Source organism: Leptosomus discolor, chromosome 11, assembly GCF_034619465.1.
Source record: "Leptosomus discolor isolate bLepDis1 chromosome 11, bLepDis1.hap2, whole genome shotgun sequence".
Lineage (NCBI taxonomy): Eukaryota > Metazoa > Chordata > Aves > Leptosomiformes > Leptosomidae > Leptosomus > Leptosomus discolor.
The window spans coordinates 3,782,485-4,068,952 of record NC_141401.1 but is presented as its reverse complement, the minus strand read 5'-3'; the positions used below and the strand labels follow the sequence as shown (position 1 = coordinate 4,068,952).

The following is a 286,468-nucleotide window of genomic DNA, read 5'->3' as shown; positions in this document are numbered from 1 at the left end:
GGATATTGTCTGAAATACATTTACTGTTGTCATTTCAAAATGTCTGGCACCTTCCACCTCCTTCCATCAGAGGAACTTGCTATCACCACAGCCTTGGGATGTTGTGGGTGTAGTGTGTCAGTCTTAAAGCCGTCCCCTCTGTCCTTTGCCTGTCTCAGGGACATTCATTTCCTACCGTGTCAGCTGCTTCTGCACCGTTTGCTTACCATACGAAAGCGGAGTAGCTTGAAAAGGAAAGGTGGTGAGGAAGAGGAGACTGGGGATGATGAGTAAGGTGGCAGCAATAATTGTAACGTGTGCCTCGAGCAGTGGTAGGGAGGAAAGATCACACCTTTGTTGCAGTGTAGCTGAGTTTGCTATTGATCTGTTGTTAATCTGAGTGAAAAATCTAATGTGGTGCTAGTTTTTGTGGTACTGCTTAGAACTTCTATATGCTTTGCTTTTATTTTATTTTAATCTGCTCTCTTGGCTAAAGAATCAAGATTTTTCCTTTTTTATAAAACCAAAATACCTTACCCTGCAATTTCATTTACTTCCCTTCCAGTGTTTCATCCCAGATCACTGATTTGTCTTGTGTTGTTGTTTTAAGACTCAAAAATGCTTAGCAAACTTCCTTCTCATCACAACCGGTTACTATTTTAATGGATCAAACTGAGTAAGGGCACAACAAAATCTTACAGTGACATATCTGCGTTATTAGGACTGTATCCCATAACTCTGCTTTTAATTTCTTCATGTCCAAGTAAATTAAATTAAGTGGCTTTCTTTAAGAGTCTCATCAGCTGTTCTCAACCAATATTAGAAAACACTTCAAACGGTTCCAAATAGGACTTCTTTGAAAGACGACCCAGGTATGGCAATTTCAATCTTATCTGCTAAATAGCTTCAGATAAGCTCTCCTGCTAGTGGAGTCTTGTGGTTTGTGTTTTCTTCGCAAGTTTGGGTACAACACTGATTATTTTCCATTAGAGATTGCTAAAATTTTTGAAATCTACCATTCTGAGCAAAGAACAACTTTGCTGAACTTGAATTGCTTTTGCAATTCATTGGCCTTCCTCCTGTCTTGGTAAGAGAACGGCTTTTAACAAGAGCAGACCTCTTGTTTTAAAGGGCGATTTTAATGTTCCCTACATTTTGCCCAGATGTTCAATATCTTAATCTAGTACTTTGTTAATTCATAGTTATCTTGTCAATAAAGTGGCTTTTTATCAGATACATGTAGTATATCAGTTATTAGTTAGTCATATATACAGCGGAACTTGCTGGCTTTGGGTATTTCCTGTGCTTCATAAATACTTATATAATCTGTGCAGGCTCAGCTGTTCTTAATTCTAATGTGATTCATATTGTGCTTAGAAATCTGACATTCTTTGCATGTCAGAAACACTAATATATGTTAGTGCCGTATCTATTGAAAATTGACGTGTGTTTTGCAGTGCTTTAGTTTTCACTTCTTTATATTGCAGCATTCCGTATTGAGCAACACAGCATTGTTTTGCTTTTAAATTTGCCTGTCACCTTCAGTCCTGAGAAACCAGAAATAATTAGATTATATCTTTCTCTTGCCTTGCATAGTTTTCACTTGTAGTGAATTATGCCATGCAAAACTGTATCCCTCCAGTGAGAATTTGGTTGTCATTGTTATTAGCTACATCTGGACTGTGTAATACTTTGTACTTTGCACTACAAAGACTTCTTGCCTGTGGCTTGGAGTCAGAAACCGTGCCTCACCAGCAAGTAGGAATAGCTCTTTCCTCTAGCAAAAGTGCTGTGCTTAACCTCCCCAGGCCGTTCTGCCGTGGACAGAGCTGTTGTACAGACAAGAACGCTGCTCTCGAGCTCCAAAGGTGGTGTAACCTTGGCCCTTAGTAGACAAAAGTATTACAGGAATGTTGACCTCCGTGTGGACAGGTCCCATTTCTTCAATGACTCATGGGAGCCCAGAAGCGAAATTCAGACTTCTATCTACTTGAGCCAAATAATCTATTCTGATAACTGGATGAAAGTTTATCTTCAGGAAAGAAGTTTTAATGCACTTTTAAGGTCCATATGATGGCAAATCAAAAGCCTTTACTGTTCAGCCGCTTCTGTGTTTAATTACCCAATGCAGAGGAGCTGAAGCTTTTGTTTTCAGGTTGAGCCTTTCTAATTTCAGCTGGGAAGTAATGAATATTGCTGTCTCTCTGTACAGTCTTTCATCTTGCTGATAGCGTTTTCTGTGTAATCGTCGGGGTAGTAAATGATTACTATTCAGACTTCCGCTTTCTTTAAAATCAGACTTAAAGAGTTTTTGTCTCTTACTCCCCACACTGTTTTTGTTGCTGTCGTCTCTGATGCCATGCTCTTTATCAAACATTTGCATGGTATGGACCCACCAGTTCTTTACTGAGGCTGTTTGATTGTGACACGGCACTATAAAACCAAACCTTCTTTGGAGGATTCTCCAGTTTCTGAAGTAATGAAGAAGCAGTGTCACTTGCTTGCCTGGAAAAGAACATTAAAAATGTCTGGACTTCGGTTTGGGATGTTTGGGGTTGAATTTTTTTTTTTCCCTGCCAGCCTATCTGCTAGGTCAAGAGGACATCAAGTGCTCCAAGCAGAAGTGCCCCTGTAGGCAGAAACTTCGGAGGTTGCTCTAATTGCTCACTCATAACATTTTTTTCCTTGCATAAGAGTCATACTCGGAGCTGGTGCTGGAAGAAACACTCCTGTTGAAGTGTAAACCTGTGCTGATCTTGAATTGAGGTAGCATTTAAGTGCTATCTCTTTCTGTGCACAGAGAAGATAATGCACAGCTCATTTTTGAAGCCTCATCTCTTGTTTCCTGTCCTCATCCATGTCTTCTCCAGTCTCTTTTTCTCAAATATATTATAGCATCAGCAAAGTCAACTATTCTGCAACAACAACAAAAAAATCTACTTTGAATTGGAATCCTAAATACCTGTTTTCTATACTGTTAAAAAACTTAGGGTTTTATTATAGAGTGTAGATGAAGTCCGGCTCCACAGCTTGCTATTGATCTGTGTAGCGTGATCTCTTGTAAAGACAGGAGGTGAGCTGATGCTCAGTGAAGTTCCCTTGACTCATCTGTCTTACCAGAACTTACCACAGCATAGCTACGTCATGGTTTTTAAGTAGCATTTGTTCTCAAAGTAGCTCATCACAGCTGCCTTTTATTCCTGCAGTGCACAGATGGGAGGTTACAGTACAGTTCTTCCCCCAGAATGATGTATTGCTATCGTGACCTTGACTTCTGCTCTTATGGAGGTTCATGGCCATAAAAATCACTTTGTTCAAGAGCAGTGGCTGTAACAAATAAGCTTAGCTAAACCATTACTTTTTCACTTTTACTGATTTCGCTGTTCTGCTTTATGACAGAGGTTAATACAGAGAATTAGATTTCAGTGACATTGTTTAAACCTCTTTATCCTTGTCTAATTAAACTGAATACTTTAAAGATGATTCATATTGCTTGACACCCTTGCATCTAAATACTCTTTCTTTTAGATGGAAAGTAAAGGGAATGTGCAGGCTAGAAATTCAAATCAGGCTTCCTTTCAGTTACTGAGAAAAGGGGTTTTCTGGTTTTTAGGTATTTTTTTAAACTTTCACTAGAAAGCACTATACTTTTCCCATATCTGGTGTGATGATAGCCAGCTACCAGATAGGCAGATTCCCAGTTAAAGAGTTCAAAAGCTGTGAGGGTAACCCCTGTTTCGGTGCAGAGCAGCAGCATCACCTGTTGCAGAGGGGCACCAATGAGTTTTGGAGGTTGCAGCTTCACCCAAGCTGCATGCCGGTGGCACGTTGGTAGGACCCAGGACTAGGTACAACCTTCCCTCAACGCCATCACCCAGCTCCCCGTGCATCCAGCTTTCCGCTCTTGGGAGCGGTGGTGTACCCTGGTGAATAAGTTTATGGGGGGGAGAGCAGGAGTGTTTGATGTCCCACGTGATGTTCCTCCCACCATAGGACAGCTCTGGTCTTGCAGCCGATTCTTTCAGGTTTTCTCAGCTCAGTCAATAAGCACACACTGAAATGAAAGTTTTCTGCCTTATAATGAATACTTCTTCCTAAGCTACCAGGAATTACTTGGTTTTGCATGATGTCTTGTGTACTGTCCCTTCCAGAAGGCGTGGTGTGAGTAACAAAGGCAGGGTCAAAAGGTACTGTGGTTTCCTTTCCTCCTCATTGCAGGACTTAATGGTATAAAGAGCACAGTTTTTCATTGGTGTTTGTTGCTGTTTCTTCCTGTGGGCTTTTCACAATACTGCGGTCAGGAGGATGACAAGATAAAGGGTGACTAGTGTAGGTCTACTCCCTCTCTTAGAACAGGAATAACCCCCTTTTCTGATTACGTTTCCCCTTCCTTGGAAAAGATGACTCAGAAATCCATCACAAAGGAAAAAAGTTCATTTGAATTTCCATTGAACCTTGAAAAGACGCTTTTATAAAGTCCTATTTGGAGGCTTTCAACAGTGGGCCTTTGACAAGAGGAAAAGGCAAAACTGAAACTCCCGGTCCAAATGCTTTGGTGTCAGTGACTTGCTCTTGGGCCCTATCACAGATGGAAAATGACACCATTACTCATTCTTGGGGGTATGTTGTGTGATCAGAGTCCTCAATAGCTGTAACAGTAAGAATCTCTACCATGCAAGGAAAAATTACTGTTAGTTAAATAGGAAAAAAAAAAAAAAGCCAGCAGAAATCTCCTTTACTCTATTTGGAGGTGAGAGAAGGAGGAACCGGCTGAATGCAATGACTTATTTCTCTGTGCCTTTGCAAAATTTCTGCTGTTCTTCTAAGTTAGAATTTGTACATTCAGCCTTCATTTTTAATAGCGTGTTGAATGGTGATCGTGTGTACTCAGACAGACTTTTTTTTTCCCTTTGAGACAGCATAACTCGGAACAATGAGTCTCCAACAGCTACAGAGGTGAAAACGTGTCAGTTCTCAGTCCCATGCTGCATGTGTTTCTGGAGCAAAATGGTTGTTCTCTCTTCTCAGCATGATGTGAAAAAGGTGTGTGTGGTGCTGAAACCAAGAACAGCGGTTTTACAGGTACGTTAGGAACATAGAATTGGGTGCATCTGCTTGAATTAACTCATTGATTGCATCACAGGGCTTTTTATGCCAAAAGAAGCTATGATCACCCTTGTCAAAAGTTAACAAGTAAGTTACCGTCAGATTTGCCAGCATTGTTCTGAACTCGGTGTAAATCGTAGGTATGTGGTCTTGCTCCCGAGAGGCTACATGGTCTACACCCAGTTGTCAGATCTCTTTCTTGCTGTGCGGGTGAAGAGAGGTTGTAGATTCCTTCAGCTGAAAAAACCCTGTGTTTTCCTTAATGTAAAGCTTTGAATCCAACCAGATTATTTTTTTTTCCAAAGCCCCTCAGTAAGATAGATGAAAAGCACTGTCTGTGCATGCAGAGGGAAGCCTCCTCACGGTGCAGGGTTTGCATGGGTGCAGCCTGAGGAGCCTTTGAGCCCAGCTTTCTTCTTCACCTTCCCATCCAAAAGCAAACACTTCCTCTTGAAGGCTAGAAATGAAAAGCTGTTTCTGCATTTTTCTTCTTCTGGAGGCCTCCAGACAGTTAAAAAATATTGATGTATCAAATGGAGTCCTACTTCTTAAGCAATAATTAAGACAGAGATGAGATTAGGGGTAGGCTCGGGCTGTGCTTACTCTGGGAGGAGGGATTCTGTGCAGAAGAAAACAATTGGCACGTTGTTTTGGCTGGGAAAGATACAATTTTTAAATAAATAACCTCTCCCTGGTTAACTGTGATGCTGCTTATTTCTATGCTGGTGTTTGTGTGCTGCTGTCACGCAGGACAGGCTGCCCGACTCTTCATGGACTGTGCAGGTTATTCAGACTTTGCTCTCCGTAACTCATTCTGCTGAACTATAGCTGACAGCAACAGTTTTTCTTCATGTAATACAAGTTGGGATGATGTGGCAAGTCCTTATTTTTTCCCTTTTGATTGATAGTCTTGTCTTGAAAGAGAAGCTTTAAAGAGCAGCCTAATGTGTCTATAAAAGATGTCTACCTGGTTTTGGACATGAGTTATAGAGGTCTGAGACCTGATGTTCCAACAGCAAGGTAGCTCCGACGTTTGGAAAAATCTCTTGAGTTCAGCCTGTCAAGTTATTTTAGTAAATCAAGTTTAGGCTCACTGGACTAGCGGTATGTTTTTAAAAGGCATTTTTAGTAGTAGAGAATTAATGTCATATATGGTAGGTCTGCTTTATGTAACACTTGGTTATGTGTTTCTTGTATTTAAGCAGTTCTCAAAATAACAGGTGGCAATAGGAAGGCAAATAATGGGAGGAATATGAGGCCATGACTTGAGAAATACTTTTTTCTTATATCAACATTTAAGTTTATTTCTCAAGGGTTAAAGTCTGACGAGCCACTTCTGACATCCCTAATTATATACCAGTCTGCATCCATGGAACTCAGCACTCAGTCTCTGGAGCTTGTTTATCTGGCCAAAAACCTGACATTTCTACTATTGAAAATTACTTTTTTCATTAAAACCACAAGGAGTGAGGGGAGATTTTGCAGATAATCCTTGGACAAGGTCACTTCTGGCATTTTTGGAGAGAGTTTTTTTTGCAGCTCTCATACTGCGAAACAGAATGAGGAGCCCCGTCGGAGGCCTGGGAATCGGTGCTGGACTGCCGCTGGCAGCCGCTCGCGTGGTCCTCGCCCGTGCCGGGGACAGGGCACGGCGTCATTTGGCCCTGCCATGGCTGCTCCTTTCTCATGGCCCCCTCACAAAGGCTGACCCTGAATTTTCTAGACTAAACAGAAGAGATGTGTAATGGCCGTTAGGGTCAGGAAGGACAAGAAATGAGTGGGTTCAGACTGTATTTTGCTGTAGCTCGCTAGTTTGTGCGTGGGGATGCAAACGTGAATGCCTAGTTAGTCTTTAAAGATGTATAATCTCTATAATGAACCCTGCTCTTAATTAAGGTCCATTTTAATTTGAAATTTGCATTCTAAATTCCGCCTTCTGGCCTCTGTAACTCAGGGCTGTGTACTTACAACTGTTGCTTGAATCCTGAGGGTTCTCCCCTCAAACCACCATTTCTTATTGAGGGTTTCTAACACTTTATTTGGACTGTAGGCACAGTGGTTAACGGATTGTTCCCTGCTTGACTTCACTTCAGGCAGTTATTTGCATGCACTCTTTTTGTAATAATGGAATTAAGGGTGTGTTTAAAAAGACTTGCGAGCAGCAAATGAAGCAATAAGCAAGCAAATAGCATTTGTATGCAAATGCTGTAAGTCCTTTGTCATGTTCTGGGATCTGTCAGCTGCCTCCATGCTTCCAGAACTTCATCCCCATCAGGTCACTGTACTGAAGCTTTATGCCAAAGCCTGGTGAAATCAGTGGGTCTTCCAGCCGCCACTGGTGGGCTTCTGACTTGGGTCTGAGGGAGGAGGGAAGCAAGCTGTTCCCAGCCACTCTGATTTCACCAGGAGCTTCCCTGTATTAGGAAGGCTTTTTCTGTGTTGTGAATAAAACCAACTTAAGAGCCAAAGAATAGCCCAGCTTTGGAAACTCTTGCATTGTTGCCTGCATCAGCCACTGTCTTGATCTAGTGACCTCAAGAGCTGAAAATGTTCAGCCTGTACTGTCTGCATGAAAGAGCCAGCCACTGTAGCTGGAACTGGAAGAGATTAACAGTTTTTGTAGCTTCTGGCAAAAAAAAGACGACAGGAAGTATGTTGACCAGTGTGTCAAAGCTTAGTTTCCCTGTGTAGAGTGTATGAATCTGTTGGGTTCGCAGTGAAGCTATCCCTTGAGTGTGCAGAGTGGGTGATTTCCATCCCTCTCCCCCCTCCCTCATGCCTGCAGTGTCTGGTGTAAGCTACGAGAAGCCTGGGTAACCCTTCCGTTCCTCAGCTGAGACAGGCTGGAGAGCTTCCAAACGGTGTCCCGTCAGTGCTGTTACCTTTTTATTACTAGGAATCGCAAGGTGCTGTAGTGCTGGGGGAAATGAGTGAAATCTGTGTTGGGTTTATGTGGCTTTTGAGTTGTTCAAATGACTCTAATAAGCTGCTTTGCATTATAGGATAGGCAGATCAGTATCTCAAGAGATCTCCTAAGCTTGGCTGGTTTTGCTTGAGCTAGATAAGCAGGAAGGATAGTCCCTAATGGGAGGAGAGGGAGAGAAGGAGCAAGGAGACATGTGGCATGTGCAACCTGGAAAACTTGTCTATGAGCTTGACTTGACTCCATCTAGGGAAGGAAGCTGATGCTAATGGCTCTGCATGAGATAACAAATTATACTCGAGCATGTGTTTTCTGTATTCATTACAATATGTCATGGGGGGGTGGAGAAACAGGATGTATAGTGTGCGCTTATTTCTGGAGCCTCAGGAGAGCTGCCCAGATGTTGAAAAGAAATAAGGAAGAGTTGGAGATAAAGGAGAAGGACCTCCAGGGTGGGACTGTAAAAGCTGATCCAGAATAGGAGTCATTATGTTTTACTCACAGTCACACCAGCTGGCTTCAAGTGGCCGGGGAGCTTTCCAGATAAGCTGTGGACAGTAGGAGCATAAATAAGGAATTTGTTCCAAAAGGGTGAAACAAAAACCTGAAGGATACAATACACCCATAAATAATATTTAAACAAGCTGTCCTTGAAACAGCTGCTGGGGCGGTTGTCCTAACGTGAGCCTTAGGTGTGGTGTGAAGTATGGTGACAGTTGCTATTTGTTGATAGTTGTTGTGCAGTCATCTTAAACGGGACGTTTAAGGAAACACTCTTGTAATCACATTGCCATGTGTAGCTGTGTGCTGGAGATGTTTCTGCTCCATGTGGTTAGCTGTCAGGGGCTGCCTTGGTGACTGATGGAACTCGGTACCCTTGATCGCTGCGTGCTCGCAGCATATGGTTTTGAATGAATTACTCCATTCCGGTCTTTCCCTGAGGCTTTCCCAAGACTTTCCTCCTGTCCTGCGTATCGTCTCTGGAGGGATGGCAGTGGGGTACGTGCAGCAGCTCCACTGACCCAATTTGGTTGCCTGGTGACGCTTCCTTTTTTTTCTTATTGCTCCAGTGATGCTCTGCTGTATTTTAATTTGACCTGTGATCCTGCTAAAACCATGGTTCAGGATTTCCTCTGTTGCCTGAGCACACAGTGCTTTCTTGTCCTAATCAAAGGGCGTGCTTTTGTCCACACACACACTTCTGTAGCGGGGAAAAAACCCCCACAAATTAAAAAAAAATTACAGGCTTCCCTACTACTCCCTGTCATTTTGTGTATTTGCAAGAATCCGGATGCTACTGCTATTACTAGGTAAGGAAAGCCCTGAACATTTGGCTTTCTTGTGAGTAATACTGTGGTGGTGTTGTCCTGACTTTAGTATGCGTAAACCCTATTTATTTATTCCAAAAAAAACATAACCCTGTGAGAGAAGAAGTTAGAAACCCGTTTCCTGCTCTCACTGATCTGTTCCCATGTCCTTGCCTTTCTCACAACTGGGTTTTCAGAAGTGAGTTGTGCCTTTGCAAAGACCTTCTTGGAAGAAACATCCTCGGATGCATCAGTCCTGCGGAGAGTTTACATACGGGAAAATGCCTGTGACTTGTATCAGCTCTGTCCAGGCCATGGTGGGGTGAAAAAGTGAGGTTTGTAAAATGCACAGTCTCTAAGAGAAGCTTGGTAAGTGTGTTACAGGCTTTTCAGTGCATCTCCCAGGTCTCTTGCTGTAGGAGCACTGAACCTTGTTTGGTGCAGTACGGTCACAGTCACAATCTTCTGCGTGTTTAGGCAAGGAAAGATTTGTAGCGAAAGAAATTCTTCTTATTAGTTTGATTTAAATATTTTTGAGAGGAAGAAACAGTCCTCAAGTTACTACTTTTCTCCCCAAACCTTGCCTGAAGTTATCTCAGCAGAGCTATCACTAGTAGCTGTTCATGCAATAAGCTTATGTTGCAGTTAGTCTGTTGAAATTCTAATGTGGTGTGCTCCATCAAACACACACATTGGGGGACCACAACCTTTCCAGAGTCCCACAGGAGGTCAGCGCTCACCCTTCCTCTGCTGCGAGGAAAGCAAAGGTAATCTGTAGGGGTACATCTTGATGGCTTCAGCTAAATACTTGAAAATGGCAGAATTTTATCTGAACTGTTGTAACTTCTTGCATCTGCTAACGTTGGAGTCAAGTGGGTGGATGAGAGAGTAAATCAAGGGAGAGCTGGGAAGCTGGGGATGATGGGCAGTGCAGCGCAGCTGACAGATAATGGGATGATATCATCTATTTCCTGGAAAATGAGATGTTTCTGCCCAGAGCATTCCAGACCCTGAGTGCTTACATGAGCTGGAGAGTTCCTGGAATATTTTAAACAGATATTTCAGTAGTCCAGGTGTAGTGTGATTAAGGATGAGTAACGGCAAGATACGACTCAAGATTAAGATTTCTGGTAACTTTTCGGTAGACAGGAGTAAGAGTTGCAGACAAGGAACGAGAGGAGGACAGAGCTGTGGTCAAGATGTGGGAAAAATTGAACATGCCGTCATTAAGTGGTTTAACTTTTGTCACTTTGGGAGTGAGAGCATTGTCTAAGCTGTGTTACCATCAAATACAAGAATGTTTGGGTTTAGATTTATTTTTTTTCTGCTGTAGGAGGACTCATGAATTGGAAGTATTGAAACACCAAAAAATGCCATAAGGGAGGGGAAGAATAGGAAACAGCAGCCAACTTGCACATCTGACGGGTGATTTGGGGGAAGACTGCGTTGCTGAGCTTTTGGGATGGGTGACTTCTGCATCTTGCATAGAGGGCAAGGTGATTTCTGGTTACTCATTTTGCTTACCTTATGCTGAGTTTGTCTATGTTCAGTTGTAATGCACGGACAGAGTCCTTATGGGAGAGGCCCAGCATCAATGCTGCAAGGTAGCAAGAGACTTCCTGGATATTATAGACAACTCGAAGGACCAAAGGGATTTTACTTGCCAGTTGCTTGATTTCGAACTTAAAATGAAGCAAAAGCTCTACAGGGGAGTTGTACACGTACTGTACTGATGACAAATGTAAGGAAAATGCATACGGTTTGGCACCTTGGGATGGAAGGATGGAGGAACTGCTCTAGCATGGAGATAAGGATTCTCGTGAGGAGACACACCTGGATCACTCATGCTGAAGCAGATACTCCCTTAAGGACAAGCTGTTTTGAGCTCCTCTACTGAAAGAAACCAGGAAAAAAAACAGGATTATAGAGGCAAAGTACAAAATGTCAACATAAATGAAGTGAGCTACATGAGAACCTTAGTAACACATCTAACATCTTCCCATCATGCTTCTCAACCATAACAATAAACCAGGGCTGTACATGCTTCATCCAGCTGCTAAAATCAAGCTGGTATGTTAAGACAGAACCCGCCTGTCTGGGCTACTAATAGGTAATTGTGCTTGGGAGGATCTTTAGATAAACACGCACACCCCCAGTGTCTCAGCCCAATAGTATTCTGTGCTGGCAGACGTGAGCTAATCCTTTCTTATTCTCGTGAGATCAGTTGGCCAACGGTGAGCATCTAATTATCTTGATATTGACTGGTTTGACTTGGTGTTTACAGATTGTTTCCTATAAGGAGACATTGAGTGGGGGTGGATGGGGTCGGGGAGGATAGAGAGATGGTTGGGATTATGTCAAGTCATATTCTGTTTACTGGGAAACGAATACCTTTGTGAAAGTGAAGCCCCATGATCCATATTGTGCATTGGGGTCTCCTAAATGTCAAAGGACATCAGTCCCAAGGGGTGGGAACTGCACACAGGAGAATCCAAGGGGTGTATTTAGCAGTGGGATGCCAGCTTGTCTGGGGATGGCAGGTGTATGCAACGAGCCCTGCTTCAGGTTTTGTATGGGATTATCTAGGTGTTGCAGACATAAAGAAAATGAATCCTAAAACTTTCATAGTTTTGCTTCCAGTCAGCAGCTGTTTGTCAGTCTAAGTAGTTGCCTGGCAGATGACACCTTATGGCCCTCTCCTTCTTGTGTGTTGTCTTCTATATCGCTGAATTAGCTGTATTGTCACGTAGGATCTTAGGTTATGGGGTTTTCCTTTACCAGAACCCAGAAATATTAAGTGCTGGGATGTTCTCGTTGCACAAGGTGGAGGCAGGAATAGAGGTGGGAGCAGAGCAACACTCTGAGCAGGAGCAAGGAGGTGTGGCAAAAGCCTTGAAGAAAGCCAAGGTAAATAATGCTGATGTTGTCCTAAAACAGGTAGCAGGTAGGAAACAAGATCTGGAATCGTACACTGAACGTGTAAATATGTTCTTAGAAACTGTAGGCAGACAGGCCCTGCCGTGAGGTGGTGCCCTTAGAGAGCACAGCTGCTGAACATGGGGTGCCACCGGCAGCACTGGGGGTTTCTGGCAGTGTCCAGAGAGTAGCAAGGATGGACCTTGATTTTTATAAGTTTAAAATCAGTCTTTTGCAAAACTTTAATCCTTCATGTCAGGCAATGGCTTAATACAGTTTAATGACCTTGTAATGGGGAAAAAATGTCTAAAAGTATTTTTTTAAACTCTCTTTTGAAAAGCTGTGGAGATCTGTACATGGTAGTTAAATTCCAGGAGAGCACCTCTGTAACGATCCATGTTGCTTTCTAAAATACCATTAAATAGAAAGCCAAGTAGTTTTGAATTCTTACACATTATTGAATGAAACAAAATGTGTTGGAGGGTTGAGTGAGTTAGTCTGTGCAGGTTTCAGACTGTGCAAGTACAGTAATAACCAAATACGGGTGGAAAAGCCCTTTGTGAAGATGTTCCTTGTCCTTCTAAGTTGGTTACTAAACAAAAGTGGGTTTAGAAGAGGCAGCAACCCCTTTTGGGCTGATCAGGACAAGAGAGACTGAATCTCCTGAGAGCTGTGGAAAATCAAAAGCAGTTCTTTTCTTTTTACCATTGGAAGGGAGGTGGGGAGTGGCTGTAGGAGTAAGAGGCCCCTGAGCCCCATTGAGCTTTCTGGTCCCAGGCACCATCTGTAGTCGACTGGGATCAAGCACAGGGGCCATGGGCATCCTGCTCTCTTCCCAGAAGCTCCTTCCATAATAATTGATCTCTTTTACTCATAGTAGACCCATTTCACTTTGACAGTAGCTGGTGGTTGTTACTTGGAGAAGAATAAGAAGAGGGCATGCATCAGCATCTCTGATCCCTTCTCGTGGCTCTTGCTGATTTGTCACTTCTCCTCACTACATCATCTGCCATGACTTCCTCTTCTCTTCAAATCCCCTTGCAGTCTGGCATCTGAAACATCCCATGACCATGAGTTCCAGAATCAAATGACTGTTGTGCAGGAAAACATACTTTCCTTTTCTGTTTCATTGGTTTTCCCCTAATTTTTTCATGGTATGAGAAAAAAGTGAATTGTTTCTTCTTCATCTTTTCCATTCAATTCATGTGTCGAGCTGTCTCCTTGCTTCACCTCCAGTTCCAGTCCTCATTCACGTACTCTTCTCTTTGCATACAGACTGGTTTTTATAACTTTTCTGGTTTAACTACAAACTCCTGAGATGTAGGGAAGGGCAATTCGAGAGCTGAATGCCACGCTCAGGGCGTGGGTGAGCTGTGGATTTACAAAGCAGAAGAGCGTCACTTGTTTTGCTGGGTTCTCTGTTCTCTCTGCGTTTGTGACAGCTGTTTAACATCATGACGATGTTTTTGAAGTATTACTCATGATAATGGCAAGACTTCTTTTCTTAGTGGCAGTAGCTGATTTGATCACCACCGCTGTCTGTCTGGCATCAGTAGTGGTTTGCTCCATGTGCATTACTTTGCGTTACCATTGCGGTACAAAGGCAGATGAAGTTCACAGTATCATTTTGCAACGCTTCAGGGTCTACTTTTGCATACCCTGCAGGATTTTGTACCGTCAGTAAGATTAATTGCCTTTGTGTTCACTTTTACAAGCCATTTATGAATGTGGACGATTCACAATGTCTTATCCTCAATGTCTGAGGATGGGAAAGGCCAAGACTTGAGCTTTCCTCGCAACTTGGTAAGAGCACATCAATGCTACAGGAATGGGCTGCCAAATTAATGGCAACCAGAGTGGAGCAGGGACTTCCAGCCTCTGAACAAGCAGTGGGACAGAGGAGGTGCTCTCAGCCAGAAAAAGGCAGTACAGCTCTCAGGAAAGGGGCAGAAGTGGGGCTCACTGGAGGTGGCTTCAACAGCTCTTTGGGGAGATGGCTGCCGTTCAAGTAAGCAACGAACAACATGCTTGGATGGAAAGTACAGAAGAAACACAGGAGTCTTCCGTGCATCCGTCAGCAGCAACTGGGGACAGACTCTTCTGGTGATGGATATGCCTGGCTCTTTGTGCTTGTTTTTTCCTCCATCAGATACAGTCAGCCACTAAAGTTGCTAGGTTAACATATTTTCTGGAATCCAGGGGCTCCGTCTGCTCCTTCAAGCACTATTGCCTCTGTTCCAGTGGGGTGTTTTGTTTTGATTCAGTTTAAGTTTAATGGGAAAGGTTCGGGTAATTTCGTCTCTAACCCCTCGCAGTTCAGCAGGCTGTATAGGAGGGCAGGACCTCTTCCAAACTTCTCTGAGGAAATTCATGCTGGCTGAAGCAGTTTCTCGTAAACAAACTAAATGTGCATTGGGGTGGAAATTCATCTTTTAAGATATAAACAAGAAAAGTACATGTAACAAGGAGTGAAGCTTGGAATGTAAGTGCCTGGACGTCCAGTCCACGTTCTGGATGGCCACTTGAGCTGAGAGCGTAGTCGTGGACAAGAGCGTGTGTAGCTTAAAGAAACCTTAAAAACAAAGTGAAGAAACTACTGATCAATCTTTTTCTTAGATAAACATTTCAATGGACATATTTTTGTGATTTAAGAAATTTGCAAGTCCCTATTTAAGGGATTAAAAAAGACTCAAAAAAAAAAAAAAGCTGTCGCCATCATATCCCTATTCCAGCTTTAGCAGTAAGAGCAACACCAGTAGCTGGTAACTTCAGCATAGAAGAATTTTAGACTTTATATTAGAAAGGAAACAGACTTCAGTATTGGACATCTTGATTTTTACCGTGTATGATGGAGGATGTTCCTTTTGCACATGAGCTTGCGAGGTCTTACCTTGTGCCTGCAGGAGGGCGGCTCTCACCCAGGCAGGGCTGAATGAGCTGCTTCACCTTTCTGAATTGGTTACCTGAGCTGCTAAGCTTTGATCTTGTTAGTTGATAGATGCTTTTTCTCTTTGATTAACTACAAGATCCATTTATTAGCTTTATATAATCCCATGGGATGAGCAACGTCGCCCACCCCTACGTTGAACTAGGGACAGTGGTTTTACAAAACATGGGTACCAGACTGATTTCTGGTTTGTATTGCTGCTTTGGTGCAAAGGAAATGAGATGCATCCACAGAACTGCAACTTCTTTAAATGTTTCATTTGAAAATACGACACAGGGTGCAATTTTTACCCAGGGCAGCTGTGGTTTTGGCTTTGTTTTCAAGTGCGTGCAGCTATACAGGCAGCAGCTACGTAGCTGCCATAGTGAGCACTTTGTAGGAAGAATGAGTTTGGTATTCAAATTCCTTTTACTGTCAGAGGCATTATTTTCCCATTTTACAAGGCATAATCTATGCCTTGTTAAGAGACATGTAAAAAGCATTATTCCAGGAAGTTAAATTACCAAATTTCTTCATTTCCCCCCCTTCCCATTCCTCAAGGGACATTCCACACTGCTCCAGTTACAAACTACCTCTTCACATACTGTTTGTAAACACTGCAGACTTCCCCGCTTCCCTTCGCCAAGGCATGTTTCCTCCCCAGAATGGACTGTCTGGAAGAAGCTTTTGCAACGAGCACCGCTCTGGGTTTCTTTTCTTTTTCCTTATGATGGATCTTTGTGCCATCTGAAGCTTCACTCCGCTGTTATATTTCTCCCTCTAACAGTGCTGTCAGATTGCTGTGCTCGCCTAAAGGTTCTCAGTTTTCACTTGTGGGATTTCATCCTTGCTGTGCAGCTTCTCCTTATTTGCTATGAAGTGATTTGTTCCTGTATTGCACTGCTCAGGACTACCATCAACCTTAGCATAGCAATACATCAGGGAGATAGGGCTTTGCTTCTGACAGTGCAGTGGTTGTGTCCTTTTATTGTGGTAACAGAAGTATTTCTTGTGATATAGCTGACTTTATTGTACCCTTCTACGAAGTGCAAGTATCTAGCATTATCACTTAGCATGAAAAAAGATGGAGCAGTTGCAGTGTATTGTTACTATCTTCTGTTGAACTTCAGCATCTTAAGGCAGTTTCATGAACTATGCCATCTTTGACTGCACTGAAAACAGTTGCCACTAAAGTATAAAGTGATAATAAAGTCTACAGTGATTGTAAGAGCGGGAAAAGACCCAAACTACTGCTTTTATTCTTTCTTAATCAAACTCATATTTCTACCCCAAAATGGCTCTGTTTGCCAGCTTAGTAAATGCTATATTTCTAGTTTTCATGCATTTTTTCCCTAACTCAAGCTGTCACCTAGTAATTACGTTTTGTCATGGGATAAGGTTTAAACGAGTATTTAATATGGTGGGGTTTGCCTCTTTATGAAAAGAGCTGAGCATGCCTTTGATTATCCTGTTTCTGTATGTACTAGAAACTAGGTTTTACCTGGCTTCACCCAGAAGTTTGGGCAGTTATCATGACAGCGACGCTGTGAGAGCCAAGAAAATAAAAATCAGTCACACGTGTGTGTGTGTGTGTGTGCTGCTGTGGACGGAGGGAGCTCTGCCCCAGCTGCCTTGTTCTGCTCCCTTCCTTTGGCCATTTGTGCAGCTACGTGGTGGGTCAGCGGCTGGAAACCAAACTGTGTTTTAAGGCATTTTTAGTTTTGTTAGATTGACTTTCAGCAGGCAGTCCCAGCAATCATCTTCCTGTCCTCCTGCAGGGTTTTTGATCCTCTGCAGAGCAAGCATATTCCTGAATGGATTTTTGAACTCTAAAGCCATGACTTAACTTGACTTTTGAATCCCAAGCACTGGATTTCCAGAGTCAGCTCAGCAATGCCACTTGCCAGACTCACCAAGAGATAAGTGCTTTTTGCTCTGAATGCAAAGTCTCGCTTAATGGTAAAGTCTCTTTTGCCATTTCCTTCAGTAATGCCATGATTTCCCCTACTCCTTACCTTTCTAATTTGCTTCACTTAGAAACTTTAAAGCTCCTTAATGAGCTCTGACTTGGGATGAGGGGTTTTTTGTTATTGCTGGGGCACTTACAGTGTTAGTTGGAGGCTTTCTATCCAGTAAGGTGTTCTGGCGTGTTTGAGCTAGACTTGCCTTTGCCTTCTCCATAGGAAGAGCGCTGAAGCTATCATGGAAGCAGAATTAAATCATACAGCAGGTTACTTAAACAATGTCTGTTGTGTACTCCACTGTGTAACAGAAGAAAAAAAAAATCATGTCATTATTCCCTCTACATATTAAAACCTGCTTCAGCTCAAAGGTGATCTATTTGGAGAGCAAACAACTCCCTTTCTATATCATCAGTGGGTGCTTTTTCAATATCCTGTATAATTTAGGACTGAAAGCACCTGTCTTCTCAACCAGATGTACAAGGCACTGAGGCATGACTGGCTGAAACCCAGGCACTGGAATGCCCTCCTGCTGAGTTATTTCTTTAGCCATAATCTACAATCACTCTTTATCTGCGGTCAGACTTCATACTGCATTTTCTGTAGGCCTGGGGAGACTGAAAAGCATTGGGAAAACCTGCTTTTGGGCCAGTGACAGTAGCAATGTAAGTTTGTGTGTGCAAACTGACAAAGTCTCACATCTCTACAACTGGACATACCTCTAAGATCTCGAAGAGCAGAAATAGGGCTTGATACAAAACAGTAGGGTCTCTATTTCAGTGTAAAAATTGGAAAAATAGTATGAAACACAAGCTGATTAGCTGGGTCTCAAATACTTGCAGTATCTAGCGATTGTCTGCACAATAGTTTGTCATGATATTAGCCTGACAAGGCCAACCTTGGTGACAGCCAAGGGGCCATACATTTCTTGAAATAATTAAGCAAAAATATCTCACACATGGCTTCTCCCTGAGAATGTGGCCTTATCAGGTTTCAATTTTATTTTGGTTTTGTTCTGCGTTATGGCTTGTTCTTCCCTGCTTGAGGTTGGTTGTGGGGGTGGTGGCAGGGGAAGCTGAAAGGGAGAGAGGGAGAGCAGAGCACACTTCATTTATTTTGGAAAAATACATATGACTTGCAGACGAGCAACTGCTCTGATGCATTTTCATTACCGCTTGTGATTGTAGCACCAAATGAAGATTATATTGATAATAGATCTGATGTTGTATGCTCAAGTGTTGAGATATTTCAATGATCAGTGTTATAGCAAGTCCCCTGTTCTTAAAAGCAAACTTGTATGATGTTGATGCAGCTACTGAAAAGGATTGTTATCCACTGAAACAATGAGAATTGGCTTTCTTGTTGCCAAATAAGCCAGCAACATTTCATCAATGGTACTCAGCAGTGAGGGGGAATGGCTTTTTGTCTTTTCCAGTCTAAAGCCGCTGGGCATTTTGGTGGAAGCCATAAGCCGGGGCAGAAAAGCTGCTCAGGTCACCATCAGAATGCCCAGGTATTTCTGATGTAGTTTTGGAAAAAAAAAAAAAAAAAAAAAAACGTAAAAACCTGATATTATTAAATTGTCTGCATGTGCTGACTGAGGGCAGCCTTTCCTGTAGGACGTATCTGCTCATATTAGCAACAAGGATGGATTAACTGGGTGAAAGAGGATCATTTTTGAACGTTTGTTTATTTTGAGGCTTGGAAAAATGAACTTGCTTCTTACATCTCCATTCAAACTCCTTTCCTGTTTGCATAACGTTGCAGAAGGTTGAGTTTGCAAAAAGCAGCCAGTGGCTTCAGTCTCTCGGGTGGTGTTTTGTGAGCCCATTCAAGTTAATCAAAAAGCAAGATGCTGCCAAAGGCAAGGTTTCCCTTCATCCCAGTTGTGGATTTCCACCATGGTTTTGTGTCAGCACTAAAACCTGTGTGCCCCCGTGGTCATCAGAAGGCTGGTAGGCACTAGGCTTGGGGGTTTTTTTGGACTAACTGTGCAAGAGCTGGTGCTCATGGAAGAGAGGGAAGGAGGATGTGAGGCCAGGAGTTGATAGATCGGCCTGAGCTGTCAGCAGGCAGCACTTGGCTGAGCTTAAAATGAATTTGGGGCTCCAGTTGCAGTGCCAGTGGAAGTCAACTTCAGCAACCTACTAGACTGTATCTGAGGAAAAAAGAAAAGCGAAACTCTTCTCTAGCTGTTCAGAGATGTATTTAAAGTGCTGTTCAGTAGCAGAGCCACCAGTGCTGGGTCTGGTGATGCTGCCTTTTGAAAGTAAACTCAGAGCTCCAGCTCCTCGAAAGGGTGCTTTTTTGGACACAGCTGAACGTGTGGATAGCCACTGCAATGCTCTAGGTAACTACTGGTGGACAACCCTGGCAACGCTTTAAGATCTTTGTGAGAGCATCAAAGCCTCGCTGTGGTGTGAGGGTACGTTCAAAGGCACAGAAGTTTACACAAGTCTACAGAAGAAGCTGTAGAAAGACTTGAACTTGCTATTCCAGCATCAGGAAAGAAGTAACGAGGCTGGAAAATGAATCCTTAGTTACTGTTCTTATGTTACTTGAAAGATGGCTCTTCTTTTGATACCTTGAAAGTTAGCACATGGAAATAATTGGTTGCATCATTTCATAGTAGCTGTCAAAACCTCTTAGTAGCTGGAGAAGGTCATGGGACACTTGCCACTTGGCATGCAGTTCATGGATTTTATTGTTCTGGGGAAATAAGAGGAACTGTTGCAGGGAAATCTGGTAGAATAGATGTAGTAATAGATCCAGAAGCACTCACTGGGCGCAAATGCTAAACTTCACTTTCTACTTCAAAACAAAGTAAACACAAATATCTCTTCACTTTCTCTCTTACAACTTAGTCTTTTTGTGCGTGTGAGTTCTGAATTCTAAATCATTGTGCCTAGAGGTATGGAATGATTGCCTTAGAGATTGTGGGAGCTTATGATCTGTTGACCCACTGTATATGGAACACAGTAATACATAACCTATTTGTGCATAGGGTTTGAACCCATCATCTCCTTGCTGTTTTGATAACCTTGCGTCCTTCCTAAATGAACAGAAATCCAAGGAAGTTGGGTTGCTTAGTTTGGGGTTGTTCAGTAAACAATGTGTTTTGCCTCCAAAGGCTGGAGTTGGTATCTTTCAGTGTTAGGATCAATTCTTCTACTGTCATAAGTTAATGTACAGTTTTGACGATTACTTTGAACTTCTTTCAGCACAGCTTTGCTGGAGGTATGACTGATATCTCCCTGGTCTACTGGAGAAGTCCCTGGTATACAGAGACCCGGTTATTCATTCATTGTTGCCCTTTTGCCACCGTCACTTGCTAGGACACTTGCAGAATGACCCTGTTGATCTGGTTTCCTTGAGGCTGCACGGTGGTAACAAAGCTGGGCTAAAAGAGAAAACAGCATGCTGCTGTTCCCGTGCAGAACTGAGGAGATGATCTGAGTTTTCCCTTAAAATGAAACCAATTTTAAATGGGCTTGTTTCTATCCATCAGTTCTTCTTAGTATGGTTGGACCCGCTAACCCTGTTCAACAACGTAAGAAAGGGATTGAGGTCCCAAAGGTACTACATCCTTAGCAGATTTCAGTTGAATTGGCAAGTGAGTGAATAATGGGGACCCAGCTGTGGTGTTTCCATCATGGATGAGGTTGGAGGAGCTTGAGTGGTTGTAGATGGTCACCTCAACCATCAAATGCCAATCAGCTGAGGATGCTGGAGCTGGTCGGCTCACACACAGCTCTGAGAAAGCAGTGGTGACCTGGCTGTGTGGTCAAAGAGCACAGGAGGCAACAGGAGCAGGAATATGAAGTGTAAGGAGGAAAAACTGGGGACAAAGAACACAAACCTGCAGTGAATCAGTTTCCACCATTGCTGCAGTGTGGGGAACTTGGATTCTTAGATGCCAGTTAGGATGAAATTGGTCCCATTAGGGCTGCATAAAACTGCTGAGTATTCTACTCAAACTTCTCCCCTTTTTTTTTTTAAGGGGGTGTGGGATGGGGTGGGAGTGGGATTAGGTTCAAGTACTGTTAAAAGTTCAAGTAGCGGGGGGACCCTGCAGAAAATGAAGTACTCAGAAGGATAGCCATTTTCAGTAAGTGGACTTAATCAAGCATAGATAATGGGGAATTAGCCCATCTTTGAAAATCATGATGTGTGTCACATAAAAGGATTGGAGACTTACTGTTATAAGTTTATTTAAGTGAAGAGAGATTTGGCTTCTTATGGATTTGAATCCTTCTAGGGACTATTGGCATGGAAAATTAAGAGGGATTTTGCTGGGGAGGTGCCTGGAGGCATTGACTCTGTCTTGGTCATATTTATGCACACAAAAAGAACCAGAAACAGGGTTGTTAGCCTCTCAAACTTCTCCAAGGCATTGAATAGAGGCTTGTGTTTCACTGAGAGAAAGCAGGATGTCATCTGCTAAAAAAGCAATTTTATATTCTTTATCATGGGTTGTGGTGCCCTGAATCTAATTTAAGGCTTTGAAGCATTCTGAACCTACCTGCATTATCACCAAATCCCCTCCAGTTAACGTGTTCGGGGAAAGGCACGTATCTTAAAAGACACGGCCATCCAAGGAGCCTTCCCTGTGATAGCTGAGACTTTCGTGCAGACATTGCAAAGGGTAATCTAAAACTTCCTTGGCTGCAATTAAGTAAATCTTGTGTCCTACAGCAATGAGATAATATCTCCACAGAAATGCTTTTTAAAAGTTTCCTGTTTCCATTGTGTTTTCAATCCCCATGGGATAATATTCTCATTCACTAAGTCCTAGGCCCTTAAAAAAAATAATAATTAAAACAGGTGTGAGTCAATGGGATTCCCCAACTTTTGTTTGGTTTTTGCTTAGGGAGCATTACAACATGCATGATTTATTTGAGCAGTCTGGAGAGATGCTGGTGTTTGCACGCAGCTGGGTGAGCCCAGAGACAGGAGAGGCTGGCGAGGGAAAATGTGGGTTCTCAGGATGCACATCAGACCCTTTTAATCCACACTTTGTCTACACTGGCAAAGGTTTTCCCTCTCTCTGTCCCGTCACACTGTGTGTGTTTTGGCTCCTCTCGCTGAGGAAGTGCTGTCTCATGATGAGCGCACCGGACCCCGTACGCGTGGATTCAGTCCCAGCTCTGCTCTGATTCAGTGTGTCCTCCAGCAGATGACTTCACGTGCCTCAGTTTCTCCAACTGTAATGAATGCCAACCGAAAACAAGGGCAGAAAAATATACTGCAGTTCCCAAATCTTTAACTCACTTTTATGCATACCCCTGGGCTCACCACCCAGCTCGGGAGCCACTACCTCACCCTTCAGGAGGCATTTTGAGCTTCTCCAGTGAAAGCTGTTGGAAAAGTGAAACCTCTGTGTAGTTGTCTGCTTGCAGACAATGTCTGGTTCTCCAGATGAACCTAATCCACAGCTGAATGGCTTGACTCGGTCTCCCTGATCTGCTGGAGATGCTGCTCTGAAATGCATTTGAGGAGACCACTGTGTTTCTAAGGGCATTTTGGGTCTGCTGCTCCCTCCTAGGGAACAGGAGAAGGAGGAGAAAATGGTCCATAAAATTTCCATTACTGTGAAAAGCAGAAACATCTGTTGGAGACTGCAAGTGAGGTTGGAAGTGGTATTTACCAGCAAGAAGCTGGCATCTAGTCTGTTCAGACCCTCTGCGAAATAACTCTTGCTTCCTCCCATGGAAAATAACGTGGAGGAATCTGTGAGTCAGGATCTGCCCCAGGCACTTACAGGCAGCAAACTCCACACTTCTTAGCCAGGCTGTTGTGCATGTATGTACGTACGTGGTGCGTGTGCCTGTGCTCTGAACGAGGTGCATCTCACGGAATCGCAGTTCAGCAATGGACTGTTTCTAATAACAAGTCTTGCATAAAGTCAGCTGTTCTGCATCACACATTTTGGGTTTAGAAACTCAGCTCTTTAAAGCAGAGTTTCAGAAAAGAAGCTTTTTTATTTTTTTAATTATTTTTTTAAAGGAGGGAATTGAAGGAAGGGGTAAAGTTCCTGAGATATCCAGAGACCTATGGTCCCTCCATTCCCAGGATAAACGTGTGTTAGGGAAAGGGGAATGGCCTACTTTCTCAGACAGTGCCTTGGGTCTACGTGGTGCTTGCTTACTCCAGGTGTAGCCCATGACTGCCTCTTTAGTGGTAACTTTGGTGCTAGAAGGGCAGGCACCTTCTCTGTGATTGCAGAGCTGCCCCGTCAGAAGCTGCTAGCAGGAGTTAGAGGTCTTCAGTGCAGCCAGTTTCCTTTTCCTCCTGTTATTCCAGAGGATGGAAGTGTCCTGCTGCCCCAGCTGTGTGAGCTTCCCAGTGTTACTCTGGGCCCTGTTAAAACAGCAAACTGCACCTGGAATAGTCAAATGTCCACATACATTTTAAAGGAATGACAGTAACGTGTCGGAGGTAGATATCTGTTTCTCTTGGGTTTGGTCCTTCACCATAATCCAAGTAAGACCAGGTGTGCTCTGGGGGCCAACCAGAGCAAGCTCTCTTGGGAAAGGGGCACAAAATCCAGAGGCTGGAAGCTATGGTGGACAACCTTCTCCTGGTATCGTCCTCTCCTGCCAGGTGGGGTCTTGCATCCCTAACTGACAGCAAATTTCTCCTATAAAGTATGGCAGGAAGGCAATTAACATCTCTGGCTTTCATCGCAGGATGCTTTGCCAGCTGCTTCTTCCAGTCTGTTTTATTGTGGAGCATCTCATTAAAAAGCAAGGGGATTTACATGGTGGTTTGAAAACCTAGAGGCGAGGAAGGCAGCTCTGTGTCATTGTGGTGCGGTGTTTCATAGTCACAAGGCACTTCGTTTGTTCAAATCTCTACCTTGCTCCAAGGGATCTGATGGGTAAATGAGTCACAGTGCATGCTGAGCAGAGGTTGGTCCTAGGCTGTGAGGTTGGCTGCTGTTTGGAATTAAATTAATTGTGAGCCCTACGCTTATACTGAGCTGGCTACCTGTAGTATTGGTTGATTTAACAGGTTATTGGCTTGGTGTAAATCTTTTTGAGTCCTGATTCTGTAGAACTACTACTTCCCCGACCGTACGGCGTTATCTGAAGAGTTGTCTTGAGTTGCCCACCCTGGCACAGGAGGGCACGGGGATGCTGAGGGTGCCAGGGAACGGGCCCGCATCTGTGACAAGGTCCTGGTCCCCCTGCCTGGGGCTGGTGCAATGCCTTGAATCTGGTTTTCTCCCTTTCACCTGTGCACAGCTGGAGAGCGATTCGAGGGTGCAGTTGCTTGGGGGGTTGTGGGCATCCCTCTCAAGCATCCAGACCGAGAGCTGTCAGATACAACATCCTAGGCCAAACCGTTAGTTTGACTATACATGGCATCTCTTTCTATCCTTTTGCCAGATTTTCTTCTGAGAATAATGTATGTACGTTGCAATGCTAGCTAACCATGCCAAAGACTGCTGGAGGAACTCTTGCAAATGACCTGTTTTTTGTGAGATAATCTGTGGGTTATTAAAAAGACATGTATTTAAAAATCCTAAAGTCAACAGATTTGCATGAAAAATTGTCTGCCTTGTCTGGCTTACTTGACACTTTGGCTGTCTCAGAACAGATGGGACAGTATCCAGCTGTGGGAAAGGAAATACATTTAATGTTCATCTTGTGGTCATTGAAATGTGAGGGGCACCAACAGGCTCATAAGGAACCATTGAGAAAATCCCCAAAGCCTATCAAAGCCTAGGTTGCATAATTTTGACATAACAGTGCTGCTCAGAGTAGCTGTGCTAAATCTAATAGCTGTCCAGGCTGTTCTGTCCTGTCATGAAAGATTAGGTTTGATTAAGACCAGTATGTTTCAAGAAATCATTGGTCCCTGCAGATCCATGCAGGATGTTCTTGTGGACTTAAAGAAGAACCTCTGAGGAAGCAGAAAGCTAGCCATTTCTGGAGGGGGGGGGGAAACCCTGAGAGACAAGAACTGGCTTGAAAAGAAAAAAAGACCCTCAACTGTCCCTAACTTTCATTCATGTTCCTGGTAAATGAGATTTCCTCCTCTGCTAGGATCAATCACTTATCGCCCTGCTGGGTTGGAGTTGCTTTGGGTGGCTTTGGCCATGCAGTGCTTTCTTGAAAGAGTAGAAATGACCCTAAAATAACTTTTTCTGTGAAAAAAAAACTAGAGGTGAATTAAAAACTGGCAACAGCTTCATTCATACCGCTCTGCTGCCTTCTCACAGGGGGTTTTGGCAATGGTGGGGACAGCCAGGACCATAAGAGCCCCTTACTGCCAGCAGCGCTCTCAAAGCCCTGCTTTATGCCAAGGGCTGAACTGGCCCCACAGTGTGGAGGGCAGCTCCCTTACTGCAGCTCTTCCAGCCGATAGGTCCCCTGCAGTATTTCATAGCTTCCCTCTTCTTATGATTTCTTTTCTTCTTGCTTAGAGGTGAGCCTGAATTTACCCCTTCCTGACTCTTGATAAAATTGCTCTATGGACCATCTTAGCTGAGCACAGCCGGCAGAACTAAAGCTCTGACCCAAAATTCAGATTCACCTCTAAACTCCACAGCTTGAGCCCATCTCCACTTTTAATTGTACCAGACCATTCCCATGTGTCTTTGTCTGTAAAAGACGCATCCCCTCATATCTGTATCTGCTTTAAAATGGTATAAATTGCTGTTTTTCTAAGTCCCTCTATCAAAGAAATCCTCTCCCCTCCCTACTAAATCTCTTGCACTTGGAACTTCGGGGAACAGAGCAGATGCAGTTTGATGCCCTCATCCAAACTAATGATTTGTTTCTGGCCGAGAACATGTTACCATCAAGGGGTTTTAATATTCTGCAGAATTTAGTGAAGGCCAATAGAGTAGGAGGGGGTTAGATGCTCTGCCTTTGCCAAGATGTTTATGCAGCAGGAATGTTATTTATGTAAATCTGGAAGCACTCTTGAAGCGATAGCCTTGCTCTTGCATCTCAGACTTTTTTCATTAAGTCGTTGATCTTCCTTCAAAAAAACCTTTTTTTTTTTTTTTTAAAATAAAAAATCCCTCTGAAAACCTAAAACTTGAGCATGAAAAGTGCTTGGGGAAAAATATTTACTGCACAACTGCTCCAAACTACCCACATTATACAGACCACGGCAATTTCTTGAAGAATGCTGGGGTAACAACCGGCTGATTTGGGGTTTCACACATCCTCTTCCCCCTCTTCTGCATCTGCCTCCTTTCTCCTTGTAAATGAAGTTATTGCAGGCTCCAAGCATCTGACTGTCCTCTTCAGGGTAAGCCTGTTTCACCTAAACAGGCTGTGTACAGATACTAAATTAAAAATAAAGCTTGGAGAAAGTCCTGATTGCCAAAGTACGCGCACTAGGGACAAGTACCGCTCCTCATCTTCAAGTTGTTCCTTCCTCTCTGGTACAAAGCCCTGCAGAGACCATATTTCTTGCGTGAAGCAACCAAATTCTGGCAAAACTCCATTTGTGCTCCTGAGTTTTTTTGGAAAGACTTGCTCTCCTTGTAAAGTTTTTAACATGTTTTATAAATTTCCTCCCTGTAAATAGCATGATAAATAAATGCCACTCACAGATTTGTCAGTTAGAATCCAACCCAACACGGTAATGAGAAAGTTTGGCAGGATGGATTGAAGGGCACATGGTGGACACCTATGAGTGTTGTTTGTTGTGGGGGAAATCAGGCAAAAGCCAGAGTGTCAAGGCAGGGCAGCACTGGCCGTGGTATGGCCTGCTGGGTGCTTGTTGTATATATCCATGTGATATGTAGCTTTTGGGGTGAGGAGGTAGGGATTCAAACTCAGTGAATGAGGTGGTGGCAGGTAGAGAAAGCCTGGACGTGTTGCTCGGAGATCAGGGGGTGTGTGAAGCTTCATAAATTCTGTCTGTCTTGCCTTGCCTGGAGGGACATGGGTAACAAACTTGCAGAAACGCTTCTCCAGAGCCTCATTATCTGACCTGAAGAGCTTAAAAAATATCTTTTAAGAAGGCTCATGGGAGTTCTGGATCCCTGTGTGGATACACAGTGAAAGCTCACCAAATCTGGTGATGCTGTGACCTCCTTGCTTCGCCTTCAGGTGCCCGATGAAGCTCCCACTGCACAGAGGAGGCTCCCTGGGCATAATTATTCTGCACACCACGGAAATCAAAAGCTGTAGTGTGAAGTGGCTGCTGTGTTTCAGGTGTTTGAATGTGACGATTCTCCCATAGGAACATGGATCCAAAGTTGTTAACGTGTGTTCTGCAGTCCATACCATTGCTGGAGCAGCTAGTGGGCCCCTGATGCCACATGTTAATGCAGTGTGTGCAGTAAAGCAGCGAGTTTGATAAGCAACATGTTGCTGCAAACCAATAACATGAACCACTCGTGACTGGAAGTGAGCAAAGACTGAAATACCCTGGGAAATGACACTGATCAATAACGTTGCCAATTGCTGGGGTTAATGGGGAGTTTAGCCCATACGACTCTGATTCCTGATTTAATGCAAAACTCTTTGCTTGGCATGTAATTCCTGTGACTTATTGCAGATAATTGACCTCGCTTATCTTTTGGGGATTTGCATTATCTGCGCTAGCAGCAGAATTCGACCGTATCTGATCCTCTCAGAACCCCAGCCAATCCAATGGCAAAATATAAACATCTGCCTGGAAACTGTTTTTGAAGGGCATATATGGTAACAGCGATGATTCAGAGACAGAAGAAAAGCACCTACAGATAGCATGGCTGGCATCCCAGACCACTATCTTCTGCCTGTTGCTCATAGATTTTTCTGAGTATAGCATGTTTATGTAACTCACGGTAGCAGCAAAGGCGGTGAAACAAATGGTGACAACAAGCCAGATATTAATGCTTTTGTAACACAGCAACCCAAGCGCTTTCTGAATGCTGGCAGAAACAGAAGGAAGCTGTTTTACAGTCAGCACCTGACCACAGTGAGGCCATCGTCATCCAAGTTTGGCCAAAGCTGAAAGAGCCCAGGGAAGTATCTTGAATCCCCCATTAATTAACCCTCTATGTTTCCGTGTCCCAAGCCATCTGAGGTGGCTACTTTCAGCAAAGGAGGAAAGACGTGCTGCGGGTCAGACCCGCGGAAGTTGGCAGTTTACGCCAGATGTGCATCTGCCTTTAAGCTCCAGCTGTAGAGCTAAAATTAGCTTTTAGAAAAGTATGTTAGAAGCAACCAAGACGCTTTTTCTTTTTATTGCACATTTTCTTTTGTCATGTGTTTTGTTGGGATTTTGTTTTCTTCTAATAGTAGGCACGAGACCAATTATGTGCATTTTCTCTGAGCAGTTGTTACTGAGGTTTATTAACATCTGGAGTTTGACCTAGACCATCAGTGTGTGGCACTGGTAGCAAACAGGATTGTGATGTGGCAAGGGGACATTCTTATGTGCATAAAGAATTCTTGGACTCCTTCCTGCTAGGGATGCTTGGATCCCTCAGAGATGGGTGTGGGGTTTATGAGGAGGGGTTACTTGCTGGTTTTTGAGTCTTGATGGGTAACACCCTACCCGTGGGGCAAATAGCAGGCAAATCAGAACCAGGAAGTGATGTGGCACATGCACATGAAAAATGATGGGTGGGGAATGTTAACCAAACTCGAAAGGAACTTGGGATAGGTGCCAGGTCGTGTTCTGGTTCAAGCTCTTTGCTTGGCTCCTAGTTTGTCTCAACTCAGTGGCCCACTCAGTAAAACCCATACCTCCAAGAAGACCGATGCAGCGAGGAGCAGGAAGGAAGTCTCTCGTTGTCTCGTTGTTTTTGGTTTTGAACATAATGTGGATGAGGATATGATGGGGATTGTCCCTTGGACAACTGCTTACTCGTGGCTCTTGCATTGCTCAGCACCCTTCCTACTCTCTATCACGTGGTTCATCTTGAAAGTAGCTAATGCTGTCAGCATGTAGTGCTGATGTCATGGGTTTCTAATGTATGCTTGGCTTCTTCAGTGCAGTCTAAGAGCAAGAAATTACTCCAGGAGCCAGTGCTCAGCCAGCAGCTCTAACACTTCACAAGTTTTAAGAGAAATCTGGAAGTGGCTAGGCTTGGAAAAATCACTGAGGTTACCAGCTGCCCTCTGCGTTCATTAAACTTCATGAAGGATGGCGGGTTCCTCTTAGAGCTTGATGTGCAATTTCCACTCCAGTATGCCTCCCTGTGAAGACAATATGGCTATTGTCTTCATAGCAGGGTATCCTTTAGGTACTCCATGGCATCAATCTTGTGTGCTACTCTAGCCATGAGCTGATGAAGATCCAAGCTTAGGGTGATGGTAGATCTCAGATGTATTTATATGCCTCTGGTTGTGAGCCCTGAAATCAATCAGTGCTGGATCAGAGCTTTTCCAGCTTCTTCATAAGAAATGTCCCGTTAGCCCTGACATCACTATGGAATGACCAGACCATACCAGTGGTCAGACCCTGGGTCCTCTCCTGAGATGCTCGGCTTCAAGAGGCAGGAGGGCCTGTAAGAGGTGCAGGACAAAGGTTTCCTGCGTTCCACATGAGATCCTCTCCCACCACCATAGCTTTATTGAACTACCACATCATGTGAGAGGTGCAAAGTGACCATAGCATGAGACAGGATTTATCTTTTGAAGGTAATTGTTCAGTAGAACCAAAGACTGTGGATTAAAGAATGTCCTTCAAGAAATGTTGAGTATTTGTGCCCAGGGATCTGTTAGATACGTATGATTGGATGAAATAATTAAGAAAATATGCCTGGTTTCCTTCAATGAAACTTGCAAGCCATCTCTAAATGCTAATTTGTTATGTAGAGATTTTACTGCTTGGATCCTAATTTTTCACAGCTGTAAACAGAAGACAAAGGGTGGTGGAAAAAAACAGTCTTAAGTAGGAAGGAAGAGGTGTGTGATCAGAAAACCTTTGGCAAGTTAAGAGGATTAAGAAAGGCCCCAATGTTCTGATTTTAAGTTCTCTGAGTTGGACTAACATCATGGATTAGATCTGGGTGGTTAAGAGGAAGAAAATACCTCATTAAAAAGAAGCAATTGGGTTTAAAGTTGTTGTAAGACAATGGCTGAAACAGCTCAACTGGAATGGTCTCGCTTGCTTAATTCTGGGGTTTTTTTGTGCGTGTGTGTTTTAATGCCCTCCCCCACCTCTTCACTCCCAATCTAAAAGCCTGCAGGATTTGCTTTAAAATATATTGCTTTCTTTCCTTCTCCCCCTCTTGGCATTGCTGCATTTGGGCTGTGTCACGCTCGACATAGAAGCTGGGCTGATGTCGGGAGATAGGAAACCTTTGCTCTGGGGGCTGTGAGTGCTGAAAAGTGGCACTGAAAAAGTTAGAGACCAGTCTTATTTTTATCCAATTATTTCAAGTCCACTTTTTCCTTTACAACAGTGATGTTGGATTTTTGTGCCCTTCCTCTTTGTAAGGTAGTAAACTACTAGTAATTAAGCAGATGACGATTGCAGTGGGATTAAACTCTGCAGTTGAGGAAACTCGGGGCTGAACTCTGCTGTCGCTTTCTCAGCTGAAACTTTCTGAAAAGACGCACGAGCAAAATCGCAGGAAGATCAGAAAGGCTCCATATTTTGGAGAAAGAGCGGGATAAAGACTGATCTGAAAAAGCGGGAGCAAACAAGCACGGCAAGAAGGCAGCCAGGAGGTTGTAGGATGGTAATCGGCAAAGCAAAAAAAATGAAGCTGTGTCTGTGACCCTCTTTCCTGAGAAATCACCTGGGAACCGTTTAGTGTTGGTTGAAGGTGAACATGGCAAGGTTACCCACGATTTAAAGCTCTCAGGTGGCTCATTGACACGTGTTTACTTGTTCCTGGAAGCCAACAGGAGAAGAGTTGAGAGTGCCGTGGCTTGGGCAGGTGCAAGTCCTGTCAGCATCCTCCCCCATGGAGCTCCGTCTAAGGAGGAGATTAGTCCAAGAGGATGTCAGAAGATTCCATAACCCTCCTCGGTTAAGTGGGTTTGGGTTTGAAAGGGACTTGCGCTCTTCCCGATGGTGGCACGTGCTGCCAGCAATGCCGGCAGCCAACCTTCATTGACGTGTGCAGGACCCTGTTCACTCGGACCGTCTCGCTGTTACCTCGGCTGCCTTCTCTTGTGCCTGCCCTCCAACCAGGCAGGTTTTTTTCATTTTCATACTGACAGCAGAGCAGTTCCTCTGAGAGCAGCTCTCTCAGCCATAGTGTCTTGCCAATGGAAAAAGTGACACTAAAAATAAACTTGTTTCGGAAAGCAGCAAAGGCAGCTTCCAAAAATCCCAAACTAAAAAGAAAAAGGAAAAAAAACCAAAACCCAAAAACCAACACAAACCACCACCACCCTAGTCTAGACAGCTGCACTAGGTGGAGGCAATAACAACCAAAAGGAATAAATTAAACTGTGGTTAAGGGGAGAATTTGTCTCCCCTGATTGCAAGACAAAAGAAACCCAATTCCTTGTTTGTAGAAAGAGATGTTTGGGAATTTCTCGGGCCAGCTGAGGGCCTATTAGAGTGATGTGAACTGGAAATGGAGTTAGAGAGCTTTGGCTGGTTGCATGACCCAACTCCGGACCACACACAATATGCAAGGCTTTGACAAGGCGGCAAGTAGTGGTAGGTGGCAAAACTGTCTGTTATTTCACTGAAGAACAAAATGGACTTCTGCTGCGTGGCCTCGGCACCATCCGTGGTGGCAGCAGCAGTCGCTCTCCTTCCAGATGTCTACCTCTGGTTCTCAGAACTGCCCGGCAGCCATAGCTGTGTCAGTAATTAATCGATGCAAGTTGTGACCGTGGTTTTAAAACCCATGAGGTGGTGGATTTCCCCTTTTTATCCTTCCAGTCACAGGAGAACCAAAGGCTGGGTCCTGCCTGTGCTCTGGGTGGGTTTTGCTGGTTGTAGTTTCGTGTTATTCCTGGGTCTTGTGGCTGCACAGTTCGCAAAGGGGTTTGTGCTTTTTCTGTGTCCTGAGGCTTATATGTATGTGTGTGTGCCACACAAACTTTGCCTTGTTTGCCAGTTATTTGATTCAGTGTGGGCAGGATTTCATCCTGTGTCAGTGCTCACAGAGACTTCAATGGAAAAACTTTACCATGTTTGTTTATTTTTTAACTTCTAAGGGAACAACTAAAAACTCATCTAAAGAAATAGCCACGGTCATATTCTCAGTCGTCTTTGTCCTCTTAATGAAATCTGTCATTGGTCTGCATATGATCTGTCTTGTGAAAATGAATTATCTTTTCAAGAGTGGATATTTAAACCAGAGAAAGGAAATCTAAATGTTTCTGGTTTGGGAACTGTACCTGCCCGGGCGTTGGTTCCCATCCCACAGCACACGTAGCAGAGGGAGGACCTGCAGGGTATCACGCTTCTTGTCTTCTGTCCTGGAAATCGGCAGCTGACAGATAAAAATGAGGCCAGCTTGTCTGCTTGTAGTGCTTAAGGGTCACTTGACATTTGATAAAAGCCCCAGTGTCCAGACTGAATTCCAGTTTGCTTATTAAGATCTTTCCTACATGAAACTCATCCCATAATTTCAGCTGAAATCCAGATTTTCCTTGGCTTTTCCTGTAGCCTTGCCCTGCAGAGGGGCTGCATTTCAGTGGTAAGCAACATGTGAGGTTTTTTGGTACGACCAGTTAGTAAAATAGCTCAAGTACACTGACATCCAGCTGGATAAAAGGGTTTGCAGTTGGCTTATCTGTTCACTGCTTGCAAGTTTCCTTTTTTAATTGAATTATTGTTTAAAAATCGGATTGCTACGATTTTCTGAGGTAGTAGCTAGCTGTTTACAACCAGACACACATAGCTGATGCAATCCTTGGCTCAGCAGGTATTTGGTTCGATATCAAACCTGGCTGAGAATATGTGGTGTGTCGTGGTGTTTTCAAAGCCCCAGTGGGGGCATTGCTGGCACAACGGGCGATTGCAGAGGTTAAACTCAAGGAGTTGAATGCTCAGAGAGGTTCAGTGAAGTATCCTCATCCACAGGCTTTCTTCCTGCTCGTGGTCTGTGGCAGGCTGGGTTTGTTTGCTTGGGACGTGGTAACACCACATAAATGGTTTGGGTTGGTTTTGGCTTGTCGTCTTCCTGCGTCAGGCAGGTTTTAATAAGCCATGTTGGGGGTTTAGCCTGCTTTCCTAAGGAAACGAGCCCGACGTGAGCGCACCGGCTACATCAGTTTGTGTTCCTTTCCGCCGGTGATACTTTCTGCACCTTCTGGTCTGCAAAATACCTGCCAGTTTTGTGGAAGCAGCGGGCTGGGGAGAGGCGAGAGGTGCATGTTAGCATCCCACCGAGCGACCAGTCAAGCTGTGGCTGCACCCCGTTGTGAAAGGCCAGGGAGCAGGCAGGGAGGGAGGCGTCACGGGTGCCTCCGCAAAAGAAGCTTTACGTAGAATTTGCTCCTACGCTGGCATAAAGTGACCCGAGATGCGCAGCCACAGAAAATCCCTTCCTTGACGAGCTGATAGGAAAACTTCATTTAAGTATTTATGTGTACCTGGCAGCAGCCACCCTGCCAAGGAGCAGATAAGCTCACCTGGAAACGACGAGCCGACTGAAGCCCTTTAGTGTAAAGGGGAACCCACGAAGATCTCTGCAATAATAAATCCACCCTGTGCAAACAGCAAATAAACAGGACAATGGGAGCCGTGCGGTTTTTCCCAGCTGCTCTGCAAACACCGAACAGCCCCGTGAGGTCTGGGAGCCTGACTCAGCCGCAGCCGGGCTTTCTGTACGAACCGCAGGGACCAGCGCAGCCCAAACAAGGATACAGGCGGGTAATCATCAAGATGTTTCTGTACAAACAGTTGATAAAAGGCATCGTGCTATTTCTCTCCCACCTGATCTGCTTCCTCCTCCCCAGCTCCTTTTGATGTTTGCTTTCACGGCGATTTCTTACAATGTGAAATTCATCCTGGTTTTAATGGCTCGGGGATGATGTGGTTTTTCAGATGAACAGAAGAAGGATGTAGAGCTCTGAAAGATGCCTCTGCTCTTTATCAGCGATTTCTTTCAAGTACTAAATGCTTTTTCTTTCCCTTTTTGTTCTGCAAAGGTGGATTCTTCCCCTGCGCTGTTTACTAATTAAAATTTAGTTGGTAAAGAATAAGCATATTGTCCCTGCCGCGGTTTGATCTATTGTTATTAGAGCTCTGTGTTGTTACAGATGAGATCAAAGAATTTAATTTATGATGGGTGGATAGGTCAAGTTCAGTCGTCTGAAGCGAGTGCTGGGTAGAAAGCACGGTCAGACAATAATGTCTTAAGCAGTAGCCCAGGCAATAAGCTTTTCCTTATAATACAGCCCCACTTTCTCCATTTTTGACTCCAGAAAGTCAAGCAGTCCTTTGGATAGAAATATTTGAGGACAGCTGGATGCAGTCTCTTAAAACCCCGCTTCCTTCACTTGGTACGATATCCACAGGAGATAGTGCACCACCAGAGGAATCAGAGGCTTAAGATAAAGGAAAAATCCTGGGACCATGACTGCATGTTTCAGCCAGCCCAACTCACAGGTTTGCGTCGTGTGTGCATGCATGCTGCAACTTCCTATAATATTTTTAACGTGATTTTAAAATATCCCTTGAGCTCTCAGCAAGAATCTCTAATTAAGACCTAAAGTTGATGCTGCAAAGTCTTAGTCACACCCTAATAACAAAAGGGGATTGGGGCGGGGGGGGTAACAAATTTATTGGGTCTGCTTATAGTCTCTAGCTGCAATATTTTCCTTGAACTCTGCTCAAAGAGGAATGGGTTGGATTATTTCCATTTCATCTTTATTTATTGCACATCGGCGTGCAGCACTGTTATGAAACCGAGAAAGACACCCACCTCTCCCCTATGCCTATGGAAACCATGAGGACTGGCTTGACATGCAAGATGAGTAACCTGGGAGCAGTTTCTGGGCTCTATTATTAGTATGTGTCTATGAATCCATGGTTAATATAGCTGTATATGTGGTTTGTGCTTTCCTTGTGTTCTGCCCAGCTGGAGCCTGGGAGCTGTTTTGGGTGGGAACCACATCTCCTTGTGTCTGTTTGGAGAGCGCTCGGCACACCATGGGCTGGTGGAAGAGGCAGCGTAGCTTGGGGCTGCGGCTCTGCTTGTAGTCAGGCAAAAGGAGCTTTACTGTTGGCTCCATCACTGAGCTTTGCCTCTCCGCGTACGTTTTTCTGTCCCAGCAAGGGCTGTGGTTTCTTTGGGCCGGGCAACCTCATTACAAGACAGCTAAGCTGTAGCCTTTGCGTAAGAGCCAAATGCAAAATGTCACTGCTTTAAAAAAAAAATAAAATAAAATCCCTTTCCCTGACCTGCTTCATGGAGGAGGAGATAACAGCATTAGTGCTCTACGGATGGGTTTCCGTGGGCGAGCAGCCTCCATGCCCTGATGTGGCAGCTCAGCTCTCGCCCAAAGGGTCCGTGTTTTCCCTGCTCGTGAAGCTTTGGGTTTGATCAACGGCCCCATCTAAGGACCCCAGGGTGCCCTCTCCCACATGGATCTTCTGCTCCAGATCCTTCTCTGTCTTGGCTGGCTGTTTCTTGTCCAGTTTGGTGGTAGCTCCAGCTTGTCTCCACCTCCTCTCTCTGTCTGCTCCTGCTCCCAGGCTGCAGCCTCCATTCCTCAGTTGTGCGCAGCACCATGGCCACGACCAGGGAACTGATCTGGTGTTAAAAAACCCGAAATGGTGGAAGTAACTCAAAAATGGGATGTTTTTGCAGGGTTAGTTTGCTGGTTCAGAGCGTTGGCCACGCACAGAGCTGTGCTGGTGGGGCAGAGGGGTGCTGTGCACCAAGAGGGGAGGGGATGCTGCGGGAGGGGATGCCTTGCACCCATGTCTCAGCCAGGCTTCCACTCATGACACGGTCTCAGGAGACCAGCTTGCAAACCACGTGTGGTACAGAAACAATTTCCTCCAACGATTGTGTTGGAGGAGTCACAGGATTGGCAGCGGTTATTTTGGCTGTGGCGACACAATCACAGTATTTTCAGGTCCTGGTAACTTCCTCAGTTGCTGTTTCGCCCTTTCTAGGGACTTTGTTGGGTTTTTTTTTAACGTTGAGAGGTCAAACTCCGTAAGGTGTAACTGCAGCTGGTACAACCCCATGCTGCTTCTCCGGTTCAGGGAAGGTTTGGTCAGGGCTGATCTCCTGTCGCTTCCCATTTTCTTACTTATCCAGACCTGCAGACTGATAATCCACAACCGTAACGGGGCAGTATTGGAACCCATGATGCTCTCAGGGCATTTTTTCAACCCAACGAGAAGCTGTGAATATGTGGTGCCTCGGCATGTCCTTGTAAATCTTGCAACCCAAGTGTAGGATCCAAGAAGCTCGTACAGTCCGGATGAGCCTCGGGGATGCTCACACACATTGTGTTGCTCATCCAAACCCAAGTCCTAAAACTTTTAAAATTTTCTCATTACAGCTCTGTCTGCCAGTCAGCTTGGAAGCTTTAAAAGGGGAACTGGTGGGTGGTACAGTGTCTGTCTTAGTGTCTTCATTGCATTTGCTGCCTCTTCATTTTCTGGAATAGAAGCTTAAGCTTTTATTTCTCATGACTTTACAATGTATCATCTTGGAAATCAATCTTCCCTGTTAGTTTACTTAATAACGCTGTCAAAAGTCATCAGCTAGAAAGCATTCGGTGGCGATTACAAGAAATCTTTTCAAACCCCACTCCCCTCTATGGTGAGCGAGAGGGACAAAGAAAATCTTTTACAACTTATTTTTTCTGTCTTTGTAAAATAAAAGCAGCCCCCTGAGAGGCATTAGTAACTGTTGAGAACCAATATTTAGATGTAGTAATTTATCTTCATGTTTATAGAAACCACAATTAAATATTTTAAAAATCTCCAGAAAATTATAATTAGAGATCTGTAGCCAAATTTTTGGGGAGGGAGGGAAAGAAAAAAAGAAATTAAAAAGGCTTTTAGCGTCTAGGGATTTGTGTTGTTTGTTTCTGTTGACTAATATATACAGTAAACTGCCCGAGTCCCGAGGTGACTCACGGGCTGTGCAGATGGTGAGCTTTCCTCCGGGCTCACTGAGTTAATTGAGTAGGAAGAGATGCTGTGTAACCGCCTCCTCCAGTCCCATGTCCTCGTCCCCTGCTGTAAAACCAGAGGGTGTGTGAAAAACCCTCCTGGAGACCCAGCTGCAGGAATATTGGGTTTTCCAGGCAATTACGTTTTTGGGAAGCTTGTCCTCTGACCCAATGTGAACGAAACGAGATTAGTTGGGGGCTTCTGGAGGCTGCCAAGGCAAAAGTCAAGTGGAGGCTGCGTGTGTGTAGGAGGAGAGCGGCTCTTGGAGGACAAAGTAGCTTCTTTCAGGGTTGAGTCTCCCAGGGCTGGTTCCTACCCGGGAGGGGTCTTGGTGTGAGCAGCGCTCTGCCTTCCTGTTGTAGCTCAGCATTTGCCACTTTTGTGAAGATTTTTAAGAAAATAAGTTAAAAAAAAACCAACAAAACAAACAAACAAACAAAAAAAACAACCAAACAAACAACCCCCCCCAAAAAACATGACCCACAACCAAAAACCCATACCCTGGGTGACCCGCTCCGTTGGCTGTCCATGCTGCTTTCACAATTGTGCCTGGACCTGTGGAATACGAACACCCCATGCAGTTCCTCGGAGCCCCCTTTTAAATGAAGCGGGGTCTCCTCGAATGAGCCGCTGCGGAGCTGTGGTCAGTTCAGCTGGCCTCTTCGGGCACTGTGTTTGTTTGCCCAAACTCACCCCTCATTTAACTCTGCGTTACCCAGAAAGACATTGAGGTGCTGGGGTGTGTCCAGAGAAGGGCAGCAAAGCTGGTGAAGAGTCTAGAGCACAAGTCCTACGAGGAGCTGCTGAGGGATCTGGGGCTGTTCAGCCTGGAGAAGAGGAGGCTGAGGGGAGACCTTATGGCTCTATAACTGCCTGAAAGGGGGTGGTGGCGAGGTGGGGGTCGGTCTCTTCTCCCAAGTAACAAGCGGTAGGACAAGAGGAAATGGCCTCGGGTCACACCAGGGGACATTTAGATTGGACATTAGGAAATATTTCTTCACCAAAAGGGTTGTTAAGGCTGCTCAGGGAAGTGATTGAGTCACCGTTCCTGCGGGTATTTAAAAGACGTGTAGATGTGGCACTTAGGGACATGGTTTGGTGGTGGGCTTGGCAGTGTTAGGTTTACAGTTGGACTCGATGATCTTAGAGGTCTTTTCCAAGCTAAACGATTCTATGATTCTTGTGGGCAGGAGAAGGGGAGCTGTGCTCTGTCTCAGTAATGAACTCTGACTGTCCAGGAAAGCATTTATTTTTGCAAAATTAAAAAGGTGGGGGGAGTCAATGGATCTGTTTATAGCTATATAAAAAAGGCAGAAAAGTTAATGCTAACATATGTTGCTTCATGTTCCCAGAGCAAAAACATTTGCAGGATAGCAGTCCAGAGCGCAGGTGGTAAGCGATCAATACCTTTATTTATTTAAAGGGATGGCAGGACAGCTCACCTAAGGGAGGAGGTGAACGTACAGAACCCCTATAGACACATTATATGCATTTGTGGATACTGTAGGGATTGCATTACATGGACTTTAAGGGTCTGTACCCAGGTACCAGGATCTCTAAAGCTAAATCATCCTCTTAGCCAGTCACCAGCAGAAAGACACATTCTCCTTTGCTTCTACCTGCCACAGGCATTAATGAGCCAGGTGGGGAGTGCACCCAGGTCCTCCCGAGCACCCTGGGAGCCTGGGACTGGCCTTCTGCATCTGCCCTCGCCCTGCCCCAAGGTTTTGTTCAGCAGAAGGTGTCTGCACCAAGCCTGGTGCTAAAGGATGGGAGGACAATGTTTGCAGTGGGGGCAATCCGGCGGAAGACTGTGCAGGGGCTCCTCTCTGAATCATGGTCATGGTCCTGTCTCCACGGTCATGGAGAGTGAGAGATGTGACGGCTAGAGCAGCAGTGTCAGCGCCCTGGTGACTACTGGATCCGATTTAGGAGATTGTGGCTAAATGGCACCAATTGTATACCACTTCCAGTGTCACGGCTCCCAGTCTATAAACTGCTGAAAATACTTTCTTTCTTCTCCTTATTGATGCAGTCTTTTGGGGTAAGAGACTCACTTCTGGCATAATCTTTTAGACTACGCAGCCCAAAAGGGACAGGCTCTTGTAGGCAACTAACCATGTACTACCCAGACACAACATCTCTCTTTACAGATCTACAGATGCTATATTTTTCTTTAGGGATACACATTCTTAGAGATAAATCTTTCTTTCCTCAGTCTCAAAATCTGATCGGTGATTACTTGTGTATCTCGCAGATTTTGCTGGAAGTGTCCTCTGGTGGTTTTGTGACAGAACACGAACTTTTCATCTTTTCTGTTGCTGTTAGTGATCAAATAGAGACAAAACCCTATTTCCTGCCTTGCTGTGTCTTCTGAGGGGGAGGTGGGGGTTGCTGGTGTGAGATCATCCCCTTTCAGAGGACGGTGAACTGGGCTTCGAGACCACAATCTAAATACAGATGCGATAACTGGCAAGGCTCCGAGATATTGCTTCAGGACCTCATATATCCTCCCTGCCTTCAGGATCCAGGTGTTGCAAGTTACAGAATTGATCCTCCTGGTATCAAATAAAGTTTCCTCAATTCGTAAGAGCAGCAGAAGGGTTGACCATGAAGACCCAGGACTTACAGGTGTGATGATTTGATTTGCAGGACATGTAGTGCTGATGTTATCTTCCATGGAGAGGAAAGGTCCTAAGTGCTCATTCTGTGAGGCCCATAGTTTTCTTCCCCTTTCAGACCAGGGCCAGGTACTCCAGTATAAGTTGGGAACTTTGGAGTTGGGCCTCATAGGCTCTTTGCTTCCCATCCTCCCCATAAGGCTATCTAGGAGATGGTCTGGTGGGACAGCAGGCAGGACTCAGATCGATGTGGCAGGCTGGGCTCTACTGGGACCCTGCCTGTGTTCCCTTGGACCATTGTCCATATTGACATTTTCATGGAGCCCTTTGATCATTGACAAATTGTTTTCTGCCAGAAATGTCCCACCAGAGAGTTTGCAAACCGATCTTAAGAGTAAGTTAACTAATAATTAATGATGCTTTTTCTACGTGCATTCCCACAGGAGCCATTGCTGGTGGTTTGATTGAAAACATGAATGAGTTGAGCGTTACTCCATCTCTGTAAGTTAGAGAAATATGTAAAGTGCTTTTTTTCTTTGATAACACAAGCAGTTTTTCAGAGCACTAGCCCGGACACAACACCACAAAACCAAAGAGTCGTGTCTGTTTTCCCCCAACTCCTAACAGAGCTGAACCTTTTCACAGTGTACGTAGCAGGATCCCCCTCTGCCACGTACGAGGTCAGCCCCCATCCAGCCCCACATCATGTCACGCCTATGCAAAGGCCACCTGAAGACCAGCTGAGCAAGTCTGTCTTGCACAGGGTGTAGTAAAGAGAGTTGGGAAAAATCATTCCAAAATGTGAAGGCTTTCCTGATGTCTTTACTAGCAATATCTTTTTTGAAATTGGGTGAGCTCTGGCTTGGGTCTCTATCTATTCCAGCTGCAGCATTATGGCACGGGGACAGAGGCACGCTCCTAGGTGTGAAGTCCTGCAAGGAGTGAGTTCATTTTAAACACAAGGGTGGCCTGGCAGCGGGCGATACCGTGGAGAGAAGTAGTTAGGCCAGGAAAGAGCCTGGATGTTTCAACTGCAAATGCGTTTCAAGTTCTCTCGTTTTGAGAACGTTTCCTAGGTTTTTAATTCATCAGTTTGTTTGGTTTTGTAATGGGAACAATGGTGGTTACCTCATCGCTCTGGGCTCGTGCTAATGGAAAGCGCTGGGGGAAGATCGGTCATTGCTGTTGTTGAGGCTTCACCGATAACCTCTGCTCGGGGCTGGATGAAGCTACAAATGCTGCCCGGTCTTCTGAGATGGGAAAGCGCTTTTTTTTTTCTCTTTATGTATCTTCTTAATGTGTGTTGATGCTGTATGTTATTAAAATCGATTACCTCCTTCGCTTATTTCCTCTCCTCTGGACTCAATTACTTCACATCTCGTTTTTCTGGAAAAGTAGGTTGGAGCTGGTACGAGAGAAATAATATCCAATCTGTATTTCTTAAGGTACAGGACCAGTCTGTCAGGCTGTTGGCACAAAACAACAATTGTTTTATTGTTGGGGTAAGTAAATAAGAACAAGAAGCCTTAAGTATTGGCATATGTTGATACTTGGCCAAAAAGGTCTCTAAACAATACATTTTCTATTCATTCCAGAAACCTCATACTCCGTTATTTCTCATTTAATGCTGTTGGCAAATACCCATGTCACCATCTAATTTTGACTGTAGTTCAACTTTTTTAGTGCAAAGCTAATCCTCATTATAGTTGTAAACATGTGTTTCATTTGGCCTCATGCTCATGTGCTAAAGTGACAAAGGCAATCTAGGGTTTCTATCAGAAATGGAGACGTGTAGGTAAGCATTTTGTTCAATCTACTTCATCTTTTATACAGTGAAAATCAGCCCAGTTGCTTAATAGGGAAGAATGTTTTTACAAGCCTCTCTGTACTCTCGTGCTTGGCCTGTTTTCTGCTCTGCATCTTTCTCTGGAAAGATGGGATACACCAAGGAGAAAAAGAACAAGTGAATCCAGGAATGATCATGAGAGCCACAGAGAGTGTAGCAGCTCTGTGTAGCACATCTTTATGTGCTCTTCAGACACCAATTTTTTAAAAAATTTTATTTTACTGTGCCTCGGTTTTCATGGAAATTTGCAAGTTCAGTCCTCAACGAGCCCCTGCTCAAAGTGAATCCTCTTTAAAACGAGATGTCTTGCAAGGGATCACAAATCAGCAGCCCTGAAGTCACAATTCACTTTCAGGCAATTTTATTTTGTAAAACATTTTATAGTTTTTAATGTCAAAATTCAGCCTGACTTCCCTGCCTCCAGTGCAGCAAGTGACAAACTGTTTATCAAAATAATCCGATTCATGGAAGCCTGGCAGTGACTACATCTGAAGTTTAAGTGTTGTCACCAGCCACCAAGCTCCTTAAAATGCAGCACCTTAAAACCAGCAGAAACCCCTGAGCCTTCCAAGGACAATGAGACAGCGCTAACCTGAGTCAAGTGGGACCAGACCTGGTTCCTCTACAGTTTCTTTCATTAGGGTAGGGTAGGGTAGTATAGGATGAGATGGGATAGGATGTTTTCAATTGGAAAGGACCTAAAACGATCATCTAGCCAACTGCTTCATCTAGTCCAACAATTAAAATTATTCCATCATAGTGAAGCTCCTGGTTGAAGTGTAGATTCACGTTGGCTCTTTTGCTAATTACTGCTAAGTTAAGACATCCCCTAGGAATAGGTCAAACAGAGGGAGGAGTCTGGAGGCACAAGGTAAAGGAGGAGTTTTTTTCCTGGCTACAGGCTGCAATGTGTTTGGGCTCAGCGCGGTGGTTGTGAACCGTTACGATCCTACAGCGGTAATGCCGAAATAGGAAGTCTCCTGAGAAAATCCCGAGCAGACACAGCCCATCTGCTTGGACTGGGGTGAGTTCCACAACTTCAGCAGCTGGACACTTGGTCGGAGTTTGTCGGCGCTAAGAGAAACTTGGTTTGCCGCAAAACGTTTTTCTATATTCAAACGCACGCTTGAGCCACAGACATTTCTGTGTTTGCGTATACCACCAAGTCGCAAATTGCCTTTTTGTATTTAAATAGGTCCCAGATTCAACCCATACATTTCCAGTCATTATCACCCCATTATCCTTTCTCTTTTCTGCTATTTTCCTCACCAAGCAGTGGTAAACCCCAGGCCCTTTCTCAAACATGTGGTTGATATAAGAGGAAAGGAAAGTTCTTTTCAAATATTAAAATCTTTTTAAATACTGTTTTATAGCAATCATGGTCATCTGCAAGAAATCAGTTTTCAAAGAAGCGTTTGATGGACTGACAGTCATTTGAGCCTGGGATGAGATGAAATGGTCTAATTCAAGCTGGATTAGGACTCACTGTTCTGGAGAGCACATGAGTTTAGAAGAATCTGATGAAGCTGAATTTTGAAACTACCAATTTGGCTTTTGAAGCGTGTTGAGATCCACACTGGCAATAGTAAAATAGAGTTTTACACCACGAAATGGTCTCCCTGATTTGACAATGATGGAAAATTGTAGCTGTTCAATAGCTGTTGGAGTGCCTGAAGCATCCGTATTACAGCATTTGTCACCCCCTTAACACACCCCTGTTGGTAATCAGGGCAAAGAACTGAATGAGTCTTGTGGTGACCAAGGCTGGAGGAGACCTTGTTAGATCGCATCAAATAAGCTTGGAGGTGCAGCATGCCTTGATGGTGCTGTGGGATAAGCTCAGGGCTCTGACATCTCCGGTGTCTGCAGCAGACACATGAGCATGAAATCAGTTCCTAGAGGAACAAAATCTCCTTTCTGCCTTTAGCTCAGTGGCTTCTGCTTAGGGAAACCTTGTCATTTAGGTGGGGTCTTTTGTCTGTCTCTGTTTTGCTGGTTTTTTTTGTTTTGGTTTTTTTTTAGCATGGCAGTCTCGTAGGGACTGATGTGACCGGGGGTGTTGCTCTTGGTGCAAGGCTGTGTCCTAGGTGTCTGCTTTGTGAGGATCAGAGTTAGCTGAGAGCTTAAGAGTATCTTAAGAGTACGGAAGAAGGTGACGTGCTTTGTATAGAAGGCAGCAGTAAAGAGAAATGATAAACGTGTCAGACAAGTCATCCCTTCCTTCATTGCCCTGAGGGACAAATCCAATCGTGACCTCTTGTCATCTTGATTAAATCTCTAACAGTTTTACTACCCCTACCCAGTATTTCCGGTGCATTTGCTCTATAGCTTCCTGTAACAACGTTTATTGCTCTCCAGTGCATGCGAGATGTTTCCTACATACTTTGATTTATGTTTTTTGCCATTAGCTATGGATGTTGTTTGGTTTGTATCTTTAGAGAACTTTCAATGTTAAGTTTCAATGTATTAATATGGAAGAAACTAGAAAAAAAACCTCTTTCTTGGCTGGAATTCCTCAGGTTCTCAGCAGAATTTCAAGTTGCTGTGTTCCCTGTGCCACATGGCTGATGCACCCACAGTATGAGCTAGCTGCTGAATTTTCCATGATTTCTGTTGTCTTTACTGGATGTCCAGGTTCAGAAGCAGCAATAACTTGGGGTTGTCTAGGGTTTCTTAGTTTCCTTTTTTATTCACTTCAATGCTGCTAAGGAGCAGTCAAGGCTTTGGTGATCAAGAGCTGACACTGGTGCTGCTTTAAAAATCACCCATGCTTTTCAGGCATCCAGCTTCCAAACTACTTAGGGCACAAGGGGAAATGTAAACATTGTCCTGGTATTCAACCTGCTACATAAGAGCATTGAGTTTGACAAGGCTCCAGGTACCCCTGTGTCCCGTCCTTACCTAGATCAGACGCTGATATCCCTCCCCAGTGACATATAATCTGGCAGGCTTGTTTTCACTATAACAATTGCCCACTGTAAATGTTGGTTACGCTTCTTCGTGCCCGGAGCTGCTTCCAGGAGGTCTTTGCTGCCTTTCCCAGGATTCAAGCTTGTAGTGGTTCTTTCTTAAATACGGTTTGTGAGTGCTTAAATACATGTACAGGTGTATTTAAATACACATTCAGGTGTGTGCTGCATTTACTTCGTCTGTATAAGGAAGGAGGAGATTTCAGATGTTCTTTTGAACCCTCTAAGATAGATGTATGTGGTATTAAAAATTGTGAAACATCTTGTAGGGCGTGGGCCACGTTGGACGAGGCTGTTTGCAGAGCCCGAAGTTGGCTGCAGAGGGTGAGATGAATTTCAGGTTGTGCCACTGATAGACACGGAACAGAGAACGGCGCTAACGAAGCTGAAAGCGCTCATTGCGGAAACTATGTGTGCATAAAGGGCTTTGGCAGGGGAGAGGGGTGATGAGCTCAAGGATCTGAGAGCAAAACTTCGGTGTCTGTTTCTGCACCAGTCTTGCAGGGAAGGCAGAGCAGGAGCCATCCCCTCTGCTCTGGCCATCGGTACGCCCTGCTCTGCCTTTGGTGAACGTGGTTCATTTTGATACCCAGGACAGCAAAGATTGCGAGGCCAGGTCTGGCAAATCCGAACAGTCTGCCTTTGCAACGGGATAAGAGCATCCCAAATGCTGATTTGAAGTATGAGACATGTCTAAGAATTATAAGCAGTAATAAAGCACTCCAACCCAGGCAGGAGAGAATTAATTCTCCTGATCAGCTGGCAGAGCTGGATTTAGAGCAGGACTCTGGAATTTGGTGTCGTTTGAATTAAGCTGGATTTCAGCATTGTATTATTTTTACAGTCCCATCCCATCCGACGGAGATCTCTGTTTCTGTGCTAACGCAAAGCGTATGACTCTGTGCTGCGGACACTGTGCGTAGCTCAGGCATGGAGAAGGCAGCCGCCCGCTCCTCTGCCAGGGAAGAGTGGTGCCGTGATGGTTCGGGGCTCTCCAGGCTGGCGGATGTGATGGTCCTCCCTGGCAGCCGAGGTGAGACAGCTCCCTCCCAAAAACCTACCCTCTGTCTTGCTGTGCTGAAAGACCTTCTCCACTGGCCCCAAAAGCAGCAGGGAAGCGTTCCCATCTTCTCTTTACTTACCTTTGGCCTCCAGGTCAGGAAACCTTAATAATTTCCTTTTTATTAGTTTAATCCATAGTTCCTAGTAATTACCATAAATTAAGCCTGCTGGGGGGAAAAACACAGCCAATAAACTGCAGAAACTGCTAGGTTTATTTGGGTAACGTCACTACCTAGAGGATTGTTTCCTGTAGGTCAGTCCCTTGGTCGTCGTGATTAACTTGAGATCAGACCAAAAGGCAGAGAGTTTCCCGTCCACCTTTTAAACGAGGCTCGGACGTGCCAGGAATTCTGCTAATACACAGGGTCCTATTAAACGCTTAACCTTGGTGTGAAATGAACTTATTCCTGCCCCTGTGCAGGTACCGAATATTTCCCGAGGACCGTTCCTCTCCAGTTTGAGTGGACTTGTCTGGAGGCACCGGCTTGTCCTTCCCGACAGCGTTCGCACCGGTGAGATGACAGCAGCGGGTACAGTTCTCCTTCTAACGCCCCGGAGCTCAGCGTATGGATCCAAATCACATATTGCATCCTGAGAGCAAAAAACCCATAATAATCTGGATTGGCAGCAGGAAAACATGTAGTGTTATTTTACAAAGACCCTCCTTTGGTCCTCCTTAGCAGCGCCTTTGGAAATGGGGCACTCAGAGCATGATGAAGAAAGTGGGAATTATAACAAGCCTGTGGGATGAGAGGCTGACTCCGGGAGCCCGCGGAGGCCCCACTAGTAAAGGGTTGCTGGTTTCCTTTTCTAACTGGGCTGAAGCCAGGCATTCCTGAGTGGCACCGGTCCTCCCAGTGCTGGAAAGGAAACATTCCCGTTTGTTAGCTGTGGAAGTGCACGCCTAAGCCAAAGGTTACCAGGCTGAGGTGATATTTTTGCATTCCTACAATGTCTTAGCTTTTTTAAATTAAATTCTTGCAACATGAGGATTTAATCCCTTCTGGTATATACGGCGTGTGTGCGTGTATGTGTGTGTGTGTGTGTGTCTCTCTGCATATTTTTTTTTTTTTTTCACTACAAAAATTTCATCAGGCAAGTTATTTGTGTTTTTGAGAATTGGCTCAGATACAGGGTCAGTAACTTTCCACCCAGAGCCCGTGGAAAGGCTTGGGGTTTGAGGCTGAGTAGAGGGTCAAGTTTTAGGGTTGTACTTGAGTTGAAACTAGATCTGGGGTTGAGAGCCACTAGGGATGAAATCTATTGCATTGTTCTTGAATTTTTTTTATTAAAAATAATGGAAATAAGCAGTTTTCCTGTGCCCAAGTCTTTTAAAAGCAGAGTTCTACCACATTGAAAATGGTACTAAGAAAATTAGTGGTTTCCAATATGGAATTGGTTTTGAAATCCAATCCCAGAAGGATAAGTTTGGAGTCACTGACTGAAAATTAAGCTCCAGCAAAACAAAAAACATTTTGATTATAGTACTGTGATGGGGGTGGGGGGGAAGAACACAGCCCGTACCCTGTTCCTGCTAGCAAGGAGATAGAAATCACTTGGGACCAGGTAGGTGCCCCAGGACGGGGCTGCGAAGCGGTGAAGGCAGCTGCAGGCAAAGCCCAGGCTCTGTGTCATCGGCTCCAGGAGCAGATATTCAAGCCCAGGATTACTCAAAGCTTTGGCTTCAGAGCGTGGGCTTTGTCTCTGCTTTGAGCTTGCAGGCTCTCTGCCCTGCTTCTGTCACCAGGAGATGAAGGTAACGGGTTTTTCTTGAGGGGAAAAAAAGAGAAGTTAATAACTCAGGCTGTGATCTAGTTTATTTTCCCTTCTGCTGAGCTGCTTTGCCAGTTTTCAAATGATCAGGCTGATCTGAACCCATCTATACCGATGCCCTAAAGAAAATACCCGCAGCCTGCTTCTGTTAAGCCAAGGAAGAGGCAGCTCTGGCTGTGCAAAGGGGACGGCACGGTAACCTGACTTGCGCCATAGGGTCAACACAAACCGGGCTCACAGCACTGGGAAGTAAGTGCCCAATTGCTCTGAGCCAGGGTCCAGATTTTAAGCATCGACCATCTACTGAGGTGTCCTAAAAAACTTGTTTCTCTCATGCTGGGGAACCACAGGAGTTCATTTCTGTGAAGGCTGTTCTCCACTGAAGTGTTTAGCTTGAGCTAAGATCTGTGTTAGTGCCAGGGGAGGTGCCCACATGTGCACTGCTCAGAAGACCTGGACAAGGCAGGTTTGGCTGTGTCCTGGCTGAAGGTGTCTTGGAGCGAAGGTGCTTGGCTCCGAGGGTCACGGTGCTCCATGAGCTGGTTCTCTTCTGGTGGCTGCACAGCCGGGAACATCCTGCAGAGCAGCTGTCATGGCCAGCTCGGGTTTGCTCAGTGGTGGGAGGTGGTGTCCTGGGTTCTTCCCTTGCATTGGCTCAATGGAGCCAACGTGATGAGAGAAAATGCAGGTTTTGCTCAATGAAGGTATCTCTTTTTTTGTCACTTCTTTGGAAGAAAAATGGTTCCTTCAGGTCTTGACATCTGCTGCAATCTAAAGGAACATCATCGTCACCAATCCATTCCTCCTGGGGTTTCAAGGTATATAAAGCCTTATTCTTCCCCAATTTGTGACTGGAGACAGATAATACATGACAGCATCCCTTTAAATGCCATGTCAGTGATGGGAAGCTTAAAAATTAATGGTTCTGCAAGGCAGAAGCTGGCAACGAACGGGGGAGGGCAGATGGAAGGTTTTAGGCAGCATTTAGCACCCCAGGGCAAGTGGGTGGTGGCCACCCGTGGACATCCTGCAAGAGGAATCTGCAGCGCTTGCAGCTCACCCCTTGTGCTGTTATTTGCATTATCCGGGGATTCCCTTGTGACCTGTAGCAGTTTTTCTTTGCGCTCTGGTGAATGACTGAATCAGAGGAAGAATTTCTCAGGTTAGCAGCCCCCTGTGCTACTTGTCACCCCCATCGTACGCCCACACGCACACCCCAGTGGTTGTGGAACCAAGAGAGCAATGGGAAAGTGCACCTGGCAGCTTCTCAGAGGGTCCAAGTTGTGGAAAAAGCTCATAAAACACCTCCTTGAAGCCTGTCTTTTGCGAGAGGCTGTGTGTAACCTCCATCCTCACCCTCTGTCAGATGGCCCGTGCAGGGGGGGAAGGCTGCAGCTACAGCAACGCTCTGGCCGTAAGCACCCCCGGGCTGGTAGGGAGCAGGCAGCTCTTGCTCTGCATTTAGATTTTGAAGGTTCAGTGCTGGTGGCAATTATTTCTTCCAGTTGCAAGCCACAGAGAAGTGAAGTGGCGCTCTGAAGCCGATAAAAGGAGACTGCTGTCTGCGTGATGAGCCTGTTGTTCTGACCTCCTCCTTTAGCGATATCTTTCATTAATTAAAATTTTAATTGCTCGGCTTAGTGCAAGGAGAGCTGTCCCTGCCCTCTTCTGCTCTCCCTCCCAGCCATGTGCGTGCACCCCCACGCAGAGAGGGAGAAAAATTAATGACTTTGCTTATTGTGAAGTAATTGCACTCGGAACTGGTCGGTTCTGTTACAGTGCCTTCACCCCGAGACATGGGTCTCCACCTTTAGGGATATTTCCTTTCTCTTTCCACATCTAAAACGTTTGGCTTTTGTGGTTTTGTCCTCAAGGAGCCAACCCCTTCGAAAGGTGTCAGGAACGGTTCAAAGCAGAGGGCCAGGGATGGGACAGCACTCTGATGCTGTGTCAGTTTTATCTTCCCCCACAGGCTCTCGGTAAAGAACCTTTCAATTGCCAGGGCAATAAAAAATGTCAGGAGTGATTAAAGACGTGACAGCTGGTGCGTATATCTCAGTGCAGTCATGTCCTTCAGATTTTCCTTTCTTCTGCTGGGACAGGCTCTCCCGATATTTGTTATCCTTCCCCACTGCCTGAGCAAGCTGAGGGTGTGGAGCACCCAGCAGGATTCGGTCCAAACTCAGCACATCTCTCCAGCTTCTTGTCCACTTTGATCTGAACCGTGTCCATCCCTGCAGTGCTGGGTGTCCTGCCTGCGGGCTAAGCTGGGGAGCATGCGGTCCTCATGTGGTGCCTCAAATGTTTGTAACATCTGGTACATTTTCTATGCAAAATACTTTTTTTAAGAAATAAAGGGGTTTTTTTTGAACAGACTAAAAACTCTTACTGGGGCATCTGGTTTTGCAAATATTTGAAAAAGTTGAAATTTTTTCATTCTTGGCAGTAAAGTCAACCAAGCTTCTTGCCCACTACAATCAAAAACTATTGAACAAATGTTAAAGCACGTCATTCGGGGGGTTTATATGACTACTTTTATGGTACCGAATGAACAGAAGATAACTTTTCTCAATAGAACTGGTTCAGTATCCTAAATTATAGTTGCTGATTTCTTGGTTTACGTAGAGTTACGTGATTTACACCGGTTAAGAATTTGTCACAAAGTTTCAAGAACCCTTTGAAAACATGAACCAGAAGAAGAGGTGCTTTTGTTTTCCTGCTGAGATATTCATATTCTTGTTGAAGACTGTGCCTGGATTCACTCCATTGCTCTTTTCAACCACGAGACTTTAACCAGGCTCCCCCAGGGCACAGGTAGCTGAAGTCAGGCGCTGCGGAGAGCAGCTCAAATGTTCCCTGAGCGAATTGAAGGGCTCTGAGGGAATTCAGCCCCAGTGATGGGGGTGAACCCAGCCACTGCAGGTGCTTCGGGCTTCTCCCAGTTATTGCTTCCTGGGAATAACCGTAAGGTCACAGGATCTGGCTTATTTGTGTGTTGCTTTCTGACCTACTGAATCATGATTAATGGTTTTTTATCTTTCTTTTTTTTTTTTTCTTCTTGTGCCCATTGCACTCGGATGTAGTTTTGACAGAAGCAGAAAGAAACCCCCTGGGGCGGAGGGAGGAATCGAACCTGCATCTCTTGCATCCCAGCTGAGTGCCCTGATGCCTGTGTACGGTACAGAAGGCTAACACAAATGCTTGCTTTTTTTTTTTTAAAAAAAAAAAAGGAGGAGGATAGGAAAGGGGGGAGGGGGGGGAAGAAAAAGCAGCATTTTATCTGAAACTGGTCCTATACCTGTGTGCTAGAAAACCCTCTGCATATGACAGCTCCTGGTGCCCACGTGGCAGGCCGTCTTGGGAAACTTCAGATCCAGCTGAAAGATAATCCTGCCCCCATAAAACAGGGGGTTTTCAGGTTGTTGTATGGCTGGACAAGTCTTGACGCTGGCAGGAGGGAGGTGGCGGGAATAAGGATCAAGGGATGGGGTTGGGAGAGCCCCGCAGCGACAGCTCGTGCCTAGCCTTGCTCGTGGCCATCATTGCAGTCACTGTAGTTGGGGTTGGCTGATCCAGAAAATCCAGCGGAGCAGCGGCTCTGCTGAAGGGTCCATCACCCGTCTGACCCAGGGTGAGATGGGTCAGGGACCTAAAGGACCAGACATCCAGCCCTGCGCGTGGAAGGGAAGGGGTTTCTGCTGGTTTAGCCAGACAAAGCAGCTCTTGGTGAGGCTGGGCTGATGGTGGTGCCGCGGGACGGTGCTAGTGGAGGACCCAGCCTGGCCCTTGGGGTCACAGCAGCCGTCGCCTTGGCACAGCCACAGCACCAAACCGCACCCCTGGACAGTCCCGCTTTGCAGTCTGGCCTCGTGCCTGGATTGTGAAAGTGCAGTAAAGGGCAGAGATGTTGTTTTGGCCTTAATGTTTGTCCCACAGCATTTAAAAAAAAAAAAAAAAAAAAAAAAATCTGGGAAAGCACACAAGGACAAAGTCCTGAGGTATTTGGTTTATTTAGATTTACTGAAGTGCTGCTGGGCTTGTCTCTGCCTGCTGCCGGTGCCAGGGTTTCCGTAACCCTCCCCAGCTCAGGTTTGCACATGCATATACACGTGTGTGCAATTAGTCACATATATGACCTGTTCAGTGAAAATTCACAGCATCCAAGTATTCCCAGAGCAAAAGGTGGGCACTTATAGATTTTGATCTTTCGGTCTGACCACCAGCAGCCCCACGGGCTCGGCGTAGCTGACCAAGCCACTTCCCCCACGAGCCTTGGTAACCCATAGCTGCACTGGATCACATCTCTCCAGAAGAGAAATTCACTCTTTGCTTTGAAGACAGCAAGGGCTGAGGCATCCGCTGCATTCCTCCCTGACGTGTTCCAGCGGTTGGCTGCCCTCATTCAAAACCAGATGTCTCCTCTCCAATTTGAATGCTGCTGACTTCGAATTCCTGCCATTAGACCTTCTTCTGCCTGTTCCTGAGGGATGTGAAGAGCCCCAGGTTATCAGATATCCACACTGCCACTGCCACCCGGCGAAGCACGCACCTCAGGTGTCCTAAACCAGCTTTCTTTCCCTTGGTGTTACTGAAGCAGAGCTATCGGGGTCAGAAAGATCAACGACATCGTAAAACACTTCAAGCGTATCCCTTTGCCTTGTGTCTTGGCTGTGATGGCCATTTAGTGGAAGCAAGGCTTTAATGTGCGCAGCCCTTGTCTGGTTTTCCCATTGCTGACTCTTCTTTGACCTACCTGTTTGGTAAAATGATGTGGTTTTGTCCTTAGTTCAATTTTCCTCCTCTTAGAAAGTGATAAATCCGTTAGAGTGCGCATTTTCTTTTTTTTTTCCCCTTTCTTTTTTTTTTTAATTTATTGCTTTATAGCTTGCCATAAATATTCCATAGTATCATCTTACAGCGATGCTGGTTGAGGCTAAGGGGTTGATCCAGTTACTGGTTGAGCAATGGACGTTACTTCCACAAGACGTTCCGGCAAGGCATGAGGAAGGCAATGGACAGCCTGACCTCCGGTGCTGGTGAAGCCAGCGTGTGAGTCCTCACGAACAAGAAACTAGGGATTTTCTTCTTATCAATAGTTTAAAGGTCAAGCTTGGTTTTGTTTCTCAGCTACATGTTCAGAACAATTTCGCTTTTCCCTGTGGTGCTGTCCTTCCACCTCCTTCCCCTGTAGATTTTGCTCTTAATTCAGTTTGTTTGCAGCCCCACCTTTGGTAGCCAAGGCAGAAGCACTGGCAGAGGCAGCATGTGAGACCAGAAAGTTTCCCAGAAGGGATCTGATCCTGCAAAATGCTGGGGCTTTTGCTTTTGGCATTGAATGTTGAGCTCTTCTAAATAGAGAGGGCACTTGGTCTCAGCTTGTTTTAAGCAAGATTGGCATCTTCTGAAGCAATTTAGGAAGATTAAAAGTAAGTGGTGTCCATAGAGCCAATGGATGTATTTGCTCTCTCTCCCACCACATGAGTACATCACGGTAATTCAGAGGAGTAGTGTGTGCTCATTTACAGAATATGTGCTACAGAAGAATTATCACTCATCAGAGGAGATGTGTGCTTAATGCAAAAAAGAGCCCGAGATTGCAGAGATGCTCGGTGCAGCCCATAGCTGAAGCATGTTGTGATACCCCTGGGTAAAGATCAAACTGGAAAGGACTTACCAACATCTGATTCTCCTCAATTTTAGTTGGATCCAAATCTAGCAAGAGGGCATTTTTATGTCTGGTCACAGTCCAAAAAGATATAGCAAAATCACCTGGAGTTACAAATGTGTTGCAGAACCTGTCCCTAATCACATTAAGAGCTCTAAACTGTAAGGCTCAGTTGTTTGCCAAATGAAATATTCTCCTCCGGTATTTGCAGAAAGGAATTACAGTCTGTGAGTAATGTTTTTCATTTGGTATCGAAGTACGGTTTGTGTTTTATGGACCCAATCCTGAGCTTGGGGAAGGAGTCGTTAAAAAGGCTTTGTTTTGTTGGAGAATAAGGGCAAGGTTACTCCACCTTCGCACCCAGCTTGGGTCAGGGATCAGTGGGCTTGGGGACCAGTCACTTCCAGTATAGACTGGCCCACCAGTTGTCCCCATTGCGTGAAGCCATGCTGTTGGTGCCACTCGATGGCAGCAGGTCTCAATGGATTTGGGGATCTCGGTTTCCAGCTGGGCTCCTGAGCCCTTGAGGTTCACGATGTCAAGCTTCCTTCTGCAGTTCTGAGAGACGTGGTGCCTGTTGTTGGATTTGAGGTTGTGCTTAAAAAGACGGGAAGGCCGTGTAACCACAGGACTCTGGTCTCCAGAGCTTAGACAACAGCCCCTAAGGATGTGAGGCTCGCTGCAGAAATGTCTGGCAGCTGCCCAGGGTGTGCTGGTGTCCCTCCAGCTGCTTCAACGTGTAACGGTGACCAGTGGACTCTCACTCCAAGCTTCAAGTGCCCCCAGCCCTTTCTTTTGGTCCACACTGATATCAGCAGCCGTTGGCCACCAGCCATGGACACTGGTCTGCTCTTCGCCCGTGATTTGTGCACAGACTCCTGGACTCCATACCCCGCAACGAACCGATGAATCGGGTGACGTGGAGCTCTTGCAGTGAGTAGGAGGAGGGGACAGTGAAATCCCGGCATGCAAAATGTTCAAAGCATCAAGTCAACTGCTGAGGGGAGAAGGAAGGCGAGATGGTTTGGAGAGCTCCAGTCTCCCAGCCGTCGTGGATGCACCTCACGCAGACTTTATAAGCCCAGAGCTGTGAGAGCTGAGCCCACTCCAGCGGCAGTGGGGAGGTGCTGGTTGCTCGAACCCGTGCTGCCGCTGAACGAACCGCCCATCACGCTGCGCTTCAGTACCTTTACGCTGAAGGAAGCGCTTGCCGAGAGTCACCCCGTGTCCCAGGGGAAGGAGAACCCAAAATGGCTTTACACCATCCATTTTAAGCGATGGGCAGGAAGGGCGAGGGAAGCACGGTAATCCCTTGGGAAAAGCGGAGCAGTCCCTCCCGGGCTGCCCGGCCTGTCCCCGATGTGCCCCCTCCTCGTCCCAGGGGAGGAAGCACGGGGCCGGGTTAGCAGCCATGCCCCGGGGATTTTGGCCTGACTTCTCGCAGTGTCTTAATATACCCCAGCTGGCAGCAATAATTGGAGAGTTATTAAATAACTGTCTGCAGTGACATACAATCTGCAGAGCACTGTACCAATTATTTTTCATTTGCTTCCCTCTATCTCAACGTGTCTCTATCTACCCATCCTACCCTGCCACGGTTCCCATGAACAATTTACTGTGGCGATTGTAGGGTAGCGAGATCTTCTGCAACAAAGAAACTACTTTATTTTCTGCCATGGTTAATGCCCCAATTTAATGAGTTCCTCATATCATGCTCACCACCCTAAATTAAAGGGTAGCCTGTGCAATTACACCGTTTAGGTTTCAGAATGTCCCTCTCACAGTTATCTGCAAAATGGGTTGAAATGCAGCTGCTACTAATATTGCTTGTATTAAAACTGGCAAAGGAAAAACTGCTTTCATCTCTTTATTTTTAGTAGTGTGCCTTTACTTTCAATTAAACTAATTATTTGCACCATCTTGTTCCTGATTGTTGTCCCGTGAGATTTTCCGAGCCAGGAAATATTTTATGCAATACATAGCTGTAGATGCTCAGGCTTCAATATTTGTGTCTTTCAGGAATGAGGAGAGAGTTGGGATTTGCAGCCAAATCTTAATCTAATTTACACCATTATTAATCCAGAGTAAAGCTGTGGTTTGCAATGGACTTACTCTAGATTTAAGCTTTGTTAGATCAGAATTTGGTCTTTTCTTCTTCTTTTTTTTTTTTTTTCTTTTCCCAAATATAAGTTTAATGAGGAAAAGAAGTTCCCCAAAACCCTTCTCCCCAAATCTCTTCTTTGCATCTGGAACCTATTGCTGAATTACCAAGGGTCAGATAATAACCCGCATTAATAGAGCATCCTCGAGGACCCCCGGATTCTTTCCATCAGGAGTCACTTCACCCATCCCTGATATCCAGCCCACTCGGGGTGAAAAGCGGCTGCTCTTTAAGGAATGGAAAGAGGTTTGTCATTGCTTGGGTTGGGAGCAGAGCGGGGACCCCCCCCAGCGCATAGCAGCGCTGAGCAAACTGGGGGCTCACACCCACAAATCCCTCCCAGACCCCACCTCAGGCTCTGTGGGATTTTATCAGGGCAGGGAAGGTTTGGGCCCATGGGGAGACAAAAGAATAACGCTGAAATAACAGCTGAGGGACCGGAGGGAGTGACTGCGTGTTTATTTTTAGGCAAAATGTAATTCCTCCCTGGATTTAGCTGAGTCAGTGGAGCTACAGATCCCAACCTTGCAGCCCTCGCCGGAGTCGGGGTTCTTCTGCACCCGCGGTGCAGCACTGAAAGCGGCCAGACCCATCGGCTGGAAGGTTCCCTCGGATTTGCACTGGTGTCAGCAGAAGAGTCCAGCCCAGCAGCCTCAGCCCCTGAAGCCCTCACGCAGGTCAACGCTGTCGTGTTAGCAGGGTTGCCTCTTGCAGAAAGTGCCGTCGACTCCAGGAGGCAGAATTTCTTTCTTTTTTTTTTTTTTTTTTCTTTTGTCCCCAAAATGTCAAAACAGAAGCATGAGTAAATGGCAGAAGAAATGTCTCTTTTCTGCTGTTTAGCTGAGAAAGGCTCTGCAGCAGTCCAAGGTATTGTATTTGGGATGCATCTGCAGTGAAGTGTCTTCCTGCTCCAAACCTGTCAAGTTCCACTATTCATTTTAATGATGTCATTTTATAAATAATGGAAAGAAAAACAATACATTCAATAGAAATGAGATTAGAAATGGGAGGGGAATGAATTACAAATGCAAGAGTCTGTAGTTATTCCAAGGAAGATAAATCTAATTTTAAGTGGTCTCCAGTGAAACAATGTCTAGCTAAGAATAAAACAAAATAAACCCGGTTTTGTTGATAAATAAAAGTGTGAGGCAGTGGCAGGGAGTGTTTTCTGACCCTAGTTGGTTGTCATAGTATCTTGGGACTAACGATACCTGGGTTTTATTCTTGGCCTTGCACTGTCTTTCTGCAGTAAATCATTTAACACCCTGTGCTGAGGTTGCAGCTCAATCTGGAAAACCAAACTCCAGTGAACAAATGTACAAATGACATCAGCGTGTAACTCTCGGTAAAGTTGTCACTGCCAGGCTTCTACCTCAACAGGATCATGAAGTCTGGAGCACATAACGAACTGCAAGGTGCAAATTAGTGGCATTTCGGCAGCCCACGCACAATTTCCTTCAGACTGTTGTGGGAAAGGCTGTCGCTGGGAGAGGTATTTTAATTCGAGGCTGGATCTCACGTGGCGATGAACCTCTTGTATGCCTCCCAGTGTAGGCATGATGGCAGTGACGGCTTGAAAGTTCTTTGGTTTTGTTTTTCTTATGTGCAGTCAGTCAGAGTGTCTGTCCGCACGAGTAGCAGGCAGCAGAAGAGGTGTTTGCCCTGCAGAACTCTCCCCAGGTCCCTTCTCCATCTGGTCCCCAAGCTGCAGCGAGGAAGGACCGTAGCAGGGATTGCTAAGAGGGGCTGAACAGCAAACACCCACCAGCTCAGCAGCAAGGTAACACCACCACGTTTGTTCTCACCTAATCGAAAACAGATTGGCCTTTTCTGTCCCGCACCTGGAGACTGGAAGGGAAGCGCTGGCACGAGCCATAATGGGACGGGGTGAGGTATCCCTAGAAAGAATGTACACCCGAGAGCTGGCACGCGCCGAGCCAGGGTATGCAGAGCTGCAAAAACAACGCCACAATCAGCAGCCACGTGGGCTGGAGCTGGAGAGTGGCCGACCCTCCTAGCTGGGGAGCTAATGATTCCCTTCAGGATTGCATCATTAGCTTCAAACTGAGTCATTATGAGGCGATTGGGGAAAATAAGAGAGAATTCATTACCGAGGAAGCACGTTGAAGCTGTGGCGAGAGCCTCCTGCCGGGTAGGTGCTCAGGGGCACAGCCAGTGCCTCGCTGCTGGGGCCACGAGCAGCTCTTCCCTCGGTGGCAGGAGCCGAGATCCATGCCCAGCGTTGGCTGGCACGATTCTGCTCTTAAACCACCTACAACTACTTTCTGCCTGCCTCCCACCACCTGCTTTCCCCAAGACACCCATTACAGGAATGAACAAACCCTGGGACAGGGAAATCACAACATTTGCGCCCGTGCAATCCTGCGGCAAAGCCTCAACCTCTGTCAGCAGTGGTGGCAACCTGTGCTCTGCTGGTCTAGCTGCTCCCAGCCCCTTTGCTCTGGCCACACGGTGAGATGTTTGCCTGCCCTGCTTGCTCTCTGCTGCTGCTGGTGCCTCTGCCAGGTGGGCATGACTTTGCACGGCTCTCTGCAGGGCAGGGAGAGCATTTTCAGCAGGCATAGTGGAGGGGCGGGAAAGGGGTTACCTGCAAACTGCCAGCCATCTTGTAGTGGGTTTGGCATTTCTCTTGGGAACCCAACAAGACCACACGGCTGGTAGCATCGGCTTTTGGGCTACACCTCATTCTGCAAAGCTGCCGCTGAACCACGGGAGGATTTCTACCCCAAGGTCACAAAGAGTTGGCTTCAAAACGCTGGGTGAGGACAGCAACGTTCTTGATGGGGGTGGAGAATGCAGTGCAAAGGATGGCTGAAGGTTTGAGAGAGCAGCAAGAGAACAGGAGCTTGGGGAACGGTGCAAGGCTCGATTGTATGTTGGCATGAAGGTGGACACTGACACAACTATCTGATCATCAGTAAGTAGAGATCATAGAATCACAGAATGGTTTGGGTTGGAAGGGACCTTAAAGACCATCTAGTTCCAACCCCCCTGCCATGGGCAGGGACACCTTCCACCGGACCAGGTTGCTCCCAGCCCCATCCAGCCTGGCCTTGAGCGCTGCCAGGGATGAAGCAGCCGCGGCTTCTCTGGGCAACCTGTGCCAGGGCCTCACCACCCTCACAGTAAAGAACTTCTTCCTAATATCTAATCTAAATCTCCCCTCCTTCAGTTTGAAATGGTTACCCCTCGCCCTATCACCACACTCCCTGATAAAGTGTCCCTCCCCATCTTTCCTGTAGGCCCCCTTTAAGTACTGGAAGGGCTGCTATAAGGTCTCTATGAGATCACTATAAGGATCTCTATAAGGTCGCTATAAGATCAGTCAGGAAGTTTAAACACCTACCAGGAGCGCTATAAGATCAGTCAGCTTGATGACTAAGGAAACAAGGGCATGGATACAGACCAGGGGCGGATGGATACAGGCCCATTACTTGCCACTGCAGAAAGGTTTTGTCCCAAAATAACTGCTGTGAGAGACCGGGCTGTCACCACTGAAGATGAACTGGGTCTTTGTTAATATGTTTATTAATATGTTAAGATGTGAGGCCTGGGTGTCTACTGAAAAAGAAGATACTGATGTCTTTGCAAAGAAAATAAGCAAACGTTTGCCTAGTGAGGGAGAAAAGTTAATTCAGAAATACATTGAAAAATGGAGAAACTCCTCAAGAATCAAATATGGTGAAGACAGTGAAACCCTGGTGAGGTGAGCTGGCTGGTGGGTAGTGAAGACAGTAAAGGACAGACCGCACCGAGCTTCTCCTGGGAGTCATTTTGTAAGGCAGTCCACGCCACGGCAGCTTGAAGAGAGGATGGATGGCTGATCCCAGGTAAAACCTCCACCATCTCAGTGTGACTCACCAGGAATGAGGAGATTTGAAGGAACAGAGCAAGGTGCACAGTGAAGAAGAGGATTTCAAACACAGGGCTCGGGGCATCACTGCCCTCTCATTACTCCTGCCCCACATGGTATGTACTGTAGGACCGACAACAGAAAAAAAGGCTTTATATGTCCTCACAGCTCCATCTGCCCATGATGCTAAAGCCACACTACGCAGGTGACAAACTCCCCAGAGAGCCTGGGGCACTGGGGTGGCAGCCCACCCTCTGCCCAGTGGCTGCAGGCTCAGGACTGCCTGTACTGGGTCGACTCTTCGAAACTAGTGCCACAAAACCAGGTCACCTTTGTGAATTAGAGGTTGCACCTCAAAGGGCGCTTGGGTTTTCTTTCCCAGCAAAAAGCAGCAGCTCCCAGTAGGGTCAGTTGCTTGTGTGAGGGAGAAACTCAGTAAAAACTTGGTGAATTCTGGTATCAAGGGTTTCCTTTGCTTCCTCAGCAAACAATGCCTTACTACAAATAACTGCATACCCCCAGCCTTGTTCTGTCCTGGGCGATGCTTAAACTGTCAATAATCATAAGGCTGCTGTCACAGTGCTGCTCAATGGGGTTGACAGATTATATCTCTAAAGTCCCTTTATTGGACCTTGTTCCCAGAAAAGCTTGCAAATTGCTCTGATCTTACCAGACAAAGGCGTTGCTCACTCTCGGAGTCCTTGGGTATCCTACACAATAAGGTAGGAATTGGTGAGAATTACCTGAGATAAAATATCCCTTACAACATCAAAGTTCCTGATCTCTTAGCTGTCAGCTGCAGGTATGTGAAAGTCCTGACAGGCTGAAGATAGAAGGAAGAGATAAAGCAAAAGAGAAGGGGAGGGGGGAAATGGAGAAATTCTCTGAATGAAACATTATATCATTGGATTTGGCACAAAGATTTCAGTGCAACGGGTCTATACGGCTAGCCGGGGTGTGAGCAAGGCACGGGGCTTCTGCCTTTTGAAACGAATAAGCAGCAGCTGATACCAGGTGGCCAAGGAGGGATCCTGATCTTCATCACACCGACGGACAAAGGAAGCAGGAGTAACAGAGGTCAGGGTACAGCTAAATCATGTTCATACACCCCCCCCCCATCTTCCCCATCTCCGTACTCTCAGCCGTTGGTTGTTTTTTCCCAGTAAGACGGCTGAAGTGGGTCAGCTACCGAGGGGGAAGTGCTGGGGTAACACAGGACACCATCTTTTTGCCGTCTTTGCTCTGTACATTTAATAATAAGGCTCCCTGCGGAGGGTTGACCTCCCTGGGTTGTTCACAGTACCTACAGCAGGAGAGCTGGGGTCGGACTTTTACCTAATGCAGCCCAAGCTGGATTGGTAATCTGATTGCAAAAGCCCAGGTTTTTGGCAGTAAAGCCACAGGTAAGTCTGAAACAGATTTTTCACTGAAACAGCGTCAAAGAGGTTGAGCTGAAACGAGATCTGACTTGTTCGTCCGAAATCCTGCCCTCTCACAAAGACTGGACAGACCTTCCCTCTGCCCACTACTCCCGCACACCTAATCCTCCTCCCAGGACTGTGTTTTAGAGCAGATCAAATACCTTTAGGTTCTTAGAAAGGACTGGGTTTTGGCAAATGCACAAAATACTTTTCTCAAATGACATAAATATTGTATGTTATTTGCTGCCTTGCCAAAATGCAAACATACACATGCACTCCTAACTAAGCAACATTCTTTAAAAGTTAAGATCATTGCTTAGAGAGAAATATATAGCATTTTATAAATCCAAATTGATCGTGCACCGTGTGTGTTGAAAATATGTACAAAAATGGGACCCCAAAACTCCATTAAACCACTTCTGAGACAATACATCACTGCACCTTTATATTGCGCAGAGCGGTTTAACAACCCTTCTCCAGGAAAATATTTTACTAGGTAACAAAAAAAAAAAAAGTTATTGAAAACACATATATTTGATACTTTTGGCAATTCATTTTACTACTTGCATTTCCAATTCATTGGTATAGTTCATGAAAAAAAATATTTTCGTAGTTGGGTCATGTTATTATTTCTCTAATTTTTTCCTACTTGAAAGTCACGATACGATTTCCTTCTGTGAAACAACAAAGAAAGACAAAAGCTGCTTGTCTGCTTTGGGGATCCTGGAGATTTTTTTGGGGGAAATGGGGTCTGCTGGAAGTGTAGAATACACACAAACATGCCTACAAGAAAGCATAGCATCTTTGTGCATTTCTGTATAACTAACCTTATATGTGAACCAGCTAAAGAAGAGCCAGGGGAAGAGCTAGCACGTCGAATCTCCTAAGGAACAAAAAGAAGGTATCATTTACTAGGCAATATTAAAATCTTTAAAAAAAACCTAGATAATTTTGCATCAGATCACCCAAACTGCCCCTGGCACTCGCCTGTTGCATGATTTGGATGAATCGCTTCATCTCACCCGCTAGCACTCCTCTTCTCTTGGCTGTTCTTGGTGTGAACGCACCTCTCCAGGTGAAAGCCTGGCTTGAATTTGGCCTGCCCACAAATGATCCCAGAAGAGGGCAAAGGAAGGGAGAGGAGGAGATAAGCTCTTCCTAAATCAGGCTCACAGCACATCTGCACTGCAGACTTAACTCGAGCTCAAATTCAGGTCTGCTACCTCCTGTCCCTATCTGGAGAACGACTCTTCACGCAAAGTTGCTTGTGCTTTAAGCCCATTTATCTGGCCGTGATGGAAATGTGGACACGTGCCTGGCTTTTGCTTTCCCTTGGGCAGATAATACACCCGCTTTGAAACAAACCTAAACCACAGCGTGACCCTTCAGTGCCTGCCTGCAGCCCAGCCTCCCCGCCTGCCTCTTTCCTTCACATATCTCCAAGAAGACTTCGATGGAGAGGCTCCATCCACTCATGTGCAAAGAACCAAGTAACACACGCCCTCAGAAGCAGTGGTGACATGCGGGCCTGGTGACAGCAGCAGCACAGAGCCACTTCGTGGGCTGTGGCTCCCCAGGGTGGTCTCTGGTTCCTGAATCCATGTGCTGGTCATTTATGAAGACCATCACTGAACATCCACACAAGGATTTCTGCTTATTCAACCAAACTTGCCCTGGACCATGTGTGTGTTTGCTTCTGAAGAGTTCCCTTCTTACAATACTACAGGTAAGTCTAACCTTCGCTGTGAGAGAGATACTGTAAGTACCCACGAGCATGGTGTGTCCTTGTTTGTCTGGAGAACAGTGTTTTTCCATTTTAATTGCTTCCCATATGACACATTTCGTTAGGTCCCAGCTTCCCGCCAGTTGATCTTCTCCTCCCTGCACTTGTTTCCTGCTGTGCCTGTAATTATGACCGTGAAAGTCCATCAGCAAAAGTGCAATCAATTCGAAAGATTAATGAATCTCACGCTTTCCCTCTCTCCTCCCCCCAAAATTAGAAAGCCCACTCTGTAGTTTCCAGCACACATCTATCATTACACACTCCTGGGTCTCAGGTAAATTAGCAACCTGATTCTTTTCCCTGCTGTCACTTAGAAGAAAAGGGCTTCTTATTTGCCATCCAAGGAAAAGTACAGTAAACCTAGAACTAGATAAAAGGGAAGTAATCAAATATATTTAACTGTACTCAGCCAAATCCCATTATTTGTATAGACGTTAGCTGGTACCTTTGAAGAATTAGGGTAGCCTTGTCTCTAATAGGAAATAGTACTGCTTGATTGAAAAGCGCAATTTCTGAGCTAGTGTTCTTCTACTCATCAAAATGAGAAGTTCAGCTTTATATGTGTATATATATATATTTATATATGAATTGCCATGGTGAGCTTCACAGATTTTTTTTTAAAAAAAAAGTTACATGGCCTTGCTTTTCCACTAAGCCTGTACATTTGGGGTGAACACTGCATCACTCTGTTTTTCTTTCCTAGACGGGAAATGCCTCCTCAGTGTGGGAGGTTTCCTTGGATTGTCCTTCTCACTTCTACCTGAAGGAAGTGGGGAAAATAATTTTAAATAAGTCACCTCCTATATATCAGAGGGCACCACCTCCCTGCTGTTTTGGAGAAGAACAGCTTATGGGGTATCGGGAAAACCTAGGGGCACGCTGAGCAGCCATGGTAAAGGAACATGCTGGGAGTGTCTCATGGAGATAATAACCATGGGGGGGGGGGGTTTGTAGGAGAACACAGAAAGCCTTCAACTGGTGCTGGGACCACAGGTTTTGAAAATATATGGACAACATCAGGGCAGTGCTTAGACAAGGGGTGCTGCATCCCCCTGGCAGCCGGCTGTGTGGGAAAGGAAGAATGCGCCACCTCTAGACGGCTGCGATCGGTGGTCGCACGCACAAGCGCCTACCTCTTCAGGAATCCCTCCAGTGCCAAAACACACAGAGCACAGGGATCAAGGCTAATCTAATTGGGAAATACAGCAGAACCACCTCCTTGCCCTCATCCATAGGACCAACTTATCTTCCAGGACTCCCTGTGCAAACAGTGCAGGTTTTGCTGTGAAACCATTTGATTAAGAAGCTCCAATGGAAGCTATTGAAATTCAGGTCCACAGATCGAAGGGAAGTCTCCCCTGGACTGTGCTCATGCCAGCACACAGCTTTTCTCAGCTCGGTTCTGTGCTCAGAAGACACTGGTTTGTGTGCTAACCAGCCAGGTAAGTAACTGTGGCTCTGCGGGAAGCCCTGCATCTTCAGGATGATGAACTAGCTCTCCCTGATGTAAGCAGGCATAACAAGATGAGACACATTTTGGTCCCAGACTCCAGTTTTACTTTGCTTAGATGAAACATTACATCTCAATGTTGTTTCAGCACTTTGGGGAGAAGAAGGAGGGAGACAAGAGTCCCCACAAGGGTTTTTTACATGCCTGAGTCAAATTACCCTCCTTTCTGTGGGGCTTCTTCTGAAATAACAGATCTTACTGTAACCAAATATTGCCATCCAGGAAAGCCATTTTGCAACCAGCAAGGAGGCTTCTTCCTTCTCAGCAGCCTCTGAAAAGGCCCTTTGTTCTCAGGCTGAACACCTGGAGAGTGTTATCAGCAGTGGCCTCTCCGGGCCGGCACGCTGAGCAGCTGCGACCGGTGGCATTGGCATTGGCAGCAGCACCTGGGAGCTGCTGGCGCCCAAAAACCATCCCGTCTAGGCCACTGCATGGGCAACTTTGGGTTGGCCCCCTCTTCCATGGGGACCAGGGAAACTAGCCTGGCCTGTGTTTTCTTTCTTTTCCCATGCTAAAATGAACAGCCTCACTCCAAAGGGTCTTTAGACAACCTCGAGGAGGTGACACCTCTGTAGAGAATAGAGAACAAGCCTTGGGCATCCCCGTGCCTTGCTGGAGAAACTGGTAAAGTGAGCGGTGAAGGGCTGACACAGAGCCCTGGCATCCTGGGCACAAGGTTTGAAACTACACTTCAAGGAGTACAAGGTGGAACTGTTGACTGGCATGAGGGGTAGGGCCTCCGCTAGAGAGGCAATCACCTGATGTGACCCAGGACAAGACTGCACACCAGGCTGGCCCCATGCACAGCTTTCTGCTCTGTCTGTACAGCCAGCACCACTTCTGTTTGTGTCCGTGGAAAGACAGTCAGACCCACATCTGCTCAGAACCTCAAGGAAACCCAACTCGTTCAACCCAGTGGGTAATTCCCTGAGGGCAGATGGTCCTTTTCCACACACCTGATGGTACAACTGTACTGTATAAACCATCACCACCAGGCACATCAGCTTCAAAAACCGAAAGGTTTTCATTCTTTCGCTGCATTTTACATGATTAAAAGAAAAAACTGCACGGGGAAGAAAGCTGGAGAGTCAGGAAGCAGGGGCTGTCAGGCGCAGATCTGCTGTGGGGTAACCTGGAGAGTCGCCTACACCAAGTGAGTCTGCGCTGGGACTGCGAGGAACCAGTGGAAATCGTATCTGCAACCTATGAGTTATTTAGCAAGTCCAGGCCTACAGGCCTTTCTCGAATATTGATTTTCCACTAAAGTCAGAGGCCGGACAGCCCACGTCACAAAGAAAAAAAAAAAAGAAAAAGAAAAAGAAAATATGTCATTCTTCCTTTCCTGATAATCCAGATAAAATACTGACTCCTACAAGGGAGTCATACATCGGGGGATTTTAGCAATGCCTCATCGCAGGATGCACAGCTCCACAAAGTATTCGTTCTGGAGTGGTTCTGCCAAATACCGACAGCAAATTGCATAATGTGAGAAGGGCCAGACCACAGCTGAAGCTTCATCATCTGCAGTGGCAGTTCAGTGTTAACATCACGAGTTCTTCCACACACGATGGCATCGTTTCCATTTTCTTTGGACTGCATCAGTGAAAGAACAAACATTTCGAAAGGTTCAGATGAGACCATTGAGCGCCAGCGCCGAGTCCTTGTGAGGTTCAGATAAACTGATAAAATAACATCCTGCAAAAGGTTTACCTGGGACAAACCACGATTTCTGTGTTCATGTTCAGGCAGTTTATAGCATACGGGCGACTTTAAACCTTGGTCTCTGTCCAGACGCCAGTACCAGCTCTCCCATGACTTGGTGTTTGCGTCTCTTTCTAATATTCCTCCCTTTCTTCCTTGCGAAGGGAAAATTTCCAGGTTTGCTCCTTTTAACTTTGTCTGTGGTAGCACTCTTGACAGAAGGACTTAGTGTCTATTTAGTGTCTTTGCAAGGAAAAGGGAGAAACTTCTCAGTTACATAAAAGTTTGTATCAAAATTCAAGAATCCGGATTAATTAGAGGAGACTTGCCTTGTATCATTCAATTTGTTTGAATGGCTTTAAAGATTAAGCAGATCCAAGGCCTAACAGAACCAGAGCCAGTAAGACAATGGCTGAGATTTTCCTTTGAAACAAAATATACAGGTGGTTTCTGTGAGTTTCTGTGTCTATCTGCCCGGCTTTTTTATTTTTATGTCGTATCCAATATCAGAGAACCTGGCAGTAGAAATCATATAGCGATTTGTGAAAGCTTGTTGCTCTTCTAGATATCATATAGTCTGTTCCACACCAGCAAAGACAAAACCAATGCCTTTACTCCTCGAGTGTTCATTCAAAGGATAATGATCTCTGGTAACAAAATATTTGGCAGTAGCATTATTTAAAATGCACAGAGGAAATGTTTGTCCCTAATTCAAGGGACTGTGGTCACACAGTCTGTATTCACTTGGTATTTACCAATGAATGCCAAAGCCTAATCTGCAAAAAGCCCAGGAATAGCGTTAAGTTTATCACACTCCATCCTTAACCCATCCCATTGTAAGGGAGAAAAAAAGTAATTACTGAATTTCTTTGTGGCCAGAGAACTTATAAACTCTGCGTTATACCCAGCAGGCTGTAATGGCTCCTTCGGTAAATATCTAATTAAGTGGTTGGGGTGGGTTTTTTTTTTTCTTTCACCGCATATTTTTGTGTTTTAAAATCCCTTTGCATTAAACGACTTCTCGAGTTTTCCAAATTTCTCACACGCACAGAGGAGAGAAGTAAGAAAAAAAGCAGAGGGGAGATTTCGGTCGTGGGAACAGGAGTCCGAGACGGGGATTTGCAAAGGCTAAAGGCAAATCCTTCCCGAAATCTCCATCTAAAACACCGAAAACCGCAGCCACGACCTGCCTGGGACCGTTGGCTATTTAGAAAGGGAGAAATAAAACCAGCCCGAGGGGAATGGCCGCGTTTGGGGAGGGGGTGGTCGCTCCCCGAAAACCCAAAGCACTTAAAACACCGCGGAGGACCCGGCCTGGCGGCGGCCCGTTGGAAAAGCGACGGGTTTGGTTTTAATTGTCCAAATCCAGAACTTCGGCAGTTTTAGCGGCCCCGGCTCGGCATCCCCGCACCCGCGGGTCCCCGAGGCCGCCCGGCGCCGCCGACATCCCCCGCCGCCGCGGAGCGCCGAGACGCACTGAGCTGCTCGGTGATGCCGCCACCGTGCGGGGCGACCCCCGGGGTGGGGAGAGGCTGTCCCGGGGGATCGAGACGGGGGATAGGAGCGGAGCATCCACCCCGCAGCGCTTCTCTCCTTGAAAGAGAGATGCTCGGCTTCAGTGAGGACCGCGGGGAGGCGAGAAAACGGCGGCTCTTCGGCCCCCGGTGCCCGGGGAAAGCTCCCTGCTCCGAGGAAGCGCCTCGCTGCGAGCCGTGGGGACGGTCCCAGCCGCTGCCCACCTCGGTCCCAGCAGCCACCGCCTCCCCGCAGCCTCGTTGTTCCTCCGGGCACCCCGGGGACCCCCCTCGCCTCCCTCCAAGCCGACGTGTTTAATCGTGGGGGGTTTCTTTTGTTTGTTTGGTTGGTTGGGTTTTTTTAATCGAGGTGCTGGGGCTGGGCTGGAAGGGGCTGAGCCGGGGCGATGGAGAGGTATCGAGCCCCCCCCCTCCCTGCCGCGCATCCCGGCTCAGCCGCGGCCGCCGAGCGCACCGGCCCCGGGGATGCGGGTTTCTGCCCGCAAGGATGGAGCCGGACCGGGATGGCTCCTCCTCTGCGTCCCCCGCGATCTTTCCTGCCCCTTCTCCCTCGTTAGGAAAGTGTTAGAAAGTTGCTGAAGTGCGAAATGAGCCTGCGAAATCTCGTTGTCCTCATTAAACTCTGACAAGGAGGGTGACAAGAAGCAGCGGAGGGGAAACAATGCGGGCAGTGTTGGGGAGAGCCCCGCGCCGGGGGCAGCCTTTGTGCCGGCCAACAAAAGCTCTTGTTTGCATGTGTTAAAGTCCATTAAACCGCGGCAGCCCCAGGTGCAAACGCCAGCCCCGAGAGGCCGCGTCACCTTCCGCGCCCGCTGAGCGCGGCGGCAGCACCGCGGCTCTGCCCTCCCAGCGCCGCCGGGGCTGCGGACGGGCAGCGGACGGGGGCACGGCCCTGGCGGGGTGTCCACGGCGAGGGCCTCCTAATGAGGGCCCGGGGCTGGCTCTTCATTAACAGGCGTGTCATGCAAGTGTGCAAAACTGGGTGGGTTTCGCTCGATTTCATATTTTTTTTGCGTGTGCGTGCGCGCGCCCCTAAATTCTTCTGTCCCCCACCTCGCCATTTGGTGGAAGCAAGGGCTTTGCTGAGGAAGGGCGAGACACCACGTCGCCTCCTGTGCTGCTCATCCCCCTCACCGGAGGGGACACGGATGGGACCCCCGTGGCCCAGGGTCAGGGACACGGACTTGGTGCGAAAGTGCGCGCCGTGGTTCGGTGCGTTCCGCCGCGGTTCGTCAAGGTGTGTTGGGACGTTAGGAAAATCAGCAAATCTTTATAGAAAGTATCCGCGAGGTTAGGAGGAGAGGGGGTCTTCCCACTCTCTGGTTCCAACAGCAGAATTCAACCCAAAAGGTGCAAAAGAGAGGGACTGTGTAAAGATTAAACACACACAAAAAAAGCCTTGCACAGGACAAAGCCTATAAAAACAACCTCGCCACAGCGTTAGCGTTTCGTGTGACCGGCACGGCGCTTTGTCCAAGGAAAAGTATTTCCAGGTTCTGTTGCAACAAGTCCACATCACTTTATCCCCAGTGGGTCTGCCTGGGATCTGCCCCACGGCTCTTTTAAAACGTGCTATTAATAACAGTCCATGACAGTTGATAGAACCAGGAGACTTGGCTTTTATTTTGCAATTAGACATAAAGGCTCTGATCCGGCAAATGCTACGCGCTGTAAGCACACGAGTAGCTCTGCTGAAGTCGTCTGGGACTGCTCATGTGCTTAACATTAAGCCCGTGCAGGATCAAGGCCTGAGACGGTATCTTTAAGGATATTTGTTTACCTGCTCTGTTCTGTATTTTCTAGATTCATGGCTGTGCCCTGCAAAACCCTTTCTCTGGGAAGACCTGAAAGTGGCCAGTGTCAGCTGGGCACAGCTCACAAGTAGCATTATGAAGCCAAATGATTCTTCCAGTAAACAAAACTCGTTTGCAGGAGCTTGGTTTGGGAAGACATTACGGCACTGGGTACGTTGCATTGCAAACTGTTCAGCTGTGCAAGCCTGTGTGTACTGAGGCGTTAATGCAGAATTGTTGGGCATTGGGCCCAGAACAGATGTGATGATGAGTGAGAGCAAAGAGACAGGGAGGAAGGAGCAGAAAAAAGCACATTTTAGGCTCCTCAATTCCCGACTAGGCAACCGCCGCTTCCAAAATCCAGGCACCAGCCCCAAATGCCTCTTATCAAGAGAAAGTAGGAAGCAACATGATCCGTGGAGAAAACAAACATCTTTGGTTTTTCATTTGCCAATCCCGCAAACAATAGCTGTTTGTAGGCAAATAATTCTCAGGTCTGCATGGCTAGATCAATGCAGGGAGTGGTTCCCATCGCTCCGCAGTGCCAGACACACTGAGTGGTTTGTAATGAAACAGGTCCTTGAACTTCTTCACAGCACAGACACTATCTTAGTAGGTTATCGCGCACTTGCTTCTGTTCCTGTTCCCACTCTCCTTGTCTTCCAGCGCTAGTCCCCTGCCAGGGACAAGTGAAGGCGAGAGGAAATACAAGTTCTTTTAATGTAAAAGGCTTCAAAATGTTTGTTATTTCCCCGCCACTACCTTTTCCAATTTACTTTGGGAGCCAGGAAGGCCAGTCCTTGTGCACACTTGCAGTGCAATACCTATGATATGCATGAAGAAAACGAATGCGATTGGGGATTACATGAAGTAATTGCAGTGCAAAGTATAAAAAGGCTGTGCTTTGTCTTGAGCCACCCAAGTCCTGGTTTGCATCATGAGGTCATATTTAGGATTGCAAATGCTTACACAAATAGCATCTCACAGTACCTCACATCGCTTCTCTTTACTGATAGATTTTGTGGAGGTGAAAAGGAATGGGAAAAGAAACTCTTCTTCAGCCCCAGGCGTGTTAAAATGGAAGCTTTAGCCTATAGAGCTTGAGAAGGGCGATGGAAATACTGGGAGAGTTCATGGGGTAAGGCTGCTTCAGACTCCAAGATATATCCAATGCCTACAACCCTTCTCCACTGACATTCAGCACAGCCCAAGTAAGGTTGGATTAACTTTAAAAAACCCCATGTAATATGTACAATTTCCAAGGGATCTTCAGGACAGCCTGATCTTTTTCTTTTTTTTTTTTTTTTTTTTTTTTTGTAAAAAAAGGCATCTCTCTGGATTCCAATCCTTTTGAAATTGCCTGGGAATACTTTGATAAACTGAGTAGAACTTGTCTTGGTATAAAATGGCAGATTTTGTCATTAATTTTGTGTCATTTGCAATGTCTTTCACGGCTGAAGGCTGTTCAGTTACTGTCATTTCTCCTAATTGTTTTCTATGGCAGCTGATCAGGTTTGGTTTCAATGAACTCAGCAAAAACCTGTGTAAAAGTCAAACTTTTAAGCAGCAGTAATGACCATCAGATAGCTACACAGTTGTTTAGACAAGTAAATAAGCAAATGGGTGACTTTCTTACTAAATAGCTTCTTCCAAGGGGTATCTAAGGGACTGTTTCTCCATCTTTGTATTCTCTGGGTCTGGAACAAAGAAGCCAGCCTGGTAAGAGGCCACCAGGTTGAGGGAGCTCACTACATCCCATTTGTTTCTAGGGTCTGGAATGGATCTTGGGATTTTGAAGCCAGAAAATATTCGGAAAAACAAACCAAAACCAAACCCGCTGCCAAAGCACTGTCTCACTCCCTTCAAATGGCCAGCCCATATCAATTAAACAGTCCACTGCTGCTACCAGGGAGCCTGTAAAATGCCAATCATGTCGTAGTTCAAAACAATCCATCCTGCTGCTAACTCATATCGTGGTGAATTCGATCAAGAGTGATGACATTTATGATTTTTAAGTTTGCTTAGAAAAGTGAACTCAAGCCCTAGAAAACTCCCCACAGAAATCAAAGTTACAGGAACAGTAAGTTTACAAAATCTGGCACAGAAAAATTAGAAGATCCCCAGATTAAAGCCATTGGGGAGGAATGCCCAGCGGGCTGCGCGTTCTGCCTGATCTGGGTGTTTAGGTGGGAGATCTTCGGATCCGCCTTGTTGCGCAACTACTGCCGTAGCTGAGCTCCGAATGCCTGTCATCTAATGTAGGTGACTCACATCGGGAATCCAAAATTATGAAGACCCTTTTTAAATTCATCACCTCCTGCCTTCTTTCCTCATTGGTAAACACGGGTCAGCATTCTCTCAATATTATTGGAAAAGGAAATGCTGCGGGTGAAACACTCAGACACTGCTGTCATGAGCATCATGGAAAAAACATACGGAAATTAATAATTTTGTGCCCAAAGCACGGTTTGAAGAATAGGCAGTAAAAAGCCCTGTCACTGCACATTAAACAAGAGGAGAGTAAATCATGAGGGGAGCTGCTCTCTCAGGAGCAGCAACTATTGCCAGCACGGAATGAAGGGGATGCCTGTAGGAAAAGGGCACGGATAACTCAATTACAGCTCAACAAACGCAAGAAAATTCTGGTCACTCCTAGCTGTTGAATGCTGGACCGTACAGCCTCAGTGGCCTTTTAGAGTATATTGTTTCACACACATATTTATGTTTGTGTGTATATGTGCTTCGGGGTATATGTAAAATAAGCAGAACAAGCTCTACCACCAGCAACAGTCCCTTCATTATGGTGAAATGAGGTGGGTAAGCCTGAGAAATTAATTCCTGCACAGACCCTTGGCATCCATAGCAGATAGGGAGACAGCTACATCATAGCACGAACATGTCCCGCTTGGCACAGACGGACAGACTGGCACAGAAACGAGTGGTCAGGCCTGATTCACAGTGGCAGATGTAAGAGTGTGGATGTCTGACCCAAGAGAGGAAAGGCAGTCTTTGTGCCGGCTGGCAGAGAAGAGCTGGGGTAATCATAGTCTAGAGTACCCCAAACTTGCTGCAAGAGAGGTCTCTGCAGCACCAGGGAATTGGCAGCTATCGCAGCGGGTGCAGCAGGTGGAGGACACGTACTGCAGACACCTCTGCAAACGCTGCTGCAACAGCAGAGCGTAACAGGGTGACTCAATTGTAACGTGACCTCGGATTAACAGGCGCTTTTCCTCTTTCTGACACGTTGATCAACTGTTACAAACCTAGGTAAACCCCATTTTTTTCTCTCTGAAGGGTGGCATGGCCCTCCTGGAGCTGGGGAGGAATACAAAACGTCTCTCGCTTGTTTTGATCGGGGCTCGGCTGTTGCTTTTAGGGCATCTCCTGCCAAGCTCACCATTCCGCAGTCTTGATGAATGAGTGTTTCCACCTCTGTGGACCTGGTATAAGCACCGGTAAGAGAGGACACATCTCCTGAGCCTGGTGGAGTTGTTCCTGTTTATGGTGGGACTGAGTTTGCCCAACAGGGGACCAGTCAGTGTCCACAAAACTCTGACGGTAGAGCGTTCTGTTACTCTTCTTGTGATGTTATTAGGGGAAATACTGCACACAGCTATGTATATTGGTTAAAGTTTATTATTTCAGCTCATTCATATGTCACTGACTCACAATTCATTCACTTCGCACAGTCTTTCAAAAGTCTTACACATCTCCAAACCCCGCGTGTGGAACTTTTGCCTTAGATATATCTCACACTGCACCAACGTTAACTCGAAGAATTTTCCCAGCAACGGCTTGTAAAAAATCTTCCTCATGAGAGATAAGAGACAAGGTCATTCTACACCAGACAACCCACTGGAATAACTCCTTAGACACTGATCATCCTGGAACTTCTTATTCATTGTTCTCCTCATCCAGATATTTTGTCCTCTAAGTACAAGAGTATTTTCCACTTTAGCTGAGCATTTCTGTGGGCAAAATACAGACAAATGGGTAAATTCTACTGATGCTGTGTCACCTCTGTAATGATTTCCTCCTCCTGACATTTGAACTATCAATTTATTGCCTGTAGTGTTGTGATACGTTATGGTAAAACCAGAAATGACAAATTATCAGAGGCCCCCAAAAAGTTCTGTTGCCAGACCGTGCCAGTGGCCCTAAAATGATCAGTGGCCATGTCTTTTCCAGAGATAACAGAAATGTTTTCCCTCTCAGACTTCAACTTGCACGTCCTATCAGTCACCTCACCGTTTCGCTTATGACACCTAAGGATAGCTGGGATCCAAACAACTTTTTATTGGGGCCAGGATTATGTGGGGATTTGGTTAAGAGCTTCTTCCTAACCAAAAGAGCTTTGATGCTCTTGTAGCTTTTGTGGGAAATAGCAACTGGACAGTTAAGAACGGACGGCTTAGAAGCAAACGCTTCTGCTGTTGTAATGCATCCCTTTATTCCCTGAGAATTTCATTCTGCCATTGCACACAAGGATATTCCCACAAGTTGTAACTGAAGCACCTTCCCATCTGAAGAGAAAATTTCATCTTGAAGCTGATAGGCAGGATGAGTCCTTTAGTAGATTGTTCAACAGAAACAGATTCAGTGATTTGTCTGGTAGATTGTGGGGGGAAAAAAATCTTCCTTTGTATTATTGGCAGCTCTCAGGAACCAAGCACCATCAGACAGGTTTTCACCTTGGCAGAGGACCTCCATGAGGAGTCCTGCAAGCTGCAGGAAGTGGGGTTTGATTCATCGGTGGTACTTTCCCTTCTGAATCAGCACTAACTCCTGTGCTGCTATGATATCACAGGCTATCTGCCTTTGGAAGCGCTGAGTGTTTTTAAGCGTTCTACCAGCAAAGTGCTGACTATTGCTGGGGATTACAGATTCTGTGAAACATTTTGTAAGATAACTTCTGGCATCGTGCCACTTGTTATATGGAAAATATGTTGTATTATCTTCCATGTGTGTGTGGGTGTAAGGGTGCTCCTAGTGCCTTGGCCCCCAGCCTGCAAAGACTTACACATATTTTATTCAGAATGAAGTTAAGCAATACATAATGAACTTGTTCAGGCGCAGAGCCTAGATCTGTCACTTTAGACATGTTCCATATCCTTTAGGACTTCTTGAAAGACAGCATCTTTCTCGATGTTCTGAGTACGCTACTACGAACACCGTGCTGGAGGTCGACTGTGTGGGACACAGGTATATTGGTTACCATCGCAGGAAGTTTCAGCTGAAGGGCCTCGTCCTGCCCCGTTAGGCTGAAGTCCTTCGACTGGGGTGTTCAGACTGGTCCCAGACCCACATGTGCACACAGGGTGCAGAGGGGTTGCTGTCAGCCGCACAGCAGACATTTGGTGTAACGCTTCTTCCTCCTCCTCCTCTTGATCAGCCCTGGAAAGCTCCGCAGAGGTACTGAGTGAAGGACGGGGTGTAGCAGGTCGGCATAAGGAAGTCAGGGCACCAGGACCAGCAGGGAAAGGCCCCCGTAGCTGGAGGTACAGGGTGTAACACGACAAGCGAGGGCAGAGCCTTCCAGACAGCCCACTCCCCTGCACCATGCCCGGGGAGGGCGGAGGGATTCCCGCGGAGACCCCTGCATCCGTCCTCTTGTGACTGACCTCTGGGTGGGTTTCGGTGGGACGCAGAGGCAGAAGCCAGCAGAGGGCACATCCTCCCACGCCCACCCTGGTGCCATCCTGTGGGAGAAGCCAAGGAGGCCGCTCCGCTCCCTGAAGCCCATCCGGCCGCGACGAGGCCCCCCTCCTCAGCCTCCCTCGCCTGGGGACAGGCCCCCTCCTCGGCCTCCCTCGCCCGGGGACAGGCTCCCGGCTCACGGCCACTGCCGAGCGGAGGGGTCCGCGGCCCCGCGGCCCTCCCCCCCCCCCCCCGGCCCCGCGGGGAGCCCGCCGCGGCCCGCTGGCGCCCCCCGACCCGCCGCCGGCCGCCGCGCCTCGGCGGGCCGGCACCGCCCCTTACCTGAGGGCCGCGGCGGCGCGGCGGGGCGGGGCGAGACGAGAGGCGGGGCGAGAGGCGGGGCGGGGCGGGGCGGCGGCCAATGCGGGGAGGGCGGCGGCGGCGGCCGGCGCGCGCGCGGCTCTTAAGGCGGCGCCGCGGGCTGTCAGCGGCAGAGGGCGGCGCGGGCTCGACGGCGCGGCCATGGCCGCCCTCAACGGCGCCGTGGAGAACGGGCAGCCCGAGAGGAAGGGGCTGCCGCTGCCGCGGCCCCTGCGGAGCCTGGAGGTGAAGTACACCAAGGTGAGCTGGCGAGGGGAGGCGGGCAGCGGGGCTTTGCCCCCGCGTCGCCGAGGCTTGGTGGAGTCAGGCTGGTGGTGAAGTGTTATTTCTTTAATAGAAAGTTTTTCTCCCTCATTGTCATTTTTCTTAATTTTTTTAACTTCCTGCGGCACTTACAGGGGTGTAGATGCAGTTGAGTGGCTGGAGCAAGCAGATGACCGTGGCATTTCTAGGGGAGCTGCTGTTGCCCCAAACTCTAAAGCCCAAGAAACCAACTTTTTTTTTTTTTTCTTTTTTAGAAAAAAAGCAAACCACCAAACTTATGGTGCTGCCCACGGGCACCTCTCCCTGGCTGTGTGGCAGGCCCTGATGCCAATCAGTGGCAGGCCTGCTGTGTGAGGGCTGCGGTGCCACGCTGGTCTGTCCCCTCCCGGTCACCCTGACCGCCATCTTCCCCAGCGCCCTGTGCGGTGCTCACAAACGCACTCGGTAAATGCTTGTAGCATCATGTTAGCGCTCGGTGAAATTGGATTTGGATGGGGTGAGCCCGGGCGGAGGTGAGAAGGGGTTTATCTGTGAGGAAGCTGCTTTGCCCGGGTTGCGTTCAGCCGCCCTTGACCCCGTAGTGAAGCTCCCCTGCGGTGGGATGAGGCCCAGCAGGGAGGGGGGTTCAGCGCCAGGGGGTGGCTTTGGCTCCTGGTGAATGCAGGGAGCGTGGAGGAGGGCCAGCGTCCTGCAGGACTGGGCCTTGTGAAAGGGCTCTGTGATGGGACTGGGGCCACCCCACAGCTCCCAAAGAGGAGCGGTTTTCATGCATGTCTTGTTGGTGGCTCGCCATCCCAACAGAGCTCCTCCATGGCCTCTCCACAGGACGAGAAGTCAGGCAGCAAGCCCACAAAAACACGTATCTCTCTGCTTTCTGTCCATCTTTCCTTTAAATGACCTTTAAACAGTCGCTCCTGACCTTTTGGATTTAACCGAAGGCTCCTGAGCTTGATCGCTCTGTTCCCTCAGAGGTGAGGCTGGTGCTGGTGAGCTGAGCGCCGCTGCAGAAATCTCTGCTCCCTAACACAGCCGTAGCTCAGCGATAGCCGAGTCGCTTTTTGTTCCACAACAGCCTGACCCGCTGTCTTGCGCAGTGAGGGAAACATCCCGGCTGGTTACGCTGCTCGGCAGCCTTGACTGCCATAATTTGAACTCTGTGGCTGGACTAAAAGAGCTGGAGGGGCTGAATGAGCGTATTAATTACTGTTACATTTTTGTATTAAGTATTAAAAAAAAACCCAGCAGAACTTAAAGTTCGTTCTCTTGCAGTGAAAAGGAGTAAACAGCGATAGCTTAGCCCGTGAGGTGTTGATTTGAATTATGCATCTGAAGTACTGAAAGAGATTAGCCATTAGTGGTAATCACTGCACTAGATTAATTTTTAACATCCCAAATTTATCTACTTTTTCTTTGTAAGATAACGTCATTTAGCAGCAAATTGGATCTGCAGCTGCTGATTGCAGAATGGCGTAGTGCTGCACAAACAGCTCTTTCCTGCGTCCAAAATGGACACGGCCATTAGAGTTCTTCTTAAACATCCAAATGTTCTGGTTTTTGTTATTTTTATTGTTGTGAACACTTCTAAATACTCCTTAGGGATCTGATCCTGCAGCCATGTATGTTTTAAAACACGTGGTTTTTATTCTCCAGAGTTTTGCCAGAGACTCTGTGGACTGAAGGTAACAAGGTAGTCTCTTAAAAGTGGAAACCAATGTTAATTAAAAGTGTGAATTTGACATTTGATCTGATGCTCCCGGTGCATCCGAGAAAATAATGAGCCACAGTCAGTTTTCATAAAACTGTGAGGGGTTTTCTACAAGCTCTGAGTTTCACCAGATGTTTACAGCTGACAGCACACTCTCCTCTGCTTAGCAGAGATTTTTATTTTTGGTTCTACCAGTTACGGGGCTGGGGGAGAGGAAAAATTTTCAACAAAGATCTTACTTATAGAGCAGCTTAATGCTTGTCATGGATGTGTGATGGAAGTGATCTGTCCACAATCCCGTGTCCCAAATGCTGGGAATGAAGCATGAACGGCTGATGGCTGTTCTGTTTGATTTGAGGTCCTGGCCCCAAAGACTCTGGCTACGTGGTGTGATTTCCAGAATGATGCCAGCATGTATGTTATGTTTGAAACAGCTTGATCCTATCACTCTTGAGTTTTACTACTTCTTTTAGGAACATCACTTTCCCATCCCAAGCCTTTCACACAGAATTAATGTTGAATGTGTAGGAAAAACGGTATCCTTCCCCGATCCTTTGTTTGTGAGCATGTACCTGATGTTGTAATTTTACAGTTCCTGTCGTATCTCCCACGTTTATAGCATAATTCTCTTTGTTAATGAAACAAAGGAAACCTGAGGTTAAAATGTGTAAATGTTAAAATGCAGCACTTGAGTAATAGAGGTAGTTCAGGAGCATTAGTGTGAAGTTAGTTAATGTTTCTAACATTGTATTTTTTTCTTGTGACTTCACTTGACAACTACTTTGCCAAAATTTTCTCTTTCTGTGCCTGCCTGAAACAGGTGGGTCCAAAAGTGCAGCTTCTATGCCAGTCAGATCTCAGATACTTTTTGCAGAAATAGTCAGGAGAAACTCCTTTCAGGAAAAAGCTGCCCAAGGAAAGAAAACTATGACCCAAAGCAGTGGGAATTCCGAATGTAAGGGATGCAACATCAATCTCCTGGTGGTGTGTAGAGACTCATAAATAAGATTGCAAATGTGGATGACTTCCAAGTAAAAGTACTAGCTTACAGCCGCTAACAGGCTACTAATAAAGATTACTTCATCTAATCTTACTTAAAGTATATTTATAAAATATAACACTGCCAAGTTAGATCACAGTGTGGATAAGATGCATGTTGAATCAATTAATTGTGTATAGGTATTCATGTTCTGTTTACACTGAGTAACAGCGCTCTAGTATTTAATGCATTTTCAGTTACGCAACACTGGGACTGTTTGTTCTTGCTCTGGAAATGCAATATTTTGAAACACTTAAATCTTGTCACAGATGACTCCAAGTGACGTGGGAGGCTAGATCGAGCCTGTGACAAGGCATGGAGGGGTAGAACTGAGCCAGTACTTACCCTCCTCCGGACAGTGCTGGGGAGGGGGGGGCAAGTCATGGAAGTAGCCCAGGGCAGGAAGACAAACAACCAAGTAATCTTGTACACTGACATTTCATTTGTAGCGGGTAACAAGGGGCTCCTTTTGCCTGAACCATACAAGTTTCTCTTGGTGTCTGCTTGCTGTTCCCATGGAGATGTATTTCAAAAACTGTCTGTTTCTCATTGCCAGATTATGGTGTTATACTGTGTGGGCCCCATCCTCTGTCTTCCTCTTGCTCAAAGCTAAGTGGGTGCATGAAAGCTTTTTCATCTATTCTCTGGCTTAGGTTCTAGTTTGGAGAAATGCTGCCTGTATTGCAAACAGTCTCCCTGGGAGAGAAACTGAACTTTGTGGGGACCTTTGAGGAGTATTTATGGGGTTTTTGCATTGTCTACATCAGTTTTTTTTCTTCTCCCCATCCCACTCCCCTTGCTCTCTCTTCAGATATTTATTAACAATGAATGGCATGAGTCTACAAGTGGAAAGAAGTTCCCCACCTACAACCCTTCAACGCTGGAGAAAATTTGTGACATTGAGGAAGGAGACAAGGTAAGTGTTGTTGAAAAGGCAGTGCAAAAGACCGTTTCCAAGGGACTGCCCTGTAGGGAAGCACACAGAGGAAAACCTGGCTTTTAATGACAACGTACATCTGGCCAGACTATGAGCTGAAGGCCTGGGACACTAGATGTGCTGCTCAAAAATTACACTGGGTGGGTGGGTGGGATCAGTCCTGTCCAACGTGGCAGAGTCACTTTCCCTGCCTGCCAAACGCTGTCAGAGGGATGAGATTTGGTATCATTCTTCTGTTATCGGCTGGAGGGAAGCAGCCAGTGTGAGGAAATAGCAATGATGGTGTATGCACATCCCTGACGGAACTTGGGCCTCGTGTTGGGGGGTGGCTTATACACAAGCTGCATGGCAGCCTACTGGAGACACTGAACTGAAACTTGCCCTTTTGTAAACAGAATCAACAAATAACCTGAGTGCTTGGGGGAATTTAAGACCAGTCATGCAAACACTGCCCGCTTTCTCCTAGAGATGTGGCGCTGCGTCTCCAACAGGTATCATGGGTTCTGGCCTCCTGCGCAACTGTGGCAACTCTCAGTTAAAGCCAAACCAGTATCTCAAGAACTTTAGTAGGCCCTGGCCCTGGTGGGCTGTAGGTTAGCCTGGGACATAGCTACCTGGGTTTGGTAAGAGGCTGAGGTGAGGAACAATCAGCTGTGGCGCTTTTTGTCCAAAACAGCTCATCATGTATGGGCCAACTGGCCTGATCTATGGGAAAGAGCTGGCCGAAGAGCTGGCTTTTTGCAGTGTGTCATGGGAAGGTGAGTCACAGCTGCTTTGCTGTACCAGGGCTTTGGCTGCTTGTTGCTGTGGCAGTAAGTGATGGGCAGTGTGGGCGTTTCTGCCCATTCTGTGGTATCCTTTTCTTGGCATTAAGCTTGTCCAACACTTGCGAGGCCCAGTGCCTGCTTGCCATCCAGGTAGCTGCCTTGGGGATCCTTCCTTGGTAGAAGTGATACTAGTTAAGCAGAGACAATGTGTTTTCTGGTATTATGCTGTATAGAGCTTGACTCTTCTGAACATGGGAGCAAACTTGCTTGGCAATACAAGTCTCCAGCCTGCAAGCATATAGTGTGTAAGGTAGCTGTTCTTTTTGGATGGCCCCAAAGCAACCTCTGAGACCTATCGCTGTGGGGGATCTGTGCATCCATGGGGCAATCACAGACTGAGGCAAAACCAAACATGTGTGGGACACAACTGTGTTTAATTGCAGTGACATGTAAACAGTGGAGTTGAGGCTAACTCTGATGCAACTGTATCTTGCTAGGGAGAATCCATGGTGATGTTATTGTTCCCTGAGATGAGTGTCTCCTCAAGCAGTTACAGAGCATTACATGAGTGTTTCAAGCCTGCTTCTTAAAGACTTGGGTAAAGAAAACTGTTATGCAGAACTAAAAGGCCAGTTTTGCAGCTTGCCTCCTTGAGGCTTGTCCCTGCCTGAATTCGAGGATGACTTTCAGCTTCTAGCTTGCAGGAGAGTCACTGTCAACCTGTCCTTGGGGGCCAGTCAGTGGAGCCCTCTGCCCGTGGATACTCAGCATAGGTGGCTGACTCCTCAGTGCACAGAGTAATTGCAGGCAAGAATGTAAGTTAGCTGCACCTTGGGTGCTGAAAGCCTCTTCTTCCACCCCTTTACATCACACTTTTTTAAAAAAAATAAATTATTTTTTCCTCTAAATAGGTTTTTGCAAGGGACTGCGTGCAGTTAGACCTGGATCTGGATTAGTTAGAAAGCAGAGTCATGGGTGGGAAGCATCCCAAACTAGCTGTTTGGCTACTGGTGACACTTGGCCATGTCCCACTGGCAAACTGAGTCCTCTGAGACTTCCTCTGCCCTGGTTGAACATCCCCTCCCAGGTCTGTAACTCCGGTCTGTTGCAGTTACTATGGAAAGTGGTGAGTTGTGTTTGGTGGTGCTTTCCAGTGTCTTGTCCCTATGTGCCACCACATTTGGCTGTGCTGGTCGGTACCACCGCAGGGGTGGCAGTTCCTGGTACTGGCTCTGTACTGGGGTTGGCTCTGCCTTCACAGCAGGCTAGGAGTGGGACTCCACTTCCCTAGCCCTGAACAGAAACCTGCCCCTCCCTGGCCGTGCAGAGTGTGTTTTGCTTAGCCTGCACGTGAGGGGTGGGAATTTGGCAGCTGATACCTCAGCGATGACAATTTAGTCTGGTGCTGAAACTTGGCCAATGCTTTATGAGGCTAGGAGCAAAGGTTTTGTTGTTTGTTCTTTAGTTACAGAATTTAAGACAGAATTGCCTTTGATGGCATGGTTGGGGGATAAAGGGAAGTCTTGTGTGGAAAAAGAAGCACTGAAAATAAAGTGGCAAATGCTTCCACTGGATGCTTGGAGGCTTTCTGCCTCCCAAATAATGGCTTAGTGTCCAAGTGTTTGCCAGGTGGGTAACAGAGAAGGAATAACTTTCTTTGTTAGATTTCTGTCCCCAGAAAATAGTGCAGCCCCAGAACTTCCACCCTGTCTTGGTGTTACCACGTGAAGGCAAAAATACTTGCTCCGCTGCCATTTCTCTGTTGACAACACTTAAAACCAGGCGTTTTTCTTCTAGCAGCTTGCTAACAGCCAGGGAGGGCAGGGGGCAAGGTGCTCCTTCCTCAGAGGAGTGCCCAGCTCAGCTGGCTGCCGCAGAGCGTGGGCAGCAGGTCCACAGCTGTGACTTTTGAGCAGACTTGATGCCGTGGAGTGTCTGTCATGGTCATTTCTAAGCAGTTCACTCTTCCATGTCGATCTTTGAAGGGTTGTAAGAGGGTTTCGTTCACAGGCATCCTGCCCCACTCAGATTGCAGTGGCAAGCTGAGGTGATAGGCTGCAGGAATATTATTCCCTACAGCAGACTTGCAATGCCCTCAATAAGGGTTTTGGATACTTTGGGCTGTTAAGATGCTGTTTGTAGCTGGGTTCAAAAGTTGGAGCAATGCAATGTGTAGACTGTTTGCAGGGGAGCAGGTCAGAGAACCTCTTCGGATGGAAAAACTGCAGCCAGCTCATGCCCTGTGTCAGAAAAGTGCCTTTCCAAAGATGTGCACAGTGGAGGCTTTTTGAAAAGTTAATAATTGAATCGAAGAGAGATGGTCTCCACTGGGTGTGCTCCATCCCTGGGGTGTCTCCTTCTGGCCAAACCGCAGTAGTGTTGCGCACACTGAGCCTGAAGCCCAGCAAGGCTTTTTTGCAGGCGTTTTCCCTACTGGCAGAGCCAGTGGGGTGGGTGATGGTCTCTGCTGGGCTCTGCAGCCTGCTGCTGAAGCAGGAGAGGGGTGGGGGGAAAAAGGGCAGGATAGAAATGGAGCAGTGGTGAGCAGGACTTGAGGTAGAGGAGGAAGGTGGAGGAGGTAGCTTGGAACAAAGAACTGTGTGAGTTTGTTCAGGGGAAAATTGGTATGCGGTTGTGTAACTGGGGGTTGTATCATAATGCAAACATCCAAGGTGGGTATGAAGGTTTGCAGGCATTTCCCAACGCTGCAATCTTTACTTTGCAATCTTAATATTCTCTTAGTGGAGCTTTTTATGTAATACTTGGTCAATCTATATAGATCAGAACCGAGCACCAGGATGCACAGACCTCCTCCTTCTTGTGGTTTTGTATCCCACAGTGTGTCCCTGGCACCTTGACAGTTACAAGTCTTTGTCACGCATTGTGCCTACCTATTGCAACATGCCTGCAATGAACATGCCATTCAGACTCCCCTAATGCCTAGTCATAACAGGATGGATTAAGAATGGCATTTCAGCCTTCCTGAAGAATTTCCTTGTTTTTGCTGGTCTCTCAGGCCTATTGAGGCTGTGCAGGCTCACAAGATCTCGTTTGGTGGTGCTACCCCTGAGGGTAGTTTTGGGAAAGCCTTTTTGCTTGTGTGATAGTGACTGCAGTCTCCAAGCCTCTATGTGTACCCAGCACATCCGAGAAAAGAGGCAAGAATGAAGACAACTAGTATTTGCAGGAGCTGCAGCAGGGCTCAGATGCTCAGGTCTTCCTCATCCTCTACACATGGGAGCATGCACTGACGTCCTCTGCCCACACAGCTGTCCCTCTGAATGCCAGGGTGGTGGGAAGTCCCTCAGGACCAAGGCCATGCTGCGTCGTGGCCTGTGCTGCTGCAGACCAAATGCTCTGCACATCAGTACTCCCACTCTGGCCACAGAAGCTAATCAATTGCTGCTAAGGGAAGACTTCTTTAAACCTAACACACGTCTTGTGTTGCTTTGTCTGCTTTGTCACATAAAATATTGTCTTCTTTCAGCTGGAGTCTTCATTCCAGCAGGAAGGGTGGGAGGTGCATAAGCACAAAGCAGCTAGTGGTGCCCTTTGGCTTTTGTCATGTGCCAGTTTGAATCCAGAGCAACTCTACTGAAGCAAACCATTCTGAAGGCCTGTTCTGCCTGTGGGTGACAGGACATGCCTGCCTTCACGCAGCAGCTGCTTTCTGCCTTGCCAGCACCCTTGCTTGGCCAGAGTCATTCTTAACCCCTTGTAACAGCACAAGTTTCCTCCAATGGTTTCCCCATCAGTGCCCTTCCAAAAGGGTGGGGTTCTTTTCCTGGCAGTATAGGTCAGTCTGTTTTAAAGCTGTATAATCTTTTTGTAAAGAAAATGAGCCAAACTTAGTGTAAGGTGTTGTTTCAATGGGTGATGACTTGCTGTTTTCTCCATGAACTTTTGCTGTAAGAAGGCAACATGTCTCACCATAACATTTTTCTTGGTTGAGCACCGCACATTTCCCCGTGAGGGGAGAATTGCCAGACCTTGTTGGATCAGTGCAGAGGCTTCCTTTGTAACTGTATCCAGACAAGACTCGAGATAAGACGTAAATGAAAGCAACTGGTGAAGTGCTATGAGGAACAATTGAGGCCTGAAACCCTTCCTCCTTTCCCACCGCCTTGAGCCACATATTGTGGTGAGGTGCAAGTTCTCAGTCAGCTGAAGCGAGGCCTGGGCTGTGCCAGACATCACGTAGAGCAGGATATTGTCCAAAGTCAGGGCAAAGTGTGCTTTGTGTATGCTCAGGGTACAGTCTTGGCCTTGTGGAGGGATGTCGATGGCAGTGTTCCCATTGACTTCGTTGGGTTGCGGGGTTGCCCTTAGCTTCACTCTTTAATCAATGTATGGGGGGGAAAAAGGGAGGTGGCCAGGGCATACCGTGGCCAGGGCAAGTGTGTGACGCTTCTCTGGGGGTGGTGGTGTGGAGAGAGAATTCACTGCCCACCTGAGGAGCAGCTTGGGTGAACAGGGTTAGATTTGGTCCAGTGTGGTAAAGCGTTTGGGAGACAAAGGGAGAGTGGCACTAAGTCTGTGTAGGTGAGATGCCTTTGGTGTAGCACTGAACCACAAAACCCTTCCCGTCTGGTAGAAGTGTTCTGGAAGGGTGATCTAGGATCTAAGGGAGCTTTTTTTGTGTTCACTGTTACTGGCATGGGTTCCAGTGGGACTGAACGGTGGGATCTGAGCTGTAGTTGTTCCCCTGGATAAAACAATGATCTCTCTCGTGGGGGACTTTCCATCCCGCATTTGTTCAGAGGAGGATGATTAATGCAGGCCAATGGCCTGTCATGCTTAGGGAAACTGTAATGGTAACAGAATTGGGATCTTGTTTCTCTGTCCTCCCCCAGTGTCACTTACACCCTGTATCAGCAGGAACTTGATTCTGGATTATTGTATAAACAGACCCGTTGCATAAAATTACCCTTGGAAGAATCTATTGGTACTCTGACCCCAAGGTTGTTTGTGAGCCCAGGCCAAACCCAAAACTTATTGCAGGCTTGGGTCCAAATCCAGGAGTAAAATGGAAGTGGTTTTGTCAGACAACTTGGTTTTAGCCACCACAGCATCTTCTAGGAAGCAGCCTGATGGGGTTTCTGTGGCATTGTCCAACTCCTTCCACGTAACCTGAGGTTTTCTTGTGTGTGTGTCTGCTCTAGCCTGATGTGGATAATGCGGTGGAAGCAGCAAAGGCAGCATTCCAGAGGGGTTCTCCGTGGCGACAGATGGATGCCCTAAGCAGAGGACGACTCCTGCACAAGCTGGCTGATCTTCTTGAGCGAGACAGAGTCATCCTGGCAGTAAGTACTGTGATTGGTGAGCGGTGATAAACCAGCAACCGTTGGCTGATAAATCTGCTCCAACCCTCTGATTTTGCTGCATCCACATCTACCTAATGTTTTTATTTTCTCTCCCTTTATGAAGCGCAGAAGAGTCCATGCAGGAGTCATGGCTTATCTTTCTCATTCTGCAGGATGATTTTTAGGGGCCTTGGAAGAAGACTGCTAGTTCTTTTATATAGTCGACTTCTCCAAAACTTTGGCTAGCTATTGAAGTGACTACAGATATTAATACTTACATTTTCAAAACAATAAACATTCTTTCTTAGTTAACAGTATCAGTGTTCATAGATGTCTCCCAGTTCTTATCTTAAAAAAAAAACCAAACAAAACTAACAAAAAAACCCCCGAAGCAACCAACAAACAAACCTGAAACAACAACAAAAACCAACCAAAAACACCCTGCCCAAACCATGACGACTGATTCGGTCCTTCTTTATTACAAAAATGCAAGGCCAGTTTGACTTCTTTTCAAATTGATTCCCCTAAAATGGGGGGCTGGAAAGAGAATCTTTCTCTTGCTGGATGTCATTCAAAGTTTAAAATGTGTGTTAGTAGGAACTGTTTCTTTCCCTACTGAATGTACTGGCTCAGGAAAATCTCTTTTATAGCCAGGGAGCTGTGTTAACTTGGACTTCTGAAGAACTGTTGCTAATGATTCCCTATCCTGTCTGGAAGGAGTCCTTCTGGTGTAGAACAAGGGGAGTAGGACCCAAGCTAAAATGTACTGCAGTTGGTAGTAGCCTTTAGACTCTAGGGGCCTTGGTCATCTTTCCAAATTGTGCCCACAGATCCTAGCATCTCTCAGCTTAGAGCTGCTGTCAGTCATAGTCATGGAATTACAGAATGGTTTGGGTTGGAAGGGACCTCAAAGGTCATCTAGTTCCAACCCCCCTGCCATGGGCAGGGACACCTTCCACCAGACCAGGTTGCTCAAGGCTCCATCCAACCTGGTCTTGAACACTTCCAGGGATGGAGCATCCACAGCTTCCTTAGGCAACCTGTGCCAGTGTCTCACCACCCTCAGGGTGAAGAACTTCTTCCTTGTATCTAGTCTAAACCTGCCCTCTCCCAGCTCCCAACCATTACCCCTTCTCCTGTCACTGCAGGCCCTTGTAAAAAGTCCCTCCTCAGCCTTCTTGTTGGCCCCCCTCAGGTACTGGAAGGCCGCTCCAAGGTCTCCCCAGAGCCTTCTCTTTTCCAGGCTGAACAAGCCCAACTCTCTCAGCCTGTCCTCATAGGAAAGGTGTTCCAACCCTTTGACCATCTTGGTAGCTCTCGCCTGGACTCATTCCAGCAGCTCCATGTCTTTCTTGTGTTGGGGGCGCCAGAGCTGGTCACAGTATTCCAGGTGAGGTCTCACGAGGGCAGAGTAGAGAGGCAGAATCACCTCCCTTGACCTGCTGGCCACACATCTTTTGATGCAGCCCGGGATACGGTTGGCTTTCTGGACTGCAAGCGCACACTGTTGGCTCATGTTCACCTTATCATCCACCATCGGTCCATCTAAGATCTTGGACCTGAGCACTCACCCGTTCAATATTGCACTTTGGCTCACCTTATCTTCAGGGGAATGGCATTTATGACATTCAGTGCTGTTAGATGTGTTTAAGTTCCTGAGCTGATGTCCAGCTGAGATTGGTAGGACTTAACATACATGGGAAGTGCTTAGGAGCCCGTACTTGCATGACTATGTCAAGCCAGATCTCTTTCTCCAGCACAGTGTCTCTTAACCACATGACAGCCTCCAGTTTCAGCAGGACAGAACCAAAAAATCCAGGTCTGAAGGCAGTTCTAGCCAGCAAATAAAAGGGAGAAAAAAATAAGTGTGTGTGAATACACCCTGCTCATTTTCTGTTCACTTTTTGATGTGTCTTCAGAGAACCCTCCTTCTTCCTTAAACTGGGACACCCATTTCAAGCTTTCTGTGTCTTTCTAATCTGGGAGGGCTTTTTCAGCATTGTTATTTTCACTGCAGAAAACCAGCCATAGCTGCCTTGGCTGCATGCTAAGTAATGACTTATAAAAATCAGTTGTTTTAGCAGAGGTTCAGAGTGGATAACAATCCTAGTCATTCCAAGGGGAATGTCTGTTTAAGTGCTGTTTGGACCCTAATGTCTGTGGAAGATGACAGGGTATGACTTCATATGTAAACAAAGATGTTTCAATGTACCAAGGGATAATACTTCCTTTATGGATGTGCTGGCCATTTGCACATTTAATGACCTGAGCACAGAACAAAGCATTCACTGAGCTAATGTCCAGAACAGAGAGAAGGACACAGGCAGAGACTGAACTTCATTTAGAGCTGCTCAGCATCAGTGCAGCTTTAGTGAAGCAACTTCTCCATTGCTTTAGTCTCAGCACAGATCTGAGCCCAAAGGTTACTTTACTAGAGCTCTGTAAAAAATGTGGTTTCTATCATCCTGTGGATAAAAGAGGCTTTTCAGGGGTTGGTTTTAGGGCTATGAAGTAGAAAAAATAGATTTCCAAATAAAAGGAAAGTGGGTCTGACTGATTGCAGTGACACCATCTGGAATCCAGGACATCTGTGTCGGAGGGTCAGTTCCAGTGAAGTCATGACACTCACACCACTTCTGACCAGTGCCCCAGACCACAGCCCTGTATCCCACCCACAGCCACCTTCTAGGGGCTTTTGGAAGATGCTCTTTTATTGAAGTCACTGAACAAAGCAACTTCTGTGTGCACCAGGGTTATTTGGTCTAGTCTCCCTTTTGCTTTGTTTGTGTTGACAAGCTTGTTCCTTAAATGTAAGGGGAGGGAAGGAAACCCCATGCCTGCAGCACAAGGCAAAATAAAATTGAGAAGGAGTTTCTCTAAAAGCTTTTTTTTTAAGAAAAAAACCCATCGATTTGTCTGACATTGCATGCAATTTGCTTTTTTCAGACTCTGGAAACAATGGACACAGGAAAACCTTTCCTGCAGGCTTATTTTATTGACCTGGAAGGTTGTATAAAAACACTCCGATATTATGCTGGATGGGCTGATAAAATCCAGGGCAGAACTATCCCAGTGGGTAAGTTCCTTCAGACCCAGTTTCAGAGCTGGAATGGGAACAGGCTTGAGGGGGTGGGAGGGAGGCCTGCTGGGAGGGGAATGCATGGAAAGGCCGGCCTCTGAAAACCTGCAAAAATAGCCTGCATTTCCTTTCTATCTCCGGGTGCATTTTAAGTAAATGTGTTTCAAGATTTAAACTAGTGGGAGAACAGTGTGAATGCCTGGATAGATCTCTGGAAAATAATGGCTGGCATCTTTTGTTGCTTTTTTAAACAGAGAAATCTTTTTGTTTTCAAATTCAGACTAATTCTTAAACCAAAAAAATCCACACGTTATAGGGGAGTTTATTCATTAGGTACCACTGAAATGAATTAAGATGTTGGAGAGTGTAAGGACAGAGGTTGCTAGGGAGAATTGTATGAAGCCAGCGAGCTTGTGCTGTCCTAGATGACACAGGTACGTGTCGGAGGGTTGATGTCGAATCCACCAGTGTCTCCCACCTCACCGATGTTCCCGCGTCACTGACAGTGCTGGCTCACAGATGTTTGGAGAGATTGTGTAGTGCTTTTTCTTAACTTTTATTAAAGAGAAGGTTTGAGATGTTGACTCAGCAGCCAAAGCACTGAGCTCCCGGAGGGACTCTGTGAAGTTTTGGGACACTTGAAAGAAGTTTTTCAAAATGCTGCAGAGCCAGAGCAGTCACACCGCACTGTTGTGGCAGGGCCAGGGAGAACACTTTGGCTCAGCTATATAAGTTCAAATATGGTTTTGGGGAGAGCAAGTTAAGACAATGGATGTCCATGTGGCACGATGAGCAATATGGTTCATTTTCAAAATCAGCCTGTTTTGTCTCTGCGTGTGGGTGATCACTGAGGCTGTGTGAAGGACAGGCACTGCAGACCAAAATCAGTCACCAGAAGAAGTGGCTCTGAAGGGCTGAACTAGTTCAGTCTGTGCAGACTGCAAAGGGAGCAATGTCAGTCATAGAAACTTAGATCTGTCACCCTCGTTCAGAGTAACGTGAAGCTTTGCTTGTCTGGACACTGCTCATTTGTCCTGATTTTAGGTCACTTCCAAATACTGTAATTAGAAATGTCCTTGTTTTCTGTCAGATCTTCCCAATGAAACTAGGTTTTCAGCAAGAATGAATTTGTAAGGAAAATGCCCTTCTTGCTTTCTCTTTGAAAGTGTAATAGTGTTTTAAGATGAATGGTATTACTTTAGTCCCAGAGTTTCACCTTTTTGTGATTTTTTTTTTTTTTTTTAAGAAGTGCAATTCCTGTTACACTGAATATGATTCCTGTACAAAATGGGTTTAAAAACTCTCCCCCTCAGGAAGGCAAGTGCTTTGCTTCTTTCAGCAAGACACAATCTGAATGAAATTTGTGCGTGCTCTTCAGTGTGGTAGGGAGTTATTCTCCCCTTAGCCTCAACACAGGGAGCTTGCAGAAGGAATTGAACCCCTGGTTTTAAAAGGCTCCACTGTGACGGTCAGCAGTGTTTGACTTTTGAGCTAACACAAGACCTGTTCTCAAACAGATCTTCATCTGCCTGGAGTGTCCTAGAGGCATGAGTTAAGATGAACAGATATAGGGCTCTTTGTCTAATATGGGTTTAGTTCTGTCGCCAGCCTGTATGCAGTCATCTTACACTGTTTCTGGAGAAGCAAGGATTTTGACTGTTTTGTCTTGTATTCTTTTGTCTTGCAGATGAAAATTTTGTCTGTTTCACCAGGCATGAGCCGATGGGTGTCTGTGGAGCTATAACTCCGGTAAGCAGCACTGATGGTGCCCTGCGTCTCCCTCAGAACTGGAAGAAGTACATGTGCACTCCCCATCTTCGACTGCAGCCATTTGCTTCCTAGTTAACTACAGCTGTTCTGCAGGGAACTCCCATCGCAGTTGCCTGATGTAGTTTCTTGTTTTACCCCCATGCCAATTGCTCTTGGCAACACAAAGTCCTCTGCAATGAGAAGGGTGGGTCTCCTAATCAGATGCTCTGTTCCTCTCTAAGGCTGACACCAGTCACCAGAGACCAGTCAGAGCTCTCTGACTCCTGCACTGCTGGGACAACCATCTTGTCATTACATGTGCTAGCTTTTTGCTGCCTAGTGCTGATGCATAGTTTTGAGTTTTAAATCGTATCCATTATTAACAACCCCTGGCTGTTCTGAGCTCTCTGTGATTAAATTTCACTGAATAGAGTTTTCTTTTCCTTGAGGTCTCATTCTCTGCTGAAGGGACAGTGTGGCTAGTTCTTGGAATACCTCCAGTTTTAGTGTGTGTTGCTTGCTCTGTTTAAACAGACAACCAGGAAGGCTTTATAGCTACATGGGAGACATAGTTCGATCCTGTCTGGTTGTAAAATGCTTTGAACATGGTATCCTACAGGCCATGAGGCAAATGGTGGTGTGCCAAGGTTCTCTGTTTGGATACTTGGATCAATAAGAGACCATGGAAGATTCTGACTTCTGGGATAAAGTTGTAGGAGAGACAGAAGGAAATGCATGTGGGGTGTTGGATTTGCTAGACCCCAGGAATACCAGGTCTGGACCAGTTCCCAAAGATATCTGGGGAAATTTTGCTTTTCCCTTCAGCAGGACTGAGCTTATATCCCTGGTGATAAGCTGGTACAGCCTATTTAGCAATGTCAGGGTGAGGCAAAGTGGAGATGGTTGGTACTAGTTATCAGATGTTTGGCTTGATGACTTCTGCATGGCTTCTCTGGCTGAATAAGCAATGTGAGTGCTTGTGAACAACTTAAGATCAAAACATGAGGTTCCTAGCATTGATCATCGATTAAAAGGTATCTCCTGGTCACACTTCAACCACCTTTGGTGCTCAGCAGTGCTTTTGGAAACTGTCCCTTTAAAAGCCTACATGTAGGATGCTTTGGTGGGCCACTATGAGGGGTTATAGTGGGACTTCTAATATTTCAGGTTGACCCTACATCAGCAATAAAAACAATAGGAAGTACAGAACCAAATTTGACTCAATTCAACACTGTTTGTAAAAAGGATGATTTGGGTCCCCAAAACTGTATCTGTCTTCAGTTTACTTAGAACAAATCCCCTTCAAATTTTTTTTTCCAGTTTGATCTTTAACACCAGCAGTCTGTGGGTTTGTATATTCCTATTTGATTTAAAGAAATTCTGTCACTATTCTGCATATGTCTCCCTAGACCAATTAACAATCCTCCCTTTTTCCTGTGGCTTGGCTATATTTAAACCGATGTTCTTGGCAAGGAAAGTTCTTAGAAAGTGCAGCATATGACTGAATTTTATCCCAAGGTGATGTGACGAGGCAGCCCTGGACTATTGCTGTTACTTTCACTGGCCATTCTGCAACGCAAAGCTCCTAATGGAATTATGTCAGGCTCTGAGAGTATAGAAAGGTAGCATAGGTGTGGATGGCTCAAGCTGCAAAGTCAGGCCTTCAAGAAGGTTTGGGAGAAAAAGACAAATGGGCAAATCATGGGATGTGGCCTTGGAGAAGGTCACTGAAACGAAACAGTCTGGGAAGGAGGGAGAGGCAGGTTGAAGAATAGCACATTAGACTAAATTCTAGCCCTGTCTTAGGGCTGCTGGGTTAGAACTCAGTCTTAAAAGCTACGCTGCTAATTTTATTTGTAAGTGTGAATTTGTGGATTCCTAACATATTTGGCTTCTCTGTCGATTACTGAAGGCCCTTGGCTTGAGCCTTGACAAGAAGTCCCCTTGCTGTTGGCCTGCTTCCATCATCCCTAAAGCAGCATTAATTATTTTTAATGAAGAAATCCTTTCTGCTGCCAAATGACCTTTCTGAGATTCAATGTGAGCTAGATTTTCCACTTTTGCTTAGTCTCCAAGATCTACAAATACACATGACCATGAAGGAGATTAGCACAGAGGAAACTGATGTGGACTCGTTCCTAATTCCAAATCAGAAAACTAATTGGAAAGGAGCAATTCACAATTTGAAGGGAGCGTAAGACCTCCCCTGGATTTCCATGACTGAACAACCCACTGCAGTTTCCTAGTTATAAACCTGGAATTGAATGATATTGTATAACTCCTAACTACTCAGCCAATACCTAACACAGAAAAATGAGGTCTCTTCCATGAGCAGTTGCACCTTGTAATTCCCCCACATAAGGATGCTGTACAAAAGTGATGCATCCGGACACCACCTCCAACACGATTCCTGTGAGCAGCCAAAACCCTATAGAAAGTGTGATGAAACTCCTGTAAAGAACGAGGTCACATCACACAGGGGTTTGTCCAACATTCAGGACTAGCTTGAGGACTCAGGGGGGATCTCAGGGGGAAATCAAGGCAGTTACACTCCGTAGTCCAAGCAAACACAATATTGTAAGCAGCCACTTTGTGGCTGTCTTCCCAGTTGCTTCTTTCTCCCTGAGCTGTGCGAAGGTGGAGAAAATGCTGCGTTGTGGAAGTGAGTAGGTGGCTGTGCTGTGCTGATCTGACCAGCCTTGTGTTCTTGCAGTGGAACTTCCCGTTGCTAATGCTGGTTTGGAAGATGGCACCAGCGCTGTGCTGCGGAAACACTTTGGTTATTAAGCCGGCCGAACAAACCCCGCTCACGTCGCTGTACATTGGCTCGCTAATCAAGGAGGTAAGGAAATCTGAACAACCCATCTAGGGGCTGTTCTTTTAAGGTCGTAAGCAAGACTGTGTTTTGAATTGGCTGTGTAGGTTTGTAGCTTTTAAAGACGTTAAAGCCTCACAGAGGAAAGTAAGAACAACTTTTGCCTTCAGTCTTTTCTTACAAAGGCCTGCATGACTGGCAGTGGCTGGCTGGGAGGTAGCAAAGATCGCAAAACCTGTAGGTTTTTCGCCTTTCTCAGGAAGTTGCAGAGAGAAAAAATGGTGCTTTTATTCCTCTGCCTTGTCTTCCCCTCTCCCAAATGAGGGAAAGACTACAGCTCAGTTTTATTAGACAATGGGACAAAAAAGAGTGTGATTGGACAGCAGTCTTGTGTTTGTGCCATTTTGTATCATTTAGGAAAACTAAAAGGGTTGTAGATACGCTTTTGCCTCTCAGCTGGAAAAGTCTGTTTGTTAGGCTCAGTGAAATGATAATGATGTTTTTGTCTGTTCTTGGCTTAACCTGGGTGAAAATAGAAGGACACGTTAGTAATTGACACTTAGGGCTCCTCTGTCAGGGAAGGCAGTGCAAAACCACTGCCAGTTAAGTATCTCCTGCAGTTAATTGACTTAATAAGATTACACAAGATGAGTGAGCATAGGGTGCAGTTTTCACGAATTCTAGTTAGCCCTGCCACAGCGCTGCTTTTTTCGCTTTGACATACAGCTCCCCAAACACAGGCATAGAATTTGCCCCCAAAAAACATTCCATTCTGGTGAAATTAATTTTTTGAGCTGAAATTCTAAGCTGCCTGTTTCTCACAGTTGTCCTTGAAGGCACAAGTGTAATTAGAGCAGAATAATTTTATTTGGAGATGCTCTTTTCTCCACCCAAAATTAGCTGAATTCTTTGCAGTTTTTCAGAAGAATAACTTAAACTTTTTTTTCCCCCTAATCTTTAAAAGGATGCAGAAGATGTTAACACACAAGCAAAGCTATGTGTTAGGTTCAATGAAATAATTCGGAGCCAACCCAAATACTTTGGCTTTCATTTTTGCTGAAAAACAGAAAAAACTTTCTGGCTTGGAATGACCTGAACCAATTTTTTGCTTCCTTGTGGCTTTGCTGCTGACTTCAAACACTGTTACTTGCACAGTTTGACATGCAATGTTTTCTTGAAAACTTATTAGCCAAGATTCAAACTCTATTGAACTCACTTTTATGGTTGTCACATCCATAGAAGAAATCAGACTGCCCTTGCAACTTATGAAAAGAAAAAATAGGGGGGGAAAAATTATGAAGATCATTTTTTTTCAAGATAGTACAGGAGCAATTACTTCCTTTTTTTTTTTTTTTTCTGTATTGGGAAGGAGCAACTGCATTTGTTGAGATTTTATATTAAAAATCCACAAGAAATGAAGTGAACGTTTAATATCCTCAATTCCTTTGTTAGAAATTGAGGGGAAAACAACGTTGTGCAATCAGTAGTAGGGGAGGGCTGGCCTAGAAGAGCGTAATCCTTGAAACTCTTGTTTCAGGAAGTAAAAACAGACTAGTAAGTCCTGCACTTCTCCTTGCACTAGAATTTCACCTAAAGTTTTGCCATTTGTCTCTTTTGGCAAAATGACTAGTTGGCTAATCTAGGTTGTAAATGTGGTGGAAACTGGCATACGTCTGTTACCATCTGCTTTTGTGTTCCTGTTTTATTAGCCCCATCATCTAGTGAGGTTTTACTGACTTCTTAATCCCTCTGGCCCCTGAAGAGCCACAAATGTCAACCTTTGTTCAAAACAAACTTTCATTCAGTTACCCCTTGGCTCCAGCTGCACAGCAGTAGCTGGGGGCCAAGTTTGGCCGAAAGACTCACTCTCTTTTGACTTGAAACTGGGACTCCTCCAAGAATTCTTGCTGAAACTTGGCATTTCCTAAGCATGGCTGTTACTTTCACCCACGTCTACTCCAGCTGGTAGCATGCAGCCACGTTACTGGAAAGTCTGGAAAACAGTGAGGTATCTGGTATGGGCTGCTTGTCTGCAACTTGCAATTCTTAATTGCAAGGAATATAGTGCAACTAATTCAAGCTTCCTGAGAACTGAACTGCACCCTCAGGAGTGCAGATCAGCTTCAGAGTGCTCGAAGTCTCTCTCTACAGAGCTGTATTTAACCTCTGTTTTAGGTGGGTTTCCCTCCAGGTGTGGTGAACATTGTGCCAGGCTATGGCCCCACAGCTGGAGCTGCTATTTCTACCCATCACAGCATTGATAAAATTGCTTTTACTGGATCGACAAAGGTAGGTGATGGATTTTCCATAAAACACCTGCATTCTCTTCTAAAACCGCCGTCTGCGTAAGACTGGACCAATGAAATGTCGATGATTTCTGTGTCGCCGACACCATTTTCCATCACGTTCCATGTGACAGGATTTCTCAGAGGTGTTTCGGATTTGTCGAATTCAGGTCCTTGTGCTTGTGATAATCCCAGATCTCTGTCAGCTGGGCTTTGCCAAACTGCCACGTTTCTGTGAGAACTGCAAGTAATAGATGCTCTGACATAAGGTAAGACAGTCTACAGGAGAGGCTGGCAGTGACTTAACGTCGTGTCATTGACCCGATGGAGCTTCTGGGCAAGTTTGCCTGCCAGTCCTGCCCTGCAAGCGTGTGCAACTGGAAAACACGTCAGAGCCCTGAACAATCCTTCCTCAGCTGTAGTTACTTGCGAGGAACTAGGACTTAAATAAAAACATGGCCTCGTGCCTGAGGCTTCCTCTGCTGACGTGGATGGGATTAACATTTGAGCTTCTTTTGACACCTGCACAATAAGGCACCGTCTAGTCAGTTTTTTCCTGTAAATAGCTACGGCTGCCTTGCTTAGGAGAGGGGTGGAAGCGAGACCTCTGCACTGTCAGACACCTACAGCCGTCCTCTTTACCTACATCGGGGAAAGGGGCGCGTGTCTTGGCCTGGTCTGTGGAATTGAGCACAGGTGTGACATGCAAATGTATTTGTCTCCAGTAATCACTGCTGAAAATTCTCAAATAAAAGCTTGTTTAGAATGTGAATGTTTTTCCACTCACTGCTCTAGATTTTTCTTGCAATATATACGCACCCCCTGAAGAGAGGCAGCATCCAAAGAATGGAAATGCTGACACCAATGGGTGCAGTTGAGGCAAATATGGTCTCCTCTTTGATTTCTTTGAGTAACATTGTTCTTGTTGAGCATTTGCCGAATTCATCCATTCTTATGTCTATCCTCGTAATTGCAGAGTTCAATCTAAACGTACAATGATAACTACCTTGAATGGTGTTCTTGGTCGGTAAAGGTTAACTCCCTGAACGCTCAGAAGCTGCTTCGTTTAACAACAGTACCATCTAGTGGCTTTGCGTACATGCTAACCGCTTCGCTCATCCCATAGGAGAAGGTGTGCTAAGCCCGTTTCTCTATAGGGATCACGGGAACAAACATGAACGCAATAAAGTAAAAGTTCACAATGAGCTTTTACTCTCTTGATAGTTGGTCTAATCTAGGAGTTTACCCAGTTACATGCTTCTCTCCAAATCCTAGATCAGAAACTTTTAGCCCCGATTAGGTGCTGGCTGTGTGAAAACAACAGAGCTTATAGACTCATCCAGCCCACATGGATCTGTTTGGGTTTTTAATGAAAAAGGAGTATCCAGTGGATTAATGGCAGAAGGAAAATCTCAGCTGCTGGAGCCTGTAGGCAAAAAACTCCTGTAGATGCTGTGCTTGTCTTCCTAATCCATGGGTGTGCAGGAAACACCGAGGGAGACAGATTCGTTGCTAATGCACGGGTAATTTAGAAGTGTTTTCTTCCTCCTCCACCCATCTGTGAGTTCAGCTGCATCTCTGCAGTATTTGCAGCATAATGCTACTGTTTCTGAGCCAGGAAGTGAAGCTAATTCAAAATACATTTTGAGTTAGTTTTTAAGTCGCAGCTTGGGCTCAGTGCCAGCCTGGAAATACTGATCTTAAACTCCATGAGAATTTTCCCATCTAGATTTCTTCCTTTCCCTTAGTTTATTAACTTACTCCTCTTTGGCCGGCTAGTGTGTAGCAGTGCCTCTTGCTATGTGCATCTGCAGCAGGATGCATCACTTATTTCTGCTGTCTCTAGGACTAGGCTGCTGAGTGACCAGCGATGATCCGTACTGCTAGGCTCAGGAGTCTTGGTTGAGTTACAAAGGCAAACCATGAGAAATGCAGACCTATAACTGCCAGCCAGCTCCCCCATGCTTTCCCTGCTCCAGGGCAACAGTATTTTTAGGCAGAAATGAAGTTAAGATTGGCATGTGCAAAGGCAAAATACAAGAAAACCAGTTACAAAATCAGGAAATTCAAATATAAGGTCGCACTTAAGAAAATAACTTGCCTTAACAGCTGAAGCTCCCAAATATTTTTAACTTGTACTGTTTCTAACAATATTAGATTACTAAATGATTCCAACGCTTGATTTATGCTCTTCTTGTGAGGAATTCTATTTTTTAAAACAGAAAGAGAAACTGCTGATTTGGTGTCACCAGCATAAAAAAGGAATAGCCCAGTCAGTCAGAATTTGGAGAAAACATTTGATGTAAACCATTTTTTCTGTGGGAAAAAAAAGCCCGTAGTCTGACATTACTTTGATTAAATTCTGGAAGCAGAGTAAATCCTTCCCTTCAGGAGAAAGTGGCCAGATAAATTCCACCAGATGCTCAGAGCAGGTCCCTGGGCAGAAAGTGCCACAGCAGAGCTACCCGGAGGTTGTCTGTTGCCATCCTCAGGTATTGCCTTGGAAGGAACTTGTCTCAGCTGCTCTTGTGTGTGGAGCAGCTCAACCTAAACTGTCAGAAAGAAATAGTTTTCTCCTAAATGTCAAAATCTCTATGTGGCTTTCTGGTATGGGAGTGGTAACAGATAGGAACAGGGAGTTCTTATCATTCCCTTGGCTAGAATTACTCTAAGAAGTTGAATTCCCAATTTTTAAAAGTAAAGCTCATAAACCTGGGAGCCCCATTGATTGCCAGTGTCGCTCACTAGCTTGCACTGGGTGGGAAATGCCTTGTTCTGCAGCTCTGGGTAGCAGATAACTTCAGGAATCAGCTCCTGTAGCTCTCCCATGTAGCCCGCCCTTTCAGATCTGCCTGAACCAAACATTAATTCCAGGGCTGGTTTTGACCCAACACATCACAGCGGTAGGAAACTCAAACCATTTCAAAGTGCTCTCCCTGACTCCTACCTGCTTCAGCCACCCACCAGGCTCTTCTACTCTTGTTAGCGTCACCCTTGACACGCCGAGTTAAGACTTTGAGGGGAAACAGCTCATGTCCTCTTTGTGTCTCAATGCTACAGGTTGGAAAACTGATCAAGGAAGCTGCTTCTAAAAGCAACCTCAAACGGGTGACATTAGAGCTCGGAGGGAAAAACCCCTGCATTGTGTGTGCAGATGCAGACTGTAAGTATTGGCTGCTGTGTTTATTTGCTGTGAGGGACGAGGAGCGTGGTGCTGTTTGTGTGTCTCTGCTGTCCTTTGGCAGCCAGCAGGGCTGATGTTTGCAGCTGTATCCACCCCAAAGACTGGAGGAAGCCTCTGTCAAGAGCAGGGTGCAGTTCTGCTTCGCTGGAGCTCTTGCCCAGCACAGGGATCATTCCCATGGCAAATGAGCAGACTATTATCTTGTTGCCTTCCCTGGGGGTGGCTGCAGTTGCAGATAAATCTTGCGTTTGTGGGTTTCTGCTGTTGTGGTGCTTTCTTTTTGGTTGGCAGTACTGCAGAGCCTGAGGCAAGCAGTGGGGAAAGCAGTTTTGTAAAATGCAGCCCCTCTGCAGGCATTCCTGTGACAGGGGAGTTTCGTAGGACCTGATCTGATCCAGCTTTCACCTCTACCCTGAGGGCCTGCAGGACTCCTTTCGCGTGTTCCGTTGTGACTTTGTTGCCTTAGTGAGTAGCATTAGGAGATACGGGTAAGCTGTGACCACCAAAGTGGTTGGATGATCCTATTTGGTTTGGGGAAAATACTCTCCACTCTCCTGCACGGCACAGCAAAGGTCGAAAGCCAGAGGTGTTCGTGCCGTTTGCTAACAGTGAGCATTGCAAGGACCTGGAAGCTGGCTGTACAGCAGAAGGGCACGCTGCGTTCTCAACAATCAGTGCTGACACTTGTCTTTGGGAACCAATGCGTGGTATCTAGAAATCCACATCGAAATTCCCACAGCAAGAAAAACTGGTTCCTGCCCTCAGTGAGTCCTTGTGGAAGGAGGTATCAGGAGCTATGGCAAACTAGGCCTTGAGACAAAAGGCAGGCAGCGGGGTGGAAATAACAAGAGATCTGGTTTGGGGGCAGTATGAGGCCTTGTGAGTGCCTTCAATGGGTGTGGACCATTGTCAGCATTTTTAAGGAGGCTTTCAAAAGAGAAAGGAAAAAAACACAAGTCTGGAAACACCAGAAGGCTGATACTGTGCATGTGGTAACGCTTTTCCCTCCTGGGCCGTGTTGCAGTGGACTTGGCCGTGGAATGCGCCCATCAAGGCGTGTTCTTCAATCAAGGGCAGTGCTGCACGGCTGCCTCGCGAGTGTTTGTGGAGGAGCAGATATATCCAGAGTTTGTCAAGCGCAGCGTGGAGTATGCCAAGAAGCGACTCGTTGGAGACCCCTTCGATGCCAGAACTGAACAAGGGCCCCAGGTAACTGTGTGCCTGAGAACAGTTGTTTGGGTTTTTGGTTGTGCTTTTGTTTTATTTTCCTTGTGTAAATATTATCCTTATGAATATGGTCCCAGCAGAAGTGCTGAGGGGTGAGTAATGTATCGTGGCTTTATTTTTCTCTCTGTTTTAAATATCAATTAATCACAACTGTTGAAATGTTATGTTGTAATTTTTTTTTAAACACAAATGTATTTAATTCATGTCTTATCCCGTTTTATGGAAGGGGCTGTCTCCCTGGTACAGTGATACAAAGCACGTTCCAGCGAGCAACAGCAATGCACAGAAGAGAGCAGCTGCGGAAATGGCCACGCAGCCACTTGGCTGTGTTGGCGATGACAAGTGTTTACAGCCCAGGGACTCCTGAGTCCCCACTTTCCCTCTCTTCCTCTGCTCTCCTTTTGATTCTTTGGAGAAGTTTCAGCTGAGTTAGGCGAAGAACCATGCCAAGCTGCTGTCATGACCAGCCTCGTCAAAGCTTCCAGAGCCTTCCTCTTATTTTTTCCTTGCGAAGCAATCTGAGCTGTGGTGGAGAGCTCTGGAGGAAGATGATCCTTGGGTCAGATCTTCTAACAGGGCCACTGTTTGCTACCAGAAATAGTTCTCTGTTGCAGTTCTCAATACTGCACTGTGAATTTTTCTTCCTTGATGCTATGTAGGATCCCTCAGAGAAGGGATGGCTGTGAGTACATCTGCCTCCCCTTATCTGGATCTAGGCCCATTTACACGTGATTCATGCATGGCAAAACCTCATTGCATGTCCTCATGCATGGGGAATAAGATGATGTACATCCCCTGTTCATGCTGGGGCTACATCCCTGTAACTTGCCTAGGAAGAGATTTCAAACTGGTCAGCAGTCTTAGGAAAATAATCCCGTGCTGGACCTTGCTTCAGGAGAGATGAGCTGACCCTCAAACCATTTCAACATCTGCTCTTACCCTCTGTTAGGGCTGTCAGCTTTTCAGGTTTGTTTGTTGTTTGCTTTTGGGGTTGTGAGTTTTTTTATACAACATCATCCTAAACCTTATCCAGCAGTAGCAGTAAATGAGCTGCATTTATTGTTAATCCTGTCAGGACCATGTTCACCTGGCTGCTCTGAACAGCCCCTGAAATCATAGGGAGTAGTTGTGAGGTTTTAAAGGGTTCTGCAGTGAGCAGAACATGTAGAACTGGGCTGCTTATTTCAGTTCATCCATGCTCCCAGCTCTTGCTGGGCTGTCAGACCACTTCCCATCCTCTGATATCACTGCTATAGCTTAAGGGAGACTCTCTGCATACAGAGATATAATTAAGGGTAACAGTAAGTTGGAATAGCAGCATCTGGTCAGATTTTAAATATGTCCCATCTGTCCCCTTTCCCTGTTCTGGCTTACCTGTTACACTAGCTAGGAGAGACAGCACACCAACACACACCCCCCTGAACTTCTGTGCATGCAGCTGTCAAGCCCAAGGTGGGAAGGTGTGGAGAGAGTGGGAGGAAACCGTTAACCCCAAAGCTTTCATGTGGCTGCCAGTGCAAAGGAACAACCAGTTCCTCTGCAGCTATGGTTGCTTGCTGTCTGGAGCCCATGCTGCAAGATGCAACACACAGAAATTCAAGCAGAAGAGAGATATGATGCAGTGTCACGCGGGCTTAAAATACCTCCCAAAGTAGCAAAGATTCACGCTTGCCCACAAGTTGCTGTTCAAATGTGAAGCTGCCAGATCAAATTCTTCCTGTGTTCCTGAAGTAACCTGCTCTGCTGTGAGGGTTTTTTTTTATCTTGAACTGATGAAGAAGGGAAGAATCACCAGGAAAAATAATTTGTCTTCCTCTTCTCTTTCATCTCTGCCCACCAGGCCTCAGTTCCTTCAGATCCAGGTCATTGCTTTCATTCTCCTTCTGTGTGGGTCAGGATGAACATTACACAACAGCATTACACAAATGGCTACATGCTGCTGGGTAGACCCCGTTCTGGGATGATCACTGGCTTGGAAGGCAACAGTGGGAAGGAGATGGAGCCACCCTTTAGGCTGACAGCGGTTGTAGCCCGTGATCTTTTGGGTCCTTACATCAGCTCCAAGTGCTTGTAGCCGGACAACAGGACCTGCAACTTATAGAGAGCTCAGAAAGGGTAAAACATGAGCGCCTCTGCAGTCCAGACTTGGAGCCAGTGCTCCGTGAAACCAAGCTGCAGCGTGGCTGAGCATAGTGCTCGAAGTAGCTGCTGAGACAACTGCTGCAGAACAGCATGGGGTGACAGACAATCCTCTTCCACAAGAGCTGAAAGTTGATGTAATCTAGTCCTGGAAAAGTGGTCCTGTGTGCAGCTGTTTGTTCCTATATTGCACTGCACTTATGAACTAGATTGGGGAACTGGCTGATTCAGGTCCAGTCGATCCTTTTTGGATGTGAGGAAGAAAGGTTTCACTCAGGTCAGTTCAACGATGTGGCTTACTGTGCACTGGCATGGATGCTCGTGGCATGGGTTTGAGGAAGAAGACTGTGTCAGCTGCAGTACTGGGTTGTGCCGATTTAAACTGCACTGCTCTGATCAAAATTAGGTCCAATTTAAACAGTATTGAATTTAAACAGAAATAAGGCATGCTTCTGATGAGACTTCTCCAAAACTCACATGTGTCTGACTGTGTTGACTGGCTGGAATTCAAAGGACGCCACAAGAAACCCGAGGGGTGCTCAGGACTGTTTGAGTGGAGGTCCAACCTCAAATGCAGACCAAGGGCATTTTTTAACCTTGGATTCCTGTGAGCTGTATCACAGGAAGTCATGAAGTAAATCTGCACAGACGGCAAACTGGTTAACCAGTGCGTGATATGATGGTGAACAGCAGACTGCATTAGATGAGACTGGCGTCCTGGCGGACTAGAACAGGGGTTAGATTAGAACAAGACTGGACTAGTTTTGGTGTAGTAGAACCCCAGATACTGGGATTTGTGGACTACAAGACCTGGTCTACAGGAATAAAATAATCCCTAAGGCTGCCTCATGGCACGTGCTAGCCAGTAGTTATTCAGTCCAAAACCTATTGTTTGATTTTTAAGATGGTGAATGTTTTCCTTAGACTGTAGACATCTGTGTACTTTAGGAGTAAAGCACGGAAGTAAAATATGTAAGTAGAAAGAGTCTGTGTCCAACAGTCTGTTGGACACTTTTGTGGGGTTATTCTGTGGGATTACAAATGCTGGGTTTGGAAAAGGAAAAACTGCTCCTTGCAGTCTTGACTTAAATGAAGCAAGATATGGAGATTTGGGGGTTCTCAGACTTTCAGCGCTGCAGCGATCCTTGGAATTCTCGTATGAATTAGATGGACGAATAGTAGAATTTGCTCTACCAGATCATGTGTTTTTAATAGAAGTCAATGCTGGAACCATAAATAATAGTGGAGTAAAGGACAGAATTTAAACAAGCCTTGCAAGCTCTAGTTACAACGACAAACAGTTCCACCCTTGCATGTCATTTTTACAAATGTTTTCTTTCCCCAGTGTCTTTTCATCTAACTATAGTTTGTCTTGCAACAAGTTACAGCTGTATAAATATCCTTGTTTTGTTTTCTGTGATGTGAAGTGGATGAACTGGATTGGTCTGGATCACAGACATGCCAGGATGAAAAGCACTTGCAGATATTTTCAAATTATTTACATTTGGCAACTAAGCAACCAGACAAATAGACAATACGTATGACACCTGCCAAACTTACTGTGTGACACTGTGTCCTACACGAGGGCACACATTTCCTCGCGCAGTAGCATGTGTCAAGTGTTTTCTTGGGTAGCATCTTAACACATGAGGGAACATGAGCACTTGGTACAAGCTGTCCACAGCGCATGGGATACACACATCTGTGTGGCAGGAGATGTGCTGTTCTCTGTTTTCACTCTGTACCAGAAGTACCCCAAGGACACCCTCCTGAAGCTTTGATATTTGTCTAAAAGCATGAAAACTTGGATTGCGTGTGGCCAGGATTAACTAGGGACAGGATATAGTCTGTAATCTGGAGGATTGAATGTGGAACACTTCATGTAGGCAATCCCAACTGGCAGGTGGCCCTGTTGAAATAAAAGCAGATGCCTAGGGAGGGGTATTGAACCAGTACAAGCATCTGGAGATACCTGGCATTGAGAATAACCTCCCAGGCTGCCAGGGCACCTTGAACCAATGGGTGGAGTCTTTTATATAATCCTCTCGATTAATTTGTTGACGTTTTTGTTAGTTTTACTTTTTGAACTTCTCTGTAACTCTTTTACCATCTGCAGCGTGCTGTGGTGAGGTGTTGCATCGCTTAATTACGCATCACGAGAATATCCACGTCCGTTTATTTGACAGTACCTGCAGCACACTGCTGCATGTGGAGCACGAAGGGAGGATCAGTACTGATCCGAAGTGCTGTGAGCTTCCACACTCCTTCCCAGCACAGGACCCACAGTGCTTGTGGAGTTCGTGATGTCCCCTCCAAGTCCTGGTGCTGGGCTGCGCAGCCGTGCGGCTTCGGTGTCCTGTAACTGCCGTGGCCGTTCCCCACCTCTGCTGAAACCCCTAGTTTAAAGGCTCGTAACACAGCAGGGCTGGCTGTTTGAGATTACTGCAGATTTAGGTGTAGGTGGGGAGGAGTTAGACAAAGTTGATGGTTAAAAGTGAGGATATCGCTCCCAGTCCAGAGAAGCAAAAAATGCTGGTATGGACCTAGTCTCTAAGATTCATGAAAAGTGATTTTGATTCTAAAAGTACGGCTTCAGTGCAGTAGTTGTTCTGAAGTCACCCTGCTAATAGGGCTTATCTTTAAGGCTGTTCATATAGTGTATGTGTGTGTGTGTGGAGAGATGGAGGCAAAGCTCGATGGATTCTTCCAGATGGGGTGAAGCTGCACGTTACAGCAAAGTCAATAGTTTACATACCCTGATTTTCCCTCTCTTGCCCTGATTCTGTTGCTGGTCAGATCTCTTGCTGAGCTGACTGAGGTTGCTAGCCCAGCAAAACCCATCTCAAGCTGTTCTCGTGGTGCTCCTGAGCTAAATCAGTGCATGGAGAAGGTCAGTAAGTCCCAGAGCTGGGGTGAGGTGAGCTGGGGGAGTGCATACCCAGGATGCAGAGGAAGGGAAAGTGGGGAGACCCCTTCCATGTGGCAGCAAACTATTAGATCAGATTAAACTATAACATGTAACTTCACCTTCTGTTTTCTGGGGCTCAGGGCTATGCCCACATCCCATCTCTCAGCCTGGTTATTGCCTGACTGCCGTATCACAGAATGAGAGGTAAACTTACCTGGTCTGACAGAGCCCTGCAAATGTGCCCCTGGGCCACGTACCATGACTCCAGTCTCTGGAACAGTGATAATAAAGGCGCTGCTGTCTGTTTCTTTTCCTTTTGCGTCTGACAGATTGACCAAAAGCAGTTTGATAAAATCCTGGAGCTGATAGAAAGTGGGAAGAAAGAAGGGGCTAAGCTGGAGTGTGGGGGTCTTGCCATTGAAGACAGAGGCCTGTTTATAAAACCCACTGTGTTTTCAGAGGTCACCGACAACATGCGTATCGCCAAAGAGGAGGTACAGTACAAGTCACCTGAAGCTTTATATGCATTTACTACTGTACATGGGAAAGAAAAGAGGTATGGTTGTGGTTTGAAGTGAAAACCTGAAAGGAAAATAGAAGTTTCACTTATTTCAGTGTCCTAACAACTGCCTAATGCTGAAATCCATTTTACTAATGAAATACCCGGAAGGCGAGCTTCCATTTGGAGTGTATGTGCATGGAGAGCGGAATTGTGAGAGGAGAAGGGGGAGAGCAGAACAGGCAAAAAATCTGTCAAAATGCTTTAGCAGCAATTTTTGTACAATGACTACGTGTCTCTCTGCCAGCCCTTTCTAATGCCTTGCTGTTTTGCCTCATTTTGTTTGGTTTTCCAAAGGGAAAGTAGCCTCGTGAGTGTATTCAGTGGACAATAGCAAGCCCAGATAAAAACATAGTAGATAATACTACCCTAAAGCTTTTGGGTCTCATTTCAGGATAACTTTATGTAAAGCAAAATACAAGCACATGCCTTACCTAGGTACAGCTGCTATAAATGCTGCTTCTGAATAAGAGATAGTGGTGAGGGAGGGGTTTCTGTCTGAATCCTTGATTTTAAATACAAATAATGGAATAAAAATAACTGAAACGGTGGCAGGCTGGAGAAATTCTATGTATTCTTTGCCCTGAAGTTTGAAGGTTTTCTGATGACAGAGTTAAGCTCTCCCATTCTACGCAGAGGGATGGTTGTGCGTGCTCTTACGCACCTCCTACTGAGTGGACTTGAAATTGCTCAGCTGTGGTACATGATTCAGAGAACAGTATAATGTGTGTTCTTGCTCCAGTACTTTGTAAAAAAGGAGTTGCTTCAGAAAGGTGGGACAAGAACTCTGGGCCTGAAGCTGGTGAGGAGGGAAGGAATGACCCCGCTATACTGCCACTGAAGAACTTTTCTCAAGTAGCCTTAGCGTCTGATATAATCCCAGGTTCCGTTCTCACGGCAAAATCCCCTGAGGCTGACCATTTTTTTTTCCTATATGAAAACAAGGTCGAAGCCAGCAAAGTGCAGATCTAATACTCTGGCTTTCATTATTCATATGCAGAAAAATTGAACAAGCTGCATGTGATTAGATCCTGTGATATTCCTTTGAAATAGCAGTTAATCTACTTTTCATCATGTTCCCCAATGGAAAATGAGTAGTTGCCAAAGTCTAACTGGCACTTGTACTTTATAGTTTAGCCTAGTGCTTTGTATGGGGCTGCTTACTGTTCACTCCTGGCAAAATGTTTCGATGTCTCAGATCTGCCACAGAATCTCTAAGGAACCTGGGAAAGATATCAGTCAGTCTGGGCATGAGTTACATGCTAAAAATAGGGGGAATAAGAGCTGAAAATCCCATGACAGGCCTTTTTTTTTAACGAACTGACTCCAAATCCCAAGTCATGATTCACGAAGCTTATCCAGTTTCATTCATTTGCAGTTTTGTTGCAAATGTACGTCCATCCTTTGCCTAGGATCGAGACTCCAGTTAAGTACCTGGATCTCCCAAAATGAAGAAATTTAGAAATGCTTGTCTGAGCCTAAAGGCCAAGCAAACTGCTTAGCCTGGCCCTCAAGGCAGCACAAGTGAGACTGTGTCTCACCTTCAGTGGGGGTTTATTGTACGGCAAGACCATGCAGGCCAGAAAAGGGCCCCACCTTTGATCCTGTACTTGATGAGAAGTTGGGAAGTATTGTGTATGCCAGCTGCCTTCATACCGGAGACCTAGGAAGCCAAGTTTGTGGTCAAACGCATCCGTGGTAAATGCACTGCATGCAAATAAACTATGTACAATGACAAAATCAGAGTTAAAACCAAGAAAGAAAACTTGCAAACCTTGAAATATATTGGATCTTAGCTATATGAACTACTGTAGCACATCGCTGTATTCCTTTGGAGTCAGTTTAATGAGTAGTTTTTAAGACACTCTGTCAGTGACTCCTAGAAGGCTAGGATATAACATTTTAAATATAGTATCCAAACAAAGCATCTGATTCTGATTCCTTCAAAATCACCATGATTAGCAAAGGCTTTCCTGTCCTAACGTTTGATTGATACGGGCAGATTTTTGGACCGGTTCAGCCAATTATGAAGTTCAAGAGTATAGAAGAGGTCATAAGAAGAGCCAACAGTACTGAGTATGGCCTTACGGCGGCGGTGTTCACGAAGAATCTGGACAGAGCATTAACGCTGGCTTCTGCATTGCAATCGGGAACTGTCTGGTAAGCAGTGTGGGACCAGCGTGTGGCCTGGGATTTTGTTTGCTGGGAGGGGAGAGGGATGTACGATTTGGGACCGTGTGTAAGTGCTGGAGGTAAGTTGTATTAGCAGTCTGCTTAATTCTTGATCTTCTGCTCAGGGGCAACATCCGTTCATCAAAATAAGGAGGTGAGGACCAGACAGTCTGGCGGGAAATGGACTGTTTGTTTGTTCAGTCGATGTAGTTCTTCGTCGGGAAAACTGAAAATGTAGGGGTTCTAGTAAGTTCCGCCAGACATGATGCCTTTCAAAATCCTGTACGTAGAAAAAAGCAATTTCACAATCTTTAGGGAGCATCAGGTGCACAAATGAGTGTGGACAGTAGATGGCATCACACCACTGTCAGAACGATAAATAGCTATTTTTGCTTACAAAATTTCTTCTATTAGAAGATGGGATTTTAATCTTCTATTTTAAAGATAGAATCCTGATTTTTTTCGCACTAAAAATAGGGATTTGATCTGGTGTTTGATCTTGTTGCGTACAGATGATTGATTTCAAGAGTTGACAGCAGAAGAATCTGCCTCTGAGTGATATTTACATAAAAATGGGATGTTGGGCTCTGCAGGGCACAGGTACTGTGCGTACATGAAGGTGCAGTCCTACAGCACCAAGCCATACCTGTCTCTCTTCAGTCATTTGATCTCACTGAGATGCTGAGGAAGTATCTGCATTAGCTTTTTCTACCCAGTGTCTATAGAAGTGGGGCTAGCGCTTTCATTTCACTGCGACACAATTGTCTAATGAAGTCCAACTTTTTTCTATACCTGGAGATGGATGGTGGGCCTGCTCGTGAGTGTTTAGATAGCTTTCTGAGTAAAAAGTTCATTTCAGGATGTGCTTCATTAAATTGGGGAGTAAGCTGGACTATTTAAGCACAGCTCTGAACACAGCTTCAATTCCAGCTCAAGCACGAATGTCTTAGCCATTAGAGACTATGAAGTCAGATGTAGGTCAGACTGAGTACCTCTCAAGTGTTTTCTGTTTCTGTAGCAAAATAAGATTTTATTGCTAAAATCTGATTTCTCAAGTGAATGAACGGTGTGAAGAGAAAATGGACAATTTCAGCCTTTTTTGTATTGTTGTTGTTGTCATCATCTCACTGCTTCTTGGTATTGAATTGTCTTTTTACAATTGATGTTGTTATTGTAGGATCAACTGTTACAATGCGCTCTATGCACAGGCTCCTTTCGGTGGCTTTAAAATGTCAGGCAATGGCAGAGAACTGTAAGTTTTGCTCAATATTTTGTTTATATGTGGATGGTGAATGCAGTAACTATTATGACTCAGTGAAAAAATCGTTGGATTTGCTTTTAAACTATCAGGCCTGCAGTATGCTGCACAGGGAGCTGCTAAGCCGGCACGGCATGGATGTAAAGCACAGATGTGAGAACACGAGCAGTGCCTTCAGGAGCACCTTCATCTGCTTTATAAGCTCTCAATAACTCCAGTTCAGTCAATTCCACTTGCAAGCACTTTTCCTTACTAGTTAGATTTTTAGATCAAGGGAGAAGTATGGCACCTTGGTTGGTATCCACTCCAAACCTCCTCCATCTTTGTATGGTGGTATCTGGGCCTCCCTTGGCTGCTGTATCATTGCTCCTAGTTGGACCTCTTCCCACCTCTGACTTTCTAGTGTTGGAGCTAGACCAACAAGGAATGATCTCCAAAATCATTCTACTCCCACCTTCCAAGCTTGCTGCTGAATTACAGACGGACCGTCTGTCCCTCTTCCCCAGCGGACCTGTGGCTACCAGACATTCCAGCTCCAATTAGTTACTAACACAGACATTTTTAAACCAAGGTCACCCTGTAAGTTAAGAGGTAGAGCTGAGAAATTGACTTAAATCTTAATTTTCTTCTTGTATAGGAGAGAGGCAGGTTTTATTACACCATTCCAAAGACTTTTCAGAGGAATCTAATGCAACTTTTCTTTCCTAAGCCAGATTTATTTCCAGGAACCATTTCCAGTAGCTGTTCTGATGCATCTGCTGCTCTGAGACATCCGATGCCTCGCTTGCTAAGCACAGCAAATGAATGAATCCTCAAATGGGACATATATATTGAGACCTTATGGGTTTACTTTGCCTGGCTGCCTGGCTAATTAAAGGATGTCAGGGGTTTATCCCTTGGGCAAGGCAAGGGAATAGAGCCAGTTCCCACCAACCAAGACATAATGCAGTGGTGGGGTCTGTCATCAGTATGCATTTCTGGAGCAACCGTGCCCCCTTGATTATGTGGTGTCTTGTAGACAGAAGCTTACTTTCAGTGAAAAAGTAACTTTAATTACTGTCTAAGCACTGATAACCATGTTCACGTGGATGTTTCTTCTATGAGTTCTCACAACAGTACTTGGTTTTCACTAGGCAGAAAGTCACAAGGTGTCATCTTGTGGGTTACTGTGACCAGAAGCATTCTCTGTTTCTTTTACAACAGGGTGTAGTTGTCCGTACTTATGTGCACGTACTTAGTGATTATTAGAAGTGGTGGGCCAAACTGATAGCTTGTGTAAGTCAGTTCAGATCTGGTTTTAATGGCCTGATGTCATCTACAGCAGCTGTCAATCAGAGGCTAAAATGCCCTTGTGTGGAAATCTCTTACCTTAGGGAAGTACACATTAACATACTACAATTGTTTGTCTCTTTCCCTCCTCTCTTCTCTTTTCCAGCGGTGAATACGCTTTGGCAGAATATACTGAAGTGAAAACAGTCACCATTAAACTCTCCCAGAAGAGTCCCTGAAAACAGAAGGCCTAAAATGCTGACACTCTGAATGTGACACATGGGGGACGTGTTCAGAGCAAGGGGGAGGGGAGTGGTAGGAAGGAAAATGGAAACACCTAACTTTATTCCTTTAGAAACACTGAATCTACTGGACTCCATTTTGTCAACTGGCTCTTTGAAAACGGATTTAACTGACCCTACTGGCAGCATAGCACACACTTGTACTGTACAAGTCCCTGGCTGTACAGCTGTCTGCTACCTGTGACTGAAATGCTGGTCAGTCACAGTGTTTGCAGGACATCTGCTTTCAGACTGTACCCCTGAAGGACGTGGACATCGATGGCATGTTAGAGAGACTTCTGGTACCGTTAGCATGGACCGTTAAACACCTTCAGAGGCCTATGGGTTTCACTTGGCATAAATGGACTGGAGTGGTAGGGTTAATACAACTTGACTGAAGTTGGCGGAGTTTGTGTGAAGATTGCAGCTGGAGTTTGGAATGGGGGTGCAAGCTTTCGTGGAAGGATCTGTAAAGAAATTCTCTTTGAAAGAGCTGTCTTGGTCTCTCTAAAGATACGTGCGTTCTCCATATCGGTGATATTCTAGCCCCGAATGAGATTTGTGGGAGCTTCCTAGAGGACTCCTTTGGGGCCAGTATTTCACCCAACAGAGCTAGACTTTAAAGTGTCCTTGGAACCTGATGTTTTGGTGTGCACACATCACACATGCTGCAAATGCAAGTTCCTGACTTGCTAACCCTTCTGGCTCCAAATGAGTCAGAACTGTATCTCAAACCTTCACTATAGCACTTTTTGCAAGAGGATTTTGCACTGTACTTACCGTGAAGACACCAAGTTGAATGCTAAGCATGTAGCATGGTAGATACACCATAGAAAACATCCCACGCCAGTCCTTCTGATCTGGGGGAGGGAGCAGAATTGCTGCAAGAAGCTGTCCTGCTCTCTCTTAACTTTCAGGCTGTGTGAACATCTCTTCATTTTTTGAGCCAGAGCTATTATTATGAGAGTAAAACTTACAAGCTTTTCTCACTGCTTCTTTATCCCGTGTGAATGTAGCTGACAATAAATTTCTGGAAGTACAGTATGAAAAGGCAGGTGCTCCCAAGCACACACCGAGTGCTAAAGATGTGGGTGTACAAACCAGTTACCATGGAGTAAACTATGGCTGGACTTAAATATTTGTGGCAGCAGCTTTGCAGTAATTGTCCTCATGAGTGCTGTCATCTTGTGGCAAGCACAGAGTAGCTGATCCTTCACTGAGGAATAAACTGCCTTGAATTGTGTCTTGCTTACAGCTGTCTAAGTACGTGCAGTACATCAGTGGCACCCATGGAGTGGCTATCACACCGAGTTCATGCCTTAGTATCTCCTGCAGTAACTCCTTTGCATGCCCAGACATTACTGTGAGATTAAGGACAAGCCACATGCTGTCTTCAGTTCCTGGGTTCACTACTTTCCCTCCTCCTCCTCCTGATTCTGTGCTGGAGAACCACTGGCAAACGATCAGGAAGTCCCATGTCTGCAGGAGCTGTAAGGATGCAGGATTTAGTGGTGTCAGCTTGTTAGGAAGCTTAGCTGATCTCACTGGGATTGTCCTCTGACAGCCAACTGGTAGAGGTTCCTTATGGCCTTCCTTTGCTCAGAGATATACCCCGTCAGTAACAAGCTCTGTCGCATGAGTGGACCTTTTTTTGGAGGAGGAAGGAAGGTGGGTGGTGATAAGTGAGGAAAAAAGTTTGCATGAGCCTAAACTTCCTTATTAGTTAGTGAACGTTGAAATTGCACTTCAACACTGCTCAGCTTCTTACATGACATACCTCCAGCAGTTGGGTGTAACTAGGTGCCTGTCCTCCCACGGGTATGCGAGACAGGCAAATCTCCCCATCCAGTGAAGAAAATGTCCTCCCTTCCCCATGAAAGGCCAAATGGGAACACTGTAAATAAGTTTCTATTTTTGTAAAACACTTAGAGTGCAACCATCTTCAGACAAACATTTTACTTTTGCCTACTTGATGGTTTTCTAGGGCTGCGGTCAGACAGTAGGGAGGTAAGGCAAACGGTAAAAGGCTGGTTATCTTGATGTATCTCTGTATTAATTTTTTATAAACAGTGGTTGAAACCGAAATAATCTGAAATTCTAAAAATCTTAGTATTCTGGCTTTATATGTATGATATATATTTCACCTCTTTTTTTTCCCTTATCAAGTTTTTTTAAAAGTCAATGTATCTCTTATTGTATAAATCAGGGTTTGACTCTACACTGAATTTTCTAAATTATATAACACTAGACACTAACTTTAAAGTGACCCCTTAGAGGGTATATATTCTTTCATTGCACAGTAAGGCTTTCATATGAAATACTACTTTTTTTTAAAAAAAAAAAAGAACTATATTTATAAATTAGGATACAGTTAATCTAATGTATTTTTATAGCTAAAGGTACATGAAAATGCTATGTTTAAACTTCATGTATATATTTAGACTATGGGTATCTTTTTGTAATAGTTCTTGTTCCTAATAAATGTTTAACTTTGTGAAATGGTTTCTAAATGCTGCATATTGATATTGCTCAGAAAAGAAGGTAGGGGAGCAGGAAACTTCTATTGAGTTTACTGATTGTAACAGAGGGGTAACTTGAATGCTTTTTTATTTACACTGATTAGTATTTTAAGATAATTCCAGCCCCTCTAATGCATGTGTTAAGACCCCCTCCATCAGCAAGAATTTCCACTCAACTCAATCCTCCTGTCACTGTTTTTTATTTCACTCTGAACTTGGCCCATTGTGTCAACAAAAGTAAACAATGGAAAGGGTTATGGTTTCATGTTTCTAAACCAAAATGGCCCTGTTAGAGCCCAACTTAGAGCCTAACTAGAGCCCAAAATGCTCTAGTTACAGGGAGCTCTTCCTCAAACAGCGTTCTGCCTGTTCCCCTTGGTTCACTGACCCAGCCATAGCCCCCAAGTGGAAACGTGCACTGGGCTCACAAGAGACAACGCAATTTCAAGGTACCTTTTCCACGTGGCAGAGCTGAATGCAGAGTGTGTGTCTGCACGGGTCTGTCTGGGGATTCGGTATCTCACCGGTGGACTGTGAAGGAATCTGAACTTTGATTAATTTCTGCAATTTGTGAAGAATTAGCCTATTTTAAAAAAGTGCTGAAGTGTGGTCAGTGCTCCACACATAAAAGCTGGAGCGTGTGCCTGATAGCCTACCCTTTAAGCAGTCACTTACGAGTTGTGCCATTTACAGTAAGTGGAGGGGAAAGGAGAGCAGAGCTGCAGCTGGCAGGGGCAAGCACCGCTTCCACCCGTTCAAAGTCAGATGGATCCTTTTTACCTTCTGAGCTGAGCCTCAAAATGGAGAAATTGAAGGGACCGTGGACCATACGGCCAGGTGGGGCTTCCTGCCTCGGTCTGGCTGCTTCCTAAACCCCTTTGAGACACATCTATCATTAGGATGACTCTGCTAAATGCATTCCCAGTGCCATCTTGTTTCATCTGCAATGTAGATAAGAGAGCAAGAACATACCGATACCATTGTCTTTTAACTCCCTTCCTATCCAATACATGTGTGTGAGAAATAACTGTCATCTCCCCCCATAAGCCAAGTCAAACCCCCTGAATTTTCCACTTGCTAACAGCATCATTCAGAAGCTTTCAGACTTTAGAAGTGGGAAGGCTGGAGGTACAAAGGAATTACTGTGAGTGAGATAATCAATGGAGACAGAAGCCAGGAAGAGTGGGAAGAGATTGAGGGGGGGCAGGGAGGGGGGGAATAGCTTGAACGTGTGGAGAAATGCTTGCTAGGGGGAGTTAGAGTCTTTATCAAAATACAGTACTTCTATCAAAATAGTTCTTTTAGTGAGTTTTCAAAAAACTGTGCTAAAAAAGCTGTAGGACTGGTCTGGGTAAGAGCCAGGCTGTGAGGCACAAAAGACAGCAGGCTGGGTAAGAGGTGGAAAGGATGCAAAAACCAGGTAACACTGCTGTGGCTGCAGCTAAAAGCAGATTAATGGGGACCTGAACACAAGTAAAAGCACCAATGAAGATCCATCTTCTCTATGTCTCCATAATCACATCAAAGAAGCACCCTAGGCAAATCTCAGAGTGCAGCAGCCATTCAGGGAATGGATATGGCTTTCTCCATCCTCAAGCGATCATCAGAGGCCCATTTCTTAGTACGGACCAGGGAAGGAAAAAACCCTCTGTATGCAATTTACAGAATAATTATGAATAACAGAGCAAGAGGCATGCAGAAATGGTCTTTTCTTAGTATGTCCAATGGTGGGGGAAATAAAGCGGTACCAGGCTTGTGAGAGGTTCCTGGCACCTGAACGGGTTTGTGATGGGGAAAAGACGGGGGGAACACCCGCACGGCAGCTGGGGCACAGCATGTCTAACACCTTCGGGAGAAAGGGGGCAATCTCGCCTTGCTTTCCCCCAAGAGGAGCAAATGCACGCCGCGATCTGGGGGGAAGGAATAACTTTCAAACAAAGAAATCCCGGATCAACTCAAGTTCTCGGTAAGGCCAGGCCTCTGTCGAGAAGCGATGTGTCGGTGCCAGCCCGGTGCCCCCCATGCCTGGGGAGCTACATGGCAGCTCGCTGTGAGGACAAGGCCATCCAGACAACCTCCTGTAGCTGCGAGGGTTCTGCTTCAGCCCCCGCAACTCCCACAGTCTGTTTTTTTTTCCTAAAAAACCCCCCAAAAAACCCCAAAGCCAAAGAGCGTAAGGGACTGTCTGGGGAGCAGGCAGACACCTGATGGATGAGTGGCTGCTGGCTGGGGAAGGCACCCAGGAGAGGGGCTCCCCGGTGCCCTTCCTCACGCTCTCCCGCCCCGTCCCCCTCAGCCGGACGGGCTCCGTGCCCAGGGCACGGCGGCGGTCGGCGGGCAGCGGGAGAGGTCCGCCCTCGGCGGGAAGGCGAGGGGCCGTGCGAGGCCTGTGGCCCACGGCCTGTCACCCTCGGCCGTCCCCGCCAAGACGCAGCCCCTCACCGGAGCCAGGACCCAGCGGAGCCCAGCGAGGAGCCGGGCGGGCCCTCAGCGGGCCGGCGGCCCCGGTGGCGGAGGAGGCGCCGAGCCGCTGCCCCGCTCCTTTTCCTTCCTCCCTCCCTCCGCCTCCCGCGCCGCAGAGTGAGGCGGGCGGGCGGGCGGGCGGCCGGCGCCGGAGGAGGAGGCGGAGGCGGCGGCGCGGCCGCAGGGACCGCGCCAGCCCCGGGACGCAGGAGGTACCGTGGCTTTGCTGCCGCTTCGGCCTGGCTGCCCTGCGGGCACCTGCCCCGCCGTGAGGGGAGGCGGCTTGGTGGGGGCTGCTAGGGCACGCCGGGGCTTTTCATGTGGAGAAAGGAGGGGGGGTGGTGGTGTAAAAAGCTTTCTTTTTTTTTAAATAAAAGTTCGGAGGGAACTTTGTGAAGCAGCGGGCGCAGGGCGGCGGCGGCGGGCGCTTCCCTCCCCGGCCGCGGCAGGCAGGAGAGCGGCTGTCCCGGCCAGGCGGGGCGACGAAACACTCGAGACGCGCCCTGAGGAAAAACTCGGTTTTTATGTAAGCGGGGCCGCGGGCTGAGCTGGGAGCGGTTCCCTCCGGGCTCCCCCGCCCCGACCCAGGCTGGGGGTGGCTCCCCCGGCCCTGGCGAGGGCCCTAGCGCGGCCCTCGGCCCCTCGGCTGAGCTGACAGGCAAGCGGCAAGCGACTAGAAAGGCTCAGGAGACCCCCCCCCTCCGACTCGGGACATAACGCCTTATTTCTCCTCGGCCGGCGGCTGTGGGGTGTGGAGAAGGGGGCTGGTTTGCTGCTTTCTGCCCGGAGCTCGCCGAAGGACGAAGGATGCGCGTCCCACCGGGCAGGGCTGTCCCCAGGCGGGCACCGGGCAGGGCTTTTGGGTTCCAGTCACCGTGCCTTTTCACCCCGATGGTGTCGTGGGCCTCTCCAGATCCCTGGTACCCGGCCCGAGGTGGGCTTCTCGGAAGCAGCAGGTGGTTTGAACAAAGAACTGAAGTTTTGGCGGGTTTCTTGTGAATTGGGAAGTGATCTCGGGCAAACCGTGGTGTTTCTGGGGGCCGTGCTGCATTTAGGCACGATGTGGAGAGGAGGTGCTCGGGACGGCACAAGCACGGTCGGATGTGCTGGGACACTGTGTGACAGCTGGCAGTAGCAGGTCTTGGGAGCGAAACTGAGAATGTGTGAAATGGGTTGTGAATCAGCATTGAGGTGTATTCTGCATGGTCCTCCTGAATGAGTTTCTGCAGAGCTCCTAGGATCCCGCTCCCTAAAGTGAATTAAAACATGTTGTTTGCAGGCGTTACAGGCGAGTGCATCTTGCTTAAGGTAGAAGCACTGTTTTATTATATACACAAAGGTCCTCAAATCTGGAAATACTGCTTACATGGGTGCTGTGTGGCAGTAATACACATGGCTACAGCATTTACAGCAGGTAAAGGGAACTGATTATTAAAACCACACTATGGAGGAGAGGCTGAGAGACCTGGGGCTCTTTAGCTTGGAGAAGGCTCAGAGAGGGTCTTAGCAACATTTATAAATATCTAAAGGGTGAGTGTCAAGAGAATGGGTCCAGGCTCTTTTCAGTAGTGCCCAGTGACAGGACAAGGGGCAATGGGCACAAACTGCAGCACAGGAAGTTCCACCTCAACATGAGGAAAAACTTCTTTCTATTAAGGGTGGCAGAGCACTGGAACAGGCTGCCCAGGGAGGTTGTGGAGTCTCCTTCTCGGGAGATATTCAAAGCCCACCTGGATACAGTCCTGTGTAACCTGATGTAGGTGAACCTGCTTTAGCAGGGGGGTTGGACTAGATGATCTCCAGAGGTCCCTTCCGTTCTGTGATTCTGTTCCCCTACCATTCTGTGATTATTTTTCCTGAAAGTTTTTTTCCTTTCACTATATAGGAGGAAAGTTTCAGCCTGGGGAATAAGCTGAGTAGAAGCCTAAAAATCATGAGTGGGATGGTTTTCAATCCTCTGTGGTTCACACTGAGCCCCATTCAGTGTTTCTTGTGCAGTTGCTGTCAGTGCACATGGTGTGCCCCCGTTGTACAGCAAGGAAGTGCCTCAGAAACCAGCATCTGCTAAAAAGAGCCAGTCTGCTGGTCTTTGCATGGGGAAGTATTTAGTCTTACTGTGGCTGCTCAGTGCATTTATAGCGAGGGTGCAGGGGAGGCAGCTGCTGGAAGCATCACATCCCCTCTATTTTCAGAGTTAACAACCTGGACAGCTTTTGGGAGGCGTGAGAGCCTCCCGGACACCTCTATCTGCCATATCGCACCCGTGACATGGCAGAGATGTGGGGTCCTAGCGAGCAGCTGTGCCTGCCAGCGTGGCTGAGGGAGCTCAGCCCACGAGCTGAGCTGACTCCGCTGGGAACTTGGCATGTTTCAGGGCAGAATCCGGTCCTTCACCAGCATGGCCCAGTTCACCAGTTCATGGGCTTAGGGACTGCCTCCATCTCAGCCTCCTGCAGCAGCCTACGGCCTCCCCTCCTTGTGTGGGCGAAAGCTGCCAAATTCACCCTCTTACGTGCACCCAACTGCTGCTGCGTGTGAGTGTGAGAGCTGCCAGGGCCTGACCTGGGAGACGAGCTGCTGCTGCAGTCCGTGATGTGGAGGGAGGGATGGATGCTCGGCAGCTCAGGCATCTGCATCCCTCCGAGCTGTAGCCATCCTGCTGAAAAGGCGGTGTTTAGCTGCGGCGTCTGTGTGAAAATGCTTGCATGTAGCCTGGCCTAGGTCTCTCAGTCCATTGTTTGCCATGTGGCACCCAAGTTATTTTTCCCACCTCCGAAAAACACCAGAGAACCAAAACACAGTCTGTGGTAGCACCCAACGCCCCGATTGCAGAAAGCAGGCGCCTGCGCAGCGCTTGGGGTGTGAGTTTTGGTTTCTGCTGCCGGGCATCACGAAGTAAGGGTCATCAGAAGCTGAGTTTTGCTATAAAAGCACCTAAAATTCAAGTACTTGCCTAGAAACAACTGATGTGGCATCCATTGAGTTTTAACTTTGCCGGCTGGTGGTTAAAACCCTGTGTAATGAGGAAGGAGCAGAAAGCTTCCTGGAGAGTGGTGATGGATCAATATATTTTTATATTCTCCTTGGCCTTTGATCCCAACTCAGGAAGCCGACTCTGCTCAGGGACAGTTGGGGTTGTTGCTGGGTCTTGCTGGCCGCAGTGGAGGTGGGTTACGTGCTTTGCTGAATTAGAGGCTCCAATCAAAACTTCAGCATCACACAGCAGAGAGGAGAATAACCAAGAGTCAAAGGTGTGGGGCATCATGTTCCATCTGGGGGGCGTTTACTGACTGAAACTGAAAGCATGAAATGAAGGAGCACTGGTACTGGTTGAGCACACACTGCAAATTCACCTGGAGTTTTAACCTCTGTGGAAGATGCGTTAAAAGAGAAAATTACAGGTGTGCAGCTTTGAAGAGATAAGGAGTGGGAAGTGCCTTGGGAGACTCGGCTGTGCAGTTTTCTGCTGGCTGTTACGCAAGACGGTTCAGAAGGAGCCAACCTTTAAGAGCTGCTAAGGGCTTGATTCACCTCCTGGAACAAGTTTGAAGAAGCCTGATGCTTCTAGGGTAGTAGAATTCTCTAAAAGGACTGGAGAGAGGGGAAGGGAGCCGGTGTGTTTCTCTATGCCCTCTTCTCTACAGAGCGTTGCCTCAGTAGCCACATCAGTATTTTTCAGTGTCTCACAGTGGAGTCTTACAAGAGCCACAGTCGTCTTTGTGGATGGGAAAGGTTTTTGAGGTTGCATTTAGGGTTTTTCCAGCTGCACTGCACGGTTTCAATGCTCTGCCTTTACACTAGCTTATTACACTAGCTTACTAGCTTTACACTTGGAGAATCTGAAACTGCAGCTGTGACCCTTGCCCGCCCCCCACACCCTCGGCCCAAAGACTGAGTGTCTTTGGTGGAGAGAAATTGAAAACATTATCTTTCTATAGTGGAGACATTGTTAGTCTCCTCTGTTAATTCACGCTATGCTCTTAACAAAGCTATTATGAAAATAATTGTATTTATAGGATGATAAGTGCATTTCTGCAAAGTAACGTTTAGACAACTGTGTTACAGTGAAGAGGAATAAGCATCTTGCAGTTCCTATACTAGAACAACTAATTTGTTTTGCTGTTTTTTTTTAAACAGAGAAAATGATGTTTCTTCGGGATGGTGCTTACTAGCAGTCGCCCTGCTCCTGCATTTACTGGACGGAGATCATTCAGCTTTGACAACACTACTCAGCTTTAAGTGCTGCAGAAAGTTTGCGTGTTGGACCTTCACAACTGCAACCCAGAATGTACTGGTGTGTGGGAACTGACGAAGCCGCTGTTTGCAGAGGGAGCAACATGGAGCCACAAAATGGTAAATAGGAGGGTTTCTTCTCTTTCCTGTTCAGATTGGGAGCGAAAGGTTTTAGGAGAACTCAGTATTCAGCTGCCATTGAGTTTCAATGAAATTTAAATGTATGAAAGATCTTTGAGTGATTTGAGTCCTAATGTTTGAAAATTTACAATATAGAGCAAGGAGTTTTAGTTCCAAGGAGAATGATGTTGGAACTACTCAGGTGATAAGAATAGCATTCGTCTGAAGACCAATTTTCTCCAAAGGCCTACAGGATTAGTCAATGTATGTATCGCCTCTCACCAGTTCCTAAATGTGTTTTACAAGATCTGTGCTTTTTCAGCGTGTGAATGCGAATATGTTCCCAGCCACTGATGCAGCGTGGATTCGGGGTATGAAAGCTGCTAAAATCAGAGCATCGTTTCTCAGGCTGAACAGATATTAACCTGCTCCGGTTTCACAGTCAGTTTTGATTCAGTGGCTTGCAGTGATTTATTGGGCTAGATTAGCAGGTCTGCATCTGTGTAGTGTAATGAATCCATAGGTGGAAATTTCTCTTTCAGAAGGGACATAGGCTTCAGGTTGCTTCCTGTTAATTTTTTTTCTGAACAGCCAAATTATCTGTGGATGATTTTCATTGCTGAAACCCTCAGCTCCTAGGCACTGCTGCATTTCTCTGAGTCAAAACCCAGTTATGCTTCTGCATCAAGAAATAGCCTCCTGGTTATTGTATAACGATATTCCCCCCTTGCAACAAGCAGTTCATTAGGAGGCAGCATCTGCGTTTTAAGTGTGGGATGAAGGTGTGTTTGACGCTTTGTAGTGAGTAAGCAGGCTTCAGTGGAAGCTAATGTTTTTGCAGCCTTATTTTGGATTTTATCAGCAACTATGAAGCAAAACCTGATAGTATATTCCGAGGCTGCCTTACCTTGTTTGAAGACGTTTCTCACCAGCGTCACAGGGAGGTCTGGGAACTCTTTCCTTTCTCCGTATGTATTCTGCTTATTTCGTGGTACTGATTTTTCTGTTTGTTTTTGCTTTTGTTAATTAGCATTGTATCTTTCTATAATAATCAGGAGCACTTGGTTATTGAATATTCTTAAAATTCTTAAATTCTGTCTTCTGAGTTTCTCTCTGGAAGAAATTACCTCCACTTAAATACTAAGCTATAAATGATGAAAAGAATTTTAATCTGCGCTAATGATTTGCAAGTGTTAAGAATTGCTAAATTTTTGTTCTGCAATAGTGATTTGACAAGTTTTTCTCTCTGTGTAGAGATGCAGTGAATAAATTAGTTTATGAGTGAACAGTGAAGTGAAAAAGGTATATTTTCTGCATTGTGAGTTCACTTTCTCTTCTGAGAACTTTATTACATTATGTAAATATATTCAGTTAAACTGGTTAACTGGAGGCGTACAAATATTACTGGTATAACTCTTCTTTACTTACATGTCTGGGTTATTTTATTTGATAGGCAGTGTTGGAAGACTAGGAAAGCTTAAGATCCAGTACTGGCCTGGTGGATTTGGTCTTTGTAAGCATACTGTACATGTTTAAACTAATTTTTATTTTGGGATAGTTGAGTCCTGCCAAGAATAATTGTCATTATCTAGCTGGTCCACTCCCTAAGTTAGCTGGTCCTTGTTCTGCATTTGGATCCTATTACACAGCTTGAAGGCAGGAAGGCAGTGACTCATTCAGCCTCCACATTTGAACCTATTGTTTACACGCATTTATTAACAATCTAGATGCAGCCTCCTGCTTCCCTTCAGTGGGAACCACTGGGAAGTGGAGTGAGATCACGGATAATTTCTTTAATGCCCACGACCTCGTTAGTGCTCCAAAGCTTGGAGTCTTTTTTCTTTTTGCGGGCAGGAAGGACAGGCGTGTGGCTGTGAGGGGTTTAACAACCAGCACGGCGGTGCTTGTGGCTCCGTGACGGGTCAGGTGGATCAGCGCGGCGTTACGGCCGGCACAGGGCTGGAGGCACCTCCCAGCGGGTACCGTGTGCACCCGGTGCCTTGATCATTTGAAAGCCTTAAGATTTTTAGGGCTTTTTTTTTTTTTTTTTTCTTTCCTGACAGCTATACATTTGGTGGAGAATAGATTCACAGCATCATTGTCTCTAGTCAGCAAATTTAACATGTGATGCAAGGGCTCACCTTACTGCTCGTGTCTCCTCTGCTGTTCCTCTTCGCTGCGGCAGTGATCTTGCCTGTATCCCAGCAGGATGCTCGCTCACCCTGAGAGCAGGTGAGCTGTGTTTCAGAACTGGACCCTGCCTGCCCTCCGGGGATGGTGCTGGGCTTGACTCGGTGATGCTGGTGAGCCCCTGCTGGTCCACAGAGAGGATTTGTCACAGGCTAGTGCTCCATTTCAGGTGCAGGCAGCATCTCCCTTGCCTCCCAAACCCTGCTTCCCCTCTCCTAGGCTTGTTCATCTTGCCCTAATTAAAAGAAAGCAAGTGAGCAGAGATACGGGGGCGGCTGCAGCCTCTGATGAAGTACGGGTTTTGCGTTTTCTTAAACGTGGTTAAAGAGCGCTGCGTAATATAATGGAGGTGACATAATATGAATCTCGTAGGAAATACAATGGAAGCCCAAAGATAGCACCGTATGAATGCCTAGAACAGAATAGAGATTCATCTCCTTTCTACAGGCTGGTTGGTTTCTTTGAATCTTACAAAGTTTTACAGCTAGGATTTGATTCTCATATGAGTTTCTAGGAGACAGTTCAGCAAAGATGTAGAAAAGCAGTCATTGTCTTCTGAAATGCAGGAGTACTTTTGCTAAAGAGCTTATTGCTCTCTTCTTGAGAATTTTATTCAAAGTCGCAGCGCGTTCGTGTGCCACTTGTGCGTGTCTCGGAGGTGGAATTGGATTATCCTTCAAACACGCCAGAGGGTGTCTCTTCTCTCCTGCTAAATCTAGAAATGAGCTTTGGAAAGGGGTGTTATCTTGTAATGTATATAATATTACATAATTAGGGACAATGATGCCAATGATAGTTGTTTGGAATTTTATAGTAGCTTTACAGGTAGTAGCTAAATGAACCCTCACAACTTCTTTTGAGGCGAATCTGTTGTAAGCTGGTGACTTTCAACTGTCCAGGGAAGCACAGATAGACATGTGCAGTATGCCTGCAGAAGTGACTTGAATATTAAAATGAGGGAGCAAACAAGTAACCAGAATATAATGATCTGAGTTGATATTTGAAGTGGACCAGAGGCTCTTAAAGCTGTGCTTCAGAAGTGCCATGGTGACCCTGCAGGTCACAGGGCTTTATATTTTCTCAGAAAGAAGCTACCCACGATAGCGACCGTTGCAACCCTGTCTGGGCCATGGCTCAACTCAGTACTGACTCAGAGGGAAAGCTCCTGCCTGCACCACTGCTTCCTGAATCGTAGAAAAAGTCTCCAGCACAAGTAGGAAGAGTTTAACTGGAAGAGTTAAAGAGTCATTTTAGCAAGAGGGACTGCTCAGGAGGTAGCACAATTTTATGTGGAAAGTTTCGCAACGGATTGGATGGTGACAGCTTGAGGTTAGCTCATAGCGAACGAAATGGCTTATTCTCCTGGGACATCGCTTTGTGCATCCAGCGTCACCTCCTGTTTGCATGAGGGCAGGACATTTGCAAATGTGGCTCAGGCCTTTGTCGGGGGGCGGCAGTTTGAGGAGGTGACGGGACTGTAGGTGGAGGGATGGAAACCTCCGCAGACTCTGCCCTTGCTCTCTGTTTTGTGCTTACTGGATAACCCAAGCCTTCCAGGCTGTCAGTCTGACAGTGTGAAATCCACTTAAAAAGTAGAAGTCTACAGGAAGAACACGACTTCTTTATAGCAGTAAAAGCAGACAGAGCTGACCCGCTCCTGGGTGTGCATGTACATGGCCTCCAGATGAGATCTTTGCCGTTGTTTCCTCATAGTTCTGCACAACTGATTTTGTTGCCTTAAATGTGAAGGGCATTTGGTAGCGTGAATATCTTTGCTTATCAGTCTTCCCTGCTGAATAGAGGAAGGGAAAATCAGTGTTGGCAGCACCGCTGATAGCACTTTGTTCCCTGTGAAATCACCGTGTAAACCTTAAAATCTTTACATCAGCTGTGTGCACGGGGCTAGAGCCAGCATTGAGGTCTTGGGGCATGTTGACTTAGTCCCGTCTGTGGCATGTTGTGCTGTATAACAGGGAAAAAGTACTCGCACCCTCTGTCCTGCTTTTTCCATCCACACAGTACCCTGTGGTAGCATTACCCTGTAGTAACATTATCCTAAGTCTGCTGTAACAACGTGGCGGTGAGGAGGACGAGGAGAGCATCTGGGAGGTGATCTGAGCGCACAGAGCACTGGAGACCTGCAGAGTCTGTTGGTGCTTGAAGTTCTGTATAATCAGACTAAATGAGCCTTGAAGGTTTTCTGGTTTTCTTCCTGCTCGTTAAGTTGCAAGAACAGCAAATTGAAAGTATTCCTACAAACCAAAAAAAAGAGACAAAAAATAAAACAGGTATCTAATGTGAGTTAGTCTTACTGCATAGTGACGTGCAGAAGGAAATGCTAGGCAGGAATAGGAAGTACACTAGTAAAGCAGTAATAGGCTTGTATTTTTAAACATATTTAAATACACACTTTGTACAGAAGTGGTGCAGTCTCACATGGGGCCAAAAGCTAATGCGGAAGGCTGGTCTGCAGCAGAAAATGCATGTGGTTAAGCCTGCTCCAGCGCAGACTGCAGCAGAGCTGCGTGTTGCACCATCTCACCGAACTGAGCCTGTGTTTCCAAAAAAGGGCAGTGGATGCTGGGGCATTTACAATGAGGTGCCTAATTTAAGACACTCCAAACTGATTTTCAGAGTCTGGATCCTAAGTGCTGTTCTTCAGACATACCCTTAGAAGGTGCTCCTTGCACTTTGGAACAGGCATCTGGAAGAACCATTTGCCTTTGAAAATGCCCTCTTGTGCGTGTAGAAAAGTGGGAATTTGCCTTGTGGGTACTTGTGTCCCTCTGGAGTCATGGAGATATAAAGGAGCACTTAGGTCTTAGCAGGGGCAGGACCAGCTTTTCCTGATAAATACCATCAAAGCCAGCCTGCTCTTGAACTTGAGGGCTGTAGCAAGGAGGGCAGAGCTGCTGGGAGTGGCAGCAGTGTGTTGCAGACCTTGAGAAGCTAACTTGAGCAGAGAGCCCAACCTGAGAGCCAGGTTGATTTACAGACAGTAGTAAAATATTGATCTATACCTGAGCTGTGTCTGGCATTGTCTGCTACTGTACAGAGACCTTGGTTTTCCACCTTTTGGTTAAAATGTGTTTGTGGTGTATTACATTAAAATGTAACTTAGGACAACTCTATCAAGGAGCCTAGAAAAAAACAAAGATAAGGTGATAAGGTAGTAAAGAAAATCCTTTGCCCTTAGAACCTGTACACAGGGACTCCTTAACGACATTACTAGTGTGTGATTATAAGGTAGCTCGCAGGTGAAGGTTGACACTGTGGTCATGGAATCGTTGTCCTCTGTTCTGGTGGGAAAAAGCAATTGATAGTGTTCACACCAACTCAGCCTTTACCATGCCTGTAATTGATTTATTGTTTCGTCAGTGGTGTTGCAGTGATTTTGTACTTGCATTAAAGAAAGTGTTATGACTTTATTTTTTTTTTATCCTCTCCAAAGCCTATGGGGGGCCTTATCCAAAACCCATTAAAGTCTTTGCCCTGACATACCGGGCTTGGGATCAGATCTTCAGGGATCCTTACAGCATTAAGTCTGTGGTTTGTTTGTTTTTCATTTCTCTGATCGATCAAGGGGCTGCCAGGGCTCTGCTTGGCAGAAGGCAGCTAACTGGGAGGAAATGTTTGCATTGCAGATGCGGCGGGGGGGGGGGGGGGGGGGGAGGATGGATTTTATACCCTTCAGCTCCCAGTCTGCTGTATAGGTGAAGTCTGTCTCTTAATAGGTTCTATTTCAGGTGTTATATCAAGTTAGGCTGATATTTAATTCCTTTCCTTAATGCAAGTCTGTGTGCTCATTAGTGGGTCAGCAATTGCTTATTTGCATAATTATATATCACCACAGCAGCAGCCCTTTTATGTAAGCTGCTGATAGTTTCACAACAGAAGTGTGTGTCCATGCTTTGAATTTGTGCCTTGCTCTTACTTAAAGGGAGGACTTATAAAATAAGTCTTTAAGTATTAGGGAAGGCCCTCAACATTAAAAAAGCCCTCCTGCAGTCAGAGGGGCTCTGGGGCTTGGCAGTTTAAAAAAAAAAAAGTGTGCTTTCAGAATCTACAAACTGCCCTTAAAGCACGTACAGCTACATGCAGGCAAAGTCGGTGGGCCTGATCATGAATCCGAAATGGAGTCAGCAACAACATACTCAGACCATGCTAAAATATGGTAGTTGAAAAAGATTTCCATTGAATAGCAAAATTGATGTAGTAAAATCTGGGTGGTTATGCTGTAGTTTTTGCAAATACTCAGTCCCTCCTGGGGATAATTAGCCACCCTGTGCGTGTTGAAAGAGAGGGTGAAACCCAGTGGTGTCTTTGTAGATTATGTAGTTTTTGCAGGGACATGTGTGCCTGCTGGTGGGGGTGTCTAGACAATCTTCCCTAGCCTGAGCTCTCCTGGCACAGGTACTTGTGGTGGTGGGATGTGTTGCTCCGGACAGTCAGGTGGAACTTGGGGTCTGCCATGGAGCTGCACTGAGCAGCGGGAAATCTGATGCAGGTCCTCTCTTTTTTGGCTCGCCCTCTCCGGTTGGGGAGGGCAGCAGATCTGTGGTGAGCTTTGGGATCTCCTTGGTCATAAAGATAAGCCCCATGTTGTGTCACCCAAGGGTGAGGGAAAGGCTCAGCCTGCTACAGGAAGGGTGGGAGGAAGGTGAAGGGTGAAAGGAGCAAGGACCTGGGGTTGGGAGTTGGAAGAGCAGCTTAATTTCATTTCTGATAGTCAATATGTGTCTCCCAGGTGTGAAGGTTGGCATTTTGGATTCTGCTGGGGAAAGCTCAGTCGCAGGCTGTCCACAACTCCTTTTCTGTGCATAGTTGAAAATCATGGAAAAATAACGAACCAAAGCAGTGATTCATACAAGAAATCTGGATAAATTTAGCTCAAATATTCTTGGTATGTTTGTGGCCGCTGTGGAAATTACATCACTGCTTGTTTTAATGATCAGAATATCGCTTGGAAAACTGGCATGGCTACTCGAGAAGAGCTCAAAATGAGATCTTTGAAAAGCATGTATGTCTTTGGAACTGCTTCACCTGCAGTTAGTTGGTTTGGGGGTTATTTATTTTATTCCCATCTTGGTTAAGGAGTATTTTGACTAGAGGTTATTGCTGCTTTGGTGCTTAATTGAAAAGCCACAAGGTTTAAAGCTGATACACTCTGCAGTGTGATGATCTACTTCACATAGAAATACTGTCTGGGGAGTAAGATTCAAAAAGAGTGCTGGTAATTACTGAAGACAAGACCTCCTTCAGAATCTGCCTGCGTGTCTTTCTGTCTTGCACATCAAAGAGCCTTTGAAAAAGCTTTTATTTTTGCATCAAGCAGAAACATTCTTTTTTTTTTTTTTGTAACACTAATGGACAAGGTCCCTTTTCAGATCTCAAATGTAGCTTGAAAAAAACAAAAAAGTCTGGCTCCTTAAGTGGGCTTGTAATCATGGTCATAATTGTAATGCTTTGCACCTTGGACCTTTCACAGGGTGGGAATAAAAGCTATCAAATCAAAGTAATTTGCATGGATTGGGCCAGATTCTCAGATGCAATGGATCAGAGTTCATCATAGGTTGGTGGGAAGGGGATGAAACGTGCCATGCTGATTTTGCCGTGTCTACATTGGAGCAGCTGTCTAAAAATGCTGTGGGCTGCAGCGGGTTCAGAGATGTACCTTCATTTGAACATAGCATCCTCCGAGGCAGAGTCCTTGTCCTTCCTCCCCTGAAATGAATGCTGACATTCCCAGACATCAGGAAGACAAAAGGGAAATATCTCCCCGTTCCCCATCCCTGCAAATGCAGGCACTTCTGCCGCTTGTAGGTTTTGTCATAAGTGAGGGAAGGTTTTATATTTTTTGGTAGCTCCCATTAAAGCTTTGGCAGCACAACGCTATGCAGCCTGATTCAGGACCAGCTCTGTCTTGGCCAACAGCAGAGATCTTTTCACCAAGCTTTCTCTTCTGCTGCAGACACAGCTGTTAAGGTAATCTTCCCTTTGAGATACTCTGTCCTGGAAACCAGCATCTCAGAGGATCTGCTCCTGCTCGCATGGAAGCTGGTGGAAGTGCTCACGTTGAGTTCGGTAGAAGCTGGAGTGGAGCCTCGCTTTCTCCACTGTTTTGTGTTTCTTTTCCAGACTATCATATTCATCTCTTTCTCTGATGCTCTTCCCAGCTCTGAGCTTCCCTTGGCTCTGCTGTTGGCAAATTGTCTGTTCGAGTCTCTTGATGCCAATCATATCCGACATCTTGATTGCGTTCTCTTTTCCTTTTCATACAACACTTTTACCTAAACTAATCTAAAGTTGTTGTTGTCTTGGTGATAAATGAGAAGTGAGGATAGCAAAGAGTAAGGTATTTTATTAGGCTAGACACAGTTAAAGAAGCACGTTGAACTGTGTCTAACATGTACTAAGCTTGGATTTTGCTGCGTGGGATGTTTACCCCCTCAAATATCTTGAAAGGCGTCTTCCCTTAGATGTGTCTGCTTTTTCCTAGATCTATCAGTTTGGTTAATAAAAGATATTCTCTTTGCAGACTTTGCTCAAAGTAGCCTGCAAAGCTGTTACCATCTCATGTGTTACAACTGTGAGGGCTTGGTAGCTGGGTTAACTTCATGCGTGACATGGGAACACTGGGTGTAGGACTGGAAGGAGCGTATGGGTCAGTGTCATGGTGTCACACTCCTAAACCTTGTGCAAGGCCTGTTTTAAGTGAGTTGACTTGTCTGTTGTGTCTGCTTTTTCTAGAAGACTGTTCCAAAGCCTCATTTCTCCAACATTTTAAACTTTCTTCTAATTGACAGCACAAATGTGTTCATATCCTGTACATAAATAGCTCTTCTTCTTCCCTTGTGTCTCCCTCTGGGTGTATTTATAGACAGTACTGCCATCCCTGTTCAGCCTTCATTTCTCCAGGCTCAACAACCCAAGCTCTTTTCATCTGTAGGCTTGTCTGTCCATTTCTTCGATTCGTCTTCTCAGCCTCTTGCAGATTGGTCTTAGTCTTCCTTGAACATGATAAACTGGAGTCCTGCAAGATATTTTATGTATCTTTTTAATGTTGCTTTCACTTATTTCCTCCTCTCTGGCCAGCCTTTCCAAAATCTTCATATGTCCAAGTTCTGTAAGAGACCTGCTGTGCTCCTTGGAGAAGGGAGGAGGGACACTGGTGGCCACACAGGTGGCAGCAGGTACCCAGGACCCCTGCTGGATGGAGAACTGGGCTCATTGCTGTGGCCCAAGGGGACCTGGTGGAGCAGCTATGAGCTTCATCCTACCACTTTCATCATCCTACCACTTTCATCAGCTTTCTCTGAAAGCCCCACTGGGGCTTGTCTTTCCCAGTAGCATCTGTGGAGTTTATGGGGCTGGAGAGACATGTTGGCTGCTTCTGTGCTATTATTTTTGACCAGCAGTTGGGTTGGAGTGTTGTAAATGGGTTTTCCATTTAAGAGGGTGTTTACATGTGTTCTTAAAGTGAAACATAAGCTTAGGAACTGCTTTTCTCAACTCAGACAGCTGTGGAATCGCTGAATATGTCTTTGTTGGAGCCAGTAGAAGGCTCAGACTCGGAAGAGACCTAGGCAGAGACCTTGGGCCCCTCCTCTCACACTCACACAGGGAGTCCCTCCCTGAACTCTTCCAGACGTAGCCTGTCAGAGCTGGGGCTAAAAGCATGTACTTCTTTCTAAAGCTAGCTTTAAATGTGTCTAAGGAGGATGTAGCAGAATGGGGCTGGCCATGACTTTGTGATCCCCCATTGTGAACAATTAATGACTTTTTTTTAGAAGAATGATGAGCAAATTATTTATTTGAACGAGAGAAAACACTGATGCATGGAATTTTTTCCCTTCTGATGAAAGCTTGAACATTAGGGAAAAGTTTCAAAAGAAACCAAAGTTAGCCACAACATTTTATTTTATGAAGTTTCAAATGGAATCCAATGTTGGTTTGGTTTCATGGCTATAATATTTGATTCAGTTGGACAGGAATGGTCTCACTAGAGACACCTTTCATTGTTTAATAATCCTTTCTTTCCAGCCATGCCTGGAAATGAACATGAAGACAATCCAAAAGCATAGTCATACTTCTGCATGCTTAATGTATATCTTCCAATTTAAAATTTGGAAAGCAAGAGTGGCATAGCTGGCCTTGCATGCAAAAGCATATTTCTGAATGATTCAAGCTGTAGGATTGGAACCAAATCACCGAGGCCAAAAGACAAAAATAGAAACTTTCACTTAGAGCTGAGTCATTTGTATTTTCAATACAACAACTGGTTCTCCGGCCATTTGCTGTCTTGGTTCTCCCAGTCTCTTTCCCTTGGGGGTGGAAATTAACGCCATCAGTGTTCCCTGCGGTCTTTGCTGACCCTTTGCACCCCAAACAGGGCGGTATGGGAGGGTTGCAGGGCACCCACTTTACTGCGAGAGCCAGCCTTTGCCCTGTGTTCGCCAGAGGTCAGCCCCATCACGTTCCTTCCCTGCCCAAAGGCTAGTAGTGTGTCTGCCAGGGATGGTGGTGCCTTCCTGAGACAATCTGACCACTGAGAAATGTGTTGTGGCCACTGATGCTCTGAGTGCTCCTACAGACTGAAGGGGATGAACATGTGCACGTGAAGCTGCTTATGCCTGACATGTACTCAGAGGAGAGAGTAAAACCATCACTGTCATCAACAACAGCCCAGTTTGTCGTGCTGGTAAGCTGGGGATGGCAGGATGGATGTGTTCGGGACCCAGCTGCTTGGTGAAAAGTCAGAAGGAGCAAACAGAGGAGGAGGAGGAGACACAGCCCTCAGTTTGCTGTCGGCTGCTGCCATTCGTTTTGGGATGTGGAGTTTGTCTTGGTGTTTCCTATCTCAGCTAAGGAAGCTTTATAAACAGAGAGGGAGAAACCGAAGGTGGGGTGAGGAGCAATGGGAGCCTTCTGTGCTGGTCTGCACGGCTGGGTGAGGATTTGTGTAGAGTTTATCAGGACACAAGAGGCTGGCTGCAGCCCCCGGAGCCCAGGTGGGAGGAAGGGGTGCCCGGTCATGGTGCTGGTGATCTGTCTCCGCTCCGACTCTGCAGTGAGGATCGCAGTCCTGCTGCCCCTCTTCCATCAGGCATAGCCCAGAGCAGTGGAAGTGGTGTGGGCACTTTTAAAACAGCCTGTGGGGAGAATCGTGTCTAAGGTAGAGCTGTGCTCTTGCAGAGCGCAAGAGTAGAGGCACATCCTGGGCCAAGTAGCCCTTGTTCCTTTTCCCTAAGTAGCTGCAGGTATTATTAGTGACCCCGAAGCTACCTTGCACTTTCCAACGTGATTTGCCTGCTGGCATGGTGGGTTTGCTCCAATGGTCAGATTCCAGGGTGTGTTTCTTTGTGCTCTCACTAACCTCATTGCCCTGCAATGGCTTTGTGTAGCCTCTTTTGTACCTGAGCAGAATAACCAGCTTGGTTTCATTTCATCTTCTTGGACAATGCAAATAACTTCCAGAGTCCTGGGCTTCTGGGAGGCGCATGCACAAATGCAGGAGCCTACTCGGATCTGGTAGAGCTTTTCAGCCCCAGCTCAGTGCTGCCTGTGGCACACAGACAGCTTCACACAGTTCAGGCATCTGTGATACTGCCCGCTAAAGACTGCCGAGTCTCGGTGGTAGTCGTATTTGAGGCTTTGCTGTCCCTTCTTCCCCCATTATCTGGGACGATGGAGAAACGATTGTGTAAGTGTGGAGCTAAAGCCTTTGGAGGCGTCTGGTTCTCGTAATTCAGTTCTGGAGCGCCTTAAAAAGGCAGGAGTCCAGAGCGTTTTTCCATCCAGGACTTAATATTTTCCTTTCAGGTTTGCATTAGCAAATGCTTTTTTCCTTACAGGTTGAGCGTGTTTCTAAATAGAAAATTTCCAATGGCGCTCTGGTAGTAATTGGTCACTTTGCATGGCTGTACCTAAAATTGTCAGCCTGCCCTTTACAAGATCCTGTATGCTTGCTGGAAAATGTTTAATGCAGATCAGCACTTTGCGTGCGTGGTACTGGCATGTAAACAATTTAAAAATAATTCCAGATTATGCAATAATAGTGAAAAAGATCCCTTCAGTACTGGATTTTTGTCTTTGAAGCTTTCTTCTGTGTTTCAGATCTGCTCTTTTGTAGGATTATAAGTTTCCTTTTAGGGCAGTGAGCACTGATTATGTTGTAGATGAGGGTGTCTTTTGTACTCAATACATCATCTTTTCCACTGCCTTGGCAGATGGATCGTAGTGTAGAACCACTCCTTTAATTAGCAGAAATAATGGGTGTTTGGTGAAATGAAACCACAAAAAATAGGCAGAAGAAGTGTGTGGAGGGTTCCCACTGTCCTGAGAAGCTGGCATGTCTCACTTATCGTGAAGGGATATTAATCAGGATCAGAGGGACGTGGCACAGTTCTGCCGTGGTCGCTCCAGCAGAGATGCTGAACTTCCCAAATAAACGATCCTGTTACCTCTTGCTTGGATTTGCTGTAACTTTCTCTCCTTGTCTTCTCACAGAGGGGTTTATAGGCGATTCTGACCATTTTTTAATCCTGCTGGGGACATTTTATAGCAGAATTGGTTGAGCCATGTGCATTTTGCCTAAAACTGAGAACCAGGTGAAGTAAATCATAGACTTCTTGCTGCGGGACCCTCCTTTGAGTGGTTCTGGGCCAGGTCCTGGCTATGGGGCCGTATGGCCTGAGGGCATGTTGGCAGGTGGGGGGAACAACTTGGTCCATGACTGTATCTTTTAAAAAATTAATGAATGAAATGAATGAAATCTTTTAACTTTTTTAAACAATAAAGTAAACCCTGTTTTGGAGTGTCAGCTCATTAGAGAAGGAACACAAAAGGTTTCTTTGTTTCCTGAAGCATTTTGACTGACTTGGGCTGATTTTTTTGTATTTTTTTAAATTAAAGAACCTGGGGGTTTGGGTTTTCTTCCTGGTTTGGGATGGGAGTTATTTTTCAGTATCTCAAAGATTTCTATAGGATTGAAAACTTTTTCTTACCCATCCAAGTGGAAAGCACCACGTAGGACAGATCCATCATCCTTTGAAATCCCTGGAGGCTTCCTGTTGGCTGTTGTTCAGTTCATTAATCTGAAGTTTTTCAAAGGAGCAGAAGATACATGAGTCTGTTACAGAGACTCAGAAATAACATGGCTTTCTGTTAATTTTGCAAACCAGCCTGCCAAAGCCTCCATGGAGTAGTATCGAAAAATGTTCAGCAACGCCCGTGAGTTTTGAAGCGTTTGGGGGGATTGCCTTTAAATATCCGGCATATTTTAAACCTCATCGCTGTCCCAGTTTTATTTGCTCTGTGGCAGCGCTCAGGAGTCAAAATGGCAAAAGACTAAGCTGGTAAAGGTTCGCCGTAGCCATCTGGTGCTGTTGAGGAATTAATGTCTGAGCTCAGCCCGGAGAGGCGGCCTCCCTGCCCACCCCCATCCCCAGATCCTCTCTGAACCAGAGGCTTGGATTTCACTGTAATGGGACATGGAGATGAAAATAACTGTCAAGGCTAAAATGTAGTAGTTAATTCAGACAAAGAAGCAGCCAGCAGGCCAGAAGACATTACATCCAGTGGCTGCTGTAAGAGCTGCTTGTGCTGAAGCAGAGGTGGGTGGCTAACAACGGTCCAAGGAGTTAATGGCTTAATTGAGCATCGCTGAATGGGATGCTGTGTTAAAGTCATCATCTTGATTTGCTCCTGTCTCTGGAAATACCTGCACACATTATGACAAGGTCAGTAGCAGTTTTAAAGTCTTATTATTATTGTAATTCTGTTTTGGAGTAAGTTAGCTTCCTGCCCTGTTTTATCCTCGGTTGAGCATCTCATTTATATCTTTCTCTGCTAAATAAAAATATCCTAGTTAGTTACTGAAGAACTCCAGCCTTATCAAAGGGACTAATGTGGCACTTGCAAACTGTGAGTTTGTGTGTCAGTGACAGGAATGCCGTGATTTGGGATATAAAGACAATAACCATTTATGCAATGTGCTGTTTTGTTATGCAGCCATTTGCTGATTCATAGCATTGACCTGCAAACCCTCACCTTTTGGTGATAATGGCATATGTCAATTTAGAAATTACAGGAGGTTTTTTCACCTGCAGTAATAACAAGGCTTGAGACAGGATGTAACTGCGTATATATCTGAAATTCTCATGGTACCCTTTGTTATAAATAGGACTTGGTTTTGTTTTGTTTCTCTGAGCTGGGACAACAGTCTGTTGCACTTTAAAAGTGATACTCCTGTAACCTTTGAATGGCAATAAAATAACATTGCTTTTTTATTGATAACCTCTGTTTCCATTGGAATATTTTTTAAAAGAAAATTAATCTTTCTCCTAGCTTTTATAAAAGGCTGTTACTGCAAAGCCAAAATTAAAAAGTACTTCCAAAGTATAAAACTTTGAAATCAAGAGTAGGAAATATTTCCAAAGTTAGTTGCTTTGATACAAAGCAGTTAAGTGGTGTGAGGAATAGATGAAGGATGCGTTTTTAGTGTTGGCAAATGCCTCCCCGTACAAGCAGCGCTTGGTTTGCTTAGAGTTAGTAGAAGGCAAGCAAAGAAAAGAACCATGCAGCTACGGAGAAGTTAAACAAATATGATGCAGAGATAAGGGACTGAATGACAGGGAGTAAACGCCATGGCCTTATTTTCATTGACATTCAAACGTGTTAGAGAAATGAACCCGCACCGTACCACCTCAGTTCAAATCGGCTTCATTGTTCTGCTTTCCTGCTGCAAGCTCAGAAGAAGGGTGCTGATTTGGGGCAGAGGTTTTAGAGGAACCTGTACCAACACAGGAACTCAGCCTTAGATCTGTGTGCAATAAAGCAAAAATTAAAGGAAATCACAATGGGTGTGTGTAGGAGCTTCTGGAGGTTCTAGTAGCCTTTTATTACAGGAATATCCAAGAAGTACTGCTAGGATATCATACCTTGCTATGCTGTGTCGCATATAGCAATGTCCATTGTCAGGCAGTAATGTGGACCCTATTGTTCAAAGCGCAGAAGCCAGTTCCTAAATCTGTGCAATCGAGGAATTAAAAGCACTTCGTTACATCCAGGCTTAAATGCTCAGCATGTTGCCTGATCAAGTCCAAAAATAGGTGTTCAGTATTGCTCTCATATCATGTTGTTCAAGGCTATGTGCAAGTGAGGTGAGCCTATCACGAAAGTCACGAAGAGCTCAGATAAAGAGGATGAGATTTGTAGGGTTAAAACCATCGGCAGAATTTCTTTGGATTTCGGCCCAGATTTTTGCTAAAAATGGCTGGCGCACGTATTCGCAAAACTTTATTCCCAGCCTACGTGAATGCCAGAACTGATGATAGTTCAGTCATGCATCTTGCAGAACAGTCTTTAGTCAGTAGAATGTCATTTCCCTCATTTTTTTTCCTACTGGTGAGTGTAAATTAAGCTTATAAAACATGCTGCTTCTTTTTTTTCATTTGTATTTCAGAAGTCAGTATATCATTTACTAAGTCACTAGGAAGTCTTCTGTGGATTGGGTCATTTGGTTGGTGAGATGCTTAGCTTTGCAATGGATGGCTTCTGTGGTTTTTGGGAACTTAGGAATGAATGACCCACCTTCTCTCATATAACCTTTGAAAGCTCAGGTTAACTTTGACAGAATCATGTGAGTACAGCTGTAGGTTGAGGGCAAGCTTTTTTATCCCTGTATCTCACCACTTTTGCTCTTTTCAGGGTCGTAATTAGTTCAATTGCAAGGTGGTTTTTTGCTGAAGGCCTTCGGCAGCTTTTTTCCTCAGGTCTTAGGCAGGAGGTCAGTTTACTCTGCAGAATGCAATTGTAGAAAGAAGTTTTGATGACAGTTAATGAAGAAACTTGAATGATGAGCAGCGTTATCTTTCTGTTAAGAATATTTAAACATAAAATATTGGTTTCAAACAGTAGAATTGCCCAGATTTCTTACATTCAGTGAAGCTTTTATTGACTTCTACTTGATGGATGTTCATACATTCAAAACTGGGCAGTTTTGGTTAGATAAATAAAAATTTGCCTAAGATAAGGCTAAAATTGAGTTTAAGGACTAAAATTAATATCCTGAAGACTGATTAAACTGTCAGCTAACTCTGGGGGCACCTAAACTTTGCGAAGCCAGTCGTTTGCAACCTTCCCATTCCTGGAGAGCCCAGAAGTCTACACCTACTGCACACGAGCAGACTGCAATAGTTGATGGCCAGCCCATGTTCTCCAGACACTGGTGGTGGTACCAGTGGTTGTAACTAAACCATTACACTACAAAGGACTTAAGAAGGGGGCCAAAAAATGTAAGAGGAAGCATGACACATTAGCCAAGTAGTTTTGTGAAGTAGTCATTTGGTAAAACACAGAAGTGGTCTTGGGATTAGGGTCTAGCTTGCGGAGTTCCCCCTTCCCTCAGTTATAACCTTGTGGTCCTTGTGCTCCCTGCACAGTGGAACAGTTCCAGTAGAAGAGGTGGAAACTGCTCTTGTAAAGAGAGCTCTGGTGTGCCGAGGTTGGCTGGAGACCTCTGTAATAGATGAGGAGGTGACACCAGGGTTTCCCAGATCCTGAATGAATTTCTGACCATGAGATATTCATACCTCCAGCTTCCCTGGCCGTAATTTAGAAAGAAAGACGGCCCCGCTCAATTCTTCGACAGAAAGGATGTGCTTTTACATGCGGAGTGGGCTTCAGATGTGGGTCTTGAGTGATGGTCCCCAAAGTCAGGATTGAGGCTGGAAGGAAGTTTGTCCCTCCTTTCAGCATTTTTTAGGAAACAGCTTAGAATTGCTGTGCTCTGTCAGCCTCAATTTGCAGGGCTTCCTGCTCAGCTTTCCAGCTGTTTTACATCTCCGATGTAAGGCGTTTTTTCCTCCAACAGGAATTGCAGTGCTTCTCTCTAGGTTCAGGATTTCACCACAGGGCCCCGAGCGCGGGGAGGCTGCGTGTTCCAGTAACGGCAGCGTTTGCTTGGATCTGCACTTCTTCCTTTTACTTAGTCCAATTCTGAGTTGTTTAGACTGGAGAAGTATTTTGCTTTGAAGTTCTCTCTTCTATCACCCTTTATACAGTCACTTGCTGAAGAATCATTCGCATTTCCTACCTTTAGTTTCCGTTAAAAGGAGAATTAAATCATACACAGTAGTCTTAGAGATCCCTTACAGGTGTGTGATCTGCTCTAAAAGACTGGACCAAGTGCTGGATGAATTTCCTTTCCCATGTACCCCCTAAAACTACAGAATTATGAAGGCACTCCACCTATTAACATGAACTCTGAGATGCTGTTTATTATGCTGTAATTTAACACCACATTCATCTGCCTTGATTTGTGCTGCTTGTCCTTCACACGTTCTGCATCATCTGAGAAAGGTTATTGATGTGAGCACATTTGTAATGGCACGAATCTCTGGAGCCGTCTCCGATGTCTGAGTGATTTGAGCTTCATTTAAATAATTGATGAGATGTGTTAGTCAGAATCTATTGGTGATTCAGACTGCATTATTCAAAGGTATTTACTGACAGTTATAGATTGGTCCAAATTTACTTCTTTTTCCAGTCTGCATTAAACTAGGCCCTGCATGACATATGTGTCTATTTAAAAAAAAATAATAATAAATTGTTGTTAACATATGTGAAAATCTGCGGGCTTAAGGGCTTTGTTTAACCAGTTGCAAATAAGCAATAATAATAACGTTTTAGCAGGGAAAAGTGAGTATGAAGCAGTCTCTTTTCAAGTGAAGAGTGCTTCTTTTCTCTGTCTTGCATGTTGTTCAGGAGCCGACCTGAACGTCTTACTTGTAATTCAGGGACTTCCCTACAGCTTTCTCTGTCCTGGTAGTTGGGGGAGTGGGTGGGTGTGAAGCTTCCTGGCTGCCTCCTTGTTACCCACCCACCGCAAGCATCTTCTCTAATGGTTTGCAGCTTTTAATCTTTGACATGTAAAAACTCTTTTGGCTCCTAATGGCATTTAAAGAAAAAAGTCTAGCCTAGGAGACTCTCCAGGATTGATCAGGGTTACCTGGGCATCTTGCATAATCTCCTTTTATTCTTTTTTCCCCAGAGTAAAAATATTCCCAATTTCTTTTCTTTCATATTCATTGAGGTGTATAAAGCTGTAGTTGAAAGCCCTGGAGAAGTTACAATGAGGTTTCATTAGGCTGCTGTCAGGAGGTGAATGAAGTGTGGCTGAAGCAAGGCTAACAACAGGGGAATATCACCGGAGGTCCTGCAGACACCTCGCTTCTTCAGAAGCACTGCAGGTGCCCATCTCATGTGAGCCCTTCTCCTCCCTGGTTCCTGTAGCGGGAGGTCGAGTGTGGCAGGCTGCTGCAGAGCGTACGGGTCTGTGTGCTGCGAGCTTTCCCACCGTCCTTTGGAAACCACCTCTGGGAGCAATTGGGGAACTCGCTGTCCCTTTTAGTTTCATGTCCCTGTTGGAAAGTACTTTAACGTATTATCGCTTTCTTTTGTCAGGCAACTGAGTGTTGAGGTTTCTCCCTCTTTGTTTAATTGCGTGCAGTAAATATTCCACTGAAAAGAATTCACCCCCTTTTTTTGTTGCCAGGATGCATCGACATGGCAGCTGTGCATGAGTGATGAGCTGATACTTTTTCCTGACCCCTCTTTTCTGTTTTTCCTGCAGGAACTGTGGACATGGGTGGCAAACAGTCCACAGTCGGCGAAGTCTCCATAATTCAGACGCCTGTGACAGAAAGCATTCAGGATGCTTACAAAGCTGGAGACACCAGTAAGGCCCAAGAGTTGATTAAGTTGTCATGTGAGGAGACTGCACTGCAAGTAGAAAAGGTAGGGTTAGGTTACTACTTTTTCTCAAATTTTATTGGGAAAGAAACCAAAATGCCAAGCTGCTGTCTTCCATCGTTTCTCCTGCAGAAAATCCATTCAGTTACATATGTTATGCTGGTGCTGCAGGGTCCCAGGCATGGCTGGTTGTGTGGGGCACTTCAGAAACATATGCTCAGGGACAGTATTTGCGCTTGAAAGCACTGATGAGAAAGATGAGACAGACCACAGGGAACTGTGTATGTAGAAACAGGAGGCCGTGTGAGGAGGGATGCTGGTGCTGTGGTCACTAAAACAGGGAAATACATTTTTCCCCGTAAAAAGGAAGCAGTTTATAGACTTTGCAAAAAATGTATTCCTCCATCAGTACAAAGATGGTTAGTGGCCCCCTGGGAAGATTTTGCTGCTTGTGTTTGGAACTATATCCTTCGTGCCAGCTTCTTCACTGCTCTGCCTTCAGAGCCCTCATTTTGATCCTGCTCTTTGCACAAGAGCTTATCTTAGTGTTTTGGGAGAGTACCTGCATGTCAAGTCCAGGCATATTGGCCATCTCCAAACCAGGAAATACTACACCTTGTTGCAGAGCTGTGCAAATAAAAAATGGATTTACACTCACCATTCTGTGCCTTGGGCACTTTCGTGGTAAAGCCATACAAAAAAAATAACATGCAAAACCCCCAAGAAATTAATATAATTAATATGTCAACACCAATGATTATAGTGGCTACTAGTGTTTGTGACATTCTCAGTTAGCCACAATGACAGTGGGCATTTGCATGGGCACAAATACAGAGCTCTAGAAATGTTCTCTTTTCTCTGCCCACTCCCTTTACAGAGAGTTTATTTTGCTGTGTTTTCTTTACCAGTGTCAGCTTTTAGGTATTGCGGCAGCATATGGAGATCTGCAGGCGGTGAGGTATTTACTGAAGGAAGCATTAGTGGTGTTACCAACAGAACCTAATGATGACAATGCAGCTGTGGTGGCTGCATATTTTGGACATAAGGATGTTGTGAAAGAGCTGCTGGATTCCTTGCGTGGTAAGCCTATTGGGTTGCCTCTGCCTGTCCTCAAACTTTTCGGTAGCTGTGTGCTGTAGCTTCAAGCAGGCGTTTGTTTTTTTTCACATACCTTGAAAGGACAGGGACTTAGTCATGGGGAAGTGTGTGGAGGGATCTAATCTCTGCTGTGTTTGAAGAAAACTTCCCCCATGGGGGAAAAAACCACACGCATAAAAATACTCCATGTTTGCAAACTGGAAGTGGAGAAAGATGCCGTTTAGGCAGTTCATTCCTCACAGCTGGGTAACGTCCCAGACCCCACGGAGAAATCGGGAGTTTTTCAGGAAACAGCATCATCCCACTCTGCTGACCCGGCAGACACAGTGGTGCTGGGAGTGAGAGTCCAGCACGCCTGTCTGGCGAGTAAGAGGTTAGGTGCACAGCTGGCAGCGTGGTCTGTGCTCTCGCTGGCATTTTGTTTTGACTTTCAGCAGAATTCCTTCTTTAGAATTGTCATTGTATTTCAGTTACATTTGGTTTTAAAAATTATTGTATGGCAGAACAGAGACATTTTTAGACCCAGACACAATTCTTAAGGCAGCTGTGGGGTGGGGGGGAAGAGCATTACTCTGGGTCAGGACCAGAAACTGTGTTTGGGTCCCCTGTTGCTCTCTTAGTGTACTGTGGGCATGGCAGCTGCTTCTCACCGGGACCCTCTATGGGCTCAGGGTCTGTCAGTCCTGCGCAGCAGCCAGGGCAAATCGCTCTCTTGACCTCAGACACTGCAGTAACAGCAACAGCTAAGCTAGGCCTGTGCAGAATTTGACCTGAGTATAGCTCTAGCTCCTCACTGGAGCTATATACTTGCCAGTGACCTCAGTGAGAGCAGGAATAACCTGTTGGGAAACCTGATTATTTGATGTTTTTAAACTGCTAGAGCACTAATAAGAGGAAGAAAAGTTCCAGTTTGAGGGATGCAATTAAACGTAGTGTTTCCTTCAGCCAGAAAGGAGGCTGACAATGCTGGTTTTGTAACCTAGTAGCAAAAACTGAATTATATTAATATAATACTCTCAGTAATGAAAAGTGACTTAAGTAGTTTCTAGAAACTTAGCTCAGTTTAGAACTGGCCAAATTCCCTCAAACCCTTGCTTTGGGTGGTCAGGGGAGGTGCTCTATGCAAACAGCACCTTTCAGTAGTTTTTATGCAGGACTTTCCATTTGTTTCCCTGGGAAGTTACATAGAAACCAATCACAGGGCTTAGGAATAAACTGTGTGAATTTGCAATTTGGCTGATGCACTGCGGTGGTTCTCTCTGGCTCAGTGTGAACTTCTTGTGGCTTACAGCTGAAGTGGAGCCCGTTTTTTGCAGCATAAGGGTGAGTGATTTAGTCAAGTTGTTAAAAATGCAAAAAGTGATGTAATTTCCATGTGGAGAAACTGCAAAAAAAAGTTAACATATAAACTTGGGCTTATGGATGTGTAAGCATTTCAAAGGGGATGTGAATCTGTAAAGTAAATGGAGGTGGTACTGTGAATCAGGGAGGATTTGAGGGCTGCTTCATGTTAGCAGAGATAATTCTGTCATGGGCATTTAGTTACACGTGCAGAATTATGCACACCTAGAGGAAAGCAGTGTTCTGCAGGCAGAACATTAATTCATTAAGCCAAATGATGTATCTTTTTGGTAGGTCCTAGTACTTGCCAACAACTCCTGAACTGGATGCTGGCCATAGCCTGCCAGCAGGGACATTTGGACGTAGTAAAACTCCTAATCCGTGCATACAGTGCTGACCCAGAGAGCTGTGCAGTCAGGAAGAATGAGTTTCCAGTTCTTATACGGTTACCCCTGTATGCTGCTATAAAGGCAGGTACGTATTTACATGCTTCAAAACTTTGCCTCTTTTCTGCAATGTCTTTTAAAGAATGGGCTGAGTTGTTCACATCTGGGAGGGTATCAGTGTGGACTGGCTAGCCTGGAATTGTCCTGGATTTCCAGTGGGATAAATCAAAATAAAATTTGCTCTGAATCTTTTCACATAGCCAAATTTAAGTCAGGGCCTTCTTAAGTTAGATTATTGTAAATACTGAGAGGCTGAGCTTTCCTCTATAAACTCCTAGGGGAAAGACCCTTCAAAAATAGAAACCTTGCAAGTAAAAGCATTATTGTTATGGACACTCTGGCACACATGCTTGATTTAGGCTGAATAATTTACACTTCAAAGCGCAGCTGTGTGTATAGTTTAACAAGATAGGGAAAAAAGGGAAAAAAGAGCGAGCCTGGGCCAGTGCTTTTACATAGTGTCTTTGCTGTCTCAATTTGGCCAAACTAAATCACATCACTGGAGGAAACAGTCTTTATACAGTTCGGTTTCCTTTTTGCACACCCCCATGGTTTTTTTCAGAAGTGGTTATTTCCCAGGATTTCTGTTCAGCTCCTTGTTGGTTCATTTACATGAGAGGAAGAGAACAGACAATCTGCTTTTCTCTAAAGGGAACGAAGATGTGGCCGTGTTTTTATTACGGAATGGAGCTTTCTTTTGTTCCTACATCCTGATGGACAGTCCTGAATCCAGCAAACACCTTCTGAGGAAGTATTTCATTGAGACGAGCCCACTACCGGGTAGTGCTCCAGCAAAAACAGTAAGTAGCCATTTATCTGTCTGAAGATACGTTCTTTTAAAGGAGCATCATGTTAATAATTTATATTTGTCTTTGCGTACCATGTGGCTGGTGACTCTTCTCAACAAAGAGTCTTGTGGTTTGCTACCCGTTTAGAGAACAAGCTGTGAAAGTGGCTTTCATGCCATGCTGAATTGCAAGGTGTAAAACATTTAGGCCTTTAAATGGCATCCTTGTGCAAGGCGCTGTGTGCACCAGCTTCCACTTGGCAATTTTAACATGGGCGCATGAACCAAGCGTGTGCTGCGAAAAGGAAACATTGACTTTGTGCTCAAAGTCTTCCAGAGAAGTAAGCATTACCACAGACTTCCTCTGTGACCCCAGGATAATCGCTTCATTTGTGTTTCTGTTGTGCATTCTGGTTGCAAGGTGGTGCCACAAGCTGTCTGCTGTCCCGGCGTGTTAGCGTGGCACAGAGCTGAGCGTGTAAACCCTTCTCTTCCCCTGTGTCTGATAGCTCGGGTACCACACGTACCAATAGACTCACGTGGCTTTATGTTAACGTGGAGCATGAGTAGAGCAAGCTCACATCTGCTCGAAACATCTTCCCTGCTTTAGGTCCTCATTAGTGAAAGGTGGCTGGTAGCCTTCCCTGTCACCTGCTCGGGACAGATCTGCCTTTCTGGAGCAGCGTGGAGAGTATCGTGTGTGATCAGATCATGTTAGTTGAGCTGCGCTTGTCCCACAGAAGTGGTTTTTGATGGGACACGGAGGCCAACGAAAAGCAGTTGAAGCCTTTTTAGGTTGGCAAGGCCTCTGTTACTGCTTGGCCACTTGCAACCTTTTGACAGTTTTCATAGTTCGTTTGCGTCTCTGTTTCTTCCACTGTAACATCTCGCAGCTGTTGGAAGGCTTAATACGTGACGATGCTTTGAAATCCATAGATGAGTGGCATTGTTTTCGTGCAGGGTATTACTACATTTCGTGGTTATCACACTCCTTTGTATAACTAGGCTATATTCTTCGTTCTTTTAATCTCTACTGTCCAAGTCTCTTTTATTCAGAACTGAAGAATGTCTCACGGCACACACTTACTGCTTTATAGGGAAGCACGTAATATTTCATAGTATTTCTACTGTTATCCAGCAATTTAGTTATCGAGCATTTTCTGTTTTTTCCCTCAGTATGTAGATAACAAACACTGAATAGGAGCGTCAGAGCCCTGAGCTTTCAGTAGTTACAGTTTTCATCAGGTCATAAAAACTTTGCAATGAAAAATTGTGAGGGAAATTTTTCGATCAAGGCTCTGCATGAATCCTGTTGCCAGTTGAGTATCTGTTTGCTCAGCTCTTAGCAATGCAGGATGTTGATTCTGCTTTGGTGTTAAGTGAAAATAAGCAGAGAGGTTTTCATAGTTTTACGAACTTCTCCATTCTCTCTTTTCCTGCCAAAACCCTGTCTCGCTGGATTCCCAACAATACTGTGAATGTTAGGGACTGCAGTCCACATATGTGAGCTTGACTTTGTTAGGTTCAATCAGCAGATTTACAGCCCTCCCTGTGGGATTCTTAGTTTTGTTGACAGGTAAACAGAAGGAAGCTAAATCCTAGATGTTTCTGGATAAGAGTTGATAAAACTGCGTGCCTTTTAGAAGAAAAAAAAAAAAAAAGCCAACTAATTGGATAATTCAGCTTGAATAAACTTGGAATAAATGTTTGAATCACAGGAAAGAGGTCTGTTTTCCATGTGAACTTGCTGGCAATATTTAACATAGCTGCTGTAAAAATGACTCAGCTTTGCTGTTGTCACACCCTGAGTGAAGAAGAGAGCAGTCTTAAAACATCAGCTATTGCCAGAAGGGCCTGGTTTAATAAAAATAATAATAATAAAAAGAAAACCAGACCCAGCAACTTGACGTTGATTCTTCTAGTAGCTGTTTATTTTTAATATGTTTGCTTTTTTAACACTTTCTCTTTGAATACATTTTGGCAGACTGGGCCAGATTCAGGAAGATTTGTCCTAGTTGTCTGCAGAGCTTAAGTCTCTGGGAGGTGATAGTCACATACCCTGATAATTTTTTAAAACAGAACTTCATAGCAACTGCAGACAAGCTGCCTCAGTGCTTTCTCTGTACCTCTTAAGGTTCGTGAACTTGTGTAAGTGCTGTGATGCATTTTGCACTAGGAGCAAGCAAGAAAGGATTGTGCAGAGACTGCGATGTGTATGGCAGCCAGCTGGACATGAAAAAGACTTTCCTCTTGGACAGGGCAGACTGAGCACGGATCATTTCAGCGTGAGCCTGGAACTTCAAAAGGGTTTGTCCCATCTGTGCTTTTTAAGTGAAAACACTGCACAGTTGACCTCCAATTGATTTCATAGTAGTGAATGCTACCAGCTATGCATAAAATGTGGTTGGAGAACTTGGTTTAGCTGCCACACCTTCCAGACAGCCATCGTGCTGTGCGTAGCGCTGCCCTTTCTTAGGCAAAAGGAATTACATCTCATTTTTCTAATATCCATTTCTCCTTTTTTTTTTTTTTCCTGGCATATATTTATCCCCACAGCAAACCGCTGTCTTGCTAAAGAGAGGAAGTGCTCTGCTTTTACAGGAACAGGTAACAAATGCCAAAAAGACCCCGTGCAGTAAAGTGACTGGGCACAGATTCCAGGCTTCGATAGGTGCAGTCAGCATGGAGATACGTGTAACTTTACAATGTGTGCAGTGTGAGATGTATTTATTTTTCTCGTGACAGAGCAGAAAAGTGCTTGAACTGCTGCATGTTCCTTAGGAAATGTTTTGCCAAGAGTTTTGTACTCAAGCGTACAAATGTATGTGTATGTGTGTGACCCTCCTCTGATTTCTTTATCCACCACCTGGCTGATCTCAGTTACATCACTATCAGTAAAGAAATCTGCAGCAGTTCCTCTCAGGATTCACGGCAGCTCTTATTGATGGAGGAGTTAGATCACCATCCTCAGAATACCCTGTCTATGGCAAGAGTGGGGTTCTGTTCAGGCATGTCAGGTCATTTAGGAGAAATGCACAACGGCCCTTTTTAATCACCTTACCAAACGACCTCAAATCTAAGTAAATATTTTTTGTATTTATAGTTTGTTGTTTGCCCAAGAGCAGCGGGGTTTCTGGCTTCTGTGCAATTTCCAGTCCCTTGCCTTCCTCAATGCATCCCCTGACATCACTGCAGTAGAAGATTTCCACATGGTTTTCGGGACTCATATTGAGAAATTCTTTCCTCAACAGGAGAGGGGAGTCTACAGAGGTTTTTCTTGACCTTCTGAAGAGCAGTAAGTCACCCAGAGTCAGGCTGTGCCCGGGAGCTAACAGCCTCTGAGCACCATCCCTCTGGAGCACAGAGCTCACCAGCTGGTGCCAAATGGAGGAAGGTTGAGCTGAACACGGGCTCTGCGAATTCAGCGTCGTAGAACTTTGGCATCAAAGCTGGCTTTTCTGGGAAGGTGGTGGAAATGATTAGGTATGGGTTGGGGAGGAAGTCCCCTCTCTTTGTGGCATTGCTGTCAGGCTTTCTTCCACTTAACTACGTTTTCACTGCAGAGTGCTGAGCCAAGTAAATCCCTAAGGTCACTCCACTGACACCAGGTTACTAGCACCAAGGTGAATTTGGTTCACTGTCCCTCAGTCAGATGAAGGGGCTTGGCTGATCCTCCGGTTTGCAGCACTCGGGTAGAAGAGACACTGTCAGTCCTGGGCTCTGGATGAGGAGGAGGAGTGCAAGGAGATTCAAAAAGCTGCCTAGCAGATGGGGACACCTACTCTGCAGCATTCATAGCAGGTTTTGGATTTCACAATCTGGTCTGTGGTTTTAGAAGTCACTATCTGGATTCTGCAGGTATCTTTCTATCACATTGAATACCCTGAGGCCATGGCTCTGCATTTTTGAGGTAAATGATACACAGCAATCTAAATGCAAAATAGAGATGAGTATCAGTCTGAAATGAGAAGCAGCAGATATGGATTGTCCTGCTTGCACCCACTAAAAGCAGGCTGGAGGTCTTCGTATTACTGCATTGGTTGGTGAACTCAAGGACAAGTACTTTTTTGTACTGGAATAAGAGCCTGTGCCCACTGTAAAGAGCATCATCTTGAAAAAGAGCAGGAACTGAGAGAGGGGTTAAGCACCATCAGTTCTTTTTTCTGATTATTTTTTTTTACTGCAGCTTTGTTGGGAGCAGTTTAATTAAGCAGGAAGAAAAAGAGGGAGCTGGAGTCTGTAGTGCATTTTTACTCCCGGCTCCCCTGAAAGAAGAGGAAATGTTACTGTCCCATTACATGGACTGGCAAAGAAAGTTTGGGTAACCTGAGACAGTGACTGGTGTCACACAAGAAGTCTGGGGCTCTGGAGTCTGAATTCAGGATCTCAAGCACAACTGCCTGCTTTATCCTGTGAGGAGGAAACCAAACGAGCAAGCCAGGTCTCCAGGTCTTTGTTCCCATCGCTGCCAGAATTTCAAAGCCCTGTGTGGTTATATGCATCCTCTGTGTGACTGAAGGACCTGTGGATAGCCTTTTGCAGGGAATATTTGCCCTGGTTTTTGGCTGTAATTCTCAATTTTCTTGCTTCTGTTTGTTTAGGTAAAATATGTGAATAGTTCAAGGGGTTGGATACTGTGGTCATGGATGCTTATCTTAGGAAAGGTGCTACAGAGCATCCCACTTTAGGTCAGATGCTGAAAGACACTTAAAAAAAAGCCAGGAAAATCTTCCTTCCCTGTTTTCTTTTGGGGCCATGGTGCAGATCCTATGCCTCCACAGCCATTGTGATGATACCATTGCCAAAGGAGAAAGTGCCAGGATGCCAGCACTTCCATCTCGGTGTACTTCCAAAAGTTGTCCTGAACTTCCGACCTCTGCTTGGTTTCCCCAATGATACAGTGGGCATAATATTTCCATTCATACTTGCAGGGCTGTCCTGAGGCTTCAGTAGTGAACATTTGACACGCACTATGCCTACACTAAGTACTACTGCTCTCAGTTTCTAAAAGGTGCAACTGTTTGTGCTTACCCTTTATTGCAATCTCCTAGACATTTGAACTGTGGGATCTTCATTACTTGGACTTCTAAGTCTCCAATCAGCATTTGAGAGAGACCTTTGTTTCCCTTTTCTTTCTCTCCCTTCCCAAAATACATTCCTTTTAAATTTAGGATTAAAAATCTTAAATGCTAAATGATGGGAACTGGAAAGCAAGTTAAATTTGCTTTCGGGTCCTTGCTGCCTCCTGGTGGAGAATTAACGATCACTTCATTGAGGCTGTCTTTGGGATGAGTGATGTCAAAAACACTTGAATTTATAAAAACGTTTTGGGACTGAGATTTTTTAAATGCGTATTTTGGAACATGGATCTCATTGGAATGCGATGGGGTGATCTTGAAAACGAAGCCTTGGGTTGTTTACTTGCATTGGTCACCATTATGTATTCATGTTTCTGTCTGTCCAAGCTGGAGCCTGAAATGAGTGGTTATGCCGTTCACAACAGCTTCTGGTCTTTTTCCAAAAGAGGATAAAACAACTTCCTCGTCTTACTGTCAAAAGCAGCAGAACATTATCTAGAAAGGAGGCAACTGCCAAAATCACGTCTCTTAGAAACTAAAATATCTTTGTAAATGATATCAAGCAAATTTCTAGTGTTTAGAAGTGCTTTACAAGAGTGTGTTTGCCTTGCCTTGCCTTGCCCAGATGTTTCTTTACAAAACCTAATCCTTCCCTAGAATGGTTTGGCTGCTTGTTGTTGGAAGGTTTAAGATGGAAGAGCAGTGCCTGGGAATATATTCATTATTCCAGCAACAGGCCTCCTTCTAAGAAGTCGTTACCACACTCAGCAGATCTGTCCCTCTCCTCTCTACAGATGCACGAGCAGTGGTCCCTAAGCATTTCAGAGGCTGGCTGCTCCACAGGGGTTCGTCTGGACCTGCCTGGCCTCTGTCGGTGTTCAGAGTCCCCTGGAGATCTGAGCAGTGATGTAGACCGTGTCCAAGAGACAGAGTGGGGGTTCAGGCTGCGGAGTCTGGATTTAAGATGGTTCCCATGATCTGTCCGTATCGTGCTGCTAGTGTAGGGTGTGAACGTGTCTTGCAGGGCAGGGAGCCCAGCCCCGTGGGAGCTCACTGCGCGCTGCTGGATGAACAAGTCGTTAGAGCCTGTCCGGCTCTCAGGTGAGAGTGCTGGTTTCAGGCAAGGGCAGCTCACCCTTTGTGGGGCGCACTGGAGCTGGTGTATGGACTGGGGAAGAAATCCAGGTCCTCTGCTTGGGCTTGCTTATGGTCTTTGGAGTGAGATCATGGAGCAGCTGCGTGGTGGGGGCTGCTGATATCCAGGCACGCTTACATCTCCGAATCAGTTTAATTCCTAGAAGCAGATTGGAAAGTGAGCAAAATGTTCACAGTCTGTGCTCTGATCTACCAGATTCCCAGTGGTGCAACACAGGCCGAGAGCAACTGGGATTTCACTAACGCGGTTTTCTCTTCTTTCTTTGATATATGCAGGCTTTGTGTGTGAACTGGTCAAACCTCAAACTGCCCTGGGTGGATCTGGACTGGCTGATTGATATCTCCTGTCAGATAACTGAGCTTGATCTCTCTGCCAACTGCCTAGTCTCCCTTCCATCCGTGATCCCATGGGGCCTGATAAACCTCAGGAAGCTCAGCCTGGCTGACAACCAGCTGACGGAGTTACCCAGCGTGCAGTCATCCGATGAAATTATATGTACAAGGTGTGTGATGCCTACAGCAAACTGAGCCTGTACAGAGAGCAGGTGCAAATGAGTTTTGTGCTTGTGTGAAACCGCTTAAGTGAAGAGCATATGCAGGAGCTTCTTGGCTTATTTTCTGTCTGCTGCAAGGTTTAACTTAAGATTTGCCCTTTTGCATTCTCGGTTAGCTGTCAGGACAATGGTAGGGACTTTTATTCCTATATTGTCTCATGTTGCTTCTGCTTTTCTCCAGTTCTGGTGAGCCTGGCTCCTCTAAGTCTAAGCCCTGAGTTGACTCAGGTTGACATTTGCTGGCTGGTATCAATTATCTGATTTGCTCTTTAGCCAGACTAATTCTGTCTGCTCCCTGGAAGGGTTAATTTTCTAAATAGGGTATTTTGCTTTGCCTTGTGAGAGCACATTCCAGCTGCTTTCATTCAGATCTAAAGCTGTCGAGGTAAAATAGACCTCTATGGCAACAGGAGTCTTTGCTAGCATTTTATTGATGCCTGGCTGAGTATCTTCTGTACTTACAGGTTACTCGAAGTTGATGTATCCAGCAACAGGCTCTCTACTCTCCCTTCTGGATTCCTACATCTTAAAAACCTTAAAAAACTCATTGCTTCCAAAAACTATATGGAGAAGTTATTTGACGAGGAAAACAGTACGTACAGTCCAGTGTTATGCTCACATTTCAAGGCCTGATCTGTAAGGGAGAACCCCAAACTGTTGTAATAATGACTTAAAGACGGCATTAGCTAGAGATGCTTAGCATCTCTCAATCCTTTGTCCAAAGTACCTGAAAAGGCCTGTTAGTTTTTTAGCCGTCATGAAATCCTTTGTCTCTTATCCAGCAAGTATGCAGCATCTTGCTGGATCCGACTGCTATCATGCTTACACCAAGTCTGCAATGTTTCTTGTTTTCTAGCAACTAATTGGATTGGTTTAAGGAAGCTGCAGGAGTTTGACGTCTCTGACAACAGGTTGGTGGAACTTCCAACCGTTTTTCTATACTGCTTCAAGTCCCTAAACATACTGAATGTTTCCAGAAACCAGCTGAAAGTGTTTCCAGATCCCTGGGCCTGCCCCTTGGTAAGTCAAACTACTCTGGCAGAGTCAGAGGCTGAAAAAGCTGTTGAAACAATGCAAAAATTATACTGTGATGCTTAGAAAGCTGTCAGACATCTTAGGCTAAAGGGCTGTTCTGTTTCAGTAGGAATGCCCCTGCCCGATTCAGTTTATGGGTCTCAGATCAAGTCTTTCGGAGGTTCTCACCATGTTAGTGGAAAAATTCTTGATACCTATCTCGTATGGATGTATTCATTTTTTCTGTAGTTCATATGATCAGGAGTGTGGTTAGGATCATTTTACACAACACTCAGCCTTCGTTGAAGGTTAACTTTGCCCAGACTCATGGTTAACTAAGGCATCTATATCCACCCATGGCTATGATTTTATTCTTCATTATTACAGGGAGAGCAGGAGAACAGTATACTTTGGTGAAGTGTTTAGTTATGGTTGAAAAGCAAATGGGGATAATTTTTGAAGTAACTTTTGAACTACTTTTTGTCCGCCAAAGAATTTGCCCATCAATTCAGTGAGCGCATCTCCTCAGTAAATCCTATGTGCCTGCATGCGCAATCATTTATCTAGATCAAAATATCTGAAGAGATCACCTAGAATGAATTACTGCCTTAAACATGTGGCAGCTGATCTACCTCATTATTTAAAGAGATGATTAACTACTCTGTGGGTGTTTTTTCTTTCACGTTTTCCAGAAGTGTTGTAAAGCCTCTAGAAACTCATTTGAATTCCTACCTGATGCGTTGACTATTTTCTGGAAAAATCACCTCAGAGAAGTGGATTTTTCTGAGAACTCGCTAAAAGAAGTTCCACCAGGCCTCTTCCAGCTTGAAGTAAGTGTCGTTTCTTCCTACTTCACAGTACTTCTCTTAATACCTACTCAGACCTTGAAGTCATAGCAGTGGCTGCCTGGTTTAAGGTAGGAGACTACCTGCTGTTTTGAGTTGATGACCACAGCAATTGCACAGAGCCTCTGAGCAGCCCATAACCCCCTGAAAGTCTACATTCAGGCCCTTGTCCAGTGTGATACAGTATCTAGCTTCTGACACACGTTCTGAGAACTCTTTGGGTGTCTGTGGTTTTCAGATTTTGGGAGCGCAGTGTGGAAGGCCAGTGCTGCATTGTACCTGCAAGCTCCAGCCATTGAGATATAGATGTACACAAGTGTGCTCACAAATAGTTGTGTTTTTTCTTAATCTGGCATACCGGTGTTGTGTAATTAAGGATTAGTCTTTCTATGTGGAAAATAGCGTGTTTGAATGTCCTAAACAATGCTAGTTGGCATCTGTCTTATCTTTAAGCTTGTAGATTAAATAATTCTTGCCAGTGGACATCAGAGAGATCCATACTTTTACTGCAGAAGTCTTCAAAATTTTTGGCTTCACATGGTTTCGACATGAAACCAAGCAGAACTTGGGGGTTTCCTCCAAGCTTCCCTTCCGGATTGTCAAACTCAAAATCATGGAGATAGGAACAGAGGTAAATCTTTATGCAGAAGTTTCATGATTTTCACAGCTGGCCTCTGCAGGAAGGATACAGAAGTGATGGTTCGTATCCATGTCCAATTTAGTTCTTGGAAGTCTGCTGCAAAGGTGCCCCTTGCTCCTGCCTGGAAGAACAGTACTGAGGGTCCTTTGCTCCCTCAGTTGTTTTTAATGTTCCCTGCAGATTTGGCCTTGCTTTCTGGTAACCATTTGTTTTCAATTGGCATTTCTCCTGAAATAGCAGATCTTACGGAGTATTGTCTCCAAAACTTGTTTTTTCTGAATGCATTAAAAATAAGCCCAGTGGGTGGGAGCTACCATGACAGATATTAGACACTAGATGGTGCTTCAAGGGCACATTTCTTTGGGTGCTGCGGCTCAGAGTCTGCAGAGGTACGTGAAGGCACCAGTACAGGGTGTCAGAGAAGACCTCAGTGCGATCTCTGCTGATGATCTGTCTTCAAAATTAATGAGCTTTGGCTGGCTGAAACAGTGACAGGTCTTATCCATATCTCTTCAGCCTTACCTTCATAAAAGAAATAAATAGCAGGTATTTTCAGTCCTCAAGGGCTAGAGCATGGTGAGCAAATAGCAGGTGAAAGCCCATGCTTAGATCAGCCCTGGCCTGGGCTACTCTTTGGTTGTAGAGTTTATGTCAGTGAATAGGGCTGCACTCATGCTCCAGCCCTCTCCAGAACTAGATGTGTGAAGGGCGAGAAATGGGCAGTAACTTGTTCCAACATACAGTGTAGGAAACATTATTATGTAGGAACAGCATGTGAACTGTCTTCTCCCTGGGAAAAGCTGAAAGCAGAGAAGGCCTGTGACCTGAAAGCAAGTCTCTGACCTAGCCTGATGGGACGTGTAGTTTATCACTGGCCTTTGCTTGGTTTGTGGAGGAATCTTAAGACTAGAACCAGCTCCCAGTCGCTAACATGATGTATATATTAGAAATGTGGTGTTAAGAGAAGCAGAGGTCTTGTCAGCCTTCTTGTCTGTTGCCTTCTAAAGGAACCAACCGTACATGCTCCAAGCCATGTCTTAGTTCACTAGACTAGTTTGCTTCTCTTGAAGAGAGCTGGCCCTCTCTGGGTGGAAGTATTCAGGTAAGACTGGTCAGCTTTTCCACATCGCGAGCTGACCGAGGCAGCCTGATCTGTGGTTCCTTCCCTCTGATATCATCTACACCAGAGCCCTTTCTGCATGCTGCAGCAGTAGGTTTGAAGGAAGTTGTCTGCTGCTGCCATTGTCTCGCTTCTGGAGGCACCTATTCTGTTCCTGAAAGGCAGCAAAAATGGAGAAGTTAGAGATGAGAGAGAGGAGGCAATTGCAAAACAAGGCCTAGTGATCTCCAGAATTACAGTCATGAAGAGCCACAGCCAGCTGAAAGTCACTAATTTTCCCCCTGCGGAGCAGGCACATAAGAATTATATATGATCTCACCAAGCTCTCGGCTCTCCTGGAGAGTGGCCTTTGTCAGCATTTGTGGGGGACGCGTAACATGGATACAGTTGACTGAAAATGAAGCGCCCGAGCTAGGCCACACAGAACAAAGTTTGTGCTAATTCTGGAACATGGAGCCTCCCTTTCCTCCCGCCCTTTGCTCAGGGATATTTTGGGGGAGAAGTTTGAAGCATTGTCGTTGAACAGCCTCATGCTGAGAGAGCTCACCACCAGGCGCCAAGGAGGACTGGCTCTCCCTTCCAACGAGAGGTTCGAGCCAGTGAAAGACTAATGGTGGTAAAAGCATTGGCTGTCAAGACTCCAGTGGCAGGGAGGGTTTTATAGTTTGTACCGTTTTCCAACCCTTTCCTTTAGTGGTTCGCTCAGCTTTATGGCCTGCTTTACCTTCCCCAAGTCCCACCAAGGCCCAGTGCTGCCCCTCTCCTCTCACTAGAGGGAGCGTTTTGCGTGATAACTGCCATTCCAGCAACTGCTGGTTGTCCATCGCCTATATTGCATGGATACCTCGTATTTTTCCAATCTGAGAAAAGGGGAGGAAGGCCAACAGACTGGCTTCGGGAGACATTGTTAATCCTGCTTGATGAAAAGGGGCATAAACCTTTTATATTATGTGGAGCACATAAAACATTTAACGCACTTGAAGCTGAAGTCTCTGCTGGTAAAACATGATTTCCGCGGGGTATAATTCATTAATACTGCTGTATTTGTGGCACAAGATAGTTCAGCTGACATTCTGCTTATCTCAGTTTTCATAGGGGGGACGTGCAGAATAAACCTATTTGGAAACTCTGCATAGAACACTGTTTTTCAGTGGAAAATCGGATTTTTGACCGAATGAAAATTATCATTTGAGCCTCTATTATTTTTAAGGGCAGATGGAAGAGCGTAAATGTTACAAATCTGAATGGGAACTGCATTTTTTTCTTTTATATATCAGTTAAATTTAAAGGAGAGCTTCTGTTAAGCCTTATTCATGGTATTTGCAGCTGAGTCCTGTCTGTATGGTATTAACTGTATGGTGTTAATCAGCTTCATTTCTTGTTTTTAAAATTGGTGTTTCTGGTGTGAGGAAAAAAAAAAGTGGATAGGTAACTTGCATAAATCTTGGAAAGTTAATATAAATCCTTTCCATTTTAATAGACGTGTAATAACTGAGCAATTACATTCTTTCCTTGTGTGAAATAGTTCACATTTGCACGTTGATTTTATGCATGCACAACAGGTGTAAGCACACTCTGACACTGGCTTGCACAGGCGTATGAGACTTCGCATCCGTACGTGGCATACTGTGTAGGTAAATCATGCTGTTCTTTTCCATTTGGAAAGGTTTCCTCACTAGAAGTGAAATGTCCTCTTAAATGGGTTGTTTCCAAGTGCATCTGTCAGCAAGTAGACTAATAATCTCCCAGAACTAATAGTGGTGTTGCTTCGTGCAGAAAATATACTTGCTGGAGACAAGAAGGGAATGTTTGCATGCTAGGCAGCACGGACGGGATGTTCTGATGAATAAGATGTACTTTCTTCGCGTTTCTGTTATTTTATAGCCATGCTAAAAAACCTCTTTCTGTGTGTTCGATGGACTCTGGCTTCTAACTCTAAGCTGTTCCTCTTGTAGGCTTTGGTGTCCCTGAAGCTGCTGGGAAATCAGTTAGTTACATTGCCTTCACAAGATAAGTGGAATTGCAAACAACTTAAATCACTGGATCTTTCAAAAAACCAACTTGGGAAGTAAGTGTTTCTTTCAAATTTTGTCTGAGAAAACAAAAGGTGAAGAAATAATAGCGCGCCCGATCCCTTGCGTAATACAAAGGATGTCAGCAGTGAATTAATTACCTGCATAGAAAGCATTGATATCCACACACCATGTCTCTAAGTATATTGTGTGTCTGTGACAGTGATGGATTATCCTTTACTGATTCTCTGGGCATTTAGCACACTCTATCATTTATTAAGTGGATAGATTACTGATAATGGCAGTTTAATTTCAGAGCATGTAGAAGTTTCTTTAACCCAGTGTGTGGTTCATCACTACAAATACTAGTTTGTGGGGAGCATGTCTTAACCATAAACCATCTGGCTGGGCTGCAGTTTGTAGTTAGCGTGGGAGTATTGTTTTGGAAAAAATGAAAAATCTTTGTTTTTTAAATGGAAGTGTCACCAGCTGCAAGTTCATAGAGAAGACCGATGTTAATAAGGTCATCCAATGAAAGAGTGGTGTTCTTCTATTTGGAAATTAGAATAGGGATGTTTAACATAGAAAGTTAAAGGTCCATTATCTTCTCCAGAACTACATTGAATTGTGTCATGCTTACATCTTCTCATTTGGGTGCCTGTCCAGCAAATTTTCTGGAGTCCTTATGAGTTGCTGTGTTAGTTGCAAAAGACAAATTACTGTTTTTTTTGAATGTCTCAGCGCATTTCCAGAGTCATGTTGTTGGGTCATCTTGTCAGAGACTCTCTGATGAGAGCAGGGAATGGCAGCAGGTCGGTTCTCCAGCACTTCTCCTGAAGCTTGTTCAATTTGCTCTTTGACAGCCTACTTAACCTTGACACCCATAAAGCCGGGGGTCAAGTGCTCTCGCCCTGGGAGCTGAAAGCGCTGCCTTGCAGAGCTCTGTTAATTTGCCAGAAGAAAACCATTGGGCCTGGACAAGTGTTGGTGGAGTCTAGGTCTGGGATTGCACAGCGGGTTTCAATCCCATCTCGCAAAAGCAGGCAGGAACCCGTAGGAGCTGTGCTGTGAATCCCACAGCCTTGAGTGGGGCCAGGCTCTGCACCACATAGTGGCCTGAGCCTGCAGCTCCAGCACAGTTCTCCACTGCCACATCCAAGCGCTTTTCTCTTCATGTCACCGTTTTGTTTGGCCTGCAGGAGTGAGGAGGGGTTTAAAACAAAGCGAATTCCCTTTTTCACCACGAAGAGCAGGGTGCGCTGCGGCCCGGAGGCAGGTAAGGTACACAGCAGGGCGAACGTGGGGAAGCAAATGCTGAGACTTCCAGGTGAGCTGTGAAGCAGCAGGAGTCTGTGGAGTTTGGCTGGAGGGAAACCAGTGGAAATTAATCTGCAGTTTTAAGTGCAACAGCATTTAGATTAAGATGGAATATGTTTAGAGAAACTGCTTCTAAAGAAATGGCACAGCTGGTTGGTACCATCAATATAGAAAGATGAAGAATGAGTGAAACCTGTTTCTTTCACTGAGCTTTTATTCTTTTAATGAAGGTTATTCTTTTTAGCCAGAGTAATAACTGGTATGTTGAAGGGAAGTTAACCCATAATTAGTCTTATTACTCTTAAGATTGTTTCTGTTGCTGAATTTGTAAATTGCATGTTTTCCCTTCTCTGATTTGCACCCACGGTTTGTGGCAGAGCAGAAGAGATGTTCTGGATTAGTGCATGTGAAATCCCAGCGAGAACAAAGGAATATCTGAAGATATTTGCACTGCTTCCTGCTCTCTGTGGGATGCGTCTGCATTTCTTTTTGTTTGTTTGTTTTATTTTAAAACACTTGGAGAGCTTTCTCATTCTCGGCTGCCTGAAGAATGGCTTGCTCTAGAGCATTCTTTGCGAATCGCAGAGTGAAGTAGAGCTGGCGTCTTCGTGACGCACATCTGAGCAGCCCTCAGCTGCTCGTGGGAGGGAAAGGCCCTCCTGCAGCAAATGCTTTCCTCAGTTCCCCTGAAAATGGTGCATGGTCTCGGGTCAATGTGAATAGGTAAAATTGGTAAATGCACCAAGTACAGCCATAGCTATAGGTTAGGACTGGAGGTCGTTACTTCCAGTCTGCTCATCTGGGAGGCAGAGGCTCTACCTGGACCTCCAGGCAAGGCTGATCCTGCCTCATTTTTCTGTCCGTGGAAGTACAGCCTGCTGTGCGGCAAGTCCTGTATGTGCACCCTAAGGAGGAGAAAAGATTGGTCTGCGCTGTTTTCCAAGTAGGAAATGGAAATAAGAATGCTGACCTTGGTGAAATCCTGAACACGGAAGAATTGGAAAAGGAGTCTGAATCTTGTGAACCCGTGGAGTCTGACATATCCTCAGAGCTTCTCTGTGAAGTGCTACGGCAGCATTTCCCGATGGGGAGAGAAGTGCAGGAGCAGCGGGCAAAGGCAGCTAAAACCAGCTATAAAAGGGAATTGCTGTCCTAATGGAAATTTCTACGTGCTGCAAACCCAGCATCACCCCTCTCCAGAAAGGAGGAGAGGACGGACTCTGCATTAGTACCGTTTGAAGAGCCTTGGCACATAATACCCTGGTGCAACTTCAAGCTGCCTGAGGTTGCCTCAGGTTGCAGGAGGGCGCGGAGTAGCCCACCTGGCTGGTGCCATGGTTGGTTGAATAGGCACAGAGACAGAGCAAAGCCAGCTCATCTTCTTCTCTCTGTTCCTCTGCCAAGTACAGCTTGGTGAGTCTAGAGGATGTGGCCAAGAATTTAAAGAACATCAGGAGAAAACAGAAGCTGGAGTACATCAGCTGCTCACAGAAGGCTCCTAGCGAGGTGGGGGGCAGGTTTTCATATGATTTTACCAACAAAGCTATTTGCTTAAGTCTAGGTTATTTCAAGAGAACAATTTATGGATGCTCACTCTACTTGATTGATAAATCTCAGAATAACTTCTTGCGCACGCATGTGGTGTAGGTGGCATTTACTCATCCAAAAATACTTTTTCAGGATGGGATTTGTTTTAATTTTTCTACAGTTCTTTCAAATTTGAGCCCAAGCCAGAGAAATCATAACTAACTCATGAATAAATAATTGCAATTCATAAACACCTCGAGCTTGCTTCCAGTATAGTACACTCCTTTTCGCCTGGGACTCTTCGGTGAATTGAGAGTATTGCTGCTATTTTAGGTGTTTGCTCCTACGTGTCCAAGAGGGACTAAATCTGTCTGTGCCTAGGTGTGTACTGAAGAGGACAATGAAAAGTTTAAGTCCAGCGATGAGCCAGAAAGGAAGTGAATTGAGTCCATGAATAAGCCTGCTGTTCTCCTAAAATAATCCCAAAGATGATTTTTATTTGAAAACTCAAAGGCGGACTGTGACACCCTACCCACACCAGGCAGTCCTGTCACGTATATAAAACACCCCTGCAGACAGTGGGACTCTATCTTACTTCTTTCCTGATCATAGCTCCACCTTGAAATGCTGTTAATATTAGAAGTGAGGAAATTTCTCCTGAGAAAACCTCTTTTTTTTTTTTTTTTTTCTTCTTCAGCTAAGTCTGGCTACAATTCCTCCAATCTTCTCTGTAAGGGAAGAAGATCTTGGTGGAAGTGCAACTGTCCTATCCTTGAGAAAGAGTGTGTCTCGCATCTCAGGGAGTTGCTTTTATTGACTGTGGAGGCAGCAGATGGTGCTGGTTGTACTTTCCTAATCAGAGACTCAGAATCTGCTTGTCCCTGTGTGGCCTAGTTTTCCTTGACTTCAGGATGCTTCTTGGTAGATACACTCTTAAGACAGCAACACAATTCATGGCAGCTTTTCATGCCGCTGTCCCCAGAGTAATTTGTGGAGTGAAATGATGCTCTTTGGAACCAGCTGAATTTCCCTTTGTTTGAACCTCTCCAGCAGCAGCAACTCAGCCATGCAGTTGTTGCTATTATTGCTTGGGTTGCTCCCAAAATACACTGGTTGCCGCTCAGGCATGTAGGAAGTCTGAAGTGCCCTGAGACCTTGCCGTTGAAAACAGAACAGAGGGGCAAATGCAAGCAGTGTTTTAGAGGCGACATAGGGTAGAAGTCTGTCAGCTGCAGTTTGGGCTTCCTTCTCTGTTGTTATTGACTTTGATCCACCATAAATTGCTCCAGGATGCAACGTGGGGGCCTGAACATAAATTCTGACCGGCTTCTGGCTTTTCTCAGGCAACATGGAAAAAACATGTTGAGAACCACTTGTACCCTTGGTATGCCCTTTCCCTACCAGCTGTTAGGCTGGAATAAGGGCAGTTCACAAGGTTATTAGCAGCTACTCAACAGCAAGGAATAAAACGCCACTTGTCCTCTGACACATAGTTGTCTTGGCAGGCTTAGGGTTCCTCCCTCAGCCCTCCAGAAGTCCTGGAGACTGTCACCTTCAAACACACGCACGACCGTGATTTTAAAAACCTGAGATGTGAGCGTTGATGTTTGGTCGCCATTGAAAGCCGTTTGCTTTTCTGCTGTTGCTTCGTGGTGGTTCCTGCCAAGGAACATGATCTCATGTCCTGCCTACAAAGTTAAGGTGAAGGCTCTTGGTTCAGAGCCTCGGTGCCTGTTATGTTTTAAAGGTGCAATTTGTTTCCTGTCTTGTTCCAGGTCCTTTTTTGGAGTTTCCAGCATTTTTGAGTGATTCTCTGGAAGTCCTTTATCTGAACGACAATCAGCTGGACTCTGTCCCGCAGTCCGTTTGCCTTCTGAAAGGTTTAACAGAACTTTATTTAGGAAAGTAAGTCTGTGTCCTGGAAAAGCTATGCAGTGTTATTTCCGTGTTGTTTTAGTGACCAGTCTTCTGTGGAGCACCACCCCAGATGCCCAGTGCTTTTGAAGTCAAAAAGCTGGAAATAGTCAGCCCCTTGTTAGAACTGGGCCCATCATTTACTTTAGATAAGGAGGAAGCTGGCCTTTTGAATTAGGGAAGATGATCTAATGCTTTGAACACAGGCCTGGGAATCTGATGTGCCTCTAGTTCATTCTGGCTTTTTTTGCTGTCAGCTTCTATAGTGTTAGAGTCAATAACTCATCATTTTTGCCTTTGTTTCCTCAACTGTCCAGTAACGATGATTACATTTGTCCGCCTCTGAGGATAAATTGAAGTTATACATGACTTTTAGGGTGGAAATTACTATTAAAGTGCTGAGTAGTCTTATTAAAATGTTAATGGAAGATTTCTGCAAGGAGAGAATAGTGTAATCTGAGAGTCCGTGAGAGCAGCTACTTACACACAAAGCCTGGTTGTTGGTAGATTTATTTGTTTTTGTACAGTAACCCTGGTATCCGAGAGCTTCCTCCAGAACTTGGACAGCTGGCTAATCTCTGGCAGCTGGATATCGAGGAACTAAATATCAGTAACGTTCCTGCAGAGATCAGAAAAGAGGGTAAGGCTGAACCTGTGTGTTCTTTATTAAATTGACTGAACGTATAATGCAAATCGCTTCCTTTTAATGGTCCTGAACAGGAACAGTGTGTGCCCAAGCCCTTGTTGTGGTTAACTGGGGTTGCATTGGGAAACCTCCTACGCATATTTGCAAATTTGATAATCGGTGCTAAGCTCTGGCTATATGATCAATTTAAGATAGATCACATGTTAAAATGATGACTTACAAATGCAGTATTTCGTTTGCAATATGCATGCCAGATGAATTCCATGGCTTGCTTCCTGAACGTGTATATTTTAGGGTATTTAGATGGTCTTTCTAAAGACTGGAGTGTTTAGGATCAACATTCACAGTCACATTGAAGTGACTTTATTGTAAGCGGCTAGGTTTTTGGATCTATTACAATACTGTCTTCTTTTTTGTGTATTTTAATAAGAAAATCCCGTGGGAACAGAGTTATTAGGAATTATTCCTTCTCCAGCACACTGTTGAAGCCTAAATCTAATTTTAACTGGAAACATAAAAGTAGAAGGAAAAACTGAGTATTTTCCAATACTAAATTAGTATTTTATGTTTCCTTTGAGCTTCTGAAGTATACGAGCCACGGCATTTGTTTCTTCTTACAGTGCTCCATTGTAGACTCTCGGAGCAATGACCTTTTTCTGGGGTCTCTGTCTCAGGTTTGTCCACTAGAGGTTTCTTTGTTTATTCTCTGGGTTGTCTCAGCCCACAGCGAAACGGCAGGGAAAATATTAATTCAGCTGATGTGTCTGCAGCGGTAGGTTTTGCGCAGTCCTGCTGGACATGTGTACATGTGTAACTGCTAACCACAGCTAAAGCCTGTTCGCTTCCCCCCGTAGGCCCTAAAACAGTGCTGGCGTACTTACGAGCCCAGCTGCGCAGAGCAGAGAAGTGTAAGCTAATGAAGATGATCGTTATCGGTCCTCCACGGCAGGGCAAGTCAACGCTGATTGAGATCCTACAGACAGGAAAAGTCCCTCAGATGATGCACAGCGATGCCACCATACGTACAACCAAATGGGAGCTCCCCAAGCCGGTGGGACACAAGGCAAAGGTGAAAAACAGTCGAAGATCCTTAGCCCCAAGTGGGATTTTTGAGCCCCGCAGTGTCCCTTTTGCATTAAAATAGCCTGCCCTTTAATAAAGAACAGTTTCTATTACCTGTGAGCCAGACCTCGCAAGTGACATGTCTTTAGATCTGTCACAATTCCTCTGTTTCATCTCCAGTTGGTACTAGAGGACAGTTCTGTTTTCCTGAGCGCTCAACTTTGTATCCTAAAGAGAGAACGCCATGTGTAGACTGCCTGAATTCTGGCTTTCCCAGCTCGAGTGGTTTTTGGACACTGATTCTGAGAGAATGTTTTAGATCAGCTTCTCTAAAGCAGATTGTCCTTTCATTTGGGGCCAGAAAATGGGACATTAGTACCTGAAACTGGACTCCCTTGATATCAGAACTATCCTAAGTGGGGAAGGTAGGTGGAAGGTAGGATGTCTGACCTCTGGTGGGATCCAGGGATGTCTAAGGCATACCTTAAACACCCAAATCTCAGAAGGCTCGTTCAGGGAACCCGTTGACCCATACTGAACTCATTTGGACAGGACTGAATTCGTTCAAGCATTTGTAGGTGGCCCTGTCCACCGCCTGGGTAGCGACACAGGTATTAGAGCAGACCTGAGGGTGTGCAAACACATGGCTCTCCCTTCCTGGATGAGAGCCGTGACACCAGACTGTTTTGGAAGGGGCAGAGGAGCCTGCTGCGTTCAGCTATTCTGCAGCAAAGAGGACAGAGACAGAAAGAAAAAGAGGAAGCACAGCCCAATTCTTTATAAAGAGAAGACTTTGGTAGGAGAAGGGATTCGTGTTGATTTTGTGTTGAAGAGCAATTGAGTGAAATAAAAACCTAGACAGCACCGGAGACCTGGGGTGGAGACAAGATGCTGAACGGGCTTTTGTCCCTACCTCTGAGTCTCTCTCTCTCCATACAAGTACTCACAGCTGAAGGTCTTTTGGGTGAGCAAAGCAGTCCTGGTGCTGGTTAGGGCTTGGTTTAAACAACATGGAAGTTCTGTCTGTTTCTGGGAGGCTTCAAACTGGGACTATGCTAGGAGATCAGAGCCCTACTGAGATACTTGGCTTCTTGCTGAAATCTCATAGGGTGGTTTGTCATGTGGGATCAGTCAGTATTTGGACCAAGATCCCACTTGGTGTTACGTGATGCTCTGAGGATGGTGGCCGGAGCAGGGTTTGGTTTTCTGCTCAGTCACAGGCTTCTTGCCTCCCCAAGGCCAAGTGATTTAGGGATGGAGCTTCCAAGGTACGTAGGTGCTTCCTGCTGCAACTGGGAGCCTGAGTACCGTTTAAGTGGAGAGCCATGCTCCCTCTTAGTGCTCTTGTGGGGCTGCACAGAGGATGGATGCTGAGATACGTGGAAGAGAGCCAGAACTAGAGGGGCCTCCATTTACGTCTTGCCCCCAAAATCAGTGAGTCTGATTTATGATAGCTGTAATTCTGGCCCATCTCTGGTGTGACGCACGTCAGAAGCCTCCGAGCAGTGTGCAGGAGGTGTTTATGAAAGGCTTGAGAAGTTTCCCATCTCCTGAGCATCTCTATTCTGTTTGGCTCAGTTCGGGCTGAGCTCAGTGGAAGTGATTTCAGCAGGGGGTTTCCTGTTCCCCATAGCAGTGGCAGATAAGTAGCTTCAATGGTCCCGTCGAGCGTGGCACAGACAAGGATGAAACAGTTTCTATTCCAGATGCAACGAAATACAGGGCTCAGAATGAGACCCTTGTTTGTACTGGAGAATCCACAGCATTAACTGGAGATTTACCAGCATCAAGGGCACCTCTATCGTTTTAGCAGCAAGTAATTAGGCTTGATTTCCTGTGGGGAAGTGGTAGCCATGCTTAACAATTGCTTGTTGATTTGTCTTTCCTGGAGGCACAATTAGGACATTGAAACCCTTCTTGTGTCATACATTATGCAGGCGTAGGTTTATACTTCAGCTATTATCTCCCTGTGATTTACTGCAACCGTTTGATTTGAACACTTCTCTTTGTCTAAGTAGGTTGATTCAGTGGAGTTCAATGTCTGGGATATCGGAGGCCCAGCAAGCATGTCTACAGTCAATCAGTGTTTCTTCACAGACAAAGCATTGTACATAGTGGTATGGAACTTGGCACTGGGGGAAGAAGCTGTGGCAAACTTACAGTTCTGGTTGCTGAACATTGAGGTAAGAAGTCACTGGTGGGCTTTGGGGTCTCTATTTGTCAAGTAGTAGCTCAGCACACAGATATATGATATTACAGATTCTTTTTGGTCTGCTTGTAAAAACTCTGCAAGCTATGAATTTTGCATAGCTTTTGGAATTAATTTTCCATTGCGCTGGGGGCGTATCGTTATATTTAACGGTTTAAATTTATCATTTGCTTTGTTCTCCCTCACACACATCAGAGAATGAAACAAAAGCCGATTTATAAACCCTTGCTAAGTAAGGCTGAACATACTTATTTTGGAATTAGTGTTTGACCACACTGTGCTCCGAGGGGGGTTGGAAGCATTTGCTTTCTTGTGTGGGTTAGACACACATTAGTCTTGAGGTTATATTTTTAACACTTTAGATTCAGATCAGCTAGAGAGTATCTCCCAGACAGCTCTCAGCTGAGACTCACAGCTGCAGTGAATGTGTTGGTGTTGATTGATTTTTATAATACCATGTTCCTCATTTTTTGTAAATGTTTATTATTTGATATGTGTCTTAACATTACATACACAAAAATGGTCTCCAAGCTCGTGCCCTTCAAAAAAGAAACACCTTGACTGGGAGAACACACCAGGGAAGTTCTCTACGTGCTTACCCTGTGCCTATACTCTTCATTAGCCCCCAGGCAGAATATTGGGCCAGGCGGGCCCTTTGCTCTGGCTTGGTGCAGCCGTCACTCCTGTGTCTGCACAGGGTTCGAGTTCGGTGTCGTTCAGGTTGGGAGATTTCAGTGAGCGTCATAAGAGGGAAATGGATCAACTGCAAATAAGCATGTAGTTCTGCATCTGAATATTACTCTGTGGTCAAAGTCGTTTGGATCGGCAGGCTGATCCCTGCTTAAGCCTGTGCAATCCCATTGTATTTGGCAGCATGTTCCCTGAAATCTGGATACGTTCCAGTGCTGTAATAGAGTCATGCAAGGGTTGGAAGAAACCACGAGATCATCTAATCCATTCCTTTGCACTGATTCAGGATTAAGTAGAGTTAGACTTTTCTAGCAGTTTCTCTTACCTCTACATATACCTTCAGTAAAAATTTCGTATAACTTCCCCAGTTGTCCATTTGAGAGTGTAACTAACCTCTTTCAGGATATCAGAGTTATTTCCTCTGGCCACAGGTTAAGCGAACTTCTTTTCCTTTCTCCGGGCAGACATAGTTCCCATCATTTAGCTGACACGTAGCAACTTAATACCACATGGCAACTCCCTTTATGGTAAGCCCTGATGTAATAAACCCAAACTGACAGTTTCCTGCTCTGCAGTAGCAGCAGACGATTAAGCCATGTTCTGCAGGAGAACTTCTGTAATACCCAGATCACTTGTTGCTCTTGTCAAGCTGCCACGACAGGTTACCTCCATTTTATATATATATTCCGTTTTATTGATGTATATAACTACCCCCTCTTAAATATTATATTTTTCACATGTCCTCACTGAATTTACCGTGACGTAATCTGGATGAGATCATTGGCAGTGTTTTCTCTTACAGGCCAAAGCTCCAAATTCAGCGGTGTTAGTGGTAGGGACACACCTTGATTTGATTGAAACTAAATTCCGCGTTGAGAGAATAGCAACGCTGAGGGCATACGTCTTGGCTCTCTGTCGGTCTCCCTCTGGATCCAGAGCAACTGGCTTCCCAGATATCACATTCAAGCACCTGCAGTAAGTACTTGTGCCTTTATGAAGCTCAGTCACTCTATTTGGTGTCACTTCAAACAATTTTGTAATACTTGATCTCCTTGGCAACCAGGCTGATTTAAAGACTCCTCAGCATTGCATTTAATCTGTTTTTGACTGAGATACTGTATTATAATCAGAGAGAAGTTCAGTGTTGCTCAGAGGTCTGATCATGGGTGTGAGAGCTGGAAGCTCCGAAGTCATGACCTTGGCCAGCCTGTTTTAGTGCTCCTGCTCCACTCAGGTTTCTCACCATGAAATGGTGATAGTTTATTAGTCACAAGGAGAGAAGATCCAGATTTAATTAACGCTGCAAAGCTTGAGAGCATGACTGTTACAGGGTGGGTGCTGCTGGGCTGTGTTAAGGGGAGGCTGTGTGGGAACCTCGTGCCACCTGACGTGAGAACGCAGCTCACGTGGCGGTGTTGGCAGGGCGAGGAGTGGGTCAGCCCCCTCAGCCCCTGGCAGTCCAAACCTGTGCCATCTGAGTTCTCCGGGTGTGATAACGGAGAGGTGGTGCTGTCTGGCAGGTCGGTGTCGGTCAGGCCGTGGAGTGTGACGCCGCTCCCTCCCTTCAGCTGGTGGAGAATGCCCTTGGGGGGAGAGGAGGATTGTGGGGCTGGGAAAGAAGCGGGTCTGTCAGCCAAGGGAGCGCACAGCACAAGGGGAGCGTGGATGCAGCAGGCTGGCACCGAACAGTGTGAATTCGCCAGTGCCTGGGGCAAGAGCAGGTGGCGGCTGGCAAGTAAAGAAGGGCGCTGCGATGTCCCCAGCGCTTTGCATCTGCTGCCTGGCAAAGTCGTCGGGAGACCTCCCACGCTCTGTTCCGCAGCCACAAGTCGGGCATCCCAGCTGGCTCCTTCCTGTTAGGAGGAGTCCCAGGGACCCGGTGTGAGGCACAGAGACTCACAGTGAGAAAGAGAAACCTTTGTGGTTCGGTCTCCTCAGACCTCTTTTCCCATCCCCACAGAGCATCCTAACGTGATCTCAGTCATTCTGTCTCAAGGGGACTTTCTTTCACCCTGCCAACATCCAGCACGTTCCCTTTCTTCACCTTCCTTTTTCCCTGCCATTTCCTCCCAGTTGGAGTTGGGCTTGATTACATACCTCCTCCCTCCCGTGCCTCTCCTTCACACCCCATCATCCACCCGGATGGGGCTCTGGGCAGCCGGAGGAGCGAGGAGTGTGTGCTGTGAAAGCCTTGTGTGGGTGAGCGCAGAGTGCTTTTATCAGTGCTGGTCCTCCAGCATCCCAGTGAGTGCATTCTCCCTGGTGCCACTGATGGCTGAGGTTTAAGATAAAACATAGTGCTTTAGAAAAGGATTTTCTGTCTGCCACAGGAACGTGTGTAGGATCAGTTAGAAAGACCCTTTGTTGGGGAAAGTGGAAGAGAACCGTTCTTATCCAGCCCACAAATAGGCCAAAAATAGTAGGAGCTGGAGAGAGCAGGTTTTCAGCTGCTAAAGAGATGATGAAAGCCAGCTTTTAGGATCTAAGCATCAATTCCCAGATCACAGGATCCAGCTGAGCAAGGGCCAGAGTGAGGGTGGGAAAAGGTGTCTGGTAGTCATCATCGTGCCTCTTTGATCTGAGATGGGGAGAACTGGACTCGTCTCCAGTGATTGCTGGACCACAGTGTTTTCCTCCTTCCTGCAGTCCCTTCCAGGATGTGTGCAGCCCTGAAGGGAAGAAGCGTGGTGACTTTGGTTGGGGTGCCAGGGAAGTCCCTAGAGGTCACGGGGACAGAAGAGCAGTGAACAGCAAATGAAGCAGGCAGAGCAGAGGTTGGCCTAATATATCTTTTCCAGGCTTCTTTGTATTTTGCTCCAGAGCTAAAAATGCTCACTGACAGCCTTCCTCCCATTCATCTGACACAGGAAATTTAAAGTCACTGATAAGAGAAAGTGAGCCTGGAAAGGAAGCCAGTGTACTGATAAGGTTTGATAATCTTCACCCTTGCATGACTTTTGCAGTGAGCTCTCATGTAGGACTCTGGAAGGCCTCGATGGACTCCGACAGCTGATTTTTCATGTCACTTGCAACATGAAGGACGTTGGCAGCTCCATTTGCTCACAGAAACTTGCAGGGAGATTGGTGAGAACTGTGCTTCCTAGTGGTGATTCTTAGCAAAGCGGGGGGGCTTTTTGGGGGCTTGGTTTTGGGTCGAGAGGTGAACTTTAGGAGTTACTGTTGATGCAGGATGCACGTGAAGTAGATAAGATGGCTATCTGGCTTTGGGAAAAGACAGCACTGTAAGATCCCTCTAAAGGGGAGACGAGTTAGCCAGTTCATCTCCAGCAGAGTGATTGCTGTCTGATAGTGATGCTGCCATTTTTCTCATGTGGTTTGCAGATACCAAGAAGTTACCTTAGTCTTCAAGAAGCTGTCCTTTCAGAACAGCATAGAAGAAGTCAGAGTGATGATGTACAGTATTTAACAGACAGACAAATAGAACTGATCATTGAGCAAACTCCTGGAAATGATATCAAAGACTACGAAGACTTGCAAACTGGTAGGTCAGAGCAGACCAGTAATTTCTTGGAAATCAATGCGTTTGACCAATTGAAATGTGCCATAAGTAATAAAAAGCGGGGGAAGCCCACTAGATAATTGCTGTGCCAAAAAAACAGTTACAGAGTGCTCTACACCTGTGTGGAGGTCACTTTGGAAACTGATAAGATATAAAATTAGTAGTAGGGCTTTGGGGGAGAGGGCTAGGAACTTTCTAGGATGGTCTGAGGCTACTAATTTGGGGGTTTTTTTTAAACCAAGCTTTATCTGATTTTATTTCTGCTCTGTGAAGAATGAGGGTTGCATAGTTTCGAGGCTGTCTTCTCTGTAGGGCCCCTGTCCTGTGGTTTTTTTACAGAGGCCTTGCTTTGCAGGAGACAGGGAGAGCCTTTCCCCGTGAGAATGGCAGGAGGAGGATAAAGGGGAGTGTGATGGGGACAGAAATACTGACTGTAAAGCACCGAGATGTGGGTTTTACAAGAGGAGTGCCAGATAGCAGCACTCCTTAGATAAATGTTATTCTCTTGGCTTGGCTACAGGCTGGTTATATCTGGTATGCATAAAACTGCACAGACTGCTTCATAATCTTACTCATCTGCACTGTGGTTTCCTAATGCTGGTCTATTGCTAATCTACAATTCTTTGGGTTTTTTTTTGCAGCGATTAATTTTCTCATAGAAACGGGTACACTACTGCACTTCCCAGACACAAGCCATGGCCTGAGAAACCTCTACTTCCTTGACCCCGTCTGGCTCTCCGAGTGTCTACAGAGGATTTTCAACATCAAGAGCTCCAAGTCTGTAGCTAAGAATGGAGTCATCAGAGCAGAGGATCTCAGGATGCTGCTAGTTGGGACGGGCTTCACTGAGCAAACTGAAGAGCAGTACTTCCAGTTCTTGGCCAAGTTTGAAATTGCACTGCCTGTGGCCAATAACAGGTATGTCGAAAACTAGAGAGGCTTAGCCAGGCTGGAGAAAAATGGCCACTTAATCAGCGGATATTAACAGGCTTTGTCTCTGTAAGCAGTTGTCTTGACAAGGATCTGCCTGCGAGAAAATATTTGAGTGCGTTAAACAGCGTAGTGGAAGGCACCCATCCGTTTGGGCTGCCTTTCCTGGCATGAGCATCCTTTGTTCCAAACAAGCTAGTTTGAAAACTTTCCAGAGCAGGTCTTTGTCCACTCGGTGCCTTGAGGCTGATGACAGGCTCAGCCACCAGCACGGAGAGGCAGTGGCACCGCCAGGGATGTGGCGATGAGCAGGTGGAAGCCCTAAGTGCTCAGCTGCAGCTGAGAGAGGATGTGAGGCTCGGGGCTGCCAGGCCTGAAATATAGATGGGCTGCAGTCATCTGTTTCCAGTGAAAGATCCTCGCTCCAGAGTGTGGCAGAAAACTTTGGGTAATCAATAATTATGTCAGCCCTGAAAGCAGTAGTATTTTATTTCTAGCAAAATCAGGAAAGTGTCGCTTTGGTAGCAATGTGATTTTCTTAGTTTTTAGCCTCAGTAGGTGTTGATCAATAGTTTTCCTAGAAATGGCCTAGGAAACCTCATTCTCTTTAAATGTTAATGAGTCCTCCTCCCCTCTGCCCCCCGATCTCTTTTCCTCTGGGCAGAGTTCCCTGCTATTTTTCTCTCTCCCATCTGCTTGGCGACAGCCTGTTGTTGCGTTAGCGGTGAAACCATCGTTGTGTTGCACTTTGGATGTGGCATTTGCATTTCACTTCCTTGCCCTTCCAGGACAGCACGGCTGCATCGCCCTGAGCCTCTCGGGAGCTCTGAATGCCAGCACAAGTGCAGCATTCTCTGTGCTGTCATTATGCCTGTCACTTATCCAGTCCCGGATGCCAACAAATTTTCTCAGGCTTAACACAGATAAAGCAGCAATGTTTCTGCTTAGTCCAAAATGCCTTTTGGACTCCTTGTCACTATCTGCCATTTTTCTCCAAGGCAATTACATTGTCTGTGCCTCGGGAACAAGGAAACTGCTTTTTCATGGCCTGCCCAATCTTTTTTAGAGCAATCCAAGCCACATTAGCAGAATATTCTTCCCACTGATGGACTGTAGCTGTAGCAGGTTGGATTAATTTAATGTACTAGCCAGACACAGAGCAGTTACTTGTTACTGTGCTTGTGCAATTATTGTCCAGATTGCCGGATAGGGTTTCTGTGCAGTCAGTAGAGAAAGCAGCTGCCAGTTTCTGTTCTGAAAGAGTGGATGGGGGCATGTTTCACATATTTTCAAAATTTGCATTGGCTGTTGTTCAGGAGCGTCGAACCACCATCTGTATTATAATCCACTATATAGTTGTGGTCCAGAAGGGCCTCACTGGCCTTCTTACACTCCTCGATCCTTTCTTGGATGTGCTGAGGAAAATTTATTGGCTGTCATATGATGCATCCACTACCTTTATAGAGCAAGAACTTTTCATTTGATGCACTCCACTTTTCTGCCTAAGGTGCATGTAATTTGCCTTTGTTCCGCTTGTTAAAATAGGGTTAAAAGTATGACCGTTCTTACTGTAATTTATAAGTGAAGAGACATTTTTATCAGTTTTACATTCCAAAGATGTTTCATGGAATGGATAATTCGATCATGTAAAATGTCATCAGATGTTATGGACTGTGACATATGGAGCAAGCTGTTGTCTAGTGACGGCTGGTTTTTCTGAGCTGATATTTCAGGTTTTACAGAATACTGCAGCTGCTAGAGGGAAAATGTGGTAGGCTTAAAGCATTGGATTTGGACCCAGCATTAGTTCTAGTTGTGTGCCTAGTTCCTGCCACTGTTATTTTGGTCAAGTCCCTTGGCCATTTGCCTTAGTGCTGTCATTATGCCCGTCAATGATGAGCCCCAGATGCCGACACATTTTCTCAGGCTCAACACTGATAAACCAGCAGTGTTTCTGCTTATAAGCAAATAAAATTTTTGATCTTATAGGCATCTTGGAATGTATTTGGTACAGAAGAGTATCATTGTCAAGGGATTTATTGGCAGGTATTGAAAGCCATAAGCTCATGGTTTTCAAAACAGTTCTAGTCTTCCAAAAGGTTTTAGCTTCCCAAATACTAAAGGTCAGGACAAATGAATAGTCTGTGCTTACTGGGAGTTCTGAAAATAATTTGAAAACTTTGTGGTCCTCTGCACCAGCGTAGCTCTGTTCCTTCTGACTGCCAGGCTCAGATAGCACTGAGTCTCCTCCATGCTTGGACAAAGAACCTAATAACTTGATTGCAGGAGGAGGCTGAGCCAGACAAGTGATATCTCTGCTGGCATCAGTCTGACAAACTGAGCTCTTGCCCTAGGAATTTGTCAGGGATGTGGCAGGGAGTCCCATCAGCTGCAGTATGGTGCAGGAGAAAACATTGTCATGTTGACCCATAAGATGCTCTCGTTCTGGGACTGGGATGAGAGCCAGAGCAATCAGTCCCTGCAGCCCCTAACTAACTGCCTCATTGCTACTTCCCACAACACCTCCTCTCCCCACCTTCTGGGCTTACTGAAGCTGAGCTGCTGTAGGTTGTCTTTACATTTATCTTCTGTTCCACATAGGAGCACAGCTGTAATTCTCTGCTTACTATCAGGGCAGAGTAGTAAAGATACCAAAAAAACAAGTCCCAACATCACAGCTGTTCTAATGACTCTTATATTTTAATGCATTTAATTTGTGGTTACCCAAACATCCTGCTCATTACATCCATTTTAGCCCTGTCCAATAGCCCTGGCTGAATTATGTAATGTCTGTGTTGCCTCTGCTTGCTTCCATAGTGTAAATGAATTTCTCCATGTATTGCTGCAGTGCCTTTAGTCTAAAAGCTTTTTTATATGCAGTAGGCTGTGCCATTAAAAATCTCTTTGGAGACTGAATCGCCTTATTATCCGGTAACAATGTACTCACTGTTACAAGCTGTAGCTAAAATTTGAGCTGTTGAATTTGATGTGTTTCAGCTACCTCCTCCCTCATCTGCTTCCTACCAAACCAGCATTAGATATCCACGGGTTCTGCCACCAGACCACAAACACAGTCCAAAGGGTCTTCAAGATGAGTTTTGTCCCAGTTGGCTTTTGGCAGAGATTCATCGCCCGAATGTTAATTAGCCTGGCAGAAATGGACCTCCAGGTAAGTTACTGCATCTCTCTGCAAGCAAAAGAAGACAGCTCAAGTTGTTGTTCAGCATAAGCGTGAGTGTCTCTTCACATTCAGCTTGCTTCAGTCACAGACTCCAATAACATTATTTGAGTAAACAGGGAAAGATGAGACTCTGCAATCAAAATCTGATTCTTTTTTCACAGTAGGTGTCATTTAGAACAGCAGATTGGCACTGGGGAAGAAAGCCTGTGTTCTCCACAGCCTCTGGAAGGTCTCAGTACCTCCAGCATCTTCCAGTTATACGTAATTAGAGTTCTGCCTGCGGCTGTTGTCCATGACTGTTCCCCTGGGCCAGACTCTGCTCGTGTTGTTTGCCAGTGGAGATCTGGAATAGCTCCACCAAAGTCAGCTATCTGAATCTATATGGGCTTAAATGAGAAGAAAATTACAGGACTGCTTGCGGGATAATGAGTGCAAGCAGGCGCCCTATTAGTGCAAGTGGTATGCATATCATTACAGTAGTGTTTGTAAGGTTCTGAAAGCGAAGTGAATTTTGATGTTGTTACAGACATATTTTTGCAGCAGCTTATATCTGGAAACACAGCCCTGCTGGAAACCGTAATAAATACCCACAAAATATTTTTAGTACTACTGTGGTATCTTCGTAACAGCTATCCATTTCAACTGGGTTCTGTCATGGATGCACAGAACATGGAAAACGTGATACCTGGTTTTCGAAGGTCCTCTGTGTTCCAGGCTTCTCAAACTGTGTAATAGCTTAACCTGTTTTAACGGCCTGTCTTGGCAACCCCTTGCTTGCATCCTCATGGGCGCTACGTAACCCTAGAGCACCTTTGCCTGGGACCTCATCCAGGCCTCGCTGCACTGAATGGAAAGGATCTCGGGCATCAGACCCGTCTGCAGACAAATAAGCGTTAGAGCAGCGAGTGCAGTGGAGTTCTGCAGATTAAGTCTCTGGTTTTAAGACAAAAATACATTCTGCTCTAAGTGCTGGTTTGAAGTCTCTTGGAGAAAAGCCATCTTCCTCCCACTGAAACAGGTGGGAAAGTTAACTCTCTGCATTGAGGGCAGGCTTAATCATTCCCTAGAACATTTAGCTCTTCTTTAGGTTTATAAGACTTCTGCAAATGCAGAATTCATGTAACAAATGTCACAGTTACAGAATTAACTCTGTTCACTGATACAAAATTGTTCCTTTTTGAGCGGCATGAAAAATATTTCCATGGCTGCAAAACCAACTTTTACTGTGTGTATTTTCATTCCATCACAGATTTTTTTTTTTATGAGTACAAGTCAGTCTTTAATGGAGAAGGTATGATAGCACCTGTGAAGGCCAAAGCAACAAGTCACTTACTGCTCGATTAAAACAACATCCTTAAGAGAAAGTTCAATAATTTAATGATTTTCATGCTTTTCTACTTGTTTCAGCTTTTTGAAAACAAGAAGAACACCAAGACGAGAAACAAAAAGGTGACCATCTACAGCTTCACAGGCACCCAACGGAACCGCTGCAGCACGTTCCGAGTCAAAAGGACTCACACTGTTTACTGGCAGGAAGGTCTGTTCGTTACCTTTGATGGAGGCTATCTTAGGTAATTTGTGTTCGTAATGCAGCATGCGTGACAGGGGACTAATAGTGTGTGTGAAACACATCATCTGAATGGAGATGAATGGGCCTGACTCATGCTATATGCTCACTCATCAGTAGGAGAGGAGGCTCTTCTAATAGACATAACTCATCTGGTAACAACTGGTGACCAAAATGATGAGTAACTGATTGTTTGGCAGTTCTGAATAGGTCAACCTGATGTGTTATTGCAGCTACAGATTTAAAGAGGCCTGAAAACCGAACGTGATATTCAGAGCAGATCTCTTTGCCAGCGTAAAATCATGCATTTTCACAGGCAAAGGTTTCCTTACGTCAGTGAGTTTTCCACTGAATCCTAAAACTTCACCACTGTGTGGCAGTAATCCAGATCAATGGAGGTGCTTCTGCGCCGTCAGGCTGCGTGCAGCAGGGACTGTGGACAACTGGGTTAAGCTGGCCAAGGCAGAGTGTCCGCTGGCTGCAAGCCTGGAGAAGACCTGCTGTCCACGTGCTTTCACAAATGCAGAGTAGGCAGCCGCTTAAGGCTTTCACCTTTGTGGTATCTGCAAATGTGTTTGCTCCTACAGTCCCTGGCAAGATAGGGAGGAACCGGTGGTGCTGTTGCATGGTTGGAGACTAAAAGGGCACAGTGACTTTCCTGAGTTCATTCATCTGGGCAGTCTGGGGCTGAGTAGAGACTTGGACCCAGACATCGCAAATCACAGGCTGGAATCCTTAATTCTGGGCCGTGGTGGTGGTCTCCCTATGTACTGGAGGGAGTTACAGAACTCAGCTCTTCGTATTAAAGCTTTTCTTCTTTTTTGGAGGGAATTGCACAAAAATTGTTATGTCCATAAATTTTTCCAAACAGTTTTTGGAAGTTGTATTATTACAATTATTACGCCACTGGAGTTTTATTACCGATTTTTAAAACTGCTAACCCCCCGTCATTCTGTATGGGGCATTTCTGTCAAAACTCTCCATCACACTTGGTTCACTTAGGCCAGAGTTTTCTCTGGGTCTGACCTTCTGTAGCATTTACCGGCATTTTTGTGCAAGAATTCTCTTCTGAATGTTATTTGCAGAACAGACTGAATTGAAAATCATCCTCAAAGCTAGGTCGCTTTGTATTTTGATTGCTTATGAACTAGGTGTTATTATGTAACTCAGGTTTCCTGCAAGAAAGTTAGTTGACGCTGATACTTCACAAAAGCTTCATGGGGCTGTCTTTGGCTTTCTTACACAGTGTCGAGTCTTCTGATGTGAACTGGAAAAAGAAAAAAAGCGGTGGAATTAAAATCATTTGCCAGTCAGAAGTGAGAGACTTTTCAGCAATGGCATTCATCACAGATCATGTCAACTCTTTGATAGACCAGTGGTTTCCTGGTAAGAGAACTACTGTAATTTTCTGCGCAGTATCATGTCTTTTTAACAGAAGGCTCTTTGACAGAGCTCTCCGGGCGCACAATATTGTGTGTTAATTGAAGACCCCGCAGGCTCTGTCAGTCTCAAGCCGATAAAGTTTGAGAAAAGCTGATAACCTGCAGGCAGATCAAGATTGTTTGCCAGCACACCTTGGTCTAGACATTGTGTCTTTCAGCCCATCGGTCACAGCAAGCACGGGTGAAACATCACAGTTCAAACAGGACCTGCTTCCGTAGGAGTTCAAAAGACTCCTCCAGTGCTCGTAGCAGGGACAGGGTTTGGCCCAAACCCCTTGGCAGTGTCCCGTGATGACAGAGCTCGTTCTGGGGTGGGCTCAGCATTTACCCACCATTTCTAACACCCTATAGTTTATAAAATTGTGATGTGAGAGGCATGAGTGAATGTGATACCAAGGACTCTGTGCCAAGGTAACTTCCTTGACTCCTGCAGTTGTTTTTCCTCTGATCAGCACAGATCCTGCTGTTACCCAGCGGGCTGTTTGCAACCCCAATACACTTTGTTTAAAACCAAAACAAAATCTGAAGTGTTCTTTGTCGTCCCACACTGGTCTAGCAAGCAGTGCCAAAATCTCTTAATTGGAGGCTCTCTGGAGGGGACAGTTGTGCACTCTCACGTATTCAGGTTCTGCATGTTGTGAAGATAAAAGAAGATTTTATTTACCTTTGGATTAAAATAATGATAAAGTTAATCACTGAAGCTTGAGAAGAGTCATGACTTCAAAGGCTACAGCCTGTATTCACCCAGCCTAATTGTAGGCGTTTAATGGAGCCTGTCACCACAAAACCCCTCTGCAGTGTCAGTGGGAGAGGAGCGAACCTCCCAAAGGTTTGGTTTTGGTAGAATTCACGTTTCCTCCAGAGGGGCTGAAAACCTTGCCTGTGAGGGAGCCCACAGTGCCCGTGTTCCTATCGTGGGTGCTGCAGGTGAGTGCTTACTCCCAGCCCGCACCCGGCGTGCGCAGCGTGCCGTGCCTCCCAGTCCGCTCCCGTTCCTGCTCCCGTGCCTGCTTGCTGCCTGAAGCCGTCTGGCAGCTCGCAGGGTGCGAAGCAGATGGGGCTGGGGCTCCTGGGCAGCCTCACAGCTGCCACCCTTCTCCTGCACGGTCATGCTCTTCAGCGTACACAGGGATCCCTGTATGCAGTTCACACAGAGACACCCGGCAAGCAGGAGGTTCTCTCCAGTGTTTTATTCATATACTTGTAATTTCTACTGGTCTCGACTGTATTTTCTTTGCAAGACTGTGCATTACCTGTGACCAAAGCAGAGTGGCTGTTAAGTTATGTCACCAGTCCTTTCTCCTCAGTGCTGTCCCTGCTATCTGTGTATGCTTTGCAAAAAGCTATTTTCTTATTCCAGTCAATACACTGCAGCAAACTGCAGCTTTCATGAGTGTGACCATTTTCAGCTGGTGGATCAAGGTAATGACTGTAGACAGTTGAATGCACTAGGAACTGTTGTTCTTTCTCATTTGTGTGGGTGTTATCTGTTTTCTTGCTTACTTTGAAGCGCTTACAGCCATGGAGAGTGACGGCACGTTGCTGATGGAGCAGTATGTGCCCTGCCACATCTGTGCAGCTTCCAAGCCGGAGGAGAATGAGTGTGGTGAGAAGGCGGAGGATGCGCAGTACTTTAACATGGAGGACTGTGTCCTGACTGCCATTGAACTGGACTATATCATGTGTCCTAACCACCCTGACATCCCCGTTTCTCTCCAAGAGCTGGTCCCAGAGCTTTTCATGACCGATTTTCCTGCCAGGTAATGTTATTTGATAGCCTTTGGTTAAATTTTAGTGTACCTATGTAATTTGGTTGGATTTTTTCCCTAAGTCATTTCTGCTAGAGAAACATACTGACCACAGGAAACAAATTCATCCGCTCTCAATCCCTGCTTTGGCAATTCATCCTAAACTGCGTTCCTGGTGGTCAGCACGCTTGCTTAGACAATTGCTGTGTGCTGACCCGAGTCACCACTTCAGGGCTTCTTTGAGATCACTGTGGTGCAATGTGAAAGTCCCTTTTTAAAGCCACAGCTGTCCTGCATTGCCCAGTACTCTGGCCAGAGCTTCCTGCAGTTGGAGTCTTTCTGGGATTCCAGCAAGGAGATTTTAATACGGCAAAACCAAAAGGAAGTGCTGCTGCGTCAATAGATCGGCACTGAAACTGCCTTTAGTTTTGAAGAGCCTGTAGGTGAGTGAATTTATATAGACACCACTAGAGAATTCACGTTGAGTCGAGGCTCCTGCTCGGCTGAGGGCTGTTGGATATGTTGTAGTAGTGTGGCAGTCCTGAACAGCTGAAACAGCTCTTCCCTACCCGTAGCAGCACTGCCAAATCTTTAAGCTGCTTAACTGCATTCCCAGATGGGTTCGGTCTTATACCCCTTATTACTTAGTGCATAGAGCAAGACGCCTCCTGACAGCAGGCAGAGGCAGGAGACCAATGTCTCTTTCGGTTCACGCTCTCTCAGACCTTTCTGTGCCCAGTGCAGAGCCGTGAAACCTCTAGACCAAACTGTGTCCCGTTGGCTGCTGTCGGAGCTTTCTGTGCTCCCACAGGCCCCTGTTCCTTTCTTGGGGTCATTTTACTGGGCAGACACCCCATCGGCTCGTCATGACAGCCCTCCTCGCATCCTAGAGATTTATTTGACGGGTGCGAGGCGAGTGGAGATGTTTGAAGTGTGAACAGCTGTAAAAGTAGTCTCTGGAAGAGCGGGGAAATGATGAATTGCAGCCTGGGAACAGTAAGCTGATTTGAATAATCAGATTTCAGAGTGTGGGGCTGTTTATAAACATCCTGTCCTGCCTCAGTGGAGAAAAGAGGAACAGGAGGTAAATGAAGCCAAAAAATCGTTAATACAGATAAATGGTATAAATATCTACCTGCCTCATCTGCTTGGAAAAGGAGCTTATGTGCTTTCCAGATCTGTTTGATTCTTGTGGGATAAATTAGTAAAAAGCCTTTTTTTTGCTCATTTGCCCAAGTTACTGTGAGAAATCTATTGTACAACATGAGCCAGCATAGAGTACATTGACATGACCAAGGTAGTTCAGGTGATCCAATCCTCTCAGTAGATAAGACAAGAACCTGTTAGGGATTTGGAAATGGAAATCACGTTCTGAAAATGGAAATCACATTAAAAACATGAATTTACAATGTCTTTGAAACTTTTAATTAAAAAGCTCCAATCTCTTTTTGGCAGACTATTCCTGGAAAATAGCAAACTGGAATGCAGTGAAAATGAAAACAACGTTCTTGGCCAGGGTGGAAGTGGGACCGTTATATATCGGGCACGATACCAAGGAAAACCAGTGGCTGTGAAGAGATTTCAGATTAAAAAATGCAAGGGTTCTCCCACTTCAGCTGCAGGTACAGTACGCAGAATCTGTGTCGGGAATCGGCTCTTGCAGCCTGCGATCCCCTTCGCTCTCTGAAGTGCTGCCAGCACCTGTTTAAATACAGCCCTGAAACGTACAGCAAAATTGATGTGTTTCCGTGGCGGAGGAGGATGCATCTTAAAGAGTCCTTCACAAAAGCACTTGTGGTGATGAAGGTCCTTGGCACTGCAGGAAGCTTCTCTCCTGCGGGTCGATGGGTGGACTCGTAGGCTGCTGAGGCAGAGCCCTTGACTGGGGCGGGAGGCAAGATTTCATCTCTCCTCTTCCCAGGCTATGAAGTGTCAATTTGCAGGAGTTTGTACTAAGGATTTGTGGGTCTCCACCTTTGAGTAAGTCTTTTGCTCCATCTGTGCCAGCAGCTCAGAAAGCAAATTGGAAATCCTTCTCAGCCTGCCAGCTCCTCCAGGCAGGGACAGGCTCTTGTCGTGCACATGCTGTCTGTCGAGCCCAGGTTTCCAGCAGAGCCTCAATCCATGGACAGAGGAAAAGGGAAAGGGCCTCACTTTCCTCATTTTGGTCAGGGAAGGATGCAGTGAACCCCTGAGCTGTGGAGGAGGCCAGCTGCTGTCCCAGTGACACATAACCTTTGGAAAGACCAGACCTGCCTGAGCAGCCTGTGGTGTCCCGTGACAGAAGGACAATTACTGTGAGGGGTCCCTCTTCTGGCAGGGCAGACGGGAAAGGGTAGGAAAAATTCCTTCCACCAAAGGCTCTGCAATGTGCCATCCGCACCCAGAGTCCCTGCTTTAAAAAGCACAGCACGAATTTTCCAAACTCCTCCAGGTTGATGCATGAGATCAGTGTGTGCCAGACACCCTCGAGGTTGGTGTTAAAGGACCAAGGGAGCACTTGCTTCCTGAGGCAGCCGTATATATCCTGCTTATAGCCACTGTCTGTTAGTGGCTCATGCATCAACATGAGGGTGCAACTTAAAACCTTGCTGTTGGCCTAACTCCACAAGCTGCCTTCCTCCTGCAGCATTTGCTCAGCGATTAGCACCTTCCAGAGAATTTCTGACTCGATTTCTCAGCTGGGGAGTGAGAAGGGGTTTGTGTGTCTTGCCAGATACCATGCTGAAACACCTGAGAGCCATGGACGCCATGAAGAATTTCTCCGAGTTTCGCCAGGAAGCCAGCATGCTCCACTCACTGCAACACCCCTGCATCGTCTCCCTCATCGGCATCAGCATCCATCCTCTTTGCTTTGCCCTAGAGCTGGCTCCTCTGGGCAGCCTCACCACTGTATTGTCTGAAAACTCCAAAGGTAAAAACAGGGTCCCCCTCCTGGGAGAGCTCACTCTCGGAGTCATGGCAGTGACAAATGGTCAAGAGCATTTAAATTACTGCTCGACTTACTGAAGGGGATATTTTCTTCAGATGAGGGGAACTGGGAGGGATGGAATTGCTCTTAAACTGCCTTTGGGAACCTAGTAAAAATTGATGCTCTGGATTTTCAAAACTGCTTCGGAGACCTGAGTTTTCAATTTCTCTGCCAATTAATAGGAAGTGCGTTTCCCTTCAGTGCTGCATGGGTAATGCTGTGTTCTTCCCCCTGCAGATGGATGTCTGGCACTCTAAATTCTCTCATAATTATCTGTATTTCTGTCGCTGTCAAATGAATGACACTAATTCCAAGATAGGTTGAGGACATCTGACCCTCTTGGCACCTTGGCTTTGTGTCAACTTTCAGTCAAACGCTAATTTTCACCAGAAGATTTAGGGGTCTAGAAGTGAAAACGTTTAAAAAAAGAATGTAATAGAACTGTCAGACGTGTATAGTAACACGAACAGTGTCATTTCAAATCGTGACATTGAGTGATGTTTTAAAAGGTTGTTAGTTATTGCTCTGGAGTTTAAAAGAGAAGGAGAAATGGGGGGAAAAAAAGGCAGTTATTGCAATTACAGGAGCTGAAGACAGGCTGTCCTTTGTGCCAGGGTCTTCCTTTGTGCCGCTGGGACACATGCTGACACACAAAATAGCGTACCAGATTGTAACAGGCCTTGCCTACCTGCATAAGAAGAACATCATCTTCTGTGACCTCAAGTCGGACAATATTTTGGTGTGGTCCCTGGATGTCAAAGAGCACGTCAATATCAAACTCTCCGACTACGGAATCTCCCGGCAGTCGTTCCACGAAGGCGCTCTCGGCGTGGAAGGCACACCGGGCTACCAAGCTCCTGAGATCAGGCCTCGCATAGTCTACGATGAGAAGGTAACCGTGGTGTGTCCGTGGGCGCAGCCCCTGCGTGAGAGCGGCGGGTGCTGGCTTCAGGCATGGGGCTGAATTCCCTTATCTGTGGGAATTCATGGTGGGCAGCGCTAGCTTTCCCCCCGTGGCCTTCCTTGCTCTCCTCCTCACCCACCAAGGGAGGTTTGTCCTGTTTTTTTTCTGTTTCTGGCTCTAGGTCGACATGTTCTCCTATGGGATGGTCCTGTACGAGCTGCTGTCTGGTCAGCGGCCTGTGCTGGGACAGCACCAGCTCCAGATTGCGAAGAAGCTGTCTAAAGGGATCCGTCCTGTTCTTGGGCAGCCGGAAGAGGTGCAGCTCTATAGGATGCAGGCACTCATGATGGAGTGTTGGGACACTAAGCCAGAAAAGGTACAAGACAACCCTCATGACCAGTGTTTTCTGATCGTGCAGCTACAGGGCTCCAGCAGTTCCCTTCACGCAGGAGAGCTGGGCTCGCTCTTGGTACAGCAAAACAGCTCGGTTGCCCATTTAACCCTCCTGCTGATATGGCCCAGAACTTCTGTTGACTTAAACAAGAGTTTTATGAATGGAACTGTGGCACATCGGTGGCCTTTGACATCTGCAGTGATATGAAGGTCCCTTGACGTCAATGGCAGTTATAAGCTATTGATTTCACCAGGGCAAGACGTTACCCGTCATTTCTAGAAGCAGCTGCAGTCCCATGCTGTGAGTGCAGCTACAAAGACTTCAAAACCCCCTGAGATTATAAAAGGCAGTATGAGGAAGAAGAGGGTTCATAGTACGAGAAAAGGATTATGCTGTGCTACGTTTTTCATTAATTACAAGTCGGTGTTTCAGAGCTGCTGTCCTTCAGACAAGGGTCAGCTTAACTCACCAACAGCTAGGCACTGTCATGGCAGTGGGTCAGCTTCCAAAATCCATAAACCTGAAGAAATTAACCAATAAGTCATGTAAGAGAAACACAGACCAAACCATGGAAGTACGGAAGAGGTTCGGCTTCAGTGTCTGGGGTATAGAGGACGCGAAGAACCCATCAGGTGGGATTTATAAGTAGAACGTGATGTAGAGTTGAGAAAGTAGCAGAAGCGTTTATTAAAAAAGTCCTACTTCTTGGCGCTCTGGCTTTAATAAATAATGGTTATTATGATTCTTTTATTTCATCTGGGCCTCCACCTGTCTCGTGTGACGTATGTCATTCTCTTTTCCTTTCTCCTCAGCGTCCACTGGCCATTTCTGTGGTAGGACAGATGAAAGATCCTACCTTTGCAACATTTATGTACCTGCTATCCTGTGGGAAGCAGTCTTCCTTCTTCTCCTCCCAAGGTCAAGAGTACACTGTGGTGTTCTGGGATGGAAAGGAAGACACCAGGTGAGACGACTCATATTAGTCATTTCTTTCTTTTGTTCTTTTTTCTTTTTACGTAAAAAGCCTTCAGCATCTTCAGTTACGCCTCTGGGAGGGAGGTAAAGAAGGTGAAAGTGAATTTGGGTGAATGCCAAGGATACGGTGAACACTGTTTTCCCAAACTCTTTTAATTGGGAACAGTGGTTGCTTTATAAAGGATATTTAATGAGCTTAACTCTGCTTCAGTTAATATGAGGAGAAGATTAGGGCAGTGTAATGATTCACACACACAGGATGAAGCATTTGCACATGAGAACAGATGTGTTCTGCCTTTCCTAATGAGGCCATTTAACACTAAACCTTTCCTAATTGAGACTGCAGTTCCACCTCTGTTCTGCGAAGCAATTAAGCACATGCTTAAATCCTATTGAAATCATCAGGAGTTAACCACATGCCTGAAGCTGTGTGTGCATCCAAGTGTATGCTGCCAGTAAAATGTGTGCTATACTGAGTAGGCATGTGCTTTAAATGTTATTAATTTGTGACTGAGATGATGGTAGTTTGCTCAGCCACATGTGACCCATGGCTGGTGAGGTTTAATGTTATGGATGTTACTGATTTTTATAGCCCCAATCTTACTTGGAAGCATGCACCAACTGATGTGAATTTTATATTAGTGTGTTCATTATTTGTAACCATTAACCTAATGGGAAAGGTACGTGTTTTGTTCATGAACGATTTGCTTTGCAATTCGTGGTGCCTGGTCAGTCGCTCAGTGCAGACGGTGTAACTATTCCTGCTAAAACTGGTGGATCACATGGGACTCCCAGACGTATTTTGAATACATGGATGTTGTCCAAATATTCACAGCAATATATCTCAGTGAATCTGCTTCCTGACTGGACAATCCACTTGCTGGAGACTGCTGAATAACAAATTGCTTATATGTGACAGATTTCAGGATGTGTAATGGCTTGTGCCACAGTTGGTAAAACATCTGGGGCTCACAGATGTGGTTGTGAATATCCAGTTACTGTTCAAACACCCAAGCCCAATAAACTTCCCCAAACCCCAGACAAACAAAATCCTTTTTGTTACAAAAATATTAATTAGTCATATTTATAAATCATTTTATCGGGTTACAGATCTTTGCTCTTACTTGGAAGAATCATGCCCTTCTGTTTATGTACTAGAGTAAGTAATGAAGCCAGATAATACTGAGGCAGTGAATGTGGAGAACGAGCACATATTCTCTTGAGAACCTGATGGGCTAAGACCTCCCAGCTATTAATTACTGCTGTTCAGCTGGAGCTATTTGTCTCACAGCTGAGTTATAGTAACAGACCACGTAAGTTCTCCTCGTGCATTTCCGTGCAAAGCCCGATAGCTGAGTTTAAATCTGCACAAAAGCAACTGCCTGTCTGCCCCCTGAGGAAGAGCCGTGGCCCATCTGTATTTCTCTCCTTTACGAAGACATTTGGAGGGGTGGCGCGCCTCGCAGCATCGTTCACATCTGGACAGTTACGTTAGAGCTTGGCCCAAAGTGCTGCGTACCCTCCCGCAGCAGTTTGCAGGCTGAGTGTTGACTGTAGGAAATTGTTATTTGCTCCTTTCAGAAACTACACGGTGGTGAATCCGGAGAAAGGAGTCATAGAAGTGGAGAGGATGAGCTGCCCAGGAATGAAGCTATGCTGCCAACTAAAATTTCAGAATGCCCTCTGGGCTGCTACGGAGGTGAGCGTTGCCTGTGCTTCGGTGCCCCGCTCAGGAGGGGCCTCGTTAGAAGAGACGCGAATGAGGAGAAAGAGCCTGTTAAATTAGTAAAGCTAAGAGTGTTTGAGACAATGGGCGGCTCAGATGGGCAGCGTGACTTTGCATTTGCTGTCGCCGGGTGTATCGTTTCTACCTGTTACGTAGCCGATAGCCAGATCAAGATCGTGCCTCCTGGTGTTCAGAGCGATCGTGGGAACCTCAGCTTTCCGAGGCGAAACTCTCTGGATCGTAGCATAATCTGTACCCAGGGTTTCATCTGGGAAATGTCCTTATCTGTGAGCGATAAAGGGAAGCAGTGAAAGAAACCATGCCTTTAAGGGTGGGGTTTTGAAAGAGGCCTGAGGGATTTGAAAGTTGGTGGGAAATGGGTACCCAAGTTTTGTGTTCACCGTGGAAAGCTGCAGCTAAAAAGATAGAGTGAGAGAGCGTGGCTGGTTTATCCCTCAGAGCCCCTGTCCTCCCATCAAAAAGGGCTGTGTTAAGTGTCAGGCGGTTCTGACACGAGACAAACAAAAAATAGCCAAAGCAAATTGAAATGTCCCTGAAGCTCGGTGTTTCAGAGATGGGAAAAAAGGCCACACTTGCTGAATAAATAATCTGTGTTAGTTAATTCACCCCCGCCCTAGCATGGATGCTGGAACTGAGCGAGAACACGGATCTTTTTTTTTCCTGTAGGAAAGTAGGGTATTGTGACCTTTTCTGTTCCCAAATGGAGGTAAAGTTCAAATATTCCTATTTTTTCATAACAGAAAGTATGGCAAAATTAGCATTCAGAAATCTTAAAACATTTTATATCCCTCTTTTTTGATCAGAATGAAATGTGTTGCCGTTCCCCGAGCCGGGTGCTCTGTGTCAGTTCAGCAGATTTGTAAGGCGTAGAGCAGGTGTAATTCCACGTGTGATGTAACAGGAGCTTTCCTCAAATTGGCAGATAAACACAAAATAACGTACAGCGCGTTTCAGTTGGCCTGGCACGTTCGGGATTTGTGCAGTCGGGCTTGTCAAATGCTCCTTTTAGATGTGGTGATAAAAAAACCTGTAATGGTGATTTTGGTGATTTTTGGATAGTGCGTACATTGCCCACAGCTCGTCCTGGGGAAGGCAGTACCTGCTTCCTATCCACAGACACGGCAGATGCTCTCCAGGGAAAACAAAGAGAAATCCAGGCTTTGGATATTGAAAAATACAAGTAAAAACTGGTTTGGGAACCAATTTGATCTTGTTCAGGTATCAAAATATGAAAAGCGTGGAAGATGATTGAAATTTATAGAATTTTATGTGCTCTTTCACAGGACCAGAAGATTTCTGTGTATGGGTTGCAGGGCATGTGTCCTCTAAAGACTCCGCAGAAGGGTTTAGACACTCCTGCTACTGTGAGCTGCTTTCTAGTCATGCCTGTTGTCAAAAAGGTAAGGAGGAACCTAAAGGAAAGGGGCATTAGTGAGACTAAACCTTCTGCTGCTGGGCCGAGCTGCCAGTTTGTGCAGCTTGTCACTAGCTGGTGTTGAAGGACTTTGCAATGCCCAGGAACGTTTTGGCAGTGCGAGGAGAAGGTTTCCAGGTCTTTGTGCCTCTGCCAGAAGGCAGAGGTGTGGGCAAGAACCTGAGTCAGGGGACCAAAGCTGGCACTTCCAAGCCTGCTGGGAAAATAGTCAAAATAGATCAAATTCTTCTGCAAGGAAGTTTTCCAGCTGTGTTTCCACATCGCTGGAAGACAGGGTTTAGGCTGATCAAGCAAAGCGGAAGGGACATGAAACAATAATTGGAATAGAGATTTGTTAACTGCTAATGCAGGACTTGGGTCTGCCCTGCTTGCACCCGCTCTTCCCCTGGCGTGTGTGCGCGCTGTCAGTTGCGTGTGCAGTCAGCTTTAAATATCATCTGGGCTCAGCCACACTTCGTTTTTGGTTTTGAATGAGAAGGCTTAGATAATACAGCTCTTATGGATCATTACTCTTATGGCTAATAACAAGAGTTCTCTGCTGTCTGGCTAGTTCTGGACTTGCTACGTCCAGTTACTGGCAAGAGAAATCCGACATGACTGCCTATTGCGGGCAAGTCTTGGGAGATGTATAAAACCTGTTTTTGGGCTAAATTACCTCCGGTTTGCTTACAGCCACCTCAAGTAATAACATATAATTATGTTCCAACATTATTGGTAGCTGTGTAGCTTTTGCAAATGCCAGCAGACTGGTATGTGTCTAAAAACTCAATATGGAGCAGCAGTCGCAGCCACAGCGGAGCTGTTTCATACCACGCGCCCGTTCTGCGTTATTGCCCATTTCTGGCTCGTTTGCTCGGGCTGCTGCGTTGCTCCAAACTGAATCCGAGGCAGATGGTTAGTGTAAGGTGTACTGCTTCACTTCCAAACATGGTGTAAGTAGGACTGAAGTAGGGCACAGCTCTAAAGTTGGCACGGGAATAAATTTCACCTGCCAGGAGGCTGCATCTGTCAGCTTTCTTTGGCTTCCAGAGCTGCAGTGTTTCTGCGCCGTGGAGTTTCATTTCTGATGTGTAGGGCGAATTTCTTTTTTCATGCTGCCTGAGGTTTTGTCCAGGATAGTTGAACGGAGTCTCTCACTTCCAGCTTTTCCACTGTCATATAGCTTGCAAAGCCATTCCTCAGAGGTTACGAGTCGCTTTATGTCTCCTGGTTTCTATTTTCAGTTTGTGGCTTGCCTAGAAAATGTCATAAATAATGCCAGGCCCTACAATAGTAATATTGAGTCTAGACACCTCCCTTCCTCCCCCGACCCTACCCAACCTTCCAGAAATCCACATCCCTTCGGTGCGCTCCTTAGTTTATTGGACTTACTTTTTCCTCTCTCCTTTCTATGAATGAGTTTGGCAGTGAAATAGCCAGAGCAGCAGCCATAGGGATGTGCAGACCAGGTTGGCAAGAAACTAAACCGTTTTTCAAAACAGCCAGTTCTTCCAGCAAAGCTAAGTGGAAAGCTTATACTTGTCAAACTCGCTGTACGGCGCAGTCAGCTGTATCAAGAGTTATCACACAGTCGTTATTGTCCAGCGGAGAAGAGAATTGCTCGCGTTTCCCTGGGAAGAAAGCCTTGAACTGATGAGATGTGAGGTAACTTGCAGTCAGAGAATTGCCGAGGGATGTTGCTGGGAAGGGGAATTCTTTATGACTGCCTTGGGAAGACTGATCCAAAAGAAATAGTTTCCAAAACTTGGTTTCTCATCCAAAGGAAGCATCATGGAAATTTAAAAGCAGCAGAGAGGGGCCCAGAATCCAAAACTCACCCGCCAAGGAAAAGTCTTGTACAGTTTCAGCTTTTTTGTGGCGTGCTTTCTGTCACCAGTATTATGGGTTTTGGCAAACAACAAAATTTTCAGTAAATTTCCTTTCAGAATTAAAAAAAAAAAAAAAAAAGGAAACAAACAGGTTAAAAAGAGCAGAACAAGCTGCTTTCTGAATTGGCTTGCAGCGTTCTTACAAAGAGATGTTGAAGGAGAGAGAGAGAGAAATGTGAATGGGTGCAAGCCTCTGGCCTCTTGCAAAAAACCCGGAACACACGAAAACAAAAGCTGCATTTCAAGGCTGCAGCCTGCCGTGGCGTTCCCTACCAGCAGTGCCAGACCATGCAGCGAAGAGAGGAGGAGGTGACCGAGGCCGTGATGGCGCGGGGCTGCGTTTCGGGGGTTTTTTTAACCTGCTCCCAGCAGCCATCCCGGCGGCTCCGAGCCTTGAGCCGTCCTTAGCGGCGAGGACAGGACGTCTGGAGCCAGCTCATCTCCTGCACATCACATACCGTCACAGCCCGGCTCAGAGGCCTTCCTCCCTGGCACAGCGGGGCTTCTGGCAGGATGGAGACTTCAAATGCAGTTTTGTTGCTGTGTGTTTTTATTGGCTCTTCGTGGAGCCCAAATGTTGAAAATGAATTCTGAGAAAGTTACTTAAGGTTTCTGGAGGCTGCTGCCCTGCCTGCCTTTGGTCACTGTTGTAATACCCTGGTTTGGAGAGTTTTGCCTGGCTGCCCAGCTGCACTGGCACCTAATAAAGTCTGGTGAGTCGGTGGCACCCGGGGGTGGGTGGCCTTTGCCATGTGCTTCTGTGAAATGGGTCACTCCCCTGGCTCGGTCAGGCGGGGGATGGGAGTTTGAGAGCATTTCTCAGCATTTGAGTTCCTACTCCTCGTTTCTTAAACGGAGAGATAACAACAGTGGCTAGATAGAAACAGGTCCTGGTAGCCAAGGCAGTGAGTAATAAGTGCCCTAAAGCATAAAATATCTTCCAGATTTGCTTCCACCATTGTGCTCTTCCAGACAGGCTAGAATTTGGCAGAGTTGGTATTACCAGTAAAGCTGGGTGGGGATCACTGACGCAGCTCTGCCCGGCTGTGGTGCTGATTGCTTAGTGCCGAGGAGATTTGGCTTCTAGAACCCAAAAGGGAATCTGGATTCTGTTCTGCAGTAGCTGACACTAATCAAAGAAGTCAAAATATTTTTTTTGTGGAGACTATGCTTGGGTAATTCAGCATTTTCAAACCAAATGAGACAAAATTATAGAGGTCTCTGGAGACTTTAATAGTGTCCTGTGTCACACTAGGAGCAGTCCAGGTTGACGTACCCACATTATGGTTGATTTCAGATGTTCCCATTTCAATTTAAATTTTCCATTTTTAGTAAGAAATACCTGTTGTACAGGGTCCTTTGGACTGAAAAAGCTGGACCGTTTTCACCAGAGAAATGTGGGCTGTTCTGCTTTGGTTTTTTCTGTTTTAAATAATTGAAGTCCTTTCCAGAGGAAAAGTAACCCAAAACCCAGCTTGTGCAGAGCATCGTGCCATGTTCCAGCCTATTGATGCCACTCCCTGGCAAACCCGTATCCAAGACCCTTTGCACTAGACCCACGTGGCAGCGGGGACCCGGCACCGAACGCTGCAGGCCGTTGGGGCTTCTTTTAATTAGCGGTTAGAGATTTGGGACTGGGCTGAGTTAAAGTCCAAGTCCCATTTCACAACTTTCCACTTGCTTCCCTAGTTTTTCCCATTACAGTAAAATTCTGCCGTGATTTGGATTAGTCATACGGGCTCAGCACACTCATGGTTTTACTCATACTTTGTATGCAGATAATGTCTTTTTGTCCAAGACTCCTAACGAGCCCGGCAAACAGTGCTATCAGTTCAACTAACACTCACCCCTCTGCTATCTGCCCCTCGGTATCTGGGAGCTACTCAAGATACCGATTTTGGCCTCTACGGACTTAAGCAGCCTGGGCACAATCTTCTGGGGCTGGTGAAGCCAAGATCCCTGGAAGGGCACAGGCTTTCCCTTCATTTCTGAGCAGCAAGGGGTGACGCCGAGTCCCCATCCCGTCTCGCAGAGGCCGGCAGCGTCGCTGGCGTCCCGGGCACGCCGGGAGGCAGGGCTCTCCGCCCCGGCCGGGCTGCGGAGGGGTGAAGCTGTGTCGGTTCAGCCGGCGGTGCTCTGGCTGGTTCTGTTCATTTGGCTTTCCTTAGTCCAGCCAGATTGTAGCAAGAGCATAAAAAGCCCTGGGCAAAGGATCTTTTTTTAGAATTTATTGCTCCACGGGGAGGAAATAGAAAGGCCTTTGAGGTAGGTATTGTTTTATCTGCTTCACAGATGAGGGAGTTTCTGGTACAGACCCAAGGTCATGAGGAGTTTTGTTCCCGAGAGATCCGTTTCCCAGTCTGTTTAACACCAGTTTGCACTGCCGTGATGAGCTGGAGACCCGGCGAGCCGTGGCCTTCCCACCGGCTCCCGTCCGTGGGACGTGACGGCGTCCATCGCAGCAGCGCCGCGGAACGCCGCGCCGGAGCTCGACGCCGGCCGTGGCTCCCGCGGCCAACACGTCTGTACGTTCAGGGGCAGGTTTTTAACTACCTGCAGGATCGTTCACGGCGCTGGGCAGCCGCTTTGCTGAACTGCTGTTGCTTCTGCGCCCTTCGCTGGGGCGTCTCTGCGCTGCCAGGGATCCCAGAGCACGTCCCTGGGAGGAGCGGCGCTGTCAGAGCAGCGGACCTCGGATGCAGAGCCGCCTCTGTGCGCTCTTGTTTGCGAGAGGATTGCCTCCCTCTCTGTCCGTTTCATACTGCGTTTCTTCCATTCCTCTCCTACCTACGCTGATAGCAATAGCTTTACTCCTTTTTGGAAATGAGCCGGGTTTCTGCAGCTGGATTCCTAGAATCATGGTGGCTGTCTCTGAACGTACTCCAGCTTGAATTTGTTAACCTTCAGGGCAGGCTGCCAGGTCCGTCTGTCCTCCCTTGCCAATAAAGAGAGAGGTAATACTGGGTGAGAGGAGTATGGCTCCGCAGCAGCTTCTGTGTAATGACTTCTTTTTTATGTTGCTGTTATCACTGAGTGATTGGGGGCAAGTTCCTCGTGTACTTGCAGAGTTGTGAGAGGCAGCCAGAGCCTCTGGGATTGAAAGCTCTTGTATCGCAGAGGAGTAAAGAATCTGGGTAGCGAATCTACTGTCTTTCTTGCAGAACGCGTATGTGGTGCTGGCCGGCTTGTCGGATGGACTTGTAGCAGTGTTTTCAGTGTCCCAGGGCATCCCAGGGGACAGCTGCTCCTACCTGTGCTCCCACACGGCAAACAGGTCCAAATTCAACATTCCCGATGACGACCCCCGGCAGAACCCGTACCCCGTGAAGGCGATGGAGATCGCCAACAGCGGCGCGGAGGTCTGGTACAGCAACGGCCCCGGCGTCCTCATCATCGACTGCGCCACGATGGAGATCAGCAGGAGGCTGGAGCCCTTCAGCCCCCCGTCGGTGATCACCTCGATCGCCTGCAACTCCGAGTGTCACGGGGAGGAGGTGGTGTGGTGTCTGGACGATAAAAGCAACTTCCTGGTGATGTATCACGTCACCACCTACCAGCTCTGCGCGCGCTACTTCTGCGGGGACTGCAGCCCCCTCAGGGACATGTTCACCATCCAGCAGCCGTCGGCAGCCATCCCGGCTACGGCGCCTGTCAACCCCAGAGCGATGGAGAGTCACCCGCTGGGGGACATGAGCATTATCTACAGCCCGGAGGTTGGCACCCAGATACTAAACCACCAGGACTCGCTCACAGATTATTGCTCTGTGTCTTCCTACTCCTCCTCGCCTCCTGACAGGATAACCCGGTGCCCCTCCAGCCTACCCAGCTCGCCCATGAGCTCTTCCAGTGGACCGGTCTCCACAGATTTTGAGTCGTTTGACAAATTTCATGAGCTGAAGCCTTCCCTGGATCACGATGCTATGCCTGTGGGTGACGACACGCAGCACCTTCAAGCTGTCAAGATTCTTCCGGTAAAAGATCTCATATGGATCCCCAGGTAAGTGGACATTTATCAAAGCAACTCCCGCGGAATCCCTCCTGGGCTGAGTGTGAGGTCAGCTCGGGCTAATTCAGGAACTTTTGCATTCCCAGTATAATTCACCTGCCCAGAAAGTCAAGTTATGAAGAAATTTTGTTCCCAGTGCAATGGTACATTGATTTTTCTGCTCCTTTTTAAAGATAGCAAGTGTTGGGTAGAATGGCCAACATCTAAGGTCTTGCAGGATTGATTTCAACAGATGAGAAGCGGGGGGTGGTAAGACTCAAGGCCCTGTTTCCCAGCTACTGAGGAAACAAAGAGCAGCAGACAGCTTCCTCGCTGAGACACAACCCTGGCAAATCCTGTTGTCTCCTGTTGAGCTGGTGGAAACCACCAGGAATCTGATTTTGCCCGTCACCGGGGCTCTCACCGTGGTGGATTCAGGATGTCCCCTCAGTGGCTTCGCAGTGCCCCCTTCCCTGCAAAAGGCCTTGTAACTGCAGGAAGGCTTGCAGCAGAGAGGATGGATGTCCACCAGGGATCTCCCCCAGCTGTCGGCAGTCCCCATTGCTGAGTACATGTGACATCTCCCTCGTTCCTCTTCTAGGAGAGGAGGCGATATCATCGTTATCGGACTGGAGAAGGAATCCGGCACCCAGCGGGGCAGAGTGATCGCTGTGCTGAAGGCTGGGGAACTGGCTCCTTACGGGTGAGGCTGACTGGGCAGCGCCCATCGCACCAGTTTCTGGGGGCAGAAGGGGACTGGGTGGCAGAGGGTGGCTCTGCAGGGTCCCAGGGCTCTTGGGAGCTTCCTCTTGGCTCCCACCAGCATCTCGGAAGGTCCCAGCTGGAGGAGACACAGTTGCTGGTTGCACGTCGAGGCACGTACGTGCTCTTACAGCACGACAGGCGGTGAGGGGAAGGCACCGCCACCACCGTCTGGTCTCCAAAAGCCGTAGGGACCAAGTACCCCCGCAGTGAGCCAGGCAGGACCGCCTTGCACAATGCAATAAACACGGGGCTGATCCTGCCCGGTGCTGACTCCCAGCGCTCCGAGGGCACCTGGCAGAAGACCGGTGGAGCTTGGCAGCCTCAGGCCCCGCGTTCAGAACAAGAGGTGTATTTATGCAGCGCGCGGTGCTTGTCTGTGGCTGCCTTCACGTGGGTCACGTTGACGTTCTGGCTCTAAATGAGCCCCTTTGTGCTGTCGGCAGTGACGGGCCGGGGGAAGGCTCCTGGAGCACAGGGGAGAGCAGTTCTATACGTTAATTTAAAATGTTTCGTACGGTGAACGAGAGAACGAGTAAATAAATAGCTGCTGGAGAGATGGAGGTGTTCCTGCTGATCACTTAAATGGGATTGTACTATTTATGTCCAAACAAACGGAGGTTAAGCAGTGCTAAGGATGATAAATTATCGTTTATCACCACCAGGCCAACACAAGACATCAAAGTGCTCCTGCCTTTCCCTTTACTCATGAACGGAGCGTCTTTATCAGCAGGTTGGGAGTGGAGTTTTCTCTCTATTGTCCACAGGTACTCTTAGGTGGACGGTGCTTTACCCAGGTGAGGTGCGGAGTTCAGGTGAAGCGACGCAGCCATCCCCAGCTCGTCCTGCTCGGCTGCCTGGCAGCCTGGCTGGTTCAGGCACGGTGGCCCTTGACTCACCCTGCTTTACCAGCGACACGCACCGGTAGTGCCCGCCACCAGGGAGGTGAGGGAGGGGAGGTGGCTTCTTAGGGCTGGTTGGCGATCAAACCAGCTGCCAAGGACAGCCCTTGGGGCCAGTGCTCCCCATCCCGGCGCCTTTCTGGGGAAGCAGTTTGGGGACGGTCTTTCCCCATCTGCTACCGGAGAGGTAGAAGGAGCCCAGCCAGGCGCCCTCGACCCCTGCAAGGACAAAAGTGTCATCTTCTGCTTGGCCACCTCCCTCGGGGGTATGCGCAGGGCCGGCCTCAACCGCCGGTGTTTGCTCGGGTGACACGCTCAGAGACCGAGAAGGGGAGCACACGCAGGGTGATGCTGTCACCTGCCTGATCCTCCTGCGCCAACCTGGTGCATCCTGGGGCTGTTGCCATAGGTCTGGACCAAGGGCTCACGCCCCGAGCTGGCCGAGCTGGGCTCCAGCCCGCCTCCACGCTGTGTCTCAGGCCGAGGAAGCTCTCGGCAGCCTGTAAGCTGCGGCGTGAGGGAGCTGTTTTGGAAATGCCCAGCTGGCAGCAGGCAAAGGAGTCTGTGGATTTAGCAAATCGGGACATGAACCGCAACTTCCAAGCGTCGTGGCAGGCTTAAGCACCCTTCCCTGCCTGTTTATGCACCTGAATCCCTTTAAAAATCTCTTCCCGTGTCGCTGAGCCGCTTGCTTTTGCCGTGACATAGTTTCTGATCCCTCTCTTTGTTACGTTCTCCTTTCTCAAGGATTTGCAGCTTATAAAAAGAGATTCGGTAGCTGGAAAGGAAAGCCTGTGAGTCAGTGCCTCCCAGATGGGCGGCGGTGAGCTGTGTTAGCTCTCCGCTGTAATGCCCTTCTCTGCTCTGTTCTTCCTTTCCCAGGGCGCTGGTGGATGCTGCTCTCATAGCAAAGGACACGGTTGTGTGCTGCTTTGAGAATGAAAACATGGAGTGGTGCCTGGCTGTCTGGAGGGGCTGGAGTGCCAGAGACTTTGACGTTTTCTACCAGGCCTACGAAGAGCTGGGAAGGCTCGAAACCTGCATGCGAAAAAGGAGGTAGTGCTTGTGGCGCGGGGAGCCGAGGCTCGACGGAAGGCGGCGGCGTCCCGCTCGGAGCGCGCCTGGACTGCGAGGCACAGCCCCGGCGAGGGAGGGGACGAGGGGTACGAGGCGGAGGGGACTCTGCGTCTGGTTTGCTGCTAGTGAGCACTGCGGGGTGCCCGTGGCTGGAGCCCTGTCAGGGCTTTTGGGGACCGGGGGGGAGCGGGGCAGGGACGAGCCCGGGAGCTGGGCCGTCTCGCCGCTCTCTTGCTCCGTCACGCGCTCCCCTGTGGGAGTCGAGAGCAGAAGGTGGGGGTGGCTGCACTTCTGCTCCTGCCTCTATTTCCAGTTTCTTCTTCCCCATTTTCAATTCCTTCCTCACCTTCAGCATGCCCTGGCTGCTGCTGCTGCTGCTTTTACGGTGTATCTTGTCAGCCAGGAGAGCTCCGTGAACCTCAGCGGGGTTTTTCCCGGGAGCCTGAGCACGGTCCAGTCCCCACTGCCTGCTGGCCGGCGGTGAGGTTCGCTGTGGGCTCCTTCACCCCGCTCCCCGGGGGGGGGGAAAAATGCATCTGCTGGGAGCCCTGCGCTGCGGCGCTGCTGCCCGCGTCCCTGCAGGTCGGTGAGAGGCTGCTTCCGGAGCAGCCCCTGTTGTCAGACATCCAGGAGAGGAACCGGCGAGGAGCTTTGGCTGGCCGCTGCGTTTCTGGTTCCTCAAAGCTGTGGTGGTACGGCAGTACTGGGAGAGAGCCTGAACCAGCCGGTGTCGGTGAGCGAGCTGTTGGACTGCGCTGCTGCAAAGCCACTTGTACATAGAGCTGGTGACACAGAGCAAAGCCGCTCGGCTTGACAGGTGCTTCCTCGTGTGGGAGAAGGGAGCCCTGTGACCAGGAAGGTTTATAAACCGTCCTTGCTCCGCTCCTCTGTCTCGTGGTGAGCGCACTCTGGAGTATCAGGAACAGAATAAGCTTAATTTGCCTCCGTATCTGTGCCGCTTCTGCTCACCACAGCTTTTACTTTTATCTTCATGAGTGGCCTGGGATGATGTCTTGGCTCTCAGTACAATTGCATTTCGTTATCCCGAGCATGTACAGCCATGTAAAAAGTGAGCCTGGCTACGCACCCTGTAAAAAGGTGTACAGTTTGAATTTCGGACCTTTTTTTGGTTTTTTCTATCCCAAGAAACTCGTGTGAGCATCGGCAAGGCTGGCCAAGGCCGAACGGGCAGGTTAACCCTCTGGTTCACATTTCTGTTGCAGGCTGCTAAAATACCCTTCTTCAGAAACAGAGTGTATCTCTTAAAAATAAACAGATTTCTCCCCGCAATGACACCGCGTTGGTGGCACTTTTTACTGGCGACCCGTGCCTGCACCGGCCGCGGGGCGTTCGGGGTTCGCAGCGTCTGATCAACGCGCACGTCCTCCTGCCCGGCTCGGGTTTACAAGTGCTTTGTGCCTCCTGACCCAACCTTAACCCATCTCTGTCCCCCCCCCCAGCGGCTCCTCCAGGGGCTCGGGGAGCAGGTACGGCAGCACCGCTGCGCCCCGGTGTGCTCCCCCTGGCCGGGACGAGCTCTCCGGCCTCTTGTCCCGGCGAGGGGCAGAGGTGGCTCAGCCCTTCGCTGCCGCTGGTCGGGCATTTTCACAGCTGCCCCCAGAGCTTATCCTGAGTCTGGCTTAGCTGTGAAACAGCGGTGTCTGTGTCAGGGCTGATGAACTGCATTTCCCTGCAACTCTGTCCCCTTCCTCCTGTCCTGCTGCAGGGCCCGAAGCCTGCACGTCCCTGCCCCGCACACCCCTCACCCGAGCTGGGCTTTAACCCGCACCTGCTGTTCCCTGACCCAGCCTCGAAGCCCCGATACCGGCTGTAGAGCAGCTGGTATTTCCACTCAGCCTCGCAGGTTTTCTCCGAGAAAACACTCTGAGAACAGCCACGGCTGTTCCCTGTCATCCCTCTCGAGCGGAACCTCTTGGGCACCGCGCTGCTCCCAAAGCTGGCGTGGGGCCGTGGCCCCCATGGGCTCCCCAGCCCCCACGGGGGGGGGCAGCCAGAACCTCTCCCAAACCTTCAGTGGGCACCAGCCGAGGCCTCGCCGCGAAAGGGGCTTTGTTCTGCTGGCTCTGTTGGAGCTGTCACTGCACACACACACACCCTCCCAGACACCCCGATTCGTCCCTGCTCCGCAGACCCTGCTGCCACCCTCGCCAGCCGGGTCGGGACGGTCAGGGAAGGGGATGGGAGAGGAGCAAACGTCGCTGTGTGGTGGCATGAGAGGTCCCGGCTGTGGGGATGGGAGTGAGTGTGTCCCGAGACCTCCTGGGAACAGGGTGTTCCTGAAAGCGACTGAGAGCCTGAATGCTGCTGCCCCGGCATCGGGACCAAACCCCCCGCTACAGCAAACCCCAAACCTCATCAGCACAAGGCTCCAGTAAGTAAGCAACGTGCGTGCTGTGGGAATAAATCCCCAGGGGCAAAAATAGGCAGAAAATGAAAAACAAAATCTGAAAAAAAAAAAACCCACCAGTTCAGACAGTTTAATTGAGATTCCAGTGCTCATTCCCAGCCCTCCCACCGGCGAAGCCCTTTCTGCTCCCGGCAGTACTGACAGCAGGTACGGGTGAGGGGGTATCACCCATGCCCCTGTCATCCATCCCTGGGGAAAGGGCTGGGGTCAAGGCCGAAGGCAGAAAAAGCCCCAAAAGCCCAGGAGCAAAGGGCCACCAGAGCCCCAGACGCTGGTGACAGACGTCCCCGTTACCGGCGCTTGGCCCCGGGTAGCGGCGTGCATGGCCGTCCTCACGGGTTTCGTTCAGCGGCTAAAAATAAGCCTGAGCAGGGGCCTGGAGGGGGGTGGTACTCCTTCAGCTGACCCAAGAGAATCGAGAAAACAGCTCCGATTTATTTTGTCAACGTCAGGTTCCTCCCGCCCGCCTCGGAGCAGCGGGAGCGCACGGAAAAGGCTCGGTGCTGGGAGGGAAACGGATGCTCTCAAATGGGATTAACCCCCTGTGCCGGCAGCGGGAGGGAGGCGGGTGCTGGGGCCATTAATTACCCGCCGAGGAAGCGATGAGACGCACCGGACCTGTCGCCACCGGGATGAACGGAGCCGTCAGCGCCGGAGCCCCCGCTCAGCCACGGCTGCCCAAACCCTCCGGCTTCGCCCGCTCGCCCGGCTGCCTCCTGCCACGCTGCGCCCCGGGCTCGTCCCTGCGGTGCTCCTGGGCCGCCCTTCACCTGCTGGGAAAGCAATAAAACTAATCACCATCCGGCCGCTGATTCCTGTTCCCAGTTTGGGCTGTTTCTTTGCTGGTACCAGTGCGGTGAGCAGGAGGCAGGGTCAGGCCCTGGGGTGAAGAGCGGCTGCGGTGCCCGCTGCCCGCGTCCCGGTGGGGCTCGGGGCGCAGCCTGAATGTTTTGGGGGAGGGGGCAGGCGTGATGGCTACAACCTCCTGGTCATACCCCACCTCCGAGGCCCCACGTGCTGGCGCTGGCTCAGGGCGTTTTGGGGACCCAGCACACACCCCTGCCCCAGGGTTGGGGGGACACCGACTTTGCCAGCCCGGGGCTGTCCAAAACTAACCGGCTCCCCTGTGTGCAGGAAAACGGGGCAACATCGAAGCTAATTCTGCTGGAAAAAGGAAAGAAGGGCCGGGTCTTTGCACTGCTGCTCACCTTGCCCTGGGCAGCGGTGCAGGAGCTCACGACAGCTCCCAGAGCAGCCCAGCACCCCAGTCCCATCCGCTGCCGGAGGACCCAGCTGATGGAATTACACCCTGTGGGTCCCATCACCAGGCACATCGCTCCGGCTAATCCAGGCATTGCCTGCAAAGAAAGCCACGGAAAAGGCAATTTAATGTTATTAAAAGTTTCTCCAGCCCTGGCCGGATAAAATAACCTTGGCAGAAAATAGTTGCCCTGCGCGGTGCTGCCCCAGTTGCACCGACTGGTCCCAGCCCAGCACCATCCCTGGCGCTCCCGTGGTACCCGAAAGCAGCAGTTCTGCGGGAGCTGGGATGCTCCGGGGACCGGGAGCGGTGGCTGGGCACCAGACAGCCGGATAGGGCCGACGGCAAATCCGACCGTATTCTGTAACCGCGCAGCGTGATTAGAAACTAAAAGCCGGACTTTGCGTCCCCGTCCCTTGAACCGCCCGGCTCTTCTGCTGCCCCGGCCGGTGCCCAGCAGCGTGGGCAGGACTGGAGCTGGTGGAGGCGCGGGGGCTGCTGCCGCCCAGGCTGCCGCCCGCTCCCCTGCGCTCTCGCCGTACCACGGTGCTGCCGCCGCAACCCAGCCCCAGCAGGTGAACCCACCGCCACCGCCGGCGCTCGCCCCTGCCCGACAACCAGGCGGCTCTTTGTGCTTCCGAGGCTTAAAAAAAATGCCGTTTGCAACTTCGTTTTACCAAGAGCTGGGTGACTGAAACGGGTTTTTTTCCTTTCTCTGTTGCATTCATCATGCAGAAGAAAAAAAATAAATCATCATTTAATATATTAGAGCAAAACCCACCTCTTGTGCCCCAGTGACAAGCGGGGGGGGAGGGGCAGGTGGGCATTTACACACCAGCTGGGTGCTCCCTCCATCCTGCGCTGCACCAAAGGCTCTTGGCTTCAGGGTAAGGAGAAAATACGGTGAGTTTTTTTGTTTGTTATTTGGTTTTGGTTTGGGTTGGGTTTTTTTTAAGGGACGTGGGGAAAGGGGCAGAGCTGGCTGCTTTGTATTCTGCTACTGAAAGGACAGAGGAAATTAGTTTTCTTTAAGTGAACTTTAAAGCACAGGAAATATTGTGGCTATTTCAGACTCCGGCCTGTCCTCAACGTACCCCAGGCCCGCGGCGGTGGGATGGGCAGCACCGTCGGGCTTCAGTGGCTTAACCGGCACCGTGGCCCTGGCTTTTGTTTTACCACAGGCAGGAGAAGGCTGGTGCTCTGCCAGGGCAGGTGCTACTCTTCATCAACAGCACCTAACAAAATGACACCAAGATTTAAACAAAAACCCAAATCCAAACCCCTTAGGAAAGACCCGTTCCCAAAGAACTCAGCCAGGTTTACACACCCCGGTCCCTCTCCCTCCCAGTGGTGTCCCCAAGAAGCTGCTTCTCTCTGCCTGTGCTGAGCCCATCCCTGATTTTTTTTCTTTTTTTAATTCCCCAGACCTTTTTGTGCTTTTGTGTTTGCAGCAGCACCTCATCGGGCTCCTCCAAGCTTTGGCTCCTGCTCCTTTCTCCTTCGTGCCAAGCTGTGACCCTCCTGCTCCTTCCCCTGCCAGCCCCAGTGCAGAGCTGGCTCACGCGGTGCCACCGCCCTGGTGACACAGAGCCCTGGCAGCGTGCCGTGCCGTGCCGTGCCGTGCCCTGCTCCCCCGCGGACGGGCTGGCTCCGGGGCTGACCCTCCATCAGACCCGTGTGGTGCCAGGCCAGTCCCTCTGCACCCTGCGAGAGCTTGGGGCTGGGCGGAGGGGTGGAGTGGTGGCTGTTTGAGGGGGATGGAGGTTTGGAGGGATGGAGGGGATGGAAGTTGGGAGGTTTGGAGGGGTGCAAAGATGGAGGGATGGCAGCTTGGAGGGATGGAAGCTTGTAGGGGTGGAGGGATAGAAGTTGGAAGGATGGAGGTGGCTTTGGTGACACACGGAGGTGGCCACCATGGGCCCAGGGAGCTGGTGGGGTGGGGTGAGGGGAGCTCAGGGCCTGGACCCCATCGGGGCTGTGCCCCCATCCACCTCCTCTTCACACACAAGTCTGTCCCTCCGACTGCTGCGTTTCGGCGGGGCGTGACAGCGCCCTTCAGCGTCCATGGCTGTTTCATCAAACAAGGGCTGGCTGCCCCGTCTGCCAGGGGCTTTGCAGGGAGCGGGAGGAGCTCAGCACCCCACGTACCTGCGGAAGCCCCAGACTAACCCTGTGCCATGTGTCCACCCCCTTCCTCCGCCATTGGCCTTCTCGAAAATGATAAAGCACTGTCCTATTTGCAGGATTAGGCAAGAAGAACCAGCCCCCAAAATAACGTCCCTTGGCTGCGGTGGCTTGGCCACACTCGGCCGAGGACAAACGGCTCCTGCCACTGGTGGGGGACACCTGGCACCCGGCTGGACCTGCTGTCCCCGTCCCTCCCAGCATGGCCATTCAGCCCCAGCGCCCGACACCGGGACATTACGGGGACACGTTGCCTCAAAGGACCGTTAAGGCGGCCGCGTCCTGCCGCGGGGCCCCGCTCCCTGCGAAAAATATCAGACATTGGAGGCCCCTCTGTACAATTTAATCCTGGTGTTTGGCTGCCCACCCCCCCACCCCCACCCCCTCTGTTTTTTGACAATAAGGTCTTTCACACAGCACGGCTGAGGAAGACTTCCATGGGGCAGAAAGCCCCCACCAGCCACTGGTGGGTGCTGCAGGGTCTGGCTGAGGGTCCCCAGCTGAGCCTGCCCCCCCCAAGACGTGGGATGGGGGGTCCCAACCCCACAAGTCGTCACCCTGGGGTCTGGTTCTTGCACCGGCGGTGAGCCCGGCTGGTTTCTGGGCTATTAAACACTTCAGCACAACATCGCAGCCCTGAGAAACCTCCCTCTGGGGACGTGTTGGCCTGACCTCTGGAAAAGGGGGTTCCTTCCGATTTCCACCGCGCTTGATGCTTCACCTCTTGGGCTGCAGCGGGCGAGGCCCCGTGTGAGAACAGGATTTTTTAAATTGTGCTGGATTTTTCAAAAAAAACCTCTAAACCTTGTCTCCTTGTGCAAACACTGCCCAGCTCCTTGTTTCTGGTGCCTTGGGAGGCAGGAGCAGCCGTCAAGCAGCTCCGCGCACACGCCACGGCCCGTGGGGTGCTGGAAAACGGCAGCGGCATGAAAACCTGCTCAACTTTGCCCAAAAACTGCCCTGAGAGCTTCAGCTGAAACCAGGAGCCGAGAAATCCCCCCAGGAGAGCTGTGGCAGGGAGCAGGGCCAGGCCCCAGAGGTGCCCCGAGTGCTGCTGCCGCCCCTACTGCCACATCCAGGGGCAGCACATACCCACCTCCAGCACCCTCCTGCCTCCCAAAATAATCCCAAAGGGAAGCCTGATCCCAAAGGTCCCGCTGCTCCACGGGCTGGGGCAGCTCCTGTGCAGGCTCCTGACATGGCTCACGGCTGCTCGGAGAAAAGGCAATTAAAAAAATTCAATGTATTTTTAAAAATAAATAGTCCTTCCCACCAAGGCTCATGCTTCAAACCACCATTGGCATTTGGATAGTCATTACCTTCGCTGCGTGGGGAGGCTGCAGCCCGGGTGAGATCGAGGGGGAAGGGGGTGAGGATGAGGATGGGGATTGGCATAAGGATGAGGACGAGGCCAGGGATGGAGTTGGGGATGGGGATGGGGGCTGAGCTCACCTGGGGTGGGTCCTCAGCACCAGGGGAATCCCGGAAGAGCAATTTTCATAGAACCATAGAATCATTAGGTGGGAACAGACCTCTGAGATCATCAAGTCCAACTGTTGACCCAAGACCACCATGCCCACTAAACCATGTCCCCAGTTGCCATATTTAGTGGCAGGCAATGGTGAGTCCACCACTTCCCTGGGCAGCCTGTTCCAGTGTTTGACCTCTTTCAGTAAAGAAATTTTTTTCCTAATGTCCAGTCTAAATGTCCCCTGGTGTGACCTGAGGCCATTTCCTCTTGTCCTACTGCTTGTCACTTGGGAGAAGAGACCGACCCCCACCTCACTACAACCCCCTTTCAGGCAGCTGTAGAGCACGATACGGTCTCCCCTCAGCCTCCTCTTCCCCAGGCTGAACACCCCCAGTTCCCTCAGCAGCTCCTCGTCAGATTTGGTCTCCAGACCCTTCACCAGCTTCGTTCCCTTCTCTGGACACGCTCCAGCACCTCAATGTCCTATAATTTTGGCAGTGGGCAGCCAGCCAGGGCACGTACCCGCCCCGCGGGGCCGCACGTCTGCGGCCATTCGGGTTCCCCGGGGCCATGAGGGCCCTGCCCCGCTGCGCAGAACCGCCCCGGCTCCACCGGCCAGTGCTGAACCGCTGCCCGCAGAGCCGACGCCGGCAAAGCAAACAGCCTTTATCTGCCCCTATCGCAGCGCATTTGCTTTGGAAGTTTGTTTTATCGTGGAATTACTTTAAACTGTGCCCTTTGTATGAGCCCTCTTATTGAAAAGTCAATAAAGCACAAAGGTGTCGTTATTTTTTTGGCCATCCTTTTCTAAAACAGTCGGCCAGAGGCGTGGCGGGACCCCGGCAAAGTCCTCCTGGCACCCCCAGCCGCACGGTGGGGACCCCGATTTCCAAGACACTCCAGCCCAGCACGTTGGAAATGTTGGAGTCGATTCAGGTCAATTAAAGTTGAAGTTTTTATTGAATTAAAAGTGTGAAAGTAAATACAGCCAGCCCAGTATTCGGTCTGTTATTTTTTTGATGTTAATTCAATTTTTTTCGCCCCGCTCATAAATGTGATTTAAAAGGTGGTAGAGATTCCTGGGCTGGAGGAGAGCCGGGAGATGGGTTTTGGAGCTTGGCAAGGACGCGGATGGGTTTCTTGCACCTGGGAAAGCGTCGGCAGCAGTTTGGCCGTGAGGAACCGAAGAGCTTCTGGCAGCAGCAGCCGGGTGAAATCCAGTAAAAGAGTCGGGGAAGGAACGAACCTCATGGGATGCAGCTGCGCTGCAGCTCAACATACCTTGGCTGGGGAGTCCAAGATATCTCCAAGGCTGCCCATCCCCCACGGAGGAAATGGCCTCCGCGCTCCCGTTGGGACCAAAAAACCCAACCCCCCTGGATTTGCTCCAGTCAGCGCACCTGGGTGCAACAACATCTGCTTAAAGCACGTCCCAACGCGGGCAGGGTCCCACCAGCCCAGAAACCACCACGTCCCAGAGCAGAGGAGGAGGAACCCGGCATCTGCCCCAGGCAAGGCACTAACCTGCTCTCCATTTTTAACGCCTCTGGAAGGTTTTCTTTCCAAAACGCTCTCGAGCGAGGCTGGCTGCGCAAGCAGAGTATTTTTAGCAAGTATTCAGGCGAAACGACTCAGGCTAATAATTTGCGATGTAAAGTTAGAGCTTCGACAAAACCTCAGACTAAGCAGATTTGGGGGCAGCGGGACTTTTCTTGCTGATTTCGCTGAAAGGAACCGCGCAGCCAGGGCCAGGGGAGCTGCGTGGAGGCTGGAGCAGGTCGCCGATTTCTCAGGGCCATAGAACCCCACCGTGCCTAAAGGAGCAAAACTTGAAACCCTCCCACGGGCTGCGGCTCCGCCGAGTCACCCATGAATATTTCACCTGGGAACAGCCGCGCCGAGCACGACGGTCGCGGGAAGCACCGCGCCGCCTTTCCCGGACCTGCGCTTTCCCCGTCCCCTTCGCCCCTTTGATCCTCGAGCAGAGAAATGAGCTGCTGGGAGGGAAGCGCTTCCATGGAACAGGGGTAATAAATCCAGCTCCCGCCCTCCCCATTGCCTCTCCCTGAAGTTTCACGTGCGATTTAACTCCAGCGACTGATGAGCGTTCATGAACAAAGAGCCAAGTCAGCCTCAAGACACCCCAGCTCGAAGCTCACGGTGGCTTTTGGATGTTCCCCCCCGACAGCCCACGGGACAAGCAGGCTCTTCAATCCACCCCACAAATGGCCCCACCCGAAGGAAGGACCAAGGCTGGCTTCGGGCTCCTTTGCAGGTCCCCCCCCGATGCTCACCTCAGCCCCTCCTGTCCCTCAGCACCTTCTGCAGGCGACAACCCACCCCAAAGCTGAGCAGCTGCCGGAGGACAACCCCTGGGGATGGTCACTGCCAGAGAGGAGACCCTGGGGAGCACCGGGGTGGGGACACCAAGGCCCCGACAAGCAACACAGGGCCAGGGAGCCAAGACACCTGAAGGGCGAGGATGGTGATGGTTCATCCCATCTGTGCTTCAAAGCATGGTCCCTCACCGGTCCCTGGTGGGACACGGCCGCTCCTGCAGCTCAGCAGACACAAGGGGCCCCCGAAGCCCCTCCAGAGCCACCAACCTGCCATCCATGAGCCACGGCGAGCGGAGCCAACCTGGGCTAGAAGCCCCCATGACCCCGTCTCTCGCCGTCGGCGCCGGGAAGACGGGAATGGCGAAGTGTTTCCGAGCTTTGGCTCACGAGTTCTTTCTCCGCGTGGGTGCGTGGGACAGAGCTCCAGAAGAGGTGGAAGGGTTCAGACCCGAGCGCTGAAGGGCTGCAAAGCTCTGCCGGGGCAGGAGTTTTTATTGCTGTGACCAGCACGGCATCTGACACGGGTGACACGCGCTGGAAGAACGAGGGAAAGAAGCGTCTCGCATTTTTAATCGTTTTAATGAAGAATTACCTCAAAATATAGCAAACCTCAGCAAACGACTCTTGGTCACCACGTTCCCCAATTTCAGGATGACGCCATCTCATTTTCTCATACCTTGTTTTTCTTTAACGGACTAGGGGCAAACCCTCCTGGGTTTTCCAATGCCAACTGGCTTCTCGGCATGAAGCAAACTTCTCTCTGAACCAAACCACCGGAGTAAACGGCAAACGAAATGTTTCAGCCCCAGAAGGGACTTTTGTCAGAGGCTGGGTGAGCTCTTGCCAGCCCATGACTTCCACCTGGCCAAGCCCTTTACAACTTGGGCAGCAAGAACCGCTCATCTTCGCGTAAAATGGGGTTTGTAAGGTTAGACTTCATCATAGACGGTTCCAATTTGAAATTTTAACTTTAAAACGGATTACTTTTAAGCCGCAGGCCCATAAAATATGGGGTCAGTTAAGACATGGGGCCTCAAGAGTTGCCCGCAAGCTTGGTGGAAAACCCGCTTTTAACGCCGCCTGGACAGATTTGGTGACTGAGTCAGAACTGAGGCGAGCGAGCGACAAAACCCCCTGCCAGATGGGTGCTTCTCTTTAAACGGCTTTTGCCATTTACACACATTCTGCTTCTCCCGGCTGTTACGGGCTAAAAAAAAAGTCCTACACAACCATAAATGTTAATAAATACAGCATCAGTACAGGGCTTTTTCCCCCCGTCTTTTGGTACAGTTCTTTAGGGTTCATATTCTTCAAGCTCTTTTCTGCAGCCACAAATACGAGGGACCCTTTTTTCTTCTCTCCCTTGTGTGAAGGAACACTTCTGTCACCCCTAAGATTCTTGCTTTGGGACTTAATTTTTACATTAAAAAGCCTCACACCAATATTGAACAACTGTGATCAAACTGGCAGAGCTATTATAAGTAAGTGCTCGACGCACTGAATAATTGTTTTTACTGTGTTTTGAATACACCAAACACGACAGAATTACTCAGCCTTGTCATCGTATGCTTTTTAAATGTACAGCGACGGATGTTTTCAGGCAGCAAAAGCACTTTCCACCTTTTCACGAGGAAAAAAGGTCAAAAGCCTCCGTCGGAGAGGCCCAGCTGCCCCGGGGAATCGCCCGGCTCACCAGCGCGGGCAGCCACGGGGTCGCACGCCGGAGTTTGATGAGCGGATTTGTTTTCCTTTTCCCCAGAGCCAAGGTACGTGGCATTAAGTCTACGCGGGGCCAAAACACAACAGAGAGGTCAAAACCCTTTGTAAGAGGGAGATCCTCTTACCTGGGCTTACTTCCCAAAACGGCTTGACCTTTGCGGCTGTGCCTACGCTGCACGAACAGACACGGACTGAGGCAGACGACACGAGGAGCTCCGATTGCAAATAAAAAATCTTTATTGCATCTTAGAAGCAAGTTTTTTTTTAAAAAAAAAAAAGGGAAAAAAAAAAAAAAAAAAAGAAGAAGGTTTTCCATGCACTGAATCCATCCAAGTACCTACATCCTTGGGACTGTCACCAAAAAACGATGAACATCATAAGACATCGACTCTACACTAGTTGCAGTTCATACTCCATACACGTGTAAACAACGGTTATTTCTCCTACTGGAATAGCAATTACTCCATAAGATCCCTTCAAAAATGGCAACAACCTAAGCCTCGGTTTTTCTCCGTTCCTTCACTAGTCTCCACTTCCCAAAGAGTAGGCAAAGCGGAACTGAGGGCAATGAGACGAAATGGTGCTGGAGGATACGATAGAAAAATAGATCGTTCGCTGGCTTTTAATTTCTGTTGCTGCTGAGCAAGTTATTTACAGGTAGGCAGGTCCCAATAGATCATCTGCTGCAATGACAATACACCAAGTCTCAGTGTAAAGGGTTCCCTTTCTGGCTTTAAGGCACTTTATTTTGTAGATTTTCTCTTACCTTGCTAGGTGTTAATCACAGGGATCACACTTTCCTTGCATTCGGCCTCCCCATCCCCAGTTCCTCTTAGAATACCAAAAGAATTCCTAAGCTTACCGAAGTCATTCCAAAAATGTTAAAGAAATCGGGGAAAAAAAAGATTCATGAGAAAATATTTTAGAAAGTAATCTTTGGAGATCATTTACTGCAAGTATGATGTACACTACCTTATCAGTGAGAAGATGCAATACATTCCTAATATATATATATATATTTACACACACATATATATATATATAAAATATTAAAATGACTAACAGATATTCAAGGAAAGGTCGAGAACCTAAAACAATGGATATTAAATAAATTAACGGTCTATCAGATACAGAAAAAAAATAATCCCGAAACAAAACTAGTAATCAAATGTAGTAATTGTTCCCATTAACATCAGGTGACCGACCGACCGGAACCGGCGCCATCGGGTGCCGCCCGCTCGGTACGGAAGGTTTTCCAAGTCCCCGTCAGGGCTCTCCCAACGGCTCGCTGGGCACCGTCGCTCGGTCGCTTGGCTGCAAGAGATTCGCATTTCCCGTCCTCCTCCCCTCCCTCCTGACGCCGCGGCACTTCTCGATGACGTCGTCTCAGCTCTAGACAGGGCACGGTTGAGGATAATACCCAGAACCCACCACGGATTCTTAAAACATGACGTCCAGATATGGACCAAATATAAAAGACAACAATTTTCTACAAGGACCCATCGGACAGCAGGTTGTGCTTACGTTTCTCCCCTCCCTTGAAGTTGCCTGGCCATAGTAAGTGGAATTTTTAAACTGAAATAATCAGCCATTGGGGAAAAACCCCCAACCTCCTGCGATTAATACTCTTACCATCGCCACACCGATTTGTTTCGTTCTGACTCGATTTAAAACCCAACGGCTCTCCTCACAAAAGAAGCAGGATCTTTGCACGGTAGCCGTCACGACAAAACATGTAGAGACACCGTTTTGTCACGTGGCTCGCACGCTCGGGTCCCAATTTACAGAATCCCAGCAACGAAGACAGCAACGGAAAAGGTAGGAAACAATCTTTTGTTCATAAGGAAATTCTAATTCAAGTCAGATTTCCGCTGATTGGTCAGATAACTCTTAAAACAATTTTTTTGTTTGTTTGAAGGCAAATATTGATCACAGTTTTGTTCAAAACCAAAAGCACAACAACGAAAAAACCAACGGCCTTGTTCTTCTCAAAACGAGTGCTTTGTAAGAAAACAACGATGATTTCTAAAATATATCCTGTGTGGTCTTTTAAAAGTGAATTATCAAAAAACATTTTCCCAAAAATAAATTAGATAATTAAAAAAAAAGTCTTTTCCAGCATAGCTGGACATTAGGCTGTCCTCACTGAGCCATTAGTATTGCTGCTTTTCCCAAAATTTGGGTCATTTTTTTCAAACCATATTTCGGCCAGCTGTTGTGTGGACCCATAAGTTGAAGCTTTGGACCCCAAGCACATTTTGTATTGTTTGGGATCAAGATTAGGGTCACAAAGAACAGGGTGATGCACATGGACTACTCCGATTTCTTGGCTTCGGAACGTTTTTAAGCCAGCTTGAATGACTTTGTTAAATAGGTCTACGTCTTCAAGGCCCCAACCCTGGATGGAGACATCGAAGCCACCCGCTCGAAGCAGATCACCTTTGTAAATACAGGTAATACCAAAGCCATAGTTCCTCCAGAAACCTGTTTTCTGGGTGAAGGCAAAATGATTGTCACTAGGAACTTTTCCACTATAAACAATCTTTGGATCATACTGGCTAAAAATGATGGGAAAGTATACTTGTTGACCCAAAACCGTATTGGCTCTACACCGCTGGAGGAATTCTGTGGTAAGCACTAAGTCAACATCACAGAAGAAAAGCAAAGAGTCGTTCTGGAACTGCGAAGATCCGACTTCCAGAGCCAGTGCCCTCGAGAACTCCCCCGACACCGGTAAAACCTGCATGTCAGCCTTGGGGTATTTGGAGCGGTAATCTCTCATCAGCTCGATCTGCTTCCCTTTGTCAGGGTTGGAGTCGGAGTTGAAAAGCAGGACAACCAGCTTGACGTTCTGGTTTGGAATGAGGCACGTCTTCTCAAAACTCCCCATGAACCTTGCGAACATGTCGAAACGTCCGGAGAGAGGAATCAGGATGTTGATCTTCGTGTCTTTGAGTTCCTTCCTCTCTACGTTTGATCTGCTGAGCTGGAAGGGAACAAACATCTTCAGCGAGTTGGAGAGGAAAGACAAGGATCCAGAATCCTGGTTGATCTTGTTGGCCAGCTCTTTGGCGTCCATCTCCTCGTGCTCCATAAACTGCATCTTGCTGAACGTCTGCTGCAAGTACGCGTGCCTCCTGACGGGGACGGTCATCTTCTTCCCCTTGTGCTTTTTGTACAGCAGCAGCAAGTCCAGAACGTACTCTGCTCCGTACATCGGATTGACTCGGCGATAGCCATACTGTATTTCCTTGAAATCTATGATCCTCCCCCGGGTCTTAGCGTTGGCGTTGATCATTTCCATGACCTGCATAACAATGTCATCCAACGCTTCCCGCTGAGAAGAGTCCATTCCTCTCCGAGGGGGCTGCCCGTCGGCACCCGAATACAAATACTTTCCCGTAAGAAACTCCCACTCCAAGATTTCTTCCCGGTAGCGGGGCTGGAATCGCATGAAGGAGGGTGGCATCCCCAGCTGCAGGTCATCTTTGTGGATTTCTGTGTTGCTGTATTTGCTCATCAGGACAATTTCCCGGTGCAGCTGGACAGTCCGGTGGCGCAGCTCCGCTATCTTGCGGCTCAACATGTAGCTGTGAAGCCTGTACTGGTACGGGGGGTTCTTATTGGGGTGCAGTGTTATAGCTCTGTGTATTTTGCTGTTCCTCAGGTCTCGGATATAGCCTTTTTTGTTCTGCTCGTAATTTTCATAAAACAGCTGCTGCATCTAGGAGAGAGAAAGGAGAAGTTAGTGTCCGGCCGTGCTGTCCTTGTGAAAGTTAGCCCACGCAACCCCCGCCGGGAGAAAATTCCTCCTTGCTCGCGGGGCCAGAAGGCTTTCTGAATAAGCTGTTCTTGGGTTTAGGCACAGGTTGTAGCAATACCAGCTGCTATTCAAGGAAATTAAGAGGATTATCCATTGTAAACTGGTGAAAGAAACATCTACCATGGATTTGGGATTACTACAGGCCATTCTAGAGATATCACCATCGGCCAAACAACTGAGCAGTAAGTAGATTGTAAGCTCATTTTTTTCACAACAACACAGCATCACCAGGAAGAAAAAACCCCATGACGTGTTCACTACAAAACTCTGACTATTCGTCTGCTTCCCATGGGCTTTAATAACAACAATAAAGGACAATAAAAAAAGATGCCACGTACACAGTAAGCAAGTACTATGACACCTTCTCCGTTACACCCAAATGCTGTTGAGGCATTAAAAATCCAGCTTGCCGAGTGTTCTAGCCGAGATGCCAAACAGGTTATCTCAAGCGCTGCAATGCAAAGCTACAGTTCCCCCGTCATTTTAAAACGCTGATAGAAAGTAAAATGCCCCTGAGATTCCCAGCAGTAGCTCCAGAAGGCAGGTAAGATGTATGCTAGAATAAAAGCCTCCGGAAAGAGAAATTCGCTATTTCAAACCAAGAAGAGAGTGAGCTAAGGTTAGATTCACAAGCCTTACGGAAAGCCACAACTTAAGGAGAGCAGACAAACCAGCTTTCCAGTTTTCAGTAGCTCAGGCAGTAGGAGACATAACGAAAGGCAGGTGCAAACCAGGATGATAACAGGGGGAGTAAGCTGAAAAAAAAAAAAAAAACAAAATCCAAGAGGAAAAAAAAAACCCTCAAGGCCAAAGTTATATACCAGCCTAGACAACGGACATTTAAAAAGATGACGGGCTGGTTCTGTGTCACAACGCAAATGTCATCACCCCGCCAGAGGAGACTCTTCTGTTGCAGGATCCAATCTACGTTCTTGGCAGCAGAACACGCTGTAGGTAATGCAGTCCATAAAGCACATGTAAACAGGCCACGCAGATTAGCAAAGAGGTAAAATCCGAAGGACAAACAGAAGAGAGGAGGACTCAACTATGACAGCAATTAAACAGAGCACTACACGGCAAATCGCAGGCGCAGAAAACCTCCCTCCAACAGACAGCGCGAGTGATGCTTCTACCAGCTGCTCCGACCCAGCAGAAGCCCTGTTTTATGAGGCTTCCAGTTGCATTTTTCCCATTGTTGTGGACAGAGGCTGAATCTAAGGGATAAACTTACACCTGGATTTAATTGCTGCTATCTTAACAAACCAGATGTGCGCGTACCGAAACGTGCCTTTCAGCGTACCCCTGCGGACAGCGCAGGAGCAAGCTGCGTATGCTGGAAACGGCTCGCGCGGGTTTTAATCTGAACAAATGTCAAAGGAACGAACTTCAGGAGGAATTTCATCCGGATGGAGAAAGAAAGGACGTTTTTTTCATGGGTCACCACCGATCCCCCACACCTCCTCCTTCCCTGCTCAAGCCCACCTTCTCGCCCACCCTCTCTCCCAAGTGATTCCCGCTGCTTTCATGCCGTCTCCGAGCAATTCAGGCCAGAGGCTGCCTCGCATCAGAGAGATCCCATACAGCAACGCAGCCGAAGGAGAACACCTCGGCGATGGCCCCCTGGCAAGCCACAGACGAGCTGCCCGTCAAGATGTACATCCCTTCAGAAGATTTACGAGTGCTACGGGCAGCCGTTAGTTGGTCTAATCCTCTGTTCAGCTCAGAGTTATCCAAACGGAATGAACCTCAGGCTTTCCCAAGAAGCATGTTTTTCCACTCACCCCAAGACTGTTCTTCATTTATATCCCTATATTGTTTCCTCTACTAGTAACACACTATTTTTTTGACCACTTTGAACCTCGCTGCTTCCGTTAAGGGCTCTAGGAGACCTCAAATCACATCCACTTACAGTCAGTCCTGGAAGCACAATCTATAACAATGGAGAGCTCACACAGCAAGAACGAGACCAGCCCAACACTGCAGGACCCACACGTCTGTTTTTCCTGACTCCACTGATTATTCTCTCTAACACTACATATATATATAGAACTAGAAGTATTAAATGCGTCTGGTAACAGATTTCACTGACATTTTAACTACAATACAACCATAGGCACTAGCTTTCCCAGGAGTATTGTGGCATTAGATAAAAATTCTTAAATCATGTCATTAGGCAACTATTATTTAAAGGAGAATTGACAATAGGACTTAATTTCAAATCTTGTTTTGAATTTATAAGAAAACAAAGTCAAGAACATGCAGCCTGAATGCATTTATTCCAAAATTGCCATCTAGGGCATTCTGAATTAGCTACGAGAGGAAACCATGAGAAGCAGAAAGGCTTTTAGATTACACAACAAAGTTTAATAGAATACCGATGGGTAGGAAAATGTTACGAAACTTCCCAACGGAAGTAAAGACATGAACCCCTAGCAAATGGCCCTAAATAAAATTAACAAGCGTATTTTAAAACTCTGGCTTACCCTGCAGGAGTAACCTCTTACCTAGGCTGGTTAACTTCTGAACTTTTAATACTACTACTTGCCTCTTCCAAAAAACAGCGAACTTCGAAAACTGAACTGAAAATAAAACATATCTCAGCAAGACTTTACTGATGCTTCACCGCGAAGCAATTTACAACCGAAACCTCTATTCACGGCCACCTTGCTCCAGCCAAAAAGGTGACAACTGTGACAAACCCTGCGCTCCCGCCAGCTCTGCGGTGGAAGCGCCACAGTAGCCAAGCTTTTATATAATCCTGTTTTTTTCAGAAGAGTGCCTCGCAAGGTTGGCACGGTCATTGTTTTTCCTACGAAGCCTCCCCCTCCGCTACTCCAGCGTCCCTCTTGTCTCCTCGCGTTCAGCAAGCTGCAGCAGGCACGGGACGTGCCAGCATCGTGTAGCCCCGATGCCCATCTAGGAACTGCGGTACACCCCACGTCAGGAGGAAACGCACAGAAGGGTACCCGAAGGGGTTAAGCAATCCCCTCCTACAGGGACTATAACGACTTACAAACGGTTTTTGCACAGTGGCACCAAGTGCTGCAAACCAAGCCCAAGCGGCCAGCAGCCAGCGGAGCAAATTAACCCTTCCTGGGCCAAGGCCCCTGCGGACGCTGACCCAGCGCTGCGATGCCCACGGGCTCTCTTTCCTTCACGACAAGGAGCCCCACGTGGATGGCGTTTTCTCACCCGCAGCTACAAAACTTGAAAGAAACGAGCAGTTCCCTCCGCACGGTTCGACAGCTCCACCAACATTAATTTGCTCAAATCACGAAGGCGGTGCTAGCCCTCGGCACTGGGTTCCACCACCAGCAAAGGCAATGCCCAACTCTCACCCATCACTGCTAACGTGGTTTCTGCCTCATTTGGGTCCGAAACACTGCGCTAAAGATCACCTATTAGCACAGGCAGCCTTTCCAATACTGGAAAGACATAAGGAAGACAAAAAAATCGTAATTACCTCTTGTGTACATCATTAATAGGTGGGTGGGAGAAGATGACAGAGAAAGTAATACCTGTAATTTATTTGTTCCTCCCATGTAGCAGCCATTAAACACACACGTGGGGACTGACACGAGCCCAGAACATGCACGTCTCCAACAGACGTTACGTGCAAACTTCCCCAGGCTCTTGTGAGCTGAACTCCTGCAAACTCCTCTTTCGGTGAAACAGGTTTCTCTATGATTCTTTTCAAAAAAAGAACCTTTCATGGATATTAATTTTGCAATGATTATATTCTAAGCATGCCTTATTCTAGTGCAGAGCACTGAGAGCGTAGGGATACAAAGAAGAGCTACTCTTTATTGACCACTATTTACTCTAGACCTGTTGAAGCCTTAAAAACCCTAATGTTCCCCAAACCATTAGAGACTGAATGTTTAAACTGTGGTACAGCTGTTGTGGGCACTACTGGCTCGTGTCCAAAAGACCAACTGAAAGGAGAGAGTGTTATGTTCTTCGTTTTAAATGAAGAAGTCTTTTGCAGGCCAAAAAAAGTGTACTGGAGAAAATGGACTTTAAAAATAAGACCAGTTTATGCAGAAACTGGCCCGCAGCCACGGATTAGCCCCCGAGGGCCTTCTCTCACAGCTCCAGATTGTACTACCACAGCCCAGAAAACGCAGCCCCACAAGTCTCATGAAAAGCAATCATGGACAGGACATGTTGTATGGCAGGCTTCGAAATGCCCGAGATGTCCTTTAAATACAAAGCCAAACTAATTAAAAGCTCGAAAGATGGCGAAAGAGCGTGAGCACCTCCGTTGGGAGGAGACGAGCAGGCAGGTCCCTCTCCGCAGCTGGTGCAAAGCTCTTCTCCTACAGGAGTAACGTGGGTGCCGGGACTGCCCTCACCCTGCCCCACAGCTGCCAAAACTGCGCAGGATGCTCGCCCCCGCGTCCTCCTCGCTCCTCCTTCCAGAGATGCAGCCACAGCGGTGCGAGGGGCAGTTCTGTTGGCTGGCTGAAGTAAAATGAAAGGCATTTTGCACCCACATCCCAAGTAACTGTATGAAGCAATTGCAACTGCACTAAAACAGTCCTGCTACTTCAGAGTGGTTAACCAACACAGATCACTAGTCTTCTGGGATTTAAATCACCACTATAGCTAAAGTGATAAAATATTTTGCACTTAGACCCAATGGGAAGGAGCAAAGGGTCTTCGTTTACTGCTGACTTGCCTATGGTGGAGGGGGGACTGTCGTGACCTCCCTGGATACAACTCTGCATCCAGGGTTCTTATCAGCGATGACCTTCCCCTTTTAACTCCTGATGCTTTATGTGCGATCCCACAGCTAACCACTGACACGACTCAAGTCACTCCTGGGCAGACTTACTATGGTGGAGACAAACACAGGGAAGCGATGGATAAACACTCATTTCCAGTGAACTTGGCCACTAGTTCATCCCTGTAACCTCCCCAGTTGCCACTACAGGAAAGGATGCAGGAAACGCCACTCGGCGCTGGGAGATCAGACTTCCCTCTCGGCTCGCAACTGAAGCCCCAAGCTCTGGAGCATGATTAAATGATGTGATCCCACAGACGAGCTACTTCTCACACCAATTTCACCCCGTACCACTGGTTTGCATTTGCTTTCTTTCATAAATTAAAGAGGGGCAGGAAAATCAGCTGGACATCCCGAACAGCCAGTACTCACAGTTTCCACAGCAGACCGCTAGAGAAGCGGAGGCAGATCCAGCTGTGATATACCACGACCTCTGAGTGCCATAACTCCAGGCGTGCTCTGAAGCAAGAAGTTTATTTTGTACAACACAATTGCCTCTTCTTATACGATGCTAAGCAAAACAGCGCCTGTCTCACTCGAGAGCCCTGCAGAGCCTACTGCACCGCTCTCTTCTCCAAAGTATTCGAGAAAGGAAGCCAAGTATCTAAGGCAAGTTTCAAGCACAGCAAACACAAGGTCATTGAATTCCCAAGGAATCTGTGAATTAGGAGAGTTACTGCTGGAGTTCAATCTTTTGTTAACAATACCAAGTAGCTGTTTAATTAAACAACTGTCCTTCTCCCAATCCTTTCTTGTTTAAGCAACTAGAAGAGCTTAAAAATTACTTATTCATTTAGTTTCTCAAACCACGTAGGCTTTAAAGTAATCCCAGCTTGGCAACAGAAAGAAGAAAACCCGCAAAAATGAACGCATCTTCAAAACTGGCATCGTGTACTTCACCTCTGACCTTGAGCTTGACAATGTCATTACCCAAAACCTACACATGGGAGCAATCCACGGCACTTGGGAACTGAGATCCTCCAGCTAGGAAGCAGAGGAGAACTTCCCTCCTCCCGGCCCTTCATTAAACTTGAGTTTCATCCTCCTGGTCTAAATGAGGATACAGAATCCTGGTCTCCTCTGTGTCATGAAGTGAGGATTCCTTCCTCAGGTCTCACCTATTTTGGATAAGGGGGACAAGTGGAATCAGGCCTGGTGTGTAAAGAAAAGAAAGACTAGTGCAATCCCATAACACTCTCAAAAGAAGACAGCTGTCCATTTATTGAAATATCCTTCCCCCTTGGGTGTATCTGACACACAAACTACACAGGTGCCACTGTGCACTCCATAAAGCCTGGAACTCCAGAGACACAGATTTATGTTTTTAAAGCATAAACCAGAATATAACGTGAAAACATTTTGTACCTTAGGAGTAACCAGATAAAACAGAAGGTGCCATTTCAGGATATTTAGATTTAACTGTGCAAACCTTAGGGGAGCTGCATGCAATTGCAGGGTTTTCTTCCAAAAGGTTCTGATTTAACAGAAACAAAACCAAATAAAACACCACTAAATATTAACAAATGTTCAATGCTACAGCTATTAAAGAAGCAGAACATCGTACATGCTAATGACTAATTATCATTGCTATTGCTTGAGAAAGTGTGCTCAAAATTTGTTTCCAGCATAATTTCCAAATTATGAGTCCTGGTGCAAACTGTTGTTCTGCACATGGCTCTCCCTTGCTCAAGTTAAGGCTTTGACCCACAGGGCAAATGATTCAGGCCTCCCTCTCCAGCAGAGAGGGACTGCCTCTGTCCCAGATCCAAACAAAACCAGGAACACAGTGACTCGCTGCTGATTTGTTCATTTAAAGGCCAGACCCAGGGATGATGCCAAATTACTTGCCCACCGAATATACTGCGTCTTGGGACTTCCCTTCCTTGTTGTCAACTCCACACTTTTAGCCTCTGCAGTAGAGGCAGAGCACAAGAAAAACTTGGTTTTCATTATGAATTTCAACAGGCTCGTGAAAGAAAGAGCCGCGCAGCCTTGGAAATCTGTATCTGCTCTTTCTCATGGAAAGCGTTAAGATTGCAGAGAGGCAGCACATGACCCTTGGAGGGCAGTTTCTTGGAGATGATGAGCAGAAAGCTTCTGACACCCTGGCAAATATTTTTTTTTTGGTTCTGGAAACAGAGTTAGAAGGCTGCAATCTCCTCTGAGCACAGACTACAGAAGAGAAGACCTCTTCTGGACTGCTGTGTGATTTTCCACCATGCGTTTTCAAGAGGCAGTAATGTAATCATTTAGAAATACTTTTGTCCATGCAATTCAAAGATTCCTATTTGGGAGCTACTTTCCACATCCAGTGGTTTTGCAGGAGTTGTGAGCCATGACGGAGGATGAGCCTTTTTGGTCCCAAAACACTTGGCAAGGCTACCACAAGCTGCCGCTGACAGGGGGGTGGAGAAGAAACCCTCTGCTTGGAGAAACTTCAGCGGCAGCCTCAGCATCCACGCATCATCTCAACATCAGTCCAACACCAGAAATAAAGCTGGGGCAGTGCAGCCTCTCTGCCCGAGTGGCTGGGGACAGCAGTGGTTGTGTAGCACAGCCCAGACCCCATCTCCAGGTCTCTGCCAACACCAGATTCTGCAAAAAACCCTGAGGGAAGGATCAGCCCCTGTGGATCGGGCTGCAGGATCCAGCCCCTTCAGCCTCACCGGCACCACCAGCACAGCTTCCTTTTGATGCAAGATGTTTCAGGAACCCTCACCCCTGAGTAGGTACACGGTGCCCTACATGGAGACAGTGTCACAGTAACAGGTCTGGGCTGAAGGACAGTACTGAAGCAGTCACATCAGCGCAGAGCTCTAAATCTCTCTGAGCCTTCACGGGGGATTACTGTGAATTTAATTAGGCGAAGATTTGGCCTCACAAGAGCTACCGCTGCAGTTCTTCCCTGGGTGTAAAAAGGTGGGGGTGTATTTAAAAAAACACATTCATTTTCAAGGCTTTTGGCACTTCCAGGTTTTAAGCAGCACCGTTTTAGACGAGGTGGGACGCCGCTCCCTCCTTTACGGCAACAGGCCGCGCTTGCCATTTCTAATCCCTTGCGAAGACTCATGGCAGGAACAGATCTTTTGGAAAGGGGTGAGAGGGGAGCCGGGAACACTGAATAAAACCCCCAAGACGAGGCCAGCTGCTGAACTGCCTGTGTCAAAGCTGCAGCCCTTTGAACCTCCAGTGCCAGTAACAGCCTTGAAGTGACAGAGCATCTTTCGTAACTGCATTTAGAAACCCATCTGCTTTATGCTTTCCTAACAACCGACGGTAAAACCACTTCTCTGCCAGCAGCATCAGTATTAGCTAATGAAAATTGTCAGAAAACTGGGAATATATTAGATTTCTGATTTTTCTGCTAGCGAGCCCTCCTCCGAGCTGCCACAACAGCCACTGCTGTGAGTGCTGCTGTGCCTCTGCCAGGCGAGCAGCTGGAAATAGGGACATGGTTCAGGACGCAATCTTGAGACCTTTCAGCCCCTTCCAGATCGGTGGTGACCTGCGCCTAGGAGGTGGCAGCTGCGCACCACCTCATGCTGGCGGGGCTGTCTGAAACACAGAGCTAGCCAGCATTTAAATAACCTCTGAGAAAAGGACAAGGTGAATGCTGAATCGCTGTTGTGTTAAACCGGATGGCACAGCCCTCTCTCCTCCAGGCTTGGATTTTAACGAGTGCTCCAACATGGTGCTCATTAACTGCATTTTCCAGGGTTGTGCTGAAGACACCCAACACTTAGGGTGATTTAAGACCCCCAGGCCTTTAGCAAAAAGGGCATACAGCAGCTCTGAGCTTGCGGGTGATGAGGAGCTCCACGGGAATTCAGCTGACCTCCTTCAGATGAAAAGCACCCCGCATCCGACAGCCAGCCCTGTTAGGAATTCGGCACAGTTTGAAGTAATTCAGTCAGTTTGAAGGCCACTGGCCACCCGAGGTGTCCCCGCTACCCCTCCAGCTCAGCCAGCTTCGAAGGAGCCACTGTGGCTGAGCACAAGGCACCAGAGCCTGCGACTGACATATCAGCCCCCCAAAACCAGAAAGCCTCCCAGCGAGGACCACGATCTCCCTTGTGCCTTCGCTGGCTGCTGCTGAAGGCTGCCCTGCTCCGAACGGGAGGGGAGCCGGCAGCAAGAGGCAGCGCTGGGTTTCCTGCCCGGGACCGGTGTCAGCAGGACACCCCTCCAAGGCATCCAGCAACGGAGCAGGAACTCACTCCATGTTCCTCTGGCTGCTTCTTCTAAATTAAACTGGATTTAGAAGAACGTCTCCTTTCATTCCTATTGGTGGAAAGTAAGAACAAGCTATGGAGTTCCTTACAAGCTCCCGCAGAACCAGCACCCAATAGAGACGTAACATTTGTGGCAGAGGCAGACTGCTTCAGTGCTCCCCTTTCACCAGCCTGTGAGCTCAGATCAGCTCTTCATCTTCAATCTGGTTTTTCAGCCAGAGCCACCATTTCTGGAGCTGGTTTGAAGACTGTCTACAAAGGCCTGGACTCAATCACCAGCTTGTTTCACACGGAGAGCAGCACAGGACGACAGCTTCCAGGGTTCACTAAAGCTGCACAGCATTGTTCTGAAGTGTGCGTTCTAAACGCGTGCGCATTGGTTTTTTGCCAGAAGAATTGTTTAATAATTGCTCAGAGGAGGGGAGGGAAATAAAGCCACAAACCCTTGTTTTATGTGGAGAAGCCACATGTTTCAGTCAGCCCATGAGGAACCTACAGCTGAGCCCTGGCCCTGGGATAACGCAGCTTCAGAAGGCTGCGATGGTAAAGAGCATCGTGCGGTAACGCTGCTGCTGCAGAGAGAATTTCCACAGTGAGATGCCATGATTGCGAAAGTGTTTTTCTTGCATTTGTATCATTACCACACAGGACTTAAAGCCTGCCCACTGAGTTTAAAAGCAAAATCTGCCCTTCGCTTCATCGCTGGAAAAACATATGTACACCGCCTAGCACAGACGTGGCACTGCCAAAACCATACAGTGACAAGGTCTCTGCCTCAGAGAGTTCTGCCACCTAAAATACGTGCAATATCCAGTAGCTTGGTTGTAAGAGATACAGCTCCTTCACCAACGGGGGGATTAGCAGAAGAAGTTTACCCACTCAGAGGGCTGATGGTCTCTCAAGAATTTGACTTTCATGCCCTGTATGTCAAAAGCCCTGTAAATTGTGCATTAAGAGCTCTAACTACAAAGGTCATCTATTTTTATTACTGGCTTCGCTGAAGCACAAGGGATAATATATTTGAAATAAGGCACATTTTAGGAGAACATAGCAATTTACTAATGCAAACTGAAACTCATTTGGATAGGGTCTGCAGGTTGGATGCAGATTCAACACCCCAGAAAGAAGAGAAAAGCAGTGAAAAAAAGGGAAAAGCACAGCTGCACGTGTGCAGGTTTGGGACCAGCCCATTCCTCTGCAGTTCCATGTATGCTCTGAACTAGAAGAAAGACAACATCTTTTAAAAAAAAGCCACAGCTTTTATTGTCCTCCTGTCAGTGGAACAACTTTCTCATTATTAAAACGAGCTGTCAGGCAGACTGGCATTTCCCTCCTCACAGTGTCCAAGTTAGCCCGTTCGTTCAAATATGGTTAAAGATTTCACATAGTGTTGCTGGCTAACTGTATATGGTCTGAGGTTTTCTGGAAGTTTGCTGTCTGGCACGGTTTGGAAAAGCAACAAGCAGCGTTACTCTGCAGCCCTCTGTAACCGAGTGCCTCTTGCATTACACATGGTCTGTCAAACCAAGGGGCTCAACTCTGAACGGGTGTGTTTAAGCTTCGCTGATGTACGCCATCCATCACCTAGCTTTGACAAAAAGAAAATTCAACTGCTGCTTTTCTAATGCCCTAAATTAAAGCAGGAGATGTGGATACCGATAAACGCAGTTATGCTGAGTGTAAATGCATTAGCTACCATTAGAAATGGAAAGGGAAAAAGTAAACACAGCCTCGAATATTCCCAAGCTTGGTGAAGGATTTGCTGTTCACATAACACTCTGAACTCTCTTTTGAACCAGCCACACATACGTGAAGAGTTCTTGGGGCCCTTTGTAGGGTTTTCTTTGCTCCTCTGCTTCCGACCTGAAGGACACTTCGTTCTGCTGCTTGCGACCAAACTGCTGCAGATGCAGTTTCGGGAGAACGGACCCAGCTCCAAAACTTGCGCCCATTACCTGCAGCCACTGCTGCTTGGTCCCTCCATCCCTCCAGCAGCCAGCCTGCAAGTCACCGCTTGCACCCAGCTACTGTTTTCTTTCCCTCTTCCTTGAACACTGCAGCCCTTCTAGATTTGGAAACCAGGCAGCTTGGAGGAATTTTAACATTTTCATTAGTGACCTTCCCTTAGCCCACCAACACTCTTCACTCATCTGGGAGAGCGGGGCAATGGGAGGAGCGGGGAAACGTGGAGATCTTCAGGTGGGTTTGCCCACTGGGTCAAAGTCCCGTTGCTTCAGGAAACCTCGAGGGTGCTTGACACTGTTGAGCACAGCGGAGAAAGGCAGGGAGGGAGGAAAAGCCATTGCTGAGGAAGCAGAAGCAGCTTTAGCCAACAGATGGAGAAGGCTGGTGGAGTTAGCGGCTTCGTTCACCAGACAGCGATGCCTTGTCTCCTTGTGACCCATTTTTAGTTGTTGATCGAGGACATTTCAGGGATTTGACTCATGAATAGCAAATTACTTACGCTGAGTTTGCCAGAAAGCCTTCTCCTTGCTGCAGGAAGGCAGGGCTGCTTTGAAGTAGCTCCTGAACCAAGACAATTTACAGCCTGACAGCTTAAAGCTGCATTGAAACGGGCACTCGTTTCCTCAGGGCGTTATAAATCGCCGCGGTTCAGACACAGGCAGGCCACGGGCCCGGGAGGGCAGGGTGCATGGATGGGGACTGTGTTCTGCTGTCCCACGAAGGCACGTCCACGAGGGAGCCAGAGCCCTTCAATAGGGCTTTCAGAGGGACACACAGGACTACTTTCTGCTGCATTTTCCTTAGTACTCTTCTGAGATGTACTTGTATCATCTGAACTGCAGGTTGTTCCTGAGTTCAGTGCGGTTTTGAGCTGGAGCTAATAAGGGCTCTGACGTGAACCCGATGAGCAAATAGGTGCGCTCCCAACTCACAGCCGACAGCAGGCTTTAAAACCGCTACGGAGAGAGCAAGTCTTTGCAAAGAGGCTCAGCTGGCGGCAGAGGGACACGTTCCCCGTTGTTGACTCAGCCCTGGGGGTAGCACTTTGTGTCAGAAAGCAAGGTGGGCACTAACACACTATTTGCATCTTAAAATAGCAGCCCTGTTCAACACGGCTCATCTGGCAGGGCCTGGAGGCACCCAGAGAGCTCAGGGTGGGAGGAAGGCTCTCGCTCTGCTCAAGGACATCCGTCAAGGACATACTCTATAGCAACAACCTGAGTTGGGATGCCAAATCCAGCATTATCAGTATTTTTCTCTAAAGCCTACAGAAAGAGCTATGCACGTACCCCGGGATTCTCACCCTCATGTCATGCCTGTTTTGCCCATCATTGTTTGGGTTTTTTTTTTTAAATCAAAGAGCCAGTGGGCCAGCCTGCAGCGTGCTGGACCATGCTTTTCAGCAAGCCGTGCCTCTGCTGCCTTTGCCTCGCGCCTTGATGCAAACGCCAAAGTCAAATACAATCCACCCGCCTGACACAGATGTTAGAAACCTGTCTCCCTCTCTCTCTCTTTCTTCAGCTGTCCTCTGGGGTCTGGCCTCCTGTCCAACGCCCGAGGGGATAGTTTTCTCTTTTTATTTTTAAGGCAAGGATAATACGTTCAAAGGCTTTTTTCTGTTTGGAGAAGGCAAATCTACACCTGGTCCAGAACTGCTTCACTACACAGCAGCGAACAACAACCCTCTGTCTCTGAGGGAAGTTTGACCTCCTGATTTGCAAAACTGTTGTTTATTATTACTGAATTTTAACAGCTAATTCAGTAGTGCCACAGGAACACAGGTGACAACTCGAGCCCCATCTATTCAGGGTGCTATCTTTTTACTCAGCAAACTGTCAAAAGAGAACTTTCATTTTCCCCTCTGGAATGACATTTTTGTTTCTACAAGTCCTTAAGCCACAAGAATACAGAGACGATCTCCTGGGCATTTTGTTCTCCACAGAAACAGTGCACCATTACAGTGTCTCTCCCAGATAAAAAAAAAGAGAGGAGCAAAGGATAGGCAAAGAGAGAGGGAGAGAGTGGGAGGGAGAAGGCACGACGGCAGACCAGAATAGGCAAGCTTGCAGCAACACTATGCTGTCTTACAGTACTGTTTAAGCAAGATGTTCCTTTCGGGTACTTTATGTCCTAAAAAAACCCCCAAACATAACAGCAGTCTGTGTTGCGCAAAGATGAAAGATGGAAAGCATTATGCTAACCTTAAAATGTAGCTCAGGGGCCTGGTGCATCACAGACTGTTTAGTATTAGCATTATCCAGAAAAGCACTGAAAAATGCATTGCAGGATATTGAAGAAATCTATATCCGGATATTAAAACTAGTATTCAGTAAACTGCTAGAAGTGACTATCACAATATGGTCAGACCACAAGCTTAATGAAGCCTAAGAAATAAAGCACCATGACTAATTTGAAGCACATTAAAAGAAATCGCATACAAACTCCACTAAATCCATCAACTCAGAAAGGATACTGCTTTGCCTTGCTTAGGACGGGTGAGGAGACAGACACAAGTGATTTACACAACATGTTGTATTGCTTATTGCTTTATGTTGATTTTCAACAAAAGTACTGCCTGTTCTTGAGGTCTTGGATTTCACACTCAGAGGATTTCTAAGAAAAACATTTTATGGCTGGAACCGAAGTGACGTGGCCTGAACCTGAAGACCTGGCACACTCGGCGCCTGCCTGCTGCTGCCTTGCCACTACGCAGAGCACTGTCCTCTTTGGCAGCGAGGATGAGCGTCCAGGTTTTGTGACCCACTAGCAGAGTTGTTACTCTGCGTCATCTTAGCAGATGTAGTGTGTGACTCGCAACGAGTCAAGAAGTAGGTCAATGCAAGTCTTCCCGGCCCTGGAAGTCCAGCTTCCTGGGCTCCTCGTGGGTTGGGGTTTTTTTGTGGGGTAGCCCTCCTGTCCGCTTTGAATGGGAAAGAAACCACCAGACTCATTAAATGTCAGCTTCTCTATTTTGCCAAAGGGCTAAAACGTATCGGGAGAGTAAAACAGCCCCACAACATCAAAAAGCACACATCAAAAAATAGCCCTATCCAAAACACCCTCCTTGTTTTCATTCTTCAGACAACTCCCACGTGGTACTGAGACTGGAAAGTGTCTTGAAAGGACATTTACCTGAGCTGGTCTGCTATGGTTTTCTTTATGTTCCATAGAAGAGCAACTAGACAGGCATCAAATGGTTCACAGGCCTGAGAAAGTGTGCAGTAACAACAGCCGATGACTCACTCGAGGGGGCAGTTGGAGCTTTAAGAGCTGCAGGGGATCATACATCAGTTCTGCACAGATACCATGTTAGATAGCAAGTTGTGTGATAAATGCCAGCCTGGAAATGTCCTTAAAGGAGAAGAGATATACTGAAGACTGGAAAAGAGCCAGTCAGTAAGGGGCCATAGTTCATGACAGTAGTTGGGACTACTGGTAACAACTTGTGCCCGGAGCGCTGCAAAATGTCAGGAGGAGTGAACTACGCGAACTTACCAAGAGGCAGGTTTGTGAGCGATGCACCAGTTCGTGTCATTGCTGAATTATGTCAAATCCAAACGTCACATCCACTCCGCTGGTGAGTTAGCCAGCTCTATATTAGGTTTCTTTCTTCACTTGCGAGTTACAGAAACCATTACCCTGACACAGCGGTTAGGGGTTTAAAAGCATGAAGCTTTTGGTCATAACCATGAAGAAAAACAACAATAATACTCTAAGCCTCAATGGCAAACAAGAGAACGTAATCTTGATTCTCTTGCCCACTAAATAATTATGCTTACATCACGCTAAAATAAAAGTCTAGGTCGTGCTTTCTGTTATTAAAAATACAAGGAACAGATCAAACTGTCCATATACACGGAATTATAAATCCAAGCAGTATATAACCCAGACCAAAGTATGTAATCAGGACGCAAGAAATGGAGTTTAATACTCAAAGGAAACCACAGCTCTGGAAGACATTTAAAGGAATATTTCCATTTTCCTAGGTACTAGATCAGGTTGTTGGCCAGACATTTTTGATTGCACTGTACTAAAAATATGGCCCTAGTTTCAGAAGACAAAAATTTTAGAAGCATGACGAAATGTGAAAGGTAATTGCAATGTACCGCTGAGCTATTTTATTACATTATCTAACATCTTTAAAGAGTAGATTAGCTCACAGCGCAAACATTCTGGTTTCCCTGATGTTGAAGTCCTGGCATCGACACAAGCAGCAGAAACAACCGTGCCTGCAGACGGGGGAGTGGTGCTAGCGAGCTTCTGGAGCAGGTTTCCTCAGCAGAACAGGCAACGCTTTCCATCCGAGAACTACACGGAAGAGCTACAGCCCCTTTGTAAATGCAGTCCATGAAGATGGCTGGGAGAGGTGTGTGATCACTTGCCAAGCCCTCCTTAGCAAAACTGGAATAGCCAAACAGTTATCAGCACCGCTGCAGACATAAAACCAGGGGGAGTCGACATGAAAAGCTGTTGGAGGGACTGCAGGAGCCCGCAGCCCCACAGAGCACGCTCGCCAGTGGTCGAGAACTGCCTCCCCCCTTACCTTCCTTCATTGAATCCTAACTTCTTCCCTTCCCTTCCTAGAAAAAGAGGGCATAGTATCAATGTGACGATGTCTTAATAAGTCACCATGCCCAAGTAAGCAGGCAAGCCTCAGGTTGCCTGAGATTAGGGAGATTTAACTCTTAAGAAAAGGTAAAAACCACAACTGGAAATAGCAACTGTGGATACCGCAGAAGGGACTCCCTACACCTGCAACAAGTAACACACTTCAGTGGATGAGATCTGCACTACACAAATCCCTGTTTACCTAGGAAATCCGTATTTACAATGGCCGTGGTTCTGTTTTCCTTCTGCTCTCTTTGCCCTCCCACCTGTTACAACACGAAGCAGCAGGAGCCCTCCTGCAGCTGCTCCGTTATTCACAGCTACTTTCCCTTCCTCTTCACTCTCTGGCTGGTTAGTCCAAGAAACGGATCTAGTTATTGGACAAAAAGCAGGGAGATAGGCATTAATGTCTGTTTGTTGAGGGAAAGAATAATTACTAAACAAACTTCTGTTTCCTTGGTGCAGCCAGGCTCAAAAATTAAGTAACTGTTCCCTTCCTCGAGCGCAGGGTAAACCTCTAGGAACCTGCACGCAGGTGGATCCAGCGTGGCATGGGATGCAGGGAATAAGCAACCATGTCCCAAGAAGGGAAAATGGAGGAAAACCATTGAGATCTTTAGTTAAAAGCACACAGTAGCTGTATGCTGCCACCATCTAGTATATGACATTGCAGTTTATTGCTCTATAAACGCCAGTTTTAATCCTGAAGGCTGTCTTCAAGCAGCAATTTAAATGCAGGGTTTCAAATGCGGTATTACAAAACTGAAGACTCGTTTTAGACAAGATTGAATGAATTGTATTTTGAATGTTATTTTTCTAAAAGTGTACAGTCTGCCATCAAAACTAGTTAAGAGAAAGTACATCCAGAATACAAGGTGTCAACGGTCAAGCGTATCCTCATTAAAGGGTGGCCAAGTGATATTTATTGAAATCTATGAATTAAACATCTATTTTGTATCACCCAGTAAAATATCTGAACCTCACTTTGGCAGCTGTGCAAATTTTACCCTGGCTGCAGTGACGACTGACTGTACTTCCTTTGACTTTCACACAGTCTCTCTTCTCGTTTAAGAGAAAAACCTGAAAATCAAGAATGCCAAAAATGCTAACATTCATGTATCAGCCCACAGTATGCAAAAGGAGGACGAAAGCAGATCACCCCTCAAGACATCATCTTTACTAAGGTCGCAGATGGAATTACAGCGCGATAACTGAAGTCTTCGAAGATTTGGCAACCTCATCCTGTGAGAGTGACTCTTCTAAAAGATCTGGGAACACAGACTTTCTGCTCCTGGACCGGTGGCTAAAACAGGGACCACATCAAACATAATCTTGGGGATCTGACCATTGGCTCCTTTCCCCCCTAAGGAGAGAAGGAGCCTCACAGATTTTGGCCAGATAACCCCCACAGATCCTCCTGCCCAAGGTGGCTAAAGCTAGAGATGGTAGCCTACAAGAAACTCATGTCAGTCTGCTGTTAATATTTACCCAGTCTGAAAAGTGTTCTGGCATGGTTTTAACGGGATTGCAAGATTTATTCCATTTCAAATGTTCTTTGGACCATAAAGCAGATCAGTGCTGCTGTGTGTCACTGTTTCCTTGAATCAGCAGTAGAAACATGCCACTTTTTCTGCCTCAGAATGGGCCTGAAGGGCAGAAATAGCCCCCACTACCCAAGGGTCTGCGATGGCAGCTGACAAACTAGTCGATACAAAACCTCTTAACAACCAGAAGCTGAAATAGGAGCTGTTGACCCCCACTTCTCTTGGGCAAAGCAAATACAAAAGGCACGTTTTCACAGACCAACATTACTTCAGCGCCTGGCGCACAAAAGAACTGTCACCACATGCACCGCCCGTGGTAGGGCGGTTTGTGATGAAGCAGGAGTAATGGGATTGGGTGTTCTTAAAAAGCTCAGGAATGGAAAAGAGAGGGCTGCAAGCAAGACTGCTGGGATTTGCTTCATTTTCTTTAATTGAATGGGCATCAGCTTAAGAAGAAAAGACATTTACAAAAGCCAAGCCACAATTTGAACACTAGGTGCGTGTAGTTACTACCTGACAATATGGAAATGGGGTTTTGTTACTGATTTAAAGGTGTAACAGGATCCAAAAGCTGAAAACAGGCACCACACTGTCAAAGTGGCTAAACTTTCGAATAGCTTCACCAAAATGGAGAAAGTGGGCAAGATAATACACTACTGCCCAACTACTCAGACTTCAAAATGAGATTTAAAACTTTTTTTTTTTTTTAAAAATGCTTTAAATAAAGTTTCTGGGAGCTATTGCATGGCTTCTGTGCACAGAGCATCCCAGCTGCTTAGATGTGACCATCCTGCCTGGACCAGAACCCGCCAATTCTCTGTGTAGCTCATCACTTTACACAATTGCCTTTATCTTGCTCAGCTTGTTCCTACCACTCACAGCCCTGTGTTAATAAACCTTTATCACTAGGTCTGGTATTTCAGAGCTTCAGTAGTTGTCTGCCAGGATCAGGAAAGATTTGGTGGTGTTAAAAATACCAGTGGAGGAGATCGGAGGGGCATGGGCGCTTTGCTCTGAAAAGTTGCTGAGCATCTCATGCCAGACCAAGTGTGATGTCAGACAGAGTCCTTTTTTTCTAAGAGGTCTGGCTAGTTAGCCATGCTGAAGGTCACTGTTGATCACCAGAGCTGCTGTCAGGAATAACTCCTTTCCCAGGACAGATGGGAGAATAAATCCTTCCCCCAGAGTGCTTTCCTACTGCAACGTGGGATATGCCTCTTTCTTAGGACCACTGAAGTAGCTCTCACCTAATCAATCATCTGTCTGTAAAGAACACCAGGAATTAACCTCTCTCATCTCTCCCGAGCAAAATTGGATTAGGCTGAAATTGTTGAGTTAATACAGAGATACCTGGGTGAAACTTAACAGCCTGTGATGCACACAAGATCAAATGAGCCAAGTCCAGGAAGGGACACGACGAAGTGCTCTACGAGCTACGACTCTAAGTGCAAGCACTGCCTGCTTTTCCCATCGCTTCATGCTCCGTGCAGAAAAAGCAGATTTAGAGCTGTGGCTCCAAGGCTGCAGCGTGGTGGCTCTGCATCAGCCGCAGCACCGCTCTGCCTCCCTCCCTGCCGCCGGGAGCACGGCGCGGTGGTGCCAACCGCAAGCATCCAATTTCATAACGAGGAACGGCGCGACAGCAGCCAGCTCCGGGCACTGCCGTACGCCGCACCTCGTGGAAAAACCATTGTCAAACACTGTGTAAAGCCAGTGAGTCAAATGCTGCCAAGAATCAGCTGAAAGCAGTCACAGTCTCCCCATCAACGTGGACGGGCGACTCCCATGAACCTGCAAGGACACAATATTCCTCCAGACACCTGCAAGTCCACTTGCACATTTTGTGCCACTTCGGTAATGACGCTGGCTTGAAGAGAGCCAAACCTCAGCCCCAAAGGATAAGTATTTGGGAGCAAGAACTCCAAGTTGAGATGTGGGCACAAAAAGTGACTTGGGATTTAAGTTGCATTTTGCTTCCCTTAGACTATTACCCTGGGTGGAGCACAGCAGCTGGTCCAGATAACCCTGAAAGGCACTTGGCTTTGCAGCAGAGCTGTGTCCTCCAAGTTTAGTCAGTGCTGGAGACCAAAAAAATCCTGCTTTGATTTTAGAAAGAGCAGCGGATAGGGAATGCTGACTCAGGATTTTAGCTTTTTCCCCCACACTCCACCACATCCCAGCAGTCCTAGAAAGGTGTTCTCACACCCAAAGCAAGAGGATAAGGAAAAAACAATTCTCTGGGCTCTTCCCATAGATAGCAGAAGACACTCAGTGAGAATCTGTATCTGTACAATGCACCAAAACTCAGCAAACTGTCATTAAAATGCAGCCTGATTTGCGTCCAGAGAAAAATAGCATTCTCTGCAATTTTTTCCCCTCTTGCAAGACCTGCCAGCGGCGCATGATGCCTCAGCTGCACTGCGATGTGGGGAAGCTCGGCAGACAGCGGGATGAGCCTCCACAAATGAGAGGCAGCAGGTTCAGAACAGGGAGGAAGGGAAGAGATGAGAGAAGGAAGCAGATTACTGGCTGTGGCCAAGGATATACTCATTATATAGAAAGGAGATGAAAGGCTTTACTTAAAGTGCCAACATCAGTTCAACGTATTTATAAGGACTCAAACAAGTCCCCCCGGTGCAGAACAGCCCAAAGGAGCTTTGCATTCGTGTAATTTAATGGCTCTTTGTTTACTGAAGTCAAAAAGCAGTCGTGGGTTCGAGCGAGTCCCCAGCCAGGCCCTGTGTGGTATCCAGGACTAAACCAGACAGCGCAGGAAAGTGCACTGAACTATGGTGGGACAGCTTGAATTAAAAGGCTGTTGTAAAATAAATCCTCTGATAAGAGCAATTAATGCTACCCTAATTATGTTTTTCCCATACTTGCCACCATTCTTGCTGGCTGCTGACCTGTGTAGCCATGGAGGCACTCCTCCCAAGCAAACATAAGACACTACAAGCGAGGTGGGGACTTTAAAAATATACTTTTGCCAATTTCTTTTCAAGCCAGCGTACCGAATACAAGATATAAAAAAAACCCTCTGCAGCCTTTTGTTCTGTGATGTATTTTTATTACTTGCAAAAACCATTAAGCTTGAGGTTTTCTTATTTTATCTTTGCATTCAGTTTTTGGGGTGGGAGTTTTTTCGGTAATCAAAATGGCAATAGTTTATTATATGCTTTGAGGTTTCCTGCACACAAAAAGAAAAAAAAAAAAAAGGCTGTGCTACTATTCCTGTCTCTAATTCATCCCTTTTGCTTGCTCTGCTGTGGGCAAGACATCAAATCATAACCAGCAATTTCGTCTGCCTCCTAGTTATCCAAAATTACTGCTGCACCCACTGGTGATTCACAGACCGAGAGCAACACACATGCACACGCTGGGTACCAGGACAGCCATGTGAACTAGCAGATGCCTGGCAGCTCTGTCTTTCCTTCATTAAAACATGAAAGCAAGCCAGCCTAAAAAGTCTCCCCGATAAACTACTTGAACACACAGAGGCACTTTCAAAGGGGGTTTAGGCTGATTAGCTGGGATAACATTTTCAAGGCAAGAGGATGATACTGGACCATTATACATCCTTGAGATATGTTATCTAAAATGTACCATTCTTTGTCAAAATGGATCTGTCCAAAGGCAAAAATCACGGCACTTCTATGAGAAATATATCTGCCAGAGTATCTGGTTATTTCTAAGACAGACATGGCAAGGGGAGGGAAATCCCTCCAGCATCAGTGTATTTAAACAAAACCCCAGCTCCAGTCAGCCAGGATGTCCCTCAACCTGCCTGGAAGGTGGACCCTGCAGCAAGGCATGGCTCAGCATCCCCCTCAATGAACACGCTGTGAAGTACTGCCCAACACCAAACTGTATCACGCCATCTTCCATACAGTATTTGCAGAAGAACACACTCATTTGCATCCCCAGAACAATAGAGAAATTAATGGAGATGACTGCAATTCATACAGCCTTGTGTCTGCAGCAGTGGAAAGGTCAAACAAATTAAGGCTCTGAATTCTGGGCAGAGATTTCAAGCTGGCTCTCTAACATTTGCAACACAAGGGAGTAATTAGAAAACATCCATCAGCTCCATTTCCGTTAGAAAGCCCATTTCTGTTAACATGGTGATGAGCTGTCCTCTGCATAGCTAGATCTGCTGTCAGATTATGGTCAATTATTTCTCCTCAAGTATCTCAACTCACAAACACAGACTTTACTTCCTTCAGCTCTCAGATCTCAGACACGCCGACCACACACAATACCCCGTGCAAAGAGCCCGAAACCCTGCAGAGCCAGCGCACAGGCCGAGCCCCTGCAGAAAACCACCGCAACTCCCAGGGACATCAAGGAGGGGGAAACAGTCCCTACATTAAAAAAATCTCTAGGTACTTTAAAAAAAAAAAAAAATAAAGTCACAGGATTTCCACGCTGAACACACACAACTCGCAGCACCTCCCTCCTCATAACTGTGAAGCCTTATTCAAGCACTCAGTCCTCTTTTACAAGGAAGCATCCTGCTGAGCCCATAGGATGTTTTTAGAGCAGGGGACAGGAGAAATACAGGACACTGCAGCTTAAAAAGCACATTTTATACGAGCTGTTCCACGTGAGAGCTTGCGCACCCAGATGTTTCACTCCCCACGGAGCTGGCACAGCCTTGTTTTTAACAGACCCAAACCAACCCGACCCCCCTGGGACGCAGAAGGCTGCTCAAAAGTGATCCGCTGTTTTGGCACTGCCTTGGGACTCCAGGCTTTTCTATCTCACAGCTGAGAAGGAGACTGCCAGTTTCTGGAAATCTGGGTGGGGATCCATAAACCTGAGCAATGTCCCCAGCTACACTGCGAGGAAGGTGCCAGGAAAAGATTCAATGCAGGAGCCTCGGCAGTGTGACTGAAAGGAGACAAGACCCTTCACCAGTCACCCTGGCAAGGCGAAAAACACGATCTGAAGAGGTAATTTAATATCAAAGCCTCTTCTCCCCAGAAGAGCTCTTGGGAAGAAATCACGGGGGAAAACGAGACAGGAGGAGCCCATGTGAACAATCTCCCCGCTGCGCTGCTGCCGTGCAGGCAGTGACAGGACACGTGTACCTGCTCCTTACACGGCTGATCGGGCCGAGGAAGGGAGCTGCTTTCTGCCTGGTCTCTGTATCTATCATGGGAGCAGCAGCATTTTCCTTCCCTGCCAACTCCTCAAGTCCCACCTGGAGCATTGAGCAGCGGTCAGGTCCAGATCTCCTTGGATCCGGGATTCCCAAGAATAGGTACTTCCACTCAGTATCATCCCTATGGTGAAAGAGTCACTCTTAAGGCCACTTACTCATTAACTTGAACCCGGGCACAGGAAAGCTCAGGACTGGTACACATTGCTTTGTTTTAGCACGGCTGCCAAGGCTAATATTGATATCTGGCCATAATCCTTCCTAACCCCACGGAGGGCTTTGGCAGATCAGCACGTTGCAGCAACAAGGTTTAGGGGTTAACGGATGCTACGCAAAAAGCATGCCCTTGGAAGTGTTAAAAGGCGTTTCTTCTCAAATGTTATGAAGGCATCTTCCACCGTGCCCCTTCCCTGCTGTCCAGCACTGCCCTTGTCTCACTTCCCCAGTTTGCATTTGTGTCCCTTCTCCCCCAATTTTTATTTTTATTTTTAAATTTAATTTAAAATGTTTGTAAGTGCTGGATTAGCTGAAGCTCCATTACCTAGAAATGGCACCAAAAGAAAAAAAAAAAAAAAAAAAAACAACCCAGACTTTTCTGCCTTTGGAAATAAAAATGTTTTGGCTGCCAAAGAAAAGAAAAGAGTTACACCCATGTAAAGCTTTCACTTAGGAACAATTAATACAGTCAACTGTTTTTGGATGGACTGCCAGCTAACTACAGTATAAAAAAAAGAACGAAGAAAAGAAGAGGCCCAAGCCCTGTCCTCACCCATCAGACTCATTCCAGTTTCTAGCTTCTACTGGGTTCCTGTTCAGAGGGAAATCCCCCGTCACCTCTGTCTAGACTACTCACCTGATTTTTTTACTGGAAGAAGTAGTGCTGAAAATTTATACTCCCAAGAAGCTGAGATGCAGCATCCAGGACCATAAGCCTTTCAAAGCACAAATGCTAGAACACACATACAAACTCTATTTTATACACCTACAATATTTTATATACATGCCTCTGTAGCATCAACCCTAGTGAAATTCCCTGGTATGCTATTTCCTTGCTGACCATCAATTCAAACATTCCCACTCACAAAATCTTTCAGAAAATGACCCTTTGAAATAGTTAGAAGTTGCATGTGCAATTCCTAGCACGAATTACTCTACATACTACGGGATTCGAGCTTTATCCCCAATGCCTCGCAGAGCCAGCTAAGCTAAAGATCTGTCCAGAAGGACATGTAATCTTGCATATAATCACTGCTGAATACACAGCCATACTATCATAGCTAAATTCCCAGCCTGGATAATTAGAGATTTGATTCCTCCATTGTCCAACTGCAGATTTCATTAGACTCTATGAATGCCCCTCCTTTAACTTCCCTGATAATCATTAGCAATAATGATGCAGAAGACAGAAGTGAGAGGTTAATCAGAAGGATTTAAACAAGCCCCGCGCCAGCATTCATACTCATGAGCTGGTATTTTCACAACGGCCCAGCAAAAACACGTGGCAGGGGAAAACAAGCCCTAGAGAAACCAGGCTTTGCTGCTCCCCTTGGCTTTAATGCTGAGAAGCAGCGCCGAGTGCACATCTCATTAGCTTGCACTACATAAGAAGATCTGCTTCAACACCTCTCCTTATGTCGGACTCGCAGCACAACAGGGACACTCTGTTTTGCCTCCTCGACATAAAGGACTTGTATTACAACCTGGCTCTGGACAGGCTGTCAGAGGGGCTGACAGCGGCGGGACTTCATCACTCATTTCACGTACTCGCTTTCCTGCGGCACTGAGCATCCCTCGCCTCGGCACGGCGAAGGATCTCGCTGCTGCTCTCTCGTTGTTCTGCGCTTGCTGCTGTCTGCCTGCTCCCCGGAAAGATTGCTGAGGGATTTTAACGTGAACTGTATCAGCTACTCAACCATTTCTTCCGGACAAAGTCGTGAGATAAAGATTCTCTGTATTGGACATAATTCTCTTCAGCAACACGAGCTGAAGGAAACACATTAAAATGCATCACTTGCAATTAAAAGCATGCTGACTAATATTTTTCCACTTAAAAATAATGAAAAAATTCAGCTCCTCAGTACGTTTCCTTTCCTTCCTCCTTGATTTGGAAGTTTCAAATTGTGAATAATCATTATCCTGAATAATTCACCCACAGGCACAGCCCCGAAACTCCTCACAAACTAGGACATCTCAACTATATTCAAAATTCCCAAGTGCTGCTCTAACTTGCTTATCAAATGTCTGATTAAGGCGGCGGTGGAGACAATCAGTCTATGCACTGGTGGCTCATGTATCACACGCTGTTGCTTAATTTTGTCCCTTTTTTTTTTTTTTTTTTTCTATTTTCCTTCAAAAAAAAAAAAAAAAAAAAGGGCAAGCAGCTGTTCCAGCAGACAGCTCCCGGATTTCCCTCAATGTGCGTCAGTGGTATGATGCATGTTACTTCTCAATCTGGCTGCCATCCTTCAGACAGAAGGAAGTAAGACCGTGGTCATATCTAAGCTACTGAAAATCTTGGATGTAATCTGTAAAGTAAGCCAGACAGACAGCTTTCCGTGCTTGCAGTTTCTAAAAATGAATCACGAAAAGCCACGACAGCAGATAGAATGGTTTAAGCCAACCAGTCAAAAATAAAGCCAAAGCAGAACAGCACTGCCAACGTTGTTCCACTGTGTCATTTCACATTCAGGAAGGTCTTACATGCATTCTCAGAGTCTTAAATTAAGTCATCAGTACCAAACGGGACAGTGTGTGGACATTCACCGACACTGCTCAGTGAAGCAGCGTGGCGAGCCTCCAAGCTTTGCCCTCCTACAGCCATTTTTTCTCCTTAGTGCCTTTTAAGAGTGTATTTTCAAGCACAGCTTCACCTTTAAGCAATGCAAGATGTACCAACTGCACAATAATTCTGCATCTTCTTCCCTCCTCAAAAATATTCAGCCTGAAGGTCAGCTTATCAGCTTGATATTGAAAACCCAAGATGTAGCCAAGAGTCCAAGACGCAGCCAAGAGTCCAAGACGCAGCTGAGCTCAGACCTCCTACATGAGGGGAGCAGGCTTTTCGGCCATGCAATGGCATGGCTAGGGCTACAACAAACAGTGGAAATGCTACAAAACAGATTTACACATCTTTGCTGGAAAATCTCAAGAGAAGCAGTGTCTGTTCTGGGCCTGCTTCTTCCCACAGAGTATGACAAACTCACACTGATGTCAATGAAAATTTGTCATAACCTGTGAGGGAAAAAAATTTACCCCGTGAACCAAAAGGGGAGAAGTAGCTGTCAGTCTGTCCTGACGAGGTGCATCTGACCCAGGAAAGAAGCCAGACCCCACACGTCCTGACGTCAGCTGATAAAGCCCAAATGAAACTATTTCACCCCAAGCCATATTCTGACAGGGCAAACCCACACGCTTAGCAGACACTTTCTTTACCACATACATTGCTGTTGTGCTGAGAAACACACATGGGTATTAACCTAAAAACCTGTTAGGTGTTAACCTGACACACACAAGAGTTTCTGCCTAGTAGAGGGTCAAATTAACTATCACTCACAAGACAGGAATTTTTGCCAGGACTGCAATGGAGTATCTACAATGCAAGTGACAACAAGATCTGTTTCACTTCCTTGCCACCTCCTGTCCAGAAGTTCAACCCAGACAACAACATCCCAAAGCTTTTCCTCATTGCAGGCAAGCCCAGAGAACATGTCTCACTTCAGTCTCTCATCCACAAGTTCCTGCCTGTCATTCTTTCAGATCAGAAATTAAAAAATCCTCCTACCTACCTTCAGAAGGCTTGCCACAATTTAGATTTTAGGAAAATACAACACTAAACCCACCACTAACCAGAGTCACATTAAGTAGATGTGAGCGGCCAAACAGAACGCCAAAGTTGTAAGTGATCTGGCCACACAGTGACAACCCAGATGTTCCCCGTTCGTGCCTCCCTCCCACCTCCTCACAGCATTAGTCACTCAGAAGACATCAGAACAAAGCCACATTCAGGCTTGCCAGATCAGGTTTTGTTTGCTTCATGACCACAGTGGTAAACAGCTGTTGCACATTTTACCCTGAAGTTTGAGTGAGCTTTTCAAAAGGTTGCAGAAGCTTTGATTAGGAAGGACTGCTGAAAGCCTCTAGCCCAACCTCTTGCTTGACGCAGGGCTACTGGCACAGCTTTGAACGCCACGAGCTTCATCATGTGGCCGTTGCTCCTTTCACCATCAGGCACTACCGAAGGGTTTAGTTCCATCATCTTCACATCTGCCCTTCAAATAGTTGTAGGTGGCTGTTAGATGACTGCTTAGCTTCTTCACCAGAGGAAACAAGTCCAGCTCCCTCAGCTCCTCCTTGGAGGACATCTGTAACTCATGGATCTCTGGCCATCTTGGTGGCCTTCTGCTAAACCCTCTGCAATTTCTCCATGACCCTTTTGAGCTGAGAGGATAGTATTTTAGATGTCTTTCACCACTGTCATGCAGAGGGGGTAAGAACTTCCCTCATCCTGCTGGCCAAGCTTCTAAGGTAGATAATAAACGCTCTCCTTTATTTGCAATAATCACAGTCTGGGCTTGTCCTCCACCTGGAGCCACCACGACCCCTAGGCCCTTTTTAGCCAGTACTCACACAGCCATCATTCCACTCCACATGCAGAACGTTACATTTTTTCCTCCTAAACCCCAGAACATTTCTGTCAGCCCAGCCTTGAGCCGACTGAAGTCTCTACACACCCTCTAAGTAAAATGAGAACAGTTTCCTTTAAATTATGTTCTTTGCATGATCCCCGCTCTATCCTTCCTTGGCCTGAAAGGATTGCCCCCCCCACACACTAGTGATATCCTGTGACACCCGACTGAAGCGTTTCTCCTGTCATCCACCTTCCCCATGTAAGGAGAGATAAATACACACGCACCGACACGTGCATAAAAAGCTGGGTAACGCGGCACTTGCCTGCCTTGAAGGTGCAGGTAATGTTGAGCAGCCATTAAAGACGCACAAGGAACGTAACAGTATTAACCTGCGTGCCTTCCCCTGAACCGGTGCCACTTCCTGCTTAAGACAAACTGTAAAGGTATTAAATATATTTAAAGCATAAGGGTTATGAACAGTTCAATTTGGAGCATTTTCACTTTTAGACTATATACAAATCAGCCTTTATGGAAAAAAAAAAAAAAGGCAGTTTAATCTGTAATGGTTTTCTCCCCTATAAACAGGCACTTAATTAACAGAAGACAAAACAAGGCATCCTGGAAAACCACGTAAATGATCAGATTTGGCAAGCAAAGCCCTAGTCTTCCTTACATTCTCCATTACTTTGGGAAAAGAAAGGAAAGAAAGAAGCCTTGGACTTCTTTTGAGAACAGCTGTTCACCTTAAGGGCGATGTAAAGAGACGCTGCTCCACATCATGCCCTCTTTTGTACAGCTGCTGCAGGGCTTCGCACTCAGCACGGCTAACACCTCAACCCCTTTGCTCTCATGGGCTACTTCATCTGCTGAGAAAGGAGGGGTAAAACCCCAAAACTGAAACAGGGAGGGTTGTGAGCTGCCTCTGCACCTCACAGTGCAACTGCAAGCACATGCCACACCCTGCGTTTTCGGCTCAACGCTTTCAGTTGACGTCCTACAAAGGGCTGCTGAGGAGAGAAGCAGAGCCCAGACGTACACGTGGATCTGGAGAGCCCACGGTTGCAGAGGAAAGATTAAAAGAAGGGATGGAGGTGGGGAGAACACAACTTTTTCCCTCCTCCACCGTATAGATATGTCTGTGTGTTTTTCTCTGCAGCTTCTCCTACGCTCTTCAAATCAGGCTCATTTCTGAGTTGCACAGACTGTGCTGGGAGCTGCAGGCTGGAAGGTGGTGACCCTTGAGGTCTGTAGCCTCGTTGCCCCAGCATGCGCCCTACCTTTCAGGGAGGGGACACCAGGAGGCTGGGGACACTCAAACCACAGAAGGCAAAATCCCCATGTCAGCCCTGCAGTGGCAGCCCCAGCACAGGAACACCTCCTCGGGCAGTACAGCACACACGGTGCTGGATGTGTGCCCCAAAGGGAAGTGTTTTGACCCAAAGCTCACCCCACTGCCCTCAGGATGTCACCTCTGAGGGCTCCCATGCACCAGGTCCAGGCACTAACCGCCACGTCTCACTGCGTGTGCTTTGTTCTCATTTATGGCCTCTTGGACTGACAGCTGTTTAGAAGTTCTTTTTTCCCCCTTTTTTTTTTTAAAAAAAAAAAGGAAGATGCTGACACTGCAAGTGACCACCCAGGCTTTCAAAGCACTGCAGGAGGCCAAAAAGGAAAGTCACCCATCAAGCTGCTTGTTATCCTGATGTGTCTTTAGAGGAAAGGCAGTTCCCACAATCAGAACTATTTACTGCAGGCTGTAATTTCGCCTGGATGGCAGGATGAACTCCTCGGGTCCCGCTCTAGTTGCGTATGAATGCTTTTGAGGCAATATTTAAAATCAATGAAGACAGGTTTTGGGTCTGCCCCCTGCAAATGTTCAATGTCCATGTGCTGACTATCAGTTTTAACGGACTTGCATAAAGCTCGTTGGTTCAGAATGCACAAATACCCAGCCTGATGGGGAAAAACTGTGTGTGTAAAGGTGCTAGAAGAGTGACAGACCTGTTACTTTTAATGCCTCAGCCTCTCTCTCAAGACCCAAGAACAAGTGCAATTTTACTTGGCACGAACAGGGACAACTGAGCAAGACGACACATACAAGGAAGCCAAAGGTTTCAATCTCTTCTGAAAATCTCTGCTGTAGTAAGCCAATGACAGGGAACATATGGCTCACAGCCATATTATTTGTTTTAGTTTATTATGCATAGCACAATACACACAGTAACAAGTGTGTGTCAAGATGTGGCCCGTCAAATGTGTTGAAAACATTTACTGGGCCATTAGCAATGAAAAGGTTCCCTGCCCTTGTATTACACAGATAGAGGTTTACCGCATGCAACCCAAACTTGAATGCGTTGCCCAACTTGCAGCCAACAGCCCCAAGTCTCAAATGTTTTATGAGCAAGAAACTTGGACTCCTCCTCTTAGATCCATGTCAGCAATTTCAACTGGAGTTGCGTTCGCACATTCAACAGGCAACTGCCGATTGCAAAAGGATTGCGAACGGGTTGCGTTTTCCAGCGGTTTGCTAAATGCTAAACTCCAATCCGAAGGCCATTTAAGAAGCTTCATTACCTGTACCAGAACAAGGCAGGGAGGGACCTCTAGAAATCATCTAGTCCCGCCGTTCAGCTCAAAGGAGGACAGCTTAAGCAGGTCACTCAGGACCCTGCCCAGTTGGGTGTTGACCAACTCCGAAGATGGTGACTCCACAGCCTCTCTGGGCAGCTGGTTCCCGTGTCTGACCACCCATAAGTTTTATCTTACATTTAAATGTAATTTCCTGTATCCCAGTTTGGACCCGTTGCCTCTCATCCAGTCACTGAGCACCACTGAGAAGAGGCTGGCTCCATCGTCCCTACCATCCCACCAGGTATTTACACACGTTGGTTAGATCCCCTCCAAGCCTCCTCTCTCCAGGCTCAGCAGCCCCAGCTCTCTCCACCTCTCCCTGTACACCAGATGCTCCAGTTCTCACACCTTTCTCAAGGCCTGTCGCTGGACTCACTCCAGTCTGGCTATGTCTCACTTGTACTGGGGAGCCCAGCACCGGACCCAGCACTCCAGATGCGCCTCACCATGGCACATGGGGTGGTCCTTCCCCTCAGACCTGCTGGCAATGCTCTGCCCAGGATGCTGTTGGCTATCTTTGCCGCAAAGGCATATTGAGAGGGGTTGGAACTAGATGATCTTCGAGGTCCCTTCCAACCCAAACCATTCTGTGATTTTACGTCTCAGGTGCAACTCGTTGCCCACCAGGACCCCACGTCCCTTGTCCGCAATGGGGCTTGCCAGCCCGTTGGTCCCCAACCCACTACCTGTATAAATTCAGTAAGCAACTAGACTTCTTTCACATCAACCCCCCCCCCAGCCCAGTCCTTATTTGCACTCGCATAACCAGAAAATGAAAATGCAAGCAGCTGACTCGTCAAACGCACGTGGCAAAACCCCAAGTCTGCCCAGAGCCTCACCCATTGCATCGAGTGGTTGGAAAAGGCCACCAGTGCAGACACGTCAAAGGTCCTTTTTTCTTGGTGTGAGTGAAGTACAAAGCTCAGATCAGATATGGATCAGAAAAATCAGCCTGACGTTGTAACCAGTGCAATTAAATGGGCTTCGAACCATTTAAGGAAGAGCACATGGGGAAATAACACTGTAAATCAACACATAATGACAGCGTTAGCACAGCAATTACTGTTTTCAGACTCAAAAGGGAACAGCAAGGTAACAAAGAGCAGACCAGTCAAATCAAAGCTTGAGACAGCATATTAAAAAACCCCTCAACCAACCTCAAAATTGTATCACTTCAAATTTGCATTCTCTCTCCCTGAGAAGATGATTACAACCTTTTGATCTCTGCAAGCAAGACAAATTATATTATTGTGATTAAAAATTCAGGTCCTGCTGTTGCACCAGTAAGTAGGACACATACGGTACGGTGCTGTGCTGGCCCCTGCGACAAAGGTGCCGGAGATCTAGAGAACGGCAAAGCGGCATTTCTTTCCTGAGATACCTCAGCTTCTGGACACAAAAGAGTTAAAAGCCATAAGCTGCTACGACTTAAGGGATGCTCAGCTCCTTCACCCAGAGCACAGAGCATCATGCTGACCGACACAGGAAACCTGGAAGAAGCTCTCCCAGAGGTGAAATTGAATTGCACACGCCTGTTACTTGATTTCTAGCTGCACATGTAACAAAATTAAAAGAGGAGGGGGGAAATCACGTTAATTTTACCAGAATCTAATTGGGAAGGGAAGCCAAACAAACTACCACATCTCTCCTTTTCCTTTCAATAAAAGCTCCCTCTGTCAAAGCCTGAACATCTTGTAAGTGCATGCCAGCAAATCCATTTAAAGCTCAAACACAGAATTTTATTCTTCTGCGCCTGCCCAGCAGAAGAGATCATTCTTCCTTTGTCATGCTGGAAGGATTTGGGCTGAAAACTGGCAAGAACCAAATTTTAAAGCTGGGTCACTACTTCCCCCCACCCTTTCATCCTGGTAGGGTCTCAGCAGCAACCTTCAGTTTCAGTCAAAGGAAATTAGGGAGAGGTTCAGGAGCAGTACAGTGAGAAAACTAGAAGTGGTACCTTTAATAATTACCAAGAAAGACTTTCATGGTGTTACCATAGGAATTAATCCTCATATTAATATTTAAAGCATGAACAAAGCAAGGACTCTGGAAGAAATGATGGGGGGAACGTGCTAGCAGTTTGCCACTGCAATGCACTAATTGTAACTTTAAAAAAAATTTTATTAACAAAAAAGATTGAGACCCCTAAGGAAACTGGATGACAGAGTGAGCTCAAAACCAGAACTTCTTCCTTCCCCTAGACATCTGCTCAAGTGAGCAGCAAAGCCTACCTAGATTTTTATTAGTCTCCAGAACTGTACTGCCTTCTATACAGCTTTTTGGACATATATGCCAACAACACAGAGCACTCATAAATTACGAGGCAATGAGATGCAAAGAAAAGAGTTCCTTTCCAAATTCTGCAGGGTTGTTCCGAGTAAAGACAAAGTTTGGCACCATACCAAATCCTAAAAAAAGGCAGGAAAGTGTCGGACCAAATTTTAAACTGTATCTCAAAAAGATTAGAAATATCAGCCATCCCCTTTGGTTCACTGCTTCACAGCAAGTCTGAACAGTACCTTCTGAAATGAAGTTGGGTAAACCTCAAACAGCCACAGAAGCCAGACGTTAAAGGGACACTGTTCCCTCTGCAGCAAGGATGACGAAACACAGCCGAGCGTGCGTGCAGAAAGAGCTGTCCCACCACTGCAGAGGGCTGCGTGCACATGGTTTTAGTCAGCTCTCTATTAGCTCTCTTTCAAACCAAGAGGCAAGCAAAAGCAAGCAAGCCATTTGGCTCGTAGCAGTGTTATGTGAACCTGACTGCTCTCAGCAGAACAAAATCCTACACGAGTGCTGTGACATGGCAAGTGTATTAAAAATACGGCTCACGCAAGAGGCGTAACCGTCAGAGGTAGTGGTCTAGAGTCAGTCTCCCTTTAAAACCCATTATTTCAAGAGAGCTTGCAGATTTCAACACCACTCCATGCACGAACTGTGATCTTCAGTCTCCTTTTCCCTGCCAAGTTTCCTCAGTCCTTTGTGTTGGTTTGGGTTTTGTTTTTTGTTTTTTTTTTTTTTAAAAAAAAGAAAACTGTACACCAAATGCTGCATTTCTAAACATTGCACATTTATTCCCTGCTCTACCAGTTTGTTTTAAGGCTGCTTCTAGATTCATTCCCAAACCATTTTAAACATTTGGAATACCTCCCATGTGGGAGAAGAACACAGAGCTCCTGGCCCCTTCACAGACAGCTCAGAAGTGGAAAAAAAACTTCAAGTCCCCATTTGGACACGAAAGAACAGGCCAGGGAGCAGAACACCTTATTCCCTTCAATTCGCAACAGAAGGTGAATGTTTCGTTTTCCCTGGCACCTTTGAAACAATCTGAATTATGGAGTTTGTATAACGACTTTGAGATGTGAAAGGAGCTTGGTCAGGGAAAGAACTAAGATTTTTAGCTTTTATGGAGGGAGGAAAGTGCATTTAAATCAGTTACTGCAGTTAAAGTAAATAATCAAATGCTTCAAAACCTCATTGTACAAAATACTGCAAAGTTGTTTGGGGGAGCATGCATGGAAAGGACAGGAAGACTAATAGCTAATAAGAGAGCTCTCCAGTTCCAATTTCCTAAAACTGATGTCCCGAGTACTGCTATGACAGCAAAAATAACAAGTCTCCTTTTTTTGCCCTTTCCCTGTTAGCAACAGCTATAAATGTCATCAACAGTACCAGCAGGAAACCTCCAGAGAGGGTAGGATGTGAAGAAATAAGATGCTTGCTCATTTTAGAAACCATTAAATTTGCCATTTCCACTGAACTCCTACAGTCACTTCTTCCTGAGAAGCTCGGGGACTCAAAAACTAAAAAAGCCATCCCAGCAGAAAGAGAAACTGCCTCTGCAGCAGAGGAGCAAGCGGTGATGGTCCTACCCATCTCCTGTGGCCTCCTTCAACTCCACGACTGGCCAGGGCAGGCAGTGGAAGAGACCAAATTCCTCTGGGTCAAGAGGTTCAGAAACTGAATACTAAGCCCTCTGTCCTCACCAAAAAATTACAAGATGATTTCACAGGAAAGACCTCACAGTCCAAAGGACCCTGCTCTCAAATTCCCACGAGTAATCTCCCTACTCTGGCTAGATGCCTAAGAGCAAGGAGCACCTTTTTGGAAATCTGTTCTTTTCTACTTTCCAACAGATACTCAGCACCACTGAATTCAGTCTGTTAACTTTCTGCTTTCCTCAGATATTGCATAAAAGTTTACAAAACCCTTTATATTTAGCTTGCGAGCTTGTGTGGAACTGGAAGTCAATGGGACACAAAAGCCAGGCAACAGAAGTGCCTGTGACAGTTTTAAGTGTGCTTCTTTAGGGTTTAGTAGACTGAATAAATCAACTAAGTACAAGAAAAGTACAATTAAAATCAATTCTAGCAAATGCCTTTTTGAGGCCAAACCTACTGCTGGAAAACAGCAGCACTCAAGAGAGGCCTGTACAAGCAGCACGAGAAAAAAAAATCAGATGCCCGAAGCTTCTTCAAATACAAACCCTTTTATATTGCAGCTCGCTGCAGTCGTGTGGTGGTTTTCCCTGATGGTGGGATACATGTTTGAGCCGTGCAGAACAATGAGGGGTATTTACAGCCTATCATAGCAACACCCAGACTGACCTGAAACGCCTCAGCTCGGGGAGGAAAGCTTACTGCAAATGTAGGCAACTGCCATAGCACATTTGTTTCTTCTGCCTTCCTACTCAGGCCCCTACTTTTACACCACCCTACAGCCTGCACTACAGATGCACCCACAGGAGCCGTTATTTGTGAGCCTGTAACTACCCACGTCTTGGGAAAAAAAAATAAATCAGATGTGTCAATGGGCTGCCAAAGTATCAAGATAATTTTCAAAGACAGTAATGCTACTGCAAAGCAGAGTATGGCATGCTTGAAAGAAAGATCTTTACAAATGCCAGGCAGACAGACTCGGCTAATACACACCTTCATTCAGGAGGTTACAAAAAACCCCACCATTTAAAAAAACCCATCAGTTGAGCTGTCTCATACACCACGGATTCTGATACACTGTCACTTGGACAAAGATTGTTTGTTAACACAAAAAGCAGTGCAGCAAGAGCAACAACCAGCTCCTTGCAGGGTGTGTAATTCTCCTGCAGCGCACTCATGGAAGGGAGCAAACCCAGAGCTGCACTAACCTTTCCACCTTCTTCCCTCCCTGCGCTTTGCGACTATGACCAAATACATTTGGTTTTAAAGGTCAGAATTTGTCACGAGAACGTTAAGGGCTTCACGATCCTTAAAGTAGCACTTCTAGGCTCACCTACAGAAAGTATCTGAGAAATGGTGGTCAAGAATACAATTTCTCAGCTAATCATAAAAACCCCAACAGCCAAGAACATTTCACAGTATCGGTGTCTTTGGAAGGAGGGGATGCCCTTCCCAGCACGACACCTCAGCACAGCCCTTCTCCCCACCAGTGGCAGAGCCAGAGCAGCCCCAGGCCCGGTGGAGGCTGGACTCACAGCCCTTGCAGCGTGCCCACGGTATTTTGGGAGCTATTTTATTGATGTGTCTGTTCTGGAGGGATTATCAAGTCTGTTGGCAGCAAATGCTAATCAGGACACAACACCTTGTAAAGCAGGTGAGTGAGTGACTGGTGCTATGTTACATTAGGAGCTGCTGGCTAAGACCGTATTTCAGTGCTTCCAAAAAGCAGAACACACAGCTATCTAGTGGAAAGTAAAGAGTTTGGGGAGTTTTGGTTTATATTTTTTAAGGGAGGAGTGGGGAAAGTCGGTGTTTGGTGGATAACAGTACTGAATAAAGCAAGTATTTCTGCAGAAATGCAAAATGCATAATGAGCTGCAGGTAACACTAGATGATGATGCAGCAGAAGCTCCAGTAACTGAAAAGCCCAGCTGCATTAAAAGGGAGAAAAGCAATGCAAGTATCTGCTGCAGGACTAGTGTTTAAATACACACTACCTAGACACCAAAATGAGAGAAGGTTTTTCAGCAACTGTAACATTAAAGGCCCCTGTATTGTCCATACTACTTTACCACCCACTTACAAAAAGTTGGATAGCATTTCCTAATGCATCGTCATGATTTAAAGGCTGTTCAGGAGTGTTATGGAAACCTGCCTAATTCGCCTAGACAGTTTTGACAAATCCAAACCAGTGTGTTTAAATGTTTAGTGAGGAAACATTTTTCAGGAGATGTAATACCTTTTATTAGACCAACAGATACAAACAAGGAGCCCGGGGGCTGAGAGGGTGAAGAGACTGACAAGCTTTCAGCATCTAAGCCTTCTTTTCCAGGCTGAAGATGGGCTGTTGGCCTGAAAACCTTTCCGCTCAGACTAAATAATATTAAAAAAATAAATAAAAAAAATTTAGAAAACTTGGCTGCACCTCTAAACCTCACTTCATCTGTATCCTTAAACTGTCAAGGCTTCAACATTGCTTCGTTAAATGATGAATACACCTTTGGACAGTGTATTTGAATACCACAAAAGGTTTGCAAATCCTTTCTTTATACAATGAGAAAACTTAAATCTGCATACAGGCAGTGTACAATGTCATCTCTCCCCAAGCTTTGCTTCCACAACATAATGCCACCCTTAATGTCCTTCACCAGCACATATTAGACTAGATGTGTCCCAAGCCTCAAGCTGTTAATATCCTGGACTTCCAACCACTGCTCTTAAGTGGCCAACGAACACTGAGAAGATGCACATTCCTCCAGACTTTCTCTTGGAAAGCTTCGCAGAAATTGCCCTTTTTTTTGTTGCCTTGTAGCTAGGTTGAGTTAGGGGGAAGCAGCACTTACAAAAGCTTGTCACCGCATGCATGACGTACCGGAACATGCTGCTATCCCCAAAAAGGATGAAAGAGGGAATGCACAAAAAGTACTTTTGGGGAAACATGACCTCAGTGTAACGTACCCCTGGAGTTTCTGTGCTGCACCTGGGGACTGCAGCATGTGGGAGCAGACACCGACCATGGGCCCTTCCCACAGCAAACGCTGCAGGACCACAAGGTGTGCTCAAGGCAGCGAAAATCTCAGCTGGCCACTTGGCTTTCTGAACGAGCCATTCCATCGAAGAGCCTTTTAAAGGAGATAGTTGTCTGATCACTGGAGACATTTGAATTGCTGTAATCTAATCACCACCAAGGACAGCTAGTGGCTGTTTTACAAGCTGTAAAGGACATTGCTAGATATGAGAAGCCAAAGGTCACTTTTAATGGTTTGATATGTTCTGAGAGGGTTTCGCTTTATAGCCACCACGACCACCAAAGACATGCTTTACTGGCAGGAATACATAGACTCTCCTGGCCAATTACTCCTAGAATTTGGTCATCCTACACAAGGAAATCAAATTATGGTACTGCCAGGAGATCCTCTCCAACAATTAGGCACGGTTGGCCAGCTCAAGCAGCAAGAAGAGAAAACAACATCAACACCGTGACACCCGGCTTCTGCAGTTTCTCAGATGAAGGAGCAGAGACCACAGCAAGCTACGGCTGAGGGACAGAGAAGGAAACCCCGAGCTGTGCCCATCCTTGTGTCTGGTCTCACACCCATGCAGTTCTCACAGGGGAGTTTCATCTCCCTGCCAAGCAGCCGCTTCTGCGTCCAAGCCCAAGCGCAGAACGGCTGCCCAGCGTTACGCGGAGGGGCAGGCACTCAGCCCGACCGCCTGCCACACCAAGGCAGCGAGAAGGACCGCAGCGCTCCAGCCCTTGCAAAAAGGCAGTGCTGCAGCAGACGTAACTCAGAGTCCTTACCAGTATATTCACACACACCCTTCCAGAAGGGCCTGAAGAGTGAGAGCTAGCAACACTGGGAATCTGTGGCAGGTAAAGACAACCTGCAGTAAGACTTACCACTGTTAAATGCTAAAGACAGCCACGAATAAAAGAAACTCGAGATATTTTAAACACCAGCTTCCCCCACTCCTCCCTTAAAAAATATGAACCAAAACCAAATCCAACTATGAGGACCTACAGGCTAATCTAGTACCTTAAATGAGAGGTCAACTTTGCATTTGACTACTATTTTAATCTGTATTAAATTATATTATATATATTTTTTGCTGTACCCCTTAGTAAAAAAAGCCTTAAATAGATGCCTGAGGTCTTTTGGGCTGTTATTAACAGCAGAGACAAGAGTCTTTGAAACACACACCCTGCAGGGATCTCTGTGCACGTATCCAATTACGCACATTTCTCCTTCCAAAGTTTTTTCCTGATAAGTGTCTGGAATAATCTGAAATTTCTGCAGCATGCAAAACTTCAACTTGAATGAGCATTTCCATGAACAATCCCTGACAAAGATGAAAACTAAAAGATCAAGGTCCATTGTTCAAAACAGGTTCTAGGCAAGGTTTTGTTGTAAAATTCCTGTATGGCTTTTGGGAAGTGTCTATTTCAAGGAATGGAAATTGGAAATGGAAATTGGACAGGTATGAAAAACTGCTCTCCCATATATCTAATAAGCCAGATGAAAGACTGTTAAGCAGCACTCCAGATTGGGCAGAGCTGTCTCTAACCAGACATGCTCTTCCTGCCCGCGGGAGAGCAGATTTGGGCAACAGTCAGAAACGCCGACTGTCAGAAAGAAAAGCCCTATCTTATTGTCATCTAGGCAGGACCTGAGATCATGTGCTAGAGTCAGAGAAGGGTGAAATAGAAAAAAAAAAATTGTAAAGGAAAGAAAAAAAAATAGCTTGTCAAAAGATACTTTATTACCATGGATTCTGAGCCAACTGTACAACAAGGACTTGCAGGAAGCAGAGAGCTCTGCCAGACAGCTGTGAACTTCACACTCATCAGACAACCAACCTCAGCTCTAATCACCACCTCCAGTGCTACTCCAAGAAAGATTTGCTCAAAATCTGCAAGTTAAAGACAATTCTGTTTATAATTTATAGTCTCGGGATGGTCAAAGGCTCTCTCTTATCCCAGATGAGAACTCATCAGGCCCGATAACAATATGAAAAGAAAAAAACACCCAAGAAAACACAAACAAAAAAAACCCCCAAAAACCCACACTCAACCTCTCTCTGACCTCCAAATTGAAAATAAGGTGACACACAAGAGGCAAGTACAGGCAGAGTGGAGAGCACAAGGTAAAAGGTGAGGTAATACCTCATCATCACAGGGCAGTGGTGTCAATAAACCAAACACATACATCTGGAAAGGACATACAGAGGAAATGGGGCTACAGACTGATAATAAACAGATGAAATCTAATCAAGGAAATATAGTTCCTTCCATCAGACTTTATCCTTTAATGTGGTGGTCTTGCAGACTGAGTATATTAAACACACACCCTCTCCACACCGCTGCTGTTCGCAAATATGGAATCCAGGTAAAGAACAAGTGATTTTCCTAAGCTTGACCCTACAGAGACAGAGTATCACACATTATTGCCCCAAGCTTTGCATTTCAGCTGTGGCAAAAATTGAGGGCAGAGGAAAGCCACCACCTCACGTGGGTGCCCGTTCTTAGAGAGTTTTGTATGCTGGCAGTTTAGCAGTCCTACCATTTTTAATCACAACTGTGGTGGAAGGTAGTGTATTTGCCCATTATGGCTTTCAACTAGGAAATATTTACAGAATGAGCAGCATGTAAGTGTGTCTTTATTTTCAGCAGTTAAATGAGGCTTCTGAGAGTCCTCCCTAACATTGTGGACATTCGTTTCATCACATAAGACTTTGTACTCCAGCTCAGGATTAAACTGTCAATAGGGGGATTTACTGATTTAACTGAATACTTGCTTTCTGAGAGAGAAATTCCAGTTGTCTGCTTCTCAGCTCTATCTAGCCATCAATACAAGCCAATTTCAATTTCAGGTTTCCTGGATTAAAAGAAAAAGAGGTGAAAATAAAAATCTATTTTTTCATGAAAAAAAAAAAAAAAAAAACAAACCAGCCAAGACAACAACAACCAAACAACAACAAAACCAATAAAATAATCGAGCAACATCGAGAAAAAACATACAGGTCTTCCTAAAAATATTGAGAAGTCTCTTCTGCTCGGCCTTTATTACTTCCAGCTTCCTCAAACACACAAACTTGTCAAAGTCTGACATGCAGAAGGGACTATTGCAGTCCTGCCTTTGGTCTGCTGTCCAAACTTGTTCCATCCTCTGAGTAGCTCCAGAATGGAAATGAGGCAGAAGCTTTCGTAGTGCAACCTTCGCTCCCCGGGGCAGATGAACACCCATAAAGCACAGGAAGGCAAGCTCCGTCTCAATAACGCTAATCAGATCAACAATTATTTTCCATAGTGTCGTCATGTTCAAGCATAAACATGCTTATCTTTGTGCTAAAGATACAGAAAAGGCAAAGCACTGCTGCAAAAATCCCTTTTTCATGTCTCATTCTGTTGCAGGAGCTATAATCCTGAATAAGGATTAAGAATAAGGAGTAACTTCATTCTGTCCTTAAACCTCCAGCATTTTGAGAAGCCTATGGGATGGCACATTTTAGTAAAATCTCGGTGTTTGGGTTTTTTTGCTATTTACCTTTTCATAAGGCAAAGTAATACTATTTATTTTAAAGGCTGCAGCCAAAGGAAAAAGGACAACATTATCAAGTCAACACTATAAAAAGATCATGTTCAACGAAAATCATGATTAACAACAAATTTTTAGGAAACAACTCCTAAGCTGTTCACTTTTCAAAACTGTTTTTCATCCGTGACACCCACTTAACAGCTATGATGAACTACCAAATCCTCCCATTATTCCATAGGAGAAACAGAAAAAATCCCACACCAGCAACAGAATGAGCAGTGCACAGCTGGAACGAACACCAGCCTAACCTCCTCAGAAATGCCTACAGCTTTAAAGCCAAGATAAGATGCTTTGAATGATACCAGAGGTAGAAAGGAGTCCACAAAGATATACTGCTTACCTTCTGAAACAAGGGACATCCAAGTGTCTACAGAATTCTTTGAAAATTGGTTAACTACTACAGGAGAGCTCAGATCACAAAAGCCTTTGCCTCTGCCAAAAGCCTAATTAAATTCAAGTTGCTGGTTTCAAACTAAGTACTGACACAGACTTAGACCAAAGAAATCACTTTCTGAACAAATGACAAGTTCAGGGAGCCGGGGTGAAAGTGCCCCACTTTCCTGGCCTTGCCAGCACTTGAGGAGTGTCTAGTTTTTAATGAGCCACCATTTCAAGTTAGATTGGTTCAGCAGGTCAGGTGCACCCCTGCGCCTGCTTTGGGAGAAGTACAGCAGCGGGGAAGGCCACTCACACAGGTTCAGGAGCAGCCTGAGCCTATTTAAGACACAGCTGATGCTGCTGGAAGGGGCCCATCTTCCTTCTCCTAGCACTGGCACATGAAGCTGTGGGACCAGCCAGCTCTCTGAGGTGAAATTGAGCTCATCTGGCTAAAAACTGATCACTTGGTGTGGTAGCTACCAAGCATCTTCTCTGAGACACTAGACAGTCATGGCACTCCTCGCACATGTCTGCTATTTCAGAAGTGCCTTAACCCGCTATCAAACATCACCCTCACACAAAAGGGAGGCCAGTTTGTACGCAAGTGGGTTTCCAAGGGGCGATGGGAATGAGAAGGTGGCTCTTCCCTTGCCATGGCCAAGCCAGCAAGCGGGAAGTGTTGTCCTCCCGCACCCACCTTGCCTGTGCTGACACCAGCTTGGATTTACCACAAGAGTCAAAACCCAGCACTGTAGGTTAGGCACAGTTTAACCAGCCACAACATGGAAAGGTTTCCTACAGGAGGGAGAAGAAACACAAATCTGACAAAAACTCTAAGAGCCAGAAACCCCGATTCATCACTATTATTGATCACCAGAAAAATGAACAACCTAGGCACTGTTCTTAAACCATTAGACATCAGTAGAAAAAGCAGATGTGTCTTTCCATCTTTCCCACCTGCATACATCTAGCCCCAGGCCAATTTTCTTTAAGAAAGGATATTAACTCAAATTTTAAAAGCTCTTGGCTTCACGTTGCACTGTTCAGGTGTTCAGTGCCCTTTGGAGTGCTGTAAAGGACAGGGCAGATTTAAAGTCAGGGAAGATAAAAGAAACAAGACAAGGCACTCTAATGAAACACAACCCAGCCCCATCTATAAATTGAAAGCTCAACTGAACTTTCCATTGAAAGTTCATGTTCCCAGGACACAGGGGAGGAGGAAAGCACAAGATCTGTTGGTGAAAACCAGGAGACAGCACGCACTCAAACAACAACTTGGTATTGGGTTTGTGCAATCATGCAGAGTACTGCTTGTAAAATCTGCCAAAGTCCAGTGAGCAGGTAAGAATTGAAGCCCCTGACTTGGCATTTCTTAGTATTTCCTGGTATAGGAGGGTCCCTTCGGTCTACTGCCTCCAAGTAACCTTTTCTCTCAAAGCAAACGAAAGACACAATCGCCAACATCTCAAAAGTGCCTGCGTAAGCGTAAGATTGATATTACTGGAATACACACGTTTAGACGCCCATTTCTTTTCCTAATACCAAAAATAATCCTGTACCATGAAGCTTCATTAATCATTACCTTCAAATACAAAGCATTAACCTTTATTAAGGTGTTTTCAGGTATCAGCAGGAAGGGCAATACTTGAACCTGCAAAGGGAAAGGAAACACTACAGATACGACCCTCTCACACCAGCAATTAAAGAGGCTCTTCATGGAAAACCTGCCCTTTACAATGTTTGCCCTACTTAGCATTAGCTCTCAATTAGTAAGAGGCAATGCTCCTGAGGACGGCAGAAATCCAAAGAAAAATATTAACAGGTAGAGAGTAGAGGTTGAAAGCTGTTAAATGAACTCACAAGACCCTCCAAGTGGCAATAAGAGGAGGAAAATGGGTTGAAGTAAACTGAACGCCACTTCTCAGCGCAAAGCACAGAGGTGAAGCAGTGCAAATCCACTACAACCCAAAAGAAAACAGCACACAAGTCGTTTGGTTGCAGGGAAAGATTGAAAAGCACCAGGAATTAAAACCTATGGAGAAATGGGTACACGGAGGAAGGTGACCCCAGGATGCAGAGGAGCAGCACAATTTTTAAAGAGCAATGCTCTTTAAGACACCAACTTCACAAACAGTTTAAATGGCAGCAGGGACACAAACCCATCCAGGGGAGGGAAAGCTCTGGAGAGAGGCCCACCACTTAAAATACAGAGGAAGAAAACAAAAGGTGACACCGAGCCAGTAAAAGCCTTCACTCACATTTCTCACGAAACAGAGAAGCTCACAGCGCTGGGGGAAAAAGGGTCAGAGGAACAGTTAATGTATTTCATCTCGTTTCATCCCCTTGATGCAGTGAAACCAGATGACGTGCATCCAGAGTTTACAAGCCAGCTGGCAAACAGTTTGGACAACTCAGTAAGACAGAGGCGGCACCAGAAGGAACTTAAGAATATAAACACATAGGAGCTATGCTGCACTGGACGAAAGGCCCACCTGGGCAACGTCCTGTCTGACAGCAGGCAGTTGTGGACTCCTCCAGGAAGCGTCCAAGCAGCAGGGCACACACAGGATGGTCCTTGCCCTCGTACCGCTTTCCAGCAGAAAGGAGCCAAGGTATGAGCTACTAAAATGTTTGGCTACTAAACGTGAAGGGACCAGTTAACAGAGTAAATAAGGTATTCTTCTATGGTCCTAAGACCAGATACTGTTTGGTTATAACTTAAAGGGAAAAAAACAGATCTCCCCAAGTGATTAATGAAAAAAAAACACTGGAAAAAGTGGTTGAGATGCACAGAAATGTCTAGAACACGGCACTTGCAGGACTAGCAAGGAGGAAGTCTTGGGTTCTCCCCTGAGATTTCAAGGGAGAGGAAATGCAAAGTTCACAGGCATCGTCTCGAGCCCCATTACTCTTCTCTATTACAAAAACACCCTGCCCCAGTCCATTGAGGAAATTTCAATTCTACCGCATAATCATTTTTTCCTGTTACTTCTCCCATCTGTAGGTCAAAGCCCGTACCAGACACCCAATGCTCTACCAAGACCTCAGCAGGATGGTATTTCAGAAATTTATGCATACAATTAGCGCATACTTACAACTCAGGCATTTTAGACCTCCTTTTATGTGACAATGTGCACAAAATAACTGTTAATGTCTTCAATTGTGTAAGTACCAAACCAGTCAGTTGTACAGAATGACCACATGAACCACAGCTTCGTTTCCATTTACACCTGCCTTATAACATCTGATACACTTACAAAATGACAACGCTCAAAACCAATTAAGATTTATATTGGCTCTGCTCAATTGCTATATAGATAATGGAAAAATGATCAACAGACTGCAGTTCTCAGACTATTAACATTTACTGAAAAACAAGTGCAAAAATAATTAAAATTGAGCAGAACTAGAAGATTTGCAATTGCAGCCAGATTAACCAGCAAAAAAGGATTTTCAAAGGATAGGTCCATGTTTAAGACAATGCTGACACCAATCAGGGTTGCTTGTTCTTCAGAAAATACTTCATGCGCTACGGAAATAAGGTCCTTCAGTCATTATTTGCATGTCTGAATTAATGCATGGCAAACGACGCAGACAAACTCTATGTCTTTATCTAGGGGTTGCAGGAAAGTATTCCTTCTTGTTACAGTCACCTTGGAGACCTTTAATGTTATATGTGCATTTTATAAGAAACATCATTTATTAATGTATGGAATAACTTCAGTGCTTTTACCTATGCAAGAACATTTTTCACATCCGTAATTTCTCATTTCTCTCCTCCATTTAATTTAACCTCCAAACATCAAATCTAATATCCTAATACTGCCACGACAGTGCTGATCTCTCCCTCTGCCAATGGAGACAGCAGGCATAACGGGTAACAACCCAGAATAAAATTGCTTCTCCTGCCTCTCCAAAAACAAAATTTGCTCCTTAAGTTCCCATTTCTTCCCAAGTCACAGTATATGCAAGACCTTATTGACATCTCCTACCAACAGCAGCTCTCACATGGTTAATAAAAATCAGACGTTTTACAGCTTGACACTCCACCTCCCTCATTTATAAAGGGCTTTATGCATTTCAAAGGGAGATTCCCAGCTAGATAATGGAAGAGTCGTTACTGCAGCCTCCTCCTGCACAAGCCCAAGACACTGAGCTTTAATGTCACGCCAATCTTTAAGTGCAGAACAGCTATCTGGGGTAATTACAGAAGTTGTAGTAAAGCCTCTGGAGTCCCATGAAGTTGAGCTCACTCTAAGGCATGTAGTCTTGCAGGCAGAAGCTTTTTCAAAAGGGATTCAATTTGTTTTAATAAAATACTGAACAAAAACATCCTTCAGACCTTACTACTTTCTTGTAGTACTTGTATGTGGTCACATACAAGATTTCTAAGCCTAATCTTTAGCTGATGTAAATCAGCATAACCTTGCTACCTGATCAAGTTACACCCATTTACATCAGAGGAAAATTCAGCCTTATGCCAGGTCTTATTTAGATACTTCTAAATAATTCTCGTACAGTAATTCCCTGAATTCTATATTCTATATTCTCACATAATTCTATAAATAATTCTTGTATAATAAAAAGCTCAGTTCCAAATAGCGCTTATCAAATAACATTTAAGATTTTTTTTTAAAAAAATATGTATACTAAAAGTGAAATACAGACGAGTTACTTATTTAGATACTTTCAAACTGAGCCTTTTATTATACAAGAATTAACTTCCTGTTGTGTATAAAGACAGTTCAATCCAAATTGATTGAGATGTGTCTGTAGAAAGTTCAAGAGAAACGTTTATAAGTATGAGGCTGGTTTTGCACAAGGAACCAGAGTGCAAAACCAGCCCTTTTGCTGCAGGACAGGTGGGGGATGAAAGCCTCGGTTCGGTCTGTGAGCACCAAGGCTACAAGAAGTGGACCAGAGCTTTTCCTCCTGCTTGTTCGTGTACCAGCTCACAGAGTACGTCTTACCTCTCTAAACCTATAGAGAGGTTATGGACCACATTTAGGTTCTGAAAAGCAGCCTGAGGACCCGCATACCTCCGTCCATGGGTGTCCCCATTGTCCCCATACATCCCCCAAATGTATGCATTTTGTGCTAGTACATGAATTTTCAGGTGTTTACTCAGAAGCCCAGAGGCTTCACCCTTAGAGCCAGTCAGTGCTCTCCAGAGATGAGAAGAGAAGGCTTTGCTGTCTTCTTGGGAGGGAACAGTCTGTTCTTCAAGCAGGCAAAAAGCAATGAAAACCATCAAGAAAGCAAAAAAAGTATGATAAAATACTAAAAGCTTGTTACCTACTGTGCACCTCAGTTTTCACTGATGTCTTTAGTGCAGCCTCCACGTTTTCAGGTCCCTTCTGTTAAGCAGGCATGATTAATTCCCCTTCAGTTTTCCAAGCCTGCTTCTGCTTAGAAGCCAATTTAGCAATTAAATTAATCGTCAAATATTTCTTGCCAGAGAATAAAAATGGAGTTTCACCTTGCCTGGGCAAAACGCAATTCCCAAAGGATTTGAGAAGTTAATGAGTGGAACAGTTACCAAAAAAATGTAAAAACCAGCAAATCAGACAGCCAAGAAAGAGACAGGAAGTGACAGATTTAAGAAAATACCTCTAAAGTAGAGGAAATGAGTCGTCCTTTAAGAAGAAATCACACATATAAAGCACATAAAACAGAGTATTCTTTGTAGACTTGACTGAAGAAGAAAAGAAAAAAAAAAAATAAAATTCAAAAAAAGACACATCCTGAAAAGCATTAAAAGCAAGACAGCTTCAGTGGTTAGCGTCACCTAGTTAAGATGGAAATTTGAACAATTTTAAAAGCAGTGGCCAAAATCTGTCAAAGAAAAAAAAAAGAGGGGAAAAATAAAAAGAGGAAAAAAAAATAAAGGAACTAAATGCATGGAGAGGAGTGACTCAAGCCAGTAAGTGGACGCACAGCTGCTCACCTTAAGCAAAGGGAGCGCCACTGTGCTGTGTGTACTCCATGCATTGCAGGTAACATCCTATTCCTGAACGGATAAAAGAATTTTTTTTAAAAAACCAATATGCATAGCCTTCTCCTGGGAGAGATCTGCTGAGAAAAGCCTTGTGTTGAGCTTCTACTTGAAGTTCTCCTCGACCGAGAGGCTTCTTCAACAAGTTACAAACTGGAGGCCTTTGCTGTAGGCAAAGGGGTTCGAGGCAGACTTGGGGAGTACATAAAGACAGACCTTTATCACAGGCTGACAGGCAGTCCCAAAATTCACAACAGCAAGAACTGCCTGGTTGCACCCACCGAGCTCATGGATACCCCACGTACCAGGTCCGGGAAGGGACTGGCAGCAACGCTGCAGAAGGCGCTAAGGGCTTTGTTAAGTGACACCGACATTTTAAAAAGGAAGCTCAAGCAAAGCACAGCCTTGCTTATGTGAAGTTAAGTCTTCCTTAAACACTCCTTCTTTTAAAAGTGCTATAATGCAGGAAATGTCATGTATAAAAGAGATTTATCTGAGTGCAAACACCTTACAGAGCAAATTCAACCTCCAAGATTGTGTGTTCATCCCTACAAAACAACATGCATCGTCCAGACATGTTCAGCAAGGTTTTGCAGGGGGGAGCGAATGCAAGAGAAAAAAACAAAAACCAAAAAACCCCACAAACTATCTTCACTCCATTTTACATCTGCAAAAGGCATTTCTAAGACACTTCTGTATAGCTATAATGTTCTCTTTTCTTATAATGTTATCTCATTAAATATAAATTTAACTGGATCTAATTCTTTACTTTTAGAATGATTTAAGACATCTTTCACTAGGTAGAGAAATTAGCCCAATTAATAAACGTGAAAGCCTTCTGCCACAAGGATTTCCCCTGAAAGGGCTTTAAGAGCAAATTTAGCACTAAACCGCTTCAAGCAAGCTCACCGCCTGGTTTTCTCTTGCTATAAAGGCAGCAGCAGCTACACGGAGCAACAAGCCCGCTACTGTAATACATCACCCATCACAGCCTAACTGGCATGATAAAGTGCTTGCTCGTGAGGGGATTGTGCGGCCAGCCCAAACAAAGACCACTTCATCTTGCATTTCCTAGAAACCCTAAAAAAAAAAAAAGCAAAAAGCAAAAAGCTCATATCCTGAGCTGTGCCTACGGAAAGTGCTGGGAGGCCTGAGCCACTCCCCAGCCTTCGCTCTTCCCCCACAAAGCAGAGAGCTGCCTGCCTGCCCTTTCATACAACTGCTCCGTTGCAGCCATCCCCTATGTATTTCGTTCAGTTATAAATGAAGTAATATTACAATCACTTGCGGGTTTATTACTGTTACCTGGAGACATTGTCAGCAGTTTCCTCCAGCAGCTTGCTGAGTGCATGAGATTTGCAGCAAACCTCAACCAGTCAAGCCAGCAAGGTCATCTTTATTGCAGAGTGAGAAATAAAGTCTGGATGAGTGTCACACGTTATTTCACCCCTTGCCCTCCTCATTTCCCCGCTCCTCCCAACGGCTCCAGTTCCCAAGAGCTCCCATGGACAAGATGTAGGAGAACGGCTGGGAAACCATCTCCCCACCACTGACTGTGGCACACTTTGTCCCTTCAAATGCAAATCCCTAATCGTTCCAGCACTTCCCCACAAGCAGAAGACAGAGAAATAGAGTGATCTATCATCTCTCCAAACTACTGTTCTGCGAAATTTGCTGTGGTTTGGGCAAGCGGGGTGGATCTACCCACCAGACGAAGCCCTGTGCAGTGGTAGCTCCGTTTTGAAACGTACAGTCCACAAGCAAGTGTGCCCCAGTGCTCTCTGTATGCCCTTACGTTTTAATGCCCCTTCAGATCTTTCGAATTTCCTACTTCCACTGATATGGCAATGTGTTTCCCAGGCTATCCTGGTATGAAAAGCAGACTTCTCAGCCTTGACCTTCAACCCAAGTGCTGGGGGGGCAGAAGGGAAGGTATGTTTGGCCACCCGAGACGGATCCTTCCACTTGCCCTTTCGGGAGGCCAGTGTGACATTCGCCATACCTTACACGCAGGCGGTTTGTCATCGCAGCCTGGTTAACCAGTACCTTTGAGTCCCCACTCTCAAAGACTGAAGGACAACTGCCAAAAGCCGGCAACTTACAGCAAAGGGACAGAAGGTGCCAGCCTTCCCAATGTGACGTGCCTCATTCAAATATCTTCTCATGTCCAAGAGCCACAGGACAGCTTACCCCAACCTCCGAGAGCCTGCTGGCCCACTGCTCTGCCTCCTTCCATGGTTGGAGTTTCCAGTGGGCCCGGGCTCACCCCCCAGCAGAGCTCCTACAGGGAACCCACCCTCAATCCCATGGGAGAACCAAGGTGGCCACTCCACAGCAGCACATATGGGAGGTGACAAGGCAAACAGGGCAAATGAAAGCTAAGGGGGACCCAAAGCAGTTAGGACCAAGGGGGCAGCCAGGAAGCTCTCCTAAAGCACAGACAAGAAGTTCTCTCTTTACCAAGACGCTCTTCTCATTTGAACTCCATTTAAACTTAAAACAGCATTAAAAATATCTCTGTTCTTCCTCACTTAATGCTGCCCACGGTACTGTGTGGTGTCCTGCCATTTACTGCACCTCTCCTAAATCTCTCGGCACGTGAGCTTTCCAAGGCACAGGCTGCAGAGCACGGCCCTCTGCACTTTCCGGGCAACACGCAGACTCCCAGCAGGGACACAGCAACCCTTACGGGATTACAGACTCCACATTGCAGGGGATCAAGCACAGAAGGAATTCTCTCCACGCTGTCAGTCTGTCACCTTCAGCCCAGGACCACGCTCAGGGAATGAAAAACAACCCAAATTGGATCATACATCTAACTACAGCACCACGGGCCAACATGGATACTGCCCTAATGGGATACGGCGCCAGCAACCTCTCTGGCAGGATGGGCTCAAATCCACCGGGCAACTGGATCTAAGAAGAATGGACAATCCCATGGTTTGTTTGAAATGTTAGACACAGGTTGAATGTTAATCAGAAAGAAAAAAGTACTGATCATCAACATATCAATGGGCTCAGTTTAGCTTTCAGTGCTCATTATTGTCTGGTGTGAGATCCAGGACTGAGTCTGTACAGATATTTCCAAGTTTCAAAGTTATAGCTATGGTTTTATTCCCAAAGGCTGAAGTAGAAAGGACTGTAGCAACTCTACAAAACACTTCAGGATTTAAAAATAATAATTAAAAAAAAAAAAAAATCAACCTGCGATAGCATCATCCAAGTGACAACAGTCAGGAACAGGGCCTGGAATATTTTACAGCGATTCTGTTATATTCCAGCACACTCAAGGATATGAATATTTACTTTAGCTAACCACAAAGTGCATGAGCATGCACAGTTACACGAAAAGGGGTGCTTTCCAACACGTGGCAAATGGGGTAGTTTAACCAGAATATTAAGCGATAGCCATATTTTGCTATTATTTACCATCGAGGCACCACAAGAACCACTGGAGCTCCTTTCTTCCGCGTATAATCATCATATTGATAAAACTGGCACCAACCCCAAACTGGACACGGCTTTTTTTGTCCCACCACACAAAGAGAAGCAAACACAAAGACAACCAGTGACGTTATATTGGCTACCAAAGAAAACAAAATCCAAGCCACTGTTCTTCATTGCACACTCTCTGCTTGGACAGGAAGAAAACATACTCTAAGAAGTCACTTTCAAACCTCGGTTTTGGATAAAGACTTGACTGTTTTGCATGGTAACTAGGCATGAAATTATACCAGCTACAATGCAGGCTGCTCAGTGTTTTTTCTATGTTGGCCATCAGTCAGGTGCACGAGTGCTCCCACTTAGGTTTCACTCGGATGCCACGCCAGAACACATCCCATCAGCTTGTCACTTCAGCGCAGGATGGTTTTGCTGGCGTGCCAAAGCAGCCGAGTCTCAGAGTGCACTGCTTTCTTGGCAGGTATTCCTCCTTGCCTAGGGGAGACAGACATAGGGTAGTACTACGTCTAGAAAAAATAAGATTATTGTAGCCCATCAGATATGATTTCCGGCTTTAAGGATTAGAGCTGTGTCACAGTGAGAGCCAGGGAAAACAGCAGGTTGTTCCTTAGCTTGCACCTTGTAACATTTTACTTTTTACTTGCACTTATTTTAGACCAGCTTCCTTTCTGAAAGCGTATCTCAGTCCTTGCCCACCACACGCCCAGCTCCCGTACGCTCATTAGAGAAACTGCCTGCAACTAAGGTTAAGCACATTTTAAAATTCACATTGTCCTCACGCTCCTTAAGGAGGCAGTTTCTTCAGCAACTGCAAGTGGCTGCTTCTCTTCCACTCCCAGTGCTTCTGACCTCAACTTTTATCACTGTGTTGACCCTCTGCAAAGGTCAGCACCTGTAAAACAGCCCCCAGATTTACACAGGCAGCTGGACCCTCCCTCATGGCGATAAACTGGTTCACTTTGAGCAGCAGTTACAAAAGGAGCAACATCTGCTCCATAACCGCTCAGCAGAGCGTTGCACAAGAGCAGTTACTCTATCCGGCCTGATATTGCAAATGCCAAAGGAATTTGGTTCCCTTGTATCTCTACTCACGGGACCTCTGTTTAGAATATTTGAAATTACTTGGATTCTACCACACTAGCAAGACCCCCCCTGGGTTTCATTCTGGCTCTCTCGCTTTGGCCACCTTTCACCTTCAGGAGGTTCTTCCCCATTCCTACACTTCGCTCCCCAGTGCTGGCAAAGACTCTCATCTGCCCCTCTGCTAGCTCGAGTGCCCCCCAGCTTTATTAAGAAATCATCTTCAATGATTTCTGGGCCATAGTTCAGAGAGGCTGATGGAGAACCCCAGGTTTGTCTCTGCAGGGCTCTTCTCTTCCAGCTCAATTCGTTCACTCTGATGCCCTCTGGGAACTGAAGCAGACACGCTGATTATTTTTGCAATTTCTACCTGTGACTTTTCTGCACCTAACTGGTGGGGAGGGGACATTTCCCAAGCCTGCTTCGGGAAAAGGCCTATTCTGGCAGAAAATTCAGTTCTCCCTCTCCCTTCTAAAAACAAGTCTGCTCCTGCCTCACCTCACTTCAGCCCTGACGGTGGAATTTTAATTGAAGTGACTGGTGAAAGAGGGGAGGCAAGGTGTGGTTTGGCTGCAGGACACGGAGTCAGGACCTCTTACACTCTACACCTTGCCCTGACAGTACCTCCTCCTGTGCCCTGGGGATAACCCCGTGCCACTCGGGGAGAGCTGTTGTTCCACAGGGTAGAAGGAGCATGGGAAAGGTTTGCCAAGCGCTTTGATGCTGAAGCACAAAATTCTAGACCTGAGGTAACAGTTCCCTCGATGTACTGGGAAATCAAGTTCCTCTAAGCTTCCCTGAGAGCAAGGTCAAAACCACACTTCTTCAAGCTTGCTCAAGAATGACAGCCAGTCTAAAATTAAGTTGAAAAGTAACTTCTCACCCTCTTGTGAAAGAGGCCACAGAAAGCCTAAATGCATCTTCAAAGCCTACACAGATCTTCAAGGAGAAATACTCCCCAGAGAGGAGAGCAAGTACAGGCACATGTTCACAAGCCAGAGCTGGGCACTAACACCAGGGCCTGGGCAGGGCAGAGCTGCTGCTCCCAAGGGACAGGGACGCAGCGGTGGAACATACCATGGACCTGCCCCAAGTCACCTTTTACCACACTCGGCTACCAGATTTCAGTCTTTATCCACACTAATGCAGCAGAAGAGAACATCAACGCCAAAGCAAAAGAGCTTAACATAAAACAGGGCACATCCTTCTTGTCCTCTTCCTTTGTCCCATGAGACCTATCTCATGGTAATTTGATGAAAAATTGTTTTTCCACCAAGCTTTACTTTGAGTCAAGAAGTCAGCAGTGACAGCATCAGAATGCTATTTGGGAATGGAACTGAAGATCTGTCAGATAGCTTTGTGGAGTTAAAAACCAAAAACCAACATAGGAAACCAAACACAGGAGCCAGGAGATGTCAAACCTTAAGATGTCTGAAAGCCAAAGGAGACGAACTTCACAGATTCAGAACTCACCAGGACCTTGCCAGCTCACAGAGCCTCTTCTCCCTCCCTTCCCTACATTTCAAAAGATGAGTGTGCATTTCTGGGCAGGACTGGTTTCAGCAAAGTCTCTTTGTGAAATCAGCATGAGGACATGTGCAGGAGAAAAAAATATTGGGGGAAAAGATGGGGAAATTAATCCCAAGGTTGCAATAAAGTAAAAAAACTTTAGAAAGGCAGGAGCTTTTTCCAATTGCTAAGCACCCTGTGAAGGACAGGGGTCCCTCTGCACTGGTGCACACACTGTCTTTCAATCCAGGTCTGTCTCTCGAGCAGAAATTCAACTCACTTTTCCCCAGAGAAAGTTCCATTGTCCTGCAGCCACATTGCCAAATTCAGACTTTTAAATCAAAGTATGAAACAGAAGGATTCCAGTCCTGCTTTTAAAGGGAAAAATCTCCAGGCTACCGGTCCATCCCATAACTAACACTAGCTTTGTTCAGGGCAGGACACAGCACAGCTCCCTATCCTCAAAAGGAAAGGGAGGCAACATATAAACAACATATCACTGTACATCACAGCCTCAGAGCCTGCATTCCTCAAACAGTAACCAGTGCTAACAGTCTGAGGCACCTCTACAGATGTATAGCCAAGCAGCTATAAAAGAGCCTTTGTGCTGGCTGAACAGAAACAAGGCATTTTCTGTAAGGGAGACGGCCTTGACCACCTAGCAGAATAAACGGGGTTACACATTTCACACTTCCTCTGCACCAGGAACCACAAGGGCAGATGGCACAAAGCAGACACCGTGGGCTGGAGAAATGACCCGTTTGCTTCTGCGGGGCCACGCCAGTGATCCGGAGGAGCTGCTTACAACCAGAAGGAAGATGACACAGCCCTCATCTTCCACCTTCCTGGCAGTTCCCACGTCAGAACTGCACCGCTTGATTTGACCAGACCTGCAATTCAGCAGAGACTTGCCCCTGCGGTGGACTCCTTGCAAAAGATCATCACAATATTCACCGTCCAGAGCTCCAGACAAAGGCTTTTCATCCTAACGCTTAGACACCCAGCTCCTACTTTATATATTTTGAAATATCCTTTTCATCCTTACCCTAGTTTCCATTTCTGAAATTAGGCTAATTCTTTAAGGTTGCAGGAGCTATGGTGTTATTTTTGGCCTAGAAAAGATAAGAAACCACGTGGACTGTTTCTCCTCAGTACAAGCACAAGCAGCAAACTTCACGATTCAGCCAAACACATTATTCCATAGGATCAGAGACTGGTTCCAGTTGAGCCCAGTAAAGCGCCACAAGACAAAGTGCAACTGCAGACGTCTCTCGCAGTGACTACAGCACACATTTCAACTCTCAGGAGTCAGAGAGAGGAAAAAAAAAAGATTATTTGAAGAAGTCAAAGAAAAATTGCTCTGTCCAAAACCCAGAAAAGCCACAGCTCGCACACATTCCCAGGGAAGCAAAATCCCTGTTGCTTTATGAAATTAAATCTGCTATTGTCTCTCAGTTGTTGGTTGTTTTTCTGTTGTTGGTTTGTTTGGGGTTTTTTTTAATGAAGTTCCCCTTGGCCCAAGATGTTAGGAAGGATATAATATCAAATATGTCAGTTAAGTAATCTGTGATATGGTTAAACAAATAAGGCAAGGTAAGGTAAGGTAAGGTTTCTTGACAAATCATCTGTGATAAGGTTGAGCAAATTCCTCCTTTGTCAGGACAGCAAAGATGTGCATGCAAGGGAACAACATCCCTGCTGATCTGAACAATGAACATGAGAGAGGTATATGTTCTGGAGTCACTCTAGTCAGACAAAATTGTTTTTAGTGAAGCATCTGGTCTGAAGGCTGTATGAAACCATTAAAAAAAATTTGGGTCAGGCATTTAACCCACTCTGCACCCATAAATTGAGGGGGACTGTAGGGAAAAAGATTTATAAAAAACTCAGACCTAAGATACAGACAGATCCCCATCGAGTATGCAGAATTACGCATAATATTAATTCTCAACACCCACTTACTATGAATTTTCTTAGTCCTTTTTGAGGACAAAGAAAATTGCCCTTATGCAGAGATGCCTAGGAGTGAACTCGGCTGTCCTTTGGGCAAACGCTTCCTCTCTCTGTAAGACAGTAACATATTAAAAAGTATGGTTACAAAGGATTAAGGCAGCTCAGCAAACTAGCACTCTCTCCTGCATTCCTCACTAATACAGTGGTGACATAACCAGCCAAAACATGTAGCTTTAATTCAAATAAGGTTTAAAGAAGTTACTGCCAAGTAATTACACCCATTGAAGGCCTATGAGCAGAGGAACCTTCATTAATACTCTGCTGCTATTCTCAGAGCGCTTTTCTAACCAGTTGCACCAATCTGAAGTGGCAACCATGAACAACAGCAGGCAACAAGTTTTCAAGAACAAACTTGTGCTTGCCTTTCAGAAAGCAGGCTGACACAAGGTCTGAGCATAGCCAGGAGGACAGCATGCAAGGACGCAGCAGCCACATGCTGGCTGCCTACTCAGAAAGACTGGGGCAACCCAAAGGTCGATGAGTTTTCTGGTAACGTGCTGCTTCATTCTGCTGATAACACGCTTTTCTTTGCGGCTGGAAGAAGGCAACAGTAGCACTTCTGGAACAGCAAGCAGCTTTCTATGACCCTTTTCTGCTTTCTCATGAGCTGCTGGCTGAGTCCAAACTATAGGTTCCCATTTATTTCATTGCTAATCCTAGCTTCTGTCTAAGAACCTGTGCTTAATCCACAAAGAGTACTGGATGCTCCTGAAGACTACTTCCAAGAACAAAAATACAGCACTCACCTGCAGCTCCCTAAAGCCATTCAGTAGGAAGGATTAAACCCAGAGACCTGGATGGAGCTTAGATCCAGCAGGCATGACCCTACCTGTGCTCTCTTCATTTTACAAGAGCATGTCACACCTTCTCCTAAACCTCTAAGGTGGTGGCTCTAAGGCAGTGGCTCTAGGAGCCTCATCTCACAGCTCTGCACAAACTTTTAGGGCTCCCATCCTGTACTGATGTGTGCTCTCAGCTATACACTGGAACAGATGCTAAACGAAGCAGTTTGCCCTAGCGATGCTCCCAGGACATCAGACCACCAAGCACAGAAGCTGATCGCTGGAGCTTCATCTACGCTGCAGCCCTGGGAGCAGGTCACTGCCAGCAGCGCAGGTAAAAATAGCACCACACATACCACAAAGCCTGCCATGAAGCAGAAAAACTGCTGGGGTACTTACCTGGCCAAGAGAGCTTGCCCTAGTGGCTTTCCTCTCAACAGCAGTACTTCACATCAGTGTATAACACTGCAGTGTGGACAAAGTATAAATGGATACACGGCCTTTTCCTCTTCAAAGAGTCTTAAAAACCACTTTGGGTCCTTCATAGCAATTTAAATTACATGCAGGCTTTGACTCTTTTACTGACGTCACCATTATCACACAACCTGCAAGTAACTGGCATGAAGCTCAACTGGTTCTGAAGACTCCCCAATAAGAGCCAGTCACAACTTTCACTTTTGCTTCATTATTGTAACAGTACTTTTAACTTGCTCAAAACACATCTGAAAGAACGACTGACAACTAACTTGCTTTCTCTGAGGACACCAGCAGAAATTCACTTTTATGTAAGAAAGTAACCAGAACTCAATCAGTTCTGCAAGGACCCCCAAATACACTTTCAGCTGAAACTTCAGGATTTAAGAGAACAAAACCAGTTAGTTCCCCAAACCCTTCCAATTATGTTCCAAACTTCTTTGTGACACATAAAGGTCATTTTGGTCTAGGCATGCAGGAAGATAATCCCCACCCTTCAGGCAATCAGGATTTCTGGCAAGATTTTAAGAGGTCTCCAGCTGATAACCATGAAAGTTCACACCGCCAGGAGTCCAGATAAGCTTTTAACACAGGAAATTAGTGCTAAAAGGTTTTAATCATTTTAAGGATCAATTAAAGATAGTGCAACAGTCCAGCAAAGTAGAACTAAGTTCTCTGCTCCAAATCAGATGGTTTTAGAACACAAAACAGCAGCAGCAGCTCTTCAGCCAGGAAGTGCCTACAGGAAATGAGGTTAGACAAATCCTGGACAATTAATCCTCCGTGCAGTCAGATTAATACTCACACCATCCGCAGAGCCATCAGACAACAGCACAGAGCATCGAGTTAAACTGCTACCTGCCTGCTGCAAGGACTAGGCGTTGCAGGTTGTCATCTTGCATCTTCCCTGTTCATCCACGAACCAATGGTTCTCCCACCACAGGCTAAAAAGCCCGGCTCCTTACTGACATATGTGAAGTCCACTTGGGAAGACTCCAGATACGCAGTTCTCACTAGTAATCGCAGTTGCAAGCTATAAAAAAAGAAACATGGCAGCACACTGAATACCCTCTCTTGCCTTGTCAGCACTGGGGACCGCAAAGTCCATCGAGGACAATGACTTTAGAAGCAGGCAACTGGGAGGCAAAAGAGGAATTGGCAGTTCCTGGGCTGAGGTGAGGAGTCACCTGGTGTTAACAGCTCTTTTCAATTTATCTCCCAACACCAGCAGCAGACCAGTGACTGCAAAAACGGTGAACTGGCAAAATATAATTGTAGAGATCACAAACACATCCTCAGAGAGTGCCCAAGTACCCCATCAGCCCAGAGAACAGGGACATGCTCAGGGAGAAGCTGCTCAGTGCTGTGTCAAGGCAGAGTTAGCCTGCTTTGTGCTATTTCCTCCAAAAGCATCAAGAAAAGCTTTTGCAGCCGGTTAGTGCTACACACAGATACGACTGGCTCTGACCACTGTCTAAAACAACTCATTATCTGTGTTCATTCATTCAAAGTCCAAAAGAAAATGTTTTACACTAAATTGTTTTTATAAAAGTAACAAAAATTTATTACATCAAAACCCATCATATCCACCCATTTAAAAGAGCCACCTTTTGTTTCTTCTCTATAATAATTCAGTTGTTTTACTTAAAAACCCCAAATATTTCTCAAAACACCATACTCCAAGTATCACACAGCTAGCACTGAAAGCATTTGAGCTGAATGCGTTTCTACCATCCCTTTGGTGACCTCAGCTAGTTTATATTAAGCCCCTTCCCCACATCAGCACTTCATTTCTATTTCCCATCACCAAACAAGTCTGGCTTTTCTCTCCCATGCTTACAGGCTCTTGACACCTCCACACTGCTGGCACTTTGAGCTGTGCACAGAACTTGGCTTTAATAGATCGAGGGGAGAAAAGCAAATATTCTCTAGAAATTTACATAATTAACAACGCTACCACCACCACCCCAAAACGTTCAGGTCACAGTTACTCTCTACTTAACAGATCAGCTAAAAACTTCCATACTGAGAGCCCCAGATGAAGACACTTCGTGTCCCATTCAGCTAAGAAAGAATTTATTTTTTTTTTTTTACTGTCTAGTCACATGGGACATTTCACAGATTCTGTTTATACAGAGGTAGCCATGAAGTGGTTTATTCCCCCACCCTCACCTTTTATACACAGAGATAAGCCCTAAATAAAACGCAAAAGGGAACTCGCAAACATAAAGTTTGGTCAGACATAATTGATCCATGTGAGATAACTGACTAACAGAGGTATCACCAGGTTTTATATTGATTAGGTTTGGAATTTAACCATGTCCCTCCAAGGTCTCCAGTCAGGTGGGCTTCACCTGCAAGAGGCGGTGCAGGGTGCAGCTCTGATCACAGCACGTCATTTCCTCCAAGTACTGAGCCTCGCAGACCCAGCAAGCCATAAAGCAAGAATCTACCCTGCAAAAGGTAGATTTCCCATCAGTTCAGAAGAGAAAAATACATTAGAAAGCTTCTGGTCTCAGACTTACCTCCCTCTGCCTATCCCCATTGCTGCTCAACAGAACAAACTCAAATCCTCAAGTATCTTCTGTGTGCCTTAATTAAGAAACTGGGATGATCAGCTATTTTATTAGAGTTCTTTGTCCTGTCATGCAATGAAGGATTAGCCTTTCCTGACTTGTCCTCAAGATAATAACTAATCCTGATGGCTCCCTAAACTCAACAGGCTGCACAGATCCTAATTTCTATCTGAACCTCTGCAATTCAAGACGACAATAATGAGAAAAAAAAAAGCAATACTTCGGTTTGCTGGATTCATGGCTGAAGCTTCCTTAGAGTCTGCACGACACCACCGAAGTCCCCATTTCAGCAACCCTCAGCTTAGGCATTAGATCAAGTCATTCAGCTAACTAGGGACAGATTAACCATGCGCTCACAAAAACTAGGTCAGTCTCAAACAGTCTCTATAGCCTGAAAAGGCATGTACATGTAAGCATGAATCACAGAGTCTTCTCTTTTAAAATGATGGCCAGCAGAAAGCCAGCGAGATCCAGACTCGAGTAACTCTGGTACAGCGCTCAACGCTATATACAAAGTGGTTCTTGATTTCTACAACAAATGAGAAAACTTTTGCCAACCTCAGTTAAGAAAAGACTTGGTGATGTCAAGTTTTCCCCCTTCGAAATATTTGGTTCTCCAATATTTAATTATTTTCTGAAGTGAAAGACCTAGGTCAGGACTTGGGTGCAGATCTGAGATCCGTCTCCTATTCCAGTCCCTCCCAACCCACACCTTGGTTTCACAAACCCAAACTGCTGCCTTTACTCTCTCCTTTGACCTCTCTGCCCTCCTCCTCAGCAAACACTGCTACTAAAATTAGACGACAGTGGTCATACCACAGTGCCTCCCCTACGGTCATCACAGACTCCCTGTCACAGTCTCACACTGAGCCCCATGCATCACCTTCCCTGCCCAGATAATGCCCTTCTCTAGTCTTACCTGTCTCTCCTCTGACAAAATGCCATTCCTCATTACCTTCATGAAGCTCAATCTCCATCCATCCCCAGAATGGATGGCTGCCCACTTCCAACTTACTCTGAAGCCAAAAAGACATTTCTGAAGTGTTTCAAAGATAAAACTTGGTGCTTAAGAAAAGATGATTTATAAACATCCACCCTAAAACACTGGGCATGCTTCTACCCTCCCTCTCACACACCCCCGTGCCATTTGTATCACACATTTCCTGGATGAAGGGATGCAGTGAGCTACACACAGGGTGAGATAAGGCATCTGCTGCTGCCAGGGTTTGCCAAGTTCATAGAATCGTAGAATCACAGAATGGTTTGGGTTGGAAAGGACCTCAAAGATCATCTAGTTCCAACCCCCCTGCCATGGGCAGGGACACCTTCCACTAGACCAGGTTGCTCAAAGCCTCATCCAGCAACCTGGTTCCAGTTCCTGTGCTCTGTCTTCAAAAAAAAAACCATACAAGCTTTGAAGCCGGGACAATATATATGTATGAGAGCATCTGATTTCAGAAGTGCTGCTGGATGCTCCCACCACAAAGACAAGTAGAGTCTTACAGCTGCTGCCTGGAGTCCAAGGCAAGGGTTCCCAGAGCAAGAGCGACCAAACATCACAGTCCAATCCCACTGACCCCCACAGACTGCGGTGAGCTGAGGTGCTTCCGAGCACCCTGTGCCCAAAGCACCTTCTCACAGAGCCCATCCTGCCCTGCTCCAAGATGTTCAGCTTTGCTGCTGAAGTCGCTGTGTGCTGTGCGCCATACGTTAGCCAGCTACAAACAGCCTGAATCTCCTTTTTGTTAACGAAGGAAGGTTCTTTCTCAGAGGATAAAGCAAGGGAACTGAAGGTTAGCGGTTAACAGTTGCATCTGTCCCCAGCCTTTCAGTTCTGATCAATCGCTGCAGGATTTTCATCTTTTCTTGACTTCTGGCTATCTTACAGAAACACATAAACTTCAGTTTTGCCCATGGGAGAGTCCATTCCAGAAACAGTATGTTCTGGCACTGCCAATGTACTTGGCAGATATAACGTGCACTTCAAGGGCTTTCCTAACTTCAGTGAAATTTCAGAGTAGCAATTATCTTCAATTACTCCAGATGAAAGACCACACAAAACGTTCACTCAAATCCCCCTTCTCCCAGAAGCCCCCCGCTACCTCTAGTCACCACTGCCCTACTTTTTCCCTCACCAACACCCAAAAGGTTGGACCTACCCTTCCTTGATGCTCATGTTTCCCGATGGGATCACTCCCTTTGTCATAGCTTCTTTTCCATGTATATTATTAAAAATCCTGTCTCACTTCAGGACGCTTAAGACTACTCGTTGTAGTTTTAAGGAAAGCACTGCCGCCTCCCCACAGACACACGTGCTGCTTCTTACCTAATTTCTCCCACTACCTCACTCAGAACAGAAGGAAAACCAGACAAAACATCTGGGCACTTGCACCAGCAGGTAGATGTAGCATAAGATGCTCTGTTGAATCCAGATGTTTCCACTGCGCTGTAGGACACAAAGTGGTCAGTATCACCTGAAAGCAATGTGTGTCAGAGGGGTTTTATTGCTGAAGAAATTAATGGGAGATTTATCAGCACTGCCTTGATTTCTAGCAGCTACAAAGAGCTTGTATTAAAGTTACCAGAGCAATTAAGGCGAGGATATTAATCACAAATTAGAACAATACTCAGCAGCAGCAGCTATGAAACAAGGCTGGAACAACACTAAGCTACAGAGCGATGGCTTCGTAATTCAGATGCATTTAAAGGAAACATTAGACTCAAAGTGAAAACTGAGATCAACGGTACATCGGGATCACTTAAATCACAAATGAGAGAGCTTGTCATCAAAGCTGAAACCTGCTCTCGGGCTGACCAGCCAAGACCAAGCATGGCAGCACACGAGAACACAAAATTAGCATGTCTCTGCGATCCACGCAAGATGAACTAGAAGAACTACTGGCAGGAGGAAACAAGATAAGGAAGGACACTTAAATATACAAACTTTTTCTGAGAAAAACACTCAGCAGCATGCCAGAAGTTCAAAATACCACTATTCACTAGAAATGCAGGATCACTTCCTAGCAAAGTTCAGGACAAGCCTTTTGTCCTCCTCCAAGAGGAAGGGCTGCGCTCTATATCGCTTCATAAACTGTCAAGCTCCCATCTGTACGCTTCAGACATTTCACAGCTCCATTCTTTTCATTATTTTTTTCTTCCAATTTGCTGCATAAAAATCATAGCTTTGGCTGCTCCACCCTATAGAGGGCTGAGTTTTACAGCTATTTGTCAAATAGCAGTAACAGTCTCCGTTTTGTTTTTACAATGATGATAATCCTTGCCATAAAGAACTTGCATTTTAAGAGGCATGTCTCATCTGTGACTCACTCGACCTGTGTCAAGCAAGGCAATAGCTGCAAGCCTGGTCACAGGAGCCTAAAATCCATCATGGGCTGCAAACTGCTCCTAAAGCAGCGGCCTGGGTGCGTCAGCTGAAGCTCCCCAGAGCCCAGGGAGCTTCACTTCTCCTCCAGCTTGCCCATACTGTTGCTGCCTTTTTTCTTGGGTGAGGTGAAACAGGAAGCCCAAAGAACCGTGGTGTCAATTCCTTTCCTGTATTTGCTGAAAAGCTACTGACGGCAGGAAGAGCGTGGACAAATCTTTACAAGTCTTGAACCGGGCAATAACCGGTGCCACTAATGAAGTGGTCTAAGAGGCACCGCAGAGAGCAGCAAAGTGACAGAAACACAGGAAGGGGGGAAAAAAAAGGGTTTTGAGACAGACTGCTGTGAGCAGAAAAAAAAAACACAGAGCCAGGCCTGGAGACGTATTTGGGCACACCACCAGAGCCAGAGCCAGGGAAGATGAGCAGCACAGTAAAGACATTGTGGGATCCTAAAATCAGAGAAAGGGGGCAGTGACAGTCATGGAGATGAGTAAAACAACTCTGGGCACAGAGCCCACTGCAAGAACAGTGCAAGGGGAAAAAAAAAAAACCCACTCACACTAAGGTCCGGCAGGGCATTCCATGTCGGAGATGCTAAAAACAAAAACCAAAGAGCCGGGGGTGACTGCAAAGACCTGAGCTCCTCGTTTGTGCTGCCACTTGAGACTCGCCAGAATAGGAAGGACAGGAAGCGAAGGAGAAGTTTGAGGTTTGGGTTTTCTGAGGCCAACGCCGCTTTGTTCGCCGAGCCTCATGCTGTCACTGCTTCCCTTTCGACAGGAATTGTGAAGAATGCGGTGGCTGTGTCCCAGCAGAGTAGGCACAGATAAACTTTTTGCTGTCACAAGCTCACTGAAATACAACACTTTGCAATTCACTTACAGTGGCCTGTTACTTGATGTTCATGAACATACAAGACATGGAAAACGGCGCTTTTACACCAGGCTTTCCTAACGCAGCTGTTACGACAGCTGTGTTATTTCACACAGCTATTGCTTTATCTTAAATAAAATACCAGGCACATTTAATCTAGTTGTCTGGGCAATGAGAAGACCAGATCAAAAAAAGGAAAAGATGGCAGGTTTTTAAATTGAAAAGCCTCCACTAAATGAGAGTGGACCTATTCCTCGCAGAAGCAGCGGGCTTTCATCACCGAAACTCTTCCCTCTCTCCCAAACAGCTGAACCTTAACATCTCACACTCATGGGTTACTTCTGAACATCTTATCGTTTATACACTTCACACAAACCAATTTTAAGCAATTCATGGCACTTGGGAGCATCCAGTGCTACAAATAATTTAACGGAAGCTGATCAAACAAAACTGATTTTGAGAAAAGCCCAATCTAATTCTGTCAGATAGCATTCCTAGTGCAGTTGTGTGCTACTGTTAGCTATTTCAAGCCAAAATTTGATCACAATGAATTTAGGAGGTCTTTGACAATTTCAGTAGGACTAAAATGCTGACCTTCACTAAGTTACCAAATGCCACATGCTATAGGCATTCATATCAGAAGTTACTTCAACTCAGAATCTCTAGAGTAAAAATTTTATGCTGCTAAACACTGTGGAAAAAGTTACTGACTCCTTATGAACGGCTAACCACGACGCTGGCAATACATAAACTAGTTCCAGGTCTGTAAGCAGGGAACACGGAGAGCCAATGTTAGTCCAGAAAGTCTTTATGCACAAAAGATACGACTTAATTACTGCACCCAAAATCCTCCTTCCCCTTCCTCAGAGGTTTTCCCGTCACTGAACTGTGAACTGAAACGAAGCAACAGCTTTTGGGGGCAGAAATTCAGTGTCAGAAGCTTAACACAAGCCTTTGCCAGTGAAAGAGCAGGTCAGCAGCAGGATCTGTTGTCACCTGTGACCACACTTCCTCTGTCACACAGGCAGAAGAATCCCCCTCTTTACCACATCTCATGAAAGGACAAAGCGATAGTTGTGTACAAGTCATAAATGTCTGCGTAAAAGACAAACTCTTCACACTCTCTTCTGCTCTCAACTTGTCCCTTATTTCTAAGACAGACCCACCAGCATTTTCCCTGGTACTGGAGGAGAAACTGCAGCTCAAGAGCACCAGCTGTTTTCGATCAGACAGTCTGTAAACACCCAGGACTCACTTCAAAGAGCCCAGCGCACCAGGCAGAAGCCCCCCTCACCCCTGGGAGCAGCCACCAGCCCCCGCCATCCAGCAGGAAGAGCAGCAGGAAACTCTGCCACAAGCAGGCTGGGGACTCTCTCATTCTTTTTTTTTTCTCCCAAGATGCCAAATTCGCAGCCACACCAGCGTGGGCAGACCCTGAGGTTCGGTGTAAGTTTGGTGGCTTGTCTCTGCTGACGTCAAGGACCTGCTGAGCAGGCGTCTGCAGGATGGGGCTGCCAGCAGCTTGGGCTGCTGGCAGGCTGGGAAGCAGCTCAGTGCGCAGGGTGACAGTGCCAGCCACTGTGAGACATCTCTGCCACGGCTGTAGTTCGGGGAAAAAAAAACTGTCACCGTCATGGCAAACACCTGTCAGCCTTGCACACTTCAACTGCAGTAAGAAACACAGTAAAGGTATCATCTGTTTTCCACACTGACACCATTTCATACCCAGCTAAAGAAGATTAAAGAGGCTCGGACAGTCAAGACTGCAGGGACTCGTGGCCATTTTGATTTAAGGTTACTCCCTTTCTCTCTAAATAAACATATCCGTTATGAATGATGAATGTTCCTCCCCCTACCCCAACGTGCCCAGTGTCAAGCTCCATTTCCCTTCTTACTGTTGCACTTCCATATTTGCGTAGGTCTTTCCCAGGGTGGCACTTGTAGGAAACAAAGAGCGCAGAAACTGTACAGTTGGACGGTCAAGTTGCAAAGGGAGGTGAGCTCTGGAGGAGCTGCTGTGCCGTACAACAGCAATCCCCTGCTGCCAGCCTCTCCCTCCCTCTCCTCTATCTCCCTCAAACCACACACCTCGTTCTCCACGCCCTTGTCCTTACCTCATAGGACCACACACACTGCACTCCCGCAAACCTCCGTACGCATCTTCCCACTTCCACGTCCTCGTGGGTGGTGTACATCTCTCGCAGGCACTCGCCAATGTGGGGCACCATTCTCCGCAGGACTTCCCGGCTCATGATCACTCCTGGTCCCCCCATGCAGAAGTTCTCGCCTGGTTCCAGCGCCAGCTTCCCCATCTCCTCTGTGGTGCCGAGCCCAGTCTGCCCAAGAAAGAGGGGCTCGCTGCTGTTCAAACTCCTGAGGAAGTTCTCCAGTTTGTCCCCTTTGATGTAAACGTCATCGTCAGCTCTCATAAACCATTCGTATTTGTCCAAGTAGTGGTCATGCATGTATTTGAGCATCATGAAAGATTTCTTCTGGGGTGGGTAAGAGTCATCTACACCTGGAAGCGGCACGATGGGGATGGGAATAGAGGTGTCCGAACCCTCGCTGGAGAAGAATTCAACCTTGCCAGGAATGGTTTTGGACCACGTTCTAGATTGAAAAAGACAATAAGGACCAATTAAGTATGCAAACCAAGACGGGCAGAGAGCACTAGCAGAGTCCACTCAAAGGAACTACACCTCATCTGCTTTACAAATTTTCTTTTTAAACGCCTTGAAGGGTTACTTTTTTCCATGCAAATGAGGACATTCACATGGCACACTGAGCAACTGGTATAACACATGAAAAATTCTGACATGACAAGCATCCAAATATCATTCCTGCATCTCTGGTAGAAAAATAACGCAATAGAAGTAGTTCACTAGTGGCAGGCAGAATTTCTTAAGGACGCTCAGTATTGGTCTAACAGCTATTTGTCAGAAGATACAGAGCGAAGCCAAGGGAGCCGAGATGGGCAAACAATTCACATACAACTGGATTTAATGCTTCCAAAGCTTCCCTGCAAGTTATTCAGCATCATACCCACCTTCCATTCCCTCTAAGCCCCACAAAAGCTCAAATGTGCATTCAGAAGTACTGAGTTCCAGAGAGTAAATAAATACAAATTTCACACGAATTTGGGAGGAATCAGTATCCTGTGGGAAACCAACCAAACAGCAACTTCTCCAGATGCTATGTGGAGAAGCATGTAGGGCTTTGACAGAAGTAAAACGCTCCTCCTGCCTGTTTGCAACAGCCGGAGAAGCAGAGAGGTAGCAACAGTAACCTCAAATGGGTCTGCCCATACCAGCAAAGGACTAACAGAAAAGTAGTCCTAAGAGACCCATGCAAAACACGTAATCCCAACAGATGACCTGGTGTTACCAACACCCGCGCCCCCAGGAGCTTTCCACGCAGTTCAGACCAGATTTCAGTAGAGAGGAACATCACAAAAGAGGAGCCTTTTCTGTGCGAAGCAGCACAGCAACCACATCTGCTCCACACCTTCCGTGCTCCTCTCTGCCAAATCCAACCCATCTGCGTGGGCAAACTGGGTCACTTATATTGCAGGAAGAGACGTAGGATGATTCCTCAAGGCAGACTGCAGAACACTTAACCTCCTCCAGGGAGGATTTTCAATCGTGTAACTCTTACAGCCTTGCCCTAAAAAGTAGGACTTTTAAGCTTTCAGTACCACTTTCTCAAATTATACCTGGGAAAAAGCAGACTTCATGTATCCTTCACAGAAAACTATCTTCCTTGGTAATCCAACAGGTTTTGCCCCTTTTTGTACAGGGGGAGAATATTTTCCAATTATGTTTGGTGATTATGCTCAGAACATAGCCTACATTCAAAGCTGAATGTGAAAACACTCTCAAGGTAAAGGACAGAGTATTCCCTTAATGCATCACTGTCACTTTCAGCAGATGCCTCTCAACATAGGTTTCTTGCCAAAAGCAGAGCAGATTTTGCGCAGTACAGACCATCTGAAATTTGAATTCTCCAGAATTAGCTACCATACAAAGTCTGAAATGTAAAAATATTGCAGAAGAATTATTCCTTAAGTTCCACTAGGAAATGCAAAGGTATTTAACTAGTACCAACTAAGTCAACACCTTAACAATTACACACTAATTCACCTTTGTACAACGAATATCGCCCAATTACTTTAAAAGCTTTGCCTTGTGGAATTCTTACTGCCATGGGTAGTGTTTCATGGGAAAACTTTAGATCCCAGCTTCCCAGAAGAGCACAGCCAATGGAAACATTCCTGTTGACTTCACAACAGAGGTGACAAGGCCTTCAGTCATCAGTGATGCAATCAATGCACGGTACTAGTGGTTATAATGTCACATTCTGTTAAGGCATTAAAAACTGCCCATTTTAAAACGACGTGCTCATATCTTGAACTTTCACTAACTATTAAGGAAGTTCTGCTGTTTATCTTCTGACACCCACACTCCACATACAAATCATCTGGTCTAAATACAGCTCAGCTCATGCACTGTGACCAGTTCAGCTTCAGGTGGACCAAGGACACCTCCCAGACAATCACCAGGTGAAGTTATAAGCTAAAGTCTTAGGGAAATTTCTGTTTATTGACTTTTTTTATTCAAAAGCAAACAATGAATTTTCAGACTTGCTCTTGACACCCTGAAAGATCTGCCTTTGTAATGACCACAAACTATGGACAACACAGGATGTCTTCTATTACTCTAAGCTTTAGCTCCTTCCTGGACTCTTGAGGAGCAGTCTGCAACCCTTTTTTTTCTTTACATCACCACCCCTTCTGTTGGTTCCCGGTTTAAATTTACTCCCTGCTTTTCAACCAGGTACCCTCACCTCAGGATTCCCCTAAGCATTGTCAAGAGAAGAGCTCCTAGTCAATGGAGAATGAACAAAATGCACGTACACCCATAAACCCTGGCACGTTTGACGCCCAGTCCTCATATTGCATTAAACCCCTCAGCTCAAAGCCAGTTTGACCCCACCTTTTCATGGATCCGGGACATCTTTAACCTTCATACTAAACCAGGAGTAAACCAGAGACATATTCCTGCATACACGGGGGGGGGGGGGGGGGGCACAACGCACACAGAAAGACCATGCCCTAACGATAACCAGACCTCAAGGATCAGTGTGCGGCTCGGGTCAGCACCACAACGTTACTTCAGCCTTGGGATCCCATGTTGACCATGCCCCAGCACAGCCTGACTAAGCCTTTGCTCATTTCCTGCGACAACGCGAGGACGAGACAACTTGCCGTGCGATTTGCGACTGCGGCTTTGAGCATTTGTTCAAACTCAGGATGAAATATGCTCCCACACAGAAAAACTGCCTGAGTGTCTGTGGCAACGCGAGCGCTGCTCAGCAGAGGCTGAAACAATGGGAGTCACCATGTGCTGCTCCTTATGTCTAAGCCACAGCTCGCTGCTCGATGCAGCCCTTTTTTGAGGAGAGAATACAGAAAGAACAGTTTGCTCAGGAAACACGTTGTTGCACTCAGCCAAAGAAGCCAAACCACAGATTGCAAGCTGAACTTTAAGTACCTTCTTCTGACCCCAGCTATCAGCAGAACTAAGGACTGGTAAAAATGCAGGGGTGAATTCTGATCAAAGCTACTTTCAACTTTTTTATCCAATATTGGAAAGAATCAGACCTGGCTCAATCACACGCGATTCTGCAGATAACTGGCTCTGTTAACAGCTACGTTTCTTGCCCATCCTCCCACCTCCAGTCCAGTTTACTGCGTCTGCTCTCAGGTTATGGCCAGCAACCTGACCCCTTCAGCTCCTTAGGCACAGAGCTCTTGTCTCAACACCTTCCTACTTCTGTGGCCCCACCAGCACCCACTCCCACCAGCTGACACTGCCTTCCTGGTCAAGGGTTCTCTAATGTAAGACTTGCAGATTGTATCTGCAAACGAATTGTATATTTAACAGTAAAAAAAAACAACGGAAAAGATTTCTAGCGAAACTTGACGCCCTCCTTCCCTCCAGAAGGGCTCCCTGTCACCCTCAGCTGTTTAAAGGAAATGTGGTCACAACATTTCTGTCACCAGACTCCTGTATGTACACCTGCAGAGACCACCTCCACTGCCGTGATCGCTGGTGGCCTCAGCCAGCTTAAGACCATTCTGACTCTGTCCAGAGAGAAGTATCAGGTTCTGAACACAACTGATACGGGTACTGAACTGGTCATTTAAAAACCCCGCAACTAAACTGCTCTGACAGATCCCAACCTTATCTCCTCCGTGTAATCTGAATCTGCTCGGTTAAACAGGAGGATGGGCACGAACTAGGACGGCAAGGCTCTCCATTACCTTCCCCAGGAGCAGCGCTGAAAACACGCGTGACAGCGTGCGACCTGGTTTCTCTCAGGGCACATAACTCCAACAAGGTAGAAGCTAGCATTGACAAGGGAATCCAAGTGCAATTTAAACAAACATGAACACAGAAGAACTAGGTAACGCTTCCTTAGAAGAAACCTCTTAGCAGAGGACATTAGAACTGCTCCAGTATTGGTGGCTACCAAGTTCGTTTTGCCATCCCTTAAGTGGTTTTGCTCACTAGGTAGCCTATGCATACCCTAATCTGAGCGAGCCACAAGCAAACTGGGTGCAAAGATTTTGTGACAGCTGGTACAGGTATTCATGTAACACAGAAAACTGTGCTAAAAAATCCCAGTACTTGCTAAAAATTGACCACTACTATAGTCACCAAATGTTGTCATAAGTAATTTCTTCATTTAAGAAGTTTAAAAAGCATAGCTTTGAGCAGGAGGAGCACAGATCTGGAATGTTCTCTCTTCAGTTTCCAGTGTTTATTATTTATTTGTATTACCTTGCTTTGTCATCAGCTCTGCAGACTCAGCAGAAGCATAGTCAGTGGTGTTATGCAGACAGTCCTCCCTTTGTAGAGACCCAAACTGGAGACGATTACAAAAAACATATTTGTTTTTTTGACTGCAGCTCGGGAACCTCCTTAGAGGAGATCAGAGAAACCCCTTGAAGTTTTGAGAGACAGTCACCTTGCAGAATTATGCTGAAGAAAATAATAATTTGTGAAGAACTCTGCAAGGTAACGGACCTAAAAGGCTGTTCTTGACTACAAGGTTCAGCTAAATTTCATGTTGAACTAGGGCTAGTTTTGCGTAACTGTTCTTCAAGGTCCCATCTTTCCAGCAACGCTTGCTACAGGGGAAGCCATGAACCACAGCTCAGACAGGAGAACTGAGCCCGGAAACCAGCCCACTGCTCCTGCACGTGGTACTGCAGATGACCATCACGACAGGCCAGAAAAACAAGCTGTTTTTTTAAAAAATTTCCAGACAGGTTTAAAAGATCCTGTCAGATCTGCAACACAGAATTCAGATTTTGAGGGAGAGTTCCTTTCAAATTTTTGCAGGACAGCTTGATATCTAGCTTCAACGGAGAACCCAAGCAGTTTCCACAGCTCAATTAAACTCCTCCAATTTAAAGTGATGCCAGTTTCCTGCCCATGGATATCCATCCCCCTTTCTTGTGGAAACAGGGACAGAAATGGATCCATCATCCGTAGGCACACCGATACTCAGTGGGTCAGACTAAGATCACAGCCCAAGTGTCCCAGAGGTCTGGGCCATATGGCTATTTTGGGGTATGTAGGTGACTTCATATCTCCTTATCTCCCCTTATCTCCTTACCCTTATCCTGTATCTGCATCAATGCAGTTGCTCTCACTGTATTTTTTTTAATATTGTTCCTTAAACATTCTTGCAAATTTTAGGTAACTGCTTGGAAAGCCCAAGTATGTCATACTTCTCCTAGAGGATACAAGAGCAGGACACACCCGAGTTCTCACTATTGCAATACTGCAGTATGACATACACATTAAGCAAAACATGTATTGTGCTGTCACGATGTTCAAAGTCACTTCACCTCCTCCCAAGAGGCAAGAGTGCACGCTCCACAATCCATTCTATTACCTCACTAGCAAGTAGAAAGCACCAAAACCCACGATCACCCAACAGCCTCAGCCCAGGCTCTGAATTTAAAAGAAGCACAAAAATGTGTTTTGCATTACACTTCTGCAGCAGCTAGCGCAGCCTTAGACAGATAATACAAACTCCTTTAGACCCCAAATCCTTCTGGCTGCCTTTCACTTAAGCTTTTCCAGGCACTCAGGTATTTAGATTCCAGTGCAGTCTGTTTCCTATAAGCCACCATGAACAGTGTGGCACCACGTTTGAAATGGAGCCTCCCGAAGGGCACCCTTCTGCTGCGGGAGCGGGAAGGCTTAGCACCAGCCCCAGCATCGCTTGAGGTCCTCGTACGTGCGGCCTCGTAGCGCTTCAGGGTGCTGTGGGGACTGTCCCAAACTGGGAAGTACTGCGGCTGTGTTCCTGCAGAGATAACTGCCAAAGGAACAATCTCTGACATCTCGCCATTAACTGCATTCACACTAGTCTCCTGCCACGTTTCCCAGGAAATCTAGTTGCTACGCAAAGAAAGGAAAAAAAAAGAAAAGGGTTAACTGCCTGATATTTCTGTTTCTGAGACAGCAGACTTAAATCTTCTGGGAGATTGCTTATTCCCATCCTCTCCTTCCTGCAGCTCTTTTAGGACAACTCCCCTCAAAACCATTAGCACATATTGTTGCACTTTCCCTGCACCCCAGCCATACCTTAACTCCTTCCTGCACGGCTCTTTTCCTGACTATTTCTTGTCCTTTGATGTGACCCCGCAGTTTCTGCTGCTACACTCCACCGCCCTCCTGGAAGGGAAGCTCTGCTAACCTGGCTGTCAGACGCAATAACTGCTGAAGCTACAAATCTTCCCTCCGAAAACCTGTAGATCTAAAGCTTATTCTCCGCCTCGCAGAGTACAAAAGCACGACTGTTTCAAAGAGCCGGCGTCTCCTGAAAAATCCAGCAGGCCCGTTTTGCCTTGCAGTGGTCATTTTGCTCATGATTGATGTTCAGGAAGTGGATTGCTTCCCCTCTTGTTAGACCCTATCTGGATTCACAGCAGCAAGGATCAGCAAATGCTTTCCGCTCCGGTCCCTTTTAGCTGTGTCTGTAAATAGCCTTTGAGCCACAGCAATTTGGAGGTATTCAGCCTCTGAATCCCTAATTCCTTTCAGCGCTCTGGCTAGCGTGGTATCAAGGCTCTGCACACGCTGCCACCCCGGGAATGCCTTGCTAGCAGCTTCCCATTTCACTCGCTGTGCCAGCGATTCAGCTCACCAGGATGCTTTGTCAATGTAGTAATCCCAGCAATTGTCTGCCTGAGTACTTCATGGCAATCAAAAGCCATTTAAGATTTCAGGTTTGTCTTCCTCTTCCCTCCTCCCCACCTTCCCCCGAAGATGTCTTCCTGTCACCAGGACATCAGCTCCTTTCTTTTAACAACGGAGGTGAGAAAAAAGCATTTAGCCCTACCGCAACGTTAAGAGGTCTTTTTATTCATCCCTTCCGAGAGCGGGCATCATCTCTAGAGGTTAAACCAAAATAGCAGCGCAGTAAAAAGCGATGCTCAGCTCTCCTTCTGAGGGCTGAAGGAGCCCGATTCCATTAGCTACATTTGCTAAGTTGTGTCTTTAGCCATTTTTGTGTGTGAGCAGATGTTGCAGATCTGGTTCTGTAAACCCAGCGCTCCCACAGCACGGGACTGTTCAGCAAGCACGGGCAAAGCCAAGGACGAGAATCCTCCCCACACCAGCGAAGTGAAATGCTCCACAACTAACACCCATCTCTGGGGCAATTTGTAATAAATTTCCCTTTCTTGAAGCAAAATCTGATGGATGCTAGACACACTATTCTGCCATAAAACCTGTTACTTGATGCCCCAACACGACTCCAGCCTTTCTGTATGTAAATGTAAATTACATGCCTCATAAGATTTGCAATCCAAAATGCTCCGTCCCACACGGTGAAGAACACATAACCCTGAAGAAACAGATTCTTTCACCCATTTCAAAGCATCAATCACGCACTTTCTGTAACTTAATTACAGGTCTAGTGCTGAAAGAAGGAATTAAGTTTCCATTAAAACCATCGTTGGTGCACAATATGCTTCAGATGGCCCAAATTAACCAATTTTACTGCATTTGAGGCTGATACAAAGAGAGCTATCCTTTCCCAAAACCAGAGCTGGGCAGGGGGAGGAGGAGGAGACAGTCCGTCACACACAGTTTTGCCATCCTGTTCTTACTGGGCAACAGGGCCAAGTACTTTTCAACCTAGGCAGGCAGGAGACGGAGAAGGGTTTGTTCCAGTACAAGACTAAAGGGGATGTTTTATTAGAGAAAGATCCACCCCAGAGCTCCTGGCTGCTCCTCTGACGGCACTAGCTGTGCAGCGCTCAATCGGAGCCGGGGTATACCCGAGCTGACATTTTAGCTCTTAACTCTTTCAGATTTTCCCAAGCAGGCTTCCCGCGCAGCCTCCCAGCACTGCCTGCTGGCACGAACGCCGGAGCAATAAGCATATTTCAGCAGAGCGGAGAGTTTCTCCAAAGCCACAGACACGTCTCTCACAGGAGAGATGATTATTCTGACTCTGCCAAGGCTTTGGACAGAAGTCCCGTTACCACGCGGTGCTCGTGGCCATACCCAGCTACGGCTGGAGACCATGCCGCAGGCTACGGCGAGCGGTGCAAAGCACAAAGATTGTCCCTGCTCCAAAAATAGGTGTACTCAGGTAATTAACACACGGCTCAGAGACCCCCGGTTCCTGTGCTAGCTTCCCCAGCCCGAAGCGAGGAGCGTCTCACCCAAGCTGACTTTCCCCATCCGAGCCGTTTCGCTACCTGGACCAGCCTCAGCGACTGCTGCGGTGAGCGGAGGCCGATTTTACTCTTTGTTCCCAGATGCATTTTCTGAGTCTCGTTTCCAAGCACACACTCTCAGCGCAGGGGTCTGGTTTTTTCCCTTATCCAGGGGGTTACAGTGGTCTCCAAACTTTATTATTGCCAGGCTTCTCTTCAGAAGCGGCAGCCAAGAACTGCACCAGCGGGATGCCCAAGGTATGAGCGTTGAGGGAAGCGCTTCGATGACCGAGTCTCCCCCAGTGACCAGTGGTGGGTGCCCCCTCGCTATGGAGGGGCCGCCTGACCCTCAGGCAAGACCACTGGGTCTGTCAGGCAAGACCACTTGGTCCATCTGCCAGGTACCAGCTCAACCAGACCATGTGAGAGCGTCAACGTGACCCAGCTCGACCCCTTAGGTCTCCACCAACCTGTCCAAGCAGTGGAAGAGAGCTCGGGGCACCTCTCTGCCCTCATCCTACAACCCAGCCCGGCCGCCCAGAGAGCGCCCCAAGTTGCCGCCCACCCTGCGCCAGGGCTAGTGCGAGAAGACCCGGGTCTGAGTGTGCCCTGAGGGACACCCCCCCCAGCCTTTGGCTCGTTCACACCTGCCCCGGGGAAGGGCAAGAGGGCCCCGGGCCGGCGGGGGGATCCGGGCCGCAAGGGCCCCGCCGAGGGAGACCTCCCGCCGGCGGGCTTTTACCTCAGCCGCTCCTCAGGGGAAACGGCCGTGCCGAGAGCCGAGCCCCGCCGAACCGAGCCGAGCCCAACCGAACCGAGCCGAGTCGAGCCGAGCCCAACCGAACCGAGCGTGGGCGAACCCAGCCGAGCCGACCCGAACCCAGCCGAGCCGACCCCATCCCAACCGAAAGCAGCCAGGCGGAACAGCCGCCCCTCGCCACCCCCCACCCCGCTCACCGGTGGGCGGCCACGGCGCGGCTCTGCAGGTACTTCTGCGCCGTCATGACCCCCACGAAGAGAAAGCTCTGGGCCGGCGGGCCGGGGCGGCGCGGCGGGGGAACAGCAGCAGCGGCGGCGGCGGCAGCAGCAGCGGGCGGCGGGCGGCAGCCCTGCGGGCGGGCTCGGCGGGGCCGCGCCGCCGCCGCCAGCTCGGAGGCGCGGGGCAGGACGAGGCGCGAGGCGAGCACGAAGCCCAGCACCAGCCCCAGCAGGACGCTGAGCCAGGCGCGGCGGCCGCGGCCCGCCATGCCCGCCCGGCGCCGCGCCGCGCAGGCCCCAGCGCGGCTCCTCACAGCGCCGCCGCCCCGCGCTGCGCCGCCGCCGCCAGCCGCGCCGTGTCGCCCAGCGCCGCCATGGGGGGAAGGGGCAGGGACGGGAAGCGGAGGGGAGGGAGGGGAGGAGAAGGGAAAGGGGCGCCCGCCTCCCCGGCCCTGCCCCCTCGGCACAGGCGCCGTGTGCGGCGCTTTGCCCCGCCGACCGTGGCCCCGCCCGGCCGCCGAGCAGCCCCTGACCCCCCTCGCCTAACCGCCGCGCTGGCGCACCGGGGGGGGGGGGGGGGATCAGGGGCCCTGGGGTGGGGAGGGGGGACCGAGACCGGGGATGTGACCCCGCGACGGGGACCGGCTCCCAAAGGGCCACCCTGGAGCGGGACCGCAGGGCAGGGACCGGCACCTGGACCAAGCGCCCCGCGCAGGGAACCGGGAGCCTGAGCCAGCATCCCACCCTGGGACCCCAGAACCTTAGCCCAGACTGAGAGGCTGGGGCAGGAGCCCGAGAGAGCTTGGGTGCTCAGGTCCTAGGACAGGGACAAAGACCCTGGACAGAACCCCAGGACGGGGACCCCAGCCCAGCACCCTGCTGTGACACCCCAGGTCAGGATCCCGGCTCAGGAGCTGGCACTGGGACTCCAGCCCAGCCCTTCGGACCAGGATGGGAAGGCACTGGGAGACTGGTACCCTGACCTAGGACAGGCACCAGGTGTCCATGGCCGGTGGGAGAAATCCATCACCCATCCGCGCAGAGACCCAACACGGCTCACACCAAGCCTGCACAGCCAGAAATGCCCCATTCCCATCTCTGCACGGTAGAGTCCGTGTTGCCCAAGCCCCAGACCTGCCCTGCCTTGGCCCATGGTGCATCCAGAGCCAGAGGAGCAGCCCTCCAGCCCTGGTTTCGCCTGGTGTGGATGCATTCATGCAGCATGCGCTCTGGACCCAGGAGGAGCAAAAGCACGGGCAGCTCTCCGGTTTTTGCCACCTTGCTAATTAAACCGACCCGAAATAGGTCAGTCTATTTCCATCCAGAGGCTATAATGACTGCTCAACAGAGCGAAGATGTTAGCTGTACCGTTCTTTGCTGTTCTTTTTTCTTTGTCCACGCTAACTCTCCACGTGCATTTCATCTACAGGGTGCTTCAGCTTCAAATACTGCAGCCCCAAACGCTTGACATTGTACAGGGAAAAAACCTCTCCAGTCTTTACAGAAGAAACATACCTAGTACAACCCACTGACCTCCCGCCTGTCATAGGGGTTTCTTCTATTTCCTACCCACTTTCGCATCTCCAATTGTCAGTCTTTCCCATTTTAAATTTTATTTGTATTGTGGTGTCATCCGCAACAAGCTGAGAAGAAGAAAGTCTCGGCACAACGGCAGCCTGCTCTTGAGCAAGAACTGTGCAAAAGAGGACACTGTACCAAATTAGTACTGTACGATCATAAGTCAAAGAGACCATACATGACAGATTTTTACGATCCTTGTACAGCAAGTAACTGTCACATTTCTGGGAACTAACAAGTAATATCACAATCTGCTTATCTAACAAACTCGATTATATGTCTTGGAAAAAATGCTTTTGTGTGGGTTTTATTGCTCTTGTGATGGTGCAATCTTTATACAGAGGTCAGTACTGATGAACTCTTGTGATGTTGGGAGCAACAAATAACACAAGGGAAGTGGCAACACGATTTATGGTATTAAACAAAGATAAAATTAAATATCAATAGAAACTAGAGAAGAAATACAAGCAATTAACAGGAAAGAAGAGCAGAAGGTCTCCTCTCGGTTGCCCACGGGCAGAACACAGAAGTATTGAGTGAGATGTATGTTTGTGGGAAGAGGAAGAGAAGCACTAAATGGTGAAAGAGACGGAAAGGAAGAAAAGTCCAAGCTGGAACAGATGAGAGGTGGGTAAAGCCAGGGAAGGGCAGGAGCGCTGTTGCTTGGCAAGATGAGAAGAGCTCCTGAGGCTGAGGCTGGGTGACTCTGAGAGCTGCAAAACACTGGGGAAGGGTTACAAATGCAGCACTAGCTCAGGTGCAATGGAGTTTCCCAACAGTTTCATGTGTGCTACCAGGCAAAGAGGTTGATGCAGATCTCCTCAAAGTTTGACCATGCAACATGTGTGGAGGTGGTCCCACCCCAAACAGGCACCAGGCAGACCCAGGGCTGTTCCTGGCTGCTGGGGCCGGCTGGAAGCCCCACATTTGGTCTGACAAAGCCAGCACAAAGTTGTCTTTCTGGGACCTTCCTCTGGGGGACAGGGAACGGGACCCATGATCCACCTCAGTTCTTCCCTAGTAAAATAATCCCAAACAGCTATTGATACCAAGAAAACCTTTTATGCTATACTGGCCTTTCCACCCCTTCCACACAGGCAAATCCCACCACCACCCCATCCTTTCTACTTCCAAGGATTTGCAATGCTTCACCATTATTTCTAACTACTGGTGCCCTGATCCCTTTCTGTGATGTCTGGGGTTATCCTCAGCCTGTGCTACTCTGCACACGTGGATCTTTTACTCCACTTTCAAAAGCGTCTTCAAAAGGGACCTCATCAAGCTCTGCTTCTCCTCTCTCCCCGCAAGCCCGATCAACAGGTCCTGAAGGACAGGACATGAACAGATGTTCAAGCTAAAATAAAAAGTAAGGCCACACCTTTCCAAGAGAGGGAGAAGTGGCAAGCGAGCAGGAACGGGATTACTCTCAGCATGCTCCAAATCAGCAGTAAAAATCTCCTGATTCAAGGGAAAGCCACTGTGGCCTATGAATTACAGGAAAAGGCAGAGCTAGCGTGGTTAAAAGGCAATAAAAAGAAGGGTTGGGGCTGAGGAGATCTCCGTTGGCTTCTTCCCCTGAAGAAAAGGAGTTAGTCATCAGAATTGAAACCTTCACGCGACTTCAGCACGCATGGAAACGATGAGGCAGAGCAGCACACTCCCATGGTAGAGCTCCTCTGCCCCGAGTTCTCGTTGGGCACGTTCCCACCTCCCTGCACCTCCAGAGCGATTACGGTCCCGGACCTCGCCGCGTGCAGGGGGTGAGCAGAGAGCGCTTGGGGAAGGGGCAGGAGAAGGAAGGGGCGCTTTCTTGGTGCCAGGATTTGACCTGGAGAGGAGGCACGTTCAGAGTTCACACTGCCGCCATGCGAGATCACACCACCAGCTACAAGGCCGAGGCGTCCAGCTGTAAAGAGGGGGTAGCACCTGGGAATGCTGCCATGCTCACACGACCTCCCTAAGGGCCTCTCTTTATTTCATTTATTGCACCAAACTCACATTCCGAAGTGTTAGGTGGGCAAATGCCCCTTTTACTGCTCCTGCCCCCTCCTCTGTTCTTGTGTAGAGCAGCTGCTGTTTCCACTACAGGAATAAAAGAAAAAAAAAAAAAAAAAGGCAAATTAAGGGAAAACTTGAAGAGCATGGCTTAGTTCTTCCAGCTGAATTATAACCCTGCCATTACCTGCCTAGAGTACATTTTCAGTCTGGCTGGCAGAGAAAGGTCATGCTGCATAATCACATTTAAGAGCCTTTCCCTATTAATACAGCTCTTAGTCTCAATAAATAGTCGGCACTATACATTATGGCTACTCTATATGAAAAGGCATGGTATTTTTCTCATATAACACTATGTACAAGCATAAACAGATAAG

The 286,468-nt window shown here is 46.5% G+C and overlaps 3 protein-coding genes across 5 annotated transcripts; 2 read left to right on the top strand and 1 right to left on the bottom strand.

Moving 5' to 3' along the window:
* Window positions 1-75,010: 75,010 nt before the first annotated feature.
* On the top strand, window positions 75,011-109,767 carry ALDH1A3 (aldehyde dehydrogenase 1 family member A3). Of its 2 annotated transcripts, XM_009954442.2 has the most exons (13): window positions 75,011-75,109; window positions 78,689-78,793; window positions 84,744-84,884; window positions 87,831-87,960; window positions 89,651-89,712; window positions 92,426-92,554; window positions 94,703-94,816; window positions 97,873-97,975; window positions 99,021-99,205; window positions 104,600-104,764; window positions 106,832-106,989; window positions 108,179-108,253; window positions 109,695-109,767. In XM_009954442.2, exons 1-13 carry the CDS (start codon window positions 75,011-75,013, stop codon window positions 109,765-109,767), a joined length of 1,539 nt encoding a protein of 512 aa, XP_009952744.2. The 2 variants fall into 2 exon arrangements, with proteins under 2 accessions (XP_009952744.2, XP_086327484.1); XM_086471358.1 differs by lacking the exons at window positions 87,831-87,960; window positions 89,651-89,712; window positions 92,426-92,554.
* Window positions 109,768-119,077: 9,310 nt separating this feature from the next.
* LRRK1 (leucine rich repeat kinase 1) lies at window positions 119,078-192,935 on the top strand. 2 transcript variants are annotated; one of them, XM_086471557.1, is made up of 34 exons: window positions 119,078-119,144; window positions 137,971-138,134; window positions 138,998-139,164; window positions 139,910-139,917; window positions 140,823-141,002; window positions 141,626-141,774; window positions 148,271-148,497; window positions 149,013-149,140; window positions 149,405-149,568; window positions 150,255-150,392; window positions 154,123-154,235; window positions 155,379-155,455; window positions 158,799-158,928; window positions 159,465-159,577; window positions 160,438-160,652; window positions 162,664-162,828; window positions 164,347-164,519; window positions 166,508-166,628; window positions 166,887-167,046; window positions 167,706-167,982; window positions 170,992-171,163; window positions 172,583-172,746; window positions 173,989-174,128; window positions 175,695-175,944; window positions 177,388-177,554; window positions 178,649-178,846; window positions 179,518-179,795; window positions 179,989-180,183; window positions 181,014-181,165; window positions 182,758-182,875; window positions 184,207-184,323; window positions 189,388-190,223; window positions 190,813-190,914; window positions 192,758-192,935. In XM_086471557.1, the coding sequence occupies exons 1-34, from the start codon at window positions 119,078-119,080 to the stop codon at window positions 192,933-192,935; spliced, it is 6,003 nt and encodes a 2,000-aa protein (XP_086327683.1). The 2 variants fall into 2 exon arrangements, with proteins under 2 accessions (XP_086327683.1, XP_086327684.1); XM_086471558.1 differs by lacking the exon at window positions 139,910-139,917 and having other exon boundaries at window positions 138,998-139,169.
* Window positions 192,936-206,485: 13,550 nt separating this feature from the next.
* Window positions 206,486-282,787, bottom strand: CHSY1 (chondroitin sulfate synthase 1). Its single transcript, XM_086471651.1, has 3 exons — window positions 282,498-282,787; window positions 272,908-273,403; window positions 206,486-208,078 (listed from the first exon to the last, which is right to left on the bottom strand). The coding sequence occupies exons 1-3, from the start codon at window positions 282,785-282,787 to the stop codon at window positions 206,486-206,488; spliced, it is 2,379 nt and encodes a 792-aa protein (XP_086327777.1).
* Window positions 282,788-286,468: the final 3,681 nt, after the last annotated feature.

Excerpts from the sequence above, each read along its gene's own strand:
- ALDH1A3 (XM_009954442.2), top strand. The coding sequence starts at position 75,011 with ATGGCCGCCCTCAACGGCGCCGTGGAGAACGGGCAGCCCGAGAGGAAG. Across the intron at positions 78,794-84,743 it reads ACATTGAGGAAGGAGACAAG|CCTGATGTGGATAATGCGGT; the intron begins GTAAGTGTTGTT and ends TGTCTGCTCTAG. Across the intron at positions 108,254-109,694 it reads TCAGGCAATGGCAGAGAACT|CGGTGAATACGCTTTGGCAG; the intron begins GTAAGTTTTGCT and ends TCTCTTTTCCAG.
- LRRK1 (XM_086471557.1), top strand. The coding sequence starts at position 119,078 with ATGTACTGGTGTGTGGGAACTGACGAAGCCGCTGTTTGCAGAGGGAGC. Across the intron at positions 167,983-170,991 it reads CTGCCTGTGGCCAATAACAG|CTACCTCCTCCCTCATCTGC; the intron begins GTATGTCGAAAA and ends GATGTGTTTCAG. Across the intron at positions 172,747-173,988 it reads TTTGATGGAGGCTATCTTAG|TGTCGAGTCTTCTGATGTGA; the intron begins GTAATTTGTGTT and ends TTTCTTACACAG.
- CHSY1 (XM_086471651.1), bottom strand. The coding sequence starts at position 282,787 with ATGGCGGGCCGCGGCCGCCGCGCCTGGCTCAGCGTCCTGCTGGGGCTG. Across the intron at positions 273,404-282,497 it reads CGCGCCGTGGCCGCCCACCG|AACGTGGTCCAAAACCATTC; the intron begins GTGAGCGGGGTG and ends TTTTCAATCTAG. Across the intron at positions 208,079-272,907 it reads AGTGTGTGTGGTCCTATGAG|ATGCAGCAGCTGTTTTATGA; the intron begins GTAAGGACAAGG and ends TCTCTCTCCTAG.